At 42.7% G+C, this 243,793-nt stretch overlaps 1 protein-coding gene across 3 annotated transcripts; it reads left to right on the forward strand.

Moving 5' to 3' along the window:
• Nucleotides 1-43,062: 43,062 nt before the first annotated feature.
• Nucleotides 43,063-242,660, forward strand: arhgap10 (Rho GTPase activating protein 10). 3 transcript variants are annotated; one of them, XM_078212380.1, is made up of 23 exons: nucleotides 43,063-43,474; nucleotides 117,749-117,844; nucleotides 129,599-129,660; nucleotides 141,505-141,576; nucleotides 144,018-144,119; nucleotides 157,891-158,001; nucleotides 165,474-165,578; nucleotides 167,428-167,557; nucleotides 171,139-171,245; nucleotides 175,825-175,919; nucleotides 179,246-179,324; nucleotides 181,505-181,544; nucleotides 181,867-181,932; nucleotides 183,881-183,955; nucleotides 186,997-187,084; nucleotides 187,848-187,906; nucleotides 189,916-190,021; nucleotides 192,822-192,981; nucleotides 209,829-209,976; nucleotides 229,754-229,922; nucleotides 237,550-237,663; nucleotides 239,259-239,344; nucleotides 241,430-242,660. In XM_078212380.1, the coding sequence occupies exons 1-23, from the start codon at nucleotides 43,321-43,323 to the stop codon at nucleotides 241,522-241,524; spliced, it is 2,319 nt and encodes a 772-aa protein (XP_078068506.1). In that variant the 5' UTR covers nucleotides 43,063-43,320; the 3' UTR covers nucleotides 241,525-242,660. The 3 variants fall into 3 exon arrangements, 2 of the variants coding, with proteins under 2 accessions (XP_078068506.1, XP_078068519.1); XR_013497750.1 differs by lacking the exons at nucleotides 229,754-229,922; nucleotides 237,550-237,663; nucleotides 239,259-239,344; nucleotides 241,430-242,660 and adding exons at nucleotides 222,851-223,020; nucleotides 224,002-224,861; XM_078212393.1 differs by lacking the exons at nucleotides 229,754-229,922; nucleotides 237,550-237,663; nucleotides 239,259-239,344; nucleotides 241,430-242,660 and adding an exon at nucleotides 224,002-224,863.
• Nucleotides 242,661-243,793: the final 1,133 nt, after the last annotated feature.

Below are 243,793 nucleotides of genomic sequence, written 5' to 3' on the forward strand. Positions count from 1 at the left end.
CCCCCCGTTCCCTCCCTCCCCCCCCCGCCCCGTTCCCTCCCTCCCCCCCCCCGCCCCGTTCCCTCCCTCCCCCCCCCGCCCCGTTCCCTCCCTCCCCCCGCCCCGTTCCCTCCCTCCCCCCCCCCCCCCCGTTCCCTCCCTCCCCCCCCCCCCCCCCGTTCCCTCCCTCCCCCCCCCCCCGCCCCGTTCCCTCCCTCCCCCCCCCCCGCCCCGTTCCCTCCCTCCCCCCCCCGCCCCGTTCCCTCCCTCCCCCCCCCCGCCCCGTTCCCTCCCTCCCTCCCCCCCCCGCCCCGTTCCCTCCCTCCCCCCCCCCCCGCCCCGTTCCCTCCCTCCCCCCCCCGCCCCGTTCCCTCCCTCCCCCCCCTACATGTTACTTCATATGCACATACCACCTCCACAGAATGAAGGAAAGGAGCGTTGACAGCTGGCAGCTGCATATCAGATAGGATTACCAAATTTCTTGTGGTCTCAGTGGCTCCTTTCTCATTCCCAATCTATTCGTCGTGTTTCTTCCCATCTTCTTTCACATCCCACCCGTCACCTTCCTACTTTCTTCTTCCCTTCCTTCCCCCATATTCCAGCATATTGAATATTCACTCAGTATTTGTGTCCTTCCGTCACCTTTGCTCTTAATTGATTCTGTTTAAACTCTTCCACTTAAATTGTCAGGTCTGACATTATCAGGCCTGCAGGAAAACACCCTTTGGGTACTTGAGGTTATAAACATTCCAATAATTCAGATTAATACTCAGTTGAAATTTACTGAATTCCTTAGCTCTCTAAAGTAATATAATCTTCGTAATGCTTGGAAATACTCCCCTTCTGTACAGTAATGTTGAACATATTCATACTTTGAAAATCCAGGTGAGTCAAACTATTCTCTCTCAGGGTGACCCCCTTTGAATATAGACAAAATAACTGAGGTATGATCCTACTTTTCCTTATCACAGTTATCCCAGCAGGTTGAGGATTTTGTTTCCTTGTCTTTGTTTCCAAGGATTTCCTGTGTTAGGACTCCCCTACTGCCGTACAAAACTGCATCCTGAGCAACTGGTGGGTTGCTTCTCTAACATAAAAACTGCACAGAATAACTTCTAAACTGTCCTTGGCTGGTTCAGCCTAACATATTTCTTTTTGTGAAGTGACATGTCATAGCATGTTGAACTGGAGCAGATACTTGGCATTGACAGCTGCATTTTAGTTTACCATTACAGCATTCTGCAGGTCAGCTGTTTTTCCTTCCTGACTCGTCTGCTCAGCAGAGGATTTTAATGGATCACCAGTGAATATTTGAAAATCATGGGAATAGATTCCTTTACAGTTGTGCTCTTGGATCCACCTGGTTTTCCTATATTTGATGTTCACAGATGATGGACTCGAGAAAACCTCAGAATCTGCTCTCAGTCTTGCTAGACCAGTGCTTTTTCTGGGAGACTGTCCTTCTGCACATTTGGGACAATCAGTTCTGAAGCTCTGCTGGTCAGCTATGAAATTGCACAGCAAAAAGACAGCAGTGTCAAGAGATTGACAAGCATGGTAGAATTTGTCCAAAAGCCTACACTAACATGCAGTTAACTATACATTACCCCAGCAATAACAATCACTATGCTATAGAATCCACCCGTATATTGTAATTTCAATCCAAAAGAGATCGTTTTATTTTTCCCACGTAACAACTTTTCATGAATAAAATGCAAAATTGTTGGTAAACTGAAATAAAAATAGAAAATGTTGGAACCACTCAGCAGGTCAGGCAGAATCCATGGAGATAACAAATAAGAGAGTGTTTCAAGTTTGCAACATTTGCGCTGGAAGATATTACAGATGAACAGCATTTTAAAAGGATTAGAACAGCAGAAGAGGGAAATGCAGATATTCATGGGAAAAGAAGTAAAATAAACTCTGAATTGCCTCGGTAGAGCATAGGTAAATCAGAAACTCCTTTGGCTCCTCCTGCTTCCCATACTCCTTCTCCCTGCTTCCTACACAACCCTCTCAAAATCCGCTCCTTGCCACTAACCTGGATGTTGGTGAGTAATCGAAGCCCACCCTATTTTTGAAAGCTAGTAGTCCCCTAGGCCCTCTTCCCACCCATCTGCACAGGACGTGGACCAACATTTAAAATCACTGGATGCAACCCAGCAGCAAATTAACACAACAGTTTCCTGCCAGAAACACATTCAGACATGCCAACTCCACCATCCCATAAACCAAGAGCCAAAGCCCTACATGTTCAGAGAGTCTCCAGAGATAGAACCATAGAAAATTACAGCTCAGAAACAGGCCTTTCGGCCCTTCTTGTCTGTGCCGAACCATTTTTTGCCTAGTCCCACTGACCTGCACTTGGACCATATCCCTCCACACCCCTCTCATCCATGAACCCGTCCAAGTTTTTCTTAAATGTTAAAAGTGACCCCGCATTTACCACTTTATCCGGCAGCTCATTCCACACTCCCACCACTCTCTGCGTGAAGAAGCCCCCTCTAATATTCCCTTTAAACTTTTCTCCTTTCACCCTTAACCCATGCCCTCTGGTTCTTTTCTCCCCTAGCCTCAGTGGAAAAAGCCTGCTTGCATTCACTCTATCTATACCCATCGAAATCTTATACACCTCTATCAAATCTCCCCTCAATCTTCTACGCTCCAGGGAATAAAGTCCCAACCTATTCAATCTCTCTCTGTAACTCAGCTTCTCAAGTCCCGGCAACATCCTTGTGAACCTTCTCTGCACTCTTTCAACCTTATTTCCATCCTTCCTTTTAAATTGGCAGGTGAAATTCAGCAGAAGTCCCCCCCCCCATTTCTCACTGATCCCACTGGGAGGGGACATGATATACAGGCAGGAAACCTGACCTCAGCAGAACCATTTGTAATTAATTTTTAATTCAAACAGATCCCATATTCACTGTCCGAAGGGCCTTAACCTGCAGTCTGCGAGTTACAAACTTATGGAGTCAACATCAAGTCAAAATGGAGTTGACATTTTATTGACAGTTTAAAGGAGCTATTAAAGAATTAGCTTTGATAGAATTTTGTCCTAATGACAGATTGAACACTTGGGAGATTAAAAATCTTTGCATCGGTTTCACGAATGAATTGTTTTTCAGTATCAAGTGTATATGAGTGATCAGATTGTTAGGAGTTTATTTGTTAAGATTTCCACATGGCTCCGAAGATCAGCATATTGTGGTAACTTGCTGTAGTTGTGGAGGTGGTATGTGCATATGAAGTAACATGTAGGGGGCATAAGGTGGGATGGAGGATATGAGGGGGTATGAGGTTGAATGGGGGAATGATGGGGGTAAAGAGATGAGGGCTAGAGAGCTAATCAGCTTTTTAAAAATGAACAAAGTTCCAGAAAACTGAGGTGTCCCTTCCAACCAGCCTGCCTCGGCACTCGCCCACCCTGTGGGCACCTAGTATCTGCTTCTGAGGTTGGATTTTTGAACTCGAGCTGCCTGCCCCCATTAAAAAAAAAGTCTGGCTCAAACTCTTAAAATAAAGGTATCTGGTATAAAACAGCGAGTTGCCTTTTTCTTTCAAATATGACTCAGTTGATAGTTTGATAGTTGATTTATTAATCTGTTTTAGAATATTGCATCTGCTGGTAAAGTGTTTTTGATAACTCATTCCCTGCATTCCTCCAATTCCAGCCTTTTGCACATTCCAGACTTTAATTGGTCCACAATTGGTAGTTGTGCCTTCAGATGCCTCAGCTCTAAACTCTGGAATTCTCCCAGCAGCTCCAGCTATGAGTCAGAAGGTTGTGGGCTCATATCCCATTCTACAGACTTGAACAGATAATCCAGACTGGCACATTAGTGTAATGATGAAGGAGTATCGCATAGGTGCTACATTTCAGGTGAAACATGAAACCAAAGTACCTTCTAGCCTTTCAGGTGAATATTGAAGATCCTGTGGCACTATTTCGCAAAGAGCAGGGAAGTTCTCTCCAGTGTCCCACCTAATATTTATTCGTGAACCCAATATCGTTAACAAAGATTACCTGATCATTCTTTAATTGCAATTTTTGGGACTTTGCTGTACACAAATTGCTGCTCCACTGGCTTCCTACGGCGAAATCACTGCAGCCTTAGCAGATGAGGTGTTAATGTTATTCTTTTTTCCTCCATAGCGATTCTATGTTGTTTATAATTTACAAGTTCGCAGAGTGGAACATTGTGGTGAATTAAACGAACAGGACAAAAGGTTTGACTGGCATGGTTCACTTCAAAAGTACTTCATTGGTTGTAAAGCACTTTACATTGATTCATGAGGTCAAATAAAGGTGCTATATAAATGCAATTTTTTTGTTAATCCGAAACCATACAGTGTGGTCTTCATTAATCCATTATCTTTTTCAGTGAGTCCACTTTATTCTGTGTTATAACCTCCTTATGCACTATTAGTTTTGGGTTGACTGGTTTATCCCTTTTTGACCGAGGTATTATCTTGGTAACTACCCAGCCATCTGGCACAACTTCCATATCCAAGACTGTGTGTGGTCAGAACCTCTGCTCTTTCCTGATCGTTCTATGATGTAACCATGAGATCGGTATCTGACTCATCTTTAGTTCCATTTTCTCAACGCTACCTCCTTATCTAATTACTGCACCTCTTCTGTACCCTTGTATTGCTGGTGACAAGTCTTTGAAGAGTGAAGCCAAGTCCCCATTGAATATTTCCTCCTCCATAAGATTTCCTTTTGCATTTAAAATTGGCTCTGCTTTTTTTTCCAACTATTCTTTTAAATCCTTATAAAATTATCATTTTCTTTTGTTCTCTATCAATGGTCCTTCATACCCCCTCAGCTTTTATAATTGTTTCTTATTCCTTCCAATAATTGGCTTGATTCTCTTTTGTAGCATTCACCATAGATGACTCAATTTAATTTCAATTTCTCTTCTCATCTCATGAATTTCAGCTTTCACAGCACCCCTTTTAGTTGTGGAACTTTGTCAGGTCATTTCCTTGGGTTTTTGCCCTGACCTGTTTGCCATCTTCTATTTCAAAAATATCCAAGCTACTTCCCTTTTTAACTTGTTGAAATAGGCCACAGTTGTCATTGTTGGCTGTCCTTCACTTCGAGGATGATGTATACTCAGGGAGTGCAGGGCTTACTTCCTTTTCTTTCCTTCTCTGCCACTGCTCTGCCTCATCATTAAGACCTTGGGACTCAAACGCAATGCAGTTTGATGGACAAGTTGTTGCCATTCTGAATGATTGACAATGAGCTCCTCCCAGTTATTAAAGTCAGTTCTGTTGCATTTCAAGGGGAGCTTCACAGTATCCTTGAAGCACTTTCTTCCTTCCTGTGAATTTGGCCATTGAATTTGGATTCGAGAAAGTAGGACCCGGCTGGAGACTTGGCCTTCTGCTATCTGGATACAGCAACACCCAGACCTATGAAGTTGGTTTTATAGAAGCTTTTCTCAAGAACCTAGCTTCAAGGGGGTTACTAGCATTTGTTCAATGATCCTCCCATTGAACCAGAAGGATGAAGTGGGGGCACTGCTGAAAGAATTTCTCTAGTGCTCTTATGTGTTGTTGATTCACTGTCCAGGTCTCACTGCAGTACAGGAGCATGGTGACGATAACTGCTTTGTACACTGGGGCTATTGTTGACTAGCGGAGGCATTTGTTCTCCAACACTTGCTGCTATTGTTTGTAGAAGGCTGAACTGGCGTAGCTGACCTGGTATTGGAACTCATTGTGAACGGTAGCCTCTGAGAGTTGGCCCTGTAAAGTACATTTGTCAATGACTATTCTTTCTACTTTAGAATTTTCATATCCATAAGACCATAAGACCATAAGACATAGGAGCGGAAGTAAGGCCATTCGGCCCATCGAGTCCACTCCACCATTCAATCATGGTTGATTTCAACTCCATTTACCCGCTCTCTCCCCATAGCCCTTAATTCCTCGAGAAATCAAGAATTTATCAATTTCTGTCTTGAAGACGCTCAACGTCTCGGCCTCCACAGCCCCCTGTGGCAATGAATTCCACAGACCCACCACTCTCTGGCTGAAGAAATTTCTCCTCATCTCTGTTCTAAAGTGACTCCCTTTTATTCTAAGGCTGTGCCCCCGCGTCCTAGTCTCCCCTGTTAATGGAAACAACTTCCCTACGTCCATCCTATCTAAGCCGTTCATTATCTTGTAAGTTTCTATCAGATCTCCCCTCAACCTCCTAAACTCCAATGAATATAATCCCACGATCCTCAGACGTTCATCGTATGTCAGGCCTACCATTCCTGGGATCATCCGTGTGAATCTCCGCTGGACCCGCTCCAGTGCCAGTATGTCCTTCCTGAGGTGTGGGGCCCAAAATTGCTCACAGTACTCCAAATGGGGCCTAACCAGTGCTTTATAAAGCCTCAGAAGTACATCCCTGCTTTTGTATTCCAAGCCTCTTGAGATAAATGACAACATTACATTTGCTTTCTTAATTACGGACTCAACCTGCAAGTTTACCTTTAGAGAATCCTGGACTAGGACTCCCAAGTCCCTTTGCACTTTAGCATTATGAATTTTGTCCAGTTCTGGTCACTGTATCCCAGATGTACTAGCCTTACTTTAATTACCCATTTAATTTCCTAGCAATAGATTCCACATTGCCTCCTTTATCGATCTAAAATTATGCTGAACTAGAAAGCAGTCCTGGCACTATATCACTTACATTATCCAAAGATAGAGTTGGGGGAGATAATGAGTTACCGGGTTCAGATGATAAGATGGGACTTCGTAAGCCCCTCAAGGTGGAGATGTGACAGCTGCAAATAAGTATGGTAGGGTGCAGTACGCAGAGAGATCGAGAAGTAAAGAATGTGGCAAGAATGTGGCAAGGATGGTCCTTGGGCAGAGCAGAGTAGACAGGAGTCTCTCACTGCGCAAAATGAGTGTTTGTAAGACTCTCAGAATCTGCATCATTGCTGATTTAAAGGAGGGAACCGTGAATTCTGATTGTTCTTGAAGCGATTTGATCGGAGCATTATGTTTGGAGCAGAGCATTAGCTATTTAAACATTAAAGACCCAGTAGATTCCTACCCATGCAGCATCCAACTCCAGGCCGCTACTTCTCATGTTCCCATGTGCCCACTGGAAGTTTTGCTCCCATGTTGAAGTGAAAAGTAAACTAATGGTCTCCCATCTGGGATGGGAATACAATGCAGCAGCTTACCATTGTTGAACAACTGTGGAAAAGCTGAGATTTTGGAGCCCTTTTTGAAAGATTGCAGCTGAAGCTTTATTTTACTGAGAAATCATACCTCTCATGATAAACTCATAATACTTTGCCTGTTTGACCATTCCACGTTAAAATCCCCTCAAAATCCTGAACAGATAAATACTCCAATAATGCAGATAAAGCTCGGCTTTTCAGATAAAGCTCGGCACAACATCGTGGGCCGAAGGGCCTGTTCTGTGCTGTAATGTTCTATGTTCTATGCAGTCTTTTAAATGGGCACACCTCAGTATGAAATCATTGCCTCAGCCTCAAATTTGAGCAACTACTACTCAAGAACTGATTCGAACACGCTTCACCTTCAGGCAGTACATTCCTCAGTGTATTTATGGTTTGGAAACCATAGAATGAGGCTTTGATGTGAAAAGGAATTTTGTGAATAGATAGGAAACTCGGAGAACGTGTCTGCCAGCTTTCTTTTCTGAAGATTCATATTTGGACATTGAATGAGAGACAAATTGCTATTAATACAATTATGCTACAGGTATTGGGAAATGCAAAGTCAACACCATTTCTGAGTCTCGATCCCACTGGTGTCTGAAGTTCCCACACCCGGGCGCAATATTATTGGAGGAGGTTAGTTAAGAAGCTGATTCTGCGTTCACTGTCCAATTGAGAGTGGGTGGAACAGAAACATGGAAGGCTGAATCACAGCTTGCAGCACTGGACAGCAAACAGCCCCACTGGGAAAGGTGGGCACGAGTGAAGCAGAAAGGAGAGATCAAAATGGCAGCGCTCTCATATGTCTGCAGTGTTCCAAAATCAAGAAGGTCCACAGCTTTTACGGTCATCTATGCAAAGCAGAAACGCCTCCACAAGACTAATTGTGACCATTTCATCCTGGTGACCCCTTCATTGGGTTATTGAGAGGAGGTACCAGTGGTTCACCCACCTGCCATTGAGAGGCCAGCACCAAGTTTCTCCAAGGCTTTGGACTTGATGGTGGAGGACCACTCATCCTATGCTGGGAAAATGCAGAAGGATTCGGAAAATGGCCTTAACTGGCTGCCTACCTTTGTAGTGTGTGTTTCCAATCCCCATGGCAGCTCACCCTGGGTAGCGCACCAGAGGTGAAATGCTCTGAGGAGCTTTCCTAATATCTATCTGAATTTCCCTCCTCCCAGCTCCAAGGTCATCGCCATAGGAGACAACCTTGGAGCTGGGCAATAGTACTGAAGACATGTGCTCCAGAACTTGCCGCTCCCCTAGCCAAGCTCTCCCAGTACAGTTATAACACTGGCATCTATCCAACAATGTAGAAAATTGCCTAGGTGTGCCCTGTACTCAAAAAAACAGGACAAATCCAACCTGGCCAATTACTGCCCAATCAGTCTACTCTCAATCATCAGTAAAGTGATGGAAGGGTCATCGACAGTGCTATCAAGCAGCACCTGCTCAACAATAACCTGCTCAGTGAGGCCCAGTTTGGGTTTCACCATGGTCCCTTAGCTCCTGAGCTCATTACAGCCTTGGTTCTAACACGGACAAAAGAGCTGAATTTCAGAGGTGAGGTGAGAGTGACAGCCCTTGACATCAAGGCCGCATTCGACTAAGTGTGGCATCAAGGAGCCCTAGCAAAACTGGAATCAATGGGTATCGGGGCAAACTCTCGGCTGGTTGGAGTCATACCTGATATATAGGAAGATGGTTGTGGTTCTGGAGGGTCAGTCATCTCAACTCCAGGACATCTCTGCAGGAGTCCCTCAGGGTAGTGTCCTAGGCCCAACCATCTTCAGCTGCTTCATCAATGACCTTTCCTCCATCATAAGGTCAGAAGTGGGGATGTTCGCCGATGATTGCACAATGTTTAGCACCATTCGGGATGCCTCAGATACTGAAGCAGTCCATGTTCAAATGCAATATCCAGGACAATATCCAGGCTTGAGCTGACAAGTGGCAAGTAACATTCGCGCCACACAAATGCCAGGCAATGACCATCTCAATAAGAGCCACTCGAACCACTGTCCCTTGACATTCAATGGTGTTACCATCACGGAATCCCCCACTGTTAAGATCCTTGGGGTTACCATTGACCAGAAACTCAACTGGACTCACCACATAACATGGTGACTACAAGAGCAGGCCAAAGGCTAGGAATACTGCGGCAAGTAACTCACCTCCTGACTCCCCAGAGCCTATCCACCATGTACAAGGCACAAGTCAAAAGTGTGATGGAATACTCCCCACTTGCCTGGATGGATGCAGCTCCAACAACACTCAAGAAGCTTGACACCATACAGGACAAAGGAGCCTGCTTGATTGGCACCACATCTCCAAACATTCAATCCCTCAACCACCAATGCTCAGTAGCAGCAGTGCGCAAGTTGCACTGCAGCAATTCACCAAAGATCCTTAGACAGCACTTTCCAAACCTACGACTACTTCCACCTAGAAGGACCAGGACAGAAGATAAATGGGAACACCACCACCTGCAAGTTCCCCTCCAAGCCACTTACCATCCTGACTTGGAAATATATCGCCATTCCTTCGCAGTCGTTGGGTCAAAATCCTGGAATTCCCTCCCTAATGGCATTGTGGGTCAACCCACAGAACATGACTGCAGCGATTCAAGATGGCAGCTCACCTTCTCAAGGGCAATAAATGCTGGCCAACCAGCGACGCACATGTCCCACGAATGAAAAAAAAAGGAATGGGAAGATTCCACCAATGTGTCTGTATTTTGTGCCGACACCCAATATAAACAATACCCAATGTCTACTCAATGAGCTGAGCTTAATTAGTAGGTTGATTTATATCATAGCACTATAAACATCAATCAAAATCTCAACACGTATACGATATTATGAAGAAAATTATTATGGTATTCCTTGATAATGCAGTCCTCTTTTAAATCATAGTCCTGGGATGCTAAGGAGGAAATTGCGGGTCCCCTAGCAAAGATATTTGAATCATCTTGAGCCACAGGTGAGGTGCCTGAAGATTGGAGGGTGGCAAATATTGTGCCTTTGTTTAAGAAGGGCAGCAGGGAAAAGCCTGGGAATTACAGGCTGGTGAGTTTAACATCTGTCGTGGGTAAGTTGTTAGAAGGTATTCTAAGAGACAGGATCTACAGGCATTTAGAGAGGCAAGACTGATTAGGGACAGTCAGCATGGCTTTGTGAGTGGAAAATCATGTCTCACGAATTTGGTTGAGTTTTTTTTGAAGGGGTAACCAAGAAGATAGATGAGGGCAGTGCAGTTGACGTTGTCTACATGGACTTTAGCAAGGCCTTTGACAAGGTACCGGATAGTAGGTTGTTACATAAGGGATCCAGGGTGAGGTAGCCAAATGGATACAAAATTGGCTTGATGACAGAAGACAGAGGGTGGTTGTAGAGGATTGTTGTTCAAACTGGAGGCCTGCGACCAGCGGTGTGCCTCAGGGATCGGTGCTGCGTCCACTGTCATTTGTCATTTATATTAATGATTTGGATGAGAATTTAGGAGACATGGTTAGTAAGTTTGCAGATGACACCAAGATTGGTGACATTGTTAGAAGGTATTCTAAATCACAGTTTTTTTTTAACTGGTCGGTGCAACATCGTGGGCCGAAGGGCCTGTTCTGCGCTGTAATGTTCTATGTTCTATGTTCTATTGTGGACAGCGAAGAAGGTTATCTCGGATTGCAACGGGATCTTAATCAATTGGGCCAGTGGGCTGACGAATGGCAGATGGAGTTTAATTTAGATAAATGTGAGATGATGCATTTCGGTGGATGGAACCAGGGCAGGACTTACTCAGTTAATGGTTGGGCGTTGGGGAGAGTACAGAACAAAGAGATCTAGGGTACAGGTTCATAGCTCCTTGAAAATGGAGTCACAGGTGGACAGGGTAGCGAAGAAAGCATTCGGCATGCTTGGTTTTATTGGTCAGAACATTGAATACAGGAGTTGGGACGTCTTGTTGAAGTTGTACAAGACATTGGTAAGGCCACACATGGAATACTGTGTACAGTTCTGGTCACCTTAAAGAAAGGATATTATTAAACTAGAAAGAGTGCAGAAAAGATTTACAGGATGCTACTGGGACTTGATGGATTGAGTTATAAGGAGAGGCTGGATAGACTGGGACTTTTTTCTCTGGAGCATAGGCGATTTAGGGGTGATCTTATAGAGGTCTGTAAAATAATGTGGGGCATAGATAAGGTAGATGGTCAATACCATTTCCCAAAGGTAGGGGAGTCTAAAACTAGAGGACATAGGTTTAAGGTGAGAGGAGAGAGATATAAAAGGGCCCAGGAGGGCAATTTTTTCACACACAGACTGGTGAGTGTCTGGAATGAGCTGCCAGACGTAGTAGTAGAGGCGGGTACAATTTTGTCTTTTAAAAAGCATTTAGAATGTTACATGGGTAAAATGGGTATAGAGGGACATGGGCCAAACGCAGGCAATTGGGACTAGCTTAGGGGTTAAAAGAAAAGGGTGGCATGGACAAGTTGGGCCGAGGGGCCTGTTTCCATGCTGGAAACCTCTATGACTCTCTGACTATAGATCAAATCTTATCGAAACTGATGCAATGAAAAGCTCATTTCTGACAGTCATGCATGAGGTACATTTGATCAGTTGAAATTCCGTTCCTTTTTATGCTTCTGTGCCTAGCATAACATTCACTAAATTGCTGCATTAATATTTACATTAAGTTAATCTCATTTCTGCTATCTTCATAGATACTTTCAATCTTGTTCTTATTTAGCAGGTACACAGTATTTTGCAACCCCAGGTTATTGTAATTTAGATTAGATTGAACCCTAAGACTTCAATGACACCATGGGGTTTTGAGGGCAGAGATTTAAGGCTTGTAAAATCAAATACCTTTCTCTAAAAGGACCTCAGTGGGACACAGAGACAATAAAAATAGCAAAACAAAAGTGAAGGTTACACATATCCTCCTGGGTATCACTCTGTGTAAAAGTACAAATGTAATCAATCTCTTATTAGGCCTGTATATTTAATACTTCATATTGCAGGAGTCAGGCAACTGTGTACTGGCTCCCTGAGTTTAAGTTACTCAAACTGGCTTTTCCAGCCTGATAGCAGACTTGAAAACCCACAGAAATACTGATACACAAAGGTAGTGCATGACTGTGGCCTCATGAGGTAAATATAGAAGCATCATCATTCTATTTATAAAATATAAGTACTCTTGCAGTTACTTTACCCATTTGTGGCACTGAATAGCAAATAGGAAGCTTTCAGCATGCAAAAGGCCACCTGGTTTCCAGTCTAAAAATCTGGTGAACTTTTACCCAATCCTATATTACACCAGTAGCTCTACTTCAAAAGTGCTTCTGTAAAGCACTTGGGGCATCTGGTGGTCATGAAAGATGTGAAATAAATGCAAATCTTTATTTTAACTGATAACAGCTGACAGGATAGAAATATACACGCAGGCTCCTCTGGACATTTTCTTTTTAAAAACAATTTTAAAAACATTTCCTATACTTTTATTTCCACCAATGTAATGTGGCGGGGGGGGGGCGGGGGGGGGAAACAAAACCATGTCTTGAAGTTGTTGTGAATTCCTTGAATTTGAGCCCATACGAGATAGTTTAAAGGATGGTCTCCTTCCCATAAAACTGCCAGAATTGTGTATTTCTTCAGATCGTTCACCATTTGCTACTTCAGGGTATTAATCAGTGATTTCCCCAAAATGGATGTCAGTCTGATTGCCTGCAGTTTCCTGAGTTTATTTCCCCTTTTTTATAGATTGACCTCTCATATCCTTTTTTCTAATCCTTGGGAACAGTCCCTGTTTCTTTAAAATATCCAAGATGACATTGTAATTTTGTAAGCTACTTCATTAACTACCCTAAGCTGCAATTATCTAGACCTTGGACAATGGCTTCCTTGAATGCCTTCAATTTATGTATAACCTCATCCATCACCTCTCTATCAATTATATCTATTTTCTTTGGAATCTCAGATTCTTTGGAAATTCTACTCCTAAAGTACAATGGCTCCCTTGAGGTTTCTTCTGCAAACATAAAAATAGAACTTGCATTTATACCGTGCCTTTCCTGACCTTTGGATGCCTAAAGCAGTGCAGTCCATGACAGTGTAGTTATCTTTGTCATACAGGGAAATATGGCAGCAAAGTTGCATACAGCTAGTAAGTAAATCTGTTTTAGCGATGTTGGCTGAGAGATAGTTAATGCCAAGGCAGTATTATATCTCTTTCAATCATTTTATGGGATATTTTATGGCTCAACTGCAAGGTGGTGCCTCCAACACTGTAGCACTCTCTCTGTGATGCAATAAAGTATTAGCCCAGATTGTTTGTCCAAGTCTTTGGAATGCTGCTTAAATTTTCTGACTTCTGAGTGATGAATGCTTCCCACTGCGGCTACCGAGAAGCAGGAAGAATTAATGTAGCATTTTTGTCATTTTTTTGATTGTTTTATATGTGATGTTCATTTAGAAGGAGTTTCATCATTTCCACGAATGTCTGTTTTCTAACATGTCATGTCATATACATGTCATGTATATGAACCTTTCATGTTGTGTTCTATCACCCAATAATCTTAACCTTGTTGTTTATATTGGCTATCCTGACCAGTTTTGTAGCCCATGATCTTATTATAAGACCATAAGACCATAAGACATAGGAGCGGAAGTAAGGCCATTCGGCCCATCGAGTCCACTCCACCATTCAATCATGGTTGATTTCAACTCCATTTACCCGCTCTCTCCCCATAGCCCTTAATTCCTCGAGAAATCAAGAATTTATCAATTTCTGTCTTGAAGACGCTCAACGTCTCGGCCTCCACAGCCCTCTGTGGCAATGAATTCCACAGACCCACCACTCTCTGGCTGAAGAAATTTCTCCTCATCTCTGTTCTAAAGTGACTCCCTTTTATTCTAAGGCTGTGCCCCCGCGTCCTAGTCTCCCCTGTTAATGGAAACAACTTCCCTACGTCCATCCTATCTAAGCCGTTCATTATCTTGTAAGTTTCTATCAGATCTCCCCTCAACCTCCTAAACTCCAATGAATATAATCCCACGATCCTCAGACGTTCATCGTATGTCAGGCCTACCATTCCTGGGATCATCCGTGTGAATCTCCGCTGGACCCGCTCCAGTGCCAGTATGTCCTTCCTGAGGTGTGGGGCCCAAAATTGCTCACAGTACTCCAAATGGGGCCTAACCAGTGCTTTATAAAGCCTCAGAAGTACATCCCTGCTTTTGTATTCCAAGCCTCTTGAGATAAATGACAACATTACATTTGCTTTCTTAATTACGGACTCAACCTGCAAGTTTACCTTTAGAGAATCCTGGACTAGGACTCCCAAGTCCCTTTGCACTTTAGCATTATGAATTTTGTCACCGTTTAGAAAATAGTCCATGCCTCTATTCTTTTTTCCAAAGTGTACGACCTCGCACTTGCCCACGTTGAATTTCATCAGCCACTTCTTGGACCACTCTCCTAAACTGTCTAAATCTTTCTGCAGCCTCCCCACCTCCTCAATACTACCTGCCCCTCCACCTATCTTTGTATCATCGGCAAACTTGGCCAGAATGCTCCCAGTCCCGTCATCTAGATCGTTAATATATAAAGAGAACAGCTGTGGCCCCAACACTGAACCCTGCGGGACACCACTTGTCACCGGTTGCCATTCTGAGAAAGAACCTTTTATCCCAACTCTCTGCCTTCTGTCTGACAGCCAATCGTCAATCCATGTTAGTACCTTGCCTCGAATACCATGGGCCCTTATTTTACTCAGCAGTCTCCCGTGAGGCACCTTGTCAAAGGCCTTTTGGAAGTCAAGATAGATAACATCCATTGGCTCTCCTTGGTCTAACCTATTTGTTATCTCTTCAAAGAACTCTAACAGGTTTGTCAGGCACGACCTCCCCTTACTAAATCCATGCTGACTTGTCTTAATCCGACCCTGCACTTCCAAGAATTTAGAAATCTCATCCTTAACGATGGATTCTAGAATTTTGCCAACAACTGAGGTTAGGCTAATTGGCCTATAATTTTCCATCTTTTTTCTTGTTCCCTTCTTGAACAGTGGGGTTACAACAGCGATTTTCCAATCCTCTGGGACTTTCCCTGACTCCAGTGACTTTTGAAAGATCATAACTAACGCCTCCACTATTTCTTCAGCTATCTCCTTTAGAACTCTAGGATGTAGCCCATCTGGGCCCGGAGATTTATCAATTTTCAGACCTTTTAGTTTCTCTAGCACTTTCTCCTTTGTGATGGCAACCATATTCAACTCTGCCCCCTGACTTTCCTGAATTGTTGGGATATTACTCATGTCTTCTACTGTGAAGACTGACGCAAAGTACTTATTAAGTTCCTCAGCTATTTCCTTGTCTCCCATCACTAGATTACCAGCGTCATTTTGGAGCGGCCCAATGTCTACTTTTGCCTCCCGTTTGTTTTTAATGTATTTAAAGAAACTTTTACTATCATTCCTAATGTTACTGGCTAGCCTACCTTCATATTTGATCCTCTCCTTCCTTATTTCTCTCTTTGTTATCCTCTGTTTGTTTTTATAGCCTTCCCAATCTTCTGACTTCCCACTACTCTTTGCCACATTATAGGCTCTCTCTTTTGCCTTGATGCATTCCCTGACTTCCTTTGTCAGCCATGGCTGCCTAATCCCCCCTCTGATAACCTTTCTTTTGTTTGGGATGAACCTCTGCACTGTGTCCTCAATTACTCCCAGAAACTCCTGCCATTGCTGTTCTACTGTCTTTCCCATTAGGCTCTGCTTCCAGTCGATTTTTGTCAGTTCCTCCCTCATGCGCCTGTAATTACCTTTATTTAACTGTAGAACCTTCACATCTGATTCTGCCTTCCTTCTTTCAAATTGCAGACTGAATTCTACCATATTATGATCACTGCTTCCTAAGTGTTCCCTTACTTTAAGATCTTTTATCACGTCTGGCTCATTACATAACACTAAGTCCAGAATAGCCTGTTCCCTCGTGGGCTCCATCACAAGCTGTTCCAAAAAGCCATCCTGTAAACATTCAATGAATTCCCTTTCTTTGGGTCCACTGGCAACATTATTTACCCAGTCCACCTGCATATTGAAATCCCCCATGATCACTGTGACCTTGCCTTTCTGACATGCCCTTTCTATTTCGTGGTGCATTTTGTGCCCCTGGTCCTGACCACTGTCAGGAGGCCTGTACATAACTCCCATTATGGTTTATTTGCCTTTGTGGTTCCTCAACTCTACCCACACAGACTCCACATCGTCTGACCCTATGTCGTTTAGTGCTATTGATTTAATTTCATTTCTAATTAACAAGGCAACCCCGCCCCCTCTACCCACCCCTCTGTCTTTTCGATAGGTTGTGAATCCCTGGATGTTTAACTGCCAGTCCTGAACCCCCTGCAACCACGTCTCTGTGATGCCTACCACATCATACCTGCCAGTCACAATCTGGGCCACAAGCTCATCTATCTTGTTCCGGACACTGCGGGCATTTAAATATAGCACCTTTAATTCCCTATTGACCGTCCCTTTTTGTTTTCGTAGTGTGGTGGACCTTGGTCTACTGAGCCTTTCCAGACACTGTGTCATATTTTGTGAGATGGGGACTATCGTAACCTCTCCTGAGTGCTGTCTTTTCGTGATTTTTTGTAATCCTAAGCAGCTACGCTTCCCACTGATTCCTTCACCTCTTGGTTCCCTGACTTTCCCTTCCCCCCCAATCTCTAGTTTAAAGTCCTATTGACCACCCCATTTACTCTCTTCGCCAGAACACTGATCCCAGCTCGGTCCAGGTGGAGACCATCCCAACGGTATAGGTCCCCCCTGCCCCAAAACTGATGCCAGTGTCCCATGAAAAAGAACCCTTCTTTCCCACACCACTCTTTCAGCCACGTGTTAACTTCCCTTATTCTTGCCTCCCTATGCCAATTTGCACGTGGCTCGGGCAGTAATCCGGAGATTATGACCCTTGAGGACCTGTTTTTTAATTTGAATCCTAGCTCTTTATAATCTCTAAACAGGTCCTCTTTCCTAGACTTGCCTATGTTGTTGGTACCAACATGGACCACAACAACTGGATCCTCCCCCTCCCTCTCCAGTATCCTTTCAAGCCGGTCAGAGATGTCCCGCACCCTAGCACCGGGCAGGCAACATACCATGCGGGACACTCTATCCTGCTCACAAAGGATCCTATCTATCCCCCTGATAATAGAATCCCCTACAACTACAACTTGCCTATTTACTTCCTCCCCTTGAATGGCCTGCTGAACCATGGTGCCTTGGTCAGCTGACTCATCCTTCCTGCAGCCCTGTTTGCCATCCACACAGGGAGCAAGTGCCTCGTACCTGTTGGACAGGGTCAAGGGCTGAGGCTCCTGAGTTCCTGACTGCTGGTTCCCTTTACCTGCCTGACTTGCAGTCACACCCTGCTGTCCCTGGCCACTGGCAGGATTTAAACTATTTACTCTGACAGGTGTGACTGCCTCCTGAAACACAGTGTCCAGGTAAGTCTCCCCCTCCCGGATGTGCCTCAGTGTTTGAAGCTCAGACTCCAGCTCATCAACTCTGAGCCGGAGTTTTTCAAGCAGCCAACACTTACTGCAGATGTGGTCGCTGTTGCTCGCAATGGGATCTGCCAGCTCCCACATCAAGCAGCTCAAGCACATCACCTGACCAGCCATCTCTAATTAATTAATTAGTTTAATTTAAGTTTATGAGTTTAGCTGTGTTTTTTTTAAATTTGGGGCAGATTTGCTATCAACCAATCAGATCACAGCTTATCTTATTCTTTCTTCTCTTTTGGTCAATGCATGGCATTATACTTGAAGAAGGCCCCTTTTTATATTGTCCTTTTTGCTCTAGTGCAGCAAAATGCATATCAAGGATATAGTATGTCAGAATTAGTAACAGAAGAATGTTTGATATTTGAAATGAAACTTATGAAATGTAGTATGAAACATTAAAAACACTGTTTTCCTCTCCACATTAATACGGCACCTTTAGCATAATAAAATGGCCTGGCATTTCAGAGGAATGTTACCAAAGTTAACACTGAAGTACGTAAGGATCCATTAGGACAGGTGACCAAAAGCTAGTTCAAAGAGGTAGGTTTTAAAGAGCATTTTCAAGGAGGGAAGAGAGGTAGAGGGAACTTCCAGAGCTTAGGATCATAGCAACTGAATGTATGGCCATCAGTAGGGCAGGAAAGAAAACGAGGGAGGTGCAGGGCCAGAATTTGAGAGATGTGAGGTTGGAAGCGGTTACAGAGATAGGGAGGAACAATGAGTTGGAGGGATTTGAAAACAAACAAACAAATTTTAAAATAGAGGCATTGGTAACTAGGAGTGAACATCATCAAGCATGGGGGAGATGAGTAAACGTGGCCTGGGCTGAGTTAAGATTGAACATCTCCACTAGATTCAAAGTGTAAATGAACTTTTGCAACAGCTGGGCTCTAATCACTTCATTCATAATATTATCTTTCAAAGTTTCAATTCAGTTTTGGTATTTAAACTTACAAACAAGTGTTTGATAAAAGATGGTTTGCCAGCTGTAAAACATTGAGCACAAGATAAACAGCTAACATTTCACATTAAAAATATCTTCCTCTGAAATAGGATTGGATGGTCCTTTAAACAAAATGTATACTTGGAATCATTCATTCATGCGAAATAATATTTATGGTTCTGTAAATTATTTTAAAGTGGAAGTTAAAAAGAAGAATTGCTTAATTTATATAATGTATTTCCCTGCCTTGTGAATCATTTTTTTCCGAAAATATATTTCAAGCATTGAAATGGATGACTTCTCCAGAAACTAATTTTACAAGCAGTTGTCAGATGTGCTTGGTCAGCTCCTTTAGCTGGTTTTGTCTATTTGCAGAAGCAGTCAGACAGTATTGGTAACAGTTTGGGTCCTGGAGGTGAACGGATGTTTATTCGTGCAAATGTCCCACAAATGCCCAGTAATGGTCATGCGGTAACTACTCATTTATTTTTAAATATGTTCCTTAAGAGCAAGAATATTTATGTTACAGAATGGAAGTTTTCATAATTCAGATATTCAACATCAGCATAAAGCACTCTAGCATCAGGGTTAGAAAATGTTAGAAATTTTGAGTGTGCACTGGATATTCTTTTTGGCATCATTGGTCACTCCCATAAGTGGTGGATTACCTTTACTGTCCAATACATTTTTAAATGGTACTGTCACCTAAGAACTATAACTCTATGACCATTTCATACATGTATTAAATATATGATCTTGTATATGCCACCATGTACATCTCACTATCTTTTTAGAAGGTAGACTAAAAAACATTCCTGTGAGATAAAGCATGACCATAAGGCAACAATGTGATTTGTTTCATGAAATATTTGAATGAAGAGAATGTAAGGTGGAATCTTACCAAAAAACGGCAAACTGTCAGGATCTGACTGAAAACTGGTGTGTTTCTCTCCGCAGAAACAGACAGGTTCTCTCTTCAGGTCTTATGACACTTTGTCAAAAAAAACAGAGGGGGGCGGTGGCGGGGGCTCTTTCATGGGAAGGGAGCAAATACTTTGTAAAGCCGGCTGTACAGAGATCAGGGCACCCCTTTAAAAGGCCACGATCAGACTAGGGAATAACTCCACCCCCCACCCCATCATGGAGATTTTAGGGGCTCCCCCCTCTGCTATCAAAGCCGGCATCTCCCCCACGATCAATGCCAGCATCTCCCCACCCTCCCCTAGCGATCAATGCCGGCATCTCTCCGCCTCTCTCTATCCCCACACACAGCAGTCATCATTGGTACCTTCCTCTCTCCTCCCCCTACTACACACTCATGTCCCCAGAAGGCTCCCACTAGGTTACACCCTGGCACAGGCCCCTGGCACAAGTTGGCACTGCCAGATTAAAACTGCAGGTTGGCACAGTGCCAACCTGTGCCGGAGGCAGTACCCAGACAAGTCCCTCTTCCCCTGGGAGCTAGATTCACCTTTGTGCCCTTAGAGGGATCCCCGTGACAGGTTCACACCTGGGTGAACCCTGGGTCATCTTGCTGACATGATGTCACATCGGCAAGTTTTGAAAATACGGCAAGGGATGAAAATGTGACGAGGATCCTGTAAATTATATTAAAATACATGTAACTGAGGTTCTCGCCCTGTGAACCTTGCCATGTCAGCGGTGAGAAGCATGGAGAATCATGGAACATGATCTCTCCTGAGAGAATCGCATTTCCAGATTTTCAGCCCACATCACCTTCCTCTTTGACGACGAACATGGGCTAAAAATCACCCCTGTAGTCTTTTAATGACATATGTCTATGACATGTTACACTACTGAAAACAGTAAATGGGCTAAACACACTGACAAGTTACTAATCCCTAAATTAGCCAGTGCTACCTTTTCTCTTAAAGGACAAACATATTCATACTTAGTCAGCAGATTCTTAGCCTAGATTTTCACCCAGTCAGGACAACTTGGGAGACATTTAAAAATGGTAGGCAGGACCCAGGTGTGGAAGCCCCTGTCTCACTTCCAGGCATTTTGGTGGGCAGGGAGATGGAGGCAGGATGTTAAGCGCACAAGCAGGAAACCCAAACTCAGCAGCACTCTTTGAAATTAGTGCAGAGTTCAAACAGACCCATTTTTTGGTTTCCCAAGGGATTTAACTTGCAATTTGGGAACCACAATTTTATGGAAGAGTCATAAACATCAATGAAGGGAAGATTTAAGGTCTATTTAAATGCCATGATCTGAAGTAATTTAAATCCCAATCCCAAACTAGATAACTAATAATTGTACAATGATTGACAGACCATCTGGTGTAGCTGACGAAAAAACACATTAACCATCTGTTCTTGAATTTTCAACCAACTTTGTAGTTTACATTTCCCTCAGGTTGTTATTACAGCTGAGTCCATTATGAATGTTTGGCAGAGTTTCAAAAGTTCAAATTACTTACCTCAGCAGGAGACTGAGTTCACATTTTGATTGTCAGTTTATTAAAGGATTGCTGTCTTTGATGTGGTTAGCGAGTAGAAGTTTGTTTCTATGACAGATTGAGCACCTGAGAGAATTTAAACCTTTTAATGGATTTAGTAAATGATAGATATTTTTCAACATCAAGCATGCATGATTGAGATCACTCTTAGATTATTTTTTATTTGCGCATGACTCCTGAGGTCTACCCATAGTGGATACTGAATGAGTGGCTATGGAGGGCATAAGGGGGAATGGAGTGGCACAGAGATATCAGTAGGCACTGAGGTGGTTTGGGAAGTGGATGGAGCAGATAACGGGGTGTGAGAAGTGAGATCTAGAGTGCATAACAGCTTTTAATATGACTGGGATGAAGTCCCAGAGAACTGACATGGGTCTTCTAACTAGCCTGCTTTGACACATGTCTCTGAACTGCCTTGAGTGGTGGTGGGCCTGACTTTATCCTGTCCTCACCTCTCTGGAACAAAGTTATGGCAAGCAGGGCCCTGTTAAAGCAGATGGATGTGCCAAGTCAGGAAATTTCCCAATTTGAGCTTCTGCCTCAATGACAAAATACTGCTCTGGGGCTGATGAGATAGCAAAGCATTTCCACCTTTATTACCTTTCAGGTTTAAACTAGTAATAATGAGGTTTTTTCCCCAGTGGAAAAGACTAGTTGGTCCCTCATTTGAATTTGTTGAGGATTGGTTCACCAATCAGCCAATCAAATACACCACCTTTTTGTAAACAGGTGAGACTGAGACTAGAAAAACAAGCTTACCAGTGCCCTTACATGGGGTGCCATTTTGCTCTGAGTGCTTGAGAGTTAAGGTAAGTGTGGGAGTTCCGGAAGGTGAGGGAGGGTGTATTGCTGTGTCTTGCTTTTCTTTATTGTGTCCACAGGACAGTAGGGGCAGGTACAGGAAAATACAGGATGAGTGAACATGTCTGCGTGATATCGTAGGTAAGTGATTGGTAGGTTAGTCTTTCTCTCTTCTACCTTGCTTCCTTTGGAAGTGAAGGCTCGGTAAGGAAACAGAAATTGCAAAAAGTAACCATTAATGGGATAAGTAAAAATAAACTGAAATTCTAAATTAAATTCTAATTAAATAAAATAGGGATTCAGCGCTAGGCAATGTGTTGTAGCTGCAACATGTGGGAGCTGGTGAACCTCATTATGGTTCATAACAACCATGTCTGTAGCAAATGTTGGTTGCTCGAGGAAGCTCAGAGTTAGTGAACTGGAGTTTGAGCATCAGATATTGCAACACATCAGGGAGAGGAAGAGTTATCTGGATGCTGTGTTTCAGGAGGCAATCACACTTAGATTAACTGCCTTAAATTTGGTCATTGGTGTGGAACAAGAGGGTGTGACTGCGAGTGGGGCAGGTAGAGGGACCCAATAAATAGCACTGCAGGTGCCTCAGCTCCTGCCCTTGTCCAACAGGTTTGAGATTCTTGCTCCCTGTGTGGATGAAAGCTGGGACTGTGGGAGGATGAGCAAACTGACCACCATGGTTCAGGGAGCCTTTCACATGGTGAGAGAAAAAACAGATGTAGTTGCAGTTGGGTTTAGTGTAGTCAGGGGAATAGACACTGTTCCCTGTAGCCAGGATTGAGCATCTCAAAGACTGTGTTGCCTGCCTGGTTCAGGAAGGTGCCAGGGTTCAGAACGTTTGCGATGGGCTGGAGAGGAACGTGCAGTGGGATGGGGAGTATCCTGTGGCCATGGTCCATAGAGGTACCAACAACATAGGTAGAACGAGGAAGGAGGTTCTGTGTAGGCAGTTTGAAGAGTTAGGTACGAAATAAAAAAAGTGTCCAAGATTACAATTTCTGGATTATTACCTAAGCCGCATGTAAACTGGCAACGGGTATGTAAAATTAGAGAGATGAATACTGGTGTGGGAGAAGTGGGTTTCAGTTCGTGGGGCACTGAGGAACGTGGGGGCTGTACTTTTGGGATGGCCTACATCTGAACTGTGCTGGGAGCAGTGTTCTTGTGGACCATATAACTCGGGAAGTAGAGAGGGCTTCAAACTAAATAGAGGGGGTGAAGGTTCAGTTGCATGGAAAATTAGGAAGTCAAAATTGAAGAAGGTAGGAATGCAGGTTAGTGATGAGTGTCAACAGAAAGCAAAAGGTAGTGACAGATCATATGAAAGTCATACTGCACCAAGGATGTGTACAAGAGCGGCACAGTGGTTAGCACTGCTGCCTTACAGTGCCAAGTACCCATGTTCAATTCTGGCCTTGGGTGACTGTCTATTTGGAGTCTGCATGGGTTTCCTTTGGGTGCTCTGGTTTCCTCCCACACTCCAAAGATGAATGGGTTAGTGTTGTAGTGAGAAATGGTATAGGCACTGAAGTCCAAAACGTAGACTCAGTCGGGGTAGAAATAAGAAATAATGAGGGTAAGTCTCTCGTGGGTGTTACCTATAGGTCCCCAAGCAGTGGTTCCACAGTGGGACATAGCATAAACCAAGAAATACTGAGGGCTTGTAAGAAAGGTACAGCATGATTTTAACATGCCAAGTTGATTATTCTAATCAATGTGCAAGGGTAGCCTCGAGAGTTCATTGATTGTCATAGAGGTTTACAGCATGGAAAAAGGCCCTTCGGCACAACTTGCCCATACCGCCCAGTTTTTACCACTAAGCTGGTCCCAATTGTCCACGTTTGGCCCATATCCCTCTATACCCATCTTACCCATGTAACGGTCTAAATGCTTTTAAAAGACAAAATTGTATCCGCCTCTACTACTACCTCTGGCAGCTCATTCCAGATACTCACCATCCTCTGTGTGAAAGAATTGCCGCTTTGAACCCTTTTGTATCTCTCCCCTCTCACTTAAACCTATGCCCTCTAGTTTTTGACTCCCCTACGTTTGAGAAAATATGTTGACTATCTATGCCTCATTATTTTATAGTCCTCTATAAGATCACCCCTAAGCCTCCTACATTCCAGGGAAAAAGTCCCAGTCTATCCAGCCTCTCTTTATAACTCAAACCAACAAGTCCCAGTAGCACCCTAGTAAATATTTTCTGCACTCTTTCTAGTTTAATAATATCCTTTCTATAATAGGGTGGCCAGAACTGTACACAGTATTCCAAGTGTGGCCTTACTAATGTCTTGTACAAATTCAACTAGACATCCCAACTCCTGTATTCAATGTTCTGACCAATAAATCCAACCGTGCCAAATGCCTCCCCCTCCGCCCACTTGTGACTCCACTTTCAAGGAGCTATGAACATGTATCCCTAGTTTGAGAGGGAGAAACTGGAGTCAGATGTAACGTTATTACAATTAAATATAGGTAACTACAAAGACATGAGGGAGGAGCTGGCCAGAGTTGATTGGAAAGGGAGCCTAGCAGGGAAGACTGTGGAACAGCAATGGCAGGAGTTTTTGAGAGTTATTCGGGATTCACAACAGAAATTCATCCCAAGGAGGAGGAAACATGCTAAGGGGTGTGTGAAGCATCCATGGCTGACGAGGGAAGTCAAGGACAGCATAAAAGCAAATCAGAAAGCATACAAAGTGGCAAGGATTAGTGGGAAGCCAGAGGATTTGGAAGCCTTTAAAAGCGAGCAGAGGACAACTAAAAAAGCAATAAGGGGGAGAAGATGAAATATGAGTGCAAGCTAGCTAGTAATATAAAAGAAGATAGAAAGAGTTTTTTTTCAATATATAAAAGGGAAGAGAGAGGCAAAAATAGCTATTGGGCCACTGGAAAATGAGGTTGGAGAAGTAATAATAGGAAACAAAGCCAATGGCAGAGGAACTGAATAGTTACTTTGCATCAGTCTTCAAGGTGGGAAGACACCGGTGGGATGCCAGAACTCCAGGAGAGTCAGGGGGCACAGGTGAATGTAGTGGCCATCACTAAGGAGAAGGTTCTGGGGAAACTGAAAGATCTGAAGGTGGATAAATCACCTGGACCAGAAGGACTACACCCCAGGGTTCTAAAGAGATAGCTGAGGAAATTGTGGAGGCATTGGTGGTGATCTTTCAGGAATCACTGGAGGCAATGAGGGTACCAGAGGACTGGAAAGTAGTGAATGTAACACCACTGTTTAAGAAGGGAGGGAGGCAGCAGACGGGAAATTATAGTCCGGTTCGCCTGACTTCGGTCATTGGCAAGGTTTTAGAGTCCATTATTAAAGATGAGATCACAGAGTACTTGGAAGTGCATGATAAAGTAGGACTGAGTCAGCACAGCTTTGTCAAGGGGAAGTCACGTCTGACAAATCTGTTAGAGTTCTTTGAGGAAGTAACAAGGAAGTTCGATAAAGGAGAACCAGTGAACCTGATTTATTTAGATTTCCAGGAAGCCTTTGACAAGGTGCTGCATTGGAGACTGTTAAATAAGTTAAGAGCCCATGGAGTTAAGGGTAAGATCCTGGCATGGATAGAGGATTAGTTAACTGGCAGAAGGCAGAGAGTGGGGATAAAGGGGTCTTTCTCAGGATGGCAGCCGGTGACTAGTGGTGTGCCTCAGGGGTTAGTGCTGGGACCACAACCTTTCACAATATATATTAACAATTTGGAGGAAGGAACTGAAGGCATTGTTGCTAAATTTGCAGATGGTACAAAGATATGTAGAGGGACAGGTAGTATTGAGGAAGTAGGGGGGCTGCAGAAGGTCTTGGACAGACGAGGAGAGTGGGCAAAGAAGTGGGAGATGGAATACAACGTGGAAAAGTGTGAGGTTCTGCACTTTGGAAGGAGGAATGGAGGCATAGACTATTTTCTAAATCGGGAAAATGCTTAGGAAATCAGAAACACAAAGGGACTTGGGAGTCATTGTTCAAGATTCTTTTAAGGTTAACGTGCAGGTTCAGTGAGCAGTTAGGAAGACAAATGCAATGTTAGCATTCATGTCGCAAGGGCTAGAATACAAGTAAGAAGTTTAACAACACCAGGTTAAAGTCCAACAGGTTTATTTGGTAGCAAAAGCCACCAAATATGTTGACTATCTACGCCTCATTATTTTATAGACCTCTATAAGATCACCCCTAAGCCTCCTACATTCCAGGGAAAAAGTCCCAGTCTATCCAGCCTCTCTTTATAACTCAAACCAACAAGTCCCAGTAGCACCCTAGTAAATATTTTCTGCACTCTTTCTAGTTTAATAATATCCTTTCTATAATAGGGTGACCAGAACTGTACACAGTATTCCAAGTGTGGCCTTACTAATGTCTTGTACAAATTCAACTAGACATCCCAACTCCTGTATTCAATGTTCTGACCAATAAATCCAACCGTGCCAAATGCCTCCCCCTCCGCCCACCTGTGACTCCACTTTCAAGGAGCTAATCTTTGTGTGGCTTTTGCTACCAAATAAACCTGTTGGACTTTAACCTGGTGTTGTTAAACTTCTTACTGTGTTTACCCCAGTCCAACGCCGGCATCTCCACATCTAGAATACAAGAACAGGGATGTACTTCTGAGGCAGTTGAAGGCTCTGGTCAGACTCCATTTGGAGTATTGTGAGCAGTTTTCGGCCCCATATCTAAGGAAGGATGTGCTGGCTTTGGAAAGGGTCCAGAGGAGGTTCATAAGAATGATCTCTGGAATGAAGAGCTTGTCGTATGAGGAACGGTTGAGGGCTCTGGGTCTGTACTCATTGAGGTTTAGAAGGATGAGGGAAGATACTGCGAGGCCTGGGTAGAGTAAACATGGAGGGGCTGTTTCCACTCGTAGGAAAAACTAGAACCAGTGGGCACAACCTCAGGCTAAAGGGGCAATCCTTTAAAACAGAGATGAGGAGGAATGTCTTCAACCAGAGTGGTGCATCTGTGGAACTCTTTGCTGCAGAAGGTTGTGGAGGCCAGGTCATTGAGTGTCTTCAAGACAAAGATAGATAGGTTCTTGATTAATAAGGGGATCAGGGATTATGGGGAAAATGCAGGAGAATGGGGATGAGAAAAAAATCAGCCATGATTGAATGGCGGAGCAGACTCGATGGGCCGAGTAACCTAATTCTGCTCCTATTGTCTTATCTCTTTGTTCTGTAACTCTCCCCAACGCTCTACCATTAACTGAGTAAGTCCTGCCCTGGTTCCATTTACCAAAATGCATCACCTTGCATTTATCTAAATTAAACTCCATCTGCCATTCGTCAGCCCACTGGTCCAATTGATCAAGATCCCGTTGCAATCCTAGATAACCTTCTTCACTGCACACTATGCCACCAATCTTGATGTCATCTGCAAACTTACCAATCATGTCTACTAAATTCTCATCCAAATCATGAATATAAATGACAAATAACAGTGGACCCGGCACCGATCCCTTAGGCACACCGCTGGTCACAGGCCTCCAGTTTGAAAAACAACTCTCTATAACCACCCTCTCTCATTGTCAAAAGCCCATTTTGCATCCAATTGGCTGCCTCACCCTGGATCCCGTGAGATTTAATCTTATGCACCAACCTGCCATGCGGTACCTTGTCAAAAGCCATGCTGAGGTCTATGTAGATAACATCGACTGTACTGCCCTCATCTACCTTCTTGGTTACCCCTTCAAAAAACTCACTCAAATTTGTGGGACATGATTTTCCACTCAAAACGATGCTGACTGCCCCTAATCAGTCTTTGCCTCTCTAAATGCCTGTAGATCCTGTCTCTCAGAATACCTTCTAGCAACTTACTCACTACAGGCTTTTCCCTGCAGTCCTTCTTAAACAAAGGCACAGCATTTGCCACCCTCCAATCTTCAGGCACCTCACCTATGTCTGTCGATGATTCAAATATCTCTGCTAAGGGACTCATAATTTCCTCCCTACCCTCCCACAACATCCTGGGATATACTTCACCAGGTCCCGAGGATTTATCTACCTGGATACACTTTAAGACTTCCAACACCTTCTCTGTAAGATGTACACTCCTCAGACATCACTATTTATTTCCCCAATTTCTCTAACATCATGCCTTTCTCAACAATAAATATTGATGAAAATATTCATTTCGGATCTCACCCATCTCTTGTGGATCCGCACATAGATGACCTTGTTGATCCTTAAGAGGCCCTACTCCCTCCCTAGTTACTCTTTTACCCTTTATAGAACATAGAACAGTACAGCACAGAACAGGCCCTTCAGCCCACGATGTTGTGCCAAGCTTTATCTGAAACCAAGATCAAGCTATCCCACTCCCTATCATCCTGGTGTGCTCCATGTGCCTATCCAATAACCGCTTAAATGTTCCTAAAGTGTCTGACTCCACTATCACTTCAGGCAGTCCATTCCACACCCCAACCACTCTCTGCGTAAAGAACCTACCTCTGATATCCTTCCTATATCTCCCACCATGAACCCTATAGTTATGCCCCCTTGTAATAGCTCCATCCACCCGAGGAAATAGTCTTTGAACTTTCACTCTATCTATCCCCTTCATCATTTTATAAACCTCTATTAAGTCTCCCCTCAGCCTCCTCCACTCCAGAGAGAACAGCCCTAGCTCCCTCAACCTTTCCTCATAAGACCTACCCTCCAAACCAGGCAGCATCCTGGTAAATCTCCTCTGCACTCTTTCCAGCGCTTCCACATCCTTCTTATAGTGAGTTAACCAGAACTGCACACAATATTCCAGATGTGGTCTCACCAAGGTCCTGTACAGTTGCAGCATAACCCCACGGCTCTTAAACTCCAACCCCCTGTTAATAAAAGCTAACACACTATAGGCCTTCTTCACAGTTCTATCCACTTGAGTGGCAACCTTTAGAGATCTGTGGATCTTTATGTATTTGTAGAAGCTCTTTGGATTCTCCTTTGCCTTAATAGATATTGTTTTTTGGCACAACTAAGGATTTCTAGATTTGGTATTATGTAATGAGGTAGGGCTAATAAATGATCTCATAGTGAAGGATCCTGTAGGGAAGGGTGATCATAGTATGCTAGAATTTCAAATTCAATTTGAACGTGAGAAACTGGAGTCCCACACTAGCATTCTGAAATCAAAGGTAATTACATAGGCATGAGGACAGATTTGGCCCTAGTGGACTGGGCAGGAAGACAAAAGGTAGGATAGGTGATGAACAGTCGCAGATATTTAAGGATATTTTCAAGTTCTCCCAACTAAATTATATTCTGGAGAGGAGGAAAGGTGGTAGGAAGGGGGAAAAAACTTCCATGGCTAAGCAAGGAAGTTGAGGATAACATAAAGACAAAAACTAAGGCATACGATATTGCAAAGGCCAGTGACACACTGGAAGATTGGGAAGCTTTTAAAGATCAACAAAGGGTCCCTAAAAAAGTAATAAAAAGAGCAAAGATAAACTATGAAAGAAAACTAGAGCAAAATATAAAAATGGGTATATAAAGAGGAAGAGAGTAGCTAAAGTGAATGTTGGTCCCTTAGAAGATGAGACTGTGAAGTTAATATGGAGAACGCAGAAATGATTGAGATATTAAATCAATATTTTGCCTTGATTTTGAAGGTGGAGGACACAAGTACCATCCCAATAGTAATAGAAAATGCAGAGGCAATAGAAAGGAGGAACTTGGAACTATCATCATCAATGGGGAAAAAGTACTGAGCAAACTATTGGGATTTAGGCAGGCAAGTCCCCAGGGCCTGATGGCCTAAATCCTAGGGTCTTAAAAGAAGTGGTGTTGGAGATAATGGATCCATTGGTTACAATATTCCAAAATTCCCTGGATGTGAGAAACGTTCTAGTGGATTGGAAAAATGCTAATTCAAATGCTTATTCAAAAAGGGAGGCAGAAAGTAGGAAACTATAGACCAATTAGTTTAACATCTGTCATTGGGAAATGGTTAGAATCCATTATTAAGGAAGTAATAATTGAACATTTAGAAAGTCAAAATACAAATACAATACAAAGGGTAAATCATGTTTGACTAATTTTTTGAGTTCTTTGAAGATGTAACAAGCAAGGTGGATAATGGAGATCCTGTACATTATAGTATATCTGGACTTTCAGAAGGCATTTAATAAGGTGCCACACAAAAGGTTAACACACAAAGTAGGTTCACATGGGAGTAGGGGTAATCTATTAGTTTGGATAAAGGATTGGCTAATCAACAGAAAGCAGAGAGTTGGGATAAGTGGGTCTTTTTTTTGCAAGATACGACTGGTGGGGTGCCATAGGGTTTGGTCCTAAGACCCCAACTATTTACAATCTATATTAATGACTTGGATGTAGGGATAGTAGCCAAATTTGCAGATGGCACTAAAATAGGTGGGATAGTAAGTTGCGATAATAAAATAAGAAATTTACAAATGGATATGGATAAATTGGCTGAATGGGGCAAAATTTAGCAGGTGGAGTTTAACGTAGATAGGTATGAGGTTATCCATTTTGATAGAAGAAATACAATGGCAAATTATTATCTAAATGGAAAGAAACTTCTGAGTGCTTTGGTGCAGAGAGACCTGGATGTCCTTGTGCATAAATCGCAGAAAACTAGTACAAAGGTACAGCAGGTAATAAGAAAGGCAAATGGAATTGTGGCATTTATTGTTAAAGGAATAGAATAATAAAGTAGTGAAGTGTTGCTGTAACTGAACAAAGCATTCGTGAGACTGCACTTAGAATATTGTGTACATTTGGTCCCCTTATTTGAGGAGGGATGTAGTTGCATTGGAGGCCATTTAGAGGAGGTTCACTAGATTGATGCCAGGGATGAAGGGTTTGTCTTATGAAGAGCGGTTGGGCAGTTTAGGCCTATACTCCCAGGAGTTTAAAGATTGAGAAGAGATCTAATTGAGGTGTACAAGATGGAAAAAGACAGCGTAGACTTGGAGAGGATATTTCCTCTTGTCAGGCAATCTAGAATAAGAGGCCCTAGTTTTAGGATAAAGAGTAGCAGATTTAAAACAGAGTTGAGGAGAAATTACTTCTCTCAAAGGGTTGTGAGAAATGACTTCTCTCAAATGGTTCTCCTGATCCTGGTTCTTATGAATGTGAAAGTCCTCCCCCACCCGACTTGGTTGTGACAGCCATGGCAACCATGTTTGTTTTGTTGAGTTATCTGAAGCACATCTGAATAAAAACCAATTTAATATTAAAGGTGTGAACATCTCTGGAACAGGTTTTCACTGTCTCAAACTGATCTAGTGTGGAATAATATATAATTCTCAGATAGATGTTATTCCATGTATTCTAACTAAATCGGCTTAAACATTCCAGATCATGTTTGTCTCCCTGGGACTTAACCCTTTGTGAAATTAATCTAATTTGACACCAACATCATTATGTAAATTAAGCCAAACCTTGCTTCCAGGCCAAAAATGTGGAAAGTTACTTGCCCTTTGAGTCTGAATCCAACTTATTTGCAAAACCTCTGGATCGTACACTGCACTCAGCAGCATAGCTCCGATGCTCCTGGACACCAGGATCAAATAAGGCCAGATGTCGATTGAATTATCTCTCCCTCTGCCCCAACAGAATGTCCTGTAACAAACCCCTGGGAGAGCTCCTGATATGACACCACCGTGGCATTTGTTTTGCAGTCCCTACACCAGACACCCATTCGATGGCCTTTCTGAGTGAGATTGTAATTCAGTGCCAAAAAAGGGGCATTTTTGTGCTGTAAGCTGATACAAAACCGGATTGTGGCTACCCAGTTTCCTTTACATAAAACTATTTTATGGTCAAGCAAGAAAAGAATTCTACCATATCAGTCTGAACTAGATTTGAGCCCAGAGTCTAGCAATCAAAGGTTAGCAGCTAATCCCTGTGCTATATATTTCCTCGTGGTGACTATTTTAAAGGAATAGCTTTAATGAAAGGTGTATAAATCAATGGGTCCCTTGTTTTATTTTTCAGAAATTACAGCATAAGATGAAAATCACATCTTTTGATAGATTGAGTTGGTAGCTTTGTCGTTTATATGTGCACGGATCATAGTATCTTGTAATGGGAATCTCATTGCTTAAATAGGTTCTCAGTATGTTAATTCCCCATGAATATCACTTTTTCTCCCTTGAATATGATGGAGTAACAGGTATATCAATGTAGCCATGAGCACAGATGAAAACATTTGTCATGACGCTGCATGTAGGTGGTGCTGGTTGTGATCTCCGACTCCTGTATCATTTCAAGCTCCAGTGGGCCATTATGCCAGTTAATGTTTAACAACTATTTGTTTCTTGGGTTGGACCTCTCAAACATTTAAGGGACAGGACAAAGTCTCCTACCTCTCTACAGGTGCAGATTAGATTAGATAAAACTGAGAGTATCAAATATGTTTTCATTTATCTTTCCTGTGAGAGTTTGTGTCCCTTCAGGATTTGAACACCACATGAAGAACCTCCAGAATATATTATACATCAGTATAAAATATCAGCTATATACATTAGGTCAAATAGCAAGACCAGCAATCAATGCTATGCTCCCTAAATGGCCAAGAAAATGAAACAGACAAAAACAAATGAGTCAATTTGTTTTACCCATATAACAGCAGTGATTGTATTTACAACTAATTCATTGGTTTTAAAGCACGTTGGGGCATCCTGAAGACCTGATAATGTGCTGGATAATTGCAAGTATTTTAGAAAGCAAGGAATTCAGAACAATTTTACATATAGCAGAGTAATTGTGTCCTGATGGGACTTGGTTATACTGATGAAATACAAGACCTTTCTGCGCGAAAAACAGAATTCATCCATACTACAGTTAGTCTATTTACACTGATAACTATCAACTGTAAAATGTAACGGACATGTAAGGAATTGATGCACTGTGTGTCTTGAATTATTCAGACCAAAAAAGTAGAAGGCAAACCTAGAAAAATCAAGCAATATTCATTCAGGCTTCACTGAGCACACATCTGAATTGATTGCTGCTAGGGAAACAAAAATATAAAATTGTGCCAATGACACAATGACTTCACTTAATTCCAAGGTTGCACCTATGTCAAATAAATCTGAGACAGTAACCTGTGCTGAGAACCTTACTTTTGCCCCTATGTATTAAAAGTTCTCTCTTCCACCTTCATCCATCAGGAAAAAGATACAAAAGTCTGAGGTCATGTACCAACCGACTCAAGAACAGCTTCTTCCCTGCTGCCATCAGACTTTTGAATGGAACTACCTTGCATTTTGATCTTTCTCTACACCCTAGCTATGACTGTAAAACTACATTCTGCACTCTCTCATTTCCTTTTCTATAAACGGTATGCTTCGTATAGCCCGCAAGAAACAATACTTTTTATGATATGCTAATACATGTGACAATAATAAATCAAATCAAAAAGTCCACTGACACCAACTAACATCAAGAAAATTCTAATTAATATAGATACCCTGCAAATTATACATTCTCAACAATAAGCAGAAAAAAGTGTTAATGTCCTCTAGAGGGACACTCGCAGGAGTTCTGAACCCTAATCCAAGGAAGTAGCTTGAAACGAACCCGACTGTTAGAACTCTGCCTCCATTTCTGTTAGAAGTTTAACAACACCAGGTTAAAGTCCAACAGGTTTATTTGGTAGCAAAAGCCACACAAGCTTTCGAGGCTCTGAGCCCCTTCTTCAGGTGAGTGGGAATTCTGTTCACAAACAGAATGTGAAGCTGAGAAGCTGAGAAGCTACGGCATCTCCTCCGGAGCCTTCAACATGTCATTGATGAAGACGAACATCTCGCCAAGGCCATCCCCACACCCCCACTTCTTGCCTTCAAACAACCGCACAACCTCAAACAGACCATTGTCCGCAGCAAACTACCCAGCCTTCAGGAGAACAGTGACCAAGACACCACACAACCCTGCCACAGCAACCTCTGCAAGACGTGCCGGATCATCGACACAGATGCCATCATCTCACGTGAGAACACCATCCACCAGGTACACGGTACATACTCTTGCAACTCGGCCAACGTTGTCTACCTGATACGCTGCAAGAAAGGATGTCCCGAGGCATGGTACATTGGGGAAACTATGCAGACGCTGCGACAACGGATGAATGAACACCGCTCGACAATCACCAGGCAAGACTGTTCTCTTCCTGTTGGGGAGCACTTCAGCGGTCACGGGCATTCGGCCTCTGATATTCGGGTAAGCGTTCTCCAAGGCGGCCTTCGCGACACACGACAGCGCAGAGTCGCGGAGCAGAAACTGATAGCCAGGTTCCGCACACACAAGGACGGCCTCAACCGGGATATTGGGTTTATGTCACACTATTTCACATAAATATTTCTGCTTTTTTCCTCCTGAGTCTTTATCATGCGATCCTAGAATCAGAATTTATGTCACACTATTTGTAACTCCCACAGTTGCGTGGACCTGCAGAGTTTCACTGGCTGTCTTGTCTGGAGACAATACACATCTTTTTAGCCTGTCTTGATGCTCTCTCCACTCCCATTGTTTTGTTTCTTAAAGACTGGATTAGTTGTAAGTATTCGCATTCCAACCATTATTCATGTAAATTGAGTCTGTGTCTTATAAGTTCTGTTTGTGAACAGAATTCCCACTCACCTGAAGAAGGGGCTCAGAGCCTCGAAAGCTTGTGTGGCTTTTGCTACCAAATAAACCTGTTGGACTTTAACCTGGTGTTGTTAAACTTCTTACTGTGTTTACCCCAGTCCAACGCCGGCATCTCCACATCATGTCCATTTCTGTTGGCATGATTCCTTCCATATTTTCACTGGGAATAATTCAAGGAAGTAGGATCTGGTGCCACATCATAACTGATTCAATCCTGAAGATGATTGTCAGGGCCTTAGTGGATTAATTTATAATTGTCACCCCAGTCACAAATGGGCGAGCAAGAATCGTACAGATAGTGGATAACTATAGGCCACTTTCGAAAGTTCCCATTTACTCACAAGTTATGGAATTAGGACCCTCTCAAAAAAGAGGAGGAAGACAGTGATGAATTACCCAATACATTGCTGGATCACAAATTGAAATGGATATTTAATGAAGAAGTCAGCCAAAACCTTGACATACCAACTCCAAAGGGAACCTTATTTCTAAATACTGGTTGTGGGTGTAGGGGAACATTCTGAATGAGTCAGAAATGTCTCCGCTGACTAATGTGATTTGTCCCACATTTAATCCTAAAGCAGATCAAATATATAGCATCCACAGAGATTTATCAGAATGCATTTCAGAGTAAACCTGCAACATGGTTACATTTAAAGCCCTATCCTAGCATGGGTAATCCATCTTGCAAAAGACTAGGGCCTAGAAATTGAACTGTGTGGCACATTTTTCAGATGCTGCGCAGATGTCACCAAAGAACCCAAATTGTGGCAGGTATGTAGCCTGCCGTTTTAGTATATGAGTGTAGTAACTTGGTTCCTTTAAGGGGGCAATCCTTGAGAGAAATATGTTCGGACTGGACCCTAAGGAAAGGCTGCACGGGAAGACAAGCCAATAGGGAGCAAGGATACACATCCCGGGATGGGAAAGAACCTCAGTTTGAGCCAGGGAGGAGAAGAGCGTAAATGTGTATTGCAGTTCTGTCAGACCCTTGATTGTCTATATATATATATTAATAAATCGATTGTTACTTGAAGCACAAGTCGCCTTCAAAGCTACTACAACACGTCATAACACTCATGTTAGGTTCACACACTGGCAATACTTAACGCAACCAGATAATTGGAGGCTTTAGAGAAGATGCAGAAAGATTTACAAGAATTGTTCCAAAAATGCAGAACTTCAGTCAAAAGGATAAATTGGAGATGTTGGGGATATTCTGTTTAGGAATATAAAGTTGAGAGGAGTTTTGATAGAAGTGCTCTAATCTGAGGGAACTGGACAAGGTAGATACAGAGAAACTACTCCTATTGGTGGAAGGATCAAGAAACAGAAGACCATTTAAAGTGAATGGCACAAGAACCAGTATTAACATGAGGAATGCGCAATGAGTGGTTAGGACCTGCGTGGGAGTGTGATGGCGAAGATTCAATCATGGCTTTCAAAAGGAAAATAGGAAAGCACCCAAAGAGCAAAAATCTGCAGGGTTACAGAGAAAAGGGAAGGAGAGTGCAACCAGCTGTGTTGCCCGAGCAACAAGACAGCATGGACACATGGGGGGAATTGGATCTCCTGTGCAGTAATCATACAATGATTTTTAATTATGAAAATGAGATGCATCTGTTGCATTCAGAACTCATTTACTATTTTGGACTATCCTAGTTAATTGGATTAACTTCATTAGCACAATGGGATATTAACCAGGATGAAGGATGCCTTTACCAATGATAGCTGATGGGATCATGCAATTCTAACAGTTTAGTTACTGGCTTGCTGCTTTTGGTTACTGCTTGATTCCTAAGTATTTGTTTGCCGTGCTCTACCACTATTCAGAATTCATTTTCTCTACATGGAGAGACCTTAGCCTGCTTTGGCATTGCTTTTGTTTGAAAGAAAGACTTTAATACAATACCTTTCACAACCTCAAGGTTTTCGAAAGCACTTTATACAACTCATTAAATACTTTTGAGGTGTCGTCACTTTTGTAATTCGGGAAACAAGGCTTCACAGGTTATATGTCTGCAAACATGAGTGGTCTGATAAGGTTCCCTCTCAATACAGAGTATGATTGGGAGTATCAGTGGAGACACTACAGAGCAGGACAAGCCACCGCAAGAGACAGAAAATGAGGAAGGGCACTTATCAGGATATCCTTGACATGAATGATCTTAAGGAAGCAATTTTCCTACCTTGATTTCCATGGGGAGGAATGCACTTTTTCTTTACCAAGCAGCTTGCCATTGAGCTATGTCCAATGATGCAGCCACAACTACAGCCTCAAACTGTGGCATAGACAGTACTACCTATGGATGTCAAGGTCACCATCACCCTCAATATTTATGCTGTGGTCTTTCAGGCTACAACAAGCGACACTGACAACATTTCACAACTTGTAGTGCCACCAATGTTGCAGGGAGATCACCGAGAGCCTCTACACCAAGAGATTTACATCTCTGACTAACAGAGAGAAGCAGGATGAGTGAGCATGTAGTTTCTCCCACATGGCAGACTTCTTCATGGAGCAATGTGCCTTGAGTGTACCAAATCAGCACTGTGTAATATTTTTCAATTGGACGGGATTAAGAACATAAGAAATCGGGGCAGGAGTAGACCATATAGCTTGTCAAGCCTGCTCCACCATTCAGTATGATCATGGCTGATCTTCAACTCCAATTTCCCAACCACTTTCCATATCCTTTGATTCCCTGAGACACCAAAAATTTCAGTCTTAAATATATTCAATGATGGAGCATTCACGACCCTCTAGGATCGAGAATTTCAAAGATTCACAAGTTCTGAGTGAAGAAATTTCTCCTCATCTCATGATCATCCCCTTATCTTCAGATTGTACCCCTTTAGATTCCACAGCCAGGAGAAACAACAGTGCAGTGTCGACCTTGTTAAGCCATTTCAGAATTCTATATGTTTCAACGCAATCTCCTCTCATTCTTCTAAACTTCAGACCATATAACCCTATTTACTCAGTCTCTCAACATAGGACAACTCTCTCATTCCAAAGACCAAACCAGTGAACCTTTGCTTTACTGCCTTCATTGTAATTATATCCTTCCTTAGATAGAGATCAAAACTGCACACAAAATAGTCCAGGTATGGTCTTATCAAAGCCCTATATGATTGCAGCAAGGCTTCTTTATTCTTGTCCTCCAATCCCCTTTCAATAAAGGTCAACATGCTATTTATCTTCCTAATTGCTTTCTATACTTGCATGCTAACTATTTGTGTTCCTGGTAAGAGTACACCAAGATCAACATTTACAAGTTTCAAGCCTTTAAAAAAATATATTCTGCTTTTCTATTCTTACAACAAAAGTGTGACCTCACACTTCCATATTATTCTCCATCCGCCACCTTGACTACTTCAACACACAATTGGTTTGTGACCAGAGGTAACATGGCTATGCCAGCAGCATCCATTAGTCCCAGTGGATACAGCTTGGGAAATGGAAGGCAGCCAAGATCTCATTCAGAAAACTCTGATTGCCTTCGAGCAATTACCTTAAGCAGTTCTGACCCTAGAGTGCCAGTTGCAGACTGCATCATCAGACTAAAAGCAGTTGTTTTATATATAACATATAGCATAGATAATTCCAGAACACCACTGAAATGTAAATGATGAAATAGGCAAAGGGGCAAAAGTTCAAACCAGCAAAGTGCAAACTTATGACCAAAGTTATTTTTCAACCAAAAGTGCTGAACGCATAGAACTGACATCTAAGAAGGGTAGTGAAGTCATTTTTAAAAAAAATTCTTTCACCAAGTGTGTGAGTCACTGGTTAGGCCAGCATTTATTGCCAATTCCTAATTGCCCTTGAGAAGGTGGTGGTGGTCCACTGTCTTGAACCATTGAAGTCCTTGTGGTGTACTAACATCCACAATGCTGTTAGGGAGGGAGTTCTAGCATTTTGACCCATTAACTGTAAAGGAACAGCAATATAGTTCCAAGCCAGGATAGTGTGTGGCTTGGAGGGGAACTTGCAGGTGGTGGTGTTCTCATGTGTCTGCTGTCATAGAGGTTTACAGCATGGAAACAGGCCCTTCGGCCCAACTTGTCCATGCCACCCAGTTTTTACCACTAAGCTAGTCCCAATTGCCTGCATTTGGTCCATATCCCTCTATACCCATCTCACCCATGTAACTGTCTAAATTCTTTTTAAAAGACAACATTGTACTCGCCTCTACTACTGCCTCTGGCAGCTCATTTCAGACACTCAATGGTGTCCTTGTCTTTCTGGTAGTGATCACAGATTTGGAAGGTGCTGTTGAAGGAGCCTTGGTGAGTTGCTGCAGTGTATCTTGCAGATGATACTCAGCTGCAACTGTGCATCAATGGTGGAGGGAATGGATTTTGCAGGTGGTGGATGTGGTGCCAATCAAGCAAACTGCGTTGTTATTTATGGTATTGAGCTTCTTGAGTGTTGATAGAATTGCATTCATCCAGGCAAGTAGAGTATTCTATTGCAGTCCTGACTTGTGCCTTATAGATGGTAGACAGGCTTTGGGGAGTCAGGAGGCGAGTTAGTCTTTGCTGAATTCTCAGCCTCTGACCTGCTCTTGTAGCTGCAGTATTTATATGGATATCCAATTCAGTTTCTGGTCAATGGTAATCCACAGGACATTGATAATGGAAATTCACCAATGATGATGCTATTGAATGCCAAGGGCAATGATCGGATTCCCTCTTGTTAGGAGTTGGCCATTGTTTGGCACTTGTATGGCACAAATGTTACTTGCCACTTATCAGTCCAAGCCTGAATGCTGCCCACGTTTTGTTGCATAGGGTACGGATTGCTTCAGTATCTGAGGAGTCATGAATAGTGCTGAACAGTGTGCAATCATCTGCTGGCATCCTCACTTCTGACTTTATGACGGAGAGAAGGTAATTGATGAAGCAGCTGAAGATAGACATAGAATACTACCCTGAAGAACACCTGCAGTGATATTGTGGGACTGAGATGATTGATCTCTAACAACCAAAGCCATCTTCCTTGCCTAGCCTTGCTAAGTATGGCTCCTACCAATGCAGAGTTTACTCGATTCCCATTTACTTCAATTTTACTAGGGCTCCTTGATGTCACACTCGGTCAAAGGCTGTCTTGATGTCAAGGGCAGCCATTCTCACCTCACCCCTTCAGTCCATCTCTTTTGTCCATGTTTGGACTAAAGAACAAAGAACAATACAGCAAAAGAACAGGCCCTTCGGCCCTCCAAGCCCACGCCGCTCCCTGGTCCAAACTAGACCATTCTTTTGTATCCCTCCATTCCCACTCCGTTCATGTGGCTATCTAGATAAGTCTTAAACGTTCCCAGTGTGTCCGCCTCCACCACCTTGCCCGGCAGCGCATTCCAGGCCCCCACTACCCTCTGTGTAAAATACGTCCTTCTGATATCCGTGTTAAACCTCCCCCCCCCCCCCCCCTCACCTTGAACCTATGACCCCTCGTGAATGTCACCACCGACCTGGGAAAAAGCTTCCCACCGTTCACCCTATCTATGCCTTTCATAATTTTATACAGCTCTGTTAGGTCACCCTCATCCTCCGTCTTTCCAGTGAGAACAACCCCAGTTTACCCAATCTCTCCTCATAACTAAGCCCTTCCATACCAGGCAACATCCTGGTAAAGCCTCCACGTCCTTCTGGTAGTGTGGGCGCAGTATTCCAAATGCGGCCGAACCAACGTTCTATACAACGGCAACATCAGACCCCAACTTTTATACTCTATGCCCCGTCCTATAAAGACAAGCATGCCATATGCCTTATTCACTACCTTCTCCACCTGTGACGTCACCTTCAAGGATCTGTGGACTTGGACACCCAGGTCCCTCTGCGTATTTACACCCTTTATGGTTCTGCCATTTATCGTATAGCTCCCCCCTATGTTAGTTCTACCAAAATGCATCACTTCGCATTTATCTGGATTGAACTCCATCTGCCATTTCTTTGCCCAAATTTCCAGCCTATCTATATCCTTCTGTAGCTTCTGACAATGTTCCTCACTATCTGCAAGTCCTGCCAATTTTGTGTCGTCCGCAAACTTACTGATCACCCCAGTTACACCTTCTTCCAGATCGTTTATATAAATCACAAACAGCAGAGGTCCCAATACAGAGCCCTGCGGAACACCACTAGTCACAGGCATCCAGCCGGAAAAAGACCCTTCCACTACCACCCTCTGTCTTCTGTGACCAAGCCAGTTCTCCACCCATCTAGCCACCTCCCCCTTTATCCCATGAGATCCAACCTTTTGCACCAACCTACCATGAAGGACTTTGTCAAATGCTTTACTAAAGTCCATATAGACGACATCCACAGCCCTTCCCTCGTCAACCATTCTAGTCACTTCTTCAAAAAACTCCGCCAGGTTAGTGAGGCATGACCTCCCTCTCACAAAACCATGCTGACTATCGTTAATGAGTTTATTCCTTTCTAAATGCGCATACATCCTATCTCTAAGAATCCTCTCCAACAACTTCCCTACCACGGACGTCAAGCTCACCGGCCTATAATTTCCCGGGTTGTCCTTCCTACCCTTCTTAAATAACGGAACCACATTAGCTATCCTCCAATCCTCTGGGACCTCACCTGTGTCCAGTGACGAGACAAAGATTTGCATCAGAGGCCCAGCAATTTCATCTCTCGTCTCCCTGAGCAGGACTAAGAATGTAATGAGGTCAGGAGCTTAGTGGCTCTGGCAGAACCAAAATGAGTGTCAGTGAGCAGGTTATTGCTGAGTAAGTGCCACTCGATAGCACTATCAATGACATTTTTCACCACTTTGCTGATGATCTCGGTAGACTGTAGAGGCGGTAATTGACCCTGTTGGATTTGTCCTGCATTTTGTAGACAGGATGTACCTGGTCAGCTTTTATATTGCTGAGAAGATGCCAGTGTTGTAGCTGTACTGGAACAGCTTAGCTGTGGACACAACTAGTTCTGGAGCACAAGACTTCAATACAATTGCTAGAATTGTAGTTGTTGAGACCCATAGCCTTTGCAGCATCCAGCATCTTCAACCATTTCTTGATATTGCATGGAGTGAATCAAACTGGCTAATTAAGAGACAGTTGTGATTAGGGGGAAGTGAGTCTCAGTAGGTTTGAATGAATGAGTTAGGATGGCCTAAATGACTACATCTGCATCTATTTTGTCATACAACACATCTTGCTTGGTATTTGTCAACTGAGACAGCATTTCAATTCCTTAACCTGGGTCTTCACTCCAATTGGCATTCTTCATTTTTTCCAACTTCTGTACTTAAATTTATGTGTGAAAACTCAATTTAATTCTAACTGCACCACTTTCTTGCCAGTTTATAATACTGAACACAGATTAAACTATACTATCTTAATACGCCTAACATTAAAAAGGTCAATTTTATGACCTTCTGTGCATGTTTGTCTTGAGTGAGGTTTCCCACTGAGAATAGAATCCCACATAATTTACCTTGAGGGTTACATAAATGTCTGTTACCCCCCCCCCCCCCAATTTCCTCACTTATTCACCATCTCCCTTCCTGAAGGCAATAACTCAAGATTTCACATGCCTCAGTTGGCGTTCCAATACCTTGCCAATATCCTAATTGACTATAGAGACCATTACAACCAAAACTAAGCCCTTTTTGCTCATGTTTACATACGAATACTTTCAATCAAGGCCAAGTAAAATCACTGCAGATACTAGAAATCTAAGAAAAATGCTGGAGGAATAAGTCAGTCAGCATTTGTGGAGAGAACAGACAAGTTTCTCTTCAGGTACAAACTTTTCATTGAACTCAGCAAAAAAACTTGTAAGTGCGCCTTTCACGCGAAGAAGCTTTACACAAAGTGTTCTCCTGACAGATCTGGGTGCATTTTGCAGCATTTTCTGTTTTTGTTCTAAGGACGGTAGACATAGATGAAAGGTTCTGGAAGTTAAATGAACTGCCAGAGCACACTGCCTCCGAGCTGGAATCAGGTGAATCAAGAGTGGCTCCAATCTAACATTCTCTGGTTAACTCCCACACCAAGCAGCATGTTTACCAACTGATATGGGGGAATTACCAACTCCTCTTTGTGGTGCAATTTATTTTTCTCAAACGCGTTGCTTTGGATTATTATTTTGGTTCAATTCCTCTCTTTATTCTCAGGTTCATTTACACAAGCATTTTGTTCAATGTTCATCTCTTAGTACCTTTAGGAAAGTTTTATCGTCAAGGGGTCTACAATAAAGCAACAACTCCGACAGTTTTCGTGGACTACAGAGGCACTATTTGGTTTTCATCCTCAGCGAGAGCCGCAGTATCTGAATGAACAAGTTTTCAGGGTGTCGTTCCTTTCTGCCGACTGGGAGGTGGTGGACGGGTTGCACAATAAGCGCCGCTTTTCCTCCTGAGGCAACAGGGAGGGTCTGTCAGAGACTCTTCCCACGGAGTGAGTGCTCCGCCCTCCCTCTCTGCTCAGTGAGGGAGACACAACCTCCCGGCAAACACATTGAAACTATCGCCTCGATACTTTGTCGCGGAGTCTTGTTCCTTTCTGTCTCCCATTTCCTTTCGTCTCCTTGTCCTCCCTCTCACACACCTCCCAAAAGGAATTGCTTGTGTTCCTGCCGGAATTCCCTGTTTTTTTGCGGGATTTTTTCCCGGTGTGGTGAATTTTCCTGACTCTCCCCCGGTCACCGCCGTTTCTGAGAGGACTTCAAGGCGGGAAATAATGGGACTGCAGCCTCTAGAGTTCAGCGACTGTTACCTAGAGAGACCTCACTTTCGGGAAAGGTTAAGAGCGCACGAAGCCGAGTTGGAAAAGACCAACAAGTTCATTAAAGAGTTGCTGAAGGATGGGAAAGCGCTTGTTGCAGCCACCGATGGTGAGTGAGGCTGGGCAGGGTTTGAGGGTGGGCTGTGTCACTGATCCCGGCCAGGAGGCCGGGCCTGGCTGTACATTAGTACTGCTGTGAGTTAGTGAAGGTTTGCACTGAATGAAGCCCCCACCCCCATTGACTTGTGATTTAAACGCCTATAGTTGTCAGTTGATTTAAGACTGCTTCATTTCAAAGGACGTTGTTATGGATCTTGGAAATATTCTGAAGCAGGTCGTGTGGAACGATTGTGTTGAATGTGTTTGTTTATTCCCTTTCCTATCAGCTTTCTGGTTGCTGTTCATTCTGACTGCAGACTGTATTTCCCATCCACTGGAAATACTTTCACTGTGTTAGGGATTTCAGGATGTCTTGCTGAAATTGTACAGTGCACTTGGCAGCCTGTACTGTAAGTACTGTGCATTTTTTGGTCATGGAGGGAAATATTCAAACCCTAGATAGACGTGTCTAAAAAGAAAGTAGTTGTATATCGCTTTTCACGGCCATGAGACGTCTCCAAGATATTTTGTGGGATAAGATTTGCGTTATGAGGAAAGAGTGGAAAAACTGGGACATTGTAGCCTGGGAAGAAGGAGAGACTTTTCATTCCTGATAAATGTGTATAACACACTAACATAAAAAGTAACTCTACAAGGTGTAATTTTGCCATCACACTCTGCACTCTGGGATTCTTCCTGAACCTTAGCATTGTTATCGCTCCCCACCTTCCTAACCAACTCCTTTAAATGGACCTTTGTTCCCCTGAAAGTTATTTATTTCTAAATTCCTGTGTGGTGTTTCTCAGTCCCTGCAAAACAGATGTTATCTTATTTTAAGGGCATGATATAAATGCAACTAATTACAGTTTCAGTCAGAGTATAGGTTAAAGGGCACTTTAACACGTCTGGAAGTTCTTACAAGCAGTGACTGATAGTTGGAATGAACTTTCAGTTGAAGTTTGAGGCAAAAGTTCTTGTTAGGAGACTACTGGATGCAAATATATCTTGGGGCCGGTTAGGTGGGTTGAATGGCTTTCCTGAACTGTGCATCTTATTCTGACAGAACCATCCCCGTTGTCATGTGAAGTACTTTGTGCATCCTCTTTTCATCCTTTTAAGACCCTGTTTCACACACATCTCTATAATTACACTTTTAAACATTATTCCTAACATCTTTAGTTTGGCGTCAATTTTTAACTGATTATGCTCCTTTGAACATAAAATTAATATACACTAAAGCCTAAAATATGAGAGTCCAATATTGTTCTACTGAGAAATTGATTTGTAAATGCTTTGTGAGCCATTCACTTCCCCCCCTCGTTCCTTTCTTGGTGTAAGGGACATGGGGGAAGAAACCTCTAACATGTTCTTATATTTCAAATATTATTTAAAAACTTGACTTTTCCTGAAGTTAAGTAATTGTTGAAATTTTGAAAGTTTTGTATATTACTAATTATGACATAAATTCATTGATAGAAATAGCTATTAATCAATGACCAAATTCTGAGTGGGGTAAATAAATAAATGGCTTGAACATCATGTGGAATCAAAACTTTGTAAGGTAACTCATCAAAACAATTAGTTTCAGGTCTGCACCATGGTGGTGTTTAATCTGAGCAAAGTTCCTTTCTGGTTGAAACATTGCACTGTAAATTTATTAGGCGACCTGAACTGCACTTTGTCCTTCCAAATATTGTTCTGGCTCGATTTAAACTAAAATGGTAAAATAATATTTTGCCTGGGGATGATGCATATTACTTTGCATTTAAAAATGCAAAGGATGAACAGTGCTGATTTTACCAGGTTTGTGGGGTGCGGATGCAGTGGCCCCAACACAAAGGTCCAGGTCCTGATCCGGACCAGTCATCTGCCTCAGTGTTTGTAAGCACATTTCTTGTCGGTTCCTTGGTCTTAAACATGAGTTCTTCCAAAGTGCGGAAGATATCTAGCTGTAGGAGGTCTTGGGAATCTGAGTGTTTTTGGTCACTTAAGAAATGATAGTGAATCCTAGAATTAGCAAAAATAAAATCAAAATCTGCTGGTCTGATATTTGCAGTTCATTGCTCTGTGAAAGTTTGCACAGGACTTTGGATTTTTAAAATTCAAATAATCTTTCACCACTAAAGTAACATTGGGCATGAAGAGCCAACAGACATCCCTGACTTTATGGTGCTCTGGTGCAAATGATAGAATCCATGATGAATAAAGTATTCCTTCTTTGGCAATGTCTCAGGGTCGAGGATGACTTGCTTCCACTCTGAGGAGGTGGGTTCTGCGGTGGCTGAATAGACCAATCCTGGAATTGCAGACTCTCCCATTGGTTTGGCAGGTGGCATTTGATGAGGTGGGTGGGTGGGACGTTCTGGATTCTGCACTTTCTTTCCGCTGTTTACGCTTGGCCTTCAAATGCTCCACCCAGTGACGCTCGAGGTGGATGGCACCTTTGCGAATGATGCTTCTCCAGTTTGTGCGTTCAAGGGAAAGTAATTTCCGTGTGTTGATGGGGATGTTGCACTTATTTAGGGAGGCTTTCAGAGTGCACTTGTAGTGTTTCTTCTGCCCTCCTAGTAATCACTTGCCAGTGCTGAGCTCAGAGTAGAGCACTGTTTCAGGAGTTGTGTGTCAGGCATCTGGACAATGTGGCCCACCCATCGCAGCTGGGTGAGGGTGACTAGGGATATTGGCCTGGCAGTGAATGCAGTTGTTGGTATGCCTATCCTGTAAGTGGATTTGTAGGGTTTTGCGGAGGCAATGTTGGTGATATCTCTTCAGGGATTTGAGGTGTCTGCTATACATTGTCCATGTCTCTGATTCATACAGAAGGACAGGAACTGTGGCTGCTCTGTAGTCATGATGTGGAGATGCCGCCGTTGGACTGGGGTAAACACAGTAAGAGTTTTAAGACAATGCCCGGTCACGGGCATTCAGCCTTTGATCTTCGGGTAAGCGTTCTCCAAGGCGGCCTTCACGATACACGACAGCGCAGAGTCACTGAGCAGAAACTGATAGCCAAGTTCCGCACACATGAGGACGGCCTAAACCGGGATGTTGGGTTTATGTCACACTATCAGTAACCCCCACAGCTTGCCTCCTGGACTTGCAGAATCTCACTGGCTGTCCTGTCTAGAGACACTACACATCTCTTTAACCTGTGCTTAATGCTCCCTCCACTCACATTGTCTGTATCTTTAAGACCTGGTTGGCTGTAGAGATTCGCATTCTAATCAGTATTCCGTAACTTGATTTTGTGTCTCTGTGCCCTGTTTGAGAGCAGATTTCCACTCCATCTGACGAAGGAGCAGCTCTTCGAAAGCTAAAGGCATTTGCTACCAAATAAACCTGTTGGACTTTAACCTGGTGTTGTTAAAGCTCTTACGCTGCTCTGTAGACCATGAGCTTGGTGCTGGATTTGAGGTCTCTGTCTTTGAACACTGTTCTTCAGGTATCAGAAGACTGCACTGGCACATTGGAGTTGAATGGAATATTTAATTGTAATAGAAATGAGCAGGAAATGTTGAGAATGGCATTTAGAGTTGGGATAGGTTTGATGAAGAGCAGTTAATTTATTATGATATAATTTCTTAAGAATTTGTTTTGCTCCACTCCATGAAATTATTGACTCTTTGCTGGACCATTATTGTACAGGCACTTTGCATTTAGTATTCCATCCACTTTTAGATTTGATCTTATTATAATGTGGGTCATCTGATTTTTCATCTGTGTAGGACATAAGTACTGAACTCAGTCTTGTCATCACATGTGGACAATCAACAGAGTCTGCTGGATTGCATTCAGGAGTTGGATGCCTGGCTGATTTTTCTTGTCCCCACATTAGCCCAGTGGTGCTAATTGAAATGTCCCAAAAATGCTAAAACTCTTTGCAATGTGCCCTCATTGCAGCTCTGACTAAGACTAGCTAACTCAGCATTTCTGGGAATTTTGTGTCTGAGCTACTCAGATGATTAAGTTTGAGTTATTCTTGGAAGAATCATTTAAAGTTCTGACCAGCAATTTGATACACTCACCTGACACATTTCATGAACAGTTGATGCTGTCACAAGATTGTTATGACATGATATAAAACCAGACCCCTTTTGGTTTCAGATTCCAGCATCTACAGTAATTTGCTTTTATTTTATGACATGATATAAGATTGTTATGATAACTGAATTTCCAAAATTCCTTACATTTGGGGATGATCCCACTAGATTGGAAGAAAGGAAATGTTGCACCGCTTTTCAAGAAAGTAGAGAGAGAGAAAAAATAAGGAACAGTGCACTGAGCATAGTATGATTAGAACAAGTCAACATGGTGTTACTAAAAGGAAATTTTGTATGACAAGTTTTTTCAGGGTATAACTAGGACGGTAAATAAAGGGGAACCAATAGATGTACTATATTTGGATTTCCAAAGGCATTGAATAAGGTGCCACACAAAAGTTTAATGGGGCAAGATTAGGAATTTAGGAGTGGGATTTTCTGGTCCCACTCACCCTGAGGTCAATGGACCTTTCTATGGTCCATTAAATTTTCCACAATTCCTGTGGTAGGTAGGACTGGAAAATTTGTCCCAAGGGCTCATGGAATTGGGGGTAATATATTAGCATGGATAGAAGATTGATTAAATGATCAAAAACAGAGAGTGGCCACAAATAGGGTTTTTTTCAAGTCACAGACAGTGAACAGTGGGAGTTTCACAAGGATCAATGCTGGGGTCTCAGCTATTTACAATCTACACTAATGACTTGGGTGAAGAGACAGAGAGTAATGTATCAAAGTTTTCTGTTGATACCAAGCTAGATGAAAATGTAAGCTGTAGAGTGGTCACAGAGAAGCTGCAAAGAGATATACACAGGTTAAGTGAGTTGACAAAAAGATGGCAGATGGAGTATCATATAGGGAAGTGTGAGGTTTTTCACTTTAGTCAAAAGAATAAAACAGCAGAGTATATCTGAAAAAGGTGAAAAATTTGTATATTATTTAAAGAAACTTGGGTGTGCTTGTACAAGGAACGGAGAAAGTTGGCATGCAGAGACAACAAGCAATTAGAAAGGCAAATTACATGTTGGCCTTTATTTCAATGGGATTGGAGTACAAGGAGAAATAAGCCTTGCTGCGGCTGTGCAGGGTTTTGGTGAGACTACATCTGGAGTAGTGTGTGCAATTCTGACCTCCATATTTAGGAAAGAATACCCTTGCATTGGAGGCAGTATCACGAAAGTTCACTACATTGGTACCTGGGATGTGGGGGGTTGTTCTATGTTGAGTAAATTGGGCTTATATTTCTCTGGAGTTCAGAAGAATGAGAGGCTAAGAAATTATTTCCGTTAGTTGGTGAATCTAAAACATGGGGTGAAGGCACACTCTGAGGAAGGGACCAATTATTTAGGACTGAGATGAGGACAAATTAGTTGATTCAAAGAGTTGTTAATCTCTAACCCATATATTGTGGATGCTCCATCATTGAATACATGGGGTAGCCAATTTTTTGGTGTCTCAAGGAATTGAAGGATATGGGGAACAGGCGGGAAAATAGAACTGAAGCCTATGATCAACCATGATTGTATTGAATTATAGAGCAAGCTCAATGGGCCATGTGATTTAATGCTGCTTCTATATCTTAAGCAACCCCCCCCCTCCACCTCATTTCCACTGCCTTCTGAGGCAGAGGGATTCAAAGTCTCACAACTCTGAGAGAAAAGACTCCGGGACAAAGGAGGGGAATTATGCTTAGAACCCAAGGGAATAGGGGAGATCCTAAATGAATACTTTGCATCGGTATTCACAAAGGAGAGGGACTTGTTGACTGGGAGTGTCTCAGAGGGAGGTGTTGACCCGTTAGAGAGAATCTCCATTACAAGGGAGGAAGTGTTAGGTTTTTTTAGGTAACATTAAAACTGACAAATCCCCAGGGCCTGATGGCATCTATCCTAGACTGCTCAGGGAGACAAGAGATGTAATTGCTGGGCCTCTGACGGAAATCTTTGTCTCTTCATTGGACACAGGTGAGGTCCCTGAGGATTGGAGGATAGCGAATGTGGTACCGTTATTTAAGAAGGGTAGCAGGGATAACCCGGGTAATTATAGGCCAGTGAGCTTGACGTCTGTGGTCGGGAAGTTGTTGGAGAGGATTCTTAGAGACAGGATGTATGCGCATTTAGAACGGAACAATCTCATTAGTGACAGACAGCATGGTTTTGTAAGAGGGAGGTCGTGCCTTACAAATTTGGTGGAGTTTTTTGAGGAAGTGACAAAAACGGTTGACGAAGGAAGTGCCATGGATGTCGTCTATATGGATTTCAGTAAGGCATTTGACAAAATACCTCATGGAAGGTTGATTAAGAAGGTTAAGGCTCATGGGATACAAGGAGAGGTGGCTAGATGGGTAAAAACTGGCTTGGCCACAGGAGACAGAGGGTAACAGTCGAAGGGTCTTTTTCCGGCTGGAGGTCTGTGACCAGTGGTGTTCCGCAGAGCTCTGTGCTGGGACCTCTGCTATTTGTGATATATATAAATGATTTGGAAGAAGGCGTAACTGGTACTATCAGCAAGTTTGCGGAAGACACGAAGATGGCTGGACTTGCGGATAGCGATGAACATTGTCGGACAATACAGCAGGATATAGATAGGTTGCAAAATTGGGTGGGGAAATGGCCGATGGAATTTAATCCGGATAAATGCGAAGCGATGCATTTTGGAAGAACTAAATGTAGGGGGGAGTTATACAATAAATGGCAGAGCCATCAAGAGTATAGAAACACAAAGGGACCTAGGTGTGCAAGTCCACAAATCCTTGAAGGTGGCAGCACAGATGGAGAAGGTGGTGAAGAAGGCATATGGTATGCTTGCCTTTATAGGATGGGGTATAGAGCATAAAAGCTGGAGTCTGATGTTGCAGCTGTATAGAACACTGGTTAGGCCACATTTGGAGTACTGCGTCCAGTTCTGGTCGTTGCACTACCAGATGGATGTGGAGGCTTTAGAGAGAGTGCAGAGAAGGTTTACCAGGATGTTGCCTGGTATGGAGGGTCTTAGCTATGAGGAGAGATTGGGTAAACTGGGGTTGTTCTCCCTGGAAAGACGGAGAATGAGGGGAGACCTAATAGAGGTGTACAAAATTATGAAGGGTATAGATAGGGTGAACAGTGGGAAGCTTTTTCCCAGGTCGGAGGTGATGATCACGAGGGGTCACGGGCTCAAGGTGAGAGGGGCGAGGTATAACTCAGATATCAGAGGGATGTTTTTTACACAGAGAGTGGTGGGGGCCTGGAATGCGCTGCCAAGTGGGGTGGTGGAGGCAGACACGCTGGTATCGTTTAAGACTTGCCTGGATAGTCACATGAGCAGTCTGGGAATGGAGGGATACAAACGAATGGTCTAGTTGGACCAAGGAGCGGCACAGGCTTGGAGGGCCGAGGGGCCTGTTTCCTGTGCTGTACTGTTCTTTGTTCTTAAAAATAAAAATTCTTCCTCTCCATCCTACAAGGGTAACCCCTAATTTTAAAACTATGCCCCCTAGTTCCATTCCCACAAGAGGAAACACCCGTTCCATTCCACTTTGCCAAGACTATTCAGGATCTTCTGTACTTCAGTCAAGTCACCCCTCACTGTTCTAAACTCTAGTGGAAACAAGCCCAGCCTGCCCAACATTTACACATAAAACAACAGCTCATTCCAGGTATCAATCAAGTAAACCTCTGCTGAACCACCTTCAAAGCATTTACATCCTTTCTAAAATAGAGACCAAAAATGCACACACTATTCGAGATGTGGCCTCAGTAATGCCCTGTATAATTGAAGCATAACGTCCTTACTTTTATGTTCGATTCTTCTTGTAATGAAAGAGAGCTTTTATTAATTAGCCTTCTTGATTATGTGCTGTACCTACATACTAGCTTTTTGTGACTCCTGCACTAGAACAGCTTGATCCCTCTGCACCTCGGAATTTATTCTGTTTTCTGCCAGCGAGCCGATGTTTATCCATGATAATATGTTACCCCCTACACCAGGAACTTTTATTTTCTGCAATCATCTTTGAGGTGGAGAATATTTGATCCATTTGTAACTCCTCTGATAATTAAACCATCTATGCCTGCATGCAACAAGATGTGGACAACTTACAGATTTGGGCTGATAAGTGGCAATGAAACATATAGAATACTGAGGGGTTTCACAGGAAGGATGTGGAAATAACATTTCCTCTTTTGTGGGAGAATCTAGAACTAGGGGTCATTGTTTAAAAATAAGGGGTCGCACATTTAAGACCACAATGAGGAGAATTATTTTCTCTAAGGGTGGTGAGTCTTTGGAACTCTTCTTCACAGGGTGGAGGAAGCAGAGTCTTTGAATGTTTTTAAGTCAAAACTAAATAGATTCTTGGTAAGCAAGAGGGTGAAAGGTTATTGGGAGTAGATGGGAATGTGAAGTTAAGGTTATAAACAACCATGATTTTATTGAATGTTGGAGCAGGCTTGCAGGGCCAAGTGGCCTACCCCTGCTCTTGGTTAGTATGTGCGTATGTCAGTAACATTCTCATCTCGTAAAGCAATGACCGTCCACAACACAAAATCATCTAACCACCTCCCAATCACATTCAATGGCATTACCATTGCTGGATCCCAATCCCTATCAACAGTCTTGATGTTCACCATTGACCAGAAGCCCAACTGGATGAAACTCATTAATACTGTGTTTACAAGAGCAGGTCAGAGGCTGGTTATTCTGTGGTGAGTGGCTTGCCCCTTGAATCCCCAAAGCCATTCCATCACTCCAAAGCACAACCCAGGAATGTGATGGAATACTGTCCACTTGTTTGGATGAGAGCAGCACCAAATATGCAAGAAACTCAACACCATATAGAAAAAAGCAGCCCACTTAATTGGCAGCCAATACACCACTTTGAGCTTTCACGTACTGTGACAATGGTGAGTACTATCTCCATGATGCAGTGCAGCAACTGCCGAGACCTCTTCAATAACACCTTCCAAATCCACAACTCTACTTCCTAGAAGAACATGGGCAACAAGTGCATAAGAATACCACGCATCTGCAGGTTCCTCTTCAAATCACGCACCATCCTGACTTGGAACTAGATAGCTGTTCCTTTTTTGTTATTGGGTCAAAATCTATTCTAGGATTCCCTACTCAAAAACAACTTGGATTTACCTAACTACATGGACTGCAGAAGTTGCAGAAAATAGCTCACCACCATCTTCTTAAAGACAATCAGTGAAGCACAATACACACTGGCCCTGCCAACAATGCTCACACCCCTTGAACAAATTTTAAAAGATGCTTGGTCGTACAGAACTTGAGAGACATGTTGCTCCAGTTTTTCTTCTTGCACTCCTCAGGACAAATGCAAGAATGCCAAATTTTAAATGATTACAGCAATTTAAATGACAGGAATGAAGGGGTGCTGATTGGCAAGCGGACTCTGATTGAATCCATAGAATCCCTACAGTGCAGAAGGAGGCTATTCGACCCATCGTGTCTGCACCGACCATAATCCCACCCAGGCCCTATCCCCTTAACCCCATGTATTTACCCTAGTTAAACCCCCTTAATACTAAGGGGCAATTGAGCATTGCCTAACCCGCACATCTTTGGACTGTGGGAGGAAACCGGAGCACCCGGAGGAAACCCACACAGTCACGGGGAGAATGTGCAAACTCCAGTGACCCAAACCGGGAATTGAACCCGAGTCCCTGGCGATGTGAGGCAGCAGTGCTAACCATTGTGCCACCCTGCCGAGGTATTCCCATAGCAAAAGCAACAGGAAACTATAGGCTCTCCAAGCTCCAGGGTAATTCTAAAGATGCACAAGTCTTGAATATATTCATTCCTTTGTTACAGACAACAGGTGCCTGCATATTAATATATGTCACTTCTAGCAAGTGTAAATGAACCACAATATGAGCATGACTGATTATCTTAAATTCCAGATTGTTCAGCAAGTGCTGCCCAATTCTGGAATTACATCTAACAGTAGATGTTTCATTTTGGGTTTTGCAAACATGGGCTGGTTGAGTACGATCTGTACCTTCCCTCTAACAAACAACTGCAGTTTGATTTAATCAGCCAATTGCTGGGATGTACGACACACCATCACTGAAATACTTCATTTCTTATAATTTAGTTATGAAGAATTGTGTACCTGTTGTTTAAAAAAAAATACCTGAAGTCTCCCAACTTTTTTTTGCTGCTTATAGGGCGTGTTTGGCTGACAGGATTCAAAACAGATGTTTTAGATGAGCAGCAACATGACTCATTTGAGCACTAGTTGTGGGTGTGAGTGAGTGTTGCATAAAAATTCATTCCAAACATTGTGTTGGCAGATCAAGTGAAACATGGGTGAGTTTAACGATGAGGCACAAGTAAATGACTCAATGTTACAGACAGGAAGTGTCGCATTTAATGATAAACCAAAATGCGTGTTGTAGCAAATGGTACACACAGATTTAAAAGGATCTTGATCACTTTGATCAGTGGGCAGAGAAATGACAAATACATTTTGATAAAAGTAAATGTAAGGTTATGAAATTGAATGAAAGATTAATGTGGATTATGCACTAAATGACAATCTACTCGAATTGGAGCAGAATGTTTTCAGTGGACAAATTTGTGAAACCATCAGTACATTGTTTTCGGGCTGTTTTTTCAAACCGCAAACAATGCTGGGATGCATAGTGAGGGTTTAACACAAATCCAGAGAGGTAATTTTAAAACTGTATATGGCCCTGGTATTTGGGCCATATTTGGAAAACGTGATGCAAATTTGCTTTCCCTATTTAACAAAATGACTGTTTTAAGAAGCAGTGCAGGAAGGGACTATTTCATGGTTGGCTTCAGAATAGAAGGGAACAGTGCATGAGGAAAGCTGGGCCTTTCGAATATAGGGCAAGGATGTGACAGAAGTGTTTGCAATTATGAAAGATTTGGACAAAGTCATTTCCAAGTCGGCTTTCCTTCTGCACAAAGAGCCATATTTGCAAATTAAGCATAGCTACAGGACATGCACAAAGAACATTGTTTTAAAAAACAAAGATGTGCGGGTTAGGTTGATTGGCCATGCTAAAATTGCCCCTTAGTGTTCTGGGATGCGTAGATTAGAGGGATTAGCGGGTAAAATATGTAGGGATATGGGGGTAGAGCCTGGGTGGGATTGTCGTCGGTGCAGACTCGATGGGCCGAATGGCCTCTTTCTGTACTGTAGGGTTTCTATGATTCCATGATAACATTATGCTCAGTATTCGGAATAAGTTCATGGTGCAGATGGTGGATCAGTAAACTTTAATGGTTTTCAAAAAGGAGGTGGACAAACAGGTTGTTGCCAACAAATTGGATAGAGGTAGTTAGAAAATATTCTTGGGGAGATCCTAAATGAATACTTTGCATCGGTATTCACAAAGGAGAGGAACTTGTTGACTGGGAGTGTCTCAGAAGGAGGTGTTGACCCGTTAGGGAGAATCTCCATTACAAGGGAGGAAGTGTTAGGTTTTTTAGGTAACATTAAAACTGACAAATCCCCAGGGCCTGATGGCATCTATCCTAGACTGCTCAGGGAGACAAGTGATGTAATTGCTGGACCTCTGACGGAAATCTTTGTCTCTTCGTTGGACACAGGTGAGGTCCCTGAGGATTGGAGGATAGCGAATGTGGTACCGTTATTTAAGAAGGGTAGCAGGGATAACCCGGGTCATTCTAGGCCAGTGAGTTTGATGTCCGTTGGAAGTTGTTGGAGAGGATTCTTAGAAACAGGATGTATGCGCATTTAGAACGGAACAATCTCATTAGTGACAGACAGCATGGTTTTGTAAGAGGGAGGTCGTGCCTTACAAATTTGGTGGAGTTTTTTGAGGAAGTGACAAAAACGGTTGACAAAGGAAGTGCCATGGATGTCGTCTATATGGATTTCAGTAAGGCATTTGACAAAATACCTCATGGAAGGTTGGTTAAGAAGGTTTAAGGCTCATGGGATACAAGGAGAGGTGGCTAGATGGGTAAAAACTGGCTTGGCCACAGGAGACAGAGGGTAACAGTCGAAGGGTCTTTTTCCGGCTGGAGGTCTGTGACCAGTGGTGATCCGCAGGGCTCTGTACTGGGACCTCTGCTATTTGTGATATATATAAATGATTTGGAAGAAGGCGTAACTGGTGTTATCAGCAAGTTTTGGATGACACGAAGATGGCTGGACTTGCGGATAGCGATGAACATTGTCAGACAATACAGCAGGATATAGATAGGCTGGAAAATTGGGTGGAGAAATGGCAGATGGAATTTAATCCGGATAAATGCGAAGCAATGCATTTTGAAAGAACGAATGTAGGGGGGAGTTATACAATAAATGGCAGAGCCATCAAGAGTATAGAAACACAAAGGGACCTAGGTGTGCAAGTCCACAAATCCTTGAAGGTGGCAGCACAGGTGGAGAAGGTGGTGAAGAAGGCATATGGTATGCTTGCCTTTATAGGACGGGGTATAGAGTATAAAAGCTGGAGTCTGATGTTGCAGCTGTATAGAACGCTGGTTAAGCCACATTTGGAGTACTGCGTCCAGTTCTGGTCGCCGCACTACCAGAAGGACGTGGAGGCTTTAGAGAGAGAGTGCAGAGAAGGTTTACCAGGATGTTGCCTGGTATGGAGGGTCTTAGCTATGAGGAGAGATTGGGTAAACTGGGGTTGTTCTCCCTGGAAAGACGGAGAATGAGGGGAGACCTAATAGAGGTGTACAAAATTATGAAGGGTATAGATAGGGTGAACAGTGGGAAGCTTTTTCCCAGGTTGGAGGTGACGATCACGAGGGGTCACGGGCTCAAGGTGAGAGGGGCGAAGTATAACTCAGATATCAGAGGGATATTTTTTTACACAGAGTGGTGGGGGCCTGGAATGCGCTGCCAAGTGGGGTGGTGGAGGCGGACACGCTGGCATCGTTTAAGACTTACCTGGATGGTCACATGAGCAGTCTGGGAATGGAGGGATACAAACGAATGGTCTAGTTGGACCAAGGAGCGGCACAGGCTTGGAGGGCCGAGGGGCCTGTTTCCTGTGCTGTACTGTTCTTTGTTCTTAATACTGGTGGGCTAGATGGACCACAGGTCTTCTGCCGGAAAGTGTTGCTTTGTTGTGTCTACTGTGAGAATTAATTATCATGGAGCCCCTGCAATGCAGATTCTAAATATGAATGAAAAATTCAATGCTGTAGGAGAACCAGTGAGGGAACTTGAAGGTCTACAGCATTCATAAAGCTGATCAAATTGATCAAGATCCTTTTAAATTTGTGCGTACTACTTGCTACAACACCCAATTTGGTTTATCATTAACTCCCACATACTTCCTGTCTATAGCACTGAGTCATTTACTTGTGCTTCATTGATTGTGTTTCACTTGATCTACCAACACAATGTTTGGACCTGATTTTGTTTAAACTTTTGTTATAAAATCAGCAAAACATAAATTTTATCTGAAGACATCCAAGAATCTCTCTGCATTACTTCTGGGACAAAAAAATGATTCGCTGTCACTATTTATTTTTTTATGAATTTAGTATTTTCCCATGCTGCATTTTTGACATGCAAATAGCATCAGCACAATAACATTTCATATAAACATCAGAAATCTGATTATGACTGATCTTCTACTTCACCTACTTGCGCTATCCCTATATCGTTTGATTCTCTGAATATCCAAAACTCTATCATTCTTGATTTTGAATATGCTTGATGACCGAAAATCCATAGCTCTCTGGGGTAGAAAATTCCAAAGGTGCACATGCTTTTGAGTGAAGAAATTTCTCCTCATCTCAGTCCTAAACAGTCCAATCCTTATTTTGAGATTCTGATCTCTAATTCTCAATTTCCACTTACCCAATTCACAGATATAGATTGTAAATAGTTCTGATCCCTGCACCATCTCCCAAATTGCAGCTGCCAACCTAATAATGATCTCTGTTTCAATCCATTAACCAAGCCTCAATCCACACTATTATATTATCCCCAATCGTATGAGTCTAAATTTTGTGTAATAACTTTTTGTATGGTAATCAAATGCTTTTTGAAAATGCAAATGCTTTTTCTACCCTCCTAGTTTTAACTAAAAAAAATACTCAAACCAGATCTGTCAAATGTGATTTCCTTCATAAATCTTTGACTTTACCCAATCATATTAAGACTGTCAATGTGACTATTTATCATGTCCCTCACAACAGATTCATGCATTATCCCAGCTACCAATGTCAGGCTAACCGGCCCACTATTTTCTTTCCACATCTATTGAATAACAGAGTTACGTTTCCTATCTTCCAATCCACAGGGTCGGTTCTAGAATTTAGGGAATTCTAGAAGATGAAAATGAAACATTCAATTTCTATTCACTTATATTTCAAACACAATCCCTTCAGAAGGAAAATCCAAACGTGTTGGTTCTGCCCAGTGCACATTAAAGTGACCCTGTTGCTATTTATGTTAGAAATGGTAGTTGGGCAGAATCTGTTGCTCTGGTGCAATTCTGTCATCTGTAAGAGACACTTATATTCTTATATACTCTTGTGTTCTAACATATATTTGATACATTTGTTTACTTTCCAATAATAATTTAAATATTTATTGTGTTTTTAAAATTATTTGTTCATTTAGTATTACTGAAAAGCTGACATAATTGGATTAGGCAAGGAATTCCAGGACTTCGATCCAGAAATGATGAGGATTAGGCTAGGTACTTCAGATTTGGTTTGTGGACTGCAAGACAGATAGGTATAGGGATTTAGAAGGTAGCAACAAAGGAGCCTTATTGTCCCAATAGGTCTGAAGTCTTGCAACTTGTGTGGACGAGAGCAGGGACCGGCAAGGAGGATGAGCAAACTGACTATAGCATTGTGGTTAGGGTGAGGTTGCAAAAAGAAGTTGTAGTATAAAATCCCTACAGTACAGAAGGAGGCCCTTTGGTCCATTGAGCCTGCACCGACAACAATCCCACCCTATCCCCGTAACCCGACAGTTTTACTCTCCAAATCCCCCTGAAAGAAGGGTCAGTTTAGTATGGCTAATGCATCTAACCAGCACATCTTTTGGACTGTGGGAGGAAACCGGAGCACTCGGAGGAAACCCACGCAGACACAGGGAGAACATGCAAACTCCACAGACAGTGACCCAAGCCAGGAATTGAACCCAGGTTCCTGACACTGTGAGGCAGCAGTGTAATCACTGTGCCACAGTATAGTTAGAGAAATATACAATGTTCTCTGCAGCTGAAAGTGTGAGCCCTAAAGGCTGTGTTGCCTGCCCAGTGCCAGGGTTAAGGACATCTCCTCAGGCTGGAGAGAAATTGGGGCGGCATGGTAGCACAGTGGTTAGCACTACTGTTTCACAGCGCCAGGGACCCGGATTTGATTCCCGGCTTTGGTCACTGTATGTGTGGAGTTTGCATGTTCTCCCAGTAAGTTTCTTCCGGGTGCCCTGGTTTCCTCCCACGTTTGGAAAGACGTGCTGGTTAAGTGCATTGACCTGAACAGGTGCTGGATTGTGGCGACTAGGGGAATTTCATAGTAACTTAATTGCAGTGTTAATGTAAGCCTTACTTGTGAATAATAAAAAAAAAAATTTAAAACAAAAAAAAAACTTATTTGGAGCGGGAGGGGAAGGATCCAATTGTCATGATCCACGTTGGTATCAATGAGGTAGGTAGGACGAAGAAACTGTTTCTGCTAAACAAGTGAGCAGCTGGGGAATAAATTATAAAGCAGAATCTGAAAGATGAGAATCTCTGGATTCCATTGAGTACATCTGAATGGGTTCCAAATCTTAATGATGTAGGAACTTTGACGAGGGTCGGTTAATTTTGGAGGAATTCACACTAAAATCATCAATATTTTATGTTGGATGGGAGATCAATAAAGAAGCAACTGTAGATGATTGGGTTGAAGAAATTTCAGTGAAGAATTCATGCAATGATTTTCTGGGGATTGGATCATTGGCCTTCCGTAACTGCAAGCAACATCCTGTATGTCAATGGTCTGCATTGACCTTCTTTTTGCTTAGTTTTCTTTGGGTCATGTTCAGTCAAGTGCTGCCTTGATCTTAAGGGCATCTAATGTCACTTCTCCCATGGCATTCAGCTCTTGGATCCAACTTTGGATGAAAGCTATGATGTGATCTAAAACTGTGCTTCTGACAGAATGTGCGTCGGTAAGCAGGTGAATGGCACAAAAACCATAAAATGAGGGAAACACTCACCAAATCGGGCAGCAGATGTTTCAGTAATTAACTTTGTTCCGAATGAAGCTCTGGCAGCATTTTAATTTCCAACATTGGCATGCACTTAAGGAGGTTTTCTCAACATTTTTGGTGGTAGGATTTACTTGGTCACATACCTGCTCACAAGCATCTGATTACACTTTTCTGTAAAGAATTCAACTGACACAGAACATTGGCATGACTGGGAATGCTGTGTATGGGTGTGGCTCTACCGGTCATGTTTCTGTAGCATGATGCACTGGAATTACACACCATTAGAAAATGTCCATTTTTATGATCTTGACATTGCTGTTGGTAAGAAGTTTAAATTGATCACATTATCTAAGATCTTAATGTGGCTAATGTGGATGATCACACTGAATGGGACTTTAGGCACCTGACCTTGGATTTTCAGTAGATGTGATGTGCAACAACTATTTTATCCACAGAGGGGTGACTCCTGCTTTTTTCTTTGAGATGGAAAAGGATGGCATGAGAATTGATAGATAAGCTGCTAATCCATGATCAATATTTCTGTTGATCTGTGCAGATGCGTGACTGCACAGTGGCCTGGAAGATGCTACGGAGGCCTGGTTCCATGTTAACTAAATCATGGCCATGGCTGTGCAAAAATTTTAAAGTCATTAAACTGGAAAGGTCTGGTCATGAACAACAAGTACATTTTAAAGGGCATTGTTCATTACTCAAATTCTTCCAAGGGTATCCTGGATGTGAATTTTGTCCACCACAGTAAATTGCTGGTGAAAAGCAGTTACGGCAATTTAAAGTTACGACCTAGTGTTCTTATGGTATGGATTTGTAACACTGCATATTGATCTCTTGTTGAAACTCATACAGGGTATCTTATGATCTGTTAACCAAAATCTCAAATAAATTTACAAGGAAATTAATTTACTAGTATATACTGTAATTGGATCTCATTTGTGGTGGGATTTTGGCAGGTCCTATGCTGTGTCAGCTTAACATGGTTGTGCAGCTGAAATGGATAACTCTCGACATCATCAAAATCTACTTGGAGTCCAAAACAATAATTGCGCAAAAGGCATATGTGGATGGTGAATAAGGAGAGGACTGAACTGAGCTGTGAAGCTATCCACAATCGCCTGTTGATAGATGGAGATTTTGGTGATCTCTCGAAGGACTAACCTCATTCTGGCACCAAAATTGTAATGCATTATAGAGAAAAGAGGACTTTCTTAAAAAAATAAACTAACTAATTAAAGAAGAAAACTCAAGAGGTGAAATTTAAGAGGAAAAAAATGTGCCAAATCCTATATTGTGTAGAAGATAGAGGACTCCGGAAAATCTCAGCGGGGTCTGCCAGCATCTAGGAACAACTCGAGGGGAGGGCTACAATTGAGCAACCGAATGTGATTTGAGTATTAGCGAGGGGAACCGTCGAGCTTGAAGATGAAAAGTCAAGCTACAGTTCACTTATTTTAGACTAGCTCAGCAAAATGCAGACTCTTACTACATTTCACCAAACCAGGACAATTGTTTACAAAACAATTAGGCAACTTGCATAGTATATCATGATGAACACTAATGGTGCGTAAATAGCGCTGCAATCTGTACAGGCAGGAACAATGGTATGAAACAGAGCAGGATGCAGAGATTTCAGCATAAACGTGTGAAGCTAAGAATTTAGCCTCGACTATAGTAGAAATCTGAAAGAATATATCAAAGGAAAAAAAGCAAATTAAGGTTGGAGTTAACAGCAACATTAGAATCACTAATGCAAAAAAATCATCTTCAGATTTCTGCTGTAGTCGAAGCTAAATTCTTAGCTTCACACGTTAATGCTGAAATCTCTGCATCCTGCTCTGTTTCATACCATTGTTCTTGCCTGTACAGATTGCAGCGCTATTTATGCACCAATCATTATTGTTCATAATATGCTGTGCAAGTTGTCTAATTGTTTCATAAACAATTGTCTTGGTTTGGTGAAATGTAGCAAGAGTCTGCATTTTGCTGAGCTAGTCTAAAATAAGTGAACTGTAGCTTGACTTTTCATCTTGAGGCTCAACTGTTCTCCTCATTAATGCTCAAATCACATCAGGTTGTTCAATTGTAGCCCTCCACAGTGAGCTGCTCCTATGCTTGCAAAACTTCCAAAACCTAACTAATTAATCTGCCACCATCCTCCTCTGCCTGGCTGAACTTGTTCCATCATTGAACGATTTCTCCTTTAATTCATCTCACTTCTTCCAAATAAAAGGTATTGCAGTGGGTCCCTGTATTGGTCCAAGCTATGCCTGTCTTTTTGAGATATGTGGAACATTCCTGTTCAAGTCCTACTCCCACCTCTTCCCTCAACTTTTTTTTTCATGACCATATTGGTGACATGTCCTGTTCCTGAATTGGAAAATTTTGTTGACCTTATTTCCATCTTGGACTCTTCCCTTTGACTTCTCTGTCTCCAATTCTACCATTAGACTCTCAACTAATATTCATTATAAGCCATCTGACACCCATTGCTACCTGGACACATTTTGCCACAGCGAATACCCTATAAGTATTCTATTCCATTTTCCCGGTACCTCCATCTCCATCGCCCTATAATGCAACCTTCCACACCAGTGTTTCTGAGTTTTTTTCCTCAACCGAGAATTTCCCCATGTTGAGGTTGGGAGGGTCCTCAAACTAGCTTACCAGAGTTCACCTACTCCTTCAAAATTGGAAACAATTAGGAGTAAAAATGACATATCGTTGATTCCCATCCCATTTGCTCTCCTGCTCCCAGATTTGGCTGCTATGTAGAGAGGTGATGACCCTCTGAAAGAAAGGTGAGATTTGAGGGGGCAACCCTTGCTTGCCCCTTCGGGACCATGATAGGATTCTTCCTGGCCTCACCTTCCACCCCACCAGTCTCCATATTGAAAGAATCATTTTCTTTCACCTCCAGTGTGGTGTCACTACCAAACATGTCTTCCCCTCTCCTTTCAGCATTCCAAAGTGATTGTTCCCTTTGTGATACCCTGGTACACTCTTCAATCACCCACCCTGTTCTCTGCCCATGGCACCCATCCGTGGTAAACAGGAGATGTAACATCTGCCCTTTTACATCCTCTCTTCTCACCCCGTACACTTCTTTCAGATGGAGTGATTTACCTGTGCTTCTTTGAGTTAAGCATACTGTATTTGAAGCTCACAATGTGGCCTGTACACCGGGGAGACCAATCACAGACTGGGTGATTGCTTTGCAGAGCTCCTTGGTTTTGTCCACAAGCGTGACTTTGAGCTTCAGGCGACCTGTCATTTTAATTCTCCACCTTGCTGAAACGCTGACATCTCTGTCCTTGGTCTGTTGCACTGTTCCTGTGAAGCTCAACCTAAGCTTGAGGATCAGCACCACCTCTTCCGGTTAGACAATTCACAGCTTTCCAGACTCCACATTGAGTTCAGCAACTGCAGAACATGTACTCTATCCCCCCCTTTTTTTTCCTTTTCTTTCCATTTTCAGTTTTTCTCTTGTTTTTGCTTTCAAACTTTCACCTGCCCTAGGCACATCTTTTATTTATTTTCTTGACCCATTACCATTCCCTTTGGCCCTGTAAGACTAATTCTTCTGTCATTTAATCTCTCCTGTCTTTCACCCTATCATAGACATTCTTTTTGTCCTTATCTCACCCCCTTCCTCAAAGCCTATTACATCTCTAACTTATCCCAGTTCTGTTGCAAGGTAATTAACCTGAAACATTAGCTCAATTTATTTGTTCACAGATGCTGCCTGATGTTTTATATTTCCAGCATTTTCTGTTAATTCTGATTTCCAGCATCCGCGGTATTCTCTTTTAAAATTCTTTCCTGTTACTTTTATATTCTTTGAGTACAGTTTGTTTGCCACATTACCATGTGTTCCAACTGCAACCCAACTAAGGTTAGGTACATGTTCAACATTACCTCTTCATGTTTGTATCCTGTCCCTATTTATGGCCTTATCTACTTGTGCTGCCACTGATATTTATCTGTGCCTTGCTATTTAAGGTCAATTTTTCTTTCCCTATTTACGTTTTCAAAATTCTTTCGATAGTAGATATTATTTCTATCTGCCCACACACCCTGCCAGTAGCCTATTTATTTCACTCAGCCTTTCAAACTTTTTAACCCTAGCAAAACTGTAGTCAATGGGTATCGGGGGAAACCCGCTGGTTGAAGTCATACCTAGCACAAAGATGATTGTAGTACTTGGTGGTCAATCATCTCAGCTCCAGTACATCTTTGCAGAAGTTCCTCAGGGAAGTGTCCTAGACCCAACCATCTTCAGCTGCTTCATAACTGACCTTCCTTCCATCATAAGGTCAAAAACGGAGATGTTCACTGATGATTGCATAACATTCAGTATCATACACAATGATTCAGATACTGAAGTAGTCCATGTCCAAATGCATCAAAAGATGGACAATATCCAGGCCTGGGCTGACAAATGGCAATAATATTCGTGCCATACAAATGCCAGGCAATGACCATCACCAATAAGAGAGAATCTAACCATTGCCTCTTGCTGTTCAATGGCGTTACAGTCGCTAAATCCCCCACTATCAATGTCCTGGGGGTTACCATTGACCAGAAACTAAACTGAACCAGCCATATAAATACTGTGGCTATAAGAGCAGGTCAGAGGCTAAGAATTCTGCCATGAATAATTTGCCTCCTGACTCCCCAAAGCCTGTTAACTATCTACAAGGCACAAGTCTAAAGATGTGCGGGTTAGGTTGATTGGCCAGGTTAAAAAAAAAAAATTGCCCCTTAGAGTCCTGAGATGCGTAGGTTAGAGGGATTAGCGGGTAAATATGTGGGGGTAGGGCCTGGGTGGGATTGTGGTCGGTGCAGACTCAATGGGCTGAATGGCCTCCTTCTGCACTGTAGGATTTCTATGATGAAGTCAGGAATGTAATGGAATATTCGCCATTGCCTGGATGATTGCAGCTCCAACAGCACTCAAGCTCGACACCATCCAGGACAAAGCAACCTGCTTGATTGCTGCCTATTCTACAAACATTCAGGCCTTTCACCACCTGTGACCTTCTGTGTGTACCTTCTACAAGGTGAACTGCAGGAACTCATCAAGGTTCCTTAGCAGCATCTTTCAAACCCATGACTACTACCATCTAGAAGGACAAAGGCAGCAGACACTTGGGAACGCCACCACCTGGACGTTCACCACCAAGCCAATCAGCACCCTGGCTTGGAAAAATATCACCGTTCCTTCACTGTCACTGGGTCAAAATCTTGATGTTCCCTCCCTAGTAGCAGTGTAGGTGTACCTACATCACATGGACTGCAGCAGTTCAAATGGCAGCTTATCACTAATTTCTGAAGGGCAACTGGGGATGGACAATAAATGTTGGCCTAGCCAGTGATGCCCACATTCTGTAAATTAATTTTAAAAAGTCATATTTTACCAAATCTACCTATCTGGTGTCATTAGCAGATTTTGAAATTGTTCCTTCAATATTGGAAACAATTAGGAGTAAAAATGACATATCGTTGATTCCCATCCCATTTGCTCTCCAGCTCTCAGATTTGGCTGCTATGTAGAGAGGTGATGACCCTCTGAAAGAAAAGTGAGATTTGGGAAAATGGAACCGGAAAAAGGAGTCCAATGCAACAGATAGTGTTTTTGATCTGAAACGGGATTGAGTTCATAATGTTCAGCAGAGGAAAGGTGAAGTGGTTGACAAACTATGTCATTGGATGCCATGCAACCTGAATTGATGATTTTTAAAAGTTGAAGCTTTATGCCAGATAGAACAGATTTACAAAAATCAGTAATCGGGCACTGAGCTACTCGTGAAAATGTATGGGGTGGAATATATTCAAGTTGTCATTAGTTAATTTATACCCCATTATTCCGTAGCATTTAGCATGAAGCTCCATTTTAAGAGATACCTTTTCTTCTCATATTTGGAATCCTTACTTCCAAAAATAATCCTGAATGGAACATACCAATAGTCATTAACTACTTCATCAATCATCCAGAATACCATGAATGTAAAAAGAAGTGCAACACCGTACCAATAATCTTTCTTTTATATAATTTGAATGTGAGGAATGGAAGGGAAGAACAGTCAGTACCTTGAGGTTACTGGGATATTTGAAGGCAAATAAAATGAACAGGATGAGCTGTCTTTTGAGATGAAGCCTGAGTTCCTCTTTCACCAATAATTCTTAGTTTTACCAACCTTTAAAGATGGTGTTTCTTTCTGGTGTTTCTTTTGTACACTCTAATATTTAGGAAGCAATGTGTTTGTACATATGTCTTGGGGTGGGGTTGTGGGTGGTGATGGTGCAGATCTCCTTGAGCCTTGCATCAGCAATATGTGGAGTGAATTTTACTGAAGTCAACAAAACTAACAACTTAGGTTGATACGGATTTCAATGTAGTAAAACGCCTAACATGCTTCACTGGAGCGTCAACAGATAAAATTTGACACCGAGCCACATAAGATATTAGAATAAAGGGGTAGGTTTTAAGGTGTGTCTTAAAGGAGAAGTTACAGAAGCAGAAAAGTTTAGGGAGGGCTTTCAGGAGTTCCGAGCCCAGACAACTGACTGCAGAGTCAGCAATAGTGGGACAATTTAAAATTGGGGATAGACATGAGGCCAAAATTGGAGGAGCGCGGTGATCTCGGAGTTGTAGAGCTGGAGGAGGGCTAGAGAGATGGGGAAGAGGGTAAGGTCATGGAGAAATTTGAAAACCAAGATGAAAATTTTACAATCAAGATGCTGCCAGACCGGAAGCCAGTGTTGGTCAGCAAGAACAAGGATGATGGATGAACAGGACTTGATGTGAGTTAGAAAATGGTCAGCAGGGTTTAGGTAATGGCAGCAGGGTTTAAATATACTCAAGTTGAAGTCACGTGAAAAATGGAAGTCCGTCGAGGAGAATGTTGGAATCGTCAAGACTCGGTTACAGATGTGCAGATGAGGATTTTGTTGGTGTGAGTTGAGGCAAGGGTGAAGTCAGATAATGTTATGGTGCTAAAAGTAGATGGCTTTGATGATGGAGTGAAAACTCATCTTAGGGTCACATCTGACACTGAAGGGTGAACAGCCTGACTCAACTTCAGAATGTTGTCAGATGAAGGGTTGGTGTCAACAATAAGGAAACAGCTTGCGGGAGGAACTGAAGCCAGTGACTTTGGTATTGTCCATATTTAATTGGATGTAGGCAGTCTTGAATTCAAAAATTAGATTCTACTGCTAATTTGTGAACTGCTTGCAGTTAGATATTGAGTTAATAATGGCTGATAGTATGGACTTAAACTATTTGCATTTTGTTTGAAGCACTATTAAACCTTTGCATTCATTAGATTAAGTAGTGTGCAAAGCATGATATTGTGAAATTTTCTTCTTCATTACCCCTACTGACTGAAAGTCTTTTGGAAAATGTAATTGTAAAACAGAATTAAGTATGATTATATGAACTCCAGATGTGCATCACTTAGTTTTCTGCTAACTGGAGCTTTGTGGAAAAAATGTCCAACAGAATCTGGGCTTTATGCCTTTCCCAGTAGCCAAGTAAAATGCACAAAACCTAAGCAGAACCAGATTATATCTTCACCAATGTTATGCACGTGTTCGTTATGTTGGAGAAGTTAAATTTCAATTTATGCTATTTTTTCCAAAAGTTTTATTTATATTGCAGATTTTATTCGTAGGAATTGGGAACGTAACTTAAACCTGTAACAAAAAAACTCCTTTCAACTGTAATAGATTCTGGGGAGAATAAATGTTTTTGAAATGAATGCTAATCTAGGAGGTGGCAGTTAACAATGAAATCTGGAGTAATCTGGCAAAGTGATCAGGTGAGTAGTGCAGATCGTTGGTGTTATTGAGTTCTGGAACGTATTCAAAACAAAACTCTGAGAGGGTTAAGTTCCATGACATTGAATTTCCCCTTTGTTATATGTAGTTATATATTTTACTGATGTTCCCTGTCTGTTACTGTCTTTTTGTCTGGCATGGGGTGAAGCAAATTTGGGGAAAGCTCATCCTGCAACAAGCACCAACTTGCAAGTTTAATTTAGCACAATCAAGTCAACTTTGGCTGGCAACGTCAATGGATAAAATGGATTACAGTTGCTTGTAATCTTTGTATTTAGCTTTTTGTTTCGTATTTAGTTTTTTGCTTTGCACACAGTTAGGTACAAAAGGTTTACTCAGCATATGCATGTTGTGTTTTTAGCTGCCAGGAGCAGAATAAAAGCTCACATTGTTGATATGGACTGCAAGCCAGTCCATATCAACAGACTTGGAAGTTGGGGTCTGATTGGCGTGGCTTTGTGTTGCTAGGAGAAGGGAAATATGTTTTGAGTGGTTCTGGCCTAGAATATTGTAAAATGTGACATGGTTCCTGTTGTTTTTCTTGATCTGGATGCAACATGAGAACAAGATCATATGGCTGGGTGCTTTATGCTAGTTACTGAGTTTCCATGGCAACAAACTGCACCCACCTACCGAACAAACTTAATGTTGTGCATTACTTTTCATGTTCCATGGTTCTCATCAGGAATTTATTTTGAGTAATTTATCTTAATCTTGTTTTTTGGGGTTTGCATTTTTGAAACCTTTTAAGGAATGCATGTTTTTTTCTGTACTGTAGAAAATCTAAGCAGTGATCTGAATTGTAATGTGAACAAAGCTCTTTATAGTTTAGATACTGGTTAAAATTGCTATCTATTATTTGGTGGTGCTGTTAGTAACGGTTAGGATGTTAAATCTTAGCCCTTTGGGAATGAGACTGGGGAATTAATTAACAATGGGAATCAAGGAAATGGTAGTGACTTGTTTATATCTTCACTGACGACACAAAACTTCCGAATAAGAGTAGAAAATTAGGAGTGAAAGGGACATAGCAACTTCAAATGATAATTATCAGTAGAGGAAAAGTACTAGGTGGCCTAAAGCTGACGAGACCCCTGAACCTGGTGGCTTGGATCCAAGGATCTTAAAAGAAGTGGCTGCAGAGAAAGTGTTGGCTGTGATCTTCCAAAATTCTCCAGACTCTGGAAAAGCACCAATGGATTGTGAAACTTCTAATTTAATGTGGAAGGGTGTGTTTCACACTTTGAATTCTTTTGTTTATAATTAGGACCACTGACTTATGCTGTGTTTTTAAATTGATGACGTGGAAACCACTGATATTGATCACTTGCCCCTCGTTCTCGCTCTCTCCCACCCCATCGTCTTCTACACCCTATAAGACTCAATGTAGGTGATTCTTGCTGTAATATTAATTATGGGAGACAAGTTTATAGATCTGTATGCTTTAGTATGCTGAAAGTATTTACTGCTTAGCATGTTTTAAGTTATGTATATGAACTTTAAAAAGATGTTTGAAAGTGGCATACATTTTGCTTGTTAGCAAAATTGAAGCCCATACAAAATCGACCAAGAGATAGAAAACAAAGTTCTGATGAATGGCTACTTTTTGGACTGAAAGTATGAAAACAGTTGTGATCTCTAGGATTCAGTGCTGGGATAACTGCTGTCTTTGATATCTATTACTGATTGGAATTGGTACAGGGCTCAATTTTGAAATTTGCAGATGGCACACAACTTAAAAGTGCAATGAACAGTTAGCAAGTTAGTAATAGACATCAAGAGGACATCAACAGGTGAGTGTGGTGAGTGGTACACGGCAGATCAAATTCAAGGAAGGGAAGTATGAAGTGAAACATTTGGCAAGATCAATGAGGAAAAGCAATACATGCTAAATGCTACAATTTTAGGTGCAATTAAAAGTGAGAGTTGGGGGTGTTTGTGCAAACCTTTGAAGGAGATGGGACAGATTAGAAAGCAGTTAATAAAACATTAGGGATCTTGTACTCTCTTCCTCTATTTAAAAAGTTCAAAAGGCAGGAAACGATGATAAACATATATTTTTTAAAAATCAGAATTTAGGTGGAAAATTAGCAAGCTGAACTTTAAATTTAGTCATCTCTGGATTGCTTCCAGTGTCGGTGCACCGTCTTCATCATGCCTGTCAGAACGACCCATCATCAGCTGCCAAGAAAAACGCCTTTACCAATGCTCGCAGGACAGTCCAGAATAAACTGTGTAAAGTGCAGGATGCCTGGCTGAGCGCCAAGGCAGATGAAGTACAGGGATACACTGACATAAACTACTTGAAACGATTCTATGAAGCCCTCAACACACTCTACGGACCTCAATCTCTCGGGAGTTCCCCCCTCCTGAGTACAGATGGTACAACTCTCATTACAGAGAAGGCTCAGATCCTGCAGAGATGGGCTGAACACTTTGAAGCCGTCCTCAACCGACCGTCATCTATTAACGATGAGGCAATAGACAGGATTCCCCAGGTCGATATCAACAGCGCCATGGATGACCTACCGGTAGTAGCCGAAGTCACAAAAGCTGTTAGCCAGCTATCTAGTGGCAAAGCCCCAGGGACAGACGCCATATCCGCAGAGATCTACAAAGCTGCTGGTCCTGTACTTATCGAGAAGCTTACAGAGTTGTTCCAGTCCTTTTGGAAGCAAGGATCCATTCCTCAGGAACTAAAGATGCTTCCATCGTACACCTCTACAAGAGGAAGGGCAATCAGCAAGTATGCGACAACCAGCGAGGAATCTTGCTGCTCTCCATTGCAGGAAAAACCCTCATCTGGAGCTGGGCCTGCTTCCAGAGTCACAGTGTGGCTTCCGCAAAGGTCGCAGGACTATTGACATGATTTTTGCTGCGTGCCAACTTCAGGAGAAGTGTCAGGAGCAGAATCGCGAGCTCTACACAATCTTTGTTGACCTCGCAAAAGCCTTCGACACTGTCAGCCGACAAGGCCTGTGGAGGATCATGTGAAAGTTCGGCTGCCCCCCCAAATTCATTCAGATGGTACGCCAGTTCCATGATGGCCAGAGTACTGGACGGCAGAGAATCCTCTGAGGCATTCCCAGTCACCAATGGTGTCAAACAGGGCTGTGTGCTCGCACCCACACTGTTCAGCATGATGTTTACTGCCATGCTGAATGATGCCTTCCAGGACAGTGTTGCTGGAATCAGCCTGAAGTACAGAGTGGATGGGAAGCTCTTCAACCTGAGGAGACTTCAAGCTATCACCAAAGTGAAGGAGACTGTTCTGAGAGACTTCCTCTTTGCTGATGACTGCGTCCTGTATACTGGCTCCGAAAGCTTGTGTGGCTTTTGCTACCAAATAAACCTGTTGGACTTTAACCTGGTGTTGTTAAACTTCTTACTGGCTCAGAGCCAGAGGTGCAAGTCGGTATGGACAAATTTTCCACGGCTTGTGACAACTTTGGACTCCTCATCAACATTAAAAAGACTGAAGTCATGCACCAGCCTGCTCCTCATGCACCGTACGCAGAACTCATAATCACAATCAAAGGGCAGAAACTACTGGCAGTGGACCAGTTCACTTATCTTGGCAGTACCCTCTCCGGAGCAGTGACTATTGATACAGAAGTTAACTGCAGAATAGCAAAGGCAAGCTCTGTTTTCGGTAGACTGCGTTCCACTGTATGGGAACGTCGAGCAATCAGCCCCGCAACAAAACTGAAGGTCTACAGCGCCGTGGCACTCACTACCCTCCTGTATGCCTGTGAAACGTGGACTGTGTATCGAAGGCATGCAAGACAGCTCAATCATTTCCACATGACTTGTCTTCGCAGAATATTACACATCAGATGGCAAGACAAAGTACCAGACACTGACGTTCTCTCTAGAGCAAGTCTACCATCAGTCTACACACTGCTGATGAGAGCACAGACCCAGTGGGCAGGTCATGTCATCCGTATGCCGGACGAGTGCATACCCAAGCAGCTCCTTTTTGGGGAACTCTCTGCTGGAAGATGCTCGCATGGAGGGCAGAAGAAACATTACAAAGACACACTCAAGGCCTCCCTGAAGTCGCTTGACATAGACACGACCACCTGGGAAACGCTGACACAAAACCGCCCTACCTGGCGCTGCCTCATCCACAAGGGCTGTCAAGCTTATGAAGCAAGGTGCAATGCTGAAGCACAACTTAAGCGCGAGCTGCGCAAGTCCAGAGCCACCAGCGCAACAACTACAGCGCCTACACAAGTTTGCCCAATATGTGCCAGGACATTCCGTGCTCGAATTGGCCTGATCAGTCATCTTCGGACACACCGCATCCAGCCTCATAATGACTAATGGTGTCGAGGTCCTCATCGACGACAATGGACGAACAACAACAACTTCTAGTGTCACATGGAAGTGAGTACAAGAATAGGAGGAAAAGGCAGATGTCTGCATGGCTGGAGAGATGGTGTAGGAGGGAGGACTTGAAGTTCCTGGAACAGTGGGACTGGCTCTGGGGGAGATACAAGGTACAGATGGGTTGCACATGGACAGAGCTGGGTTGTGGGTGTTTTGCTAGTGCAGTTGACAGGGCTTTAAACTAACACAACATGGGTGTGGGAATCGAGACAGAATATTAGAGGAAGATCAGGGTGCATAAAATGCTGGGAGAGACAGATAGCACTAATATAGGGAATAGTAAGTTAATGGGTGAAGTCAGATTAAGGGAGAAAGTAATGATGTCTAAATCAAGGTTACTGTCCATGTATGTGAAAGCACGAAGTATAATAAATAAGGTTGGAAAGTTACAGGCATAGATTGTGTTGTGCAAATACGATATTGCTGCAATAAGAGACCTGGTTCAAGAAAGGGCAGGACTGGGTGCAAGGTGTTTAGAAAAGATATGAAAGGAGGAGGGGTGGCAGTATTGGTCAAGGAGGGCATTACAATGCTGGAGAACGAGGATGTCCCAGAGGGTTCAAGGACACAATCAATTTGGCCAGAGCTAAAGAACAAAAAGGATGCAACGACATTGCTTGGTGTAGTCTATAAACCACTAATTCGTGAGAAGGATATAGAAGAACAAATCTGCAGGGAAATTACAGAGAAATGCAATCATTATAGAGTAGTTTTAAGGGGGGACTTTAATTACCTGAATATAGACTGGGACAGTGATAATGTAAAAGACAGAGAGGGGATTATGTCCAGAAAAATTTTCTATAGCAGTATGCGTTCAGTCTAACATGAAATAATGCACAGTTGGAGCTGGTACTTGGAAATGAGGTGGGTAAAGTAACTCGCGTGTCAGCGGGGAAATGTTTAGGAGACAGCGATCATTGTATCGTAAGGTTTAGGATGATGATAGAAAAGGATAATGGGCCAAGTTGGAGTAAAAATAATTAACTGGGGTAGAACAGACTTCAATGAGGCAAGAGCAGAGCTGAGCTAGTTAGACTGGTACAGAAAGGTTGGCAGAAAAAACTGCACCTGAACAATGGGCCACCTTCAAAACCAAAAGGGTCTGGACAAAGTCAAGGTATGTTTCTTAAAAGGATAAGGTTTAGGGTTAGAGCTCCCTGGGTGACAAAAGAGATAGAAATTAAGATGAGGATAAAAGGTGGGGGGAGGGGTGTCATGGCAGATGTCAGGTAGAAAATACAGTTGAGAACCAAGGGGAAGTGAAGAAGAATTATGAGAAAGGAAAAGGCAGCCAACATAAACTCTATATGCCATATCTAGACATATAAATATAAAAGAAGGAAGAGGGCACTTTTTTTATTCATTTATGGGACACGGGCATCAATGGCTGGCCCACATTTATTGCCCATCCCTAGTTGCCTAAAGGCAGCTGAGAGTCAGCCACATTGCTGTGACTCTGGAGTCACATGTAGGCCATACCATGTAAGGATGGCAGATTTCCTTCCCTGAAGGACATTGGTGAACCAGATGGGTTTTTCCAACAATCAACAATGGTTTTGTGGTCATCAGTAGATTCTTAATTCCCACTAATTTTTATTGAATTCACATTGCACCATCTGCCGTGGCGGGATTCAAACCCGGGTCCCCAGAACATTAGTTGAGTTTCTGGATTAATAGTCCAGCGATAATATCACTAGGTCATCGCTTAGGAACTTAAAAGAGAATTTACACATGGAGACAGGAGGCATGGCTGAGATATTAAGTGAATATTTTGCATCTGTCTTTACCAAGGAGGTAGATGCTACCCAGGACATGCTGACCGAAGAGGAAACTCTGTCCCTAGAAAGGTTCAGAATTGATGAGGAGCGATTTATCCGTATGAAGTTTAATAAGACACTGGGACCAGATGCGATGCATCCAAGGATATTGAAGGAAGTGAGAATGGAAATTGTAGGAGAGCTGACCATTATCTTCTAGTCTTCTCGAGATTCAGGGGAGGTTCAAAAAAGATTGTAAGGATAGCCCCAGCAATTGCAAACCATTCAGTTTAACTTCAGTAGTAGGTAAGCTTCTAGAAATAATCTTTTGGGATAAAATTAGTAGTCACATGGAAAAATGTGGGTTAATAAGTGAGACCCTTTTCTAAAGGGGAATTTCTAAATTGGATTGGATTTCTAAAGGGGAAATCATGTCAAACTGACTTGCTGAAGTTTTTTTGACAAGGTCACAAAGGGTTGATGAAGGTAATGCTGTTGAAGTGGTGTACATGGACTTTTAAAAGGCATTCGATACAGTGCCACACAACAGACTTGAGAAACAGTAGTTAGCAATGAGCAGCACGGTGGCAAAGTGGTTAGCACTGCTGTCTCACAGTGCCAGGGACCAGGGTTCGATTCCCAGCTTGGGTCACTGTCTGTGTGGAGTTTGCATGTTCTCCCCGTGTCTGCGTGGGTTTCCTCTGGGTGCTCTGGTTTCCTCCCACAGTCTGAAAAACGTACTGGTTAGGTGCATTGACCCGAACAGGCGCCGGAGTGTGGTGACGAGGGGAATTTCACAGCAACTTCATTGCAGTGTTAATGTAAGCCTACTTGTGACTAATAAATAAACTTTACTTTAAATGTTATAGCTCATGGAATAAAAGGGACAGTAGCAATGCAGATACAAAATTGGCTTAATAACAGGATGTGGAGATGCCGGCGTTGGACTGGGATAAGCACAGTAAGAAGTCTCACAACACCAGGTTAAAGTCCAACAGGTTTATTTGGTAGCAAATACCATCCTCATGATGCCACACTATAGGAAGGATGCGAATGCATTGAAGGGAGTGCAGAAGAGATTGGCAAGAATGGTTCCAAGGATGGGAAACTTCAGTTATGAGGATAGATTGGAGGGATTGTGACTGCTCTCCTTGGAGAGAAGAAGGCTAAGAGGGGATTTGAGAGAGATATTTAAAATCATGAGGGAGCTGGACCCTCTAAAAAGAATGAGAGGGCACAGATTTAAAGTGATTTGCATGAAAAGCAAATGTGATGTGAGAAGAAACTTTCGGGTCTAGAATGCACTGCCTGGAAGTGTGGTGGAGGTAGGTTCAGTAGAGGCCTTGAGGAGGGCATCAGAGATTATTTGAAACAATGTACAAAAGCACGTGCAAAAGGCTGGAGAATGACAAGTTATAATGCTAATTTGGAGAGCCAGTGTAGACATAATAGACTGAATGGCCTCCTCTGTGCCATAATAAGTCTGTGGTTGTGTGAAAAAACCACTAGCTCAGCCCCAGCTATAGTATTATGTCCAGTGTTCCCTCTTGCCTGGGTTGGTGCAACTCCCAACAAAACTCCAGAAGCTCAAGAACAAAGCAACCTGCTTGATCGGCACCCCATTCACCAACTTAACTGTTCACTCCCAATTCCACTGGCGCATCATGGCTGCAGTTTGTACCATCTGCAGGATTCAGTGCCGCAACTCTCCAAGACTCCAGACCCTGCCACTGAGATGGACACTGGGAACAGACAGGTATGAACACCACCACCTGGCCTAGATAGTGGCACAGTGGTTAGCACTGCTGTCTTACGGCGCCAGGGACCTGGATTCAATTCCCGGCTTGGGTCACTCCCTGTGCAGAGTCTGCACGTTCTCACCATGGGTTTCCTCTGGGTGCTCTGGTTTCCTCCCACAGTCTGAAAGACGTGCTGGTTAGGTGCATTGGCCATGCTAAATTCTCCCTCAGTGTATCCAAACAGGTGCCAGAATGTGGTGACTCGGAGATTTTCATAGCAACTTCATTGCAGCGTTAATGTAAGCCTACTTGTGGCAATAATAAATGAACTTTAAACAAGCCACGTCATCCACATGCCACTCTGGCATGGAAATATATTGTTCTTCCTTCTAGGTCAAAATCCACCCCCGCCCCCCTCAACAACATTGTAGGTGTACTTTGGTACTTGCACCACATGGACTGCAGTAGTTCAAGAAAGCAGCTCAGTACCACCTTTACGAGGGCAATTAGGAATGGACAACAAATGCTGGCATAACTAGTGATGTTCACATCTGAGGAATTGATTCAAATCAAAAATAATCTTAGCCAGATAATCAGCTGCAATGATTTTTCATCCCACACCAGGACTGTTATCTGTGGTATCCGTCTAGGATCTATCCTTGGGCTCCTCTTATTTCTCATTAACATTTTCACTCAGCGACATCATCCGAAAACTCATCAGTTTCCACATATCTGTTGATGGTACCTAGCTCTCCCCACTACTGCCTCGCTCAACCTCTCCACCACCTTTAAGCGATCAGAGTGCTTACCCAACTTCCAGTACTTTATGAGCAGAAATTTCCTCCCAACTAAATAGGGAACTTTGAAGCCATTGTCTTTTTTCGCTACCACAAACTTTGTGCCCTTGCCGCCTACTCCATCCCTCTTCCTGGCAACTTTCCAAGGCTGAATTACACTGTTGGAAACCTTGGTATCATATTTAACCCCTCCCTACATATTTCTGTCTCCCTATCTCTCTTTCGTCCTTTTAAGAAGCTCTTTAAAGCCTAACTCTTTGACCAAGCTTTTAGTCATCTGCCCAAGTTTATACTTATTGTTATAGCTCATTGTTCCACCGGAGCAAAGTAGAGAGGGAGCGATTCGTGTCAGTAGTGGCTGAGGGTAAGAGTGGTTTTTTTACCTTACTTTTTAGCTGAGTTTTTTTTTTCCAGTTAAACAGGAAACCGGAAGTAGGCTGCAGGGAGGCCTGGGAAGGGTTTTTTTTGCCCAATAAATTTGAACGGGGAGGTAACCTGAGACTCTACATGTTTAGAGTCTCCCACCCTCCCCCCTCCTCTAACCTTAAAAAAAAAAGACTCGGAGTGAGAGCAGATAAGCTTTTTTTTTCTCTCTCTTTCGTTTCTTAGTAAGGGAAGTTAGCAGGGATGTCAGTGCAGGCAGTGCAATGTTCCTCCTGTGGGATGTTTGAGGTGAGGGACACCAGTGTCCCGGCTGAGTACACCTGCAGGAAGTGCACCCAATTCCAGCTCCTTGAAGACCGTGTTAGGGATCTGGAACTGGGTGAACTCAGGATCATTCGGGAGGCAGAGGCAGCTGTAGATAGAAGCTACAGGGAGGTAGCTACTCCTAGAAATTATGATACGTGGGTGACAGCTAGAAGGGGTAAGAAGCAGTCAGAGCAGCGATCCCCTGGATCCCCTGTTCCGCTGTATAACAGGTATTCCATTTTGGACACTGTTGGGGGGGACAATTTAACAGGGGTAAGCCATGGGGTACAGGTCTCTGGCACAGAGTCTGTCGTTGTTGCTGAGAAGGGAAGGGGGGAGAGGAGTAGCACATTAGTTATTGGGGACTCCATAGTTAGGGGGACAGATAGGAGATTCTGTGGGAACGAGAGAGACTCGCGGCTGGTGTGTTGCCTCCCAGGTGCCAGGGTCCATGATGTCTCAGATCGTGTTTTCGAAATCCTTAAGGGGGAAGGGGACCAGCCCCAAGTCGTGGTTCACATAGGCACCCAAGACATAGGTAGGAAAAGGGATGGGGATGTAAGGCAGAAATTCAGGGAGTTAGGGTGGAAGCTTAGAGCTAGAACAAACAAAGTTGTTATCTCTGGTTTGTTACCGTCCACATGATAGTGAGGAGAGGAATAGGGAGAGAGAGCAATTGAACACGTGGCTACAGGGATGGTGCAGGAGGGAGGGAGGGATTCAGATACCTGGACAATTGGGGCTCTTTCTGGGGTAGGTGGGACCTCTACAAACGGGATGGTCTACACCTGAACCAGAGGGGTACCAATATCTTGGGGGGAAATTTGCTAATGCTCTTCGGGAGGGTTTAAACTAATTCAGCAGGGGGATGGGAACCTGAATTGTAGATCCAGTGTACAGGAGGTTGAGTGTAGTGAGGTCATGGATAAGGTTTCAGCGTCGCAGGAGTGTACTGGCAGGCAGGAAGATGGTTTGAAGTGTGTATACTTCAATGCCAGGAGCATCCGGAATAAGGTCGGTGAACTTGCAGCATGGGTTGGTACCTGGGACTTCAATGTTGTGGCCATCTCGGAGACATGGATAGAGCAGGGACAGGAATGGTTGTTGCAGGTTCCAGGGTTTAGATGTTTCAGTAAGAGCAGGGAAGGTGGTAAAAGAGGTGAAGGTGTGGCATTGTTAGTCAAGGACAGTATTACGGTGGCAGAAAGGATGTTTGATGAGGACTTGTCTACTGAGGTAGTATGGGCTGAGGTTAGGAACAGGAAAGGAGAGGTCACCCTGTTGGGAGTTTTCTATAGGCCTCCGAAAAGTTCCAGAGATGTAGAGGAAAAGATTGCAAAGATGACTCTGGATAGGAGCGAAAGTAACAGGGTAGTTGTTATGGGGGACTTTAACTTTGCAAATATTGACTGGAAAAGCGATAGTTCGAGTACTTTAGATGGGTCAGTTTTTGTCCAACGTGTGCCGGAGGGTTTCCTGACACAGTATGTAGATAGACCAACAAGAGGCAAGGCCACATTGGATTTGGTACTGGGTAATGAACCAGACCAGGTGTTAGATTTGGAGGTAGGGGAGCACTTTGGTGATAGTGACCACAATTTGGTTACGTTTACTTTAGCGATGGAAGGAATAGGTATATACCGAAGAGCAAGAGTTATAGCTGGGGGAAAGGAAATTATGATGCGATTAGGAGAGATTTGGGATGCATAGGTTGGGGAAGGAAACTGCAGGGGATGGACACAATTGAAATGTGGAGCTTGTTCAAGGAACAGCTACTGGGTGTCCTTGATAAGTATGTACCTGTCAGGCAGGGAGGAAATGGTCGAGTGAGGGAACTGTGGTTTACTAAAGAAGTTGAATCTCTTGTGAAGAGGAAGAAGGAGACTTATGTAAAGATGAAACATGAAGGCTCAGTTAGGGCACTTGAGAGTTACAAGTTAGCCAGGAAGGACCTAAAGAGAGAGTTAAGAAGAGCCAGGAGGGGACATGAGAAGTCTTTGGCAGGTAGGATCAAGGAAAACCCTAAAGCTTTCTATGGGTATGTCAGGAATAAAAGAATGACTAGGATAAGATTAGGGCCAGTCAAGGACAGTAGTGGGAAGTTGTGCGTGGAGCCTGAAGAGATAGGAGAGGCGCTAAATGAATATTTTTCGTCAGTATTCATGCAGGAAAAAGACAATGTTGTCGAGGAGAATACTGAGATACAGGCTATTGGACTAGACGGGATTGAGGTTAATAAGGAGGAGGTGTTAGCAATTCTGGAAAGTGTGAAAATAGATAAGTCCCCTGGGCCGAATGGGATTTATCCTAGGATTCTCTGGGAAGCTAGGGAGAAGATTGCAGAGCCTTTGGCTTTGATTTTTAGGTCGTCATTGTCTACAGGAATAGTGCCAGAAGACTGGAGGATAGCAAATGTTGTCCCCTTGTTCAAGAAGGGGAGTAGAGACAACCCTGGTAATTGTAGACCAGTGAGCCTTACTTCTGTTGTGGGCAAAGTTTTGGAAAGGATTATAAGAGATAGGATTTATAATCATCTAGAAAGGAATAATTTGATTAGGGATAGTCAACACGGTTTTGTGAAGGGTAGGTCGTGCCTCACAAACCTTATTGAGTTCTTTGAGAAGGTGACCAAAGAGGTGGATGAGGGTAAAGCAGTTAATGTGGTGTATATGGATTTCAGTAAAGCGTTTGATAAGGTTCCCCACGGTAAGCTATTGCAGAAGATACGGAGGCATGGGATTGAGGGTGATTTAGCGGTTTGGATCAGGAATTGGCTAGCTGTAAGAAGACCGATTAGAAGGTGGTGGTTGATGGGAAATGTTCATCCTGGAGTTCAGTTACTAGTGGTATACCGCAAGGATCTGTTTTGGGGCCACTGCTGTTTGTCATTTTTATAAATGACCTGGATGAGTGCGTAGAAGGATCGGTTAGTAAATTTGTGGATGATACTAAAGTCGGTGGAGTTGTGGACAGTGCTGAAGGTTGTTGCAGGCTACAGGGGGACATAGATAAGCTGCAGTGCTGGGCTGAGAGGTGGCAAATGGAGTTTAATGCGGAAAAGTGTGAGGTGATTCACTTTGGAAGGAGTAACAGGAATACAGAGTACTGGGCTAATGGTAAGATACTTGGTAGTGTGGATGAACAGAGAGATCTCGGTGTCCATGTGCAAAGATCCCTGAAAGTTGGCACTCAGGTTGATAGGGTTGTTAAGAAGGCGTACGGAGTGTTAGCTTTTATTGGTAGAGGGATTGAGTTTCGGAGCCAGGAGGTCATGTTGCAGCTGTACAAAACTCTGGTGTGGCCGCACTTGGAGTATTGCGTACAGTTCTGGTCGCCGCATTATAGGAAGGATGTGGAAGCATTGGAAAGGATGCAGAGGAGATTTATCAGGATGTTGCCTGGTATGGTGGGAAGGTCTTATGAGGAAAGGCTGAGTGGATAGTGGAGTCAGACACTTTAGGAACATTTAAGCGGTTATTAGATAGGCACATGGAGCACAGCAGGATGATCGGGAGTGGGATAGCTTGATCTTGGTTTCAGATAAAGCTCGGCACAACATCGTGGGCCGAAGGGCCTGTTCTGTGCTGTACTGTTCTATGTTTTTGTTAGAGAGAAGAAGGTTAAGAGGTGACTTAATAGAGGCATACAAGATGATCAGAGGATTAGATAAGGTGGATAGTGAGAGCCTTTTTCCTCGGATGGTGAAGATTAGCCATGATAGTGCTGAATGGCGGAGCAGGCTTGATGGGTTCTATGGCTTACTTTTGCTCTTGGTTTTTTTTATGTTTCTATTTCAAACGGTGCATGCCTCCTAGCTTTCATCCCTGCTGTCTGTGGTAACTGGATTAGATTTCTTCTAATCTACTTTATCAAAATTCTTCATAATTTGCAATGTGTCTATATTAAATCTGCCCCTAACCATCTCTGCGCTAAGGACCAACAACCCTTGCTTCTCTAATTGAGTGGATCTCTTCATTGAGACTTTCCAAGGAATCTGTATAATAACTTGAATGGGACCAGCTGCTGCAGGATGCACTGTTGGCTGTTTTAGTTACTGTTCCATGTCCTGATGGTAGGAATGCCAATTACCATCCATGTGTTATCGATATTCCAAAACTCATAAGCAGCAGAGGAGGAGAAAAACACTCTTGAAGTAACTGCAGTGACTAGGCAGAGGATTACACCTACACATGCTAGTGTTGCCAGCAGGAGCTACCAAATCTGATCCCATTGCAGGAAAAACATGGAGGTGTTATGTGGTGAAGTGTTCAACAAGTAGATTGCTGAACCTGTAGGGGTGCCTTTCAGGTGAAGGGAAGATCAAAGTTTTCACACAACCATGTTGGACAGCTGGACAAAACTTCAGGCAAAAGGACACTGATGAACTTTACATTCGAAATGTCAATATGCACATTTGTAGTATTATAATTTAGATGGAGCATCTGCAATTACTTGAAAGATGGGTCCTTAAACCAAATAAGTTTGAGACCTATTGCTTTCATCTCTTCAGGTGGTTAAAGCCATCATTCCTTGTGTAGTTCTGATAAGTCTTCTCTGCACGCTCTCCAAGACCTTGGCCTTCTTTGGTTTAGCTTGGTGCCCAAAATTGGATACACTACTGAGCTGAGGCCTAATCAGTAGTTTATATAGGTTTATCAAAGCTTCCATGGTTTTGTACTTCCCTTTATTTATAAAGCCAAGGATCTTGCATGTCTTTTAACACTCTTTTATCAAACTTTGTCGCCTTCAAAGGTTTGTGTATGTGAACACGCAGGTCACTTTCTTTGTGTACCTCCTTCATTTAATTGATATTGCTTCTCATTTTTCTTTCCAAAATGTATCGCTTCACACATTTCTATTAATTTCATATTCCATGTGATGGCCCAGTTCACTAATGTCTGTCCTCTTCAAGTCTGTCAAATCTGTTACTATTATTGCTACTTGCTCTATCGTACATTTCCAAGCTTTGTGTTATCTCCAAACTTTTGAAAATATTGCCCCCACGCCCCCACTAAAAAAGCCAAATCCAGTTCATTAATACACCAGAAAAGCTGTGGTCCTAATACCATCCCCTTTAGGGCATCACTGTAAGCTTCCCTCCACACTAATGAACTCTTCTCTGTACTCTCTGCTTTCTGTCTCTTTACTCAGTTTTGTATCCATGTTGCCACTGCCCCTTTTATCCCATGGGTGACAACTTTGTTAACAAATCTTTAATGTGGCACTTTATCAAGCACCTACTGAAAATCCATATACACAGCATCCACTGCACCACCCTGATCAAGCCTTTCCCTTACGATGAAGAACTCAATCAAATTTCTCGGGCATGATTTGACTTTGACAAATCTGTGGTGGCTGCCATGTTCATCCAAGCAACGATTAATCTTTTCCGAGATTATGATGGCTCGAACTGAGGCTGACTGATCTGTAATTTGCTTTATATCTCTCCCCATTTTGAAAGGGGTGTAACATTTACCACCGTCCAATGCTCAGCCAGTATTCCCATATCCAAGAAGGATTGTAAGATTATGACCAAAATCTCAGCTATTTCCATCCCCCTTTCCCTCAGCAACCTGGGATACATCCCATCTGGACTGGATGATTTTTCTATTTTGAACACTGCCATCCTTTTAGTTACCTTTATTTCTAGGCAAATGTTTAACTTGTAATTGTTCTAAATCCTCATGGCTAACTACCAGGACATTATCAAGTTGCAGCAGGTCAAAATGTCAGGCAAGAAAAATGGATCTATCCTGTTTTAGATCAAAGTTCCAAATTTAGGTTATGTCTTTTGTCCAATTCTGTGTTCATCAAGAACATTGAACTATTTGGCAATATTTTTCCAGATCTAATACGGTATGGCTAAATACAGACCAAGTCTCCTAGATTCTGTACTAACAATGTGCCTTTGTTTCCTTTACTTACTTTCCACAGACAGATAATCCTAATAGCTTCTCGAATTAGCTTGCCCGTTTGTTATGCTGGTGACTTAAGTGCATCACCAGAATATTTGTGAATTGTGCAGGATCTTTTTTGCTGTCAAAAAAATATATTTACTTACCTCTGTGGACAGAATTTTGACAGATGTCAGAGAGCCCAAAGGACACTGTCCATTATTTGGAGGGCACTCTGAACTGCAGCGAGTAACATGGTATCTCATTCCACAAGTGTCAGCTGTGGCACAATGGCCGCTCCTATGAATCCGAAGCTTCAAGACACACTGCAGAAACTTAAGCACAAAAATCTAGGCTCACATTCCAATGCAACACAGAGGGAGTGCTACACTGTTGGAGATGTTAAGTTGCGTGCTTAAATCAAGGCTCTAGCTGCCCCCTCAGGTGGATGTAAAAGATTCCCATAGCACTATTCTACAAAGAGTAGGGGAATTTTCCTTCACGTTCTGACTTGTATTTATCCCTTATTTGGTCATTATCTCATTGCAGTTTGAGGGAAGTTGCTGTGTATTATTTCACTGTTGTTTGCAAAGTTGTTTGCACTGTATATTGCAAAGGCATTACATTGGCTGTAAACCACTTTGGGAATCCAAATGTGGTGAAAGATGCTGTATAAATGCAAGTCTCTTCCTCTCCTTCCTTCCTCATTCCATCCCTCCAATATTGAAGGCAGCGATCAGCTGCTATTCCACTCTAGCACTTTAGACATTAACAGCTGCAGCACATAAAGGGAGGGGTGCCCTGCACAAGGGCCTGCAGGGTATAAATCCTCCCAATTTGGCTAGGATCTCTCAGGTACTCCGCCCTTCGTTTGATTTGATTTATTATTGTCACATGTATTAACATACAGTGAAAAGTATTGTTTCTTGCATGCTACACAGACAAAGCATACCGTTCACAGAGAAGGAAATGAGAGAGTGCAGAATGTAGTGTTACAGTCATAGCTAGGGTGTAGAGAAAGATCAACTTAATGCAAGGTAAGTCCATTCAAAAGTCTGACAGCAGCAGGGAAGAAGCTGTTCTTGAGTTGGTTGGGACGTGATCTCAGACTTTTGTATCTTTTTCCCGAAGGAAGAAGGTGGAAGAGAGAATGTCCGGGGTGCGTGGGGTCCTTAATTATGGTGTCTGCTTTGCCGAGGCAGCGGGAAGTGTAGACGGAGTCAATGGATGGGAGGCTGGTTTGCCTGATGGATTGGGCTACATTCATGATCTTTTGTAGTTCCTTGCGGTCTGAGGCAGAGCAGGAGCCATATCAAGTTGTGATACATCCAGAAAGAATGCTTTCTATGGTGCATCTGTAAAAGTTGGTAAGAGTCACAGCTGACATGCCAAATTTCCTTAGGCTTCTGAGAAAGTAGAGGCGTTGGTGGCCTTCAGCAGTCATCTCTCCCTGTGCAGGCTCCCAAATCCCTCCCCCTTCTCCCTGACCTGTGACCCTGATTCAAGGCCCAGGATGGGATCTGGTAAATCTTCCCTTCCGCCTTGACGCACAGAACTGACTCCTGTGCCACCACCGCTGTTTTCCCCCACATTTGCTGTGGATCTGGAGTCATGTGTAGGCCAGACCAGCTAATGATGGCAGATTTCCTTCCCTAAAGGACATTAGTGAACCAGATGGGCCTTTCCAACAATGCCATTAGAATTTTAAGTTCAGATTTTATTTGAATTCAGATTTGACCGTATTTGAACCCGGGTCCCTCGAGGATTGCCCCAGTCTCTGGATTACTAATCCAGCAGCAATACCACTACACCACTGCCTCCCCTGCTATTATATAGGACAGCACGGTGGCACAGTGGTGCCTCACGTCGCCAGGGATCTGGATTCGATTCCTGGTGATTGTGCAGAGTCTGCACGTTCTCCCTGTGTCTATGTGGGTTCCCTCCGGGTGCTCCGGTTTCCTCCCACAGTCCGAAAGATGTGCTGGTTAGGTGCATTGGCCATAAATTCTCCCTCAGTGTCCCCGAACAGGCGGCGGGGGTGTGGCAACTAGGGAATTTTCACAGTAACTTCATTGCAGTGTTAATGTAAGCCTATTTGTGACACTCATAAATGATCTTTAAACTTTAAACTTAAAAAAAAAATGTAAAGAAGCATGTCAATTGAGTTCTGACCTGAGAAATGCCATTGACAATATCGGGACGTTTTAAATCTCAATGTCTGTGTAGGCTTTCACAATTGTCACTTTAACTGCCAAGCATTGTGCTATATTTGGACACCTGTAGTTTTCAATGAGTGTATCCCGAGGTTCAGATGTACTGAAAAATGAAGTTAGGAGAAAAAGAAAAACAATATGTTTTGTGTGTTATTCAGTGAGATTCCTGTAATTTGTTTAAGGAGGATATGAAATCCACAATTTGCCCATAGTGCCAGAGCTGATAGATTCCAAGTTTAACTTATTCAGATGCTGCCTGATTTACTGCATGTTTGCAGAATTTTCTGAGTGCCTTGCAGATTTTCAGCAGCTGCAATATTTTCCTTTTTTTGTTGTAGTTGTGCCTGGGAAATGGAATGTCATTATATCAGAAGGTGTTCAGTAAAGTGCCATATATTAGGCTTGTTAGCAAATGTGAAGTGCATTAATGGGGCAGTAAAATAGCTGCAAGAGAAATGGTAGAGGCGGCTGAACGGTTGTTTATTAGACTGGAAGAAAGTATACAATAGTGTCTCTCAGACCATCGCTCTTCATATATGTTAATGAGCTGCACTTTTATTCCTTTCTTGGATGTGAAAACCGTTAACATGGTCAGCTTTTGTTGCCCATCCTTAATTGCTATTGAAAGTGTTGATAGGCTGTCGCCTTGAAATGTTGTCATCCGTCTGGTGTCGGTACGCTCACAGTGCTTTTGGGAAGGCAGTTCTCCGATTTTGACCCAGCAACAGTGAAGGAAAGGCGATATAGTTCAAAATCAGTATGATGTGTGACTTGGACGGGAGCTTGCAGGTGGCGGTGTTCCCATACGTCTACTCCACTTGTCCTTCGAGGTGGCAGGGGTCTTAGGTTTGTATCGTGTTGTCAAAAAACAGGGATTGAAGGAAGATTTCAAAGTTTGCAGATGACACAAAACTTGGAAATGTAGGAAACAGTGCAGAGGACATGGACCAATGAAATGGAGAGTCATGTGGCAAATTAAATTTAATGGAGTGAAATGTGAAGTGATTTCTTTTTAAAAGACAACTAAGCGACATTATAAACGAAATTAATTTCATTGGCTGCAAAACACTTCATTATAGCCTGAGGGTTATGATGGTCACACTTCGCGTTTCTTTTTCTTTCTAAATCATGTCATTTTAAAGGAAGTATAGGAACAAGAAAACCTGGGAGTTCACCTTCACAAATCTTTACATTCAATAAAACGGTTTTTAAAAAAAGTTTAAACACTAGTTAGTATTGCGTCCATTTCTGGGCACTACACTTTAAGAAGGATATCAAAGCCTTTTAAAAGGTATAGGGGAGGTTTTCTAGAATGGTACCAGGGATGAAGAACTTTTTTTTTGGAGAAATGAGAGAACATGGGGTGGTTCTTTGAGCAGAGAAAATTGAAAGGAGATTTAATAAAGTGATTTAAAATTATGATATTTGTATGGAGCTGCCTGCTGGCATCAACATATAGATGATGGGCAGCTAAAGTGTGGTTCTTGTGTGCTTTTAAGGCTTTGTTCTTGCTTGTACCCATATTATGCCACATGCTCTATGTGTGGCACATATCCCAGTTTGTAAACTGCTGCTTTGGATGGTTTTTGAAAGATTTACAAGTCTGGTTGATTGTATTGGGCATCTGATTTCTGACCCATGGGTAAATTTCTAACTTTATCTTGGCTTCCACTCCACAGCACATATTGAAGGGCAGCCACTTTCTATCAACTATCTCTCAATGGTTGAAAGACACACTACTGATTGTTTTCTGTTAGAACTGGGCTGCCACCAGTGTGAAAAATATTGTTAGGTTTCCAAGATCTGTACCCCAGTACCTAAACTTGGAAATGGTTTAGTAGCGATTCTTTGGATTAGGTACTCAATGGCCTGGGTTTGCTTTTCATATCTTTTCTAAACTGAATAAATATTGAATTTCAGAGGTTAATGCTTGAGAAGACTACACTTAACTTGTGAAGTTATGGATAGAACAAACGGTATGGATAGAACGGCACGGTAGCACAGTGATTAGCACTGCTGCTTCACACCTTCAGGGACCTGGGTTCGATTCCCGGCTTGGGTCACTGTCTGTGTGGAGTTTGCACATTCGCCTCGTGTCTGCGTGGGTTTTCTCCGGGTGCTCCAGTTTCCTCCCACAGTCCAAAGATGTGCAGGTTAGGTTGATTGGCCATGCTAAAAATTGCCCTTAGTGTCCTGAGATGTGTAGGTTAGAGGGATTAGTGGGTAAATATGTAGGGATATGGGGGTAGGGCCTGGGTGGGATTCTTAGAAACTTAGAAACCCTACAGCACAGAAAGAGGCCGTTCGGCCCATCGAGTCTGCACCGACCACAATCCCACCCAGGCCCTACCCCCATATCCCTACATATTTACTCACTAATCCCTCTAACCTACGCATCCCAGGACACTAAGGGGTAATTTTAGCATGGCCAATCAACCTAACCCGCACATCTTTGGACTGTGGGGGGAAACCGGCGCACCCGGAGGAAACCCACGCAGACACTAGGAGAATGTGCAAACTCCACACAGACAGTGACCCAAGCCAGGAATCGAACCCAGGTCCCTGGAGCTGTGAAGCAGCAGTGCTAACCACTGTGCTACCGTGCCGCCCACTTTCTAGGATTGTGGTTGGTGCAGACTCGATGGGCAGAATGGCCTCTCTCTCTACTGTAGGGTTTCTATGGTTTATTGCCAGCAATAGAGATTCAGAAGAACAATGTGCTTTATTTTGTTAACGTGGCCATACGATTTAGTGACTTCTGGTTTAAAAAAATGAAAGCAGGTGTTGAGAAGGTTATGAGAGTGATTCTGCACAGGATTGTTAGGACACGAACGTCTTGCCAGAAATAATGATAGAAGCAGAATGCATGCAATTTTATAAAGGCAAGATTTAAACCCTACGAGAAAGGTCAGAGGAATGAGATGAAGTGCTTACTCTTTCACGCAGCTCACGAAGGCACACATTTATGCTATAAATTTTTATAAATGCATCAAGCAATCACAAGTTGGATGTTTTAAGTGTCAGTCATTTGGGTTACGAATACACAGCAGGTCAGACAGTGTCTGTGGAGAGAGAAACAGTTTGATGAAGGTTCTGAAGAAAGGTCATCAAAATGAAATATTAACCCTGTTTCTCTTTCCACAGATGCTACCCGAACAGTTGAATATTTTCACTGTTATTGCTGTTTAGCAACCACATGCCTGCACACACTCGCGCATGCACAAATTCATGTGTGCACACACTTGTGTGCACTTGCTCATGGCTCATGTTAGCTTTTTAAAAACTGTTTCACCTCAGCTGGTGTAATGATGTTTGCCTTTATGTAAAGATGCAGCATAGAATATTGTCCAAAGGTACTTCACAGAAGACAAATCCCACACAAGACTCTATGTGGGATTGTTGTGAGATAAATGAGGCTTGGCTGAAGAGATGTTATTAAAAGAGGCTTTTAAGATTTTTGGATGGATTTAAGGTGGGAATTCTCATGGGCAAAGGCAACTTAAAACCCTGTCACCAGTGTTGGAGAGAAGGTGTTAAGAGATGAAGGGGGCATTGACTAGAGCAGGTTGCAATATTAGAGGTATACATAAGAACTTGCAAACATAAACAAGTACCAAGAATAGGTCATTCGGCCCCTTGAGCCTGCTCCGCCATTCAGTAAGAGCATGGCTGATCTGATTGTAGCCTCAACTTCACATTCTGCCTGCCCTTGTTAACCTTTGACTTGTTGGTCAAGAATTTATCCACCTCTGCCTTAAAAATATTCATCATCTTGTCTCCACTGCTCTCTGGGGAAGTGAGTTCCAAAGATTCATGACCCTCTGAGCAAAAAACTTACTTCTCATCTCAATATTAAATGGGAGGTCCTTTATTTTTAAACTGTGTCCTCTGGCTCCAGTCTCTCCTACAAGGGGAAACATCCTTTCAGTATTTACCCCTGTCAACTCCCCTGAGGACCTTGTAAATTTTAGTAAGACCATCTCTCAATTTCTAAGCTCCCAATAGGTACAGGTCCAGCCTACCCAACCTTTCCCAGAAGATAACCACCTCCCTTCATCCCTGTTATCGAGCCTTGTGAACATCTGTTTTTATATTGCTAGCTAGCTTTCTCCTGAATTCAAATCCCTCCCTCCTTCCTTATTAATCTTTTAGTCATTCTTTGCTGTATTTTATTTTCTGTGCAATCTCCTGACCTGCTGTTCATCTTTGTGGAATTAGGCAAAGTCGTCATAGTCCCAGATGACCGTAGGCTGCTTTCCCCATTGAGAGGGAGAGCTGACTGGTGGTGATTTAACATGAGGACCACCACACCTCAGGCAAGGGGCAAGGTTGAGAAGGCAGGGCCTTCAACTACAACTTCAGCCGGTATGGTTTAGCTCAGTTGGCTGGACAGCTGGTTAGTGATGTAGAGTGATGGGTCCAATTCCTGCTCTCCTGCCTTGTCTTCTCTATTTAACTTATCACTTTTTCCCAAACTTGGTCCCATCCTTTTACCATTTAGTTTTAAGCCATCTCTAATGCCTTGGTTATATGACTCACCAGAACACTGGTCCCAGCACAGACCATCGAAATGGTATAGCTCCCACTTCCCCCAGTACTGGTGCCAGTTCCCCATGAATAAAAACCCATTTCTCTTGCACCAGTCTTTGAGCCACGTGTTTAACTCTCTAATCCAGTTTACCCTACACCAATTTGCCTCATACTCGCTCAGCAGAACCTCTCAAGTTCTACCTATGTTGTTGGTACCCACATGAACAATGACCACTGGATCCCCCCTCTCCCACTGCAGGCCCCTCTCTAACTTAGAGCAAATGTCCCAAATTCTAGGACAGGGCAGGCAATACAGTTGTCTGGACTTCCGCTCTTGGCTGCAGAGAACTGTGTGTATCTTCTGACTGTATTGTCCCCCTACTATCACTGCATTCATATAAACCCCTCCTACTTGAATGGCTTCTTGTACCACAGGCCAGTGCGTTCATCCCCCCTGCAGCTCCTACTTATATCTATACAGGTTGCAAAAACCTCAAACCTCTTTGATAATTGCAAAGACTAAGGTGTCTCTATTTCTAACGCCTGGGTCTCCATACCTCCCTCACTCATAGTTATACCCTCCAGTCTCTGACCATTGACCAAATCAGAAGATACTGTCTGAAGAGATGTGACTACCTCCCTAGTACAACGTGTGCAGGTAATGTTCCCCCTCTGTGTTGCATCGCAGTATGTCTGCAGCTCAGCCTCTAGCTGGATGTCTCTGAGCTGAAGCTACTCAAGCCATAGATAATTATTGCAGACGTGCTTGTCCTGGATCACACTGGCATCCAGGAGCTCCCACACTTTGCAGCCGTGATACATCACCTGCCCGGCCATCTTCACTATGTTATTTCTTTATTTATAATAGACACTGCTACTCCCAATAACCTTTTACTACTACTAATAAACCTCACTACATCGAATCAAACCTCACAATTACTAAAAAAATCATATTTTGAAGTTAAGTGAGCAAAAGATTCAAAAACTAATTACTTTTCAAAGCTAATCAGTTTTGCTGTGAGCTCACACTTCAGTTTCTCTCGGGTGTTTTTTTTTGTTTATATTGAATTCAATCCAATCAAAGTCCAATTCAAAGTCTCAGCAAGTGAGACATTCCAGATTCAAGCTGACAAGACAGGCATCCCACTTCCTGTCGTGGGCTTGATCTACATGATCCAAGCTGATTGGAGCAGGCATTGCACCTCCTCCAAGGCTTGATCTCATTTGCTTCTTAGGCAAAAGGCCTAGATGCCGCTTTAAAAAATTGCTTCAAATGAAGCCTCCGAGTAACCTCATGACTTCAAACAAGTACAGGACAGCAAAACTACACCTTGATCTTAGCCAGAAGACCGAGAAGCGATTTCTCTCGGGTAGTTTTCTTTTATTTCAAAAATATACTTTATTCATAAATACTCTGAAATAAACCATTACAGAAACAATATTTCTAATAATTACTTACAGTGCGAAAACAGTCATATTTATAACTTCCTTAACTTAAATATTTTACAGTGCTCGGTTCCAATATTACAGTTCAATTTTTCAACAAACTATATACATTCCTCACATTTCACTGTGTGCTGTTTTTACAGAGTAGCACACAGTTACGCAGTCCAAGGGTTTTTTTAATAGTGCCTGGCCCCTCGGTTGAAAGGCTTTAAATGGTGGCTTTTTCCCATTGTGCCTTTGCGGCAGCTGCCCCAAGCTTGACCGCGTCCCTCAGCACGTAGTCCTGGACCTTGGAATGTGCCAGTCTGCAACACTCGATCAAGGACAAATTTTTGCACTGGAAGATCAGCAAGTTTTGGGCAGACCAAAGAGCGCCCTTCACCAAGTTGATGACCCTCCAGCAGCAGTTGATATTTGTCTCAGTGTGCGTCCCTGGACACAGCCCGTAGAGCACAGAGTCCTGCATCACAGAGCTGCTCAAGATGAACCTCGACAAATACCACTGCATCTCACTCCAGACCTTCTTTGCGAAGGCACATTCCATGAGGAGGTGTGCGACCGTTTCATCGCCCCTGCAGGCGCTTCGAGGGCAGCGTACGGTGGTGTTGAGACCTCGAGTGTGCATCAAGGATCTGAAGGGCAATACCTTTCTCACCACCAACCAAGCCAGGTCTTGGTGCTTGTTTGAAAGTTCTGGTGATGAGGCATTCTGCCAGATGACACTGACAGTCTGCTCAGGGAACCATCCGACAGAATCCACCATCTCCTTTTCTCTCAGGGCCTCGAGGACATTACGCGCTGACCACTGCTTGATGGCCATGTGGTCAAAGGTGTGTTTCTGGAAAAATTTCTCCACAAAGGACAGGTGCTGTGATACGGTCCAACTACTTGGAGCGTTTCGCAGCAGTGTGGCCAGACCCATCCTCCGCAACACTTGGGACAGGTAGAACCTCAAAAAGTAGTGGCACTTGGTGTTGGCGTACCGAGGATCTACACACAGCTTGATGCAGCCGCACACAAAGGTGGCCATCAGGATGAAGGCGGCATTGGGAACATTTTTCCCTCCATTCTCCAGAGATTTATGCTTCATTTCCCTCCAGACACGATCCATCTTAGATCTCCAGATAAATTGATACAATTGAAGTCCCCGCCCAGAATGATTGATCTGGAGGTGATGGGCAGCAATGGAAGCTGCTGAAAGACTGACAGCTGTTCGCTCTTTATGGCAGGGCATACACATTAATCAGCCTGAGGGGGCAGTTTTTGTACGTTACATCTGCTACGAGGAGGTGTCCTCCCACCACCTCCTTAACTTCGGAGATGGTGAAGTTGCTTCCTCGCAGCTGAATGCTTAGGCTGGAGGAACGGCAGTCGTTCCCGCCTGACCAGATGGACGGTCTGTGGGACCACACACTCGACCAGCGCCTGGAACTGCTGAGGTGAGGTATCCCAAACTCCTGCAGGAACAGCAGGTTGGCCTTGACATTGGGCAGATAGGTTAGGTTGGCCACACATCGTAAAGTGTATTTAATACTTCGCACATTAATAGATGCAAATTTTAATGACATTTTTAAAGTTTAAAAGATTTGACAGTTCTTGAGCATCCAGAGCCTTTCAATCAGCATGCTCAAGTTGCTGCATACCTGTGGTGCTGACAAAGTTCTGCAGGGATACAGGGCTTAGGTAGAAGTCCGACGCTGCCTCAGGTCCCTGACCGCGACTGGGTGACATCAGCGGTGTTCCGTAGCTCTCGGTTGGTGCAGGGGTTGCAGGCCGATCTCTGCCTTGGATGTTGCTGCTGCTGTCGGTGTCCTTTTTTGTGTTCCCCGAGGTCAGGAGAGCCTTGGCCACACTGCTGCTTCAGTTGGCTGGATGTTCCCCGGCTGTTTCGTTGTGGGTGGTCTGCGCCTCTGGTGGTTCATGTGCCACCTTTGTGCTGTGCCTCTTGTTCCATTGGCTGCCAGCTTGTTTTTCCTCGTCTGGGGAGGCGTTGCTACTGGAGGCTCTAGCTGTGAGCGAGTTCTTTTTCCTGGAGATTGGGTCTTGCCAGAGCTCCTCGAGATCTCTGTTCTCCTGCTGCATGGGCTGTATGTCCTCTGCTGGGTGTGTTATCTTGCTGTGCTGGGGCATCCACCTTTGTTTCTGAAGCTTTCTCTATGCCAGCTTCCTTTGCAGTGGAGTTCTTGTTCTCGGAGGAGGCAGGAGCCTCCTTTGTACTTGCCTTTCTCGCTTCGCCACTGGTGATCTGGGCCTATGCTACCTTTCGTTTGGGGCAGACCTTGTAAACGTGGCCAGCCTCCCTGCACAGGTTGCAGCATTTGCTTTCCTTACACTTGTCGAGTGTCCCTCCTGCAAGTAGTTTCTGCAGAAGGTGGTGCTGCAGCTTGCAGCAAAATGGCTGGTTTTCCCGCAGATGCGTAACACTCGTGGCTGCCCCATGTAATAGAGGAAGCCTTGATTCCCTCTGATGGCAAAATTGGAGGGGGGGGGGGTGCAGAAGGCCTCCATTGGGGTCGGTCTTCAGGGTGACTTTCATCTGCCTTTTACGCGTCCAGACATCGTACTTGTCCGTCACATCCACACTCTCTCCCTTCACCTCCACATACCTGGAGAGGAACGTCAGCCCATCCGCCACGGGGAGGTAGGGGTTATACATTTGGAAGGTAATAACCCGGTTCCGCTGCGATGGTATTGTGAACAGAGGCTCTGCCGTCAAAATGGAGAGGAGCCCCTGGTTGCCTTTTTCCTTCAAATCTGTCAGGAACTTGATGCATCCTGACAGGTTTTTGTAGCTCACATCAACAAACGGCTGGTTCTTGTACTCCGCCACAGTGTAGACGTCTGCCTCTTTAAATCCGCAGCACTCGAACAGCACCCTCTTCATGAGGTAATCGCGATCGATAGGCGAGCCTCCTCCCGGACCGTGTTCGGCAGCCCTTGGCTTGTTGCTCTCGGAACAGCTGCAGCCATAGGTCCAAAACACTTTTTTGTTTATATCCAATTCAATCTAATCAAAGTCTCAGCAAGTGAGACATTCTAGATCCAAGCTGACAAGACTTGCTGTCTTGGGCTTGATCTACATGATCCAAGCTGATTGGAGCAGGCATTGCACCTCCTCCAAGGCTTGATCTCATTTGCATCTTAGCCAAAAGGCCAAGATGCCGCTTTAAAAAAAATTGCTTCAAAAGAAGCCTCAGTGTAAACTCATGGCTTCAACCAAATACAGGATGCCAAAACTACACTTGATCTTAGCCAAAAGGCTTAGAAGCGCTAAAACACTACTCCACTCAAAGACTGGGCTGGATTGGACAGCTCTGCTCTGTGCTGCTGACTGCATCCGGGTCCTCTTTTCACCCGCTCTTTTAGGTGGTGATTATTGCCTCCTCATCCTCTTTTTGTCCGCTCTTTGAGACAATGCAGGGATTTGAAGATTTTAAGTTTGGGGGACTGGGAACCAGTAATCACTAAGGACAGCAGTGAATGTGACTAGAGCTTGATTTAGATCAGGGTGAGTGAGGTTTTATTCTGAATAATCTGGAGTTTGTGGAGATTGGAAGAATGGTGAGAAGACTATTGGTGTAATTGTATCTGCAAGTGTGTTAATAAATCTGACCCTGAAGCTTTCTGGGTGGTGACCAGAAGCTGACATATGACTAGAAATCATGCAGGGGCTCTGCATAAATTAGGAGGGACCAAGATCAGGTACTTATATAGCTATGGTAGCGGGAAGGCAGGCCATACGGTTTGTGCTGGCTATACTGGGTCTGATTGGAGTAGAACCATGCAAGAACAGATTGAAAGTGGACAATGGAGGATGTCGTGGTTCACAGTGTCATGGCAAGGATGAGCAGGGCACAAAGTTATAACTCACTATGGTCATGAACAATACCTTTGTGACTTTGAGCAGAGCATTGGCATTTGGAGATTGGGGGGTGGGAAATGAGTGGAATTTATGAAGCAGATTATGTAGCTTTGTGCCAAAATCAAATGTCAAAATATTCCACATCTGGTAAAGCCAGTTTTGACCAAAAGTAAAACTCTCCAGCTCTATCCCATTATAGAGCTTTTAGCCCAACTGCACAAAATCACTCACTCCTGCTTCAGTTGTTTGGCATTCCCATGTATAAGGCCGCTTTACAGTGAGCCTGGGAACTTACATTGGTTCAGAGCTGAGACCTGAAAATGTGAGGCTTCAGTATGCCGCTTTGCAAAAGCCTGTCACTTTTATGTTTGAAAACAAACCGCCCACAAACATTCTGAAATCGAGTCCTTTCTGAGGGAGGAGGCTTTGAGCAGGGTCTATAATTTCACCTACTTCGTCACTTTTCACATTTCAGTCAATTAACCACAGAAAAATAAACTGAAATAAAAAACTGATTTCACTTTAGAATATTATAACAGCCACAGAAAATAAGCTTTCTTTGCATCAGTTTGCACTGAATTTAAATGCAGTTCCTGTTTTTATCTGCTGGATAAATCATTCTATACTTATTGGCCGTGTCAACTAGTTCATGACAATTCTCTTAAAATCAGAAAAGTGACATTTGCATATTTGATTAGATAGTTGATTTGTCTTGATATAGTTCACTGAGGTAGAATTGGACTGTGCAGCATTTTAAACCCAAGCTTTAGTTTGTTACCATAGGAATAGAGAACATGAATGAAACACTCAGTCACTATTGAGTTATCAAAACACAGTACCAATTTCCTTCGTAACATTCATGACATTGAAAGCAAAATCACTTGTGTATGTTTTTCAGGGAGTGGGTGGGTTGGTAGGGAAGCAGTGGTGTAGTGGTATTTTTAGTGGACTAGTATTTCAGAGACTCTGGGGGTCTGGGTTCAAATCCTACCACAGCAGATGGTGAAATTTGAATTCACTAAAAATCTGGAATTAAAAGTCTAACTATGACCAAGAAACCTTTGTCGATTGTCATAAAAACCCATCTGGCTCACTCATGTCCTTTTCGGGAAGGAAATCTGCCATCCTTCCCCAGTCTGACCTACATATGACTCCAGAGCCACAGTAATGTGGTAGACTCTTAATTGCCCTCTGAAATGGCCTAGCCATTCTGTTCAAGGCCAGTTGAGGATGGGCAATAAATTTTGGCCCAGCCAGTGTCACCCACATTCCATGAAAAAATAAAAAAGAACATTGTTGATTGTCGCACAGTGGTTAGCACTGCTGCCTCAGCGCCACGGTCCCAGGTTTGATTCCTGGCTGGGGTTACTGTTGTGCGGAGTCTGCATGTTCTCCCTGTGTCTGCGTGGGTTTGCTCTGGATACTCCGGTTTTCTCCCACAGTTTGAAAGATGTGCTGGTTAGATGCATTGGCCATGCTGAATTCTCCCTCAGTGTAGCCGACCAGGTGCCTGAGTGTGGTGACTAGGGGATTTTCACAGTAACTTCATTGCAATGTTAATGTAAGCCTAATAAATAAACTTTAAACTAAGAAAAAACATTTAATTCACTAATGTCCTTGAGGGAAGGTAGTCTGCCTTCTTAGACATATACATACACACAGAGCACCTTTCATAACCTCCAATCATCTCAAAGTGTTTAACAGATAAGAATGTACTTTTGGAAGTGTCGTCACTGTTAGAATGCAAGAAAATACAGAAATTGCAGACACCAAGCTCCCACATACAGCAGTGAGATAAATGATCAGATAATCTATTTTCGTGATGGTAGTTGAGGGCTTGAGTTGGTTGGTTGGCCAGGAAATTGGGAAGAACTCCCCTCTGATTCAGGGAGAGTGCATGTTTTTCATATATCCAAATTCTTTCCCTGCAGCTGATGAATTGGTATCGAACAATGTGGTCACTGTGTACTGGAGCAGTTGCAAAAAGTTGCTTTAGTTCAGTGATTCACATTGTGGAGCACAGATTTCTGTGACCAGCTGTTAACTGTGTGAGACCTACATTACTGGAAATAAGCCAGTCCCATGTGCAGTTAGTATTTCATTTTGTACTGAGAACCTGTAGTCAGTATCTTGAAATTATGATTTTTCCTACTATATGTATTCTATATATACCTGCAATTTAGGCCACTGTATCAAGACCAAACTATCATCATTTTTGGGCATCTCCAGTTTCCAGAAAGTTGATATTTTCACAAGTCCCAGAGGTGAACAATAAGTCTGAGATTGTATTCTGATTCAACTCCATGAACTATCTATGGAACATTCGTAGCTTATTTTAATGTGCAATTTTTGGCCTTGAAGGTTTTAATTCTCTAATGCTTAAGATCCTTTTAAAGCAAATACTTTTTCTTGTATTAAGAATAGAGAATGATTGCTTGAAATATTTATAATTTGTACCTAAAGTGCAATATATAGTACAGTAATTCTTTTTAAGGTGTCCTGCTTTAACATTGGTCAGTGAATGGAGCTGGTATTCATGTATAGCGGTGAGAGTTTCATTTTGGTATGAAGATCTGCATGATCCAATCAACACCATTTTGAAGTGGCCTCTGTCGCTCCCTAACCCTCCCTCTCTTTGCTAACCCTTTGGTTCATGGCCTCTGCCACTCTCTGACCCTCCCACTTGCCACCCCTCAAGCTTGTGCTTGCAATATGCAAGTTGAGGATCATCCTCCTGCTTGATGCTGCTCTTCTGTCAGTCAGAGAGAGGCAAGTGATGAGCAAGGAGGAGGCTGGGTGGGTGGAAAGATGCATAGCAACTGGAAGGGTCATAGAGTGACAGAGGCCAGAACTAGGGGGCTGGCAGTAAGGGAGGGTCAGGAGTGGCAGAGGTCAGAACTAGGGGCTGGCATCAAGGGGAGGGTCAGGGAGTGGCAGAGGCCATGAGCCAGGGAGGGTTTGCGCGAGGAAGGGTTTGCAGCTACTGGGAGGGTCTTTGATCAGGATGCGTGATGAACAGGGGCAGGAGAGGCAGGGAGCAGAAGGTAGCTAGGAAGTTAGCATTTATTTTGTATTTTAATTTTTTTTAGATGTCATTTCATTTACCAATAGGAATTTAGCAATGTAAAGCATTTCAATTACTTGGTATGTTTTAATGTTTATTTCAATGAAACAGGTCCTTCAGAAGCTTTTACATTGGTATTAATAGGAAAATCTGATTTGCTTAAGTTGTTTCTATTAAAGTTGCACTTCTCAGGAACACAACTACAACTTTAAGTGAGGACTGAATGTATTTGTTCAGTTTTTGACAAATGCATGACCAAAATTTAAAAAAAACCATGATCCTGATGTATCCCTTAACTGTTGCTCTTAGCATTCTTGTCTTGAGAACAACAGTTGCAGAAAAAACATATCCTGTTTGGTGATGTGCCCAAGTGAATTCTGCATCCACCGCAGCTGTTTAGTGATTTCCTTTCATGGCAGTAGGACATGACTGAAAATATCGTCCGAGTTTGAGCCGTATATTCCCAAGCCATAACCTTGCTGTACAATTATGTATTGAAATACAATTGTTACAATTGGAAACATCAAAATATTTAAGGTGGTTTCATATATATGTATTTTGAAACCCATGCAGTGGAGAAATTCAATCATTAATGCTGTGTTTTTACAGGATGTGATTATTGTATTGTACTGTGCTGGCTATTGCATTCCGGCAACCAGTTACTGATTGATCTTGGCTGCACTTTGAAAGTTCTTTTGCAAAGCCTTTCCTCAAGATCCCTAGACGTTTGGGGTAGTGTTAATACACTGCTGGTTGCAGGGCAGGAATTGGTTGCTTCCACATCTATCTGAGAAGTGATTGAATAAAGGATAATTGTTGCAAATCTTGAGAACTGGTTCCTAGAGTTTAAAAACCTGTTTAACAGTACAGCATCTGACAGAGAATACTGTTTGTGAATAAATTGTTGGATTATTGTTTTTAAAATTTTGATGCCATGGGGCTATAGGATTTCATATTTGTCTAATAATAGAAAATTATCAGCTGTTTGAGTGAGTTCACTACCCATGGGATATATTTAGTGGAATGACTTCATGAAAATCTGGACACTGGAAGAAAGAAATTAGCTAATAAACCTGTGAAATTACATTGGAAATGACTGAAGCGATGAAGATACTTTAAGTTTGTAAAAATTATCCAATTTTATAGATTCTTGCAGCTATTAAATTTGGAAGGGTTTTGCCAGAGAAACTCAACTGTGCGGAATGATACACAGCTGATGAATGGTAAAATCATTACAGTTTGGTTCTTCTGGCTCATCTGTCAAAGAACTGTGTATGGGTCATTGCTATTCATGATGGGTATAGTATTAAAAAGTGCATTTTAGATTTGTGTTGTATTAGTCTGTCACTAACCATTTAAAAAAGAATGCTTTACACAAAAATATATTTCATAAATCCATATCTTCCCTTTTTAGGTGGGAAATTCATTTACACCGAGTAATCAACTAAAATTTATTACAATAGATAAATACATTTTGTAAATGTTTTCAACATAGAAAATGTCCCAAGCGGCTTCACAGGTGTCCAATCAGATAATTTGTAGTTATTAAGGAGGCACTATTGGGAGGGATGTGTTAAAGCTTAGTCAAAGAGATGTTTTAGACAGGGCCCTTACGGAGAGAGACGGGTTTAGGAAGTAAGTTCCAAACTTGGGGCCTAGATGGCTGAGTTCCAGGAAGGTTGAAAATCTTGAAAAGGTTTTGTGCGTGCGTACGCAGTGCTGTGTGAGTGGACTGTTTTCCTTCTGTCATGGAATGTGAGTATTGCTGACAAGACCAGCCTAAACTAACTGTCCTTGAAGTGAATACTTGCCCTAACTCTTCAGAAGGTAATTAAGAGTCAGCCACGTAAGGGCAGCAGGTTTCCTTCTTTAAAATACATTAGTGAAATAGATGGGTTTTTACAACAATTGTTTCCCCTTAAATCCAACTATGCTATTCACCTCAACTCCTTTACTTACCTAGCATTCCCTTAAATGCATCTATGCTATTTGCCTCAATGGCTCCATCTGGTAGTAAGTTCCATATTCTAACCACTCTCCGAATAAAACGTGTTTCCTGTTTTTCTTATTTATGATTATTTTACATTTATGATCCTTAGCTTTGGACTCCGCCACAAATGGAAACACCTTCTCTACATCTACCCCATTGTACCACTTCATAATTTCAAAACCTCTAACATGTCAACCATCCTGTTGAATCTTTCCTGATAGTTTCAGTATCATCCTTGTAAATCATTTCTTGCACCTTCTCCAGCGCTTCATTTCCCTTTTATAATATGGAGACCAGAGTTGAGCAAGGCATTCCAAGTACGGTGTAACTAAGATTCTGTGCAACTTTTAACAACTTTTCTGCTTTTCAATTTTTCCCCTCTAATTTAATCGCAGAGCTTAGTTTGCGTTTTCCAGAGCCATATTAATTTGAGATGGAACCACTTATAACCAGAGGACATAAGGAGGTGATACAAGAAGAAACTGTTTACGCAAAAAATAGTTATGCTTTAAGATAGACTGCCTTTATAGGGTTGTGGTAACAAATTAAAAACTAGCCTTTAGCAGGATGCTTCAGAACTACTCGTAAGAGAAGGAAATGCAGGGGCATGAGGAAAGAGCTGACAAGTGGGACAAACTGGATTGCTCTTTGAAAGAGTTGGTGTACTCTTGATGGACTGAATGGCCTCTTTTTGTGCTATGATTCTATACCCCATGGCAGTTTAGACAGCAATTCAATTGGAATGGGATGCAGAGAACAGGAAATGGGTCTCATGGGCAAGATAAGCTCAGGGAGGAGATATGGTGTGATGGACAAGAAACTAGAGAAATAGTTGGTTACAGGGCTAGGACAGGACCTTGGGTGAACTTTGGCTTGTTGGATAATAGAAATTGCATAATGTGGCAAAGAGAGCTACATAGTTGGTCTCACATTTAGTGATGAAGAATTCCATGAACCCATTTTCACTCATTTGAGGCGAGGGTGGAAAGGTAGAGGAAAAGGGTTTTGTAGCTGATGGTGGAAAGATATAATGGTGGCTTCATTTGATTTCATGAGACCTAAACTAAATTCAGTGTTTTGGGCCTCATTTACGTTGTGAATGCATAATACCTGTATTCACAAAACAGCAAACTGCTGAATATTGACAATTCTCTGACTGGGTTACATGTCCACTTCATAGGTTTATTTATTTTCTAGATTAATCAAACAATGAACTTGTTTGCAAACATCTTCAAATGATCGTGCAATGGTACAGCATAGAGGCTATTTAGCCCCTTGTGTCTGTGCTGGTTGTCTGGCAGAGCTGTTTTAAGTGATCCATTTCTTGCTCTTTTCCTCCCCATGGTCCTATAATTTCCTTCTCTTCTGAGCATTACTATTAAATCTGCTACACCATTTTGGGGTGCATTCCAGATCTCAACTCCCTGTGTAAAAATAAAGGTTTTTTCATGTTTGGTTTGATTTGATTTATTATTGTATTGTTTCATAGAGCCATTAGGGCGGCACGGTAGCACAGTGGTTAGCACTGCTGCTTCACAGCTCCAGGGACCTGGGTTCGAATCCTGGCTCGGGTCACTGTCTGTGTGGAGTTTGCACATTCTCCCTGTGTCTGCGTGGGTTTCCTTTGGGTGCTCCGGTTTCCTCCCACAGTCCAAAGATGTGCGGGCTAGGTTGATTGGCCATTCTAAATTGCCCTTAGTGTCCCGGGATGCATAGGTTAGAGGGATTAGAGGGATATGCGGGGATGTGGGGATAGGGCCTGGGTGGGATTGTGATTGGTGTAGACTCGATGGGCCGAATGGCCTCTTTCTGCACTGTAGGATTCTATGATATAAGAAAACGAGAGTTCAAAATGTAGTGTTACAGTCACAGCTAGGGTGTAGAGAAAGATCAACTTAATGCATTCAATCCATTCAAAAGTCTGACAGCAGCTGGGAAAAAGCTGTTCTTGAGTGGGTTGGTACATGACCTCAGACTTTTGTATCTTTTTCCTGACGAAAGAAGGTGGAAGAGGGTTCGGGGTGCTTGAGGTCCTTAATTATGCTGGCTGCTTTGCCGAGACAACGGGAAGTGTTGACAGAGTCAATGGATGGAGGCTGGTTTGCGTGATGGATTGGGCTACATTCACGACCTTTTGTAGTTTCTTGCAGTCTTGGACAGAGCAGGAGCCATACCAAACTGTGATACAACCAGAAAGAATGTTTTCTATGGTGCATCTGTAGTTGGTGAGAATCATAGCTGACATGCCAAATTTCCTTAGTCTTCTGAGAAAGTAGAGGCGTTGGTGGGCTTTCTTAACTATAGTGTTGGCATGGGGGGACCAGGACAGGTTGTTGGTCATCTGGACACCTAAAAACTTGAAGCTCTTGACCCTTTCTACTTTGTCCCCGTTGATGCAGACAGGGGCATGTTCTCCTTTACGCTTCCTGAAGTCGATGACAATCTCCTTCGTTTTGTTGACATTAAGGGAGAGATTATTGTTGCCGCATCAGTTCACCAGATTCTCTATCTCATTCCTGTACTCTGTCTCGTCATTGTTTGAGATCCGACCCACCACGGTGGTGTCGTCAGCAAACTTGATAATTGAATTGGAGGGGAATTTGGCCACACAGTTATAGGTATATAAGGAGTATATTAGGGGGTTGAGAACACAGCCTTGTGGGCCACTGGTGTTGAGGATGATTGTTGAGGTGGTGTTGTTACCTATCCTTACAGATTGTGGTCTGTGAGTTAGGAAGTTCAGGATCCAGTCGCAGAGGGAGGTGCCGAGGCTCAAGCCACGGAGTTTGGAGATGAGTTTCGTGGGAATAATGGTGTTGAAGGCTGAGCTGTGATCATAAATAGGAATCTGCCATAGGTTTCCTTGTTATCTAGGTGTTCCAGGGTTGAGTGCAGAGCCAGGGAGATGGCATCTGCTGTGGACCTGTTGCGGCAATAGACAAACTGGATCCAGGTAGTCTGGGAGGCTGGAATTGATTCGTGCCATGACTAGCCTTTCGAAGCACTTCATAATGATGGATGTCAGAGCCACCGGCCGATAGTCATTAAGGCACGCTGCTTGGCTTTTCTTAGGTACCAGGATGATGGTCGTCTTCTTGAAGCAGACAGGGACCTCAGGTTGTTGTAAAGAGAGGTTGAAGATGTCTGTGAATACCCCCGCCAGCTGATCCGCACAGGATCTGAGTACTCGTTCGGGCACCCCATCTGGGCCAGTCGCTTTCCGTGGGTTGACGTTCGAGAAAGCTGCTCTAACATCTGTAATGGTGACCCCAGATGCAGGTTCATCCAGGGTTTCCAGGGTGGAGGGCGTGCTCTCGCTGACCTTTTGCTCAAAGCGGGTGTAGAATGTATTGAGCTCACCAGGGAGGGGTGTGTTGGAGCCGGGGATTTTACATGCCTTCATCTTGTAGCCTGTTATGTCTTGCAGACCATGCCATAGTTGGCAGGGGTCGGTGTGGCTAGCCTGGGACTCTAGCATGGTCTGGTACTATCTTTTGGCATCTTTGATGGATCTCCTTAGATCATATCTGGCTTTCTTGTATAGGTCAGGGTCGCCTGACTTGAACGCCTCAGACGTGGACTTCAGCAAGCAGTGGATATCCCTGTTCATCCATGGTTTCCGGTTGGGAAACACACGGATTTGCTTCTTTGGCACACAGTCCTAGCTAGCTACCATTTGTCTCTGGAAACAGTTACTCCTTATTTACTCCATTAAAACCATTAATAATTTTCAACTTCTCTATCAAATTTCCTCTTAACCTTCTCTATTCTAAGGAAAATAACTCCAGCTTCTCCAATCTTCCCACTGAAGTCCCTCATCACTGGTACTGAGATGTCTTTGCAGGACAAAAAGATGGAGTAGAGAACAATAGTTCCTTCAACACAAGTTGTGACTGAAATCCGTTCAGATCTGAGTCAATCTCAGTCTGAAACAGTTTGAAGTTCAATTTTCCGACTAAACTAGTTTATTCTGGATTACATATATACATATGCACACAAATGACCAGAAGAGGGTTCTATTACACTTAACGAAAAGTTCCACAACTTTCAAATTCCATACAAGTTTTATACATTCCATGGACAGGATTTTCTGCAGTGAATTTTCAGGCAGTGGAGGCGGCGCACCATTAGCTAATGGTGGAACCTTCCGGTCCTGCCGATGTCTACAGGGTTTTGAGTGCCCTGCACCCTCTGTCACCAGGGAATGTGTCGCAGGGGGCCACCATCAGAAGGACTGGAAGATTCTGCTGGCGAGAAGAACTGGAAAAAGTTGGCTGGTCGTTTGAAGAACACATGTCAACAACGATATTAGTTATAAGCAAGCAATCAACTTTGTTCTTTAAAAGATTGGCAGTCCTCAGACGAAAGTCACTCGGTAAGGATGAGCTGCATCATTGGTGACTGAGCAAAACAAGTGTAAGCAAATTTCTAATACTCCACCCACACAATCTTCCAGGACTCCTCAAAGATGGGAATAATGTCAAAGAATTACAAATGTTTCTCTTTTTTGAATACAAGTGTTTGAAGTTTATTTATTGGTGTCACTGTAGGTTTACATTAACACTGCAATGAAGTTACTATGTAAATCGCCTAGTCGCCACTCTCCAGCACCTGTCCACGTACACTGAGGGAGAATTTAACATGGCCAATGCACCTAACCAGCACGTCTTTTGGACCGTGGGAGGAAACCGGAGCACCCAGAGGAAAGCCACGCAGGCGTGGGCAGACTCTGCATAGTGTCCCAAACCAGGAATCAAACCTGGGTCCCTCGTGGTGTGAGACAGCAGAGCTAACCAATGTGCCGAATGTGAGAGTTTTCCAATGAATGGAACAACAACTAGCAAAGCATTTATTTATCTTACATTTATTTATAAATCTGACTTGAGCACTGGTTTCTTATTCCAAAGACGATACCTCCTTTTTGACCCAAACGTTGAGTGTTTGGGGAAGGACCACGACCCATTTTGCTCCGAGTCTGAGAGGTTCTTTCCAATAAAGACTGATTTTGACCTTGACCACCAATTAAATTTTCCCCTTTATCAGACATGTTTGGGCGGCACAGTGCTTAGCACTGCTGCCTCACAGCGTCAGGCACCCGGGTTCGATTCTGGCCTCAGATCACCTGTGTGGAGTTTGCACATTCTCCTAGTGTCTGCATGGGTTTCCTACAGGTGCTCCGGTTTCCTCCCACAGTCCAAAGATGTATGGGTTAGGTTGATTGGCCATGCTAAATTGACCCTAGTGTCGGGATTGATGGGGTAAATATGTGGGGTTACAGGAATAGGGTCTGGGTGGGATTGTGATTGGTGCAGACCCGATGGGCCGAATGGCCTCCTTCTGCACTGTAGGGATTCTATGATTCTGTGATGTCTGACAGACTGACTCTGACTCGGATCTGAACTGGTTTCAGTCACAACTTGTGTTGAAGTAACTATTGTTCTCTGCTCGTATCCCAACTATCCAATTAGATAATTCCCAACTCCCCCCTCCTTCAACCTGTGAAGGTAAAACCCGATCGATGTGTACAAACCTAACCTTTCTATTGGCAAACATCTAGACCAAATGTGTGCAAGGACGACCTACTTTTATGACTCTTCCTGGTCGCCACTCCAAACACTTGTGATAATCTTTCACCTTAACCTTCAATTTCGAACTTCTTTCTTTCACCCCACATCTATCCTGACTTTCTTTCTGCCTGCCTTGTTTTTCTTCCACTAATTGTACTAAATGTGATTGCAGCAATGAAAATCACATTCTAGGCTGCCTCCTAAGAAGCAATCAACCTGGTATCCTATTGGTGGTAGTGTAAGGTGTGTTACAGTAAATACAGAACAATATCGCCAGTTTGTGATTCACTGACAAACTGACGTTTCTTCCAATTTGTACTGAGCATTTTCTTAATAAGGGCACACTTAAAAATCTGTGTGCTCTGCCGCTCCATTTGAATCAGGATGTTTTGGTGGAACTCTAGTGTGTTTTACCCCATTTATTCTCATAAACTTTACAACATTTTCTGAACAAATCTGTTGTTGGACACAATTTCCTCCAAGAACCCATAAGAGCAACCAAAATATGCAAAATATCAACTTTTGCTAGTTGTTGTTCCACTCACTGGCAAACTCTCTCACTCGTGTTTTTTAAAAAAAGAGAAACACTTGTAATTCTTTGACATTATTCCCATCTTTGAGGAGTATTGGAAGATTGTGTGGGTGGAGTGTTAGAAATTTGCTTACACTTGCTTTGCTCAGTCACCTATGATGCATCGCTGCCTCTCAGCGCCAGGGACCCTGGTTCATTCTGGCCTCAGGTCACTGTCTGTGGAGTTTGCTCGTTCTCCCCGTGCCTACATGGGTTTCCTCCAGGTGCTCCGGTTTCCTCCCACAGTCCAAAGATGTGCAAGTTAGGTTCATTGGCCATGATAAATTGACCCTAGTGTTAGGGGAATTAGTGGGGTAAATACGTGGGATTATGGGAATAGGGTCTGGGTGGGATTGTGTTGGTGCAGACTCAATGGGTTGAATGGTCTCCTTCTGCATTGTAGGGATTCTATGATCTCATCCTTTCCGAGTGACTTTCGACTGAGGACTGCCAACCTTTTAAGTACAAAGTTGATTGTCTGCTCATGACTAACATCCTTGTTGACATTTTTTATTTAAATTATCCAGTTTAATGTAGCATAATAATATTTTACTGCTTTGTTATTATGAAAAGACTTGGAATAGTAATGTAAAATATTGAAGGAAATGGATTTCTACCAGTACTTTCTGGTAAGGAGGCCTTGTGGGTAGCATATCGGCCTCTGAGCCAGAAACACCGGGTTCAAGTCCCACCCCAGAGCTTGATGACCAAGGAAGTTTATAATGTGGTCAAACAGGTGAAGTGTCAACCTGCAGATCCTTCCAACACGCCAACGGTTGGTGGCAAGAGTGGGAGGGAGAGACTCCTGGTCAGCCACGTTTAATGTGAAGTGACACTCCCTCAAGTATAAGCCTCTGTGACAGACTAGTGACCTGCTCCAGAAATTACTAGCTGTAGAAGATCTGCCTTAGTGCGCCATGGGTGCGAGAAGAGAATCGTAATGGAATTGGGACCTTCTGATAATATACTTCGTCAAAATATTGTGGGTATTTTTAGAGTAACGATGTTTTCCTTCCTCTAAATGCCCGTGCTGGGGTGCAATTTCAAAAACACAACATCCCACAAGAAACTATAGTGAAGTAGCCACTTGAGCCTCTGCCACTTCCTGACCCGCGGTTCACAGCCTCTGCCACTTCTTGACCCGCTGTGCACAGCCTCTGCCACTTCTTGACCCACCCTCTCATCACCTCTTCAGCTTGCCTGTTGCAAATGGGAGCTGCTCTTCCTGCCTCTCTTTGCTCATTTTCAGAGTCCTCACTCACAGGAAGTGTCAGAGAGTAGCAGAGATCGTGAACTGGAGGACTATCAATGAGAGAGAGGGTCAAGCAGTTGAGCAGGCTGCAACTCGGAGAGTTGGCAGCAAGATGGGGGCTTAGAGAGTGGCAGACACTTCACAGTGGAGGGATGATGGCAAGAGGGAGGGTTAGGGAGTGAGTCAGACCCTGAACTGCAGTGTGAGCGAGAGGAAGGGCCAATAATGACCTGGACGTTCAGGGATTGGGGTGTGTGGCGATAAGGAGGCTTGGCTCATAGAAAGGCAGGACTGGGAACTAAGTTCAGGAAAGATAGGAAAGGAAGGAGGTAGGTTCGCAGTGTTGATTAAGGAGAACACGACAGTGCTAGAGAAAGAGGATGTCCATAAGGGGTCAAAGACAGAATTGACTTGGTTGGAGTCTGCACGTTCTCCCCGTGTCTGTGTGGGTATCCTCTGGGTGTTCCCAGAGTCCGAAAGATGTGCTGGTTAGGTGTATTGGCTATGCTAAATTCTCCCTCGGTGTACCCGAACAGGTGCCAGTGTGTGGCGATGAGGGGATTTTCACAGTAACTTCATTGCAGTGTTAATGTAAGCCTACTTTTGACGCTAATAAATAAATGTTTTAAACAGAGAGGCTTGGGGGTGGCGGGGGGGGGGGGAAGAAGAAGAGAGCGAGTGTTTCTGAAGGGTGTTCAGGAGAATTTTCTTGATCAGTATGCTTCCAGTTCAGTGAGGTAGGGGACATTGCCGAATCTGGTTCTGGGGAATGAGGTGGGACAAGTGGATCAATGTCAGTGGCAGAACATTTATAGAAGGTATCATAAGATTCAGGTTAGTTATGGAAAAGAGCAAGTAGCAATCCAGAGTAAAAATACTTAATTGGGATGGGTCAACTTCAACAGGACAAGAATATATCTAGCCCAGATAAACCGAAATCAAAGAGTGGCAGGCAGAAATGTCATCAAACATTGATTAAAATAAAAGTTGCAGACTTTCACAGTTGGGAAGATGGATTGTTAAAAACATTATAACCAAGTCTTAATGCTTAGCCAGCTTATCCAGCTGGAAGTCATGCTGTCTTCCAACAGAAATGTATCATGTCACTACACGTTGATACAGACCTGCACAGTAACAATCAAAGTCCGTACCACAATCATACGTAACTACAAAATAAATGGATAACATGCTCCCCCTAAGGTGAGCGAAAGCCAAAAAGTTGTAGACATGATGGAACTGGTTTTCATTAAAACTCCAGATTGTGGTGAGACAGAGTGATCAGATTACTGAGTAAATGGAGCACTCAGACCACCAAACTGGAACCTCGCCCACTTCAAATCAAGAAGAATATCAAACAAAACATGAAATAAAAGGCCAAGTGAAAGGCCCTCTGATGACTCGTATCCTTGCTCAAGTGGCTACTTCACTATAGTTTCTTGTGGGATGTTGTGTTTTTGAAATTGCACCCCAGCACGGGCATTTAGAGGAAGGAAAACATTGCTACTCTAAAAATACCCACAATATTTTGACGAAGTATATTATCAGAAGGTCCCAATTCCATTACGATTCTCTTCTCGCACCCATGGCGCACTAAGGTAGATTTTCTACAGCTTAAAACAAGGACTGACTAAAAGCTGGACACAGAGTGATAAAGCCAAATATTCTGATTTTGCTGCATTTAATATTTAAATGAGTGCTGGTGAATTGTCGATGCGCAGAAATGGAATTTTGCTGTTTGCACCAATTCTCCAAGATCATTTGTTACCAAAGTCTCAGCTGGAGATTTGGGTGGGGTGCATGGAGTTCATGAGTTGGTGCAAGAAAGGTTAGATGCAGGTGAGATTAAAAAGATAGGCACAATTAAAGGGCAGTTCCACAATAGTGGCTGAGATTGTGAAAGCTGTTGGAGAATCTCAATCTATTAGCAGCCATTGTCAAGATTGAAGGGCTAAAAATGAATGGAATAGAAACAGTGCAGACATGTAAACCTGAGACTGAGCGGCCTGACCCCCACACCATTGTCTGAAGGTTGCGGAGATTTGAAGGTGGTGCCAAGCGAAGTGGTGCCCTGTCACTCTGTCACATCCTCTCCTTGGTGAACACTACTAATTTTAAAGGAAATTGAGCCACTTTTCAGGTCACCTCTCTCTACTGTTGTCATTGTAGCAGCCCGACCCTGTCCGAGTCCTTATAGCAAATAGCGCAGCTCTTCACCACCAGCTGTCCAAGATCTGATCTGCCATTTTCCAGTGGTCACTAACCAGTAGATGAGCCAACGTCTCCAGAACTCATTGGTGGTATCTTAGCAGCTGCTGCCAACGAGACTTTACTGCATCCCTTCCTGTTGTTTCACCAGTGTGCTCTTCTTTTATGCCATGCCAGTTAAGCATGACAATACTATTTGGAGTATCAAGGAATTATTACAGTCTGCTGTCCTAAAGTACACCTCTGCAGGTGCAAGTACGAGTTACTGGTCAACAGAACATCTCTCTTGAAGCCTGACCGACCGACATATGACTCCTCTTCCCAACACACCATATTTTATGAATTGGGAAAGGCATGCTGCCAGTAATGGGGCTGGGAAGAAACAGCACACACGTACAACACCCTAAATGCCATCAAGAAAAAGAGAAAATAGTTTTTAAAAATTAGTGATATACTTACATATGTCCTTTCCCTGCCATTTTTCAATTGCTGCATAGCAACCCCAGGCTCCGATTTCACACAGTTGTGGTTTACGTCCATTGTCTTATATGTTCAAATGGAGGAATTGCACATTTAAAGAAAATACCATCTCTCTGATGTGTGTGCTTCTTTGATCCAGCCCATTGGTATTGTATCAAGGCCTGAGGTGGACAGAGTTCTGCCAGCATGGAAACTTGTCCATTTATCTGTACCTACCTCCAAAACAATGGGTGACCTGTATCCAAAAACTCAGTCCATAGTGTGTTTAAGATGCTTTCATTTATTATTGCTTTTGTTGGACTACTAGACAAGTGTCAGAGGTGCTTCAGGTGCTAATGCTCTTCTGGTTTAAGTCCCACTCCAGAACTTCAGTACAAAAGTCCACGCTGGCACTCCAGTGCAATACTAAGGGAGTGCTGCACTGTCAGAGATGCTGTCATTTGGACGAGATGTTAAACTGAGGCCCCATCTGCTTATTTAGGTGGTTGTAAAGATCCCATGGCACTGTTTGGAAGAAGAACAGGGGAGTTGTCCCAGGTGTGCTAGCCAATATTTATCCATCAACCAGCATCAGAGAAATAGATTATCTGTTCATTATTACATTGCTCTTCGTGGGAGTTTGCTGAGTTCCAATTGGCTGTCATGTTTCCCACATTACAACAGTGATTACATTTCATTGGCTTGGAGGTGCTTTAAGATGTTGTGAAAAGTGCTGTGTTAATGCAAGTCCCTTTTACAAAGAAATGCAATACAGATTTAATTAGGTGGTTGGAATTTAATGCACCTCCCCAGGAGTGAGGTGGCAATTGTGGGGCATGAGCATTGACATAAAATAGGTGCGTTGGTAGTGGATGCTGCCTGTGCCCATTACCTACTCCCCTCCACTTGTACTTTACCAGCAGCAGTAGATGTTAAGTGGAATGCCCACTCTTGGATCAATTGAGGTTCTTCACTGGACAGTTAATCATCACTTAGAAGCCTCTTCATGCTGCCACTGATATGTTGCCAATCATGTCTTGGGTGCCACATGATAAGACTGCCAGATCTACCTTGACAGCCTGGCTGCAGCCTTTAGGGTGTGTGGTGAGGATGCAGAGAGAGGCCCTTCTGTTCGATGCCCTGCACTCAACTGAGAAACAGAACACCACTCCTGCAAATATGTAGAAAATCATTGTATGGTTAAATACAGCATCATGTGGTAAATATTTGATTCTTAGAATGCCACAGATATTTAAATTGTCATTAAATATTAATGAAGGAACTATTTGTTCTTTTTTGCACTGGTTGCTAGGCACTAAGGTTACTTTGGCTTTTTGGAGTTGAATCCAACCTTTCTAAAATGGGTTGTGAGAATTAGCCTTATAATTATGGATTACATAATAAGGATTTTAAAAAACTTAAATCAGGAAACAACTGAATTTTAAAAATTATTTCATAAAATGTGGGCCTCACTGGCAAGGCCAGCATCTGTTGCCCATCCCTAAGTGCCCTTGAACTGAGTGGCTTGCTAGGCCACTTCTGAGGACTGTTCAAAGTCAGCCACATTGCTGTGGGTCTGCAGTCACATGTAGGCCAGGCCAGGTAAGGGCAGCAGATTTCCTTCCCTCAAGGACATTAGTGAACCAGATTGGTTTTTACGATAATTGACGATGGTTTCATGGTCACCATTATTGAGACTAGCTTTATATTGCAGACGTGGTGGAATTTGAATCCGTGTTCCCTGAGCATTAAGCCTGGATTACTAATCCAGTGATTTAACCACCATGCTCCTCCTTTGGATCAATGAAGCAGATAACTTTCATATCTCTGGCTGAAAGGGCAATACTCAAAGTCACAGATTTAATTGCAAAAACACGTTATTTAAAATGCCATGCTGGCTAACTTTCTAACATCTGCTATTTGACCATAAACCCTGAGGTCACGTAACTCCCTATGTAGTATAGAGAGTATCTTATCCAAGTTCCATATAGTATTTAATACTCAAGGCCACACACAACCAGCTATCATCATGACATTCATCCCTCATTAGACCAAAAACATTTCTCTGATTTTTGGCATGCTCTATGTAGGTTAGACTCCATCCCGTACTAAACATACGCCAATAAATTTTGCAAGCAAACTTAGCAAATCATTATTTCTCTAACTCACTGGGTAAATTAATTTCTTCAGTTACAAATGTCAGTTAAGTTCAGGGCATCATAGTCCAGGACGGTTGAAGTCTTTTGTTCAGTATTTCACTTTCTGGGACTGTTATTTCTGCTTCACTGTTTAACAATGGCAAACCTGGTGCTAACCATCAGTATGTACCTTGATGCTCCTCAGTAATCCAATGTAGTCACTTTCTTGTGCACTTGAAAACATCACAAGCAAGAACAACATTTAGTGTGCACCATTTTTGTATTAAACATCATAACACATCATCTCTGCACATGCTCTGTGTCAAGATTCCATTTTAAAATCACATGTCACTAAATCACAGAAAATCTTCATATTGCTTTGGTGGGATGGTAATTGGCCACTTCTGGCTAAAAGGATGGTTACAAAGTGACATGGGAACAACAGGCTATATAGCCTGCTCTGTGCGGTCTCCTCCTGCTGCCTCAGGAAGTCTAATCATCCTATCAGGATTAGGAAGTGTCAACCTCTCGATTGATCAGCAAAGTAATGGACAGTCCTGTCAGGTGACATTTTCACAGTAATAACCTGCTCGCTGACTCTCACTTTGCATTCCATCACGGCCACATGATTCCTGAGTTCATTATACCCTTAGTCCAAACAGGGACAAAAAGCTGAATTTCAAAGGTGCAGTGAGAGTGCACTTGACATCAAGGCAGCATTTGACTTCAGCCAGGCATCTAGGAGCCCTGTCAAAACTGAATTCAATGGGAATGAGAGGAAAACTCTCCCCTTCTTAGAGTCAAATCGCACAAAGGAAGTTGGCTGTGTTTGTTGGAGACCAATCTTCTCACTGCAGGAGTTCCTAGTCATAATGTGGGGGTATAGATTCCAAATAAACCTGTTGGACTTTAACCTGGTGTTGTGAGACGTCTTATGGATTTCCTAATGTATTGGGCCCAACCACCATCTGCTACTCAGTCACAAGGTCAGAAGTGGAAATGTTCACTGAGGTCTGCACAATGTCCAGCACAATTTGACTGCTAAGACACAGAAGCAGTTTATGTCCATATGCAGCAAGTCCTGGACAACATTCGGGCTTGTGCTGAGATGTGGTACAGGTGTCGCTTACCCTTCAGGCAATGACCATCTCCAGCAAGAGAAATCTAACCATCTCCCGTGTCATTCAATGATATTACCATTGCTGAAACCACATTATCAACATCCTGGGTGTAAGCGTTGACTAGAAACTGAACATGTGTCAAGAGCAGGTTTGAGGCTGGAAATTCTGCAGTGCATAACTCCCCTGATTCACCAAAACTTGTCCACTCCTAATTCACCAAAGCCTGTCCGCCATCTACAAGGCACAATCAGGAGTGTGACATGTCTGGATGAGTGCAGCTCCAACAAAACTGAGGAAGCTCGACATCATCGAGGGCAAAGCAGCCAACTTGTTTCACCCAATTCACCAACCTAAACATTCATTCGCTCCACCACTGACGAACAGTGGCAGCAGTGTGCACCACCTACAAAATGCACTGCAGCAACTCACCAAGGCGCCTTTGACTGTCCCTTCGAAACCCGTGAGCTCCACCATCCAGACACATGGAAACCACACCACCAGCAAGTTCCCTCCAGTTACTCGCCACCCTGACTCAGGAATATATCGCCACCATACCTTCATTGTCGCTGGGTTAAAATCCTGGAACTCTCTTGCACTGTGGGTATACCCACACCACGTGGACTGCAGCGATTCAATAAAGCAGCTCACCAACACCTTCTTGAGGGACATTAAGAATGGGCAACAAATGCTGACCCAGCCACATTCCGTGAAAGAAAAATAAAGCTTCCTTCAAGAGGAACGTGGCTAGACTGGCGACCCACCCCGCATGCGCGCACGCACACACTTTTCCTGCAGTCCTGTGAATTTCTCTTGTTTTCACATTTGGCTGTTGGTTCTATTGCCAATCACCTTAAGTTGCTGCCCTTTATTTCTTAATCTTTCCATCGATGGGAAGTTTCTTTTTTTTCCTCTTTTCAACTGTCTTTTATGGAGGACAACCAAAGTTTCTCCGATCCATCCACTTAACCAAAGTTCCTAATCTCGAGAACAATTTTCATGAGAGTTGCCTGCACCCTTTTCTAAAGCCTTCACACTGAATGTTTGCTGTCCAGAATTGGACATATTGCTACACTTGAAGCCAATTCACTGATTTTATAATGGTTCCTTATAACTTACTTGCTTTGTGCTCTATGCCCATATTTATAAAGTAAGAAGTCTAACAACACCAGGTTAAAGTCCAACAGGTTTATTTGGTAGCAGAAGCCACTAGCTTTCGGAGCGCTGCTCCTTCGTCAGGTAAGTGTGAGTTGTGTTCACAAACAGGGCATATAAAGACACAAACTCAATTTACAAAATAATGGTTGGAATGCGAGTCTTTACAGGTAATCAAGTCTTAAAGGTACAGACAATGTGAGTGGAGAGAGGGTTAAGCACAGGTTAAAGAGATGTGTATTGTCTCCAGCCAGGACAGCTAGTGAGATTTTGCAAGCCCAGGCATGTCATGGGGGTTACAGATAGTGTGACATGAACCCAAGATCCCGGTTGAGGCTGTCCTTATGTGTGCAGAACTTGGCTATCAGTCTCTGCTCAGCGACTCTGTGTTGTCGTGTGTCATCAAGGCTGCCTTGGAGAACCATGCAGACACTACGACAACGGATGAATGAACACTGCTCGACAATCACCGGGCAAGAGTGTTCTCTTCCTGTTGGGGAACATTTCAGCGGTCACAGGTATTCAGCCTCTGATCTTGGGGTAAACGTTCTCCAAGGCAGCCTTGGGTTCATGTCACACTATCTGTAACCCCCATGACTTGCCTGGGCTTGCAAAATCTCACGAACTGTCCTGGCTGGAGACAATACACATCTCTTTAATCTGTGCTTAACCCTCTCTCCACTCCCGTTGTCTGTACCTTTGAGACTTGATTACCTGTAAAGACTCGCATTCCAACCGTTATTTTGTAAATTGAGTTTGTGTCTTTATATGCCCTGTTTGTGAACAGAACTCCCACTTAGACCTGATGAAGGAGCAGCGCTGAAAGCTAGTGGCTTTTGCTACCAAATAAACCTGTTGGACTTTAACCTGGTGTTGTGAGACTTCTTACTGTGTTTACCCCAGTCCAACGCCGGCATCTCCACATCATATTTATGAAGCCCATATGTTTTATTAGCCACTTTCTCAACTGGCCATACTATCTTCAACGATTTGTGCACATATTCCACCAAATCACTCTGTTCCTGTGTTCCCTTCTAGAAATGTACTCTGTATTTTGTATTTCTGTAGCTTATTTTTCCTACCAAGGTGTATCACTTCACATTTCTCTGCATTAAATTTCATTGTTCCCTCCTCTGCTCCTTTCTCAGCCTCCTCGCCCCTTTTTTCTTTTATGGGATGTGGGCATTGGCAAGGCCAGCATTTATTGCCCATCCCTAGATGCCCTTGAGAAGGTGGAGGTGAGTTGCAGTGGTGGTGAGCTGCCTCCTTGAACTACTGCAATCCGAGGTGTAGGTACACCCACAATGCTAAAAGGGAGGAAGTTCCAGGGTATTGACCCAACGGCAGTGAAGGAATGGTGATATAGTTCAAAGTCAGGATGGTGCGTGACTTGGAGGAGGGCCTCCATGTGGTAATGTTGTCAGTTATCTGCTGCTCTTGTCTTCTAGATGGCAGTGGTCTTGGGTTTTGGAAGGTGCTGCCGAAGGAACCTTGGTGAGTTCTTGCAGTGCATCTTGTAGATGGTACGCACTGCTACCACTGTTTGTCGGTGGTGGAGGAGTGGGATCAAGTGGACTGCTGTGTCCTGGATGGTGTCGAGCTTTTGAGCATTGTTAGAGCTGCACTCATCCAGGCAAGTGGGGAGTATTCCATCACACTTCTGACTTGTGCCTTGTAGATGGTGGACAGGCTTTGGGAGTGAGGAGGGGGTTACTCACTGCAGAATTCCTAGCCTCTGGGCTGCTCTGGTAGTTGCAGTATTTACATGGCTAGTCCTGTTCAGTTTCTGGTTAATGGATCAGGCACTCGAGACTTCTGGCTGAAGCCCCAGCCCCTTTCTCCCTCTCTCAGGCCTCTTTCTCTCCCTCCCTGTCCCTTTCTGTCCCTCATATTCTTCCATTCTTTGATTCTCCCTTGTCTCCCCTCAAGCTCATTGACTCCATTATCTACCTTCTATTCTTTGGTCATTACCTGGAGAAATCTTTAATAAAATATTGGCAGAAAGCTTGTTTTATTTCAAATTGGGAAGTTACTTTGTGAGTTCTTATTAAGTCTATTTTCTTCCCAAAGAAAAATGTGTCCAAAAGGAGAAGAAGCTGCCACCAACATGATGGTTAGCGAGAAAATGGACTAGATTCCGATGTTTTGATCCTGGATTAACAAAATCCGATATCTTCCATTGTGTTGAAGTTTCATTTGTATAGCTTTAGCTGTCTGCTAAAATCAATTTCACTTTTCTAAATTGTTTAGGAAAATGCCTTGGAGTGCATTTCTCATGCTTGTAAAAGATTGTGGGACCCATACATGTAAATCCATCCAAATGCCACGCTAAAGTTATACATGAGTCCTGCACTCGGACAGGTGTGAATATTGTGGGTTGCCTTAGTTATTTAGAGTGTGGTGCATTAAAGAAATATGATTTTATTCTTGGATTCACTTCACTAAGGTAGTTGCGCCCCACAGGGATATTTCTGGATATATATTTTTCTAAGTTACTTTTTGATGTGTAACTAATTACCAAGTTTTAACTGAATAGACTGATTTGTCTCAAGTTTAACCATAGCAAAATCAAAGCTATGTCATTTTTTTTCAAAGACTGCAAAGGCATCCTTGGATTAATTGTGACCCGATTGAAGCTGTAGGAGACTTTTATCTGACAGCAACACTGCTGGTCATGGAATAGTTACTGATGAGGACTGGGGGTGGACAAATTATTAGGTTAGTTTTAAGGAAAATATTGCTGATGATGCTGAATCTCTCAATGCAATGCACTGAGTGTTAGATACTGTAGATTATTTTTGCCTTTTATTTTGCTTTCAATAAAACATTTACACTTTGGTCTTTATCAACTTTGATTGTATGCTGATCTTTTGTAGGAAGTGACAGTAGCTCACCAAACTGTAGTTTGATGAAAGAGCCTTCATCCTCACGGTGTTCTCTGGATAAACATACTAATCCAGGATGGAAAATTTCTTACATCTTCAATCCAAACAGCCTTGTTCAGATGAATATCATTGTGGATATCAGGACATCTTGTTCTGGAAGGTGTCTCACAATGTACTTTTTATTACTAAGTGAGAGCCATCTGAACACAACTCCACTTTCTAACCTGGGTTTTGCATCTTTCTGAAGAAGACATGCATGTATTACTGTAAGATAAGCAAAATCCAAATAAGTGTTTCATCTTGTACAAAATTATTGCTCTCACAGCTGAATTATTTAGTGGGCAGAAAATGTAAACTATAAAGAGTAGTAGCTCAATGCTTAGGGATTTTGGGGTGAAACAGAGCTCCTCAAAAACATAAATCTGAAGAATTTATTTTGCTGTAATCAATCTAAATTTTTCTCAATTGGTTATTCTTGGCAGCTCTTTCAGCAGCGCAACACAAATTCGCTCGGTCGCTTGGGGAGTTTTCATTTGAGTTTATCGGAGATGCTGAGACAGATGATGAGCGATGCATTGGTGAGTGGATCTCATTATTTCTCATGCTGTTTCTCACTTCACTTTCTGGCTTCTCGTACCACAGAAGTTGCAGCACAGCTCTGAGTAGTTATAACCCTATGAATTCTGCATTTAAAAAAAATTGTGATTTAATATAGACTAATTGGAGAAATATTTCTGATTCAAAAAAATTGCTAAACGTAACATCCTTAGAACAAGTAAATCCTTTTGTTAAAGGATTTGCTGAAGTATTTCTGTGGACTTTAAAGGTTTGATCGGAAATTGTTCCATCTTAATTTAGTTATGTTTTAAAAGTGTCTCGGAATACCAGCCTTTTCATTACTTTTGTATCCACTGTTTATACTATAGTCTCTGTAGATTGTGTAATTGAAATATGTGCAAGGAAGAGATTGCATTTATCAATAATATAGGCTGAAAGTAAAGTAGTTCATGCATCATGTAACACATGTTCACGCATCTAATGTGGTTACAGTCACTCAATGCATTCTCTTCAAAACGGTTAAAAATGATCAAACTTTAAGCAGACCAGCTTTGATGCTGTCAGATAGAGTTGTTGCACTTGGAAGCAAGTGATGTGATTGTATCAGGGATAAAATTGAATTCCCAGATAATCTTATTTAAAAGATGTGATTTTTGACACCCATTTTATGAAGTTCCATTGTATTGTTTTGCAGAAAATTGTTGAAATTCTCTGTTTGCCTAGAATTGGTTTTATTTCTTGTCTCCATATGAATAAGGGTTACCAGCTTTGGATGCATTCTGAGCAGTTTGATCACATGACATTTGACCATGTGACATTTACCGGCAGTTTTCAATTGTTTTTGTATTTATAAAAGGGTCGCTTGTATTTGAATGTCTTGAGCAGAAAATTCTTTAATTCAAGCATAGTTAGAGAATACCCATGTTATGTAGAAATGGAATGCCATGCATTTTGCTTTTTTGTCTATAAACTTATGTCAATTGCTAAAGCGAAATTAAGGTGTATCCACATTTTTAGGCTTGCTATTTTGAAAATTTAGAAGTATCATCAGTCTGTCATTTTCCTAAATTTAGCAGATATAAGTTATGTAATAGTATATTAGCAAGGGAAGCAGTCTGATCGGAAGCTAATGTCCTAAATCTAAACAAAGGAAACTGCAAAGATATGAGGTGTGAGTTGGCTAACATAGATTGGGGACCTTTATGAAGAGGCATGACAGTGGATGGGCAATGGCTAATATTTAAGGAATAAATGTCTGCATTACAACAGTTATACATTCCATCTTCCAAAATTCTGTAGGTTCTGGAACTGTCCCGGCAAACGTAACCCTGCTCTTTAAAAAAGGAGAGGTGGAGGAGGGAGAAAACTGAATTACAGAATAGTTAGCCTAACATCAGTAGTGGCAAAAATGCTATAGAGTCAATTGTAAAAGATGTGATAACAAGACAAAATATCAACGGGATTAGACAATGTCAACATGGTTTATGAAAGGGAAATCATGTTTGGCAAACCTACTGGACTTTTTTGAGGATGTAACGAGTAGAATAGATAAAAGTGAACCAGTGGATGTGATATATTGGGATTTTCATAGAAATTCTGATAAAGTCCCACATAAGATGTTTTGTGTACAAAATCAAAGCGTGAGATATTGAGGATAATATATTGGCATAGATTGAGAATTAGTTGGCAGACAAAAAGCAGTAGGAATGAATGGATCTTTCTCAAAATGTAAGGTAGTGAATCGTGGGGTCCTACAGGGATCAGTGTTTGGGCCTAGGAATTCATAATATATATCAATGATTTGGATAAGGAACCAAATGTAATATTTCCAGGTTTGCTGACGACATGAAACCTGGTGGGAATGTGAATGGTGAGGAGAATGTTAAGAGGCTTCACGATGATTTAGACAAGTTGAGTGAGTGGGCAAATACATGGCAGATTCAGTATAATTTGGATAAATGTGCAGTTATCCACTTTGGTCAGGGAAACAATTAGAGTATTATTTAAATGGCAATAGATTTGGAAATGTTGACGTACAAAGGGACCAATTGGTTGTTCTTGTACACCAGTCACTGAAAGCAAGCAGTTAAGAAGATAATTGTATGTTGGCCTTCACTGCAAGAGGATTTGAGTACAGGAGCAAGGACATCTTACTGCAACTGTATCGGGCCTTGGTGAGACCACACCTGGGATATTGTATGCAGTTTTGGTCTCCTTATCTAAGAAAGGATATACTTGCCATTGAGGGAGTGCAGCAAGGGTTCACCAGTTGATTTCTTCAATGGCATGATTGTGGTATGAGGAGAGATTGAGTTGAATGGGCTTGTGTTCACAGGAATTTAGAAGAATAAGAAGGGATCTAACTGAAACGCATGAAATTCTGACAGGGCTGGACAGACTGGATGCAGAGATTTTGTTCCCTCTGGCTGGGGCGGGCGGCTTCTAGAACAAGGGTTCACATCTCAGAACACTCATTGCTAGGCCACTTAGGACTGAGATGAGAAACCACTTCATTCAGAGGGTGGCGAACTTGTGGAATTTGCTACAACAGAAAGCCAAGTCACTGGATCTATTTAAGAAGGAAATAGATTTCCACACTCTAAAGGTGTCAAGAGGTATGGCGGGGAGGGGGGATGCGGAGACTGTGGGAGTATGGTGTTGAGATAGAGGATCAGCCATGACCATATTGAATGGTGGAGTAGGCTTGAAGGCCTGAATGGCCTACTCCTGCTCCTATTTTCTATGTAATAGATTTTACAGCAGTTTATTTACCATAATAAATCACAGTTTGTCCAGTTTTATCTCTTATTCACTTTTGTTTCATTTCATGCTGATATTTGGCCAATTATACTTTTTGAATCCACTTTGACATTCGGCCCATTTTGGACTTGGTCTAAAATCGACAATCCCACTTATGGACCATTCCACTGACTACTGTGTTCCTGGAGTTCTCCAGGCAGCAGAACCTGATATTGCCGCATGACGGGTCCTGTGCACACTGCAAACACAACTTCCACATTTTCACCCTGATTACCAGCGGCAGCAATCAGGAGACCATCAGCAAATTCTGGAAAAAATGCAAATCATTCGGCCGGATTGGCAACTCTAGAATGGCTTTTAAGAATCTAGTTTTCTGTTTTGCTTTCTTATTTGGCCTTGTCACCAACTGAACAATAATAGCATGTTGTAACCATGCACCTTTGGTCACCTGGTTATGGAACCAATCGGGTCCAAGAATTCCAAAGCAGGTTGATTTTAACTGACTACTCAAGTTGTGATTATAAACTGTATAAATTGAGGTAATTGTCCACACCTTTCAAATGAAATTTTAGTATATTAAGATTTGAGCTTGGATAAGGTGCTGAAACCTGCTCAATTGTAACAAATCCCCCCCCCCCCCCCCCCCCCCCCACACACACACACACACACACACACACACAGGATTGATTAACCATTATTTTTACAAGTTAAATTACTTCACTTAATTGAGAAGTAGGCTACAATTTATTAGCTTTCTAAGTAACAAGTGAAAGTGCTCAGTTCAATTTTCCCCATTGAACTTAAATCTGTTATAATATTTATGGAAATTTGTGAGGCATTGAGGACCATTACAGGAAGGTCAGTGGGCAATAGGGAGGTGGCAATAATTTAGAAACCAGTTAATGTGATGCCCATATTCAAAAAGGGTGATAGAACAAACACTGACAACTACAACTGCAAATGTAAAGCATTGCATCTGGCAAGGAATAATGATGGCACACATTCTCTGGATGGTTTTGAAATAGTTATTTATAGAAAACATTTTGAAGACTTGGTGGATTCCATTTTCAAAGTTCTAACCATTGCAGAGTAACAATCAACACTCCGTGACCAAAACATTAGAGTACAAGTCTGAGGAAGTCATAATCGCATTGTAATGTTCCCTTAAGCAAACCCACCTTGAGCAATGTGCTCTGTTTTGGGCAACAAGTGTGGAAATGTTTAATCTGGAAACTATTGTAATATCTTGGAAAGATTAGTGACCACCAAGTGGAGTAACTAAAGAACTATTTAATTACAGGAATAACTATATACAGAGAGTGGGAAAGACGTTATCGATTGCTTTGAGTCCAGTCTCCAGGCGTCCTGGGAGAGCCCATGCTCTGCTCCAGGATTCATGCACTTTAGTCCAATTGCCCAAACAGCTCACATACCCTTCCAAAACCTCATGTCTCAAAGGGGCTCGCTACTACATCCCCTCCCATTTAAGCCCCTTATTAATACATATCAACAAAAGTTAAAGTATTTATAATATAGCCTCATAAATGAATTCTTTAACACAGTCCATTACCAAGTCGGTCTGTCAGGGACTTCCTGTCCCTCTGGGAGTGGCGCAGCTCAACAGGAGATGCCTCACCAGCAGGGGTAGATTTGATTTAACTTTCATAAATCGGACTTCCAACTTGTAAGAGTGCTTCAGTGCAAATCACTTCTCCAATTCCCATTGGAACACTAACTCAGCCCTTCCTCAAGCTGACTTATTTCCGTACTGTTTCCAACAACAACAACATGACTGGTGGCCATACTTGGAGTGGACTGTTCCACTGGTTCTCTGTGATTCCCTTCATCTCAAGTGATCTAGATACTTCCTCAGTATTTTACCATGAACTTCTACTTCATATGATACTGGTCCCATCCTGGCCATGACAACAACTGGGACCCAACGCTTCGCAGCTCAATTCATCCTTCCTTGCTTGAAAAGGTTTTAGTTGTTCAGACATTTTATTGAAACACCAGCCACAAAGAGCCATATGCTTAACTCGGGACAGGATTGGGTCATTCTCTGTTGTGACAGGTAGTGTGTCAAGGAAATTCAAGCCAAGGATAATTTCCTGTGGCATTGGCAGGGGCAGTGTACTTTTCTGTAGTAGGAGATGGCCCAAGGTGTCTGCATTTGATACGTGCATCCCTACTCTGTGTTCGAAGATATATTTATAAGCAGCCAACAATAAAGCCTTGCAGATATTCTTGGAGGGATGGCTTTATCTTCTCTAAATAAACTTAGTAGGGGTTTATGATCAATAATTACAGTGAAATGCTGTCAGTAAACATATTGATGGAATTTCTTTATCCCAAAGACGACAGTCAACACTTTTTTCTCGATCTGTATGTCTTTTCTGCATCAGGTCCTTGAAGCATAGCCGATGGACCTTTCTGACAAAACAGCTCCAATTCTGTAAGGAGATTCATCACGAGTCAGAGTAATTGTTTTTGAAGGGTTGAAATGGACGACTGCAAGGCTTGTTTCACGTCTGAAAGCTTTGTTTTACTATGTTTTCCAGTACTATCTCTGGCGTTCATTTAATAGTGCATGTGGAGGTGCCAATCTCATAAACAAGTTTGGAATAAACATTCTCATAATAATTTACCTTTGCAAGAAAAGAGTTTGCAGTTGATTCTCCCAAAAAATTCAAAGTGTTGAATTTGCATAAAAGCTGGAGTAAATCCCACTGGTTTTTTTCAGCAGGACTTTCAAAATGAATCTCCCACACTCTGTGCATCACAAAGTGCCTCAGAGTGAATCATGCTGAAAATTGGGAGGCGGGGCCTATTTCCGCTGGAGAAGCCGGCAGCATAGCGCTGAGCGACCCACTGCACATGCGCCAATCTGTCAGCGGCAAGTTCGGGGAATGCGCTGTAGCTCCACACTGTCGGCCTCCCGATTGCTGGCCATCTCGAACACTGGCAGCCCCACGACCCCGCATCGTTGGCCTTCTGACTCCCCCATGGCCTGATCACTGGCTCTCTGGACATGTCCGAGCCAGCATAACCCCCCCCCCCCCCCACAAACCAACAAACCTGATCCCCCAAGTCCCCACGCCCCTCCCCCCCCCCCCCCCCAAGCCTAGTGGGCAGTGCCAAGGTGCACCTGGGCATTGCCACTTTGCTTCCTGGGCAGTGCCAGGGGACCAGGCTGGCACTGCCAAGCTGGAAATGCCCAGGGACACCACCCCCCCCCCCCCCACCTTACCTCCTGGGAAGCCTGAATGGCCCCCCTTCACTCCAGCAGGATTGGGCCGCTAGCTCCCCGCAAGTGGGGAAATATTGTAAACCCTGCTGGAGTGAAATACTCCTGGTTTTGGGGGAGCGCGTGGAGATTTCAGTCCCGGGCCAGCTAATGAGGTTTAAATTGTAGGGAAATTCTCATTTAAATAAATTATGCAGCTCCACGCCAATTTCTGGTGTGGGGTTGACGGCGCTGGGAATTCAGCTGCTGGAGATTTGTGGAGGCTGTGCGCCCAGCAGGGAGCCCAGGAAGCAACCTCCGCTCAAGTCTGCCATAAAAGCAGCGCAGCGGGATGGGAGAATTTCCCTCTTCAACTCTGACACATTCTTTGGGGCAGGTGCTTCTTTAATGGCCCTAACTTTACCTTCCATCAGATGCAGCCCTTGTGTGACTGCTCTCAACCCCAAATAATCCACCTCATCTGCTTTGAAGGTGCATTGCTCTCTCTTTAATCAGTCTGGAACCTTTTTAAAACCTCCTCTAGTTTGATTACGTACTCCTGTTCCGTGGCTCCCATGATTAACACATCATCCAAGTAAACAATTATCTTGGGTAAATGAAAGCAAATTACTGTCGCTGCTGAAATCTGAAACCAAAAGAGAAAATGCTGGAAAATCTCAGCAGGTCTGGCAGCATCTAAGGAGAAAAAAGAGCTGACGTTTCGAGTCCAGATGACCCTTTGTCAAAGCTAAAAGGCATAGAAAGTGGGAGATATTTATACTGCAGGGTGAGGGAATGAAAGATGAGTCATAGCCATGGAAACCAGGGGAAAGGACGGCTAATGGCTGTCCACAGAGAGAATAAAGGGTGTGAATGGCCAAACGGCAGAGAAGCTAAAATCGGAGGGTCAGCTGTGACAGATGAAGATGTGGGGGGGACGGGTGAGAGAGAGATAAAATAGAGAAAAGGGGAAGCAAAGGGGGGGAAAAGGTCAGGAAAGTGGGAGGGGAAATGAAGAAAGACAAAGAAATAAAAGGTAGAGAACAGTAAAAAAATTAAATAGAATGAAAACAAAGGGATCGAGGTGGGGTCGAGCTAATCATCTGAAGTTGTTGAATTCGATGTGGAGACTGGAAGGTTGTAAAGTGCCGAGCCGGAAGATGAGATGCTGTTCCTCCAGTTTGCGTTGAGCTTCGCTGGAACATTGCAGCAAGCCAAGGACAGACATGTGGGCATGGGAGCAGGATCGTGTGTTAAAATGGCAAGAAACGGAAGGTCAGGGTCCTGATTGCACACAGACCAAAGGTGTTCAGCAAAGCGATCACCCAGGCTACGCTTAGTCTCTCCGATATAGAGGAGACCACATTGGGAGCTGCGAATGCAATAGACCAAATTGAAAGGTGCAAGTGAAACGCTGCTTAACCTGGAACAGGTAATTTTTTACTGTTCTCTATCTTTTATTTATTGTCTTTCTTCATATCCACCCCTTTCCCCGTACTTAATCCTCCTTTTCCTTACCTTTTCTCCCCCTTTTCTAAATTTCACCTGCCTCCCACCCATTCCCCCCTCCACCCCCCACACCTTCATCTGTCACAGCTGACCCTCTGATTTGAGCTTCTCTGCTGTTTGGCCATTCACACCCTTTATTCTCTCTATGGACTGCTATTAGCAGTCTTTTCCCCTGGTTTCTGTGGCTATGACTCATCTTTCATTCCCTCACCCTGCAGTATAAATATCTCCCATTTTCTATGCCTTTTAGCTTTGACAAAGGTTCATCTGGACTCAATGTCAGCTCCTTTGGAGGGCCAAAGGGCCTGTTTCCTGTGCTGTACTGTTCTTTTCTCTCCTTGTAGATGCTGCTAGACCTGCTGAGATTTTCCAGCATTTTCTTTTGTAATGGGCTCTCCATTGTGCGTTGAAAGATTGCACAAGCCAGTGCGACTCCAAATGGCAGTCTGGTGTACTGATACAGGCCCTTATCTTTGTTAATCGTGACAAAGTCCCTGGATATCTCATTCAGTTCCAGCTGCTGGTACGCATGACTCATGTCTAACTTAGTATAGGTTGGACCTCCAACGAGCTTGGCATACAGGTGTTTTATTTTTAGTATGGGATACCTGTCCAGTTTCTTCACCTGATTTATCGTTAATTTTTAAAAAATTAATTCGTGGGACATGGGCGTCGCTGGCTGGCCAGCATTTATTGTCCATCCCTAGCTGCCTTTGAGAAGGTGGTGGTGAGCTGCCGCCTTGAATCGCTGCAGTCTGTGCTGTGGGTTGACCCACAATGCTGTTAGGGAGGGAATTCCAGATTTTTGACCCAGCGATTGTGAAGGAACGGCGATATATTTCCAAGTCAGGACAGTGGGTGGATTGGAGAGGAACTTGCAGGTGATGGTGTTCCCATGTATCTGCTGCCCTTGTCCTTCTAGATAGAAGTGATCGTGGGTTTGGAAGGTGCTGGCTAAAGATTTTTGGTGAATTGCTGCAGTGCATCTTGTAGATAGTACACACTGCTACTACTGAGCGTCGGTGTGGAGGGAGTGGATGTTTGTAGATGTGGTGCCAATCAAGCAGGCTGCTTTGTCCTGAATGCTGTCAAGCTTCTTGGGTGTTGTTGGAGCTGCACCCATCCAGGCAAGTGGGGAATATTCCATCACACTCCTGACTTGTGCCTTGGAGATGGTGGATAGGCCTTGGGGAGTCAAGAGGTGAGTTACTCACCGCAGGATTCCTAGCCTCTGACCTGCTCTTGTAGCCACTGTGTTTATGAGGCGAGTCCAGTTGAGTTTCTGGTCAATGGTAACCCCAAGGATGTTGACAGTGGGGGATTCAGTGATGGTTACACCATTGAATGTCAAGGGACAGTGGTTAGAATGTCTCTTATTGGTGATGGACATTGCCTGACATTTGTGTGGTGTGAATGTTACTTGCTACTTGTCAGCCCAAGCCTGGATTTTGTCATCCCCACTTCTGACCTTATAGTCTCCACATATTCATACTGTCTTATTTGGCTTAAGTATTAGCAAAAAGGAGTTGCCCACTCCATGAACTGCACAGGCTTGGTCATGCCCAAATCTTCTAATTGTTTAAGTTCGGACTCCACCTTCTCATGTAGTGAATAGGGCACTGGTCTTGCTCTCTGCAAACTTTTGGTGTAGCCTCTGGATGCACATAAAATTTGCCTTTCATGGCTCATACTTTGCCTAGTTCTTCTTGAAATACTTCCTGGTATCTCCTGAGGAGGTCATGTAGGTTCCCTTCATTAGCTTTGAAAATTTCCGGTCAATTCAGTTTTATTTCCTGAAGCCAATATTGTCTCATCGAGCTTGGCCCTTGGCCCTCAACTAAGAACAGAATCAGACCATTCGGCCCATCAAGTCTGCTCTGCCATTCAATCATGGCTAATTTTCTCAACCCCATTCTACAATTAAAGGCATTTGTGCAGACTGTGGTCTGTAACTTACAGGTGATTCTGTTGTTCCTAAAATCCGTATAGCCTCCCCATATACGCTGCCAGCCTGGTTGCAATGTTTTTTAATCTCGGGCTGATGCCCCCCTCCCCCCATCAGTTCGATCATGATGAGAGTCACTTTGCCCACCTTAATATTCTTCAACCTGTATACATCTGACCCTTTTTCAGGATTACTCTTTGCACTGTACAATGGAGCCAGAATTCTTTTTCTACCACCGGGCAGGTCCTTGCACTTGCTTCTTGTACGTCCCCCTCTGCCACAGGCATAACACACATCTCCCCTAAACCTACAATTCTCCCGGGGATGAGCTCCCCCACACTTATAGCATTCTTCACAGTTCCTGGTTTGTAAACCAAATCTCTTTTACCTCTGGTTCTGTATTTCTTTGTTCTTCAAATTCTGCACCCACATGCCTGGCGCTACTGCCATTTTTAGCAGTTTCTCTCCAAACCTGGTGGACCTTGCTAGTTTGCACGCTTTGATGTTCCATCGCACCTTTTTCTGCAAGAGCTATTTTTAACACCTCCTTTAGGGCTCTTTCTGTCGCTGTCAGCAGTTTCTTCTGCATGACGGTACTATTCACCAAACACACTAGGCAGTCTCTCAACATCTCATTAGGGGCAGACCCAAATTCAGTGTTCAGCAGTTTGCCTCAACCTTTGCATTAGGATTGAATTCCTCAAACTTCTGAATAGAGGCACTATGATAATTCACTGAATGCTGAGTAGATGGGCTTCCAAGGACTTGTATACAAGGTCTGCTGTGCTGTTCTGCGTAGAAAATGGAAAGCACTGTTGATCCTCATCGCCAAATGCAGGGGGGTGATTTTCCAGTAGAAAACTAAGTGTCCAAATGGGCGGGAAAACAGGAGATTTTCACACCCATTTTTTGCGGCACTTGGTGGGATGAATTTGCAGCACTCTGTGCTTTACAAAGTCCATTGGAGGATTCACACCGGTAAGGTGGGGTGGAGCCTAAACTCACCTGAGAGGCCGGTATCAGTGCACTGATGGCAGTAGGGAGATCGGCGCATGCGTACTGGCCCCCCATTGCCAGGCTCCCAATGTCATCCCTGATCCCTTTTCCCCAATCGCCGGATTCCCCTCCCTCCGATCACCAGCCCCAATCGCCCTTCCCTCCCAATCCCCACCGATCACTAATGCAGAGTGCACAGCGGGCCCTGCCCTCTTGGCACTTCCTGATGGGCAGTGCCAGGCTGGCACTACCCAAGGGGCAGCCCTCTCCATTCCTCCCGGGGGGCCTCAATGGCCTCTGTCCCCACCAACGAGGTGATCATGCCTGGTCCCCATAGATGGGAAGTAGCTTGAATCCCTGCTGGTGGGAACCTTTCCCAGTGGAGTGGGAGATATTAGCGAGCCCGGGTGATACCGTCCCGGGCTCACTAATGACGTGGAAATTGAGATTTAAATATTGTAATCGGCGTCATGCAGATTTCTGGCTCAAGGCTGATTATATTGCAGAAAAGGACCTTGGAAAGTTGCGATCGGCTGGATGCTAATCGCAACTCGCACTACAGGCCCCTCGCTGACACTTTCTGACCTGCTGCACTACTCGAGCAGGCCTGGAAAATCGCACCCATAATATCTTGGAAAGAGTGGCAACCACCAAATGGAATAACTAACGAGCTATTCATTAACAGGAATAACTATCTATAGAGAGTGGAAAAGATGCCACTGATTGCTTCAATCCCGGTTTCCAGACTGCCCAGGAGAGCCCACGCTCAGCCCCAGAATTCACATGCTCTGGCCCGATTGGCCTACTGGGTCACATGACCCTCCGAAACCTCACCCCCTTTTAGGGGCGCACTACTACCACTGTTTAATTAGAAGTTGGATGAGAGCAAAGGGAGAAAGGTTTAAATTAGTAAAAGATAATTTGAGGATTGCTATCAGGATGCTTATCATGCAGAGAGTCATCAACACTCAGGGGGTTTTCAAAGAATGTTATGCAAATGTTCTACATTTATTTCAGAAACAATTGAAGGAAGAATTTTTCCTTCCTTATCCAGAAGGACCTTGAATGGCTGAGGTTCTTTATCCATGTTAGTACCCACAATGTCTTGATTTGATTTTAAATTTTACTTCTTTGTATTTTGGGTGTGAGAAGATAATAAATGATGCGATCATTATAAATGGTTGGACTTAAAAGGCGCTAGAAGGGCTGCCTTATACCTACTTCCCCCAGCACAATGGGACACTGAACGCTCTTTGTAATAGGAGCACCACCTCACTTGTATCATTGTAAAATCATTGAGATTAATATTTCTTAACATGTTTTGGAATTCCTTTCCAGATGACTCACTTCAGGAGTTTGCAGCATTTTTACACAACCTCGAGGAACAAAGAAGAATGACGGTAAATAGAAATGTGTTATTTGTTTGGGGGAGGAGAAGGAAATATGTATTTCCATGTTTCAATTATGCAATCTGGCAACTATCATGTCTGTTTGCTTAATTTATATACACAGCATCCTGATGAGATCAATTTGTCAAAAACAAAATTCATATTAACAGGAAGTTTGATTGGACTACACCACAACATGTACAGTATGTTCTTTATGTGGACACTCTTCCTTTCTCCTTCCTAAATCTCCCAAGAGCCAAAGGTCATTGTTAGTTGCTGGCATCAGTTCCAGTCTGCTTTTTACAGTTCCCACTAAATAATTCTCTCTGCTGTTGTGCTCCGGGTGCATTGTTGCCTTCATTTTGTTTCTGGCTGATTCTAAACATGAGATCTGTTCTGTGATTTGATTTATTTTCGTTGTCAGATCTGTTTTTAAGTTTGGTGATTTAAAACCTGGAATGCTATTTGTCAGTGCAGTTTCTTACTCTATTTGCTCTATTATTGTTATTCTGAGTTTATATGCAGCTGATTGATTCCAGTTTAGTTTTTACATTGCTGTCCTTCCATCAAATAGCTGCTGTTTTGCAAGTTTTATTTACCCTGTATGCTTTAGTCATTATTTATTGGCTATCATGCATGCCAAATTGTTTATAACTTGTTGCATTTTTTTCAATGTTTCCCTGCTGGACAGACGGGGGGAAAAAAATCAGAATTTTAATTGTTAATCACGTAACAGGTTTGATCAGTTTATACTGTAGCATTGTTGCACATGTGTCTGACATGGAAAGGAAAGTCACGGGGTGGGTGGAAGTGCTTTGTGCTCAGCTCTGTTTGGAACAACATTATACTAATGTCAACATTATACTGCTACACTTCCTGACCTCAGCCACTCAAAGTGATGTACCTGTTGGGATGATGTGGCAATGTCCATTTTAACCGTGGCTTGTATTTTGGGCCAGTTTATGAATGCCTCAGGACTGTACCCCATTCTGGCTTTGTAGTGTTGGCGCAGAGTTTTCTAGGGCAGGCTGCGCTGGATAGGTTCCTAGGCTAATCGACAATTCTAGGCTCTGCTAAAGCTTTGTTCTTCATTCTAGATCTTACCGAATGGATTTCTGAAATTTGTTCACTAATCCACTTCGGCAGCAGTTCTGGGAAAAACCTAGAGCCTTGGTTCACATAATTGGCTAAACTTGCATCTCTTTCAGATTTTCATTTTAATTTAATTACCTTATAAATCAGCATTTTTAAAAGCGATTTGTCGTCATCTTTTTTTACCCCTCCTTGCTCCTGAAGGTGTTGACTCTTGCTGGGGCACAACTACAAAGGTGCCTGTAACCCTTGGGAACTTTATCTGTATGTGGAGGGTGTGCACTTAAAATGAGGGCTGTCATTTCCCCCCTCTGATCATGCTACTTCTGCTATGCCCCAATGTTAACTTGCTCATTTGATCAGATCCAGGGTGGCAGTGAGTGGGGGCTTGTCTTGAAATATCCAGATCAGACCTCAATAATGTCATTGGAACCTGACTGCACTGTCAAAAGGCCTGAGTAGGTGAGCAGCGAAGGCTTCCCAGTCAGCCCAGACATGCCAGGAGGTGGGTCATGGGTGAGAAGAGCCCCAGGCAAGTAATATTTAAATTTAACTTCAGGTTTGCTTGTGAGGCAAGGCAGAACATGGTTGGGTCAATAGCAAATTGCATGTGAATGAAGCTGGGCTGCCTGGCTTGCAGCCCACTTCGGGGCTCGAGCAAACTGTGTCCAGACCTTCCCCCTTGCCGTTTCCCTCCCCCCTGTTTTTTGAAATGGGAATTGAGTGTTTGCTGATTATTTATCTGTGGGGCAGGTTGACAACCAGATTGATGACCAAGCACACTCTGGTGCCCTTTCGAGAGAGAAATTTGGCTGATTTTATCCCCCAGCCCCACCCCAGTTTCCCATCACCTAAGGTGCTGCTGCTATTTTCTCACTCTGAGATAAATGAACTTGGGGAATGAAACCTGAGCTGACTTCTTTCTGCATTAACCATGGAGGGCAGTACTATTATCTAAAACCACGAGAAAATCTTTTGAAGAAACTAAAACCTTTAAAAAATATTTTATGTTGCATGATGCAATAAACCGTGGTTATTTTGGAGATTGATTTTTATCTAATATCTATTCACTAGTTAATCCTAAAATAGCCTTTATGACGGAACTTCTCCCTGTTCTGTTCTGATCATTAGTTGCTGTGAACCGTGCTGCTGTTTAACTTAGACTAGTTTGGTGTGGCCCGTGGAATAATGATTACCCTCACTGTTTAAAATGTTTGCTGTACATTCACTCAATGAGCAATCTCAGCAGCCTCCAGAGTTCAACTGTTTGAGTAAAGTGTAGTTTTGCCATTTTAATAGTTGAACAGTTCAGTGTCAGCTGAGGCTCAGTCAATAATACTGCCCTTCTGAGTCAAACTTTTAAATCACACTCCATAAATGATTTGGAAGAAAATGTAACTGGTTTGATTAGTAAGTTTGGGGATGACAAAGGTTGGTGGATTTGCGGATAGTGATGAGGAACATCAGAGGATACAGCAGGATATAGATCAGTTGGAGGCTTGGACGGAGAGATGGCAGATGGAATTTAATCTGGACAAATGTGAGGTAATGCATTTTGGAAGGTCTAATAAAGAAAGGAAATATACAGTAAACGGCAGAACCCTCAAGAGTATTGATAGGCAGAGGGATCTGGATGTACAGGTACACAGGTCACTGAAAGTGGCAATGCAGGTGGAGAAGGTAGTCAAGAAGGCAAAAGGGCATACTTGCCTTCATTGGCCGGGGCATTGAGTTTAAAAATTGGCAAGTCATGTTGCAGCTTTATAGAACCTTAGTTAGGCCGCACTTGGAATATAGTGTTCAATTCTTGTTGCCATGCTACCAGAAGGATGTGGAGGCTTTGGAGAGGGTACAGAAAAGATTTACCAGGATGTTGCCTGGCATGGAGGGCATTAGCTATGAGGAGAAGTTGGAGAAACTTGGTTTGTTCTCACTGGAATGACGGAGGTTGAGGGGAGACCTGATAGAAGTCTACAAGATTATGAGGGGCATGGACACAATGGATAATCAGAAGCTTTTTCCCAGGGTAGAAGAGTCAATGATTAGGGGGCATAGGTTTAAGGTGCGAGGGGCAAGGTTTAAAGGAGATGTACAAGGCAAGTTTTTTACACAGAGGATGTTAGGTACCTGGAACTCGCTGCCGGGGGAAGTAGTGGAAGCAGATACGATAGTGAGTTTTAAGGAGCGTCTGGACAAATACATGAATAGGATGGGAATAGAGGGATATGGGCCCCGGAAGGGTAGGAGGTTTTAGTTCAGTCGGGCAGCATGGTTGGTGCAGGCTTGGAGGGCTGAAGGGCCTGTTCCTGTGCTGTAATTTTCTTTGTTCCAGAACATGAGCATCAAACATTCAGTACAGTGCTGGAGATGCCATCTTTCTAATGGAGAATGAAACCAACCCTGTGCCCTTAGGTGAATATAAAGAGTTAACCCTGATGTACCAGCCAATATTTATCCCTCAATTGACATCACTCAAACAAATTATTTGGCTTTTATCACATGCTGAGCAGAAGTCTCTCATTTTGCGACGAAGTATGATGGCAGGCAGCTCCAGCAGAGCCTGTTCCACTGACCGGAATAGCAAGATCCCGTGTCAGATTCTGCACTTAGAAGCTCATGAACTACGCACAAGGGAGTCCCCTCCAAATCTCCAGGCAGGTCGGCAGATGATTCATCTGCACACGCTCAACTGACAGGTTCGAAGGTCCCGGCGCCATATTTAAACACATATCCAGCACACTCATATCACTCGCTCTAGCCCACCTGTCTTCACTAGACTGTGCAGGATGTCAGCAGTCCAGAGGGAAAAGGCTAGCAGCCTTGAGGAAATCTGTTTGTCGATTCAGTCACCCCACCGCGAGCCCATCATTTGCGAAGCATCTATGCTCCACTTGGACCTCTAGCCACCGCATTGGGAGTCTTCATCCATCCCAATCCTGTAAATGATGTGTTATCCCTTTGACCTCCCTTGTTTGTGAGCTTTTCATGCAGCCTTGTTGGCATCCAGCTTCCCCTCCTCAATCTTCCCTCTGTCTTCCATTGTTTGCCTTCCTCATGCACCTCCATGCCCCTCTGCCTGCCATCGAGAGCCCTTCCCCCAGCCCTTGCATAGCCTTCCTTCCACATTGCCCCCTTGTCTTTGTTAGGCCATAACCCCTCACTGCCCCCCCTCCCCGCACTCCGTCCTGGTTGAATTTTGGATCTGTGTTGTGGTGGCTGCAGGAGCCCCACAGCACAGTGCTGTCCAGATAGACACTGCTGTGTGCAGCATCAGGAGCAAGGAGACTCCTGTACTTCCCAACTCCAGGCACGATACTGACCTGACTCGGTGACACAGGAGAGTCCATGGGTCCAGCAGGAAGGTGATGTCCATGAAGACCAGCTCAGCATGGAGATGGAGGGCAGGAACTGGTCTGCCCCAGCAGAATGATGAAGAGCGCCTCGGGTGCAGTACAGCACAATGGCAGAAAGTTGTTGCACTCACCTCGAGGTCTATGATGAACTGAGGACTGCCTTGTGCACGTCACTCATTAGCAATTGGGTTTGACACTGATGTAAATTCCCGCTGGTGTGACGCAAGATTGGAAGACCTGACCAGATGCTGGTGGGCAGATGTTTCAATGAGCATTCATGAGATGCAAATGATTGCAAATTGTATTCACACCACCTTTTGGCTCCTGCCAGATTCGCTGCACCCATTTGTCACCAGACCTACCATGGGCAGGATGGGAGATTTCCGCCCACGATTTGTGGAATCCTGCAGTGTGCAAATTGGCTACGACAGAACAGAGATGAGAATTCCAAGGTACTTCACTGGCTGAAAAGCATTGTGGGATTTCCTGTGGACATGGAAGGTGCTATTTCAATAAATGGCAGTCTCTTTTTAATATAAAGATCAATTGACTTGGACAGTTTTAACATGCAATACTTTTCAGCAATGCGCATTATGTTCCAAGTGAGGTGCTTTGTTTAGTTACAATGGACCTGTTATACAATTGTTCCAGTACTAGATTTGTCTTTGGATCTAAATCAGAGAGATTTTTCTGCTTTCGAAGTTTTCCATGTAGAATTTACAGTGGCATAAATTCAGCATGAAAGTCATCCATAATGAGGATTGGAGAGGCCTTGATGTGGGAAACTAAAACATTGGTACAGTTGGAGTTTCTCTTCTGAGATTCACATTAATACTTCGACTCAGAATTTGCTGCCAAAATAATGTTGTGTTTAATGGCACTAGCCATTATTAATGTGTAAAATGGCCATCAATTTGTGATGAGGAAGAGAAAATGGCTAGTTTCTGGACAGCTTATCCTGCTTTGCTATTGACCTCAAAAATGGCATCACACACTCAACTTGCTCAGAAATTCCATGAAGTTACTTCATTTGCACATTTACCAATTAAACTTGCCACTGGAAATGAGAGATAAGGAATTTGGGGAACCTGTAGTTAGTTGTTGCTTTCTCTGCAGCAATGCCTCGTCCAGTTGGCATTGACCTGCCAACCAATCCACACCCTTTTCTCCTGTGTAAAAATTGTTGTGATCATTTGAAATTTGACAAGCAAAGCTTCAACAGCAACATATCTCTATCTTCAGCAAGATTCAAAGGTTTTCAGCAAGGACAATTTTTATTCCTACATTGCCATCCAAGGCCTCCAGACGACCAAGGGAAAAATTTCAACTCTGGTGCCTCATTCTTTCACAGAACAAATTGTTAGGTATTTTTAAATTTTAAAATGTAATTATTTTCTCTCCTCCCTCTCCCTCTTCTACTACAATCTTTCTTGCCTTCCCTTTACTTACCTTTCCATACCTGATTCGACTTGCTTTACCCCTCTAACCTCTCTCTTCTCCATCAGTCCTCCACTTCTTACAGTCCTTCAGTCTCATTGTTTAAAAAGATACATTATTTTACACTAAGGCAATGAGAAGTTTCATTGCTGCCACACTTTTGACACCTCTGGCAAAATTGTTTCGAGCTGAAGGATGGAAAAAAATCTTGCGTATTTATAGCGTTTTACACAATCCCTAAATGTCGCAAATTGTTTTCCAGCCAATTAAATATTTTTAAAGTGTACTCACTATTGTAATGTAGGAAACACACCAGCCAATTTGTGTGTAGCAAGCTTCTACATACAACACTGATAATAACCAGACAATCTGATTTTGTGATGGTGATTGAGGGGTAGGTATTGGCCAGGACAAATCACATGAGAAATAGAAGCAGGAGTGACCATTTGGTCCCCCAAGCCTGTTCATCCAGATCATGGCTGACCTAATTGTGACCATAACTCCACTTCCCTGCCTGTCCTTCATCAACTTTGACTCCCTGTAGACAAAATCTGTCCAACTCACACAGCGGGAGTAGCTCCCCTGCTCTTTGAATTTGTGATATGGAGATGCCGGCGTTGGACTGGGGTAGGCACAGTAAGAGGTCTCACAGCACCAGGTTAAAGTTCAACAGATTTATTTGGTGGCACAAGCCACAAGCTTTCGGAACGCTGCCCCTTCATCAGGTGAGTGGGGGTTCTGTTCACAAACAGGGCATATAAAGACACAAACTCAATTTACAAAATAATGAAATAAAAATTATTCTGTAAATTGAGATTGTGTCTTTATATGCCCTGTTTGTGAACAGAACTCCCACTCACCTGACGAAGGGGCAGCGCTCCGAAAGCTAGTGGCTTGTGCTACCAAATAAACCTGTTGGACTTTAACCTGGTGTTGTGAGACTTCTTACTTTGAATTTGTGTCATGGGGTCTTCTATATTTACCCAGGTAGGCAGTTGGAGTTTGGTTTAACATCTCATCTGAAAGACGGCACTTTTGACAGTGCAGCATTCCCTCAGTAATCCACTGGAGGCCAACTTGGATTTTTTGTGCTCGAGCCCTGGAAAGGGACTTGAACCCAGAACCTTTTTTCTCAGGTGAGAGTCCTACCAACTGAACCATGGCCATTACTAATTAGCTAATGTGGCATGCTGCAGCAAATTCTGGTACGATATTGAAGTAGAACTTTATGCTGCTGTTGACCGTTGAACTCCTGTGCATTTGATAGATGCATCTGTGGGAATTAAGCTTAGTACAAAGCAGTTAAAACTACCAAAATAACTGCCTTAGTCAAACATGGGAATTATCCTCAATTTTCTTTCTCTGAACACAACAAAAATTCCCATGTGAAACTTGCACTTAGTCACATGTGTTTTCAGTCGAGTGACCCGGTGAGGACTAGTTTTATTATTGCTGTCCTGATCGTAAAGGAAAAACACCAGCTTTAAGCAGGAGAACAATGAGAAGGATTGTATTTATCAAAGGAATTTCCCGAAAGAGCTGCATTTCTTATGTCACTGAATCCATACGGTAGTCCATAGATTTTTAGTTGAGATAAACTGCCCTCGTTCCATTGGATGTGAATGTTTAAGATCATTGGTCATGGTGTTTATGGGAAAGGAGTGGCAAGATAAGATGTGTTTTTATGAGGGGGGAGGGGGAAGGATATTTAAAAACATTTCCGTATGTATAAGACTGTGAGCTTTGAAATGTCAATTATGTGTCATACCTCCCCAGCATTGAGGGACAGTTAATTGAAATGTAGACCTGGTGTCTTGACATCGCTTCCCCAACTCGCCATCAGAAAATATATCATACCCGTTTTGTGAATGGCAAATTAAGCCAGGTATTCTCCCAATCTCATGGGAGCACACCCAAATCTAGTGAGTAAATCAGCGTGCACACAGTCAGGGCCTGAGGAAAACACTACTGACATTTACCATATACCATCGTCAAGTATTAAAATGGAAGCTTCAACTTATACAATTAGCTTACACACCAATTATATGTGGGTGTCAGGGTACAAATGCTGAGGAAACTTCTGACTGTTGTCATTAGTGATCTGTCTGAATTGTTTTTACATTTGTAGATTTATAATCCTGTTTGGGATTCATGCGGTGCTTTTAGTCAGGAGAAAGAATGAATTGCATTTCTATAGCATCTTTCATGACCATAGGATAGCTTATAGGACTTTGCAGCTAATGATGTCGTTTTGAAGTCTAATCACTTTTGTAGCAAAGCTAACCTATCATAAAGCTGAAGCATATTAGTAAATACAAAACTATTTAGCAAAAATAGGAAATGACAAATAACCGAAAATTTTAATGTAAAATTGGATATACCAACACACAAGGATGCTGATTTTGGAGAGTCTTTTTAGTTTTGGAAATCTATTATTACATTTGATTGTGCGATGCAGTTATACGTGTTCTGACAGCAGCCCAAAGCAGCTGTTCTGGTTTTCCATGTGGTTATTGTCCCCACTGACCTTGAACACATCTGGACCTCGCTGTGGAATTTTTATAATTCTGCTAAGAGTCTTGCCAAACGCTGTAACCTACGGACTGAATGCACACAATAGTTTCCATATCCCTCATAATATGGGGATGTCCAAATTTTGTTTGTCTCAGTCAGCCACTTGACTGAATCCCAGTGAAACAATTAAAATCTAAAACACCTTTTTCAAGAAATACTTTAAGAAGTGGCATTTTCAGTTCTTAAAAAAATCTTTTTCCAAACCTGTGCAAAGACATTCTGTTACTAAATGCACTTTAGAGTTGATGTACTGGCAGTCTTAATAACCCTTGTATTTGTGTAAATTTCTTTGCCATTTTAATGAAGGAGTTAACCCATGGATTAATGCCTTAATTAAAATAACAGAGCAAGGATTTAAAGCATAACTACTATTCAGAGTATGCATGGTTTCATCACTCTCAGTGGAAGAACTGAGTAAATTCATATTAATTTAAAAAAATATTTATCAAAATATTAGTTGGCAATCCACTATATGTATAAATATTTACCAATGTTCTTTAAACAAGTTATAACCTGTTTTTGTTTACCCACAAAATCCCACACCACACAGAATCCAGCTCTGAATAAAATGAATCACTCTGATTTTGTGATTCAGATAACATGGGCTTAAGGCCAGGCATGACCTATAAGCAGTTTAGACATCCAAGTCGTCGTCATTTAAATGACAAGGTCCATATCCAATAGAGGGATATGGTCCCCGGAAGGGTAGAGGTTTTAGTTCAGACGGTGCAGGCTTGGAGGGCTGAAGGGCCTGTTCCTGTGCTGTAATTTTCTTTGTTCTTTGTTCTTCTTTGTTGTTCTTTAATTGTTTAATATTCCAAATTGTACCTTGTACTTCATAAATTGGACCTCAAGGTGTGAATGAGTCAAGGAGCTGGCAGGATTAGCGAGCAAGCGTTCCATTACAAAGATGCTTGTGACCTCCTGAAGTAATGCATCTGAAAGAGAAGAAAGACTCTTTCTTATTGTTGAGCTTTCCCAATTGTTTCTTTTCCCCAGTATTGCCCAATTGCCAGTTTGGATTCGGATGCAATAACAGATAATGTGCTAAGTTAGTGATAGTTTTGCTTATTGGCACGGTCCACAGTAGAAATTAAAGGCTGATGTTTAACTTGGCAGGAAGTAAGATATTTTTGGGAGTGTCATGGGAGCTTGGCTGGGGTAGAGGAGGTGGGCAGCATGGGGCAAGCTTGCACAGCCTGCCACAGCTTCATAATCCTAGGACTGATTTTAACCAAATTGTGGACAGAAAAAAAGGGAGGCAGGAGCACTAATTTGTGTGGCAGCAAACTGCCACTGGGAAACTAATAACCCTCAGTAGTCAGCATGTGACATGGATTGGATTATAGTGAGGGAGAGTTGTGCATCGTCTGCCTCACTATCTCATCCTGACCTATCTTGGTTCAGTGGCAAGAAAAGTAAAGATGACTGGAGATAGATCCTGATGCAGTGTCTGCTGTGTTTCCTCAAACTCCAAGTGTTCCACAACATGGTGCTGACTTGCCTTCAAGATGGTTGGACCTTAGATTGATCTTGTCCACCCAGTCCACTGGAATCAGTCTTTGCACGACGGAGTATAGAACTTCCCAAGTTGCCGAGAGTAGGAGACCCAGTGACTACCCTCAGTTGCTTTGGATACCCTTTCAAAGAGGTTTTTAGAGGAAGTGTAGCCACTATCAAATGCCAACATGTAGTTGGAGACACAGATGAGAGTCCGGTGAAGGTGAGGACCAATACAGGGTGAGCCACTTCGATGAGTAGAGTGAGTCCACCAGGGAGAGGTGTGAACTTCCTTGACCCCCTGCTGGAAATGCACTGAAGGTTCATCAACACCTATAAAGGAGATTGTGATGCTTTTTATTATGAACATATTATTAGAATTAAAATGACCTGCAGATTATCTCAAGCTCTTAAGTACACCAGTCACAGGAAAATAGACATTTTAGTGCGGTAGAAAATATAAAGGGGAGGACAAGGGAGAAGGGAAAAATTATTACTGAAGCAATTCCGATTCATAGGAAGGACCTACGATATGCAAATTTAATGTTGGAGTTTAAAAAGCATAGAAAATATCCTTATAAAACATGAGAATAACATAGCTTTTCTCGTTAAATTTATTACCAGTCAGCTCTTGCCTTGAAAGAATGAACCTATGCAAAAATATTCCTTTTATGGTTAGCTGTAGTTTGCTTAGGGAATTGTGTGGATTTATCTTCTCGTGGCAAGGGTGATCTTCTCTTGTAGCATTTATTAATCCTAATTTCAGAACAGTGCTTGTTACTGCACCATTGAAAATTGTAGTGTTTTCAAACCAGCTACCCCAGTGGCCTTCCAGAATGTGACTATCTTTTTCTGTGGAATCGTAAACAGTTTTACTCTGCATCCAGATTCACTGGGAAAAGGGTCGAAGCTTGCTGCCTTCATTTCACACAACGCCTTATTGTTGATAGTGATAATGAAAGTTTCATTCCATCTGGATGAGATCCAGACCAAGGTTTCAGAAGTAAATAATTTTCCTTTTCTCCAAATTGTGTTTTGTTTCCATCTCCTCCTCTGAGCTCCTCATTCTACCTGCTGTCCTGTAACCAGGTCAGATGAGGAAATAGTCTCCCAGCCAGAAGATTTGACAGCAGTTTGAGATTATTTACCCATATCTCTACCTTCTCTCTTCCTCTGCATAGCCTCTCGTGATGATGCAGATCTTGAGCTTCGTTTTGTTAGTTGTCTTCTTCAGTGGCATGATTGAAATTGGGAGTAAAGTTATAGTAAATTATGGGTGTGAATTTGTGTTTTACCATTAGTTAGAAAATGCTTTTGCAACAGTGGTTAGCACTGTTGCCTCTCAGCACCAGGGTCCTGGGTTCAATTCCGGCCTCGGGTGACTGTGTGGAGTTTGCATGTTCTCCACGTGGATTTCCTCTGGGTGCTCTGGTTTCCTCCCACAGTCCAAGGATGTGCAAGTTAGGTTGATTGACCATGTTAAATTGCCCCTTAGCGTCGAGGGACTAACAAGGTAAATACATGGGGTTACAGGGATAGAGTCTGGATGGGATTGTTGTCAGTGCACTTTGATGGGCCGAATGGCCTCCCTCTGCACTGTACAGGTTCTATCATATGAAAAATGTAGATAAGATTATTTGCCATATGTTAATGAGTTATGCATCTTCAAAGTACGCCTAATGTTTTTTTAAAAAAATGCTCCCCAATTGAAGCTACAGATTTCTGAGAATGATTTTGATGAAGCATGGACAGGTGCTGAAGTAGTGATGTGAAGTTGTTATAATCTACCAATAAAAGTAAACATCTCATCAGGATCTGTATTAAAGTTCGAATGCAATGCATGCTTTTTTCCTGTTGAAACAGAAATGCTCCTCGTGTGAATGTTCATATTTTCTTTCAGATGCTTAACATCCGTGAAACATTTATTAAACCACTGGAGAAATTCCGAAAGGATCAGATTGGAGCAGCGAAGGTAACAATTCCACAATGAATAATATAGTACAAAGAAGTCCAGTTCTCAAAACTTCACATTTATCTGTGTGTGGATTTAGGGTGGAATTATATATTATTCAAATTTATAGTCAGTTCAGTTCAAAAGAACGTAATAATTGCTTCCATTAATAGCACCTTTTAAAATGCTCAAACTTCTCAAGGTGCTTCATGAGGTGTTATCAAATAAAAGCAGACACCAATTATTTCAGGAGATGTCAGGGCATGTGTTGAAAAGTTTCGTCAAAGAGAGATTTTAAGGAAAGTCTTAAAGGAAGAGTGAGGTTAGAGAAGGTATTCCAGGCTTAGGGCCTATGCAGCTGAGGATGTAGCCACCAATGGTGAGGTGATGCAAATCGGGAATATGTAAGATGCCGGAACTGGAAGAATGAGAGAGATCTCGCAAGGGAGTAGGGTTGGAGATGAGAGTGAGCTGTATCTTTTAAAATATTCAGCAATATATTAATTATGGATAAATTGTTGGGGTAAATGTTAGATTGGTCATTTCATTGAGTTGTTTATGCTGTTTGCCATTGAGGCCCTGAAATTTTGCTGTGATTCTCTTGGTCTCCTGCAGTTTCTTTGGTGGGAGACCAGTAGAACTTGCTGAGAAATAACACAAACTGTAGATTATTATGTTTTCCTGGTTTTGTTGGTCTTCCATTTGAGCACAACATAATCTAAGCCAACACTACAGGTGGAACTCAAGGATTGCTGTATTGCCAGAGGTGCTGTCTTCATGAAAATAGGATTACTTTTTGTTTATTTGTATTTATGAACATCGCTGGTCAGACCAGCATTTCTTACCAACCCTGATTGCCCTTGAGATGGTGTTGGTGAGCTGCCATCTTGAACCACTGCAATCTACTCTTGTAGGTTTATCCACAATGCTATTAGGAAGGGGATGCCCGGATGTTGACCCAACAACAGTGAATGAATGACAATACAAGTCCCAAGTCAGGATAGTGAGTGACTTAGAGGGAAACTTGCAGGTGGTGGTGTTCCCATGCACCCGCTGCCCATGTTCTTCTAGCTGGTAGAAGTTGTGGGTTTAGAAGATGCTTTTGAAGAAGCCTTGGTGAGTTGCTGTAATGAATCTTGTCGGTGGTATATGTTACTGCCATAGTGCACCAGTGGTAGAGTAAAGTTTATTTATTAGTTACAAGTAATGTTACATTAACACTGCAATGAAGTTATTGTGAAAACCCTGTAGTTGCCACATTCTGGCGCCTGTTCGGGTATGCTGAGGGAGAATTTAGCATGGCCAATGCACCTAACCAGCACGTCTTCTGAACTGTGGGAGGAAACCGGAGCACCCGGAGGAAACCCACACAGACACAGAGAACGTGCAGACTCCACACAGACAGTGACCCATGCCGGGAATCGAACCCAGGTCCCTGGAGCTGTGAGCCTGCAGTGCTAACCAATGTGCCATAAATGTTGAAGGTGGTGGATGGACTGCTGATCAAGCAGGTTGTTCCGTCCTGGATGGTGTGAGTGTTGTTGGAGCTGCACTTGTTGAGGCAAGTGGGGAGTTTCCATCCCACCCCTGACACTGTGCCTTGTAGATGCTGGACAGGCTTTGAAGGTATGGATTTCTCTGATGTTGTATGCGCCACCACCACTACCAGTGAGAAGGGAGAATTTGGCACTGAGCCAAATCTCCATTCACAGCAGTGGGACCAGAGCAGCCACGAACAAGGTCGGAGAATCCTGGTCATGATGTATACTTTTTGTTTTTGTTTTGGAAAGGAGAACTAAAAACACTCTTTATGGTGACATACAAGTTAACATATTGTGTATTCTATAAAATTTCACTTGTTTAGATGTTCACCATGAAAATAGTGCCCCTTTAATATGTTTGTAAACAAGATAAAAGGTTTCCGATCTCTTTTCTACATGCCATATTGTCAGGTAGTCCATCTGTATTTTTGGAAAAGAGGAATTTCCATTAATCATTGGAACAGATTTTGATTCATTTCATGTTATGAAAGAACGCTGTTGTTTATGTGCATCAATGATAGAAATAACAGGCTTCAGTCTGCACCGAGGAGTTACAATCTAGTGTAGCAAATAGACTGAGTACATGTTGTCTGTCATCCAAATAGCAATGTTAGTGTACAGGCAGTTCTGAAATGCTTGTATGCTTTGCTCATTTGGACATATCCCAAGTCTCTCTGATAAATTGACCTTTCATCCTCTTCACAGTCAAATGCCAGCAGCGTTCTTGCAGCAGTTTTATGTGGGATGTCAGTTAAAATTATTTTGATGCAATATTAGGGCCTTAACTCTCCTCTCAAATGTTTAATTCCAGGGCAATTAGGGATGGGCAGCAAATGGTGGCTTTGCCAACGACACCCACATCCCATTATGATGATGATGATAAATGATGAAACCTCTGCTGATTGATCTATTTACTTGCAGGAAGAAAAGAAAAAGTATGACAAAGAAACTGAGAAATACTACAGCATATTGGAAAAACATGTCAATTTGTCAGCAAAGAAGAAAGAAACATTGCTGTTAGAGGTAAACATTTACTAAAGAAAGACATTTAACTTTACCATAGGAGTTTGGTTGATTTTGAAGTTTTAAATGTTGCTATTTGCTGAAGAAAATTTTTTTTGGGATATGGTTACCTACGCGTTTAACAAACTATTCTTTAGTTGTGCATCTGAGTTTCAGTTCGCATGACTATTGGCAGGTATTTTGAACAAAGTATAGAGCACTTCTGCATAATGTCATATTTCCAGAGCAGTAGAACAATGTCTTCAGTTATGGACATATAGGCTCGAGTTTTCACAGAGGCAAGGTGGCTCAGTGCCTGAGACAAGATAGTGCCAAGAGACCTGACTCCCAAAGTCCCACCCCGTACTTGGCACCCACTATTTTTGCCGCATGGTTCATGGAGACGGTGACAAATTTCAAGTATAGCTACCTTCACTCAGAAGCAATTTCCGTTACCAAGATTTCTAAAGCATGATTCGTGGAACATAAGACTTTGAGGAAAAGGTCTAGATCATCTTTAGAAAGGTGTGACACCCGTTTGGAGAGCTTTAAAATTTTCCACCAAACGCCACAGAACTTCTACAAATCCAATCCAGTGTCAGCATCGGGCTGTACAGTTCGTACTCACCTGACTATTGATTAACAATTCCAAGCAACAGCAACATTTGCGTCCACGTTCTGTTTCACAGTAGAAACTCCTTACCAATCATCCTTTTAAATCCCAACCAAGTTTTATGACCCATGCTGCACCCGCCTCCACATCTGTAATGTTTCTGGGGTTGGTGGACCTGAATCTAATCTGCACCTGTCCCCTCCACCCAGAGTAAAAATCCAGCAGCTCAGGGCAATTTCTCCCAATCGGATTTGGAGAGTCAGGACAATCCAGGACTTGATGGAATCGATGAAGCTTGGCTACTGTGGAAACTTGGAGGAATGGATGTTACATCTAAGCATGATCTATTTGAGAGCTGAACTAATGCAGGAATTGGCTATCTTCTGTGATATTAGCATTGTAAATCAAGAAACCACATTTTCATTGGATTTTCAAAATCCAGATGTGAGTTAGTTACATTTCAATTTTATTAAAAAGAAGTTCCCAGTACAACTGGCTTACCTGTTCTTTCCCTTATCAGCACTGGATGCCCTTTATTATTGCTCACCAGTATACTGGTTCCTTTGTTAAACTCTTGGAACACTTTTATAGAGAGTGTATGCATACACTATCACAACAATGTAAAGGTGCTCGACTGAACAAGGTTAATGTGGGATTGGAGAATAGCAGCACCCATGGTATGATGTATAGAGTCCCCTGGTAATAGGCTCACTCTGGAAGCCTACCTACATGGAGAAGCACCTCATTGCTTATCAGTAACCTGGGATCTGTAAATAGTTAAAGAATAACAACAAAGGGTTCGTGTTTAAATATACAAGTCTCAAGATCGCATCACTGGGACATCCAGAGAACTCATAGTACAACAGAGAGAAGCAATTTTAAAAAAATGTCTGAGGTAAAGTCTTGTACCTTTGCAGTTTCTGCTCTTTTTGAAACAAATCTTCCCTCTTTTCCCTTGGTGTTTGGGATTCTATCCATGGCTGCTGGTGACCCGGTGTATAACTAGGCAGCAAATGTTAATGAGCTTCTTGATAATGGAAAACATTGCAGGTGAAGCTACTCTGCACTCCAAATGGACAGTGACAGCAGGAGGCTGAAACTGTAAACTTACAGAGTGCATACAATGAATCTGAAAATAAAAAAGTTGCTTCCTGTGTATTAATAGAGTAAGATGCATGTGTTTGGCAATGCCAACTTTGTTTTAGAATTTTTTTTAAATTCCAAGAAAAGTTCTCTGTTTTAGTTCTGGAGAAGTGCAGAAGTAATTTATTTGGTAGAAATCTGCTCAATTTCAGTTTTATATATTGTATCTTTTGTGTTGTTAAAAGGGTAAATATCTAAATTGTTTACATTGAAGCCTCCAACTGCAGTCTTTCTGCTGGTTGTCCCAATGCATCATTGCAAAGCACAGATTACCTAAGAAAAGTAGTCGAAAAATTTATAAATGATTAAGAAGAATCAACAGTTTAGATATGATGCTTTGGTTAAAAACTTAGGACAGTTTTAAGGTATTTTATTAAATTTATTATGACTCCTGGCTTCACTTAATAACCACTCCACTTGTGTTAAGACTAAGTATAATTCTAGTTGGTTCAACTCAAAATATACAAACCAAGACTGTTGCTTCTCAAATTTCAAGCTAATGATACCTTGACCACTGCAAATCCACTGCTGACACCAATCTGTAAGATTATCGGTTCTGGAGTCACAGATGCCTCTAAGTGATTAAGAATTCATAAGTAATTTCAAGGTAGTTTATTAAGAATAGTTTAGGTGTAATGTATTAGGTAAATAGACATGAAAAGTACACAACCCATGACAGTTGAGAGTGGTTCACTGATCTCAGATAATGAACAGACATTTGGCAAAGTGTGTGTGTTGATCTCAGTAGCTTGCAAGGGCGGCACGATGGTACAGTGGTTACCACTACTGCCTCACAGTGCCAGGGACCCAGGTTTGATTCTGGGCTTGGGTGACTGTGGAGTTTGCACATTCTCCCCGTGTCTGTGTGCGTTTCCTCCAGGTGCTCCGGTTTTCTCCCATGATCTGAAGGTCTGCAGGTTTGGTGGATTGGTCATGCTAAATTACCCCTTAGTGTCCCAAGGTATGTAGGTTAGGTGGATTAGCCATTAGTTCCTGCTGTTCTCTTGAATGGGAACAGTTCCCCTCAGGATCTTAAATATTTCTTAGCCGTCATTTCTCCAAGGAAAACATTCCCAACCTCTATCCTCATAGCTATATTTTCTTATCCCTGGAATCATTCTCGTGAATCTGCTCTGTGTTCTCTTCAATGCCTTCACATCTTTCCTCAAGTATGGCGCCCAGAACTGGATGCAGTACTCCAGACGAAGCCTAACTAATGTCTTCTACAAGTTCAACATGCTCTTGTACTCAATTCCCTTATTAATCAAGCATAAGATACTACGTGCTTTATCGACTGCTCTCTCAACATGCTCTGCCACCTTTAATGACTTATGTACATATACACCAAGCCCCACTGTTTCTGCACCTCCTCTCGAGTTTCCCCCTTTACTTTATACTGCCTCTCCATATTCTTCCTGCCAAAATGAACCACCTCACACTTCTCTGCATTGAACTTTACCTTTTTAAAAGTTTATTTATTAATGTCACAAGTAGGCTTACCTTAACAATGCAATGAAGTTACTGTGAAAATCACCAAGTCACGACATTCCAGTGCCTGTTCAGGTACACTGAGGGAGAATTTAACCTGGCCAATGCAACTAATCAGCACATCTTTCAGACTGTGGGAGGAAACCCACGCAGACATGGGGAGAATGTATCCATGTGTGGGAGAGGAGAACTGAACTCAGCAGGGGGTCAGCCAACGGGCCAGGAAAATGAGCACATCAGCAGCACCATCCTCACTGTGGACTGGCTGTCTCTGCATGAAATAGACAGGATGTGGAGATGTCAGTGTTGGACTGGGGTAGACACAGTAAGAAGTTTAACAACACCAAGTTAAAGTGCAACAGGTCCTGTTGGACTTTTACCTGGTGTTAAACTTCTTACTGTGAAATAGACAGCGCAGCCAAAAGATGGATGTTTCACTAAAATCTACCAATAGGACACCGCTGAATGTCCTTGCTAAGAAACTGTAATAATGACATGATTAAGTGACCATTGTCTGAATGGACATTCCATTCATCTACCACTAAAGATTATGACATTACCAATGAGCCATGATTAAACGGCTGTTGTCTCGGGCCTACCTCTTTGTATCATATGTAGATAATTTACCAGTGTACATGACTAGGAACAATTATCTTTACTAGAAATTATAAGATATGCCCTATAAAAAAGCTGACTTGTACACAATAGAGCAGATTGAAGAAGGCTTAGGAATTCTTCACTCCTCTTCTTATAAATTGGAAGGCAATAAAGGATCCATCAATCGCGAACGCTGTGCCCGAATATCTTTTTAGCTTCGACATATGCCCGTTTGAAGCTCAATACTATTCTCATCACAATTCCAATCTTTGTATAATCTGCAAATTTTGAAATTATGCTCTGAACAGTCTAGGTCATTAATACATATCAGGAAGAGTAAGGGACCCACCACTGACCCCTGGGGAACTCCACGACAAAACTTCCTCCAATCCGAAAAACAACCATTTATCACAACTCTGTTTCCTATCACTCAGTCACTCTCTTATCCAAGTGTCTACTTTCCCTTTTATTCCATCAGCTAGAATGTTACTCAGAGTTTGTTTTGTGACACTGTATCAAATGCCTTTTGGAAATCCATAAGCATTGCCCTTATCAACCTTCTCTGTTGGCCCTCAAAACACTCCAGCAAGTTAGTTGAACATAATTTTCCCTTAATGAATCTATGCTGGCTTTCCTTAATTATCCTGTACTTGCCTATGTGACTATTAGTTTTGTCCTGAACTGTAATTTTCAGAAGTTTACCTACCACTGAAGTGAAACTGACTGGTCTATAGTTGCTGGCTTTATCTTTGCACCCCTTTTTGAACCATTTGCACTTCTCCTGTTTTCTGGCACCATCCGTGTGTCTAAGGAAGCCTGGAAGATTATCGCTATTGCCTCTACAATTTCCATTCTCCCTTCCTTCAGTAACCATGGATCCATCTCATCAGCTCCTGGTCCCTTTATCAATTTTAAGTAAAGATAGCCCTTCTGACATCTTCCCCTGCTCAATTATAAATTCTTCTCCTGTACCAGTTACCTCTCACCTGAGCCTGATAGTAGCATCCTTCATGTATTGGTTTATATTCATTAGACCATTTGGGAAATTCCCACTAACTCGATATTGTAACTTGACAGTCTGCAACAGGTGACGAGGGGTCTATGTGGTTTGCAAACTATTTGGATTGCCCCATGATTGCCTGCACCTAATTGTATTAATATCAGATGCCTTTATCTGTTTGGCTGAATGGTTGAAATTTCTTGGGCCTAATAGATTAGAGAAAGGTATTTGCACATTGGTTCTAACATGCTGCTCTGCATTGGTCAGTGCGGGAGTTTCTCGGTCTGTGATGTTTTAACTGGGTGAAGATGCACAAGAATCACCTTTCTAATCCTTTGTAAAAAGTTGCATGGTGTCAGCCCCCCGAAAACATCTCAGACTAACAAAACCAACATGCATCCAACCTTGAAATAGGGCCATCCAGTTTGCTAGTTAGCTGTAGATTAAGTGGCTGTAAATTATTTAGAATAGAGTAGTACAGGCAGAATACTGTCTCTTGCTGGTTACTAACTTGAATGTTTTTAAACAAATATACAAAAGCTTGGCAGAATGGTTTACTATAAAGGAAATAGGACACAGTTAAGATTCAAGTTGCCCAATTTTTCCTATCATTGGTTTCTTTTTCTTGGCATTCATGTGTTCCTTGAAATATATTACCAGTCCCCGAGGTCACTGGTTTCAAAGTTATTTCACTGTGCTTCAAATATAGCTATGAGAAAAAGACTAGTGTTGCTATGAGAAACCTTTTGAGTATTTGTCCTGAGGAGTTTGTTGATTTATCGGGCAAAGATCCAGTAAAGATAAGGGGTGAAAATGCAGTCACCGTGATATCTAAATGTGGACCAGTGCTTCCATTATTGCTGTTTTGCACAATTACCCTGCGAAAGGAGGTGATTTGGTTCATATCATCGCGCTTCATTATTCCTGTTTGAATTGGTAGACCAAAGACTTTCCTCCCTTTGACCAACTTTCCTATTTTTAGGTAAAATGGCACTGGGAGTGGGATTCTTTCTCTTAATACTTGTAAAACATTTGCCCTGGTGCACCTGGTTTTTGGATATTCTGCCATCACCTTTAGTTCTGCAGCCAGATTTAGGTTGAAGGGACAAGAAAACGTTTCACAGTACTGCATTTTCACATCCCTCAAGAGGTTAGTTGACTAAAACAATCCATATTAGTACAAATTGTACAAAGCTTGTTAGGGCACTAAGGCCAAAATAGCTTTTCTGTATTACAGAGTGTGCAAAATTGTATGTTTTTCCAGGAATCTGCCCTTCAAATCCTGATCTCTGTGCTTTGAAAATGGAAATAAAATTTTCTTGGAGAAATTTAACTGCATCTTGGCTCACAATATGATTGTTACTTAGGATATTGTTTGACGTCATTTTGCCTCACTATAATAAATTTTCCAGTTTTATAAATAGGCTCTAACAAACAGTTGATGAAAAATAAGTATATGAGCCCAAAATTGTAATCCTTTCTTTAGTACAGATGAAAGGACCAACACTGCAATTCTGAAATTGAGTTAAAATCAAAAGGAGTTTATTCAGAAGTATGTTCACTTATTAGTTAATTTATTATCGTATCCTGCCCACTTCAATAGAATCAACAGGTGATTCCTATGATATCATTTGTTATTTAAGCCAAAAATATTCAATCAACAGATGGTCAAAACAAAGCAAAAACAAAACTGGCATCAATTGGCACCTTTCCGTCTCAGATTCCACACTTAAAATATTTTTCAGACAATCCCTGTCACCAAAAAATTGAGATATGAAATGGGGCAGTTGAGTGGTTAGGGCGAGGTGGTAGATGGGGGCATTGGTGAAATAGGAGAGGGAATGGGGCAGGGTGGATGGTGTTGATAATGTTGTTACCCAGGAAGTAGTACTACGTTTAACCCTTCTAACTTTTCCTGGGCAACTACAGTATATTCTGGTAAGAGAGTCAGAACTATCCAAAGTGTCTGACTTTAAATTGGAGTAATCAGAAGGGTTCCAGGTGGAGGGTAATTGCGCAACCGAAGTTGAAACTTCCAGGGTAATTTCAATGCAGTCCTTGCCTGGGGGTTTTCAGAGGGGTCCCACACCAGACTTTCCGGGATATGACCCTCCAGGGAATGGAGGATCTGGCCATTGTTTCCAATTTTAGCCAAGTTTTAGTTTTAGCCTTAATTCTTTTTGTTGTTATAATGTAGTATTAATTATTTTTTAAAAAAACAGAATCTGCTGTTATTGTTTTGCTACTTATACGATCTCCAAAGGCCACAGACTTGATCTACCTGTTTTATTTTCCAACATCAGTCACCAAAGTTGTGACCTACTGATTTGGTGGTCTGCTAGCTTATAAATAATTTTAGTTTTCCTCATGGCTTGAATTTTAGTCCTCTTTTTGTTATGTTCCTCAAAAAAAAGTCCAAACTTTTATCTCTCATGAAATTGCTGTTTTAATCACTTTTAAGTAAAGAAGTAATTGCTCAATAATGAGGACATTTTATTTTGGTATTATAGTAAAATATTAATGGAGCGAATCATGACTACATAAAAGTGCTTAACAATTAACAACAGCCTAAATTAATGTAATTCCTTTAACATAGAAAAATGCCCCATGGCACTTCACAGAAATATAGGATAAAAAGTAGATTCAAATACAGCAGTAGAGATACAAAGGATGGTCAAAGTGGTGGATTATAAGGAGGGCCTTAAAGAAGGAGAGAAGAGGGATCTCGGGGGAAGTTCCAGAGTTTGGGACCAAGGCAATCAAAAGCACAACTGTCAGTGCTGGGGTACCTATGAAAAATACAGTACAGACAGATTAAAATTTTAAATTTGTTCTGTTTCAAAGAACTGTGATTAATTTGGAGGTTCCTTTGTTTCGTTCTTTGAAGAATGCTTTAGTTTAAACAATGAGCTCTGATGACATCATAGGAAAGTGCAAATTGGAATAGTTCCTGAGTTAAAATCAAAAGGAGTTTATTCAGAGGTATGTTCAGTTATTATTTGTTAATTTGTTATCGTATCCTGCCCACTTCAATAGAATCAACAGATGATTCCTATGATACCATTTATTTAAACCAAAAACATTCAATTAACAAATGGTCAAAACAAAGCAAAAATAAAATTGGCATCAATTGGCACCTTTCCTTCTCAGATTCCACACTTAAAATATTTTTCAGACAACCCCTGTCACCAAAAAATTGAGATTGCATTTACTGACTGATAATACTGTCTGGTCTATAAGATAAGTTTAGCGAGAATATTATTAGCGGGAATTTTGCTATAAAAATGGCTGCAAATGTGTTTCATTGTAACCCTTGTATAATTTTTGTGACCACGTCATTAATGTTTTAACTGGATAACTCTTAAACCAAAGCAACATTGAATTTACTTATTTAACTCATTTCATATATTTTCTAAAGCTGCTAACTATTCAAATTGATTTTTGTAAATTTGTTAAAAGCATAACAATGGAGTTTAATCCGGATAAATGCGAAGTGATGCATTTTGGAAGAAATAATGTAGGGAGGAGTTATACAATAAATGGCAGAGTCATCAGGAGTATAGAAACACAGAGGGACCTAGGTGTGCAAGTCCACAAATCCTTGAAGGTGGCAACACAGGTGGAGAAGGTGGTGAAGAAGGCATATGGTATGCTTGCCTTTATAGGACGGGGTATAGAGTATAAAAGCTGTATAGAACGCTGGTTAGGCCACATTTGGAGTACTGCGTCCAGTTCTGGTCGCCGCACTACCAGAAGTACGTGGAGGCATTGGAGAGAGTGCAGAGAAGGTTTACCAGGATGTTGCCTGGTATGGAGGGTCTTAGCTATGAGGAGAGATTGGGTAGACTGGGGTTGTTCTCCTTGGAAAGACGGAGAATGAGGGGAGATCTAATAGAGGTATACAAGATTATGAAGGGTATAGATAGGGTGAACAGTGGGAAGCTTTTTCCCAGGTCGGAGGTGACGATCACGAGGGGTCACGGGCTCAAGCTGAGAGGGGCGAAGTATAACTCAGACATCAGAGGGACGTTTTTTACACAGAGGGTGGTGGGGGCCTGGAATGCACTGCCAAGTAGGGTGGTGGAGGCAGGCACGCTGACATCGTTTAAGACTTACCTGGATAGTCACATGAGCAGCCTGGGAATGGAGGGATACAAACGATTGGTCTAGTTGGACCAAGGAGCGGCACAGGCTTGGAGGGCCGAAGGGCCTGTTTCCTGTGCTGTACTGTTCTTTGTTCTTTATTCTTTATTCTTTGAATCTGATGAATGGCAGATGGAGTTTAATTTAGATAAATGCGAGGTGATGCATTTTGGTAGATTGAACCAGGGCAGGACATACTCAGTTAATACTAGGGCGTTGGGGAGAGTTACAGAACAAAGAGATCTAGGGGTACAGGTTCATAGCTCCTTGAAAGTGGAGTCACAGGTGGACAGGGTGGTGAAGAAGGCATTCAACATACTTAGTTTTGTTGGTCAGAGCATTGAATACAGGAGTTGGGACGTCTTGTTGAAGTTGCTAAGGCCACACTTGGAATACTGTGTACAGTTCTGGTCACCCTATTATAGAAAGGATATTATTAAACTAAAAAGAGTGCAGAAGAGATTTACTAGGATGCTACCGGGACTTGATGGTTTGAATTATAAGGAGAGGCTGGATAGACTGACTTTTTTCTCTGAAGCGTAGAAGGCTGAGGGGTGATCTTATAGAGGTCTATAAAATAATGAGGGGCACAGATCAGCTAGATAGTCAATATCTTTTCCAAAAGGTAGAGGAGTCTAAAACCAGAGGGCATAGGTTTAAGGTGAGAGGGGAGAGATACAAAAGGGTCCAGAGGGGCAATTTTTTCAGAGGGTGGTGAGTGTCTGGAACAAGCTGCCAGAGGTAGTAGTAGAGGCGGGTACAATTTTGTCTTTTAAAAAGCGTTTAGACAGATACATGGATAAGATGGGTATAGAGGGATATGGGCCAAATGTGGGCAATTGGGACTTGGGGGTTTTAAACAAAAAAGGGTGCATTGACAAGTTGGGCCGAAGGGCTGTTTCCATGCTGTAAACCTCTATGACTCTGTAATATAGATATACAGCAGGGAAACAGGCCACTCAGCCCCACCAGTCCCTACTAACATTTATGCTCCATTTGAGACTCTTCCCATTCTCCTTCATCTAACTCTATCAGAATAACCATCTATTCTCTTCCTTGTATGTCTATATATCCTTCCCTTAAATGTATGTACACTTTTCACTTCAACTGTTGGTAGTGAATTCCCCATTCTCACTGCTCTGGGTAAATTTCTTTTGAATTCCTCAGTGACTGTCTTACATTTGGCCTCAAGTTTTGCTCTTCTCTGCAAGTAGAAACATTGTCTCTGTGTCGACTATATCAAAGCTTTCCATAACTTGAAAGTCTCCATCAGCTCAGCTGATGAGGGAAAAGAGACTCAGCCTGTTTATCCCTTCTTGATGGGTATAACCTCAGATTTCTGATATCAACCTTGTTGGTCTTTTTTGCACCCTCTCCAGTAGCTTTACCATTAGTTAGAAACAGTTTGAGTTAGAGAAAATGAAGGACTAGACTCCAACAATAACAAGAACTTGTATAGCACCTTTATGTAATAAAGCATTTCAAATTCCTTCACATAAGTGTTATAAAACAGAACATGACTTTGAGCCACCAAGGGAGCTATTGGGTCAGATGACCGAAAGCTTAGTCAGAGGCCTTTTCCTTCTCCTCCAGCTCTGCTGCTGCTTCTTCTACTCAGCCTCTTGGATGACTTGCTTCAGCTCTGATTCAATGAGTCCTGAGATGGATGATAAGTCCAGTGCATGATCTGCACGCTCTGCCATGTGCTTGTTGAGATGAGTGGCTGAGTTGTTTAGAAGTTTGTGTGCTCCTTCCAACACCTCCACTTCACCATTGCATGTTGTTGACCAAGTCACTCAAAGTGTTTAGAGCCTTCTCCGTTTTGTTTGGTCACAATGATCTCCCATGAGTTGACTGATATGATTGACCTCTTCAGGGATGCTTTGAGAAACATCCCCAAAGCATTTCCGCTGTCCTCCTGGGAGTCTTGTTAGGAACCTCACTGATGTTATCTGCGAGGGTGTCGCAGGACCCCGAAGGATAACTTGAAACACTGGTTCTTATTGGTGTATATTTGTTTGGAATAATGTGCGGAACAATGTACAACCAAGTGAGGAACCAGTCCAAGCATTGTGTCAACAATTAATTTAAAATATTTATTCGAGGAAAAGAAAAACACACGACAGGAAAGCCTAAAATACACTATGACACTTAAGTATATTAATAGTTAAATGCACCCCTTTATCTGAAATTACCTCTTGATCCCAAAATATACCCACATTACCTGGACTCCCTAAGACACCCCTTTTCCCAAACAACATCCACTTTTGTAACTCTAAGTCAAATCCAGCTCATAGTTACCACACAGTATAACTTAGATGACCAGGCCTGGGAAAACGTATTTTGCTGGTTCAGCTAATGGGACGAAACTGTTTTAGAGGAGAATCTCTGCAATCTGTCGTAACTCTTAAGTGTTAGATGGAACAGGTTTCCATGGCTCTGATCATAGATGGAACTGGCCTCTCTGAAGCTTTTGGCCTGTCTGGCTATTGGGTGTAAAACTAGCATCTTCCCCAAAGAGGGTGCGAGCAGTTATACCGTTCAGCTGCTTTGAAACCCCATCCTGTGGATTCGGCTGTCTTTCTCTCAAATTCCTTTCCATGAGAAGTATAGCTCCATTGATCTCTGGTAAATAATGTTTTTGATGTGGCAATTCACACCTCAGTTTCTCTAGATGCCTACTAATCTTGTTACTGGGCAAATCGCATCTCAGTATTCCTTTAGACACCTGCTAATATTGTTACTTGTTTGTTATTTTGTTTTCATCTCAAGTTCACTGTTAACCTTGTTAACTGCCAAATTCCTAACAGTCTCCTGCCAGTTCCGAGCAGGACAGTTGCTTTGGGAATCTAGTGTCAGGCATATGAATGACAGGGGCAGCATGGTAACACAGTGGTTAGCACTGCTGCCTCACAGCGCCAGGGACCCAGATTCAATTCCCAGCTTGGATCACTGTCTGTGCAGAGTCTGCACCTTCTCCCCGTGTCTGCATCTGTTTCCTCCGCGTGCTCCGGTTTCCTCCCACAGTCCAAAAGACAAGTTGGTTAGTTGCGTTGGCCATGCTAAATTCTCCTGCAGTGTACCCGAACAGGTGCTGGAATGTCGCGACTAGGGGATTTTCACAGTAATTTCATTGCAGTGTAAATGTAAGCCTATTTGTGACACTAACAAATAAACTTTAAAAAAAGGTCCCACCCAACAGAGCTGATTACCACCTCGACGCTGAGCATGTCGGCTTGGGAGAGGGTGCTGCTGTTTGGACTGGTTTTCCCACCACTAGATTTGGAGGATCTTGTGAAGGCACTGCTGGTCATACCTTTCCAGTGCTTTGAGGTTCCAGCTGTCGGTCATCTGAGTTTCTGATGCATAGAGGAAGGCGGGGACCACTACTGCCCAGTGAACCATGACCTTAGTTGAGATCCTGGTCCTCAAATATTCTTTTCCTTAGTCTGCTGAAGGCTGAGCCGGCACTTTGGAGGTGATGATAAATTTCATCACCTATGTTTGCTTTTATCAAGGGGAGGCTCCCAAGTTACAGGAAATGGTCCACAATTTCCAAAATCTCACACTTGATTTTAATTGACAGGGGGAGGTATTTTGCTGTGGGAGCTGGTATAGGTTTTAAGGAGTGATTTAAATGAGGAAAGTGAGATCGACAGGCAGAGCAATGCAGGGAAGACAGGGAACTTAGGGCCTACGCAACTGAGGAACTATCACCAACGATGGAGTGATTAAATTCAGGGATGCTCAAGAAACCAGAATTAAAGGAGTGCAGATATCATGAGGGTTATGGAATTGGAGGAGATTACAGAGATGGGTAGAAAGGTAAGACCATGTAGGCATTTGAAAACAAGGATGAGAATTTGAAAATCAGGACATTGCTTGACCAGGAGCCAATGTGGGCCAGTAAGCCCAGGGATGATAGGTGAATGGGAAGTCACAGGTAGCATTTTGGATGACAAGTTTGTGGAGGGTAGAAGCGGGAGACCAGCCAGGAGTGCATTGCAATAGTCTAGAGATAATAAAGGCATGAATGAGGGTTTCAGCAGCAGCTGAGCTACGATGCGATAAAGGTGGGCAATGTTATGGAGGTAGCAATAGGTCTTAGTGCTGGGCGAATAGAACGTCAGAAGTTCATCTCAGGGTCAAATGTAACACCAAGTTAGTCTCCAACAGTTGCCAAGGAGAGGGATGGAGTTTGGAGTGGGGACTAAAAACAATGGTTTGAGTCTTCCCAAGATTCACCTAATATTGGATGTCCGAAAAGCAGTTTATAATTTTGCTACAGTGAAGGAGTCAAGAAAGATTTAATAAACTACACATGAGAGTTGCATTCATGCCTTGCAGTGAGGATAACCTGTCAAACCATCAATTGTTGATCAAAATCTTTTAAATAAAGAAATAACTGCATTGACCATATGTATATTCATGTAAAAGGCAATCTTAGTAAAAGTTGACTCCATGACTTTTGACCTAAAAAAGTTTTAATTTTTTTTTCTATACCTTGGTAAAAGTTGACCCTAGTTTTTCACTGGTCAAACCATATTATGATTATTAATTATTATTGTGATTAATCAATTTAACGTCACACACAGGAAGCCAAGTGGGCTGCACTGGCTTTTTCCTATGTTCTTAATTGTTCCTGAATTACTGAATAAGTGTTTATAAGTTTTAACTCAAAGCCTATTAATACCACACAAATCTTGGAAGTACAGCCTGAAGCATTTCTGTTTTAAAACAAGTATTTGTGTAATTAAAAACTAATTTACCTTTTCCATAACATTTCAAAGTACCTTTGTGTCTTTTAGGCAGATAATCAACTAGATCAGATTCGGCAACACTACTACGAATTATCACTAGAGTATGTCTGTAAGGTGCAAGAAATTCAAGAGCGCAAGAAGTTTGAGTTTGTGGAGCCTGTAAGTAAAGTAATCATATTTAGAGAAAAACATCAATTATTTTTCTACTTTTTTAACCCATGAAATAATTGTCCACTTATAAGCATTTGCAATGAAATTGATACCTTTTCCTGTTCCTTAAAACTGTTGATATGAATCACCTTCATTTGGAAATTCTTTTGATCCTATTTCCAATTTCCGATCTAAACTTGGATTGTATTTTACTGAATTGAATGATGTTTAATTGCAGTTAATGACGTAATTGTGAGGGGGATGAGCCTTACACACTTACTGCCTCATTGACCTGCCTTTATTGAAGGCTGATTGAAACCAGTTGTCAGGCTGGATTTTGCCCTACACTGGGAACCAGCTGGTAATGTGATTTAAATCTCAAACTTGAGATTGTTCTGACTGTCTTGTATCAATAGTTACCCACAGAGCATTAGAAGTAAAACCATTTCCAGCTTCTGGTTAACTATAACACTGACCCACCACACCTCTGTCACACTGCCCTCCCTTGACCTTCACTCACTGGCCCCTACCCCCCTTTCCCCAGCCACCCCCAACCCCCAAATCTCTTATCCACTTACTGACACTTCTCCCTGGCTTGTCAAAGTGGTTGGATCTTCAAACTTACCTGGATTATGGCAGCTAGTGCTATAACAAAGTGGTCCACTTACCTTTGCCTCTCCTGGACGCGACTGTAGACCACGGGAACTGCATGCGACAGCATACCCCCAGTGTGGAAGAACCTTTGGATCCAGAATTGGGCCCCTCAGTCATCTGAAGAGTCACCAAGCCCGACGGATGTCATCTTCAGTTTCGGGGAACGCTGATGACCATTGTTTATTCCACAAGGCAGAGGCCCATGTCAAAGATTGGAGGTGTAGTGGACAGTGAGGAATGTTTTCAAAGCTTGCAGAGGGATTTGGACCAACTAGAAAAATGGGCTGAAAAATGGCAAATGGAATTTAACGCAGACAAGTGTGAGATATTGCACATTGGAAGGACAAACCAAAGTAGAACGTACAGGGTAAATGGTAGGACTCTGAAGAGTGCAGTTGAACAGAGGGATCTGGGAATACAGGTACAGAATTCCCTAAAAGTGACGTCACAGGTGGATAGGGTCGTAAAGAGTGCCTTTGGTACATTGGCCGTTATAAATCGGAGTATCGAGTATAAAAGTTGGAGTGTTATGGTAAGGTTATATAAGGCATTGGTGAGGCCGAGTTTGGAGTATTGTGTACAGTTTTGGTCACCTAGTTACAGGAAGGATGTAAATAAGGTTGAAAGAGTGGAGAGAAGGTTCACAAGGATGTTGCCGGGACTTGAGAAGCTGAGTTACAGAGAGAGATTGAATAGGTTGGGACTTTATTCCCTGGAGCGTAGAAGATTGAGGGGAGATTTGATAGAGGTGTATAAGATTTTGATGGGTATAGATAGAGTGAATGCAAGCAGGCTTTTTCCGCTGAGGCTAGGGGAGAAAAAAAACAGAGGGCATGGGATAAGGGTGAAAGGAGAAAAGTTTAAAGGGAATATTAGGGGGGGGGCTTCTTCACACAGAGAGTGGTGGGAGTGTGGAATGAGCTGCCGGATAAAGTGGTAAATGCGGGGTCACTTTTAACATTTAAGAAAAACTTGGACGGGTTCATGGATGAGAGGGGTGTGGAGGGATATGGTCCAAGTGCAGGTCAGTGGGACTAGGCAAAAAATGGTTCGGCACAGACAAGAAGGGCCAAAAGGCCTGTTTCTGAGCTGTAATTTTCTATGGTTCTATGGATGTTGAAGGAGAGCATAAAAGAGGGATTCGAAGCATGTGAGGCGACTAGGACCTTAAGCTATATTGGCAGAATTTTACAGTAGCCCCAGGGTGGGTTCTGAGGACAGGCAGTGGTAGGGGTGTGGGTGTAAAATTGAATGGTGAATTTACTGCATGGGAACACACCCATCAAAATCCAGGCCCAGTTTCACACTCGGGCAGACAGGGCCTCTAGCCCTTCAAGTTGCCATTGATGGCTTATCCCGCACAGCCCCAATATTTAGACTGGCGGGCAGGGTGGCAAAATGACACTCTTACTTTTGTCCATCTTGGGTGGGAAGGGGGAAAAGTGCCTCACTCTGAAGGCTCCCTCAATTTGGGCACCCTCCCCACTGGCGCAACCCTGATGATTGCCCCCTCGCAATCCCCCTTAGTCCCATACCCTGCCCCTCCCCCCAGGATTTAGTCCAAGGCACAGTGCTGCAGTACCGCTTCTGGCCACTGCAACATTGTGCCTGGCTGGGTTGAAGAGCTGTCGACCAATCAAACCTCTTTCCAACAGCGGACGGGCATCCCATCCACTGTCAATCAACACTCAAGTGAGCGTTAAATGGCAGGGGGAGTTCAAGAGTTGGCAGCTGTGCATTTGGCACATTAGCACCGATCTCTCGCGATTCTCAAAACTCTACCCTATATTTTTTATATCATGTATGTACATATGTTCATTACTATTTCTAAAATCTGTGAACTGAACAGAGATATTTAAAATGGTTGAAACTGTGTATCTGTAACTCCTGAACAAAAGATGCCACTTGGCAAGTTTTAGGAAAAAACTCACTTTGTTATCTCTGAGGAGCCACCAACAACCCCGTGGTCTGCAAAACCCAATTTCAAAAAGAATTATACAAACGCATTTAATAACATAGTTGGCTGAAGGAAATGGATCATCTGCTGATTCAAACGCCCTGCAGTCTTCCTTTCAATTCCTAAAGGCCGAGACATTTACAAGTCATGGATCAAACTTGCTGATCCAATTTACCACATTATCATCCAGATCATTGATATAGATGACAAACAACAATGGACCCAACACCGATCCCTGCGGCACACCACTAGTCACAGGCCTCCACTCAGAGAAGCAATCCTCCACAACCACTCTCTGGCTTCTTCCATTGAGCCAGTGTCTAATCCAATTTACTACCTCCCCATGTATACCTAGCGACTGAACCTTCCTAACTAACCTCCAAGTACTTTTCGTTCAGTTTTTCTTCAGAGTTCTTTTGTCATCCATGAGGCCTCATAATTAACTTGTACATTTCTGTGGAATATATTTTCCCTGAATTCTGTTAATTTTTGGTTTTCAAAGTTTTCCCTCCTTCTTTAGTCCATATTCATTTCCTCAAAGTTTGCTCTTTTCCTTTGTTGTCTTACTTATGTAACAAAACATAGTACATTGTACATTGTGATCACTGCAATTGGAATTCTGCACCACTCTTATTTCTCCTATCTATTCTGGTTCTGAGTGTGAAAGGCAGGCTTTAAAGAAAAGTGAAAAGGTTGAACCCAGTGTTAGCATTATACTATTTTGGGGTGAGCCAAAGTGTTAACATTATAAAGTTGTAGGAACAGATATATGCTTTTGAATGCAAATTAAAAGTTCAGAAAAAGGAAATCACAACTTTTACCAAAATGAAATTGGACCGAACTTGAGTTCAGTGGAATACAGAGAAACAGAAGAAGGTTAAGAGAATTTGTGAACTGAATTAAAAGGAATATGAAACTCTCTTAGCTGAACATTAAAACCTCAACAATGCTAAAGAGGACTTTGCGGCCGGAATCCGATTCGGCATTTAGACAGAATGGGGTGAATTCGATTGTTCTCGAAACAATTTGAGTATTTGGTTGGCGAACTCTTGGGCATTGAAAAGCTTTCATGTGGGAGGGAATGGAGATCATTAGTTGAAACCTGAGCAGAATGGTCTAGGACCTCCTTTAAGAAGCAAAATCTCAAATTAGTAGTGTGGTGCCTAGCTTTGAAGAAAAACAGGTGAAATTGCTGAATTCCGAGAGGAAGAGGCCGTATGACAAGAATTTCTAATGTTCCAAGTCATAACAGCCAGTGTCAAAAAGCCAGATGGATTGCCAGCAATTGATGCTGTGGTTCATGACAATGTTACCAACCAAACAAATTGTGTTATAGTTGAGGTTTGCAAGATTATTATATTTTGGGAGTCTAGCCTTATATTTAGGGCAAATAAAGGGTGTAATGTGATTTGTTCTGCAGTGTGCCTGATAGTAAGCCCAGGGGATTTGATTGTTTGCGATGAAAAGCGGGCTTAGATTGTTTTACCAAGAAGAAGATGCAAAGTATTTATGCTTGGAGACAATGGCAGCAGTGTCTGAGTTTGCTATGAGTTGATGCTGAATCCTCCAAAGTTTTAGAAAGGTTTTACAGGTACTGAGTTGTAAGTAGTTACACTGTGGACTGCCTATTCATTTCTGAGCCAAAAGGGAGTTGTGCTCAAAGATAGCAAATTAGCATTTCTACCTAGATACAAGTCTAATGTACTTCATGTTGTCATGGGGTAGAGAGATAAAGGGGAACCACTTTTCTGATCAGCTCAGGCTTTTTACTGCTGGTGGTGGATTTAAGAACTTCCAAAAACTGAGGAAAGTGCCTGAAGAAGGTCACTCGGATTTGCTACTTGGGAAAAATAGGGATGGGAAACACATTGCTTATTTTATGATTCCTGTAGAGATTGATAACTTTAAAAGAAAAGAAAACCCCTTCAATTCCATCAGAAAGAAAACTTCTTCACTTTTTAAAACATTTACTGCAACAAACCAACTAAAATCAACATTGTTCAAACATAAACAGGCAATGGGTATTTCAAATAAGGTGGTAAGTTTCCCTTTAAATAATCGATACAACAAAGATATATCTTAAGTAGTTACAAGTACACTCGTTACTTCTACACAAGTGTGGGACCATGGGAAATCCACCTAATATTTCCAACTTGGCTTCCATTTTCTCACTTCCTATGGAGTCATTTGTCAGCAATCATATCCCAGCCGAAGTTCATGTTCACAGTTACCACAGATCAGGCGCATTTATGAACCCTCCCTCTGTCGGTCACTTCAGTCATAATAGCACAGAATCCCAAGAAACTCCCTTCTCTGGCTCCTTTAAATGATCTGATGGGCTCTGGCAACACTGAGATATTCGCAGTAGGCCTTGTCCAATCCACAAGCCCATGTCCTCCCTATTCTTCACTTTCTGCTCTTTCCAACTGTATAACTTTGTATTTTCAGAGACCTGTTTCATTACCAGAATCTGTTTGATGGCTTTCAGAGAGAAAACTGTTACATTTGGAGAACCTTGCTTGTTTTGTTTTTACACAAATTCCCAGTTTGTTCTGAACTACCAGTCAGAAAATAATGGTTGACCCAACCACACTGTAGTTCACTTTTTATTTACTTGTTACCTTCTTAATTTTTCATCCCCGTGGCAACCCAGATCACATCAGCTTTTAGGAGCACAGGAACTGGAATAGGCCATTCAGCCCATCGAGTCTGCTCCTCAATTTAATACAAGAGTGGCTGAATGGACACTTCAATGACTTTTGCACCCACTATCCCCATAACCCTTTACATTGTCATACATCAGAAATCTGTGTCTATCTCTGCTTTTAACATACTCAATTGCTGAGCTTCCACAGCCCACTGGGGTAGAGAATTCCAAAGGTTCGCAACCCTCTGTGTAAAGGAACTTCTTCTCATCTTGATCCGAAGTGGCATCCCCCTTATTTTGAAATTATGCTCCCTGGTTCTAGACTCCCCAACCAAGGGAAACATCGCGCCTGCATCTGCACTGTCTATTATTTAAGTGTTTTGTAGATTTCAATGAGATGACCTCTCATTCTTCAAAACTCGAGAGAATACAGGCCCGGTGTGCCCAATCCCTCTTCATTAGACAGTCCTGCCATCCCCAGAACAAATCTGGTGAACCTTTATGGCACAGTGGTTAGCACTGCTGCCTCACAGTGCCAGGGACCTGGGTTTGATTCCCAGCTTGGATCACTATCTGTATGGAGACTACACGTTTCCCCTGTGTCTGTGTGGGTTTGCTCTGGATCCTCCAGTTTCCTCCCACAGTTCGAAAGACATGCTGATTAGGTGGATTGGCCATGCTAAATTCTCCCTCAGTATACCCGAACAGGTACTGGAGTGTGGCAACTAGGAGATTTTCACAGTAACTTCATTGCAGTGTTAATGTAAGTCTACTTGCGACATTAATAAACTTTAAAATGTTAAAACTATAAACTTTAAACTCAATGACAATAATATTCTTTGGGGTAAGAATTATGTAATCTCAGGAAATTAGTAAATGTCTTTAAGAATATGCCCCAGCCCACTTTGGTCTCAAAGGGACATTGTGCAAAATGAAAATATATGCTTTCCAAAGCATATAGGTTGTCACATCTTCCATCATTTGCTGATGATAGAGAGCAGTCTGCTAGTATGATTGTTGGTCATGTTGGATTTGTCCTATATGCATGGGACAGATCTGGGCAGTTTCCAACATTGTCTGGTCGATGTCACTCTTTGAACTGGACTGAAACAGCATGGCTGCTTCTAGAGTACATGTCTTCAGTGCTATTGTTGGGTTGTTGTCAACGCTCATAGCATTTAATGTATCCAATGCCTTCAGCAGTTTCTTGATATCATGTTGAGTTAGTGGAATTGGCTGAACACAGTAATGCTGGGGACTTCAGGAGGAGGATGAGATGGATCATCCATTTGGCACTTCTGGCTGAAAATGATTGCAAGTCTTTGATCTTTAAATTCTCCACCCAGGCCCTTGTTGCATTTAATGTTTCTTCCAAATGGTCTGCACATGGAGGAGTACAGATTCATCATCTGAGGGAGGGCAGTTGGTGGTATTCAGCAGGAGGTTTCCCTACCCATGTTTGTCGTGATGCCATGAGATTTCCTGGGCCTGTGTCAATGTTGAAGACTCCCAGGTCTTCAATGTTGAAGACCCCCGCCCATACCTGATTGTATACCACTGCCTGTCCACCATCTCTGGAGGGTGGCACCTGCTGGTGGGACAGGACATGTCAAGGAATCGTCTTGGCTGTCAGGTGTGATTCGGTGAGTAAGACCTTGTCAGGCTGTCTTTTGACTAGTCTGTGGGACATCCCTCCCAATTTTGGCCCAGGACCTCAGATGTTTGTAAGGAGGGCGTTGCATGGCTGACTGAGCAGGGTATGCCTTTCCAGTGCCTAGGTTGTTGATGCTGGGTGGTCCATTCAGTTTTATTATTTTTCAAATTTTCTATAGCAGTTTGATACAACTGAGAGGCTTTGTATGACATTGTAGAGAGTAGTTAAGTGTCAATCCCATCACTGTGTGCCTGCCGTCATGTAGCCGCATCACCTAAGGGTAGCAGATTTCCTTCCCTAAAGGATGTGAGTATACCAAATGGGGTTTTATGCCAATCCAGTAGTTTAATGGACGTCATTATTGAAACTTACTTTTTATTCCTGATTAAGTAATTTAGTGTAAATTCCAACAGTTGCTCCGGAGGGTTAGTCTGGGCATTGGGATTACTAGCCAGGAACATTACCAGTACTATTCCTTCAGTGAGTACATCTATCCCACCTCCCTGCCTACCTTCCCTACCTCAATGTATTATATATTTCCAAAAGTAACTTTTTTTTTTCTCTTTCAGATGTTGTCTTTTTTTCAGATGCTTTTCACCTTTTATCATCAGGGCTATGAGCTGGCCAAAGATTTCGACCACTACAAAACAGAACTGCACCTCAATATACAAAATGTAAGCTTTGTTTTTCATAAACCGGAGCATAAATAGATCTCCATTGTATGCTTGCACTTTGGATCAAAGTTAGCGAATCTGTTTTCAAAAAGAATTGTTCCTGATCTGATTCTTCATAGAATCCCTATGGTGCAGAAGGAGGCCATTCGGCCCATCGAACCTGAACCGACAACGATCCCACCCAGGCCCTATCCCCCATAATCCCAAGTATTTACCCTGCTAGTCCCCCCAACACTAAGGGGCAATTTAGCATGGCCAATCCCACCTAACCCGGGTGGAAAACAGAGCACCAGGAGGGAACCCACACAGACATGAGGAGAATGTGCAAACGCCACAAAGACAGTCGCCCAAACCTGGAATTGAACCCGGGTCCCTGGCGCTGTGAAGCAGCAGTGTTAACCACCATGCCGCCCATTAATGTAGAGTTCTTTCATGTTGAATGCTTTTTCTAAAAAGTGACTTTTGATGCTAAAATCTGGGTAATGACCTGCACATGGCTGGGTGAAATTTTGTCTTATTGTATGTGAGCGGAAACAAAATAACAAACAATGTCAGCCAATTTTCCAAGTTCTCTCCATGTAATACAACCAACGTTCCAGCTGAAAATTTGACTGGAAACTGATTGCACAACAACTTGTATTTAAATATTGTACCTTTCATGTAATCAAAGTGCCTAATATCACTGTTGGGTGAATGTATTTGTTTAGAAATACCCAAGAAATATAATTGAGTGGTAATCAGGTAACTTTGATTTGAAACACATTCCACTTTGTCGTAGAGACTTGAACTCCCATTCAAACCATGAGTTTATTAAACCAATTTGGAAAAAAGAATCCGGTTTACATAAAGGTTCACATTGAGCTTCTGCAGTCAACATGCGCATGGATTTTGCAAGAAGCACTGGTGCTGCCATCTCCTGTTTAAACAGCAATAAATCGCTGAGCAGATTTGAAATATCATCTTGTTTGCGAAAAGGCTCTTCCCTGACTTTTGCTTTTTAAACTTCATTCAAGAACATGAAAGAACGAAATAAAGGAGTTGCATTTATAATAGGGTCTTTCGTGATCTCAGGTTGTCTCAGAGGATCAGGGTGGTGGTGGGAAGTTATGAGAAACCCAGAAGTTCAGTTATCCCTGCATGTGATAATGGCATTTTGACCCCAAAACATTTCTACGTTTTGTTTTTCTGTAGGTTCCCTGCCCGTAAGTCAGCTTATTGACAGGCTTGGCTTCCAGCTGAGCAGCCGGGAACAAGCCACAGGAACAGGAAGTGAGCCTGCAGCAGTTACAGGGAACTGGGTTTGATCACTAATCTCAGCAGTGGGGTTCCAACCCCTGTAGAGGGATGGGAGGTGGCCGAGGAAGGATGTGAGGTTGAGGGGGGGAGAAACGAGGAACATGTTTAATTATGGCGGGGAGCTTGAGGGGTGCAGGAGCAAGCAAAAACCCTTATGTTCTTCTGTGCCTTTTCCCCAAAACTGTCTTTGCCTCCCCCAGGTGTGGGCTTTCCCTAAGACCAGGGAAGCCTGGCCAAGCCAGGGTTAACCTATGACATGGGTTATATATGCTCTGTATAAATAAATTAAAATATTCAAATTGCTAAGCTGCTCCCTGAGCATGGGTTTTACTGCCAGCTTTCTGTGCCGCCTTCATTCAATTTTTAAAAGTTTAAGCATCTTACCTGAGCCCAACTTACCAATTATTTGGGAGATTTAAAATTCAGGCCCTAGTTACTGTTGTAGTGTAGGTGATGCCACAAATGGTAATGAAACATTAACCAAAAAATGTTGATACTTCATACCCTGTTACTGAGTGTTTGGATGACTATTTTATATCGCTCCATCTTACAGGCAAGAAATCGATTTGAGGGTGCAAGGTCAGAGGTAGAGGAACTAATGAACAAGATTAAGAAAAACCCTCATGAATTGGCAAGAACAACCCCGTTTACCACAGAGGGCTACCTTTACCTACACGAGAAAAGTATGTATTATTTTCAATCTTTTATTTAGTAGATTTCATCTGGCAGTTTTCAATTGAATATCATTTGTTGGGCATGTAATAAAGTCCAGGGAGCTTCGGTTGCCTGCATATTTTTACATGTTACTCATCTCCCTCAGCAGTTGAAATTGGTTGGTAGAGTTGACAGTGCCCAACTTGGAAAACAGGTGTTTGCTGGAGGATGCTCTATCGGCCAGGAAATCTGGACCTTTCTGAACTTTGACCGTTGGGATCTTAAAACTAGCAATAAAAATTGGCTTTACAAAATGTTCTTCACTTTTACTTTTAATATAAAAAGGGGAGAAATATAAACATAAGAAGTAGAAGCAGGTGTAGGCCATTCTAACCTTCTACAGCATTCAGTGTTGTATTTAATTGTCTGCCTGAACTCTACCTTCCCTAGTATTTCCATATCCCTTGATTCTCTCAGTATCAAAAAGCTGTTGATCCATGCCTTGAATATCCTCTGGGGTACAAAATTCCAAAGTTTCATGTCCCTTTGAAGAAATTTTCCTCATCTCATTTTCAAATGGCTAACCCTTATTCTGAAGCTTTGACCTTTAGTTGTCGATGTTGCAACTAGCATAACATCTTCCTGCATCTGTCAAACCCCTTAAGGATTTTATGATGGGCACAGAATTATGTTGACGCTCCCAGGAATAACCGAGGTGACATTACCCTGGCTTTCCGGCCTGTCATAGGGGCCACCACTGATCTTATTAAGTTCAGTCCCAAATCCTCATTATGATTATTAAATCAAACCTATTTGTTTCTATCTGTGCTAGTAATTCAACTATTGTTGTGAATGCTTTGCATGTTTGGATAAAGAGCCCTGAGCTTTAACTTCTTTCTATTTTCTCTGATGTCACCATTGTCACCAATGCCTTCTGACTTTCGTTAAACTCTCTAGCCCTTTTGGCCCACTCTCCTTATTTTTATCCTTACTACTACTCAGCTGTGCAGCCTTAACATTCTGTTCTAAACTTGATTCTTTCCTGAATCCCCTCTGTATCCCCATCCCCCACTTTCATTATCGTAAAGGCTCATCTACCACTTTAGTTATTTAATTTGCTGGGACATTGGTTCTGATTATTTGATTGTTCTTATTAGCTGATCTAATGCTGGCATGATAAATTGTTAGAGATAATGAGTGTGGTGCAGTCTGTTGTCTACAGAAGGCATTTGATATCCCACATGGTAGACTGGTCAGAAAAGTGAGCTCTCGTGGGATGCAGGGGAAGGTGGTGAGTTGGATTCAAAATTGTCTCAGTGACAGGAAACCAAGGGTAATGGTCAATGGATGTTTTTGTGATAGGAGAGCGGTTTCCAGTGGTGTTCCACAGGGCTCAGTATTGGGAACCTTTATGTTGGTGGTCTATATTAATAATTTGGATTTCAATGTCGAGGCATGATTGGGAAATTTGCAGATGACACAAAGATTGACCATGTAGTTGATGGTGAAGAAGAACGTTGTCGACTCCAGAATGATATTAATCATTTGGTTGAATGGGCAGAAAAGTGGCAATGGAATTCAAGTCAAAAAAATGAGGTAATGCATTTGGGGAGAGCAAACAAAGCAAGAGAATACTCAATAAATGGGAAGATATTGAGACGGGTTGAGGAAGTGAGAGACCTTGGAATGCATGTCCAAAGGTCCTTGAAGGTGGTGGGACAGGTGGTCAAGAAAGCACATAGAATGCTTTCCTTTATTGGATGAGGTATTGTTGCAAGGATGTAATGCCAGAATTGTATAAATTGCTAGTTAGGCCAAAGTTGGAGTTTTGTGTACAGTTCTGGTCACCACATTACAGGAAGGGTGTAATTTCTCTGGAAAAAATGTAGAGGGGATTGACAAAAATGTTGCTAGGTCTTGAAAATTGCAGCTCTGAGGAGAAATTGGATTGGCTGGGGTTGGTTTCCTTAAAATAGAAGACTGAGGAGTGACGTAATTAAGGTGTAGGAAATTGAGGGGCCTACATAGAGTAAACAAAAAAAACTTGTTTCCCCAGCTGAGGGGTCAGTTACCAGGGGACATAGATTTAAGGTGGTTGATAGCAGGCTTAGTCAGGACATGAGGAAAACCTTTTTCACTGAGAGGGTGGTACGCCTCTGGAATTCACTGCCTAAGTTGGTGGTTGAGGCTGAAACACTTAAAGATACCTGGACCTAAATCTGAAGTGATGTAACCTGCAAGGCCATGGACCAGGAAATTGGGATTAAAACAAGTGGCTAGATTCATTTTTCTCTTTTTTTTGGCCAATGTAGACATGATGGGCTGAATTGTCTCTTTCTGCCCCATAATATTTCATGGTTCGATGGTTTACCTTTAGTAAATGGTGCCGCTTTGTATGACTTGAGTCAACTTTTGATTGATGACCTCAATTCTTCAGGGGACGATTAATGTGGGAACTTGGCCACATTTGCTCTATACTTGTACAACATAGAAGCAATGCTAAACAGCTAGCTCCACCTGGTAAGCTTGCAAGTGAAACAATCGGCTCGGGACTTAGTTACTTCACACTGAATTAGGCCACATCAAAGCTATCTTGTGGGATAATGGCAACCCCAATCGGATTGTTACTGTGTATTGCGCACATTCATGGGACAAAGGCAGCCAGTTCAGACTGAAAAGTGCCCTGGAAGGGTAAAATACCTGAAAAATTTGAGCAACGGTTGACGCTAGCTGTTTCATGTTGCTACTATGCAATGGCAAAAAAAACATGAGTGGTGTTTTCCATCAACAGAATGCTACCACCGAACCAAATAGACGTTCTGTCTACCACACAAGTGAGTAGCATGGCATATGAATTTCAGAATTTTGAGATTCTACACCAGGAACTTGCTCATAAATGCTGTAATTTATTTCCCCATGCTCACAAATGCTGGAGCGATGCTAGGTACGTAGGCTGTATATTCCAATGACTGGTGGGTCAAATCAAACGGCACATCTCTTTAGCTTTTCACAATAAGCAGAGTAATGACTATGCTAGACCAGTCCCTGATTACAAAACCCAGAACAAAATGTGTAATATAGTTGTGATTATACAATTAATAGCACTTGCTGAACAATCCCAATTATGCTAAGAATTACATTAACAACCAATTTAAGATTATCAGTTGGGCTTGCATGTAGGTCACTTAGCTGCATATGTTCACTGCAGGCAAAAGGAACATGTCCAACATTGCACCTTCTTTTGGAACAAACAAAAGCAAAGGAGAAGGGGGAGCGGCAATAATTCCTGGTGCATTCAATCAATTAGATTAACTTGCTGACCAATCAGCATTCTTTTCTCATGCAATATAAATTGTTGCTCCCTTGGCATTCTTGCATCTGTTCTGATGATTGCAAGATGGAAAGATTCGACAGGATGTCTCTTTGTTCAGCAATGCTAAAATTCAATTTGTGACCTCAACTTACTCAATTGTCATAACTCAAAATGAACATGAAAACTTTTTCTAAAGGTCCGCATTAGTTCAGGTATTATTACAATGATGATATTCTTACAATGTGGTAAACCTTTTGGTGAAAAATGTAATACATCTGAATGCTTTGCATGTTATAGGAACAGGTCCTTTTGGCTCGAATTGGGTGAAACATTACTGCTCATATAAGAAGGAGACAAAAAGATTTACCATGGTGCAGTTTGATCAGAGATCAGGTGGAAAAATTGTAAGTATTTAAATTAAAATTGTATTTGTTTCGATTTCGGCGTTCTTTGTCTGTTACCTCCAAAATGGACTGTAACTTTAAAGCTTCAAATTTGTGCTGGGTAATTGAGATTCTACACCAAGAACTTGTTCATAAATGGTGTAATTTATTTCCCCATGCTCCACAAATTCTAGGAGTGCAGTTTAGCTTCATGGGTCCTGAGTAACAATCTGTAGAGGGCACACTTAAGAGAGACACTGCAAATAGACGATAAAGTGGTAGATTTCACTTGCAACCAAAGAAAGCTTTTTCACTGAATGAGTAGCCTCATGGCATATTCTTCTGTAAGGTTAGCTTTATCTTGCCACTTTAGGCCTCTTTCTTATCTCGGTTAACTTTGTCTGCCATTAGTGAAATTTTCCCTTGCACTTTCAAATTTTTAACTATTTTGCATGGCAAGTTGCTAAAAGTGCGAGCTGTTAACAATGCAGCAAGGGGAAATGGGTCTGAATTTTCAGTTGTGTCTCAACTGACGTCAAGTGGATTGACAAATCAGTGCCGCTGCCCAAGGTTACCTCCCAGATCTTGTGGCCATCCGTGAAATGATGGCGGCCTCCCAGCAGCAGACTAAGTCGACATCAGAGACGGTATTCAATGTGAAACCATCACTCCAAAACTCAGCTGTAACCATGGCAGTACATATTATTGTGGTGGCTTTCCCCTTCATGATTGGGGACCCCAAGCTTTCTGGCTCTCTTTATCCCATTAATGGCCGGCGTCCTCACATTTCCCTCCATACTTTTGCAGCAACTAACTCTAATGTTGGATTGTCTCCTATAAGCCCTCCAGATTCTGGAGCCCACCCACAGTTCTTAATTGGACAGGACTCCTGTGGACAGCCATTTGATTGGCTGCCTGCTCCAAATTCGCCCTCTTGGCTCCACTGCCGGCATTTGGCCCCGCACGACAAATGCATTTCATCCTAATGGGAATCTGGGAACAGAAATCATGCCAAGGACATCAGAAAGCTGAGTGAAGAGTTTTCCCTCGCCTAACCAGTCAGATTGAAGGTTTGCAAAATGAAAAGTGCAAAGAATGACAAGGAAATCTAAAATAAAATGCTCTGGAATTCCCTCCCCAAATCTCTTCCCCCTCTCTACCTGTATCTCATTGTTCAAGACAATAATCAAACCTATCTCTTTCATTTATCAAACAAGTAAAACACCCAAAAACTATTTTGTATGTTAGTTGGCATAACAAACAACTATTTACAGCCTGAATTTGACTTATTGATTGTTGAAAGCAAAAAGAAAGTCAGTGAAATTTGTGCCATAATGCAGGCTGCACGGCCATGCTTTTGGATGCTTGTCCTAATATCTCCTTTTGTGATCCACTTGATTTTTTTCAGTAATATTCCTATGAAACTCTTTGGGACATTTACTTAAAATCGCAAGATAATGCAAGTTGTTGCTATATTCATTTATCATGTTGATATCCGATAACAGTCTTGTTGGTGCAGATATAGAGAATAAAAATGGCAAGTGCTTCCTGGGGTAGGGAATCCCATGCATGTGCTGTTCATTAGATTTCTTTACACCGAAATGGGATAAAAATGTGAGCTGATAACAGAGTACTTGGGACCTTAGCTAAGGTTAAAGAAAGATAAAGGAATATTGGAAAAGTTTGGTGAAATGGATTAGACGAATTTGAGTTGAATCCGGTATGGAAAGAAAGAATGGCTCATCAGAAAAGAGATACAAAGGAAAAGTAGAAAAAAAATTAAAATAGACATTTTCAAAGTCTTTAAGAGCGATTGATTGCATTCTCAAATTGTTTCCATTCCGGTTCAGAAACACTGAATGTTATTGCGTTACAGCATCACAAGGTATTAAAGCTCTTAATTACCAGATTTACGTTTCTGTGATAAACTTAAAAGACATATAGGGGATGATTTTCTGGCCCCTTTCGGCACAGGTGCAAATTCCATTATGGCCGGAAACTCTTGCAGGAGGCATATAACGGGATTTGTGATGTGGAGATCTCAGATTGGGGTCTTCCTCATGCTCTGCCGGTGACGACATCAGGTTCATACTCTGGCATTACCATTCACTGACATGTATTTAAATATTCAGAACCGGCTTAACGCTGGATCTTCTGAGAACGTCATGTGTTCCCACGTCACATGGCAGGAATCATTACTGGTCTCCAAAAACAGAGACCAGACACGATGACCTCACCAGGAGTTCAGAGGCCAGGGTAGCCCCCAGGTGGTCAGGGACATGCTTGTGGCACCATATCAGTGCCAAACTGGTTGGCAATGCCAAAGACCAGCAGGGGGAAGGGCCTATAGGCAGATCCCCTGGGATGGCCCCGATGCCATTGATCCTCGGAGGGGGAGATGTAATGCTGCCGATCATTGATGGTGGTGGGAGGGTGGGGGGGTTCTTTAAATTCTTTTTGAGATCTGAGTGCCCTTGGAGCCGGGCTTTCTGACATTTTTAAGCCTTGCCCCCTCACAATGATGGCGCAAAGCATTCCCCCTTGCCTTAAAATGGCAAAGTGTGGGAAGATCTGGACAGACAACCTGCCTGTTTCTCTGGCCAGTGGTTTTCAGTCTGAACCTGACACTTGCCTTTTTTTGGAAAGTTCTACCCATCCTGTGCAAATCCAGTAAGTTCTTAAACATGAGGAGGATAAGGAAGTGAATGTCAAGGTGCTGTTTGTGCAATGCAAATGGCGGAGCAGTGTTACGACCATATGGGAGAAGCGCACGTATTATCTAGTCTCACTACTCTGCAAAAGTTTATTTTTCGCACCAAAATGGCCAAACATTTATCTCTATTACTGGTAACCAGGATAAAAGCGACTTTAACCAGGTTTCTTTCAATAAACTTAGAATGATTATTAATTATAAAACAAAACATTTTAACAAATTATATTTACTGATTAACACACTGTTGTAATTGGGGAAGTATAACTATATGTCTCTTCCTAAAGAATACCCCCAGTGCCCCCACACATTTACGCATATCGACAAAGGACAAACAGACAGTTTTTCTGCAGAGTTGGGTTTTAGAGGAAGGGTTTGTTCAAAAATAAAATCAGCAGGGTCTCGACACTGTTGACCTGGAATTCCCTTATTCAAAGATAGGCCACCGGTCCTTGTGGTTGTCTGGAAGTTCTCATCTACTGGTGTCAGCTTTGCAGATCTAAATACAGACAAGTTACACACAGATAATTCTCTACCTACAGGTTGATAGCCACACACCATTGCAGGCTAGGTAGAAAGAGAGAGAGAGAGAGTCAAGTTAATGTGGCCTACCTTCCTCGGCTTGTTCCCCAACAAGACTGTCTTCAAAACCAGTAGGTTTCCTCTCGCATGTGATTTCCAGCAAGTTGCCAATCTTTGCCTTTTCCGTTTTCTTCCCCATCAATTAAACTAATTTAAGTTCAAAACAGTCAGATATTCCTTAAGTACTATAAAGATCAGGTGATTTCTTGGAAGAGGCCGGCTTGTTGACAGTTCCAAGATGAACTTGTGATCTTTTTAAAAAAAAAAACCCAGGTCTACATCCAAATATACAGATAATGGCCCATGTGGTTCCATTTTATAATAGAAAAATTCAGTCTTAAGAGATATGACCTAGCAGCAGCAAGTTCTGGAAATTCACAGTTCATGGTATATCTTTTCCTGTGAAGAGGTTTTCTTTCGCTAGATGATGTGTGCATCAATAATAGTATGGATTGTTAATGCACTTTTATTTTGCTGAAAGATCAATTTAACTTTGCTCCATCACCAGAGAAACAGATTATGGGTCTGTGTGGAGTTTGCACGTTCTCCCTGAGTCTGCATGGGTGCTCCAGTTTCCTCCCACAGTCCAAAGATATGCAGGTTACATTGGTTGGCCATGCCAAATTGACCCTAATATCAGGGGGATTGACAGGCTGAATATGCAGGGTTATCGGAATAGGGCCTGGGTGGGATTGTGGTCGGTGCAGACTCAATGAGCCTAATGGCCTCCTTCTGCACTGTGGGGATTCTATGATTACTTTGTAATTCTTCATACTACTTTCAAAAAGTTCTTTCCTGGGGCATGGACATTGTTGGCTGGGCCAGCATTTGTTGCCCAAAGTTAATTGCCCTTGAACTAAGTGGCTTGCTCGGCAGTTAAGAGTCAACCACATTGCTGTGGATTTGGAGTCACATGTAGACCAGACCAGGTAAGGATGACAGATTTCCTTACCTAAAGGACATTAGTGAAGTGGATGGGTTTTTATGACAATCAGCAATAAGTTCAAAATTTACCATCTGCCATGATGGAATTCAGATTACCCTGGGTCTCTTAATTATTGGCCCAGTGACAATCCCACAACTGCACTACCTCCCCACTCTCAATAGTAAGTGGACAATAACTGTGCAAGGATTTTGTGATGTTTGAGTGACTTGCTCAGGTGCCATATAAATTTAAACAACTTATTTCTCTACATTTAAATGTTTATGGAGCTGCTCTTTTTAATACCAAAAAATGTGTTTATTTTGAACATATCCTGAAAATGTTTCTTTGAAAAAATAAGATTTGTGTGCATTCTTGTTTATTAGGGGGATGAAGATACGTTTATTCTTAAATCGTGCACAAGAAAAAAGTCTGACGCCACAGACAAGAGATTTTGTTTTGATATAGAAGCAGTGGGCAGGTAAAATAGCTTTTTATACTTCATTTGTGAAGCATGGGACAAAAAAACAATACTTTTACATATCTGGAAGTGGTTCTCGCACTGCAAGTGTTTCTTTGCATTCAAAACCAAGTGAAAGGAGAGAATAATACACCATTTTGCAGTTCCTCAATCCATAGAGTTCTGCAGTGACCGGTAGCTCTGAAAAAATGCTTGCATTTTACAAACCTGCAGCATGGATGGGTCGGAAAGGACCAATTGGTCCATCAGGCCTGCCCAGACCACAAAGGCTGGACTGTAATGATGTAATGCTTCCTGTCTCCCTTGACTCCTCACCTTCAGCATGTTAATGTCCTGTCCTGGGAAGGCCAAAAGAATTAGGGAAGAAAATCCAAGGCCAACAATGGAAAAATATTCTGCAAAAATCCTCTGAGATTCCTTTAAGTGAATGAAACCATTCCAGGTGTTTACATGGATCATAAAGATACTTATAAAGACACATGTCTCCTATATGATATAATCTCTTCCCCAATCAGGAAGCGGTCAAACTCACTCTGCATGTAGAGTCTGCATTGCCATACTGGTTGGCAGTGTTTTACAGAGATCCATCTTTCTCTGGGAAAGGAAGAGCCATCAAGCATTCCGTCTGCTCTGACTATTCCATAGTTTAAACTCATGCCCCCAGGTCCTCACCAAACAATTAAACTGAAATAACCTGTCAATAGAAAGTCATACTTCAATTATTTGGTGGCCTAATATCAGTTCACATCTCAATGATGCCCTAACAAAAATAGACAAAGGTTTTGAGTTTATCTGAATAGCTGAGATTCTGTAAGATGGCAAAGACTCTAACTCTCCTCTGGACCTTTTCCAAGATCATCATGTCTCCCACCACATGGGGAAACCTCAACTGGTGAAGTCTCACCAGTGGCCTTCATAGTGTCAAAATCATATCCTTTGATTTACATTGATTGCCAATGTATTCTCTCTTCACTATATATTTGTGTGTGATGCTACTGCTAAATTGAATTCTGTTTACCGTTGTGTGGTCCACTCCCCAAACACATTTATACCCTGATGGATGTGATTACATTTGTCTATCGCCTTGCAAAGATTTTGTCATTTGAAAACTCATTTATAGAACCTCCATCATTGATATTCAGGTCATTGTGAAGATAATGAAAAGAAGCAGGCTCAGGACAAAATCCTTGGGATATCACTGGTAACATGTCTTCAAGCAGAACCACATCATTAATCTGAAATAGTTTAACTGTGGGTTTCAGAAATTGAAATTCCTACTGTTACCACGAGATCCTATCTTGTGAAGTAACCTAATAGGAGATACTTTCTGAAAGCCTGGTTAGACACTCTCTACCAGAGTTCCCTTATCCACTCCCTAATGACTTCCTCAAAGTTTTTCAGAAGCTGCGTTGTGAATTTCTTGTGTTGCCACCTTTTTCCAAGTGACCATAAAGAACATCTCTTATGGCCCCTCTCTACCACGTTTCCAGTAATGCATGGTGGGCTGATAAGCCTTTAGTTCTCTGTAACTTGCCCCCTTATTTTGTAGATGGGAGCTATATGAGCTTGCATTCAGCTTAAGGGAACTATTCCTGACTGATTCTCTTGAAGACAGGGCAATGGGCTCACAAAGCAACTGTTCCATTTCTTTAACGACCCTGGTTAGATATTATCTGGACCTGAAACCTGATCAATTTTGAATTTGCTTAATCAATGCAATTAATTATTCTAATGTTAATGAGAAACCTCATCAGATGCATCAGCATTGTCTCTAAAGGAGTACTAACCAATGCAAAATATATATTTGGTAGCTTTGCAATAAGTTTGAATCAGTTTGAATTTGCCCTATAGTATCCTCCTGTGGCTCTATACAATCCTTTATGGTCTTCTGACTTGCGGCATACCAAAAATGCTTTTGCTATTACTGCTAAAATTATGCACCATTGCCTTTTCCAGAGATGCCATGGCTAATCTTAGGGTTGCTTCTGTCTTCCTATAATTTCCTTGTGAACCATTTTGTTTCAGCATGTACTCTTCTTTTAAGCACCGGAAGATGTGGATGAAATATAGACATCACTGGCAAGGCAGTATTTGTTGTCCATTCATAATTGCCCTTGTGAAGATGGTGGCAAGCCATCTTTTTGAATCACTGCAGTCCATGTGGTGAAGGTAGACTTACAGTGCCCGCAGTTAGGGATTCCAGGATTTTGATCCAGCGACAATGATGTACGATAATTTCCAGTGAAGATGTTGCATGACTTGAGGGGAACTTGGAAGTGATGGTGTTCCCATGCATCTCTCCATTACCTTTCTGGATGTAGCAGATTTGGAAGGCACTGTTGAAGGTGCCATGGCAAATTGAGGCAAACACAGTAAGAAGTCTCACAACACCAGGTTAAAGTCCAACAGGTTTATTTGGTCGCACAAGCCACTAGCTTTCGGGGCGCTGCTCCTTCGTCAGGTGTTGTGAGACTTCTTGCTGGTGTTGGACTGGGGTAAACATTGAGGCAATGCATCTTGTAAGTGGTCCATGCTGCAGCATCGTGTGATGGGTGGAGAAAGTAAATGCTTAAGATGGTGGGTGGGATGCCTGTCAAGCTGGTTGCTTTGTGCAGGACAATGTTGAGCTTCTTGAGTATCTTTGGAGCTGTACTCGACAGACAATTGGAGTGTATCCGTCACGCTAGTGACTCGTGCCGTACAGATGGTGGAAAGGTTTTGGGATTCTGGACAGCTAGTTAAGTGTTTGGTCAGTAGTGACCCCTGGATGTTAAATGTGGGGTAATTCAATGATAGTAATGCTATTGAATTTTAATTAGGTGGTTAGATACTTTCTTGTTGGATATAATCATTGCATAGTGGATATATGAAATGAATGTTGCTTGCCACTTAACAGTTTAAACCTGAATGTTGGCTAGGTCTTGCTGTATGTGGACATAGACTGCTTCTTGAACTGAGGAGTTGCAATCTAAATGAATATTGTGTGAGCATCGCCACTCTGACTCTGATGGAGGATAGGTAATTGATGAAGTGACTGAAGATGTTTGGGGCTAGGACACAAGGACTCGCGGAATCTGAGGAACTACTGCAGTGATATTGTGTTTTTGAATGCACTTGCTGAATTAATGAAATATTGACATTATCTTGCTTTAATGTCCACCAAATTTAAAATATTCTTGCTAGGCACTCACTAATGAGATTAGAAAAGGCCCTTACTGTGAAAATGCCACAATCGTATTCTGGAACATTTTTTGATCTTAAAACTTGGTGCCTGAGCTGATGTCCCATTTCTAACATGTACTTTTTCATGGTGGTGTGTTTTGTAGGCAAGGTGTGATCACCGTGCAGGCTATTACAGAAGATGATCGCAGACAGTGGCTGGAAGCTTTGGATGGAAAAGAACCTGTAAGTTATAATGAGAATTTCAGTGCACTGATGCTGTATGGATGTGAAACTTGGTATTTAAGTGATTAACATTCGTTACATCAGTAAGTTACAGTACTATAAATGGTAAAAAGCGGAAATAGTATACAGTGTGTTAATTAAGATTTAAATTTGTCTTTTCTTTAATTAAACAGTGCTAAAGGTGCAAATGTTCTTTCTGAAAGCTTAGCTGCACTAGGTTATAGGGGAAATAATGTATAACAGAATAGTGTGTCTGAAGGCATGCTGCCCAGTTAGCTAATAGTCACTAACCAATGTACTCTGTACACCAAACACAGTTGTGCGGTACATATTTTGTGGGAGAAATGGAGGGTGGTGCAGATCATAAATCCTCAAATTCATTATTGACCTTCCATTCGTGGCAGCCGGTATAGTGGTGGCAACACACCAATGTGCAAAGTGTAAGGAGGAAAGGGAGGCCATCACCCCAGAAGCCAATTTGGAGTCACATAACTGCAAGAGTGTCAAGTATTAAAGAAGCATGAATAAACATTGACAGATATATGACTATTGACCTTCATCAAAGTTACAGAATACCTTTATCTACATGACTTGACCCAATAACCTGCTGCAAATGGGAAGTCATCAAAATCGTTGAGAATTTGTAAAATAATATAAAGACTCTTAGAATGATGCAGCTGCAAAATAGTGGAACAAGATACAATGAGACTAAGCGTGATGATAGGCAACTCCGGCGGCGCCTGTCCTGCTAACCAGAATAGCAGGATCCTGCATCAGATTCTGCACTGGAAGCTCATTAATTATGCATAAGCAAGTTTCCCTCCAAATCTCCTGGTGGGCTGCCCCTCAGCTGATGAGTTCAAAGTTCCCAGCACCATATTGAAATACCAGTCCAACGTGCTCGTATCACACTCTCCAGCCACCTGTCTTCACCAGATTGTGCTGGTTGTTAGCAACCCAGAGGGAAAAGGCCAGCAGCCTCAAGAGGAAGTCTGTTCTTCCAAAGTCTTTGATGAACTGAGGACCATCAAGTGGATGTCACTCATTAGCAATTGGATTTGACGCTGACATAATTTCCTGCTGGTGTGATGCAAGCTGGCCTGACGGGATGCTGATGGGAAAATGTTTTAATACACATTCATGAGATGCAAATAAATGTAAATGGAGTTTGCACCACCTGCCAGCAGGAAGACTAATCTGCCATCAACTCACCATTGGGAGAATTGCAACGGGATTTTACACTAGCTCCTGCCAAATTCATCATATCCACCTGTCACCAACACCCCACGGGCAGATTGGGAGATTCCTGCCTAATTCTTTACATATGCATACTAGCCTTTTGTGACTCATGCACTAGGGCACCCAGATTCCTCTGAATCTCAGGGCTCTGTAATCTCTCACCATTTAGATAATGTGCTTCCTTTTTATTCTTCCTGCCAAATTGGGCAATTTCACATTTGCCAGATCTTTGCCAACTCACTTAACCTATCTAAATCCCCTTGTAACCTCCTTATGTCCTCATGACAACTTTTTAAAAAAGTAACTTGATAAATTATATTTGGATATAACTCCCATTCTCTTTTTCAATTATTAAATTGGTGGATTGATGTCTAAATATGGCAACATTCCGGCAACTCTTGCAGTCAAGCAAAATAGTGCGCTCAATTCCTTTGGACCCAACTGAGGAGATTGATGGGGGTGTGAGGTGGGTAGCTGCGGAGGAACCCTGATGATTTAGGGGATGACTGGGGAACCCAGGGTCTCCAATTTTGCTGCAATATGTTATTCAAATGCTCAGTTACCTGCTTTGGCTGATGATGACTGTTACCATGGTTTTATATGCAATAACAATCGGGGTATTTCCAGTTTTCAAAGTATGGCCAAGGTCTTAATTGTAGATAAAAGCAAATTACTACAGAAGCTGGAATCTGAAACAAAAACAAAAAATGCTGGACAAACACAGCAGGTCTGACAGCATCTGTGGAGAGAGAAACAGAGCCAACATTTCAAGTCTGGATGACTCTGATGAAGACCCATCCAGACTCAAAACATTAGCTCTGTTTCTCTCTTCACAGATGCTGTCAGTTTTTGCCTCGAGTGTAGAGATGTGTTTAGTTTAACTCTTAAATTTTCATGACTATCAGTTTAAAGTGTTGTAACAATGTTGTTTTAAATGACAGGTATATTCAATTACTAGGAGCAATTCCAAGAGAGAAGGAAGTAAGTATGTCTGTATATATTTAACTATTAAACTCTTGTAATTAGTCACTTATAGCTAGTATTTTGAATCATCTTTTAACCTCTGAACTAATATTCTGTACAGTTTTGGAAGTAGTTCACATTCTCTAATTAGGGTAGGTATTAGCACACCATATTCTTAATTACTAATATACTCAAAGAAAAAATGAAGTTTGTTTTTTATTATCATTATTTTGTGTAATCAACTTATTGAATGCACATTAATTTCAGTTTATGAAGTTAATTCTTCAGCATGCCTTTTTCTATTTATACAACAACAATAACTTTATTTTCTTCTCCTAAGATGTACAGCTGGATGAAATGGGTTTCAACATAATAAAGAAATGCATCCATGCACTTGAGACACGGGGTAATCCAATGTTTTTTTCTACATTTGAAATCAATTCTTACTTATCTAACTCATTGATGTGGATAATATTTTTGAATATTTTGACTATAAAGAGATTGACACAGTTCATGTTCCCTATTGCCATCCCACTCTTGCACAATAACTGCAAATAGTACATGTTAACCAGGATTCTCCCAGCTGGGGGAGACAGCAGGGGGCCCGTAGCGAGTCTCCCAGGCTATGCTTTGAGCATAATCAGCTCAGTGTGGAGTTGGTTATCATATTGAAATGAGCATTTCAATATGATTAGCAGCCCTGGGACGGTATTCTCTGGGCTCGCTAGCATCTACGCCCCACCCCTGCCGGGAGTGGTTCCCTCCAGTGGCTTTTACGACTACTTCGCGCTTAGAGGGAACAGGCGCCCTGACCCCTGCTGGAAGAAACAGAGACCATTGAAGCCCCCAGGGAGGTTGGGGTTGCCCTTGAGCAGTGCCAGCCTGGTACTGCCACATCAGGCACCAAGCAGTGTTAAGGGGGCGGGGCCAGAAGGGGCAGGGTCTATTGGGGGTGGGGCCTATAGGAGACGATCGGTGGGGGGGGGATTGCAAGGGGAATCCGCTGCCACTCTGCAAGTGGGATCACTGACGGAGGGGGTGGGGGGGTTCTTCGGGGCCGGTCATTGGGGTGGGGTGGGTGGGTGGGGCAGGGGGTCCGGTCAGGGCTGGTCATTGAGCTGAGGGAGGTGGGGGGGGGAGGACATCGGGGCTGGCCCGGGGAAGTGAGGGAGGCCAGCATTTAGTGGGGGGTGGGGGGGTGGTCGGAAGGTCAGTGATCAGGAGGCTGGCAATGGAGAGCTACTGCACATGTGCCGATCTCCGCTCTGACAGATCAGCTCACTCAGCATTATGCTGCCAAAACGGGCGGGAATTACTCCCGTTTTCCCGCACATTAGGCACTTAAATTTTTTTGGGAGCATCCGGCCATTGTCTTTATATGTGAGCAATTTTTTAATGAAGCAGTGTACATAGATTGGTATTATTAAATTCGAAGTGCTGGAATAATGTTAAAAATTAGTTTTTTGACACATTTGTGAAGATTTTCAGTGGTCTTCCTGAATTCCAAAGGAAGCCAGTTCTTTGTAATATTGTCAATAGTTTATAGTAAACATATTTAAAATAATTGTACACAAGAAATGCGTATTTTATTGGTGATAATATCAAAGCAGTAATTACACAGTGTATCATTTTGGCAAAGGAAAGCATATGTTCTTGAAAATTCAAATCCTTAACTATAGAAAGAAGTGAAGTGAAACAGGTCAAGGTAAGATTTCCTGTGCAATAATTTCACCCTCCCCTTTCCCCCAATTGATAAAATTTTAAGTTGAATATAAGGCTTAGAATTTGCTTTTAGATGGAACAAACTATAGCACACCTATTTCAAGATTCTTGAGTACTTAAGTGCCAGCCAATCGTACTATTTTGCTACCACATCCCATTAAAGTTGCTGTTTAATACATTCACTAGCAAGAAACTAGCGAATGAAAGATTCGTGAATAATTACACTACTGTCAACTGCTGTCTTTCATTTTAATGAGAAGGATTAATAAGTTTTATTATTAGGAATAAGAGGGTGGAGCAGGAGGGAAGCACAGAAAATCTATGCAGTGTCAGAAGATAGCCTATTTAAAATTACTCAGTACTCATTAGAACTAATCTCCGGAAGTACCAGTGCAATTACCCTGAATAGCTAAACCTAAAAATCAATGGTACTTTGGACAGAAAAAATAATTTGCACACTCGTGAAATACAAGATACAACTGTTTTGATCAGCATTTGTCTAATTAGTAAAAGATGAATGAAGTGTTACTATACTAATTCATTATTTTTCCAGCAATTGGAATGGCAATTCTTGTCAGCAGTTCTTTTAGTCACTGTTGTCAGTTAGATATTGTTTTTCATCTCTTTTCCAGGACTTAATGATCAAGGATTATATAGAGTGGTTGGAGTCAGTTCAAAAGTCCAGAGGCTTATGTGTTTGTTGACTGGTAAGTGTTTTGATAACTTATCAGGATAAATACAGATGTATTCAGGTCAGAACTATTAGATGTAAAATGTTTTAAATTGAGGAAATGCATAGAATTGTAGAAACTTCCATTTGACCCCTTATGACTCTCGCTTTTTCAAAGGGCAATCCAATTAGTCCCAAATTCCTGCTCTTTCCTTTATAGTCCTGTAAATGTTTTCTTAAGTATACATTCAATTCTCTCTGGAAAGTTGCAATTAAGTTGAATGCCATCATCCTTTCAGACTGTGGGTTTCAGATCACAGCAGTCCACTTCGCAAAATCATGTCCCTCTGATTCTTTTGACAGCTATCTTAAATATGTGTACTCTGTTTGCAGAACTGCCTATAATTCCTTCTTATCTACTTTAACAAAAACCCTCATCATTTTGAATGTCTCCACTAAATACATCCTCACCCTCTGCTGTGAGGGGAATTATTCCTGCTTTTTCAGTCTGTTCACGTTATGGATTGGATTTGTGTCTTAAGTCAGGAAATTTCCCAGCTTGCCGTACCCAAACAGCATGATTTGTGTGGGTAGGTGGGATGGGGTGTAGGGGGGAGGGATGCAGCTGCACAGGCAGATTGGAGGTGACCAAAGGGGCAGCTGAATGTCAAGGGGAGGTGATGGTCTAGTGGTATTATTGCTAGACTATTAATCCAGAAACTCAGCTAATGTTCTGGGGACCCAGGTTCGTATCCTGCCCATGGCAGGTGGTAGAATTTGAATTCAATTTTAAAAACATCTGGAATTAAGAATCTACTGATGACCATTGTCGATTGTTGGAAAAACCCACCTGGTTCATTAATGTCCTTTAGGGAAGGAAATCTGCTGTCCTTACCTGGTCTGGCCTAAATATGACTCCAGAGCCACAGCAATGTGGTTGACTCTCAACTGCCCTCCAAGGGCAACAAGGGATGAGAAATAAATGCTGGCCATATCCCATATCCAACAAATGAATTTTAAAAAGGCAGGTTGGTTGAATTATCTGCCTCACTTCTCTGGAACTTTGTCCCAGTTTCATTATCATTAAATATCAGGCTTTCTAACCCTAATCCCTCTCACCCCTCACCTTTGCAGCCATCCCTCATGCCCCATCCATGTCAACCCATGTCCCTCATTCACCCCCAATGACCTCTCACACTATGTCAGCCCATGTCCCTCACCGACGCCCAGTGGAACCTCATACCCATTTATAAAAATGTATCAACATTGATAGTGAACCTGTGTAACCACATGTGACATCAGAACTTAATTTTGCTTTGCCTGCTACTGCATCTAGGTGTTGCCCTGACATTGAGAGCAGGGGTGGAGGCAGCCTGCTGACCATTATGCCCTGTTAACTTTGGCAGGCGTCCTCTGTGACTGGAGGGCCCCAGCTTACTTTTATACTCTGCTTTGGTGCAACCACACTTTCTTTGATCACAGAGGTTGAAGCTGACAGGATCACAGACAAAGGGGAACCCAAAGATTTCCCTCCAAGCATCCTGGATGCAGGTCCCAAGAGTGTCCAGCTGCTGCTCCTCTTCACTTTGGATGCCTGAGGCCTCTCCCTGCCTCTGAGAAGAAGGGACACCAGGAGAGAGGTCAAGGTGCCCTATCCCTACCTCGCGTAGCCACTGTGTGACCTCACCCATTGATGGTGCAATGAAGTGCAGGTTTGTGCACACATCTGTCTAGACATGCTGTTGGACAACAGATTTCCATGGCTTTGGCCATCCTCCCCATTGCGACCTTGATGCATGCCCATGTCAGTGCAACTTTACCAGACAGCAGCAGATGGTCCCCTCCACCTCATGCTCAACTCTGTTGAATGCCTCTGACATCTCTGCCTAATAAGGATGGCATCATAGCACAGTGGTTAGCACTGCTGCCTCACAGTGCCAGGGACCTGGGTTCCATTCCAGCCTTGGGTGACTGCGTGGAGTTTGCACATTCTCCCCGTGTCTGTATGCGTTTCCTCCGGTTGCTCCAGTTTCCTCCCACAATTCAAAGATGTGCAAGTTAGATGGATTGGCCATGCTAAATTGTCCCTTAGTGTCCCAAGATTAGGTTAGGGGACAAGTGAAGTAAATATGTGGGGTTACGAGAATAGGGCAGGGGATGGGCCTGAGTAAGATACTCTGTCAGAAAGTCTATGATTCTATGGTGTTAGAATCCATAGAATCCTGCAGTGCAGAAGGAGTCCATTCAGCCCATTGAGTCTACATTGTCCAAAAGAGCATTTTACCCAGGCCCACCCCATCCCCGTAACCCCACACATTTACCATGGCTAATCCACCCAACCTACACACCTTAGTAGTAGGAATGACAGTAGAATTGTCAATATTCACCACCATTACTCCACTGACATTGACAGCCACCTCTGTAGCCCACACTTGCCGTTACACATAGAAATTCAGCAATCCTGCCCTTCTCCACAGGATGCTAAACTAAAGAGAATTTACACAATTACATTATTAATCTTGCTGGAAAAGTCCCTGTAAAGTTCACACCCTGTTGGCTTTTCACAGTACATTAAGTTCGTAATTACTGCTGAAAAACTAGTAAAATACTTGTTTCACCACTTTGATCAGGTTTGTTTCTTATCTTTCAGCTGCACCCTGAATCCCATGTGCCTGTCTCAATCATTTCTCTGAAAAATTATATTAAAAAGTGAAAGATAATCAGTGAATTTTACTTCCTGGTTTGTGGGAATACTTCAGTGTGATTGGCCATTTACCCTTGCTTGATACTGTCACTGTTGCTGCACCTTGGTGATCCCTTTGACTTGGTGCGAGATTCAAACTCCCATCAAGAAAGGGGAACTCCATGACACAGGCATATTTCAATCTTTTTAAACACCATTGCTTCTCCACTTGGATCAAAGTTCAGGTTTTTAGTTTAGAGAATGTGACACTGAGGGTATTCAGGCCTCGATTATTCCTAATCTTATTATTTATCCATAGAATCTATGGATTGGATTCTATGGAATTTGCCTGCACAACGACATTTCATGTTGCTAAATTTAATAATGTTTTCTAGATTCAAAGGTTTGTGTTGATCTGGATCTGGACAACTCGCTAGAATGGGAAACAAAAACTATTACAAGTGCACTGAAACACTATTTACGGTAAAAGCTGTGTGCACGTTTTTATTCTCTGCTGTTTTGAAGAGTTTTAAACTGAGGCATAGCTACGTCATTTAAGTTCTGTGCTACACTAAAAGACACATCTCAGCATTCAGAAGCTAATGAATTGTTTTTAATATTGCTGTTAGTTCCTGATGAGCTTAAGTGCCAAACTTTGAAATCTGATGTGACAACTACATCCCAAATTCCTATCCTGAATTCTGATATGACTTTTCTCAAGTGGCATGACAGACCCACCAGAGGTAGTGGCACAATGTATGCGCTCAATAGGTCCACGGGAGCCCTCAATGTTCACTCTGGACCCAACAAAAGTCTCATGGATTCATGGGAAACGAAATCTCCAGCTGAATACCAACTTCCCTCAGCTGATGATTCAGTGCTCCTCCATGTTGAACACAACTTGGAAGAAGCACTGATGGTAGCAATGTATTCTGGGTGGAGGGCTTCAATGTCCATCTGTTATCCTCTTGTTTGTAAAATTCCTGACCCAGATATAAAAGAAATTGGCAAGTCTGAACACATCCTTATTTAGATTGTGATAAGCATTTGAAGACATGGTATGAGATTGGTATTGAGCACAGTCATACTTACCTTAAAACAGTAGAAATTCTACATCAAAAATAAAATACTCGAGCACAGAAGGACATTAAGTGGGAACACTTCAGTTACATAAATAAGTGAGTAACTGGTTACATTAATAAGCAATTGAATTAATATTGTCATTTATTGTTTATAAATGTGATAGGAATCTTCCAGAGCCTCTCATGACTTACAAGTTGCACGGGGAATTCATCTCGCTGGCCAGTAAGTCTAGTGTAATTCACTGCTCTACATAGCTTCTCAAAAAGTACACAAATGTCTTGTGTTGGTTGCTCAGTTTGTTGGTGCACAAAGCTGTATGGGTGATGCCTCACTTTGTATTCAGGACCCCATCTTTCTCCCGTGTCTTTTGGACAGAAACAGTAGTTAGCACTGCTGTCTCACAGTACCAAGGGACCCAGATTCAATTCCAGCTTTGGGCGACTGTCTTGTGGAGTTTGCACGTTCTCACCACATCTGCGTGTGTTTCCTCTGGGTGCTCCGGTTTCCTCCCACACTCCAAAGATATGTGGGTTAGGTGGATTGGCCATGGTCAAGATGTGAGGTTACGGGAATAGGGTGGGGGAGAGGGCCTGGGTAAGATACTCTGTCAGAGTTGGTGAAAACTAGATAGGCCCAATGGCCTCCTCCTGCAATGTAGGGATTCTATGATCAAACGCAGGGCGGCACACTGGTTAGCATTACTGCCTCACAGTGCCAGGGACCCAGGTTCAATTCCTGGCGTGGGTCACTGTCTGTGCAGAGTCTACACGTTCTCCCCGTGTCTGCATGGGTTTCCTCCGAGAGTTCCGATTTCCCCTCTCGGTCTGAAAGGCGTGCGTGCTGGTTAGGTGCATTGACCATGCTAAATTCTCCTTCGGTGTACCCAAACAGACACCAGAGTGTGGCGACTAGGGCATTTTCACAGTAACTTAATTGCAGTGTTAATGTAAGCCTAATTGTGACACTAATTAAAAAAATCAAACATGAAGTTAAGAATTGAACTGTTGATGGGGAGGATGTGGTGGGGTTTGTAGAGCTGGAGGGAAAATGCTTGACAAAAATGAGAATTTTGAATTGGAGGTATTGTGAACAGGGAGTTAATCTAGTTCAGGAACATGAGTGAGCAGGGCTTGATGTGGGAATAGGATATAGGCCACAGAGTTTTAGATGAACTTGGAAGTTTCAGTGGGGCACATGGAAAGCTGACCAGGAGCACATTGGAACATATGAGTCTGGAAATGCAGAAAGCAGGGGTGAGGGTTTTAGCTGCAGATGGGTAGAGATAGGTTATGTTATGATAGTTGGTTTCCATGATGGAGAAGATATGGGTTTGAAAGCTCAATTAAAGGTCAAAATGGATGCAGAAGTTGCAAACAGTTCTGGTTCAACCTGAGAGACCCTAGAGAAGGGATGGAATTGATATCAAAGGTTTGTGATAGGGCCAAAGAGTGTGCCTTCAGTCAATCCAATATTTAGCTGAAACAATTTAAAGTTCATCCATGACTAACCTTGACATGTACTCCTTGAATTTAAAAGGCTGGAGGGTGATCTATTCAGGCTTAATTGGGTGAAAACCTTTTCTTCTGAGGGAATCCAAACAAAGAGGCCATAATCTTAAAATTAGAATTCAACCATTTAGGAATTAAACCAGGAAGTATTTCTTCATATAAGATGTAGTGGAATTCTAGCACTCACTTCCTTAAAATGTGGATACTGGAGGTTAATTGACCTTTGGGGTGAAGACTGTGATCAGTAGATTTTTGTAAGACTAAGCTATCAAGGCTTATGAAACAAAGGTGGGTAGGTGGAGTTCAGAGGGGAACTGAGTGGAATAAATGTGGAGCAGCTGAATGGCCTACTCCTGTTCCTATGTCTGATATCTCCACATCTTGGACTGGGTGATGGTAGACAAAGGTTTTGAAAGAGAGGCGAGAAGGATGTCACAAGTTATGACTTGTTCAAAGGAGGAGAAAATATCGGTGGAATCACGGAGTCATGCAGCACAGAAAAAACCGCTGGGCCTATCGAGTCTGCACTGACAACTAATCCCATTTTCCTGCGCATTTCCCATATCCTTGAATGTTATGGTGTTTGGGCAATGATTTGGTAAAAGATTGAGCTCGCCAGCTCTTGTACATTCTATGCATGTCCATTTCAGTGACGTGTATAGGAGAAATAATAGAATATTACATAGCCTCCTAATCCAGAGTTTTTGCTGCTTATTTTTGCAGAGTGTGCTAGTCCAGAGTCCAGAATCAAGCCAATTCATTCCCTCATTCATAAACTTCCAGAAAAGAATAGAGAGATGTTGGACATTCTCATCAAGCATTTAGCTAAGTAAGTTGTGTGTGCTGGACAGTGTACTTATATCCTGCTACTGCAATCTTCCCTTTATTTTGTAGGTTTGAAAATAAACTTTACATGATCAACTGCTATCACTCCATGCTATCCAGTGACTTCATATTAGAACAAAAAACTGCTTGTATTGATCCTCTTTTGCTGTATTAGCAACTCCTTCATAACCAAGAAGCATAATTTCAGCAGCTGTCACTGCATTGTGTAAAAGCAATGCTGCTTAAAATCAACATTAATACTTGTTCACATGAAGATGCTGATATTTCCAAGTACTATTATGCCTCAATATTTAAATTCAGAACCTAATTGAAGAGTTGCTACTTGATGATGATTAACAGGTAACAGAAAAAAATTGTATCAGATTCATATATTGAATTCAGCAATTAGTGAGCAAATGGATTTTGACTATTTTCTTGTATGAGTGCTGAATTAAACTTGAAATGTATCTTACTAAAAACCAACACTGCTGGAGGCTATACTGACCACGGGTTCACTGTGATTTGGGAGATTTAATTAGTAACTTGTTGCATTAGTGGCAAAGTTTGGTTTGACTAGGTGGGGAGAAGGCTCTGAGGCGATTGAGTTCTAGATTAGGCTGCCTTGATAAGAAGGGACTGTGCTGGGTACTGGAATACTTGATCCTAAAGGATGGCACACTGGCACAGTGGTTAGCACTGCTGCCCAACAGCACCAGGGACCTAAGTTCAATTCCAACCTCAGGTGATTGTTTGTGTGGAGTTTGCACATTCTCCCCATGTCTGCATGGGTTTCCTCCGGGTGCTCTGGTTTCCTCCCACAGTCCAAAGATGTGCAGGTTACGTGGATTGGCCATGCTAAATTTGCCCCTAGTGTCCCAAGATGTGTAGGTTAGGGGATTAGTGGGGTAAATATGTGGGGTTATGGGGATAGGGTCTGGGTAAGATGCTCTTTTGGAGAGTTGATGGGCTGAATGGCCTCCTCCTAGAACTGTAGGAATTATTTTCTATGATTCTAAAGCCTGGTCAGAAAGTACAGAGATCTGCAGATGGGCAACCAGAGGGTCCTAGGAACAAATTTGCAGCTATTTCTGGGATGTTACTTGTGTCCTCTACAGTGAAGACAGCTGCAAAATACCAGTTTAATTGCTCCACCATAGCTCTGCTTTCCATTATCAATTCCCCAGACACACACTTTCTATAGGACCAATGCTCACTTTGTTAACTCCTTTCGTATTTAAATATCTATAGAAACTCTTGCTGACCGCCTTGATATTACTGGCTAGCTTTCTCTTGTACCCTAGTTTTACCCTCATTATTAATCTCTTTGTCATTCTTCAATGTTTTTTATATTCTGTCCAATCTTCTGACCTGTCACTCGTTTTTGCGCAAACATATGCTTTTTCTTTAAGTTAAACACTATTTGTCAGCATATGTGCAGTATTGTGTACAATGATCTTATTAAGCATTTCAATATCACATTTTTCTTGGGGGCTTGAGCAAGAGTCTTATTGAATTTTATTTTGCTGTGATTTCATTTTTCCCTAAATTTGTCATTAGGACAGTGTAGCCGATAATTTGGTATAGTTTCCAGTTAAGTCTTTTTAATTTCCTTTTGTGTACTGACGCTTATTCAAAGGAGAAGTCCTTATAAAGACGTAGCCTGGCTGCAATATAGAATTGTTCCATGATATATGGTTATAATTGAACCAAGATTTTGATAAATTGTTTTCAAGCCATTAAACGTAAATCTGAAATATTAAAACTGATTTATTATACATCTGTTGATGAATAGTCGTCAAATGTCTCACATGTGTTTTCAATTTGAACAAAATTAGGCAATGGATTGAAGAAAAGTAATGAAGCCATATGACAGGATAATTGGGGGAAATGCTGGAATTCAGTATAATGAGATATCTGCTGTAACTCGAGCTCAGTGCATGGATTGTTGAAAGGATTACTCAGAATTTGACATGTTGAGTTTATTTTGCTTGGCAAGGTTAAAAAGTATTAAGAAATAGAATAGTAATCTTTAATTCTGGATTTGTACTATATTGTCATTTTAGTAATTATCCAAAATCATTGTACAAAGGAACAAAGCATGTAGCCAGACTGGTAGCTACTAAATATGTATGTTTGCTGCATTCCAATGACTCTTCAGGATATCCTGTCTTGTAAAGTTTTCTATTGTTATGACAGCTATTTCTTGAACAATACCAGGAAGCTGCATCCCAAACTGAACACCCCAACTGTCATGAGGCTGAGGTGTGGGAGCAAATTTTCCCGTTCCGGCCACCATGGGAATCGTAGCGGATGAGGGGCGGACCATGGAAAGGTCTGTTGACCTCGGGCGGGATTTTCTGGTTTCGGGGCGGGCATGGCTGGAAAATCCCGCCCATTGCGTTACAGAAGGCAAATGAATTATCAAAGTCCCCTTTGATAAAATAATGTTGTTGTCTTAATATTTTAAAATGAATACTTAAAACCAGGCCTATGAGTTCAAAGCCACGACTTGTTAAATCACTAAATAATTTTTCATCTTCTGTATGACTACAGCAATGAGTGAGAACTTTTTCATGACAGTAATCTCTAAAAACTGGCTGCTATAGCAAAGATGACATGACTTTAATTTTGTTTCACCATAGTCACTTCAGTTGATCCTGTTATTTGATCAGCATTGATGACCATAAATGTATTCCTCTGCACCGTTGAGCACAGAAAATGTTCCAAAGTCATTCATGTGGATACTGCCAGGCATGTACAAATAGCATAAAAAATGGAGTGACTTTACCTTTCCTTCTTTCCAGTGTATCTAATAATGCAAAGCAGAATTTGATGACCACAGCAAATCTTGGAGTAGTGTTTGGGCCAACGCTGATGCGGGCACGACAAGAAACAGTAGCAGCCATCATGGACCTCAAATTTCAGAACATTGTCGTGGAAATTCTAATTGAAAACCATGAAAAGGTAAGCTCTTCATTTTAATGACATTGTTGCAGTTGTAAGGAACGGTGAAATACAGTTTGTTCTTATTTGTTCAAATTCCCCATACAAGTCAGATATTGTCATTGACTTAGGTTGGGCTCATACTCAATATATTTACTGATGCATTGCCCCATTGATGTGGAACTGAATGTATTGAGAGAAACAAGTACTTGGATCGATGCACTATACTAAGATTAACAATGGAGGCAAACGGTTAATGAATCTATATAAACATTAGAAAGATTTCAAAATGCAACTTCATGTGATAGGAAATTTTCTGGGCAGCAGGTATGTCCAAAAGATAATTATTTTTGCATTAGAGAAATAGGTCACCAAGGTGCTGTGAAAATACATCTTTCTTGAATAGGAATTAATCTTGGTGCAATAAATTGCTCTGCAGACAGACCATCCAGTGCTATTCTGGTTTAGTTTAATTGGGAGAGCTGATCAAAGTGGTGTTAATTAGACATTGCCATTGAGTTTATAGTTGTGGCAGAGCTATGATAATGGAATTGTCACTGTTTAGCAAGGATCACAGTGGAACAGTGTAGAGGATTTCAGGAAAATTTGGAGTGGCATAAGTAAATAATGGCCAGAGCCTTAATTTCCTGGAAATGGTAATAGCGTGGAGTAAAAATGAGCCAATTCTATGGTGCAAGTTTCCAATTAACCCTCTAATTGAGAAGCGTGTAAAGCACGACAATGCATTAAGATTATAGAATAAACAGAAAAAATAATGTTTATTTGAATGCTTAAGCTGCTGTAAAGCACAGTAATTATATCTAATTTAGGCCATTTGTCTGTTGATTCTCTGGTTTTCAGAATGGCAAGTTAAAAGACACATCAGTTAGTCTGTTTTATGTAAATCCTTGTTCTGAACTACATCCAGTTCTCTAACAACAACAGCATTGCTCTTGTTCATGTATACTCAGGGAAGTTTGTTCTTTTACCATTAATCACTTCTCCTGACACTGGAGATCACTATTGTTCAGGAGCAAACAACAGACTACACCAAACTTTTTGAAAATCTTTTGTTCAATTTTTAGAAAGCTGAACAAGATTGTAATTGTATTTAAATCAGAAATGCTACTTTCCTCAGCCAGTAGTTGCTGTGCTTCATTCATGACCCACCTTTGAAGTGGGGTTAGTTCAACTTGACTGACCCTGAATCTATTATAAAATTTGCATTGCACGTCACGGACAAAGGGGATGAATCTTCTGATGAGTGACAAACACCATCGAATTGCCATTGTCTGCGGTCCTATTTATTTACCTTGCACCAGAACTCCACATTTCTCACCTGGACTTTCAAACTGGGCCGCCTCAGAAATGTGGAGCATGGCTGCTCTGTCTCATTGGGCAGGATTGTCAGGGGGAAACCAAGCAGAGCCTCTTTCTACAGCACTAGCTGTCGTATTCCAGTAGGTGTAAAGGCCCCAAAGCCACTTTGAGAACCCGTGGAGAGAGGGAAGCACCTAAGGTAAGTGGGCGAGGGAGTAGGGCGACAGGTGGGTGATGGAACAGGATGGGTTGAGGGGGTAGTTTCATGGTGGTGGAGTTTGCCACTCATCAGAAGATTCATCCCCTTTGTCCGTGACGTGCAATGCAAATTTTATAATAGATTCAGGGTCAGTCAAGTTGAACTAACCCCACTTCAAAGGTGGGTCATGAATGAAGCACAGCAAATACTGGCCGAGGATTTCTGATTTAAGTACAATTACAATCTTGTTCAGCTTTCTAAAAGTTGAACAAACGATTTTCAAAAGGTTTGGTGCAGTCTGTTGTTTGCTCCTGAACAATAGTGATCTCCAGTGATCAGGAGAAGTGGATGGGCAACCTGGGGCTTGTTGTGGGGGGATATTCCAATGGGGAGTTTTTGTGGGGATGGTCAGTAGTATAGTCACCCAGGAGTTAGAATTGGTTCTAACCCTTGTAACTTTTCCTGGGTAACTATTCTGGTAAATGAGTCAGATTCATCCAAAGTCTTCGACTTCAGTTCAGAATTTTAGAAAGTTCCAGACACTGTGGAATTACCTATTGGAAGTCCAAATTTCCCAGGCAATGAGGGGTAGTTCATGCACAGGGATTTCTGAGGGGCACCCCAGCGCATCCTGGGAGTTACCTCCGGGGCACGGCCACCTGGAGATCGGAAGTTCTGGGCCAATGATTTATGGCTGTCACAGAAAATGCAGAAAACTTTGAAATCTGAACAATACTGCAGTTTCAAATAAAAATCAGAGTTTTGAAAGTAGAATTCTATCACTTATAAATTAGACACTGGTTTGTTACCAGCAACAGACATACTCAATATGTGTTTCTATCAGGTTTAACCATAGGCTTAATGCCAGGTAGTTAGTTTCACAGGTGGCACCAAATCAAAGTCGGGGAAAGAATGTAGCCTCCAAAGAGGTAACCAATAAAAAGGGGTTTCAATTAGGCTGATTGATACCAAATTCCACATAGATAATTGTAAAGATGCTGCATGTATTGGAAATAAAACCATAAGGCACATGTGTTCCTGAGCTGGACATAAACTGGTCAAGGGTGGGGAAGAGGGGAGATGTTGAAAGTGAACTCTGTTTTTGGACTCATTCTTCAACATATCTAACAATGTAAAGGGACAACAAACCAAGCAAGTAACATCCCAAACTATTTTACTGAATCATCTGAGTTCAGTGCTCAAACTCGTGGGGAAGCTGTCATGTGCCAGACTGGGACGCACCCATTGTCTGGTCATGCTGACACAAGGGTTATATCCTGGTACTCCAAAGAGAGGGAAATTACTTGATAAGATTTTTTAGTCTCAAAATGTGATATGCAGGAGAGAGTTATGTAAAATAATAGATGGTATTGTAAAAGTAAGCTTAGGATAAGAACAGCTTGTGGTGAAGAGGTGATTCAGATGCCAAAAGGTTTAAGATTGATGAGAAGGTTGACTAGGCTGTCAGCACTTTTAAGTTGATGAGCAGGAAGACCAGATGCAATGCATCTAAGGATACTGAGGGATATGAGAATGGAAACTGCAGTGAAATAGCTATAATTTTTCGGTCTTCCTTAGACTCAGGTGGTTTCAGAGGACTAGAGAATTGCTAATGTTCATAAAAGGGTGTAAAGATAAATCCAGCAACTACAGGTCAGCCAGTTTTAACATCATGGTGGGAAGCTTCTAGAAATTAATAAGTGTTGTGTAACAGACTTGTGAGCAATGTTAGAGCTTATGGAATAAAAGGGACAGTAACAACATGGATAGGAAATTGGCTGCTGGGCAGGAAACAGCGTAGTGTTAACGGATGTTTTTTAGACTGAAGGAAATTTTATCACGGAATTCCCCAGTGGTCAGTGTTAGAATCCCTGCTCTTCCTAATATATATTAATGGCCTAGACCTAAATGTACAGAACACAATTTCAAAATTTGCAATGCAAACTGTTTTGATTTGATTTATTATTGTCACGTCCATTGGTATACAGTGAAAAGTTTTGTTTGTTGCATGCTATACAGACAAAGCGTACCATACATAGAGAAGGAAACGAGAGAGTGCAGAATGTGGTGTTACAGTCATAGCTAGGGTGTAGAGAGAGATCAACTTAATGCGAGGTAAGTCCATTCAAAAGTCTGATGGCAGCAGGGAAGAAGCTGTCTTTGAGTCGATTGGTACGTGTCCTCCGACTTGTGCATCTTTTTCCCAACAAAAGAAGGTGGAAGAGAGTATGTCTGGGGTGTGTGGGGTCCTTAATTATGCTGGCTGCTTTTCTGAGGAAGCGGGAAATGTAGATAGAGTCAATGGATGGGAGGCTGGTTTGAGTGATGGTCTGGGCTTCGCTCATGACCCTTTGTAGTTTATTGCTGTCTTGGACTGAGCAGGAGCCATACCAAGCTGTGATACAACCAGAAAGAATGCTTTCTATGGTGCATCTGTAAAAGTTGGTGAGAGTCGTAATGGACATGCCAAATTTCCTTAGTCTCCTGAGAAAGTAGAGGCATTGGTGGGCTTTCTTAACTATAGCACCCGCATGGAGGGACCAGGACAGGTTGTTGATGATCTGGACACCTAAGAACTTGAAGCTCTCGACCATTTCTACTTCGTCCCCATTGATTTAGACAGGGGCATGTCCTCCACTACGTTTCCTGAAGTCTGACTATCATCTTCATTTTATTAACATTAAGGGAGAGATTATTGTCATCGCGCCAGTTCACCAGATTCTCTATCTCATTCCTATACTCCGTCGCGTCATTGTTTGAGATCCGACCCACTATGGTGGTGTCATCAGCAAACTTGAAAATAGAGTTGGAGGTGAATTAGGCCACATAATCATAGGTGTATAAGGAGTATAGTAAGGGGCTGAGGATACAGCCTTGTGGGGCACTGGTGTTAAGGAGATGTTGTTGCCTATCCTTGCTGATTGCGGTCTGTGGGTTAGGAAGTTCAGGATCCAGTCAAAGAGCGAGGAGCCGAGCCCCAGGCCATGGAGTGTGAAGATGAGTTTCGTAGGAATAATGGTGTTGAAGGCTGAGCTGTAGTCAATAAATAGGAGTCTCTGACATGGGTGTCTTTGTTATCCAGGTGTTCTAGGGTTGAGTGTAGAGCCAGGGAGATTGCGTCTGCTGTGGACCTGATGCAGCAGTAGGTGAACTGTAGTGGATCCAACTAATCTAGGAGGCCAGAGTTAATTCGTGCCACGGCTAACTTTTCGAAGCACCTCATAATGATGGGTGTCAGAGCCACTGGATGATGGTCATTAAGGCATGTTGCCTGGCTTTTTGGTACTGGGATAATGGTCGTCTTCTTGAAGCAGATAGGAACTTCAGATTTGTGTGAAGAGAAGTTGAAGATGTCTGCGAATACCTCCGCCAGGACCTGAGTGTTCGTCCGGGTACCCCATCTGGGCCAGTCGCTTTCCGTGAGTTGACTTTTGAGAAGGCTGCTCTGATGTCTGCAATGGTGACCTCGGATACAGGTCTGTCCGAAGCTTCCGGGATGGAGGGCGTCCTCTCGCTGACCTCTTGCTCAGAATGGGCACAGAATGCGTTGAGCTCATCGGGGAGGGGTGCATTGGAGCTGGGGATCCTACATGCCTTCATCTTGTATCCTATGTCATAAATTTCAGACCTTGCCATAGTCGGCGGGAGTCCATGTGGCTAGTCTGAGACTCTAGCTTGGTCTGGTACTGTCTTTTGGCATTTTTGATGAATCTCTGTAGATCGTATCTGGCTTTCTTGTATAGACCCGGCTCGCCTGACTTGAACGCCTCAGATCTGGACCTCAGCAAACAATGGATATCCTTGTTCGTCCATGGTTTCTGGTTGGAAACACGTGGATTTGCTTCTTTGGCACACAGTCTTCTACATACTGACTAATGAAGCCAGTAGTGTACTCGTCCAGGCTGGTTGCAGAGTTTTCAAATATTGACGAGTCTACTGATTTGAAGCAGTTGGAATACTGCATCCAGTTCTGGTCGCCACACTACCAGAAGGACGTGGAGGCTTTGGAGAGAGTACAGAGGAGGTTTACCAGGATGTTGCCTGGTATGGAGGGGCTTAGTTATGAGGAGAGATTGGGTAAACTGGGGTTGTTCTCCCTGGAAAGACGGAGGATGAGGGGAGACTTAATAGAGGTGTATAAAATTATGAAAGGCATAGATAGGGTGAACGGTGGGAAGCTTTTCCCCAGGTCGGTGGTGACGTTCACGAGGGGTCATAAGTTCAAGGTGAAGGGGGGGAGGTTTAACACAGATATCAGAAGGACATATTTTACACAGAGGGTGGTGGGGGCCTGGAATGCACTGCCAGGCAAGCTGGTGGAGGCGGACACACTGGGAACGTTTAAGACTTATCTAGATAGCCATATGAATGGAGGGATACAAAAGAATGGTCTAGTTTGGACCAGGGAGCAGCACGGGCTTGGAGGGCCGAAGGGCCTGTTCCTGTGCTGGATTGTTCTTTGTTCTTTGTTCAGTTCCATAGGAGATCATCTGATTCCTCAGACCAACATTGCACTACTTTCTTTAATGGATTCTCCCGTTTCAGTTTTTGCTTGTAAGCTGGGAGCAGGAGCACAACCTTGTGGTCTGATTTGCCAAAATATGGGCAGATGATAGAGTGGTAGGCATGTTTGATATTTGTGTAGCAGTGATCAAGGATGTTTGGGTCTGTGATGGAACAGGAGATGTTTTGTGGTATCTTGGTTGGACGCTCTTGAGCTTGGCCTGATTGAAGTCCCCGGCTACGATGAACAAGGTCTTGGGATGTTTCATCTCAACCTCAAATATACACCTCCTGTCGTGGTGTATGTTTCGTCCAGCGCAGTCTTCACGTCTGCTTGGGGTGGGATATAAACTGCTGTCAGGATAACAGAGTTGAACTTCCCCGGAAGGTAGCAGGCGCAGTATTTTAGCGTCAAGTATTCAAGGTCTGGGGAGCAGAAACTCACCTTTGTTGTTACACCTAGGCACCACGAGGTGTTGATTAGGAAGCAGACCCCACCACTCCTAGCCTTGCCTGAGGCCACTGTGTGGTCCATTCAGTGGATTGAGAAGCATTCTGGTTGTAGGGCACAGTCTAGTGAAGCAGGAGTGAGCCATGTCTCCATGAAACAAAGGACACAGCAGTCCCTCAGTTCTCTTTGAAAAGTGAGTCTGGCTTTAAGTTGGTCTAGCTTGTTTTCCAGAGAATGGACATTTGTTCAAGTAAGCTGGGGAGGGGAGCTTTGGGACTGCATTGTTTCGCTCTCACCTTCAGACCTGTACGTTTTCCATGCTTCCTGGAGGGACTGCTTCTTTTCGGGCCTGGGAGACAGTGAGAGTAGTCTGCGGTGTTCAGGATATAGGTGCGTCTAATGAGGTTCTTTGGTCAGTGTGTGGATGGAGGATTTGTTGCTTTGCTTGCAGTTCCTGTGTTGGTAAATGGGTCTGTGCAGTCGGGCGTTCTGGGTCACTGTGTTATCAGTGCAAGGAAGGGCACACCACCATCCATCTTCACTTCCTGACTTTATGACCTCTCCTTGGCAACAATGCACAGACTCAAATTTCTTGCATCTGCAATACTTGTAAGACTGCACCACTTTCAGTGGGCTTCTCTGGGTGGACTGCTGCATCAGTTCATCGATGTTTGGCCCTTCATTCCATGCTGATGATTAGCCGTGGTACTCTAGCATGGCACTGCCCTCTGTCTTGATGCACACGTTGGTCCTCCCTGAGTCTCTGTTGTTATGAAAGTCAAACTTGATGTTGAAAGTGGAGATCGGAAAATTCAATTCCTGATGGGTCTTGGAACTTTTGCACATAGAACATAGAACAGTACAGCACAGAACAGGCCCTTCGGCCTACGATGTTGTGCCGAGCTTTATCTGAAACCATGTGCAGATTGACATTTTTCCATTCTTGGGGCCCAGCGCCCAAGAAGAGAAAGGGTGGGAAAACACCAGCCAGGTCACTGGGAACAGAGTGCCATCTTGAGGAAGAGCCCCCGACAGGGGACAGGGACTTGTCCCAATAGAAGACTCCAGGGAGGGTACAAGAAGAGGTTTCAGTTGGGTTAAAAAGAGAGAAACCGAGAAAAAAGGGCTGCAGACAGCAGATTTAATTGAAGAGGGCTCAGGAGAAACCATAATGATTCAGGAAGGCAGTCAAAGGCTGGTGATTCCATGCTGCGGGCTGTTGGAGTAAAGGTCCCCGTTTGGAGCAGCACTGTTCTGCTTGACATGGCTGAAGATCTGAAGTTGTGTTTGTGAACTGGTGCTCGAGTACATGTTTGAGAATCCAGGGGGGAAGAGTCTCAGGAGATGGGAAGGGAGTGGAAGGGTCTTTTTCCGGCTGGATGCCTGTGACGAGTGGTGTTCCGCAGGGCTCTGTATTGGGACCTCTGCGGTTCGTGATTTATATAAACGATCTGGAAGAAGGTGTAACTGGGGTGATCAATAAGTTTGCGGATGACACGAAAATGGCTGGACTTGCTGATAGTGAGGAACATTGTCAGAGGCTACAGAAGGATATAGATAGGCTGGAAATTTGGGCAAAGAAATGGCAGATGGAGTTCAATCCAGATAAATGCGAAGTGATGCATTTTGGTAGAACTAACGTAGGGGGGAGCTATACGATAAATGGCAGAACCATAAAGGGTGTAGATACGCAGAGGGACCTCGGTGTGCAAGTCCACAGATCCTTGAAGGTGACGTCACAGGTGGAGAAGGTAGTGAATAAGGCATATGGGATGCTTGCCTTTATAGGACGGGGCATAGAGTATAAAAGTTGGGGTCTGATGTTGCAGTTGTATAGAACGTTGGTTCGGCCGCATTTGGAATACTGCACCCAGTTCTGGTCGCCACACTACCGGAAGGACGTGGAGGCTTTAGAGAGAGTGCAGAGGAGGTTTACCAGGATGTTGCCTGGTATGGAAGGGCTTAGTTATGAGGAGAGATTGGGTAAACTGGGGTTGTTCTCACTGGAAAGACGGAGGATGAGGGGTGACCTAATAAAGGTGTATAAAATTATGAAAGGCATAGATAGGGTGAATGGTGGGAAGCTTTTTCCCAGATCGGTGGTGACGTTCATGAGGGGTCATAGGTTCAAAGTGAGGGGGGGGAGGTTTAACATGGATATCAGAAGGACGTATTTTACACAGAGGGTGGTGGGGGCCTGGAATGCGCTGCCGGGCAAGGTGGTGGAGGCGGACACACTGGGAACGTTTAAGACTTATCTAGATAGCCATATGAATGGAGGGATACAAAAGAATGGTCTAGTTTGGACCAAGGAGCGGCGCGGGCTTGGAGGGCCGAAGGGCCTGTTCCTGTGCTAAAAAAAAACTGTATTCTTTGTTCTTTGAGATGAGATTGAAGCCCTGCAAGGTGGATTGTCAGTGATGCCATCCAAACTGGAGTGACTTTTGGAGAGAATTCCAAGGCAAGATCTTTGCAGGTGAAGACTGGAATCCTTCGTGAGAGAGAGGCAGTGTTTCAGTGAGATTGGTTGACTCAATGTTACTGACATCTTTGTGGGTTGTTGAGAAATTCATGGACTCTGTCTTGGCCACAGCTGCCATTTATTGCCTTCTCCTTGTGCAGCCAGGTGACTGCCCTTGAAAATTGGTGACCGCAGGCATGCTGCCAGCACTTGCCAACTGATATGGTCGGCTCCCCCCCATTGGTTGCATTATGTAGTGAGAATAAGTGATTTACTCTTCCAGAGAGCCAACACTTACACAATGGGTTGAATGGCCTCATTCTGTGGCTGTAACCATTTTGTAATGCCTTCAGAAATTCTGCCACCATCATATGCAAGTGCATGTCTGAGAAATGACACCAATATCACACAAGTTGGCAAATCCAGCCTGTTAGCTCAGTTGCTGACTGACCTGCTGAGTATTTCCAACATTTTTTGTTTATATTTCAGATTTCCAATAACTATAATATTTTGCTTTCCCTAATTATTGTAGCTCAGGTCAGAGCATTGGATGCATTTAAGAAACAGTTAGATTCTAATGGGAAAATGGTAGAGTTGGGTGAAACCAAAACTTTCTCAGAAGGCTAAGGAAATTTGGCATGTCCACTACGATTCTCACCAACTTCTATAGATGTATCACAGTTTGGTATGGCTCCGGCTCTGACCAAGACTGCAAGAAACTACAAAGGGTCGTGAACGAAGCCCAATCCATCATGCAAACCAGCCTCTCATCCATTGACTCTGTCTACATCTCCCGCTGCCTCCGAAAAGCAGCCAGCATAATTAAGGACCCCACGCACCCCGGACATTCTCTCTTCCATCTTCTGTCAGGAAAAAGATACAAAAGTCTGAGAACACGTACCAACTGACTCAAGAACAGCTTCTTCCCTGATGCCATCAGACTTTTGCATGGACCTATTACATATTATAAACTGATCTTTCTCCTCACTCACCTGTAACTACAACACTATATTCTGCACCCTATCCGTTTCCTTTTCTCCCTATGTACTTCATGAACGGTATATTTTGCCTGTATAGCTAATAAGAAAAATCCTTTACACTGTATCCCAGTACATGTGAAAATAAATCCAATCAAATCATGAGTCAAAGTGTCTACTTCATTCAACTAAACTTTGAGATTTAACAAAAGAAACTTTATATAATGTATAAAATTCTGACAGGGCTGGAGAGCCTGGATGCAGGGATGATGTTACCCTGGCTATGGGGTTTAGACCAAGGGGTCACAATCTCGGGATATGAGGTTGGCCATTTAGGACTGAGATAAGAAGACACTTCTTCACTACAGGGATGGTGAACCTGTGGAATTCTCTACCACAGGGCTATGGAGGCCAAGTCACTGAATGTAAAGTTTATTTATTGGTCACAAGTAAGGCTTACATTAACACTGAAATTAAGTTACTGTGAAACTCCCCTAGTCGCCACACTCCGGCACCTGTTCGGGTCAATGCACCTAACCAGCACGTCTTTCAGACTGTGGGAGGAAACCGGAGCACCCGGAGGAAACCTTCACAGACACGGGGAGAATGTGCAAATTCCATACAGACAGTGACCCAAGCTGGGAATCGAACCTGGATCCCTGGCACTGTGAGGCAGCAGTGCCAACCGAAGCTACCATGCCTCCCACACTTTAATGTGTTCAAGAAAGAAATAGATAGATTTCTAGCCATTAAAGGTATCTATCAATGGTTGTGGGGAAAGAGAGTGGGAGAATGGAGAATCAGCCATAATATTCTAAGGCAGAGCAGGCTCAAGGGGCCTAATGGGGCCTACTCCTATTTTCTATGTTTATCTACTGTCTAGGCTTGATTCTGGTTGTAGGTATTTAAAAAAATTTTTGCTCCATCCTTAAAGTTGCAGAACCAGTGCTCAGAGCGCACCCGGCAAACTCCAATCCATTTCTTGCTTCCTCTAAAAACCAAATTCAAAATCCAGTTGACTCCAATTCAAGGTCTCCATAATAGGGACAAACCAGATCCAAGCTGAGAAGATGAGGCATTGCACCCCCTCTCGGGCTTGATCTTAGCCAAAAGGCCGAGAAGCATTGTCGATATTCCTGCTAAAAATTCTCCATAGCCAGGTCAGGCAGGTTTGTGTGGTACTGGGGCCCTTTCCAAAGATTTTCCTCACCAAACAACTGTTTGAAATCTTGGATATTTCTCCCACAATTGGAGATGATAAAGGAGCAAGTTGAAGTTCTTACCAAGAGCGAGGAAGGTTATACCTCTGGAAATTTATCCTAGTTTCAGTTATTGCTTTATACTGAACATTTTGTAGCGAGTATTCATAACTGGCTATTTTTCACAACGTTTGCCCCATCAGGAACTGTACCTGCTTTGGAAAACAAAACTACTTTGTTAGGTTACAGTGATGTTTTCTTGCTGAGCATGTTTAAGTTAAAGGAATTTCAGATATGAACAAAACAGACTTGCATTGATATTACAGATTCTTGCGCACACACGTTTGTAACATATTTGCAATTCCTGCAGTCACTCTTATTTGTATGTTGAATAAGAAACAGGTACAGTGATGACTGACAATAAAAGAGCAAAGGTGCTGCTTGGTGTTGGACCCTTAATGGTCAGAGCTGAATGACCAGTATGTGATGCATCAAGCTGTTCCAAACTGGTTGATGCATTTTCACCATTTTGCCAGCAGGTGCCTCCCTCTCATAAAATGCAGCACTGCAATGAGATGATTTGGCTTAAACATATTAGGAGCAGGAATAAAGCATACAGCTCCTTGAGCCTGCTCCACCATTCAGTATGATCATGGCTGATCTGCCTTAACTGCACTTTCCCGTTCACTCCCCATATCTGTTGTTTTGCTGAGAAACCCAAAATTTGCTTGTCTCAGTCTTGAATATTCTCAGCACCCATATTGGTCTGGGGTAGAGAATTCCAAAGGTTCTGAAGAAGTCTCTATTTATCTCAGTCCTAAATGATCGACACCTTATCCTGAGACTATGTCCCTGTTTCTAGATTCCCCAGCCAGTAGAAACAATTCCCAGTGTCTACCCTGCCTATCCCCATTGGAATCTTCTCAGTTTCAATTAGATCACCATTTAGCCTTATAAACTCCAGAGGGTATGGGCCCAACTCAGCCTCTCATCATAGGATAACCCCCTCAATCGAGGAAGCAATCCAGTGACCTTGTGATGTACCACATTCAATGCAAGTATATCCTTCCTTAGATAAGAAAACCAAAACTTTGCATAACATTCCAAGTATAGTCTGAATAAAGGCCCTATACAATTATAGCAAGACTTTGTTATACTTGTACTCCAACCCTCCTGCAATAAAGGCAAACATGCCATTTACTTTTCTAAATACTTGCTTCATCTGCGTGCTAACCTTCTGTGTTCCTTGTAAGAATATGCTGAAACATCAACTTTTAGAAGTTACATACTTGCTTTTCTATTTTTACTACCCAAGTGATAGCCTCGTATGAAAAGTCGGGTAGCAATTGTGAAGAGAGAAACAGAGTTAACGTTTCAGGCTAATAACCTTTCAACAGTTCTGAGTATTTTCAGCATTTTCTGTTTTTATTTCAGATTCTTAACATCGGCAGTATTTTGGTTTTGAATAACATAACACTTCCCCACATTATATTCTACCCCTTGACATTCAATGGTGTTACCATCACTGAATCCCCCACTGTCAACGTCCTTGGGGTTACCATTGACCAGAAACTCAACTGGACTCACCACATTAACACACTGGCTACAAGAGCAGGTCAGAGGCTAGGAATTACTGTGGCGAGTAACTCACCACCTGACTCCTCAAAGCCTATCCACCATCTCCAAGGCACAAGTCAGGAGTGTGATGGAATATTCCCCACCTGCCTGGATGGGTGCAGTTCCAACAACACTCAAGAAGCTTGACACCATCCAGGACAAAGCAGCCTGCTTGATTGGCACAACATCTACAATCATCTATTCCCTCCACCACTGACGCTCAGTAGCAGCAGTGTGTACTATCTACAAGATGCATTGCAACAATTCACCAAAGTTCCTTAGACAGCACCTTCTATGACCACTTCCATCTAGAAGGACAACGGCAGCAGATACATAGGAACACCACCACCTACAAGCTCCCCTTCAAGCCACTCACCATCTTGACTTGGAAATATATCGCCGTTCCTTCACAGTCGCTGGGTCAAAATTCTGGAATTCCCTCCCTAACGGCATTGTGGGTCAACCCACAGAACATGACTGCAGCGATTCAAGAAGGCAGCTCATCAGCATCTTCTCAAGGGCAACTAGGGATGGGCAATAAATGCTGGCCAGCCAGCGACGCCCATGTCCCACGAATGAATTTTTTAAAAAATTCCATCTGCTGCCTGGTTGCCTGCTCAGTTAACCTGTCTATATCTCTTTGCAGATTCTGTGTCCTCCTGACAGCTTGCATTCCCACTGAGCTTTGTATTGTCACCAATCTTGGATACACTACTTTTGGTTGCTTTATTGAAATCATTACTATAGTATTGTTGAAAAAAGCCAATGCTCTCAAATCTTTTTGTCTTGAGCTCATCAGGGATAATTTGCAAGAATACTAAATCTCAAAAGGAACAACAATTTATACTGCATGAGAAGAGAGTGCTAATTGACAAGTGGACTCTAAATGGTAGACGTGTTCTCATGGAGAAAGCATCAGGGAGCAGTTAACTTTTGCTTAAAATCAAACCAGGCAGATTGATTCAGATTCATCAAGGCAATGCCTTGGGGAATGAACAAGAGAGAGGCTGCCCCCAGGTTTTGCTTAGTTGAAAATATGTGCAGCACATGGACTTGTGGCCTGCAGAAGATCACTGAATCTTTTGCAGCAAACCCCATTGTGCCCATTGACCAGGCCTGTTTGGTCAGGTGGGGTGACCTTCTCTTGCTGTCCCTGGGCATTAGAATGTACCATCTGGCACTGACCTTCTGAACCAAGACACCCAGACACTCATCGGTGAACCAGGGGGTCACTTAGTTAACACAAGTTGCTTTCCATGATGTCTTGGTGCTGATGCCATTACTATTCACAAAACAGTCTGCAATTGTTTGAATTAAACTCCCTCAGCTTCCCCCACAATTCCTGACAGCCTTCAGGAAGCTGCCTCCTCTGTTTGTAAAGCCCCCCACACCAGGTCCTCATTCTACCTGGTGCACAACATGTTCCCACCCCCCTCAGTGTGACCCATCTGGCAGACACATTACACGCTGGCTGGGTCTTAATTGGCCACTCAGTGTAATATCACTTTAACTTAGTGATCTTGGGCAGGAGCAGGTTTCACATTCACTTCCGCACGCGCTAACTTTGGGCACACCGCAACGGTAACTTTCAGGCCATGGAATTCAATTGTGTTATGATCACTTCCCCCCCCCCGTGAATTTTTTACAATGAGATTACTGATCATTCTTGCCTCATTAGAAAATATTAACTCTAAAATAGCTTTATATTACTAGTTGGTTCCACAAGGTTTTGCTCCAGGAAACTGTCATATTTTTGCCCGTGGACTACTTGCTGCTTGATATACCTGCTAAGGTAATGATGGCAGTATTTTTATATCCTTGTTAGACGCTTTAATAAAAGCATTGCAAGCAAGCACCCTTTAACTTCTTTAGGTGCATGCTGGTTTTAGCATTTTCAGTTGAACAATCTCCCAGACAAATTGATCTGCAATACATATCTGATTGAATGATATCAGGAAGTGAATCTTCATTGTAACAAGCTTCAATGAAGTTTCTTTGTGTTTAAACGGTGTCTTACATTGTATAAGACTCTTATCAATTCTAAATGACATTAATTCCCTTTTATTATCCACTCTAGCTCTTCAGGGGGATGTGTTAAGAAGAATCTCAGAAATCCAAACACGTACACTGTGTACTTCTAGTTAGTGGAAGGTGCATATAATCAGCTCAGCAGCATTATGATCATTAGTCTCATAAACCTCGTATTGTCTGTGCATTAGTAACATTGTTTTGTGCAGAGAATTGAGACCACAAGAACGAAACCAACTGATCAGTGTAAAGGCAATCTATCCATCACATTTTTTAAAAGCAGATTTTATTTTAATTTTCATGAAGATAAATTCACTAAATCATAATACTTGAGTTGATTTGTTACTTTAACTTTATTAATGTGAATCAGTGAAATCAACATGTCCTTAATGATGTGATGGCTTAAATAACAGAATTGAATGTGTGTAGCAATGTAATTGCAAGCTGATAAAACTTGAGATCGAGCATCATTCAGATATACAAGCAGGAGGACTGTTTAATAATAAGGCACCATTTGAAGATTTATCCAATCCAATCCATTTTCGCTCTTCGAGGACATTTCACACAAATTCACTTGGGCAACTTTTTTTTATTCCGTGGTGGGACTTGGGCATCGCTGGTTGGCCAGCATTTATTGGTTGAGGGCAGTTGAGAGTTAACCACATTGCTGTGGCTCTGGAGTCACCTGTAGGCCAGACCATGTAAGGGCGGCAGATTTCCTGCCCTAAAGGACATTAGTGAACCAGATGGGTCTTTCTGACAATCAACAATGGTTTCCTTGTCATCAGTAGATGCTTAATTCTAGATATTTTTTATCAAAATCAAATTCCAGCACCTGCCATGGTGAGATTTGAACCCAGGTCCCCAGAACATTAGCTGATTTTCTGGATTAATAGTCTAGTGATAATACCACTAGGCCATTGCCTCCCCCTAATAGTGCTGCACATTATTGGCTGAATTGTATAGGCCTGCAGAAATGGGAAGGGGGTGGGGGAGGCTGAAAATTTGGGATGGAGGGCTGAGACCCATTGCCTTTACACCACCAAGGTATTTTGTCAGCAGGCAGGGAAGGTGGAGGGTGGCTTTTCTGCCCAAAGGCCAATTGTGCCACTTACTGCGAGGCTTCCGTTCATCACTGTGTCTCCTGGCTGAGTGCAGTCCCTGCAGTGACCACCACTCCTGATGGCACTGCTGAGACTGAAGAACTGCCAATGCTTCAAATGGTCAGATTTCCAGAATTTTATTTTTATTTCAGGATTCCAACTTCCCAGTACTTTGCTTTCAATATGGCTATTGGAGGTGGGCTCCCAACCCTTAAAGGGACCCCCCCCAGTAGCAGCTCATTTACTGCAGGATAGGCCTGAAATCCAGCCAATGCTCCTCCAATGCAGTTGTGGGGTTGCCCCAGGCTTTGCAACACGCAGGTGGGGCCATTGCCACCCTGATAAAAATCCATCCCCATAAAAATGGAAACTTGCATGATTTGTTTCAAGACATCTCTCAGATTAATATAAAGAATATGAAACGTGACTTATTTCCAGGCCTCCTGAATATTTTTATGCTATCTAAGATTTGATGCATTCTGGGGGAGACGGTGGCACAGTGGTAATGTCACTGAGCTAGTAATCCAGATGCCTAGTGTGATGTTCTGGATCCATGGGTTCAAATCTCCCCATGGCAGCTGGTGGAATTTACATTCAATTCATAAAATCTGGAATTGAATAGCTAGTATCGTAATGATGACCATAAAACCTATCATTGATTTGTTGTAAAGACCCAGCTCATTCACCAATATCCTTTAGGGAAGGAGATCTGCCATCCTTACCTGCTCTAGCCTACATGTGACTTCAAACCCCCAGCAACGTGGTTGACTCTTAACTGCCCACTGCAATGGCTGAGCAAGCCACTCCTTTCAAGGACAATTAGGGATGGGCAACAAATGCTGGCCTTGTCAGCGATGCCCATTATCCATGAAAGAATATATATTTAAAATGTGAATCAGATTACTTCTGCTCAGTTATACTTCATCATTCAGAACAAGTGTTGATAAAAATGGTTTCATGGTCATTTTGTTGTGGGCCTTTGAACCAAGTCTACTCTTTGTTAATTACAGATATTCAGGACAGTCCCAGATGCCAGCGTGGGTCAGTCAGACACTTCATCAATGCCATCCTCTAATATACCGACCAGGCGGACATTGCACGGCCCACGCCTTTCAAGGCCCATAGCTGTGTACAATGTTTCTATGGACCTAAATAAAGGTAGGAACAAATTTCATTTTCAATACTTAAAATTTTCCATGTTTTTATTTTGACATTTCAATTTGGTATCAACAGATCAATTATCATTCTTTTTGGTTGATGGGAATAAAAAAAGATGTTGAAACTTATTTTTTTATCCACTCCTGGCCTTAACAAACGCTGGACCTCTTCTGGTCCAAAAGCTTACTTGAAACCAGTTCTCCGTTTTTAACCATGGCACTCTGGGTGATAGAGGTGAGACAGGTAGTCCACGCAGTGACCAAATCGAACTGGGCCGTTGTCTTTCTTTCCTTCTCTGAGGAACCGGCAACGCTGAAAGAACTTTCCAGTTTATTGCTCAGTTCAGTTGGATTCTGTTCTGTGTTGTGGTCTTGCATTTATGAGAAAGTGAAATAAGATTACCTTAACTTAAGATCTGTAGAGCCTGCAAAAAGAAAGCAGTTTCATCACATTAGTCTGAATTAAATTCAGCCTCGCTCTTGGATCCTGGTCACCAAGTTAAATGAATGGGGTGCTAACCCACTGACCCATTAATGTGCAATGTTTCCTTTAGAAAGAAATCCTCCTAAGGCTTTGGAGCAACATATTTTTGGTGTAGGTACCCAGTTTCAATCCAATCAGTTGCTTTAAGGTTGCAGGTTGCAATTTGAAAAACTCAGAGGTTTTCACACATCCAACTGCACTTAATAAAACCTGTCATCATCTGGGTCTAGAGATTTAAATCTGGCTGTGATTCATTTGTAAATTATGGGCTTGCAGTAGTTGGAACAGTTGTCTAGAAAAAATAAACCTAGGCGACTATTTTAATCTCATTTATTGACATTATGAGTGTTAAAAGGGACAAAGCCTTTTAAGTAAAACAAATTCAGCAAATTGTAAATGCTGACGGTATTGTGTATCATCATTGCATTCTGCAAGCTTGACATTCAAAATAATATTTTAAGAGCTTTACTTTGATCTTCCTATAGAACTTGCCCATCAAGAATCGGGTGAGATGAGGGATATTTGTTTAATGCAGCAGGTTACTACGATTTGGAAAGCATTGCCTGAAAGAGTAGATGCAACAGAACCTTTCCAAAGAGAATACAGTACTTGAAGGGGAGAAAATTTCAAGAAAATGGGGAAATAGCAGGGAATAAGCCAAATTGTCCCCCTCAGTGCTGTAGGTTTCTATGAAAAGATCACTCTTTGGCCTTTTAAAATAATGTTATTAAAAAGATTAGTATTTTGAACCATCTTGGAAATTCAAGAGGGTTATATCACAGTGTTTAATTTAAAAGTTAATTTGCATTTTGGTTAAAAATGTTTTTGGTGCAATGGCTGGAGTTTTATATTCCCATTAGTGTTGGGTGGGTTGAATAACTGGGCCGGAAAATATCACCAGAAGATCAAAGTCACCTTTTTCATCAGCATGAAATCCTGCCATGATCATCACCCCGCGCCGCGCCACTCCCCCCCCCCCCCCCCCCCCCCCCCCCGCCGCCAGCGCGCCTCCCCCCCCACATATCGGTGGCAGGCTGCATTCCCCCCCCCCCCCCTGCCAGCGCGCCTCCCCCCCCCACATATCGGTGGCAGGCTGCATTTCCCACAGTTCAACGCCGGAAACATCTTCCGAAAATATTTGCATCTTATTGTCAGAGCCGTATACTGAATCGTACACCTTGCTGGGGGAAATCAGGGGGCTAACTTGGGGGAAATTGTCCAATGTGAAAAGCACCATTCCTGAGGCTGCACTCTGCTACCTGGTCACGGGCTTCTTGGAAGGGAAGCCTGGGGCAGTGTGGTGGGTGGGTGGGTGGGCATTCTTCGTGGATTGATGGTTCTACTCAAATCTGGGGGAAGGGGGAACTTTGAGAGGTGGGATGTTGACAAGGGGCTAAGGCGAATGGGAAGACATGTCAGTGATCTTTACCCCGTTGCAGCTGAGACCATTCAGCTGTAACTCGATCGATATGCCTGGAGTCTACCTAGTCAAGCAGTTACGCCCACGCAAGTGCTACTTATGTGTGTGAGTGCCACTGAATGCTGCTCAAAGCTTCCCCTTGATTCACTAACTGCCATGGTGTGCCTGCACCATTGGCCAACCAGAAAAAACATTATTCTCTTTGAGAGTTGACAATGGCACACTGCCTGAGGAGAGTGCTCCTAATCTTGACAAGTGTCTGCATAGATCAGTTTGAGGGCAAGGCCTTGAGTGAAGCTTGGGACAATTCCTGACCTGAGATGAGACAGAGTGATCCTTAAAAGATAGAAGTTAACCGTCAAGTGGAGCCTGTTGATCTCGCTGTCATCCTTCTCACTCATTGGTAGGAGTGAAGAAGAAGACACCAATGGAGATGTCTGGCTCACCAAAGGCAGGAGCAGAACTGTAAAGAGGAAGAGGTGGCAGGGCCTGCTCCACATACACAGGATAAACCCCAGAGAACCATCGCTTGGTGGTGCCTTGATAGACCCAGGGTCCACAGACAGCACCTAACATACCTACAGATGTCCAAGAACCACGATCACCCAAGACTATGCATGTCCAGGGAACTGGTTGGTTCCATCTGCCACCTGCTGCAGGATTTGGCGTCATGGGGACTTGGAGGGAATCCACTGCCAGTGTCGCGAAAAGTTACAGCGATGCTCAATGTTTACACCAGTGGCTCCTTCCAGGGCGCCACAGGTGACCCCTGTGGAATTTCACAAGCCTTCACACACAAGTGCATCATGGAGGTGAGGGTGCAGGGGCTTTGTGAGGGCGCACAACTTCGTCCATTTCAACTGGGATCAGGCAAGCCAGGATGCAAGAGCGATGGGCTTTGAGCAAATCTGTGGCTTTCCACAGGCGCAGGGTGTCATCCACTGCACTCACGTGGCACTCAGATCTTCGTGACATCAAGTAGTGAACTATGTGAATTGCAAGAGCCTCCACTAGCTGAATGTTCACCTGGTCTGCGACCACACCAAACACTTCCTTCAGATGTGTGCTGGATTCCCAGGAAGTGTGCACGACTCTTAATTCTGAGCAGTTCTCGGATCCCCAACATGTTTGAGGATCCACAGAGGCTTTAGGGTTGGCTCCTCAGGGATAAGGGCTCCCTTTGTGGAGGCCAGAGTGCAGCTGAGACAAGGTACAGTGAGGCTCATGCTGCAACTTGTACACTGATGGAGCAGACCATTGGATGCTGAGGGTGAGGTTCCGGTGCTTGGATCAGTCTGATGGAACCCTGCGATACAATCCACAGAGGGTGTCACGCATCGTGGTCACCTGCTGTGCCTTGCAATGGGGGGAGGAACTGCCAGAGGAGGAGATGGAGGAGCAACATGTTTCCTCCGATGAGGACAATGTCGATGGGGATGAGGCCAAGAATATCCTCGAGGGAGAGGATGTCAGCCAAGAGGCAACGGTAAACGAGGCAGGCATGCTTGGGGGACACACATTGCTGCTAGATTCATGGAGAGTGGTGAGGACATCCCATTACCTTCACATGGCACCTGTGAGCATTTCTCTCCATTCTGACTGATGGTAGTGCACACAGCGGGATATCCCGCTCCTGCCAAAGGGAATCCCCTACAGTGGCTTCATGGCTGGAATTATCTGTGCAGGGCAGATAATTCTGGCAATGGCCATTGCGTAAGATTCTGATCTTGTAATCAGCCCTTTGCTGTACACCAACATCTTCCAGAAACTCAATTGACATTGCCCAAACCCCATTTTGAATAGAACTTTTATAAATGGCATAAAGAGAAAACTTTCATCCTGTCTCCAGTGGTGATAGAATTACAAAATGTACCACTCAGCCCCACTACTGTCTTGTCACTTCCGGTGACCATCTTTACAAGATTTCCACAACCAGTGACCCTGAAATGAAGGTCAAAACAGCTAAAGGCCAATGGCCCGGAAAGGAAAGAGAGGGGTTAGGAGAGCAATAGTGTTGGGGGATGCGTCGGTTAGAGGCACGGACAGGTGATTCTGTGGGTGCGAACGGGACTCCAAGATGGTAGTCTGCCTACCTGGTGCTGGGGTAATGGATGTCACCGAGCAGATAGGAGGCATCTTAAAAGGGGAAGATAAAGAAACGGATGTCATTGTACACATTGGTGCAAATGACGTAGATAGGAAGAGCAGAGGGATCCTATGAGAGCAATTCAGGGAGTTGGGAAATAGACTAAAAAGTAGGGCCTCCAGGGTGGCCATCTCTGGGCTGCTCCCAATGCCTCGTGCCAGTGAGGCTAAGAATAGGGAGTTAGTACAATTGAATGCTTGGCTAAAGGACTGGTCCAGGAGGGAGGGCTTCATTTTCCGAGATCAATGGGAAGTTTTCAGGAGAGGATGGCACCTGTACAAGAAGGACGGGTCACAACTAAGTTGGAAGGGCATGAATATCCTGGCTGGGAGTTTTGCCAGTGCAGTTCGGGGGGTTTAAACTAGTATGGCAGGGAGGTGGAGATCAAAATATTAGGTCTACAAGTGTAGAGGCTGAGGACGAGCTTGGGGCTGGGACAAGGCTGGCAAAGAAGAAGAGCACTCTGGGGGAGGATGATCTCACTGGGCCTGGAGGTCTGGAGTGCTTATACTTCAATGCAAGGAGCGTAGCAGGTAAGACAGACGAACTTAGGGCCTTAATGCTCACGAGGAATTTGGATGTGGTTGAGGTGACAGAGACTTGGTTGAAAGAGGGACAGGACTGGCAGCTGAATATTCCGGGGTACAAGTGTTTTAGGCGAGACAGAGGAGGGGCCAAAAGAGGTGGGGGAGTAGCAGTATTAGTTGGAGAGCATATTACAACGGTGCAGAGGGAGGACAATTCAGAGGGGTCGTGTAACGAGTCACTCTGGGTGGAGCTTAGAAACAGGAAGGGCGCAGTCACTATGTTGGGGGTATACTACAGGCCCCCAACAGCCCGAGGGAAGTGGAAGAATGGATATGTCAGGAGATACTGGATAGGTGCAGGAAAAATAGGGTTGTTGTAGTGGGAGACTTCAATTTCCCTGGCATAGACTGGAAATCACTGAGAGCTGGGACTCAATGGGGAGGAATTTGTAAGCTGCGTACAGGAGGGTTCTTTGGAACAATATGTAGATAGCCCGACTAGAGAGGGGGCTATACTGGACCTAGTACTGGGGAATGAGCCCGGTCAGGTTATCAAAGTTTCGGTAGGGGAACATGTGGCAAATAGTGACCACAATTCTGTTAGCTTTAGGATAGTGATGGAAAAGGATGAGTGGTGTCCCAAGGGTAAGGTGTTGGATTGGGGGAAGGCTAACTTTAGTGGGATTAAGCAGAAATTGGGAGAGGCTGTTTGAGGGTAAATCCACATCTGGCATGTGGGAGTCTTTTAAGGAACAGTTGTTAGGGCTACAGGACAGGCATGTGCCTGTAAAAAAGAAGGATAGGAAGGGTAGGATTCGAGAACCGTGGATAACCAGGGAAATTGAGGGACTGGTCAAAAAGAAAAGAGGCGTTTGTTAGGTCCAGGCAGCTAAAAACAGAGGGAGCTCTGGAGGAGTACAAAGAAAGTAGGAAAGAACTCAAACAGGGAATTAGAAAGGCAAAAAGGGGTCACGAAATGTCCTTGGCAGACAGGATTAAGGAGAATCCCAAGGCATTTTATTCATACGTTAGGAACAAAAGGGTTGTCAGGGAAAAAATCGGACCTCTCAGGGACAAAAGTGGGGAATTATGCTTGGAGCCCAAAGATTAGGGGAGATCCTAAATGAATACTTTGCGTCGGTATTCACAAAGGAGAGGGATGTGTTGACTGGGAGTGTCTCGGAGGGGAGTGTTGAACCGTTGGAGAAAATTTCCATTACAAGGGAGGAAGTGTTAGGTTTGTTAGAGAATATAAAGACTGACAAATCCCCAGGGCCTGATGGAATCTATCCAAGGCTGCTCAGGGAGACGAGAGATGAAATCGCTGGGCATCTGACGCAAATCTTTGTCTCGTCACTGGACGCAGGTGAGGTCCCAGAGGATTGGAGGATAGCTAATGTGGTCCCGTTATTTAAGAAGGGTAGGAAGGATAACCCGGGTAATTATAGGCCGGTGAGCTTGACGTCCGTGGTGGGGAAGTTGTTGGAGAAGATTCTTAGAGATAGGATGATGCGCATTAAGAAAGGAATAAACTCATTAACGATAGTCAGCATGGTTTTGTGAGAGGGAGGTCATGCCTCACTAACGTGGTGGAGTTTTTTGAAGAAGTGACCAGAATGGTTGACGAGGGAAGGGCCGTGGATGTCGTCTATATGGACTTTAGTAAAGCGTTTGACAAAGTCCCTCATGGTAGGCTGGTGAAAAAGGTTGGATCTCATGGGATAAAGGGGGAGGTGGCTAGTTGGGTGGAGAACTGGCTTGATCACAGAAGACAGAGGGTGGTAGTGGAAGGGTCTTTTTCCGGCTGGAGGCCTGTGACTAGTGGTGTTCCGCAGGGCTCTGTATTGGGACCTCTGCTGTTTGTGATTTATATAAACGATCTGGAAGAAGGTGTAACTGGGGTGATCAGTAAGTTTGCGGACGACACAAAATTGGCAGGACTTGCAGATAGTGAGGAGCATTGTCAGAAGCTACAGAAGGATATAGATAGGCTGGAAATTTGGGCAAAGAAATGGCAGATGGAGTTCAATCCTGATGAATGCGAAGTGATGCATTTTGGTAGAAATAACGTAGGGAGGAGCTATACGATAAATGGCAGAACCATAAAGGGTGTAGATACGCAGAGGGACCTGGGTGTGCAAGTCCACAGATCCTTGAAGGTGACGTCACAGGTGGAGAAGGTGGTGAAGAAGGCATATGGCATGCTTGCCTTTATAGGACGGGGCATAGAGTATAAATGTTGGGGTCTGATGTTGCAGATGTATAGAACGTTGGTTCGGCCGCATTTGGAATACTGCGTCCAGTTCTGGTCGCCACACTACCAGAAGGACGTGGAGGCTTTGGAGAGAGTACAGAGGAGGTTTACCAGGATGTTGCCTGGTATGGAGGGGCTTAGTTATGAGGAGAGATTGGGTAAACTGGGGTTTTTCTCCCTGGAAAGACGGAGGATGAGGGGAGACTTAATAGAGGTGTATAAAATTATGAAAGGCATAGATAGGGTGAACGGTGGGAAGCTTTTCCCCAGGTCGGTGGTGACGTTCACGAGGGGTCATAGGTTCAAGGTGAAGAGGGGGAGGTTTAACACAGATATCAGAAGGACATATTTTACACAGAGGGTGGTGGGGGCCTGGAATGCGCTGCCAGGCAAGGTGGTGGAGGCGGACACACTGGGAACGTTTAAGACTTATCTAGATAGCCACATGAATGGAGTGGGAATGGAGGGATACAAAAGAATGGTCTAGTTTGGACCAGGGAGCGGCACGGGCTTGGAGGGCCGAAGGGCCTGTTCCTGTGCTGTTTTGTTCTTTGTTCTACCTCCTTTTCCCTTGTAATTTAACATTTGTTATTTCCTTCTAATCTTAACACCAAATAAACTTCTGCACTTTCATTGAAAGCAACAATATCCCCATTTAGAAACATAGAAACACAGAAAAACTACAGCACAAAACAGGCCCTTCGGCCTCACATGTTGTGCCGAAGATATCCCTACCTTTTAGGCCTACCTATAACCCTCCATCCTATTAAGTCCCATGTACTCATCCAGGAGTCTCTTAAAAGACCCTATTGAGTTTGCCTCCACCACCACTGACGGCAGCCGATTCCACTCGCCCACCACCCTCTGTGTGAAAAACTTCCCCCTAACATTTCCCCTGTACCTACCCCCCAGCACCTTAAACCTGTGTCCTCTCATAGCAGCCATTTCCACCCTGGGAAAAAGCCTCTGAGAGTCCACCCGATCTATGCCTCTCAACATCTTATATACCTCTATTAGGTCTCCTCTCATCCTACGTCTCTCCAAGGAGAAAAGACCGAGCTCCCTCAGCCTATCCTCATAAGGCATGCCACTCAATCCAGGCAACATCCTTGTAAATCTCCTCTGTACCCTTTCAATCTTTTCCACATCCTTCCTGTAATGAGGCGACCAGAACTGAGCACCGTACTCCAAGTGGGGTCTGACGAGGGTCTTATATAGCTGCATCATTATCCCCGGACTCCTATACTCAATCCCTCGATTGATAAAGGCCAGCACACCATACGCCTTCTTAACCACCTCCTCCACCTGAGGGGCCGATTTTAGAGTCCTATGGACCCGGACCCGAAGGTCCTTCTGATCCTCTACAGTACTAAGAGTCTTTCCCTTTATATTGTACTCCTTCATCCCATTTGACCTGCCAAAATGGACCACTACGCATTTATCTGGGTTGAAGTCCATCTGCCACTTCTCCGCCCAGTCTTGCATCCTATCTATGTCCCTCTGTAACTTCTGACATCCCTCCAGATTATCCACAGCCCCACCAACCTTCGTGTCGTCGGCAAACTTACCAACCCATCCCTCCACTTCCTCATCCTGGTCATTTATGGAAATGACAAACAGCAAGGGTCCCAGAACAGATCCCTGGGGCACACCACTGGTGACCGACCTCCATTTAGAAAAAGACCCATCTATACCCACTCTCTGCCTCCTTTGGGCAAGCCAGTTCAGGATCCACAGGGCAGCAGCCCCTTGGATCCCATGCCCTCTCACTTTTTCTAGAAGCCTCGCATGGGGGACTTTATCGAACGCCTTGCTAAAATCCATATAAACCACATCTACCGCTTTCCCTTCGTCAATGTGTTGAGAATGCATTTTTGAAGAACTCCACCAGGCTTGTAAGGCACGACCTGCCTTTGACAAAGCCATGCCTAGTATTCTTGAGCATACTAAACCTTTCTAAATGCTCATAAATCCTGTCCCTCAGGATCTTCTCCATCAGCTTACCAACCACTGAGGTTAGACTCACCGGTCGGTAATTTCCTGGGCTATCCCTATTCCCCTTCTTGAAAATTTGTTGAAGGCTTCAGCTGAGTCAGGATTTCCTATTGAATCACAGCCTAAGTTAACTGCTATGTATGAAGTAAAAAATGTCCCATCTTCATAGCACCTTTCATTGTATTCCGAATGCTCCAAAGCATTTCACAGCCAGTTAATTATTTTTGAAGTGCAGTCATTTGTTGAAGTGTGCAAAAGCAGCATCCAGTTTGCATGCGGTAGGATCCCACAGACAACAATGTGATGAATGATCAGTTAATGTGCTTTGTTGGTGATGTTTGAGGGATGAATCTTGGCTAGGGTACCAGGAGAACTTCCTCCTCTTCTAAAATTATCCTGGTTTCTTGTACATTTATCTGTACGGATAGATGACACTTTGTTCTAACATCTCATCTGAGTGCAGCCCTCTTTCGAAGCTAAGGTACCAGTCTAAGTTGTGTGTTCAAATCCTGGAATGGGTTTGAAGCCCTAACCATCCAACTCTGAGGTGAGCTAAGGCCCAGAAGAATGAAGTGATTATTTATCTTATATTTACCTCCGATTCCCTTGACTTTCAATTGTGACATTTGCTTTCCTTGATTCAGCGTGATAATTATGGATTTTTCCCTGTTCTTTCTCCCTGAAAATGATTGAGCTTTTATTGCAATAATGAAGGTAGCAATGCCACACTGACATTTATTTTGTAAAAGATAAATTACGTTCCTTTCCTTGATTATCATTCCAGCAGTTTCTTTTGCCCTCAGCACCCCTGATGAAAATAATTTCTTGCAAGGACTTTCCTGCATTAGTAATTCTCTTGTACTTAATTAATGTTTGGTATCAACACTCATTCTTATGATTAATGAACAGAATACCAAACCATCTTATTATTTAACATTCTGTTTGTTAATCACGAGTTGGCTTGGATAATTGCCAGCAGCATCACCTTCGATTCAGATGCTACAAGTTCCACTCCAGAATTTGGGCTGCAATCTAGATTAACGCTGCAGAGTGCAGAACAGAGAGAGTACAGATTTGTTGCTAGTGCTGTTTTTCAGATGAGATGCTGACTGTTCAGGTGGATGTAAAAGATTGCATCGCAGTTCTCCCTGATGTCAACATTTATCTGTCAACCAATATCATAAAGGAAATGACAGGATAGTCAATTATCTCATTGTCTTCTGTGAGAGTTTGCTTTCCACATGTTGTCTGCCAGATTTGCCTACATAACTATAGTGACTATACTTTAAAACGTAATTAATTTTGAGACATACCAAGGATATAAAAGGCAAAACATAAATTTAAGTTCTTATTTGAGAATCCCTTTTTTCCATAAAATATCCACACGGCGAAAAATGTCCAAAACACATATTAATCTAATCAACTAAGCTTGTGACTAACAGCTTGATAAAGATCTCTAACAATGAATCTGGGTGGCAGTTCAGCTTCTGGCAATTGAAAAATGAAATGAATTACTGTAGTGAATTTCTTTAAAACAAATCCTCAGGGTCATTTGTGTAGCTACAAGGATAAATTGTGTCAGAGATGGAACACGACATAATATTACAAAGTCAATTTGGTTGGACTAAAACAAGATGTCTGCTTAAAAAGGGCAACAAGGAAAGGAAATTATGGTGTAGAAAAAGAAAAAAATGAAAGACTTGACATTATATAAATCACTTTCATGATCACGGGATGTCTCAAAAAATGTTTTACAGCTAATTAAATACTTCAGGGCAGTGGGTGCCCTATTCCACGACTCCTAGTGCCCCCAGTTTTCATTCAGGCAAGATGAGAATGTGAGTTGCAAGCCTGCACCTTGCATTCCCCACCAGCCTGGCCCCATTGCTGATATAGGCATCCCCTCGTGCTGTGGAGTCAGGCCAACTTTTCAGGGGTTCATGGTCCTTCAGTGGTGTCTTTGACCATAGTCGGAATACGGGAACCTTTTTGTCTTCCCCATGCCAATCTGTGCCTCTCTATCCACCTCCACCCCTCATGACCTCTCATACCCTCCATACCAGGCTATGCCACTTCCATGGCCCATCATACCCTCCATGTTAAGGCTGCGCTCCTTTACCCACCCCATAGTTTGGCTGGCAGGGTATGACGGGGCATGGGTGGTGGGTACAGGGGCATGAGGTGGCATTAGTTAGCAGAGGAAGTGTATGAGGAGGTGAGGTGTGAGGAGTAGAGGGTTTTTTTTAACTTTATTGTAATAATTAGACTGGGACGAGATGCCAGAGCACTGAGATGGGCCTTTTAAACAAATCCGCTTTGGCACCCAGAACCCTCGTAACTGCCTCTGAACTCTTTCCATGGTGAGCCTGACCCCCCACTATTACACTCTTTTCTCCCCCCCCCCCACCCCCCCACCCCGAATGAAAATTCCATCCAAATGGGCAATTTTTCCTGAGGTTGGAGCACCAAAGCAGGAAATTTCCTGACTCCCGCTACCTGCCACTAGTATGCAAGTCCAGCTCCATGTCCAATTCTTAGCGAGGGGAACTTGACACTACACTCTGGCATCCAAAGTACTGATTCAGAAATAGCTCCAGTGTGTGTTACATTGTAATTATTTCCCACAGCTCAGACGAACCTGTTTGGTTTGATCCAGAACTTGCCAAACAGTGACAGATGCATTACAAAATATTTTCGAGAAACAGATTTGAAGATTCTTGACTGACTTGCTTCTTTCTTCCAACTCAATGAGGCAAAGCTGTTTTTCAGCGGCACTGTCAATGAGGCAGTGATTATAATCTTTAAATCATGAAATAAGTCCTCAAGGAGAATGCATCGTAAATCTATCACTTTTGATATTCATTTAAACATCCACTTATAAGAATAAAGTTGAATTCTTTTATATCCTCAGGGTATGTTAACTTGCTTTACAGCCACTGAATAACTTCGGAATTGCAGTCGCTGTTTATTATGAATTCGTTTTCAGGATATGGGAGTCACTAGCATGGTTGTATTTACTGCCTATCCCTAGCTGGTGAAAGTTAAGCCTCTTCAACCACTGCAGTCCTGGATAAAACAAAATTGTTTGTTCGGTCACTTCAAAGGGCAGCTAATAGTCAACCACGTCGTTGTGAATCCATAGAATCCCTACAGTGCAGAATGAGGCCATTCGGCCCATCGAGTCTGCACCAACTCTCCGATAGAGCATCCCACCCAAGCCCTATCCTCATAACCCCACTTATTTACCTCGCTAATTCCCCTAACCTACACATCTTGGGACACGAGGCCAATTTAACATGACCAATCCACCTAACCCACACATCTTTGGAGTGTGGGAGGAAACCGGAGCACCCGGAGGAAACCCACGCAGACACGGGGAGAATGTGCGAACTCCACACAGTCACCCAAGGCTGGAATTGAACCTGTGTCCCTGGCGCTGTGAGACAGCAGTGCTAATCACTGTGCCATGGTGCTGTGGGACTGGATTCATCTTTATCAACCAGCCCTAGTAAGAATGGCAGTTCTCTTTAACTGATTACTGAGCCAGTTGCATTTTTAGTAAAGTCTGAGGGTTACTTGTTTTGTTTTGTTTAAGAGAATTTGAATTCATTTAACTATCATGGTGTGATTTCACTCAGATTCTCCGGATTATTAGTTTAGACCTCTGGATTCCAGTCCAGTAAAATAATCAGTGTGTCCGGTTGTATTATAAAACATTGCAGCCTTTTTGCGCACAGCAAGACCTGCACGAGCAGCAATAAGATAAATCTGATTTAGTGGCGTGGGCTCATATATAAGAACTTATTTCTATTTGAGCAGGCATAAGGAGTCTCAGGATAATGTTTCTTGCAAAGGTAGCAACTAAAGCAATGCAGCAGTCCCTCCACTCCAGTGATCCCAACCTTTCCTATGTCACGGCACACTTCTATACCATACAAACATTTTGAGGCGTACCTCTGTCTTCTTCCCTTACTGGAAATTTTGTAACTTCTCCCTGCTCTCTCTCCTGTTTTATTTTAATCTCTCCTTGTCTCTCTCGCTTCTCCCAGGGTTTTTGCACCCTTTTTGAATTTTTTTTGTGCAGGTGCATGGGACCATTGTCTTCAGCTCCAAATCCCGTTGGTCATGTGCATGGGCTGACCAACATAAAAAATCTAAACCATGCACGTGCGGTTCTTTCCCAGCCTTGGAGATGCCAAACACAGAGCTGAAGACAAAGGTTAGTTTTAGTTTAATTATTTTCTCCCAAACCTTTCACAAAGTCTTCATGTATCCCTAAACCTAAAGTGTTTTTGATAGAACTTTTCAAATTACAGTACAAATATCTTAATGGGAACAGCCTAGTCATGAACAAAGTGTTCTTTTTAGAATCTCGTTGCTATTCAGTAAACATTCTCCAGGGAATGAATACTGGAATAATTGTTCTCTCTGAATTAATTGATCATGTGTCGATTATCCCTGTGAACAGAGTAAGTCATGTGGCTGTTCTGATATCTCAGATAGTTAAAGCAGTTATTGGCTGACTCATACAGGTTACAAATGTCTAGTTTTATCCCTCAACCTGTGCTCAGTTTGTTGTTTATAGAGGTGGGGTGAAATGCAAAATACTGATTACTGAACCACAGTGGTGGAAATCTGAAACAAAAAACAGAAAATGCTAGAAAAGTGCAGGCATGTCTTAATTTATGTTTGCAAGGGTTAAAACCCCAAACTTTAACTTCCAACGTTTTCTATATTTGTAGCAATAAGGGTTTTACAATTAGCCCCCTTGAGTTTAGGAGGGAAAATTATTCAAGGACTCTGTTATATTCAGTCCCCTACTAGAAATGTTCATACATGGAGGTAGTCTGAAGACAGGATCATGCCTGACTTTGTTGTTCTCTATGTTCAAATAGCTAGAGTACACTCGCCATCTGACCTCGGAGATTAGTTAGGTATTTCGGCATACTTGTCGTCCATAAAGCCAGGAGTCAAAGCTTTCCGAGAAATCAAGAGAGAAATTTGGCAAGAAAAGAAATATAAAAACCTAGTTGGCATGAATGTCCATTGAAATGAATAGATATTCGTTAACTGTCCTTAATTGAAATCTGAATTGATTGATGCCCGGTATTTTTTTAATAGTGAATGTATGTGTATTTATGGATTTGTACTCTACCTGAACTGAAAAAGGAGTGTTAATATAAACTTGTCACAATGACAGGAATCTGACTGACTGAAGCTACCTACAACTTCGCCAGCTAGCCACAGGCACGTTGAACTGTTTAAAGAAGACCTGTTTTTTTTTTAAAAAGGAAAATGCATTGATAACACAAAATGGCTGCCATGAGTCACCTGATGGATGATAATATAAAGGTGACTACTTCGCTGGAAAATATATCTGAATTGGACTGCAGATCTGTTGCATGTAATTTCACCTCTGGGGAGGGGGTGGGAGGGAGGGGTGGTGTCACTTCAAACAGGGACACCTTTGAAAGGAAAGCATTCAAGCTGCAAAATTCTGGACTTGATCAGATACTCATCAGACACTCAAAACTGCTATTGGAGGATGAAATAACCTATTTGGTCTATATTTTAAAATATGTCAGGAGTTTGATGGATGCATAGCCCATATAATGGCAGTACTTACTCTGCAACAATGAGTGCAAGACATGCTCATCGTCTTTCCTTCCGGGAATATACAGACAGGAATTTAAAACTGGTTGTGCCAAGCAGAATGAGAAAGAACCAGAAGGAGAGGAAAGAAACATGACTATCATCTAAAAATACTGCTGGAAACTAGCAGGAAAGATCTCTCGCTCTTTCTCTCTCTCTATCTTTAACAGCATACCAACCCAAACACCATCAACTCCAGAATTCTACAGGACGCCACCTGATTTTAAATGGCCACAACGTTCAACACTGTATGTCTCAAACACGAGCAAAAACATTGATTATATATTCTTTTAACTTTATATTGCTCTCTAACTTTCCTATTTCTGATATCTGTGTGTGTGTTGTTGTTGCATATTTATTTTTTCTTGGGTTTGGTAATGAATAAATGTACTCTTTCTGTGTCTCAAGGAAACCTGGTTTCACTGGCTCCTTATTAACAAATAAATATGTTTGGATTGGAAAGACATTTTCAGGGACTGAATAGAAGGGGAGACAGTTAAATCCTCCTCACCTGCTCTTCACAAAATCTACATGGTGGAAATGCACGTTTGTCAGCATTTGTAGAGAGATGAGGTGGATTAATGTTCCTGGTGTAGGCCCTATATTCAACTGAAAGATAATTTGGTCCCCTATGTCACTGGACAAGCTGAGGAAGAGGACAGAGGGACAAAGAAGCCGTCTCCAATACAGAGGCAGTTAATGGGTTTAATAATCTCTAAGAGTTTTTTCAGATATTCATCATTTAGAAGTGCATTTTATTAACTGCAGATGGCATTGACGTACACAGTCATTGTGCCAGTGATCTGCTATAAAGAGGAAAAACAAGTTGTTCTTTTGCAATACTTGTGATAGGATACCGTTTCTCTGAGGGTTCAAGTATTGTGCCCTTTTATCACACACATGTCACTTTGTGACAGTGCTTTCTCTTTCCAAAGCCTTTGCCAAAGTTGCCTCAATCAAGGGGCAAAAAGGTAAAGCAACAAGTGGGATAGTCTTTGACAAGCTTGAAAATTTTCACAAAGGGCATCTCAGCTCTCCGAGCAAGGGAGCCTGATTCGAGCTTTGTTGAAGCCACAAAGGTGGCACCATGTGGTAGCAGCAGGAAAATAAAAACTTGTTAGTTATAAAAGAGGATGGTGAAAATGCCACTGCCTTAATGTATCAGAAAATGTAAATGAATCGTACATTAATTCAAGTTTGGCTCCATTGTTGCCTCCTGTTTTTCAAATGGACATCAGCCTCGAGGAGAATGGTGCAGTCAGAATAGAAGACAAGCAAAGGGTGTTAATGAGATGGAGGAATTTTGATGTGGGAATGGTTTGTGTTTGGGTTGGGGGAGGGCTTGTTGGGGCAGTGGGTTCAGCATTGGTGTGTCATGAGGCTTCTCGCATTTGGGTTATCTGAACTGTCCCTGAATGAATTAGTTAAGGGCTTCTCCTGCAACCTGGTGAACAGCCTGGACCCCTCGGCCGCCTCCTCCTCTGAGGAAGCAGAAAGCTTCTTGCCATTCTCCGCCTGCATGTCCAGCCCTTTCTGGTGCATTGTGTTGTACAAGTCTCTGCAGCCCGCACTATTCTGAACATCCTTCCTGATAGATGTGATAGGTGCCCCCTGATCTGTCCAGACATCTGAATCACAGCACCCATATGTTCAAATGGCACCAGGTGGCATCTCCTCTGCATCAGTGTAGGATTCCGCACGGTGTCATTGGCCACCTATTTACAGGGTAGCCCTCACCTCGAACCACCCATTGACTCTTGTTTGGAGGTGTGAAAATCTGTGGGAGACATGACTGGAGCTGAATGAAGACATCATCGCAGCGTCAAGGCTATCTTGCAGGGATTTGCATGCAAACCTTCCAGTTGTTGTTGGTGGAGTGGAATTCCTTCTCATTACAGATTTCTGGTTGATCTGTGCCCTTTACTGACACACGTGTGCAGTTGATGACTCTCTTCAACTCTGAGAATCAAACACCTGCAGCAGATGTGAGAGTTCTGTTGTTCCCACTGACTTCATCAGTGTCAAAGTGGAAGCAGTGCCAGCTCTGGCACACATGGTTTTGTAACCCTGTAAGAAATTGGGGCCTTGAATAAAGTGGTATTTTCTGTCCAGTAAAGAGCTTTTAACAGATTTACTAAACAGGATTGATTCATTCTCCGGACAGAGGATTTCTAAACATTTGGAGCTCTGAACAATCTCTATTCAGGCTGGCCATGTTGACATTCCTAAGCTGGTGGGATGGCAACTTGTCTATGCAAGAATTTTAAAAGGACAAGGATGTGGTCCTTAACATGATGAGCTGACCTCGAGCAGGGTGACAGTTTGGATACCTACCCTGTGTCCATTGGTCAGAATAGTTTGATTAGATGATTGACACTGAGTAAGCTATCAGCCCCCAGAAACACTGCTTAAGCACAGGGGCAGGGGTCATATACTGGTGAGGTCCTGGTGAGGTGGCAGTGCCCATTAGCAGCAGCTTTCATTCAGACAGTTGAGGAGGAGGAAGATTGGGGGAAGTGTTCCCTAACTCTTTGACTAGAGAGCAGAATTCTGTTATCTCTGTAAATACTGAGATGAACATATTCTGTGCCAACTATCTGTCCATCTACTGGGATCATTAAATCACTCTCAACTGTGATGAGTCATATACTACTTCTGTCTAACTTGTTAATGCATCATATCTAAGCTGTTGCTTCTTAATACACTATCATAAAATTGCTTATGAATAGTCCACTGCCTACCTTGGGTATGTGTGGCCCTCCCCCAATCTCCCAAAATCTTACAAACTGGGAGATACACTTGTGCAGCAAAATGGTGACATCTGCAGGATTTCACAGCAGATCCCTGGAAAGAGCCAGCGCTGAAAAATTTGGAGCTATGTGACCTTGCCGACCATTGGCACAGCATATCCATATCCACCCTGGCCCTCTTGGAAGGAGGTCTTTTCCCAGGAGGCTGCAAATGTCAGCAACAATGTGGCGCGAGAGTCTTAAGTCTCTTGAAACTCTTGCTCCATCATGTCAAGTAAGTTGATCCATGTACCGATGATAGGATATGGAGCTATGTGTCCCTTCCCTCTATCCAGCAGAGCAACATGTGGCGGAGGAGAGGGCAGCTGCTGCTGCTAGTGTTCTCCGTGCTGCTTCTCTTCCTCATCCGAAGAGTAAGGCAGAGCTGCACACTCTGTTTCCAAGCTGCAGTGAAGGTGGACAGCAAGAGAATGCACATCAAGGCGAGTAAGACTAGTATTGCAGAGAAATCACCTGTAAAAGCAGTGAAAGCACAATCCCAGAACAAGTCGTGTGAGCAGAAGCCTTTCACCGAGGTAAACAACAGCTGTGCTGTTCCACTATTTAAAGACTTTCCGGCTTGTTAATTTCGCACAGACGCCTTTCCCACTCTCCTTGCTTACTTTTTGTTTTTAGTAGCAATTTTCAGTGATTTTAAACAAGTTCCAGTAAAATGCTTATTTTTGGTGATATTTTTAGCTGTATTCATAAAGATGTACCAGATTACCCACTATTAAATATATCAAGGAATGCTTTTTAATGAAAATAAAATAAACGAAACAGCTAGAATTTTTTTTATTTGTTTATGGGATGTGCGCTGCCAAGCATTTATTGCCCATCCCTAATTACCCTTTAACTGAGTGGCTTGCTCAGCCACTTCAAAGAATCAGTTAAGAGTCAACCACATTGCTGTGGATCTGGAGTCACATGCAGGCCAGCACAGGTAAGGAGTGCAGATTTCCTTCTCTAAAAGGGTTTAGTGAACCAGATGGGGTTTTCCAACAATGGTTTCATGATCATCATTAGACTTTTAATTGAATTCAAATTTCAGCATCTGCCATTGGTGGGATTTGAACCTCAGTTTCTGGATTACTAGTCCAGTGACAATACTACTGTGCCACTGCCTTCGTATCTATGACCCTGCCCATGGAAGATTTGTGCCTTCCAAATAAATGTTAGCAGAAACTTGAAGCCTAACCTAGCTCAGCACAGTTTGGTCACAATTTCTCAATCATGCAGAAGGTGAAAACTCTACTCCGTGAACTTTGCAAAGAACTCTGTGTGAAAAGCTTTGAGGCAGCAAGTTATTCCTGTTTTCCTAAAAACTGATGCATAACCGTGTTTAGAAAATCTACATGCAGTGAAAATTTTGGCATAAACAAGCATGCTGCTGATGTGTAGACTGAGGTATTACAGAGCACCTATATATTGACATGTACAATTACAGAGATTTCAGTCATTCTCTGTTCAGATTTATGCAAAGAAACAGAGATGAATGATGGCAAATTGAGAAAAGAACACCTTGCATTGTCGGTGTGTGCTATGTTCTCACCATTTCCTATTTCTGTAACCTCCTCCAGCCCTTTAAGATCCAATTCTGATCTTTTGAAAATCCTTGATTTGCTTCACTCCAACTTTGGGTGGTTGTGCTTTCACCTGCCTTGGCTCAGGAAACTCTCTTTCTGAATTCTCTTTCTGAAAGGAAGAATTCTCTCCTTCAAACCTCTGCACTGCTCTCTCCTCCTTTAACCAAACTTTTGGTCACCTGTACTGATGTGTGACTCTATGTCAAATGTTTTCCTACATTAGAAACACAATTTGTTGTTTGAAGCAAATGGAAACCACGTAATCGGAAGAAACAAACGCCCTCAGGAGGATGATGTGTACAATTTTTAGAAAGAGTTTGGGTCTTTCAAGTCAGGATGAGACAGTAATCGATGGTGGAGTTTGTTATGACAGATAATGCTGCTTGCTATAATGGGACTCTTACCCTTTCATATTTAGGGTACAATTTTTATCAATTATATTTTTAAAAGTTGGACTGTATTCACCTTTTGAATGATGGTTGTACAATTAACATGCTATCTTGTATTCACAGATGGTATAAGTAAATTAGGCAAACAAAAGTTGTGAATCAGATCAGCTTTAATTTTTGTTGTTTTTCACTTTATGGAAATTCCCATTTAATCTCAATTTACATGGTTGGGCTGAGTAGATTCTGCCGAATATTTTCTTGCAAATTGTTCGCATAATACCGATTAGATTTTGACATTGCTGTCAGTATTTTGTACTATGATTTGTATCTTAATGAAAACGTACACGTTTTTTATAGGATCAGGAGATCCAGATAGTAATTTGCGGCATTATTTTGAAATAGTCTATTTTTAATGCAGTTTAGTTTTTCAGAAATGTATTCCGATACTATTTTCCTACTTTTGCTATGGTAGTCAGCAGTACTTGGGCAATATTGTGTGCTGTATTGCTGCTTTCATGGAGTTATTTTCCTTTTAGCTGATAATCCTAACAGTGTCGTAGATAATACTCCAAGTGGAAGCATGGAATCCATTTCTTCCCACTCTTCGATAACTACAACATCTTCCAACTCCAACAGCCCCCCAGAACAAGCCAGGAATCGTGTCCATCCTGGCAATATAGATACCACTGATTGTCCATCTTCACCGTAAGTTTGATTCTTAATTTATCAAATGAGAACTTGTTGAAATTCTTTTCATGACTGAAACGGTGCCTTTTGTACCTTTTTTTTCTCCGATCCTAATCAACTGTTAACTTTGCAGATTTCTGTTGTGCCAGATCTGGCCCGTTGGGTCGGAGTTCTAAAAAAGAGTCACATGGATTTGAAACGTTAACTCTATTTCACTCTCTGCTGATGCTGCCAGAACTGCTGAGCTTTTGCCACACATGCTGTTTTTATTTCAGACCTCCAGCTGTATTTAGTTTTAAACTAGTTAAGATATTCTTTATCCCACCTGACTTTTACCTTCTATGGGGGAGATTTTGTTCCTTGCATTATTCTAATAACTAAAATAGTTACCAGAACCAATACAGGTCTCCTTTTGTAATATCAATTCTTCTTTGATTGAAATTATAGGATTTTTTTTTTTGCTGAAGTGAACTCAAAACAGGGCCATAGTAAAGAACATTCTGTTAAGATTTAATATACTGAATTGTGTTGGATTTGTAAAATTTGTGTTTTCACCTAGAACTCGGCTCTTGCTGCAGGTACTGAAAGATTATGTCTTTATATAGTGAGTGGGTGGAATTGACATGGTGCAAAGCTCTGAGGTCTAATGTACAGTGATAGCCCAACACATTGGTTAAGCCTTTGTGGTGTGCAATGTTTGAGGTGAGCCATCTCATGCTTGTGGTGCATAGAATTGGAAGATTTTTCTCCCTTCTCTTTTTTTCTGCCTGCCCCCAACAATGGGTAGATTAAGGAAGGTTTAGAAGGAGAATAGATGGTGTTACTGTTCTTACATATATCTTGTGGGCTGTTTGCTGAATGACAAAAGCAATCCAGGTCACTTCCTTATCTATTGAGTTAGGGCCATGATGTGGAGGTGCCGGTGTTGGACTGGGGTGGACAAGATAGAACATAGAACATTACAGCGCAGAACAGGCCCTTCGGCCCACGATGTTGCACCGACCAGTTAAAAAAAAAACTGTGACCCTCCAACCTAAACCAATTTCTTTTCGTCCATGAACCTATCTACGGATCTCTTAAACGCCCCCAAACTAGGCGCATTTACTACTGATGCTGGCAGGGCATTCCAATCCCTCACCACCCTCTGGGTAAAGAACCTACCCCTGACATCGGTTCTATAACTACCCCCCCTCAATTTAAAGCCATGCCCCCTCGTGCTGGATTTCTCCATCAGAGGAAAAAGGCTATCACTATCCACCCTATCTAAACCTCTAATCATCTTATATGTTTCAATAAGATCCCCTCTTAGCCGCCGCCTTTCCAGCGAAAACAATCCCAAATCCCTCAGCCTCTCCTCATAGGATCTCCCCTCCATACCAGGCAACATCCTGGTAAACCTCCTCTGCACCCTCTCCAAAGCCTCCACATCCTTCCTGTAATGTGGGGACCAGAACTGCACACAGTACTCCAAGTGCGGCCGCACCAGAGTTGTGTACAGTTGCAACATAACGCTACGACTCCTAAATTCAATCCCCCTACCAATAAACGCCAAGACACCATATGCCTTCTTAACAACCTTATCTACTTGATTCCCAACTTTCAGGGATCTATGCACACATACACCTAGATCCCTCTGCTCCTCCACACTATTCAAAGTCCTCCCGTTAGCCCTATACTCAACACATCTGTTATTCCTACCAAAGTGAATTACCTCACACTTCTCCGCATTAAACTCCATCCGCCACCTCTCGGCCCAACTTTGCAACCTGTCTAAGTCTTCCTGCAAACTACGACACCCTTCCTCACTGTCTACCACACCACCGACTTTGGTGTCATCAGCAAATTTGCTAATCCACCCAACTATACCCTCATCCAGATCATTAATAAATATTACAAACAGCAGTGGCCCCAAAACAGATCCCTGAGGTACACCACTTGTAACCGCACTCCATGATGAATATTTACTATCAACCACCACCCTCTGTTTCCTATCCGCTAGCCAATTCCTGATCCAATTTCCTAGATCACCCCCAATCCCATACATCTGCATTTTCTGCAGAAGCCTACCATGGTGAACCTTATCAAACGCCTTACTAAAATCCATATATACCACGTCCACTGCCTTGCCCCCATCCACCTCCTTGGTCACTTTCTCAAAAAACTCAATAAGGTTAGTAAGGCACGACCTACCTGCCACAAAACCATGCTGACTATCACCTATCAATTCATTACTCTCCAAATAACTATAAATCCTATCCCTTATAATTTTTTCCAACATCTTGCCGACAACAGAAGTGAGACTCACCGGTCTATAATTCCCGGGGAAGTCTCTGTTCCCCTTCTTAAACAATGGGACAACATTCGCTAACCTCCAATCTTCTGGTACTATACCAGAGGCCAACGACGACCTGAAGATCAGAGCCAGAGGCTCTGCAATCACTTCTCTTGCCTCCCAGAGAATCCTTGGATAAATCCCATCCGGACCAGGGGATTTATCTATTTTCAGACCCTCCAGAATATCCTGCATACTCCTTATCAACTGTAATACTGTCTATTCTACTCCCTTGCAACCCAGTGTCCTCCTCAGCTATATTCATGTCCCCTTGCGTGAACACCGAAGAGAAATATTGGTTCAATGCTTCACCAATCTCCTCCGGTTCCACACATAACTTCCCTCTGCCATCTATAACTGGCCCTAAACTTGCCCTAACCAAGATGAGAGACACCAAGTTATAGTCCAACAGGTTTGTTTGAAATCATAAACTTTCAGAGCGCTGCTCGGAGAAGTGAGTTAGGGAATTGTGAAAAGTGTATAAAAAGTTTACTGAAGATGGAAAAAGCAGAGAGTCTGAAAGATTTTTTGGTATAGAGATACTGTCATAACTGCTTTGATTTTTCACAGGGGAAGATCTTGAGGAAAACTTATCTCTATGGCAATTAAAAATGGACAATGTTAGAAATACTCGATGGGTCAGGCAGAATCTGAGGAGAGTTAGTGTTTCAGGTCAATAACCTTTCATCAGAACTGAACAAAATTTTATCAAGCTTTATAAAGTTCTAGTTAGACCATAATTAAGAGTATGGCATCCATTTCTGGTCACTACACTTTAAGAAGGATGTGAAGGTCCCTGAGAGAGGGCAAAGGAGATTATCAGAATGGTTCCAGAGAAGAGGAGTTTTGGCTATAAGGTTAGATTGGGGTTGTTCTTGATTGACGAAGAATATAATGGGTATGGATAAGGTAAACAAAACTATTCCCATTTGCTGATGGTACAAGGATTATGGGACACGATTTAAGGTTTTGGGCAAGAGGTAAATGGGAGGAAGACGTTTTTTTTACACAGCAAGTGGTAATGACCTGGAACGCGCACAAACGATGAATGATTCCAAAAGGAAATTGAATGGGCACTTGAATGAAATGAACATGCAAGGCTAGAGAGAGAGAGCAGGTGAATGAGAGACTGACTGGATTGTATCATGGAGAGACAGTATTGACTTAATGGGTCATATGATCTGCTTCTGTGCATAAAGGACTCCATGATACTAAACTAGAAATGTAATAGATTTTGAGCGCATGAAAGAGAAGAGGGTGGTAGGAAGAACAAAAGGGATGATCTGTGATAGGCCGGAGGATGGGAGAGATTAAATGACAGAACATTTCATAATGCAAAAGCCAAAGATGCAGAAAGTCCTCGTTTAACGTGACCCTGCTGAAGGCTGTTTCAGCTTTACATTGGTGAGTTAATAGGTTCCGTGATCTCGTTGAGAGTCGTGAGATTTATTTTAGCACTTTCCCCACGTAATTTGATTGGTGCCATTTTGGAGTGGCCCCTCTCCTTGTGTTTTGATCTGCCTCACTCCCCAGCCTCCAAGTTGTGGCCTAACTGACCCCCTCCCCTCTCGCTGAATCTCTTGCTCCCCAATGTGCCCTCTTGCTGCTTTCCTCTCCTGGACCTGTGTTCAAGACCCATATCTGACCTGAATCTGTAGGTTGTGGAAGAGTGAGTATTGATGGTGCAGCAGTGACTGTCGAAGCTGCTCCTACCTTGATACTCTCCTCTGGGTGACTCATAGTGAGGGTGCAGGAGAGGGAAGCAGTGAGCAAGAGCATTAAAAAAAAGTATGGAGTACCTTGAGAAAAAAAGCACTGGAGCCTATTTGGTGACCTGCAGATGGTGTAAGAAGTGAGCATAAATCTCCCAGAGAATATGTAGTCTAAACTGGATGACCCACCAACACCTGGGCCTGAATTTGTAGGATGGTGGAGGCTCGGCTCTGGAACAGATCCCCACTGACTTCAACAGCTCCGCAACCATGTTACCCTCTGAGCGTTAACTGGCATACAGCGGGACTTCTGCCCCTCTTTAAGAGGAAGTCCTGCCTTGGAGAGCTGCAGGCCAGTCAGATTGGCTAGCAGCTCTCCAGCCCCTCCAGGAACAGCACTGCAGTGGCCAAAAGGGGCACTGCATGTCACTTCCTGAGCCCAGGTCCAGGAAACCAGAGAGAAGGTGTTGGAGTCCAGGCATGGTGGGTTGTGAGGGGGCACGATCGGGGTCTTGGGGGATAGTCCTGGGGGGAGAAGGGAGGTTCGGATGTCAACGGGCCTTAAGGGGAGGATGTCCCCAGTCAGAAAGAGCCCCTGCCTGCGGGGAGTGTAAAATTCTAGCCATTAAGTGATTAAGGTTGCTACAGCACGATTAAAATCACCCAAAGTCTCTAGAAATGATGGGATTCAGCTGAAGCTTATAAACAGAGGGAACATGATCCTTGAGGGGCTTGCAGATCTCTTTACAGCACAGAGGGGAAAAAGGACAGTGTCTCAGGACTTAAGGAAGAGAAGTCTGACTGTTCAAAAGCATCACCTTAGCTAACTATTGTGCAAGAGTTAAAGGTTGTAAAGACAAAACACTGCTGTACACAAAAATTAAATTAAAGCAATGGTGAACTTGGCTGGCAAATATTTTCTAAGCTTTCTGTCACTTACCACCCATTTTTAAATTGTCAACCTGTAAATGTGATTTGAAAGCCCAGTTGTTGCTGGTGGAAGGTGTGACTCTGCCACTGTAAGAAATGCGACATCTGAGTAGTAAGAGGCAGGTTCTCAATGATTTCAACATCTTCTCTTCCCCCTAATTTGATTTGATTTGAATTGATTTATTGTCACATGTATTGGGTGGGATACAGGGAAAAATATTATTTCTTACATGCAATACGGACAAAGCATACTGTTCATAGAGTACATAGGGGAGAGGGAAAGGAGAGCATGAAGAGAGTATGTCCAGGGTGTGTGGGGTCCTTGACTATTCTGGCTACTTTCCCGAGGCAGTGGGAAGTGTAGATGGAGTCAATGGATGGGTGGCTGGTTTGTGTGATGGACTGGGCCACGTTCACAATCCGTTGTAAAATCCTGCAAATTCACTGGCAGGATAGGCGTACCAATGTGAGCGTCCCCTCCCAGGCCAGTCTCCCCAGTATCGAGGCAATGGTCACTCGACCAGTTGCGATGTGTGGGCCACATTGTCTGTATGCCAGACACAAGGCTCCCGAAACAGTGCTCTACTCTGAGCTCTGCAATGGCAAGTGATCACTAGGAGGGCAGAGGAAAAGCTACAAGGAAACTCTAAAAACCTCCCTAAATAAATGCAACATCCCCATTGACACATGGGAATTGCATCCCCTAGAATGCACAAACTGGAGAAGAAGCATTCGCAGAGGGTCACCGGGTGGAGCCCACGGAGGCCAAGCGTAAACAGCGGAAAGAAAGCACGGAATCCAGAACGTCCCACCCACCTCATCAAAGATCGCCCTCCAAACCTGAGGCAGAGTCTGTGACTCCAGGATTGGACTATTCAGCCACTGCGGAACCCATCTCACCAGGAGTGGATGCAAGTCATCCTCGGCACAGAAGGACTGCCAAAGAAGAAGAAGAAAGCTCCTTGTAGCTCCTGATCTAGGCACTGCACCATGTTCTCATTGTGACATTGCGCATTACAAAAAATGGCAGGACATTGCAATGGCGAAACTCACGCTCAAATTAAACTCTTCATATTCCAAAATACCAAGATCTGTCTGCATAGTAAGTGATGTGTGTTCCCTTATTCAGTATTACCTGTGTATCTCCTAAGGCCCCTTTATAATTGTCAGCAGGTTTTTCACAATGTTTTAGCAGGTTTGGATGGATGAATGGGAAACCAGCTGAGGAGCAGATGATGGAGAATAGGGGAAATATTGGTGTGTGAAATGTGTAACCTCGCTGCTGGAAACAAAGATATAAGTGGGTGTAGTTTCAGTTAACTGCTGGTGCTGTCATAATTAGCATTATTTGCCAGGATCATTAATGATTAATGGAGCATTTTCCAATTTATTTCTGTGAAGTTGCCTCCAAGAATATGATGCTCAAAGCTTTGGAAACATCTTATTTCAATTCCATGTTCTTGCTACTTTGTTGATATTTCTACTATTCAAGTTCCTGCAGCAGTGCTAATCCAGGGGAGTTTATGCACACAGCAGTCTACACAGTATACCTACTGCTTTCTGTGATACTGTTCTACAGATTTTTAAACATAAGACAATGGAAACAACTGGTTTGGGTGGCTGATAAATAGACCAGGAGCAATTACAATTCAGAAGGTGGTCCATGGATACTTAGAGGTCAGAGCTGGAAGTGTGAAAGCATTAGATAATGAGCTACCTCTGTGAGTTTCATGCTGCATACAGGAGGTCTACAGTTGTCTCAGTAAGGGGTTTAAATTATTCATGCAGTTTTCCAGATCAAATGTTTTGGAGCAACTGGTAAGCAAGGGAAGGTCTTAAAGTATCCATATGCCTTTCAGATCAAAGGAAAGGTTTGCGCATTGGAGCTAATTAGTTTGATTCTCAATGTGGGACATGCATGGCATGCCAGATTGCCGGGGATAGATTACAGGGAGGCTTTTATAGTTTAAGTTTATCTGTGTGTTTTCTCATAGAAGCGGGCAATTGGAAACTAGAAGCATCTTTGAGATGAGCAAAGAAAGAATCTACCAGAGGCTGTAGGCCAGTTACAGTGGGCTACCAGAAACCAAGTGTGTTTTCTGATTTTGGAGTCACTGAGCAGAAAATCAGAGAGAACCATGCTTGAGCTGAGGTGTATACAATCATGAGATGCTTACAGAGAGTTGGAGGGTTGCCTAGCCAATGCCAGTGGAAGGATGCAAAATAATCTCTCAACTTGGAGAATAGCAGGAGCACTAAGGAGAATCAAAGTGAATTCCTAAGAGCTGTGCCGCACCTTGGTTAGGTATAGGAGAAATGAAGGAACCCTTGTGATCCTGTGAAGTAAAGAGAATGGGTGAAAATAAAAGTAGAACGGGAAGTATCCTGTTGAAACTTTCAGGCTTACAGTATTTATGAAATAGTGTTAAATAAGTACACTTTGTTTAACTCTTATGCAGTAAAGGGTTATTTTGTTTAAGACATGAAATCACGTGGAGTAATTATTTCAGTTAATAACCGGGAGTTCAAATTTCTTTTTAAACATTACTATAAGAACAAATATCTGATTTTAAAGCTACCGTATATTTGTAGAAATTATAAATTAATCTTAACAATACAGCATCTGTATGCTTTGGCAAAATTAATCATTCATTTTATTTCGTCTTCTCAGTTCATTTATATCAATGACTTCCTGGTTCAGTTCTTCACCGACTTCACCAACATCATCTTTACCATCATTCCCGTTTCCACCTGTGACTACCACTGGGGACAAACCTCCTAATGGGTATGGAAAACTCCCTTATTTGATAGTATAGTATTTGACACTGGATAAAATCTTGTTTCCTTACTCATTATTGCCATTAAGAATCTGAACATGTCTATTTGATAATCTTTTAACTAGTTTGGTTTATAAGCCAAATTCAGTCCAGGTCAATGGATCAAAGTACAAAGAATAAAGTTTACTTAGCTGACCTTGTAATACCAAGTGGAGGGGAAAGTATATTTTCACCTAGCATATAAAGTCACATTAGAAAAGCATTTAAGTGAACGCATCAAAGTTCTTAAGTTGCATTGTGAGACAAAAAGCTTTGATAAAAATGTCTTTTCTTTTCAGCACCTTCCTTAATAATGGATTTTCCCAATGATGGGTATTTGGTTAACTAGCTAATTGCTTTCTGTATCCCACCTCTCCTGAATAAAGGTGATTTTCCAATCTTCTGGAACCTTAAAGGAACCCAAGGAATTTTGGAAGATTATAACCAAAGAATCCACTCTCTCTGCAGCTACTTGTTTTAATTTTCCCTCGTACTTTAATTTCTCCCTCTTTGTCATTTTTTAGTCATCCTTTGCTGGTTTCTAAAACGTTTCCAATTTTCTGGCTGATCACTAATCATATGGAACATTTTATGTCTTTTCTTTTGATCGGACACCATCTTTAACTTCCTCAGTTAAACACAGATGGTGCACTCTCCCAGTACAGTCTTTATTTCTGAATGGAATATATCTTTGCTGAGAGTTATGAAATATCTCCTAAGATGATAGTTGTATTTGAAATCCCAGCATGCCTTTCTGCAGTCTCCAAATTTCCCCGTTTTCCCTATATCAGAAACAGTGGTGTATTAACCTCCTTGTCACTCCAGAAGCTGCTGAGTGTTTGCACCATTTTCTCTTCTGTTCTTTAAAAATCTACATTGGCTTGGTATTAATTTTCGATTATTTATAAAATTATTGTTCGGAGACAAATATCTAAGGGAGCAGAGCTTACTGATCAATTCCAGAATATACACAAAATACTTCAGCAGAAATGTTGTCCTGTCCTCTGAACCCTTTCAGTCAGCATAGCTGCCTCACAGCGCCAGGGACCCAGGTTCGACACCAGCCTCGGGTGACTGTGTGGAGTTTGCATGTTCTTCCCGTGTCTGCGTGGGTTTCCTCCGGAATCCTCCCACAGTCCAAAGATGTGCAGGTTAGGTGGATTGGCCATGCTAGGTTGCCCCTTAGGGTCCAAAGATGGGTAGGTTAGGTAGATTAGCCATGGTAAAAATGCGCGGGGTTGGAGATATAAGGCATTGAGGAGGGCCTGGGTAAAGATACACTTTCGGAGAGTGAGTGCAGCCTTGATGGGTCGAATGGTCTACTTGTGCACTGTAGAGTTTCTGTGGTTTCCGTTGTATAAATCTGGTGCCAGTAAAATTAGATCAGTTATATAATTATTACTGGCATGGTAGAATTTACAAATGCTCTGAATTTTAAGTCTCGTATTCTGTCATGCTCTGAATCTGTTTTAGATTATACATGCAGCAACCACATTTAATAGTTCACAAAATAGTATTGTTCGAATTCTCTCTGCAGCGAAGTGATAATCCTTTTATTTTTTAGGGTTCCAAAAGCAAAGGCTGTTTACTCATGTGAAGCAGAACATTACTCGGAATTATCCTTCAAAGTGGGAGCAATCTTTGAAAATGGTGAGCGTAACCAGAGATATTAGATTCTTTTCCTCTTCTATGAAATGTATTGTACTCAATCGAAACAGTTACTCCAAAGCTATTTGATAAATTGCAAACGTCCTCCACTCAGTGAAGGAGTTAAGCTTATATTGATTTGTGCTGAGGAAACCACATGTTCGCATATTCGTGGAAAAGGAGACATACAGATTTGCAAGAATCTCAAAGGGAACAACAATTTACACTATGAGAAGATGCTGATTGGTTGACAAGTGGATTCTGATTGATCAAAGTGTTGCCAAGGTGGAAGGGAACAGTTAACTGCCAAGCTTTTTTAAAATTCCAACCAGGCAGGTTGACTCCGGTCAAGGCATTACCATGGTGATGAACCAGGGAATGGCTGACCCTCAAACTTTACTGTAGTTGAAAAAGGTACAATGTCTGAACCATGCTCTTTATGTTTAGAAAGGACAGGATACCAAGTGTGAATATGTGTATCTTCTAGTATGCGTAAGTGAGCCACACTGCAAGCCTGACAGATAATCTTAAATTGGTCATTAGGGTAATTCTTGACACAATCAGGATTGTTTAGTAAATGTCCAGTCAATGAATCACATCTAATGTTGCATACTTATGTTCTGAGTTTTGCAAGTATGGGCTGGTTGAGTATGGTCAGAACTCTGCCTGTTGTGAACAGCTGAAGGGATACAATCTACCACTATAAATGGTAATCTTGCAAATCTGTCCTGATGAGTGCAAGATGAAACGATTTGACAGCATGTCTCTTTTTCATTGATATTCAAGTTCAATGCTACCAAGTACATACAGTATTGTGATGTTCTGGATAAGCAGTGGGCACATGTTCTCTTGTTCTATAAAACTCCATGTTCTTCACATTGCACATTTTCTGACTTGGCCAGATGGTAAATGTGAGGTCATATCTGACCAAAGGTTTGGGCTCCCCTCAGGTGTAGGATAAATTTGAGAGTCCTTATAGTTTTCACAAACAATTTAGCCTGCAATTTCTCTCTCTTGATTTTCTCTCTGGAAATTGGAGCATCGTTTGCTCAAATAGCAGACAGTAGTATTGTCCTTATTACAGAATGTGCATACTTAGTACACAATTTATTCATTTGAGTCAACCTAGAGGTGATTCCATATCTGCATAGGCACAAAAAGCTCTCTTGGATGCACTTTAAAAATTCCACCCCACCTAATCCTTTCACACCAAGGTGATTCCAGTGAATACTGGCGAAGTTGAAATCCCCTACTATTATAATGTTATTCCTCTAGTATCTCTTTGTGATTTGCCCTCATATCTGCCCCTCTATCTCCCTCTGACTATTGGGAAACCTGTAGTATAATCCCAGCAAAGTGATCGCCCCTTTTTTATTTCTAAGCTCCATCCGTACGGCCTCAATTATAAAGCCTTCTATGACATCCTCCCTCTTCACAGCAGTGATGGTCTCTTTTATCCGTAATGCCCCTCCTTTCTTACATTTCCCCCCCCCCCCACAATCCCCCCCAACTGATCACACCTGGAACATCTTTCCCCTGGAATGTTGAGTTGCCAGTCCTGCCCTTCTTTCAACCAGTGATTACAGTAATATAATATTTCCATTTGGTGTTCATCTGCCTTACCAGACAGGTTCCTGGCATTAAAATAGATGCAATTTAGCCTTCCAATCCTCCCATGTGCTTTATCCTGCCCATGTCTTCTCTGCCTGCTGGACACACCTAGTTTACCTTCTATCTTTGACTGAACCTCGCTCCCAACTGTACGTCTACTCTTGTGTCCCATCCCCCTGCCAAATTAGTTTCAAACTTCCCCAATAGCATGAGCAAACCTCCCAGCAAGGATATCGGACCTTTTTGTCGAAGGAATCTTAGCAAGTGTGCAGGAAAGAAGCTAAAGACACTGAAAGTTTGTTCTATTTGGTGCCCTCTTTGGTGCATGGACTCTCTATTTGACAGCGTAAGGAGATAGATTATGTGCTTGTTATGTATTGGTATAGATGCTTATTATTATAATAAAGATGTTGCTATACCAAATCGATTTTTCCATTTGAATTGAAGTGCTTGTTCTTTATTTTCTCCATTCTCCAGTTCACTCTTCACGGGAACCTGGTTGGCTAGAAGGAACTCTCAATGGCAAAACGGGACTTATTCCACAAAATTATGTTGAATTCCTGTCGCACTGAGCCATTGAAATGTATTAAAAAATCCTATTCATGGTATCCATGGCCGTCCTTGACAAGGCAGAATTACCATTTGTTCTACTGTAAATTCATGACTGAAATTTCTAAATTGGAACTGAGGGGAACATTGATTTCTATCACTAACACACAACTAACCTCCAGTGTCTGTAAACTCGTGTGCTTTTTAATATGAAGTATTGCCTGAAGTTCTACTGTCACTCCATCATACCACTATAATTATTACAAGCTTTTATCATAGGATCAACAGATGGGTGCAGTATTAGCAAGTCATATTAGAATAATCTGAAACAAAAATTGCTAGCTTTGTGGACTTTATTTTTCCTATGTATTTTGACTTCACAGTATGATTCTATGAATCTCCTTATCTTCACTGTGCCTTTTAAGTAAATGAATAAAAGAGAGTGGTAATAAAATATTGGGCAGGGGGTTGGGGGAGGAGGAGTTGTTTCCATACAGTTTTACTTATTCATTGCTGATCATGTCAATTGATTAGATGTTTCAGTTTTAAGAAACATTAGAAATGCTTTTTTTAAAAAAAATTGTGCATTTGTGTAACATTTGAAGTAATTTGGTGCATTTTAGCCTTCAGTACAAAAAGTGGACCCAATGACTGCGGTGTATTTCCATTTTTAAACAATGTTAATGAATATTGCATTAGGGTTTTCATCAATATAGAAATAGTTTGGAAAGTCCATTCAGTTTTTAACCAGATACTTTGCAAACTCCTCAGTTGCTTTATATTTGTATTCATTTTAACTATACAAAAATGTGTTACTTCTAGTTTAATGATTTATTGTTCTTATGAAGACTCTCATAGCTTTAATAGTAATGTGCACACAAATGTGGTCAACTATGTCACAAACCTAAAGCCTTCAAATATCTGCAGAACATGTTTCTGTAACTACGTCAGAAAATAAAGTCTCTGTCAGTAATAGTTTCAAGATGTTCTTATTAATTTGACTGAAGCATATGATTCTTAACATTTAACTTGATGTTATGTATTCACTGAAATGTTCTAGTTAAATTATTTCAAATTCAATTTTGTTTTTACTGTAATTAAATTGGGTCATTTCCAGTTTGATGTAATTTAATTTTTAAAAGTCACATGTTCTAATGTTCACTTCTTGCATTCCTTAATTCTGCGAATCATACAAATTATGGGCACAATCATTTGCCCCTCATTATCCACCAAGAGTGTTGGCCACCTGATTTGGTATAAAATTTGAGTAATATGTTGAGAACAAAGAAAATTACAGCACAGGCAAATGTTAGTTGATCTCAGCCATGGTGCCATTTCCCTCAACTGCTAATGGGTTGAGAAAAGGAAAATGAACTCAGACCCCTGCTCCTAATAGCTTTCGTATGGAGATTCGGCTAGGACAAGATCAAACAGAACCATAAGTCATCTTTCTGCAGTGGATGATCACTTAAAGCTTCCAAAGGCCGACAAGCATCTACTAAACCATAACAGCCCAGAGAGAAAACAATATGGGTGGAGAAGAGATGAACTTGCCTAGTTGGCAAGTTATCAATTATTTTATAATCCATATCACTCCTGGTAAAATTCACACAAAGCTAAACATGGCTGGGAGGAAGCAAAATATGATGAAGCAGCCTGCAACACAGAGGAGGACATGGACAATATTTTCAATTGGTTTAAAATACAATTAAAAATCATTTGCACATTGTAAAAAAAAGAGGTATGCACTCGGTAAGTGGCATTGAAGAATCTGAAGGAGAGCTGAAATCAATCTGGAAGTGATAATAGATTCTACACTGTGGCCCCTGCAAAGCCAATATAAACAAGGCAAGTGGGACATTGAGCAATGTTGTTATTCCTGAAGTTTCAGGTCCAACAAAACAATAAGTCGTATTCTATAGTGTGGTTAGTGTAGGAAATTGTCCCTGGACACTTCATCAAAGCGCAATTAATCGAAAATTGATGGTGACCCAAAGATGGAAATATTAGGTTAGATTGAAATCTTGCCGAAAGAAATAGGTTTTAAGGAGGATTTCTAAAGGATGAGGTCGAGAGGAGAATTTGGACGAGGGGATTCCAGAACTTGGGACCTGGACAGCAAAACACACCATTGTGCCAGAGCTGTATTGGGTTGTAATTGGACAACATCTTGAAGACATTGCTCAGGTATAATTACCAAGGCAAAGTAAACTCTGGTATAGAGCCGAGGGATGCCCTCATCAGTGAGTTCACACAACTTACTGACATACAAAATTCCTTTGAAATGTACTC

The sequence above is a fragment of the Mustelus asterias genome, chromosome 1 (genome assembly GCF_964213995.1).
Source record: "Mustelus asterias chromosome 1, sMusAst1.hap1.1, whole genome shotgun sequence".
NCBI classification, from domain to species: Eukaryota; Metazoa; Chordata; class Chondrichthyes; order Carcharhiniformes; family Triakidae; genus Mustelus; species Mustelus asterias.

Excerpts from the sequence above, each read along its gene's own strand:
- arhgap10 (XM_078212380.1), top strand. The coding sequence starts at position 43,321 with ATGGGACTGCAGCCTCTAGAGTTCAGCGACTGTTACCTAGAGAGACCT. Across the intron at positions 187,907-189,915 it reads GGAATTCATCTCGCTGGCCA|AGTGTGCTAGTCCAGAGTCC; the intron begins GTAAGTCTAGTG and ends TTATTTTTGCAG. Across the intron at positions 190,022-192,821 it reads CTCATCAAGCATTTAGCTAA|TGTATCTAATAATGCAAAGC; the intron begins GTAAGTTGTGTG and ends CCTTCTTTCCAG.